Source organism: Myotis myotis, unplaced genomic scaffold, assembly GCF_014108235.1.
Source record: "Myotis myotis isolate mMyoMyo1 unplaced genomic scaffold, mMyoMyo1.p scaffold_m19_p_2, whole genome shotgun sequence".
Taxonomy (NCBI): domain Eukaryota; kingdom Metazoa; phylum Chordata; class Mammalia; order Chiroptera; family Vespertilionidae; genus Myotis; species Myotis myotis.
In genome coordinates, this window is record NW_023416324.1 from 7,390,126 (window position 1) to 7,671,446 (window position 281,321).

The 281,321-nt window shown below is 52.2% G+C and overlaps 7 protein-coding genes across 17 annotated transcripts; 5 read left to right on the forward strand and 2 right to left on the reverse strand.

The window, feature by feature from the left end:
- The first annotated feature begins 2,234 nt into the window (after positions 1-2,234).
- LOC118676301 (transmembrane protein 51) lies at positions 2,235-157,337 on the forward strand. Of its 7 annotated transcripts, XM_036349955.1 has the most exons (39): positions 2,235-2,598; positions 2,913-3,034; positions 25,055-25,255; positions 42,872-42,945; positions 59,706-59,921; positions 66,133-66,239; positions 79,811-80,017; positions 81,542-81,809; positions 87,580-87,689; positions 91,031-91,267; positions 94,436-94,559; positions 96,402-96,532; positions 99,773-99,862; positions 101,165-101,269; positions 105,035-105,142; positions 107,725-107,808; positions 108,507-108,659; positions 109,741-109,936; positions 114,423-114,493; positions 116,330-116,482; positions 119,397-119,504; positions 119,734-119,841; positions 120,655-120,759; positions 123,863-123,970; positions 126,634-126,807; positions 128,122-128,347; positions 129,902-129,986; positions 130,952-131,058; positions 131,975-132,134; positions 133,359-133,491; positions 137,357-137,483; positions 138,080-138,204; positions 141,631-141,714; positions 142,089-142,309; positions 142,855-143,020; positions 146,753-146,833; positions 149,380-149,433; positions 154,092-154,240; positions 156,540-157,337. In XM_036349955.1, exons 6-38 carry the CDS (start codon positions 66,147-66,149, stop codon positions 154,206-154,208), a joined length of 4,419 nt encoding a protein of 1,472 aa, XP_036205848.1. In that variant the 5' UTR covers positions 2,235-2,598; positions 2,913-3,034; positions 25,055-25,255; positions 42,872-42,945; positions 59,706-59,921; positions 66,133-66,146; the 3' UTR covers positions 154,209-154,240; positions 156,540-157,337. The 7 variants fall into 7 exon arrangements, with proteins under 7 accessions (XP_036205848.1, XP_036205854.1, XP_036205852.1 ...); XM_036349961.1 differs by lacking the exons at positions 2,235-2,598; positions 25,055-25,255; positions 59,706-59,921; ... (32 more) ...; positions 154,092-154,240; positions 156,540-157,337 and adding exons at positions 44,468-44,678; positions 47,269-47,791; positions 50,161-51,289 and having other exon boundaries at positions 2,913-3,050; XM_036349959.1 differs by lacking the exons at positions 2,235-2,598; positions 25,055-25,255; positions 59,706-59,921; ... (32 more) ...; positions 154,092-154,240; positions 156,540-157,337 and adding exons at positions 44,468-44,678; positions 47,269-47,791; positions 50,161-51,289.
- Positions 157,338-166,746: 9,409 nt separating this feature from the next.
- Positions 166,747-182,838, forward strand: EFHD2 (EF-hand domain family member D2). Its single transcript, XM_036349394.1, has 4 exons — positions 166,747-167,139; positions 179,196-179,343; positions 180,397-180,531; positions 181,398-182,838. The coding sequence occupies exons 1-4, from the start codon at positions 166,826-166,828 to the stop codon at positions 181,527-181,529; spliced, it is 729 nt and encodes a 242-aa protein (XP_036205287.1). The 5' UTR covers positions 166,747-166,825; the 3' UTR covers positions 181,530-182,838.
- A 1,499-nt stretch (positions 182,839-184,337) lies between these two features.
- CTRC (chymotrypsin C) lies at positions 184,338-198,342 on the forward strand. Of its 2 annotated transcripts, XM_036351869.1 has the most exons (8): positions 184,338-186,102; positions 187,520-187,611; positions 187,712-187,809; positions 189,070-189,195; positions 189,994-190,130; positions 191,094-191,239; positions 191,858-192,010; positions 192,624-198,342. In XM_036351869.1, the coding sequence occupies exons 1-8, from the start codon at positions 186,015-186,017 to the stop codon at positions 192,636-192,638; spliced, it is 855 nt and encodes a 284-aa protein (XP_036207762.1). In that variant the 5' UTR covers positions 184,338-186,014; the 3' UTR covers positions 192,639-198,342. The 2 variants fall into 2 exon arrangements, with proteins under 2 accessions (XP_036207762.1, XP_036207761.1); XM_036351868.1 differs by having other exon boundaries at positions 191,858-192,710.
- Positions 198,343-199,142: 800 nt separating this feature from the next.
- LOC118674945 (chymotrypsin-like elastase family member 2A) lies at positions 199,143-210,462 on the forward strand. The gene is made up of 8 exons (XM_036347019.1): positions 199,143-199,573; positions 199,814-199,902; positions 200,890-200,987; positions 202,122-202,250; positions 204,173-204,309; positions 206,232-206,377; positions 207,380-207,532; positions 210,286-210,462. The coding sequence occupies exons 1-8, from the start codon at positions 199,534-199,536 to the stop codon at positions 210,460-210,462; spliced, it is 969 nt and encodes a 322-aa protein (XP_036202912.1). The 5' UTR covers positions 199,143-199,533.
- CASP9 (caspase 9) lies at positions 209,823-222,488 on the reverse strand. Of its 3 annotated transcripts, none has more exons than XM_036351977.1 (9): positions 222,301-222,488; positions 220,021-220,387; positions 219,641-219,675; positions 218,602-218,778; positions 218,069-218,158; positions 217,839-217,986; positions 213,496-213,675; positions 212,817-212,926; positions 209,823-210,632 (listed from the first exon to the last, which is right to left on the reverse strand). In XM_036351977.1, exons 1-9 carry the CDS (start codon positions 222,430-222,432, stop codon positions 210,624-210,626), a joined length of 1,248 nt encoding a protein of 415 aa, XP_036207870.1. In that variant the 5' UTR covers positions 222,433-222,488; the 3' UTR covers positions 209,823-210,623. The 3 variants fall into 3 exon arrangements, with proteins under 3 accessions (XP_036207870.1, XP_036207868.1, XP_036207869.1); XM_036351975.1 differs by lacking the exon at positions 209,823-210,632 and adding an exon at positions 211,157-211,727; XM_036351976.1 differs by lacking the exon at positions 209,823-210,632 and adding an exon at positions 211,594-211,965.
- Positions 222,489-224,732: 2,244 nt separating this feature from the next.
- Positions 224,733-256,675, forward strand: DNAJC16 (DnaJ heat shock protein family (Hsp40) member C16). Of its 2 annotated transcripts, XM_036350664.1 has the most exons (15): positions 224,733-224,866; positions 226,816-227,000; positions 231,339-231,405; positions 232,618-232,948; positions 234,822-235,006; positions 237,544-237,648; positions 238,357-238,515; positions 247,118-247,248; positions 248,319-248,502; positions 249,249-249,431; positions 249,583-249,659; positions 250,458-250,538; positions 250,642-250,740; positions 252,772-252,942; positions 253,407-256,675. In XM_036350664.1, exons 2-15 carry the CDS (start codon positions 226,834-226,836, stop codon positions 253,798-253,800), a joined length of 2,334 nt encoding a protein of 777 aa, XP_036206557.1. In that variant the 5' UTR covers positions 224,733-224,866; positions 226,816-226,833; the 3' UTR covers positions 253,801-256,675. The 2 variants fall into 2 exon arrangements, with proteins under 2 accessions (XP_036206557.1, XP_036206560.1); XM_036350667.1 differs by lacking the exon at positions 226,816-227,000.
- Positions 256,676-257,435: 760 nt separating this feature from the next.
- Positions 257,436-265,465, reverse strand: AGMAT (agmatinase). Its single transcript, XM_036350668.1, has 7 exons — positions 265,134-265,465; positions 263,733-263,935; positions 261,868-261,916; positions 260,655-260,850; positions 259,785-259,964; positions 258,273-258,357; positions 257,436-257,600 (listed from the first exon to the last, which is right to left on the reverse strand). Exons 1-7 carry the CDS (start codon positions 265,403-265,405, stop codon positions 257,527-257,529), a joined length of 1,059 nt encoding a protein of 352 aa, XP_036206561.1. The 5' UTR covers positions 265,406-265,465; the 3' UTR covers positions 257,436-257,526.
- Positions 265,466-281,321: the final 15,856 nt, after the last annotated feature.

A 281,321-nucleotide genomic window follows, 5' to 3' on the forward strand; every position in this document is an offset into this window, starting at 1 on the left:
GGAACGAGGTTCAGAGAGGAGGAGACATCTGCCCAAGGTCACACAGCTCATAAGTGGCAGAAGACTCAGAACCCCAAGACAGAGCTGATAAAATCCTGCCTTCTTCCTAAATCCACAGTACGTGGTGCCACTTGTGAGAAGAGCATCATGGTGAACAGTTAGCTAAAAAGGCAGGTGAAATAAACACCTTCCTACATGGCTGAGTTTGCAGGACGTATTAGTTTCCTGTCGCTGCTGTGACAAATGACCGAAAATGTCCTGGTTTAGAACAACACAAATGTATTATCTTACATTTCTAGAGGTCAGAGGTCCATAACTGATCTCACTAAACTGAAATTAAGGTGTCAGCGGGGAGGGCTCCTCCTGGGGGGCCTAGGGGAGAATCCATTCCTGGCCTTTTCTAGTTTCTAGAAGCTTCCCACACTCCTCGGCTCCTAGCTCCCTCAGCCACTGAATCACTCTGACCTCTGCTTCACCTGTCCCATCTCCTTCCCTGACTCTGACCCTCCTGCCTCCCTCTTATAAGAATCACTTTGGCGACATCAGGTCCAGCAGGATAATTCAGGATGATCTCCCATCTCAAGACCCTTACCTTCATCATATCTGCAAAGGCCCTTTTGCCATGTAAAGTAACATATTTGCAGGTTCTGGGGATTGGGATGTGGACATCTTTGGGGGTTTTTATTTTGTTTTGTTTGTTTTTTATTTTGATGCTGGCTGCTTGCCATTTATTTTCCACTCAGTGCAGGGCACACAGTTACAGGGTGTCAGCAGGCTGGTGTGTGGCTTGGGTAGTAAAAGGAGGGGGCGGGGAGATGACAAAGAGAAACAGGTCTCCCCTCCCACCTTCTCAGATTTGCCGTGGCTCAGCTTTGGCTGAGAATTTCGCCAGCCCCTCCCCAGGCTAGCCAGGGTGAGCCGCCTACAGAGCGCTCTGAAGATGGTTTGCTGAGATCCACGGCACCCGCCCCGTTGGGTGTGCAGCAGCGCCGGGCGAATCTGGAGCCGGATCCTGGCACGGAAAAGTACTGAGGCTCTTGGCCTCCAGGTGGGAGCTGGAGCCACGGCCTGAAGCGACCCATCCCCAGCCGGGGCCTCTCAGAAGTCAGACTCGCGGAGTGAAATGGAAACCAGATTCCAGTCTTATCTGCGGGCTACGTGACTGTCCCCATCGCTGCTCTGCAGCCTGGCAGGTTGCCAGATTCAGTCTAAACTTTGCGATGCACATGCACAGATCTTATCCCGGAGCATGTTCTCACAGGTACCTGCTTACACAGGGGCTCCCCAACCCCTAACATAATATTCTGGGGGCTTTCGTTCACTCATCAAATATGTACGAAGCACCTGCAGGGAGCCGATGAAGTAGCCACAGGAATCCCTGCCCTTGAGGCGGGAGTGGAACTGGAGACAGCCCCATCCCTGTGCCGAAATGGGACAAAGGCGACTTCCTGACTTGACTGGCAGTCGGGGAAGTGGGGGCGGGGGTGGGGGTGGGGGACCTTGTCCCAGAGTAGAGAGCATGTGCAACTGACAAGGACAAATTCCAGAACAGCTTCTAAAGCAGTGGTTCTCAACCTTGGCTGCACATTAGAATCACCTGGGAATCTTTTTTAAAATCCTGATTTCTGGGCCTCATCCTCCGGAAATTCTGTTTCTTTGTTATGGGGTGGGGCCACAACATTAGTAACAAAGAAACAGAATTTCCGGAGGATGAGGCCCAGAAATCAGGATTTTAAAAAAGATTCCCAGGTGATTCTAATGTGCAGCCAAGGTTGAGAACCACTGGTCTAGAGCCACCCAACCAGGGGCTAACTCCTGCTACTTCCCAGCTGTGTGACCTTGGGCAGAAGACCTCCCCGCTTGAAGCCTCTGCCTTCTCTTCTGTAAAGTGGGTGTAAGCACTGACCATCTCGTGGGTTGGTACAAGGGTTCCAGGAGATGGTGCAAGGAAAGCAGTCCGCAGTGAGGATGGGAGGACTAGCAGTTATGCTCACGGGAACTCCCTGCTCTGTTTCCCCAAATGCCTTCCCCAGCCTCAAGTCACAAGGCAGCCCTGAATTTGCGTGAACACCAGGGTTCTGCTGACCCGTGACTGTTGAGTTGAAACAATGTGTGTATGGAGGGGGGAGGGGGGCTGGAATACCCACCAGTGGTAACTGTAGACACACACATACACACACACACACACACACACACACACACACACACACACACACACACGAGACCATGAGTCGCCATGAATGCAGCATGTGGCCATCTGGAGGGGAACTCGGTTGCAGTCCCACCAGGTGCCTCATTTCTGTGCTGGACACGCGAGCTTCCCGGTAGGAGGCGCCTTCTCTGACACCTGGCCTGCTGCCCGTGGGCTTTTTCTCAGGGCTCGAACTTCAAAGGCTTGGACACGTACCCGAGAAGGGGACCTAGGCCTGACCTCCCCGGGAATTCAGCCTGAGGTTGAGGGAGGAGGCGGGCTGCCTTCTCCTTCTGTTTAGAGCCTCGGTTTTCGGTGGTTTGGCTGCGATCAACCCACCCAGGTCGGACGCCAGGCCGGCGCGGCTCCCGGGCAAACCTCCAGGCCGGGCGGAGGCCGAGCTGCAGGTGAGAGCGCCCTCGCCCAGCGGGGTTCGCCCTCCCGGGGACCCGCCTCGGGCAGCGGCGCGGGGGGCAGCGCCTGCGCTTTCCTGGGAAAGTTCCCTGCGAAGTTGGGGATGGCCCCCCAGCATCGGAGGCTCCGGGGCCTGAGCGCCCGGACCCCGCGCGCGGGACCCGCACGCCAAACCGGCTCCGTCTGGGCGGAGGCGCCGGCGCGGACCCCGAAGGCGCTGGGACACCTGGGGCGGGGTGGGGAGCCCGAGGGGAGGCGTGAGCGGACTCGCCGCTTAAAAACTCGCTTCCCAAACCTCCGCCCTCAGTCACCTCGCAGGCGCGGGCCCCAGCGCTGCCAGCCCTGATCCCGCTGCCGGAGGGTGAGAGGGAGCAGCCGAGCCCCCTGCACCCCCCAGCCCCCCGGGAAGAGCCGGCGAGGGGCGGCCAGGTGAGCGCGAGACCAGGTACCGGCGCTGCGGGGTCCGAGCGCCCGCGCCCAGGGGGGAGCCAGAGGGGAGCCGTCTCCCATCGCTATTAACCCACAAATACCCCGGCTCCCGGCCCCGACCTCCCCCACTGCACCCCCACATCTTGGGGGTTCGTCCCCTCTCCCTTCCTCGCTCGCCGCGGTGGGTGGGGAGAGGGCTTGGGCCCGGCGTCCTGCGACCCCAGCGCTCCCGAGCCGCCGGGGAGGGGGTGTCGCCCTCGCAGCCGGGGTCCCCGCCCGGGGCCGGGGGTGGCGCGGCGGGCCGGGGGGAGGGTCCCGGTGGGCGGCGCCTCGCGGGCGGGAGCGGCTCGGTGGCACCGCCCTCTGCGTCCGCCGCCCCGCCCCCCGCGCGCCGCGCTCCGGGGCCGCGCTTCCTGCGTCTGCATCGCGGTCCCGGGCGGGCGGTGCGCCGTCTCCCCGACCCCCGGAGCCCCCGCCCCGCGATCCCGGCGCCCGGAGGAGGCAGCCCGTGGAGCCCCCCGCCCCCGCCGCCCGGCGGAGACCGAGCGGGACCCGCCGCCCCGGTGAGTCTGCGCCGCCGCGCCCCGGAGGGACCGCGGGCTCCCCGGGGAGGGAGCCAGGGCTGCCTGGGTCTGTCTGTGCGTCTGTCCGAGAGCTTTCAGCCCCGGGTCCGGTGCCCGAAGAACTTCGTACCCGCAGCCGCCCGGGCAGCGCCCTTCCAGCGCGGGCACCCCGCCCCCCGGGCTCCGTGCTGGGGCCTCGGCCGGGAAAGGCGGCGGCCTCCGGGGCGCCTCGGGCGGGGCAGGTGCCAGCCGCCGGCGGGGTTTGAACCCTCGGGCTGGAGGACAAAGAGGCGCCTTCCCCTGGTGCAGAATTTGGGGAATTTCCCGGTAGGCGCCCTGAACCCACCCCGGCGCTGCCTGCAAGGTCCTCCTCCCCCCCATCACTTACTCCTTTCTAGAAATCGAGGCTTTTTAGGGATTTCGATTGGAGGGTGTGGATGTGCGTGTTACGTATTAGAAGCAACAGGGCGAGGAATCGGGGCGTGAGCAAGGTGGGGTGAAACGTAGTTTCTCCCTGTGAACCGCTGTGACAGGCGATGTTGGGGGGGGGGGGCGGGGGGAGCTGGTGCCTAGCACATAGCAGGTACTGGGACCCCCATCCAGCTACGGTCTGCGCCGGAAGGGAGGTATATGCCGAGTCTGAGAGGGATGGTCACTTTCAGAAAGAGATCTTTCTTAACCAAGGGGCTGGGGCCCGGGAAGCCTGGGCGTCCGTATGTTCCCCAGCCCCGCCCCGGCACTCCCCGCCCCGGCACTCCCTGCCCCAGTCAGCCTTGGGGCACCCGTGCAGGGCACGGAAGAGCCTGCGTGACCTGGGCCAGGTCCCTCCCTAGCAGCTGGGGGGGGGGGGGGGCGCTAGTGAAAGGCTCTGGGGCCCCGGAACCACCTTGACACTTTGGAGACTTGTCACGAAAGATCCCAACCCAAGTTGATGGGGCCACAGGGCATTGGGAGGGAGCCCCTTCCCCTCCAGATGCCTCTCCCTACAGCTTGCCAGAGGTACAGGCGGGAGAGCAGGAAGGGGAGGAGGCTGGCGGTGCATCTGTTCCTCACCACGGCCTGAGCTGACCGTGGTTCCATCATTAGGGTTTCCTGGGCTTGTCTCAGGGCCCGGCCTGCCCCTAGGGAGACAGGGCCCAGCCTGGTGAGTAGTCAATGACAAGGGTCCCAGAGAGGTGGCGATCTAGTCAGGCCCCACCCCTCCCAGGAGTTTCTCTGTGACCCCCAGTGATAGTCACGTGGCCTCTCTGAGCCTTGGTTTCTTCACCTGTAAAAGGAGATGAAAAGCAGGATGGGTCGCTCATGCCTCGCACACAGCCACTCCTGTAGGAAGTTCGGTCACAGAGCTTAGGGGAGAACAGAAGAAAGAAAATAACCCGGGCGGGGGCCTGACCAGAGGTCCTGCTACAAGAAGAATGTTTGAACATTCAACAGTGAATTAGAGTCACTCAGGGTGACCGAGAGGAAGGGTGTCTGAGCAGATGGAACGGCATCAGCAAAGGCAGGGAGGTATGGAGGCCACGTGTGCTGGGTGTGGGTGCTCAGATAGTGAGGGAGGGGAAAGTAGAGGGAGTGGAGGGCTCGGAGTGAGCTGGACTGGGTGGGCGGTGGTCACGCAGATGAGACGGTATCATGTAGACACCTGGGAACCACTCAACAGGTGTGCCTCTGCCCACCAGGCAGCGTGCTGGGCGCTCTATGGACACTGAACAAGGAAGACACAAATCCCCTGCACGTCCCTTAAACTGGGGAGTCGTTTGATCCTTTTGGTATGTTAGGAGGACAGTTCCGGCTGCTGTTGGATGGACGTTTGGAGAAGGCTGCTGGGGAGAGCAGGCTGGCCTGCAGGTTGGGGGCAGAGGGCGTGAAAAAGGGGGCGTGGATTGGAGCCCCGCCCAGGAGGCAGAGAGGAACATGTGGTCTTAACATGTGACCGCTGGTACAAGGGTCAGATTTGTGGATTGGGTGTGAGGCCGGCACTGCCAGCCCGGCTTCCACCAGAGAGGTGACGAGGGCCTGGCACCTTGGCAGGGCCCCGTCCCCTCCAGCTGTGTCTTTCTGGCTCTGGCTCCCGGAGTCCCAAGGTCCGGGAGTCTGTGTGTGTGTGAGGAAAGGCAGGGCCAGCGGCCTGCCTCCTGTCAGCACTCGCGCTGGGCAGCCTGATCCGCCAGGGGCTCCTGTTTTACTGGGTTGAGGATCTGGTAAATGTTCTCCCCTCCCTCCTCCCTCCTCCCTCCGTGGGGTGACAGTAACCCCCTAAAACCCTCAGGCTGGAAGAGACTGGAGTGTGAGGGCCTCTGGCTCTGAGCTTCTCTTCCCCCAGCACCAAGTTACATGGAATTCGAGGGACTGAAAAATTTTCTCCCCAGGTGCCTGGAATGTTCTAGAAACTCAATGCCTTCTGATGGGGGACAGGGCGAAGGGTCTGCTCTGGCTACTGGCTTTTGCTTTCGCTTTTGTGGTGTCTGCTCGGAAGCTTGGAGGCATCCTGGCAGTCTGACAGCGGTAAGGGTGTCCTTCTCCGTGTTTTTGGCTTCGTGGTGGAACAGGCACCGCCTCTCACCTGCCACAGGGGGACCCTGGGATGTCTCGGGTGGAGGGGACCACTCTCATTTGACACACAGAACTCAGGGAGGGAAAGAAACTTGCCCAAGGAGGCACCCAGCTCTCTTGCCCCCTCCAGGGTTCTCTGCATGATCCCAGGAGGCCTGGCGGCATCCAGGTCAGAGACTTGTTTGGGGCCCCCGTGTAGCTCAGGCTGTCTCAGCATCTCAGTCTTGCCAGCCCCTTCCTAGGGTCTTACTCCTCCCCGGCCTGGACAGGTGGCCCAGCTTCACCCGGCAATGTTTTTTCCTCCCTTCTCCTGGATTGAGCCCTTGGCACACTGTGTGCCTCCCCCCACCCCCTCCCCCTCCCCCTGGAGCTCTGGCTCCTCAAAGAAACAGGTCACTTGTTTGGTTTTCCCTGATTCAGGCCCGACTGCCCTGCCCGCCTCCCCCCCAAGACACAGCCAGGGGGCCTCTCGGAGGGTCTCAGCGGAGGCCTCAGGCTAATTCCGACTCCTCCCCCCCTGAGCCCCAGCTGGCATCTCAGGACTGCTGGGTGGCCGGCCTCCTATCCGCCCTTGTTTACTTGGTCTGAGCTGCCGAAAGTCTCCTTATTCTCGCTTGCCCTAGATTTATCAGAATTACAAGCCTTTCAGCCTGAATGCTGGTCCCTTTAGCTCGGAAAGTGGAGCCAGAGGGACCTTAGCCATCAGAAAGTCCAACCTGGTGCTTTTACGAGTAGGGAAACAGAGGCCCGGGGCTTGCCCGAGATCAGAGTCAGGATTGGAACCCAAGTTTCCCAATTCCTCTTTGCATGATTTTGAGGGTGATTCTTGGAAAAAGAAAACAAACACCCAGGGCATTCTCTGCCTCCCAGAGCCCCTTTCTCCCCCGCACCCCACACTGCCAGGCACTTTGGAGGCATCCACCATGGCACGTCCAGGGGAGTCAAGGCTGAGGCCCTGGGAGCAAAGGGCTGCACGTCAGAGCCCGTGCGTCTTGACCTTGTCAGCTGCTGTCCGTTCACGCTGGCACCACCGCGGGGAGGACGCTGGCCACTAAACTTATTTGCTGCTCTTTACGATGCGCCTCTGGACAGACAGGCTTTCAAGGTTGTTTTTGTCCCCAGGTCTCAAAAGCAGCTCATGTTCAGTGCAGAAACCTTGGGAGGAAACCATCAGCTCATTTGCGGGGTTTTAATGAGGGTTTGTTAGCGTGCTTGCTGGCTCTGCCATTTCGTAGCCTGGTTTTCAATCCATCCTCATCACGGGTATATTTCCCCGAGTGACGGTTCCTCACCCCGGATCTAACCTGCTGGTCCCGCACGCTTCCCTCCTCGGGTGGCTGGCAGGTCCTCAGGAGGCCGCCTTCTGTGTTGGCTCCCTCTAACACTCCCGGGGCCAAAACCCTGTAAAGCTATGCAAATGATTCACCTCCGTGGACTCTAGGAGGCCACGCCTCTGTGTAGCCATGGGTTCTCGAAAAGGGACCATTTTTATGAGATCTAAAGCAAAACCAGTTCTCAGTGAGCCTCCTTGACTTGGAGGAGGTCAGCCTTTGGGGTGGGATGGATGTGACCCAAAGATCATAGGGACGGAGGGAGCAGGCTGCATGCCGTCTGAGTGTCTGCTCTGTTGGTGTTAACGCAGCCATGCATGTCTTCATTCCTCGCCCCAGGTCCCAGGACTAGGCACTGGGGTGTCTCCCTGGAAAGATCAGCATGTGACTTGCTCATCTCCAAACCCTCCCGCCGAGAGAGCAGGTGTGTCCATGGCAAAGGTGTGCTGAGAATTTGCTTCCTATTCTGGTGATGAGGCCTGTTACTCCACCTTGGGGACAGGACCTCCTGGCATCTCTCGTCCCCTCCCGGGATCCCAGCTTTGTTGATGCCGTGTGAATTGTCGATAGTAGAAGCGATCTTGGAGGTTCCCTAGGCTAATGTTTACAGACTGCAGGCAGTGACTTATTAGTGAGTGGTGTGTTTTTTTTTTAAATATATTTTTATTGATTTCAGAGAGGAAGAGAGAGGGAGAGAGAGATAGAAACATCAATGATAAGAGAGAATCATTGATCGGCTGCCTCCTGCACACCCCAACTGGGGATGGAGCCCACAACCTAGGCATGTGCCCAGACTGGGAATCGAACCCTGACCTGCAGGTTCATAGGTCGACGCTCAGCCACTGAGCCACGCCGGCCCGGCATCTTAGTGAGTTTTTAAGTCAGTTAAGTGGTCTTCCCTGGCTTTCCAAAAGTGGAATAGAAGAAAGTAGACCTGGAACAGCGTGCATTTTCCGTGGTGAGAGGAGAACCCTAGTAAAACTGTCGCCTCGTTATGTGTGGGTGGGGCAGGCAAAAGTAGGTCTACAGTGTGAGTATGTAAAACACCAAGGACATGTGGTGGCACAGAGCACGGGGGCTCCCGCAGGGAACAGGGAACTGGCCCAGTGCAGCTGGCTGAAGCGGGACCCCTGCCCGAAGAGAAGGGCAAACAGGGAAGTGCCAAGCCGACCAAAGCTGAAGAGGAAGCATGCCCAATGCCCCAGGAGGAGCAGGCATGGGTGCCAGCCCCGACACTTCCCCGCAGGCCACCGTGCCAGGGAAAAGACAGAGGGGTTCGTGAATAAGGTCTGTGGGTGGGGGGACGCTGGAGGGCCATCCCCTAGGATGTGCTCCCCGACTGGCTGAAGGCCGTCGACCACCTCTGCGCGGCCACGGCCCGCCCAGGCCCCCTCGCGGGCCCGCTCAGGAGCACCCTTGCATCCATGCAGAGAGCGCAGCATCCAGGCCCATCTGCTTGGTTCTGTGCTATTTTCCTGGGAGTCTTGACTGACCTCAGGCTAACTGAACTTCATGGCCCGCTGCAGGAGAAGGTGGCTTCTGGGAGGTCCCTGGGCGCAGGGCTCTGCCTCCGCCTCTCTCGGCTCTCCCACTGCCTCCTGTCACTCAGAGAACGTCTCTCCGACTTTCTGCAAACTGGGTTATTCAGGGGTTGCTCTAGGGATCGGGGGAGCTTTGTCCCCTTTGCTCCCACAGTCACAGCTCGTCTACCCCTCCGTCGTCTGTGTCCCGGGCATCTCCGCCCTCATGTGGCACAGGGGGCCGGTGTGCCACTCCTGAACACCGGCCGGGAAGAGCAGGACGCCCACCATGCACTTCACTATCTCGAGGGCACGGTCAAGGCCACCGCCGAGGGCCCGGTGGGCGGCTCTGCCTCCTGGCTGTGACGTCCATCCCGGAGCTGGCTCCCGAGTGCATCTGTCCTGGCACGTTTGACACATGGCTCCAGTCGCATCGGATTTTTCATGTCACGGTGGTGGCAGCAGCCTTTGTCCACATCTGCTGGGTCCCTGACCTTCAGGAATTCCGCTACGGCTGGGAGGCGCCAGTACTGGCCACTCCCTTCCCTGGGCCTCCCACCCGAGGCCGGAATGGGAACTTCCCAAGTGCTTTCAAAAATAACTTCCTCGCTGAAGTGAGAGGAAGCCTCTGAGTTGTCTGTTTCTCGAAGAAATCTCCTGGAGAATTCGGTGCCAGCCAGGCTGCAGCCCACCCTCCTCCAGGGGCGGGGGGTAAGCCTTCCATGTCTCTCTCGAGGAAGGGGGTCCGCTTGGCCATGCCCCTCCTCGGCAGCCCCTCCTCGGCACAGAGCACCTGGAAGCTCAGGTTGAGACTTCACCCTGCATCAAACCATTCTGGGGGAAAAACGATGGACTGGGACTCCTGGGAAATTCTGGAAGAAGATGCCCCGCCCTGGCCCCCATCCTGACTCTGTAGCCTGGCTTAGCCAAGGCCATCTGTTCTGTAGCTCGCTTTTCAGAGACGACTGCGCCCGGTCCCGTCGCTCTGGGGCCTGGCTCTGCTGACGGCAGCAGGAACAGTCGCCGGCTTTGATGTAGCCGGTTCCTCATGGAAGTGTCCAGGCTTCAGATAACTTGAGCTTTAAATTTCTTTTCCTTGGCAGAGTCATGCAAAATTGAAACGGAGAAAGATATTTAATAGTTAATACTAAGCTTTGTAAAGAAATCTGCCATCGTTGCTATGTGTCTTGAGCAAAGACTATGATGATAATCAAAGGAAGTACAGGAGACAGTTAGCTTTCCAAGATGAAAAGAAGTAGCAGGAAAGAAATTCACATCGCTACCCAGAAAATAACAGACTTCGTTTGGATTCCGCCGTCTCCCCGCTGCCGTGTTTCTGCTCCGGGTCCGATCCACGTCGCCACATCGCCTTTAGCCATCACACCTCCTTCGTCTCTGCTGGTCCGTGACCGTTTCTCCGTCTTTCCTTGACTTTCTTGACCTTGAGGGCTCTGAAGAGGACTGGTCGGGGGGTTGTAGAATGCCCCCCAGTATGGGTTTGCCTGGTGTCTTCTCATGATTGGACCCCACGGGGCTTGGGGTTTTAGGAAAGTGTGAGATCCTTGCAGCATCGTGTCCCGATAGACGTGACGTCAGCATGACTTTGGGGGGATGCTGACCGTGGTCACTCGGGCCAAGTGGCCTCTGCGAGGTTTCTCCGCTGGGAAGACACCAGCACCCCTTTATGGAAGGGGCCTTTAGAGCACGATAGTAAAATCATAAAAGAAATTCTTGAAAGTGACTGGGACATGTAAAAACTTAGATGCAGGAAATGATACATTGGAGCAGTATTTTTAACACCTGGCAGACGAGGGCCCGATTTCTAAACACATGCGCGAGCTTTCCAATCAGGAAAAGGAAAGGCTGGAGGCCCGTGTGGAGAAATGGGGTCAAGAAGGAATGCTGTTGACCAATGAGCACATGGGTGGAGGGGGCGGGGAGCAACCGTATTCAACCTCATCGTAGTAAAAAAAAATGCCCATTAAAACAGTACCGTCTTCCACGTACAATGGTTTAAATGTTTGGGAAAGTTTTAAAATTTTAAGTTAAAAAAGAATGCTGATGTTGGGAGGTGCCCACACGAGCTTATGGTAGGAGTGCAGATTGGACTGTCTGCAGATGCACTTCAAAAGCTGCAAAAAACACAGCAGTTTCAACACCAGGAGTGTATCCCGGGGAAACGTGGTTATGTAAGGAGTCAGTTTCAACACTTGTTTTTTTTTATAATAGCAATAAAAGTAGAAACCAATTATGTGTCCGTCAGTGGAGGGTTGTTTATATAAATGATGGGCCCTCCATGTACTGGATTATTCCTCAGCCATGAAAAATTATAGTTTATAAGAATAGTGGTGATGTGAAAAATTGTTCATCATATAACAAAATTTTAAAAATTAGGTCACCAGCCCAGGTGGCTCAGTTGGTTGGAGCATCATCCTGTAAACCAAAAGGCAGGTTCGATTTCTGGTCAGGGCACATAACCAGGATGTAGGTTTGATCCCCGGTGAGGGTGCATATGGGAGGCAACATGTCAATGTTCCTCTCCCTCTCTCTCTCTCCCTTTCTCTCTCTAAAATCAATTTTTTAAAATAAAGATCATTAAAATTAGATCATAGAACCAAATAGCAGTAAGATCTCATTTTTGTAAAAAAGAGATATGTTTGTTTACAAAATACATAAAGTCTGAACAGCGTCATAGATATTATCAGTAGTTGTGGATAGCAAGGGTAATTTAATGGTTTGAAATTTTTCTGTTAATCTAGATTTCTGAATTTTTGTTTAGCAAGTAAGTATTATTCTTAGAAGGACATGTTTTTTTAATAAATATTATTTTTAAATTATTTAAATAAAAATTATGTTGTAGATCCCCTCCCCTCCCCCAAGGGTCACTATGAGATAAGCTGCTCTGTGAGCTGTAGAGGGCTTTGCAAATCTTAGCCACTATTCCGGGTGGTTCTTTTACTTTGAGCATCTGGGCCTCCCTTCCCAGATGGAGGAAGCCATGGTAGGAGCGAGGCTGAACCCACAGAGTCCTGTGTCGAAGTTCCCGCCCCCAGTGTAATGGTATTAGGAGGCGGGATCTTTGGGAGGTGACTAGGTTTAGATTCGGGCACCAGAGTGAGACAGCAACGATGGGATTCGTGCCCTTAGAAGAAGAGCGAGAGAGAGATCACCCAGGTAAGGCCAGGTGAGGACATAGCCAGAAGGCTGCCTCCTCCGAGCCAGGAAGCTGGCTCTCACCAGACACCAAACCTGCCGGCACCTGGATCTTGGGCATCCAGCCTCCAGAACCATGAAAAATAAATGTCTATTGTTTAAGCCGTTCAGTCTATGGTATTTTGCTATAGCAACCTGAGCTAAGACACCACCCTCCCAGCATTATAACACACATACACACACATTTACAAACAGTGGAATTCACCTTTTTTAAAAAATACATATTTTTTATTGATTTCAGAGAGGAAGACAGAGGGAGAGAGGGAAACATCAATGATGAGAGAGAATCCCTGATCGGCTGCCTCCTGCACACCCTACCCTGGGGATCGAGCCCCCAACTCAGGCACATGCCCTGACTGGAAATCGAACTGTGACCTCCTGGTTCATAGGTTGATGCTCAACCACGGAGCCACGCCGGCCGGGGGAATTCACCCTTTCTCGTGTACAGTTCTATGAGTTAGACACACACAGTTTTGTGGCCGCCACCATAATCAAGATACAGAAAGGTTTCATCGACCCCCAGAGTCCCTCCTGCTGCCCTTTGTGGTCCATCCCTCTCCCACCCTGTGCTTAGCAAGCACTGATGTTCGCTGTGCATTCAGTGCTGTCTTTTCCAGGGTGGCAGTTAAATGGAATCACAGTGTGAAGCCTCTGTGTCTGGCTTCCTTTACTCCTCCTAAGGCAGTGATGGCGAACCTATGACACGCGTGTCAGAGGTGACACGCGAACTCATATTTCCGGTTGATTTTTCTTTGTCAAATGGCATTTAAATACATAAAATAAATATCAAAAATATAAGTCTTTATTTTACTATGGTTGCAGATATCAAAAAATGTCTATATGTGACACGGCACCAGAGTTAAGTTAGGGTTTTCGAAATGCTGACACGCCGAGCTCAAAAGGTTCGCCGTCGCTGTCATAAGGCATTTGAGATCCCTCCATACTGTGTGCATCCCAGGCTATGGTGTGCCACACTTTGTTTACCCCTTCCCCTGTTGAAGGGCATTTGGAGTGTTTCCATTTTTTGGTGACGACGGCTAAAGCCACCGTAAACATTTGCGTTTCGGTTTTAGGATGAACCTCAGTGTTTTATTCCCCTGGGGCAATACCTAGGCGTGGGATTGCCGGGTTTATGTGGAGCGTCTATGTTTATATGAAACTAGAGGCCCAGTGCACGAATTCCTGCACCAGTGGGGTCCCTCAGCCTGGCCTGCGGGATTGGGCTGAAACCAGCTCTCCAACATCCCCCGAGGGTTCCCGGATTGTGAGAGGGCACAGGCCAGGCCAAGGGACCCTACCAGTGCACAATCGGGGCTGGGGAGGGACATGGGAGGTTGGCCAGCTGGGGAGGGACCGTGGGAGGGCTCCAGGGCATGTCTGGCTCATCTTGCTCAGTCCTGATCCGCCAGACCTCAGCAGCAAGCTAACCTACCAGTCAACTGTCTGCCCCCTAGTGGTCAGTGCACATCATAGCAAGCGGTTGAGCAGCCTTAGCATATCATTTTCATATTACACTTTGGTTGAATGGCTGACCAAACGACCAGACACTTAGCATATTGGGCTTTTATTAAATAGGATGGCCAAGCATAGAAAGTTTCATGCTGATGATCCAGGAGGGGAGGGCAGAAGGGATGGACCTACTATGTGCCTCGTTACCTACTGTGTGCCTGGCACAGAGCCAGGAGCTTTACCCATGTGACCTCATGCAATCCTCACCTCTGCATGGGAAGTATCAGGTTCTAAGCCCCCATGACTCACAGAAAGGGCAGTTTCGCAGCATTGGACCCAATTAACGCAGAGCTACCATCTTTGAATTGGGGGGGGGGGAAGGTACATGTGAGGCACTATTTACTCTCCACTAGTTGTCTCCCCCCCTCCCCCTTACCCACCCCAGCATTGTTTAGCATTTACACAGTCTTTATCACCTCCAGCCTTGCTCAGGGTCGATTTGCTTACATGTGCACCTCCTAAACTTCCCTAATAAGGTGTGGCCAATTCCTACCCCCAGCACCCCAGCTGTGTAGGGACCTAATGAAATATTAATAACACCCTCCTCTCCAATTTGAAACTTTAATGACCTACATTGAACACCAAGTGGAAACAATTTATCATCTTTCCTTGAGTGATGTTTTTGTCTTTCCCAGCTGGTGTTAGTCCCAGCCTGTGGGGTAGTAAGCTGACCTTCCCCCCCCCCCCCCCCCCCCCCGTGACCTCCCCGTGTCAAAGGAATGGAAGTAACAATGGATTGTATGTAGCTCTTCACCTAAGTAACTTTCTATGAACTCTTTTTGTTTAATTAAAAATTAGTTTAATTCGATTTTTTTTACACAGTTAAAAAAGTGTGTAAAAGGATATGCAATGAAAAAGATACATTTTCCTCCCACCACAGACGCCTTCCCCCCCAGTACTTTTTCCCAGAAGTAGCCATGCTTCCAGAATTTTCTGTGCAGATAAAAGGTGCTTGTAAATGCTGCTCTGAGATGTTCTCCTGGTCATCAAAGCAATAAAATAGTACAGCCGTCAAGATGGTTATGAAATTGTTGGGTCATTTCAAGATTGTAATAACTCATCTCAGGGTCCCCAGATTGCCTGTAAGGACCCACTAAGCATCAGACCTTCCATGTCTGCATTTTTCTGTGGAGGGTCAGTAGCTTTCATCAGATTCCCAATGGGATCTGTGCACACACACACACACACAAAGAAGAAAGAAACAGAAACCATGACTCATAGGTATGAGACCAGCAACCTGTTACAGATAAATGGTAGAGATAAGTGTGTCGTTCGCTGGGGGTACAAGCTCTGAGTTTACGGATCATGGGTCCTGAGTTTTGTGGCTGGGAGCGGATGGAGCCGTTGACTGGACAGGGCAGTCTCGGGCCGAGGGGAACTGTGCCTGGCTGCACGGGTGGAAATGAAGTTAATGGAGCTCAGCCCTGCGTGTCTGTACTGACTCATCGCATGTGGGGAAGTGTGTCGGCAGCTTTAAGCACGTGCGTGCTCTTACCCATGATGAAGTTGACCGGGTCCTGGGAACTTCTCCCAGACAGGAGGAGCTGACACATTTGCTTCCTATAAAAGGGTTTCGGGCTGAAAACACTCAAAAAGAGTTTAGGGAAATTCCTGGGAGGCAGAGACATCTGGTTAGTGATGAAGTCACAAGATGTTTGGGGAAATGTCCCGGATGGGGTCCATATCCTTGATGGAACTGGGGGGCTGGACATCCAAGCCTTCCCCATCATCCCTGTCTTGGGGGTGGCCCTGGAGGAGGCAGATCCTGGGCTGGCTGGTGAGTGGGTCTGCCCTTTACAAGTTATTCCTAACTAGAGGCCCGGTGCACGAAATTTGTGCACGGGGGGGGGGGGGGTGCCGGGAGCCGGTCCATGCTTGCTGTTTCAAGGGACCTGGCATATATGGCATACTGTTCTTAATATGTTTGCTCACCTTCTTGGCACTATGTGTTTTAACCAAGGTCTCTGAGAAAGGGTGTTTCCCCAGGTAGGGATTTTCCCCTGAAGTTAGGGAGGGAATAAAACCTCTTAACTAAGTGCCAGGTGGGTAATTAATCACTTTAACTATGAACAATCATGCTTAAGCTACATAATCTTTACTCCCTGGAATGGAGATAAGAAACGCCCTAACCTTTGTAATAGAGATTGATAGGATTGAATCAACTGGTATAAATACAGATGTAATAAGACAGCAAGACCCAGAACTAAGAGACAGAACTTAGAACACAGAACTTAGAATACGGAACCAGGAGAGACAGAACCTAGGCACAGAACCTACACAGAACGTTCTCTAGAGACAGAAGAACTTCGCTGGAGAGAACATGGCAAAAGATCCTGGACAGAAACTGGCCTCAGAACCTAAAGACAGAACCTAGCGAGAGAACATGGCAAAAGATCCTGGACTGAACCTGACTGCAGAAACTGGCAAGAGAACCTGACTAGAACCTAGTGACTGAACCTGGCTGGAGAACCTGGACAGAACCTGGCTGGAGATCCAAACCAGAACTTCGCTGGAGATCCAGACCAGAACTTGGCTGGAGATCCTGGCTGGAGATCCTGGCTAGGCTGCTGATCAACTGAACACTGTCTCCGTGTCATTCCTCCTTCGCCGACTCCGTCCACACCTTTGGGGACCCCTGGACCTGCTGGGGTTGGACTCCGGCAGGGGGGGAGGAGTCCTCAGCCCTGCCTGCACCCTCTGGCAGTCTGGGAGCCCCATGATCAATTTCCCCACAAAGGGAAGCCCCACCCACCCACCCACCGCCAGCTAGTGGCCTGGGCCTCCCTCTACAGGGCAATGGGTCACAGAGCCCCCCCTCCTCATTGATCACCCTCGATCGATCGACCCGCCAGCCAGTGGCCTAGGCCTCCCTCTGCGGGGCGATCGTGGGGCAATGACGGGCCCCCCCCCCCAACCAATCGCATTGCATCCGCCTTGACTGGCCTGGCACCAGTGGGTGCCATAGCGTGGTCATCCGGATGGTCGTTCTGCTGTTTGGCCGTTCGGTCGATTTACATATTATGCTTTTATTATTATAGATATTAGTTTAAGTTTACATACCAGTTGTGCCAGGCACCGTTCTAAGCATTTTGCATATGTCAACTCATAACAGTCCTATGACTTGGGAGAACTGAGGCAGGGGTATGCTCGCCATGTGCAAACAGCCCCACAATCTCAAGGGCTTACGATACTCAGGACACAGTTCCAGTGTAAGGTGCTGGGTGGGGAAGGTGGGGCCGTGGTCCCACAGAGGCCTTCTGGGACCCAGGCTTCTGTCATCTTTCGCACTCGGTTTCACCGTCCACTGCTAGTAAGTGGTGGTGCTGGGATTTGAACCCAGAGTCTGTATTCCTTTTTTTTTTTTATTATTGATATTTTTTAGAGGAAGGGAGAGGGATAGAGAGATGGAAACATCGATGAGAGAGAAACATTGATTAGTTGCCTCATGCACACACCCCCACTGGGGTTGGAATTTGCAACCTGGACATGTGCCCTGACTGGGAATGGAACTGGGGACCTCTTGGTTCATGGGTTGACGCTCAACCACTGAGCCACACGGGCCAGGCCAGGCTCTGTATTCTTAACCACTATGCTACGATGGGAAACAAGAGTGCCGGCTTTTAACGCACTTTACCTGGTAGGTAACCTCAGGACTGGGAATTGGGGAGATAACTGGGAATTCTGGAGAATGTTCGCTCCTCCTTGCCAAGGAATCAAGCTCATCTGTCTAAGGAGTGAGATGGGTAAGTCTGAGAGGCATTTGACTTTGTCTTCAGCACATGAAAATGAAAGCCTTTCCCCCGCCCCCCAAACAATTGTGCCTGAAATAAATGTGCACCAGCGATGCTGCCTGGCCCTGGGGTCTTTCCGCCCAGATAGCATCCCTCGCCCCGAAGCTGAGTGGCGTGTGGCTGCTTGTTGTAGGGCAGGGCTTTGCTAAATCTCAGCACCCTGATTAAAATGTTTTCACCAGCTGAAATGTCTTCTTGTGGAGAGAATCCACATGCCCAGCATGAAGGCCTAACACAGACTACGGCACATCCATCAGCGGAATACCATCAGATTAAAAATGATGTCTCAATAAATGCTAATGGTCATCGATATCATGTCTGGCCTCAGAAATTAACTATTAATTAAATTAACTATTGAAAAGTGAACAGTCCATTGGCGCTGGGTACATTCACGGTGTTGGACAACCATCGCAGACATAGCCGGTTAGCCATCACTCCCCCCACACACAAGAAACCTCACACCCATTAACCAGTTACTTCCCCCTCTCCCTTTCCCCCCACCCCCTGGCTTTCTGGATATTTTACATAAATGGAGTCATACAATGTGTAATCTTTCGTGTGTAGCTTCTGGCTAATTACCCTTTTTTAAAAAATAATAATTTTTAAAATTATTTTTAAGCATTAGCTGTTCAGTGGCATTAAGCACATTCAGAATGATGTGTCACCATCATGTCTATCTTTTTCCAGAACTTTTACGTCATCGCAAATGAAAAGAGAGGCACGCTTTTTAAATGCCCACATGGGTGGTTCTTAAACTTTAGTACATGGTAGAAGCTCCTGGGGGGGCTTGGTAACCATCTTGCCGGACCCTCCTGCAGAGTTCCTGATTCAGTAGGTCTGGGGGAGGCCCGAGAATATGCATTTCTCGCAAGCCCTGGGCGATGCAGATGCTGGCGGTCGGGGACCACTTTTGGAAGCCGCTGCCTTAGACTGAAAGGTCTGTGGGGGAGAGCAGACGGTAGGATGGCGATCTCGTTCAGGGTGCGTCAGGGAATCTGAGCCACTGTGACCTATGGGATAAGGGATTTCTCGTAAGAATCGGATCTTACCTAGTGATAGGGGTGGGGGGCAAAGGTGAAGGAGAAAGGCGGTCTGAGGGGCCAGGGGCCATGTCCATCAGGGAAGCCAGGAGGTCCAGCCACCGAAGCAGGACCTCAAGGAGGCTGGTGGAGAAATCTGTGGGCAGCCATGCCGGGTGGGGGCCCCGCCAGGTGTCCAGTGGGGGCCTGGGGATACTCTTGGTCACTGGATTTTGAACACACTTTCTGGTTGCTTCAGATATCCAGCCAGGCGTGGAACTCCTGGCATGTGGAACAGAAAGTGGGCTCTGGGGCCAGACAGAAGGGGGTCAGATTTCTGGTTTTGTGCTTGATAGCTTTGTGATCCTGGGCAAATGACTTACCCTTGCTGGTCCGATACTGTTTACTCATCTGTAAAATGGGCATAATGCCTACCTTCCTCACGGAGAGTTGTGGGGACTCAATTAGTGTGTGTACCAAACCTCTGGCGTAAAATATGACGGTACTTAATACAGTTAACAATCGTGGACAGACATGGCTGGGGGAATGCCCGAGGGGCCCTCAGTCCTTGCTTTCTTCTTAGGAATCTGGGCCTCACCCTGATCATATTCTTACACAGATTCTTCTCATGACGTCATGCCAACCAGACTTGCTTTTCCTGAGTCTCGGTTCACACTCCGGGCATCAATTCAGATATTAGTTGCTTATTTCTTCTTTAGGCAAGTGTCACAAATTCCACCTTTAAAAAAAAATTATTCTGTTAAGACCATTCCACTTCCAGCCCTGCTTTATCCCAAAACTCTCTCTTTTAAACCTGGAATCTTGGAAGTTTGTGCCACCTGCTGAACCTTTCCCCGACAGTCTTTCCTCTGGTGTCTGTCATGCGGGCACTCGGCGATTCCTGGTGGTCTCCGTGGCGGAACAGACTCTTTCCCCCCAAAGCAAGCTGGGAGGCTCTGCGCCTGCGCTCAGTGGACGAGAGCAGTGCTGCTGGCCGGGCTCTTTGATGGATGGGCCTTGACTGCGAAGCAGGCGCTAGAGCAGTGGTTCTCAACCTGTGGGCCGCGACCTCTTTGGGGGTCGAACGACCCTTTCACAGGGGTCGCCTAAGACCATCGGAAAACACATATATAATGACATATTGTTTTTGTGATTAATCACTATGCTTTCATTATGTTCAATTTGTAACAAAATACATCCTGCATATCAGATATTTACATGACGATTCATAACAGTAGCAACATTACAGTTATGAAGTAGCAACGAAAATAATGTTATGGGTGGGGGTCACCACAACATGAGGAGCTGTATTAAAGGGTGGCGGCATGAGAAAGGTTGAGAACCACTGCGCTAGAGCCATAGGGAGAGCTGAGGGCAGAGGGCTTGCGTTTCAGCTGCAAGGAGGACAGGAAGGATGACTTTAGCGGTCGGATACGGGGATTGGCGGCCTGAGGCAAAGGCTGAGACAAGCGTGCAGGGCATCTCTGGAGGAAATGCGGGGTCTGCACCTCCATAGGCTGCAGTGACATGACCTCACCAGGGCACGGTATCTGCCTCTGAGACCTGTCATCCTGGAGACCTGGGAATCATTATCTGTGGGGATGGCCGCATCTCAGAAAAGGGCCTGGTAGTGGTCAGCTCAGGCTGCCGTAATGAAAACCATACACTGGGAGGTTAAACCACAGAAATTATTTCCTCACCGAGGCTGGGAACTTCCAGATCAAGGTCACGTCCCAGGGCGGGCTCTCTTCCTGGCTTGCAATCAACCGTGGCTCACAAAGGCCCCAGGGGTGGGTCCTGAGGAGGGAGGTGGGTGGGGGCAGGAAGAATCACGGGAAAGAAAGACTTTGCGAAGGAGGAAGACACAAGTCTGGGGCCGGACTGGACGAGGGGTCGCCAGTGCACGTGTCTAAAAGGAGGCGGCAGGAGATGTTACGGGGAGCCTGGCCAGGCGGGAGGTAGCGGGGAGAGGGAAAGCCTGGGCACAGTGGGAGGCAGGCCCCTTCTGCAGGACATGGCCATGACCCAGCACTAACTGCCTATTGCATGTGAGCATTTGGCCCCGGCTTACCAGGTTCTCAAGCTTTATAAATGAGGTTATCCGTGTCCTCCACACTGCATCACAGGGCTGCCAGTCTGAGACCTGGGAGTGTGTGTTTGATGAGGGACGGAGTTAGCAGGAGAGAGGATGCCCAAGGTCACTGAGATTTCAGGCCCGGGCCACGGGGAGACGGGTGTGTGCTTGCACTGTCATTAGGAGGTCTGGAGGAGACGGGGGGGTGATGGATGGAAGGAGGAGGGGAGCGGAAGGTGTTGAAGTGACGTGGACGAAGTATGACCAAGGAGACACAGACTGACATCAGCAGCTCTTTCTGGGGAAGCAGCTGAGTTGCACAGGCCGTTGGGTGGAGAATGGAAGGCGGCCTGTTGGTGTGGTAGTTGGTACTGGGTATGGGAGTGTCTCCCTGGACCCCTCTCCCAGAGTGTGTCGGGGTGGGGTTATTGTGTTTCAGATGTTGGGTTTTTCTCTTTGTTCATGTGTTTGAGTTAAGATTGCCTGATTAGTTAAGATTGGCACGTGGCAAAAGGAAGAACCCTGGGTGAGAGCTTAGAGCTTTCGTTTCTAATCCTGCCTGGCTCCTCGCTGGCGGGGACCTTGGGCGGAGTCCCTCCGGGCCCCCCTCTCTGGGATGTCCGTCACATGGATGAGAATGCCCCCGCCCTGTGCGAGGGCCTCAGATGGGATGAATCCACGGTTGTTCCTGGTTCGACTCATCCCGCCTGGGCCTCGTGGGGGGTCCCCTGGGAGGCCCCCTGGAAATCTGAGTGACCTTGGCTGGAGGGGGAGGCAGAGGAGGAACCTTCTGACCCATGCAGGCTGCTCTCGCCCCGCCACCTAGAGCCACAGTGCACCCTAACCACCCCGAGAACCCGCTCTCACCAGGAGGACAGCATCCCCGGGGAGGAGTCCCAGGGAACAGTGACCGGCCACCTCCCTGTCAGGGGAGCCGAGAACATCCTGAGACTCGGCACCATGTGGGGGTGGTTGTGTCGGACACGGGTCCTGTCCTCACGGGCTTACAGCCTCTGGCAGGAGGGAGGTGACACCGGCCGTGGGAGAGGATAGGAGTGCCCAGTGTGGGTCACACTTCCGGTTGCTGGCGTGGGCCAGGCACTGGGTTGCCGGGTGTGTCCGGGTGGTTTTACTTAAGCCTCACGACAGTGCACCAAGGTCGGTTCTGCTATGACACCCACTTTCCAGATGAGGAACCGAGACTCAGGTGCAGAGCTGGGCCTCCCTGGCGGTCAGGAGCCCCCTGTTCGGCTGCACCTGGCTGAGCAAGCGGCACCTTAGGGGCCTCTTGGAGGAGCTGGGTTAAAGCTGAGACGCGCAGGAGGGAGGACATGACATGGCTGCAGGGAGAGAGGCTGTCCCACCAGCGCAGGAGAGAGCATGGCCGCTGCTCCTGGGCCCGGGGGTTGGGACTGTTGCCCAGTTGTCAGGAGGCACCAGCTGCACCCCCAGTCCTAGGGGAGCAGGACCAAGTCCATGGCCACAGTCATGGCCGTGCGAAGGGTGCCGGCATGGGGTTAGGTGCTCGAGCGCGTGACGGCCTCTGACAATTACTCCATTAGTGAGAGAAACACTGCCTTTTATGATGCCCTTTTATAGCTCAGCTGCCATAGCTGCAAGCTGAGTGTTAATCTCTTGAACTCTCGTTCACCCAACCAGGAAGGGTACAGCCGGGAGTCGAAACTGCGACCTCCTAACTCCGTAGCTGGAACTTTTAACCCTGGCCTGGCAATGCCTCCCTGGCAAAGGTGGTAGGATGTGGCTGAGTTGACCCACAGGCCGTGAGCGGCACATGGGGCTGGAATTCCTGGGTCAGCGCCGGGAGGCTGGCTTGGGGGAGGAATAAATTGGTCCTGATCCTCCCTGGCCCATTTCCACGGTGGGTTTACTTAAGCCTCACGACAGTACACTAAGGTAGGTTCTGCTATGACACCCATTTTCCAGATGTGGAACCGAAACTCATGGTGAAGTCCGTGCCCCGGCCCCGCTCAGGCCCTCCCACCCCACCTGTCCCTGCATCCTCGGGCCACACAACTCCCCAGGCTCCGCCTCGGGCCACACTCCAGGATGCGGGTTCAAGGGTCACTCGGGAAGCCTCCCCCTAGATTCTGGTTCTGTACATCCATAGTGGGACCCCAGTGGGACCCCAGAATCTGCATATTAGCAACCCCCATCCTCCCTCTGCAAGGTAGGGGTGAGGTGGTCCTCAGATAACAACTGGTCTCAAGTTACTGCTTCTGCCCCCACCTGCTGCCCAGCTGGCCACTTCTACCTCCCTTCCACACCCCAGATTGGGTAGTCCTTCCTCCAGTGTCATGAGGTAGCACTGCCAGGGTCCCCATTTTACAGATGAGGAAAGCAAGGCTCAGAAAGGGGAAGCAATTTGCCTAAGGCCACCCCCCAGACAGACACAGATTATGTATATGCATGCACACATAATTTCAGAGAGAGGAAGGAAGAGGGAGAGAGAGAGAAACATTAATGATGACAGAGAATCATTGATCGGCTGCCTCCTGCACACCCCCTACTGGGGATTGACATGTGCCCTGACCAGGAACCGAACCATGACCTCCTGGTTCATGGATCGACGCTCAACCACGGAGCCACGCCGGCTGGGCCAGACACAGATTATAATCACCACCTTGCTTTCCTGCCTCTGCTAAATTGGCACTGATGCCCTGGGGGGTTCTGGGGCGGGGGGGGGGGGGTAGAGGAAGGGCTGCGAATGACCCTTTTTCATCAGCACATTCAGTCGCATTTTCATCAGCACATTCAGTCGAGACTGCAGGGGAAGGAGGCATGAAACTCGGTCACAGCCTTAGCAACCAGATACTCCCTGTGTTATCTCCATGGGCCGCTAAGCCCTGGTGTGAAAGGCGGGCATCATTAAGCAGAACAAACCACCCAGAGCAGGTTCAGCTTTCAAAGCTAAATGTCAGTCAAGCTGTGGGATGACTCAGGGATCATTGGTCAGGAAGACCGATTCCTCCGTGACCCAGAGAGGGTCCTGCAACCCCGGGGGCTCCTCACCGGGACAGGGGCTTGAAGAAGAGCAGGCGAGGGACCCCACCCCAGAGCCGGGCTGCCACAGCACCTGCAGAGAGGATGGAGGTAAACGCCCCTCCCTGTGTGCCAGCAAGCAGTCCCGGGCCTGGGGATTGATGGAGAGAGGCTAACACCTGCCCACGCAGACTCACACGCAGGTGCTCACAGCAGCCTCATGCACAGCTGCCCAAATGAGAGGATGCCCCGCTGTCCGTCAGCAGGTGAACAGACAGACGTGGTATATCCACACAGTGGGCGCTGCTCAGCGAGGCAGAGGGACCCAGCGAACTACGGACACGGCAGCACATGGATGCGGGGAAGAAGGCCGAGATAAGGGCGCGGGGTATGAGCCCATGTGTAGGCTCTCGCGCAGGCGACACGAGCCCACAGTGATGGGAAGCGGGTCGGTGGCGGCCGGGGTGGGGGCTGATTGGAAGAAGGCGCACAGAGAACCCTCCGGGAGATGGAAACGTCTTATGTCTTGATCTGGGTGGTGGTTCCAACTCATCAAACTGTACTCTAAGATCTGTGCATTTTGCTAGATGTAAATTATACTTTAAGTAAATGAGCAGATGCCTCTGCCCCGCCCTGGCAGCTCAGAGTCAGCAGTCTGGGCTCGGGCCCAGTGGCATCTGTATTTTCAACAAGTGCCACGGGCAACCTTGACTGCTCCCCTCTCCCCCAGCCTGGCAGGCACCCCCAGACTCTGATCATGACTGTCTCTTCTGGCCAGGACAGTTGAGTTCTTGAAGATGTGGAGGGCTTACTGTTCGTCTGTTTCTAAGCATAAACCAACTGGGGGGTCAACGTCTGGTCCCAGGGGGACTTCCGATAATCGCCAAGACCAGCTCTAAGCCACAGACAAAGCATCTCAGTCTCGACGCTGATTCTGGCCATGTGCCGGGCATCACAGGGTCTGCTGTGCAGGGAACAGAGGGCCGGACTCCCGTGGAGGGCTGTAGACGTCTGCCAGGCACTGGGCAGCAGGCAGAACTAGACAGGCCCTCTCTGGGTTCTGTCTCCATGGCCACCCCCCAAATGATAATGACTTTGGCTGTGGGTTGAAGAGCTGTCGTGTTATAGACACTAGGCCTGTTGGTTTGTGCACATGTTGAATTACATAAGAGGATGCACTGTGCAGTTCTGAGGAGCCTGGGCTCAGAGTCAGGCTAGTAGGCTGAAATCCCCACATCTCTGCAATTAGCTGTGTGTCTTTGTACAAATGACTCAACCTCTCTGAGCCTCCTCATCTGTAAAATGAAGAAGATGGCAGTACATCTTTCTTTACAGTGCCTTGAGCATGGGAAGCATTCAGTAAATGTTGGTTATTGTGATTGGTACCTGACTTAATCCTTACAATAACCCTATTGGTTTAGGTGCTATTCTTCTCCCCATTTTACAGAGCAACAACTGAGGCTCAGGGAGGGCAAATCCCTGCCCGGAGTCACACAGCTGGAAAATGGAGGAGCTGGAATTGACACTTGGGGAGTTGCCTAACTCCTGACGCTTTTCACTGCACCACACTGCCCTGAGCATCCATCGCTGGTTGAGCGAGAGACGCGCCCGCCCCTCTTCAGGAAGGCTCTGTGTACTGCCTCCAAAAGTAGGTTCAACTCCCAGCTCTACCAGCTGCAGGACTTTGGACAAGTTTCTTCACCGCCTCGGTTTCCTCCTCTGCAAAACAGGGGTGCTCATAGCAACCTTAAAAGGCTATGGTGACCATGAACCGAGGCGATGGGTGTATGGCATACAGAATGGCACCCCGCCCATCACACTTGTCAGCTTAATTTACCGTCATCTGCGAGGTCGCACGCTCTGGGCTGTGACTAAGCTGGTGGGGCTCCAGGCTGCACCAGGATGGGAGGTTGTCCTTCATGCCTTCGAGGAAGTGACAGGACCGTCTTCAGGGCGCAGCACGTGTGGCAAAAAGCCATTCTGAACCTCGTCCAGGGAACCGGGGGCCTGTGATTACACCCTCTCTCGGATTCCCTCATGTTAAAACGCAGGCCTTCTTCCAGGCTTGGGTTAGGGCGCCGCTGGAGGGGATGCAGCTGGCAGTTGCCGTCGCGTCTAAATGACAGGCAGGCTTCCCGCGCCCCAGCCTGCTCGCAGACCGGAGGTGGGGGAACGGCAGGTGCTCAAGGTGGACAAACAGCCCTTCTGTTTGTTGATTTTGTGTGTGTGTTTTATTTATTTTGCCTGCATCTTGGGAACCAGTGTGGGTTTCTCAAGCTGCCCTGTTTCCTTTGGATCGAAAACAAAAATAAAGGGAAACTATCAAACCGTGACGCCCAGCTGCCTGCATGAGACTCCGCGAGGGCTGGTTTATAAGTGAAAAATGTGTGACCGTGCCAGGCTAAACGCAGAGCGGCCACACAGCGTGGCGCTGTGCAAATTCCTGCACTCATCTTGCCTGTCTGACCTTGGGGATGTGTCCGTCTGCCTCTCTGAGCCTCAGTTTCCTCACCTGTAAAATGGGCACCCACGTCATGGGAGCTGTTGTGAGATCAAGCAGTGCAGGCCTCAGCACAGCGCCTGGCACATGGTGCGGACTCAGGCAGGAGTATCAGTTTGCCAGGACCACTCTGAGGTGAACGGTTCCAAGTTCTAGGTCCCTTGCCAGCTGGCCGTGTGACCTTGGGCAAATTACTTGACCTCTCTGAGCTTCAGGTTCTTCCTTTGCAAAAAATTAAGACTCCATGTTCCTTGTGTAAAGGATTTTGCTGAGGATTACATTAAGGGAGGTGACTCTGAGGGAGCCTAACACAAGCTCTTGCTCAAGAACCGGTAGCGATTGTGCTGCTGACGTGATAAAGTGTGGGAAGCTACGATGGTGGGGGTACCTGTACAGCCCCGTGGTTGTGCTCCGTGGGGTGAGGCAGAGGGCAGACAGGAAAGGCCGTGGAAGGCAGGCACTAGCTCTCCGTAGATGGACATTACTGACCTGGGGGCTGTGACCGGGAGGGCATGACAGCCCCAACAGAGGGCACAGAAGTGGCGACCGTTCCTTCGCCTGAGCATCTTCCCTGTTGGGCTCGTTTCTGGGCCCGTGTCCGGAGGTGAAGGGTTTATAGCAGCCGCCTTTGGGAACGCGTGGATGGACAGCCCTGGCTTGCACAGACCCCGGGTACGAGAATGTCATCTACACGAAGCACATGAGGGGGCCCTGGCTCCCCCACAGCAGAATTCCTGATTTTGCGGAAGTGTTCCCTAGGAAATTCTTTCCAACGCCAAGCACCCCCTGTGTGTGCAAAATTCCGTTTGATTTACAAATAAGAGGGCGGGATTGTGCAGGGGCAGCCGGTGCTGTCACGGGGGCCAGATCACTACCCGCCCGGCCCCCGGCAGAACCCCTACTCTGCCTGTGACCAGCTCTGTGACCTGTGTCAGGTGCCTCCACTTCCTCACCTGTGCAGTGGGGATTACCTTAATTAGGGCCTGTCTCACCTCATAGGTTTCATGCAGAATTAACAAGGTAATCCCTGGAAAGAAAATTTCCTACCACCTCATAAGGGCACAATACCTGTGGCTGCTATTCATTCTAAAACTATGTGCAGAGCGCCTCCTCTGTGCCCGATACCGCCGCCCTGTGCCTGCCCGAGTAAAGCTTCCTCTGGGTGTGGGGGATGGGAGGGGACACAAAATAACGTAAACAAAGATGATTACAAGTTGCCGTCACAGCCGCTTCCGGAACCAGCAGAGTTCTCAGACAGAGTCGCATGGTCATTACTTGCAAACGTGTCACCTCAGCGTGATGGTGACATTTAAGCGACAGACTAGATAGAGCCAGTGGTGAGGGGCGGTGTGGCTGGAGCCCCAGGTGGGCGTGGGGTGGCCCGGAGCAGCTCTTCCCGGACTTGCAGGTGCAGCTCACCTGTGGCAATGCGGGTTCTGACCCAGCAGGTCCTCGGAGGAGCTGGGATTCTGCTTTCCTAACCAGCCCACGGCCACCGAGGCTGCTGGTCCGAGGACCTCCCTCTGAGTAGCCAGGACTCGAAGGAGGCCGAGGGGCCAGGGGTAGGTGACAGAACGCCCGAAGGCAGGTGGGGAGATTGGGTTTTATTCTCAGGACAGTAGAAGCCGGGCAAGGGAGTGACAGGACAGAGGGTGCTTTTAGAAGCTCACTTTGCAGAACTGCCCCGTGGAGAAGACGTGCCTGGCAAGGGCGGCAGCCGGGAGACCAGCGAGGAGGCTGGTGCGGTCGCCCAGGTGACGGGAGCGGCAGCGAAGAGGCAGGAAGTAGGTTTGTTTGAGATCTTTGGGCAAGCAGACTGGCACCACCTGCCGAGGTGTTGAACATAGATATTGTTAATAATCTTAACATAAATTATTATCTGTGCTGCTTATAAAATAATTAAGCCAGTCGTCTAGCGTTGTGGTTTTCAGCCAGGGACGTGTTTCCTAGGGATAGCCCGGGGTCATGGGTGAGATGGATCTGGAGCCCAGATGAGGACGGTGACTGCCAGTGTGGGAAATGCAGAGGTTACTGGACCTCTCCCAGTCGCAGTTAAATTGTCTGCAGAATGGGGAGACAGGTAGGGTTGTGGGGGAGGATGAAATGAGATGGTGCGTGGAAAGTGCACAGAAATCAGCCTGTGACTGAGGGGCATGGCAGGTAAGTTGGGGGCGGGAAGGGCCTTATGATCAGGGCTTTATCCCGGGGGCAATTGGGAGCCATGGAGGGATCTGGAGTGAGGGTGGTGTGATTACATTTGCCTTTTGGAAAGGTCACCCACCAAAAGCAGTTGGGGTCAGGCCAGGAGGCCGGGAGGCCATGGAGGAGGCCTTTGTGGTCTGTATCCAGGGGAGGTGTGAGGTCGGCTTGGGTTACGCAGGAGGTGGGGGGCCATCCTGGGGCGTGGCCTCGCTCCAGGGCCCTGCTTGCTGTATCCCCTCTGTGCTTGGGCAACCACTGCAATGAGTGTAGGTGCAGGGTACACCCTGGCAACCCCGCTCTGGGCTCTCTGTGACTCTTGGCTTATCTGTGTACACAGCCCGGACATGGGTGCGGCCCCTATAATAGCTGCTGGGACGGCAAAGGCCTGGCAGCTGCCCTGTGGGAGCATGAGGCCCAGCACCAGGTTTGCCCCCCTTCCAAAAGGTCCCTCCACCCCTGTGCACCCCCTCCGACCAGTCTCCTGGCCATTCCCTCGCCTGTCGGGACCCCGTCTTCATTCCCCTGCTCCTTCCTGCCCCCTGTTCTCATTCTCTCTCCAGTTTTACTTTCTTTTCTCTCCTTGGGGTTGTTGACGCCACTTGGTTCCTTGCTGCCCTCTCTCCCTCATAGTGTTTTCTTCTGTTTGCCCCTCTTGCAGGCCTGAGGGCAGAGTGCTGCGGACAGGGGCCCAGCACAGTGCCTGGCCCACGGGGCAGAGAGGTGGCGTCCCCTCGCGCGTGCCTGCCTGGCCCCACGTGCCCTGCTTCCCTTTTCCTGCGTGTGTGTCCGCTTGCTAGATGTGCTTTCAACCACGGCAGTAACGTTTTCAAGGGCAGGCCTGGCTCCTCCACCCCGTACGCCCTGCTCACCGCAGAGCCGTTCCCCAGCCGGCGGTTTGCGACACTGTCTCTTCAGTGGTGTGTTCTAGGGTGGTGGCCGGGGGGAGATTAGCCAACGTTCAGCCCTGTGACTGTCACTTCCTCAGTCACTGCCACAGCCAGTCTTGTCTTGGTGAGTGACCCAGATAGTCATCCTCAAAACATCCCGGCCGAGGAAGGAGGTCAGGAACCCTGGGATGGGGCCTGGACGCGCCCCGCTCCGGACCGCCCACCTCGCAGGTGCTTGCACCTGGCGGCCCCTCGCTCGCCTCGGAAAGGGGGGGCTGGGGCACCTGGCAGTTTTGTTTTGTTTTGGTTTTTAGTTATTTTATTTTAAATTTTTATGGGGCAGAAGGGGGTACGATTGGTTCATACCACGGAAACTGGAGTAGGTCCAGCTGGATTCGTGGGTTCGAGCGGTGTCGCTGGGGTCCTGCTCACTCTTCACCTCAGCCCTCATTTCTGCCGCCCCCTCCCCCTGCTCGGCAGCTCCTCCCCTAGTGGGGACCAGATGGCCACCGGCAGCTGCAGGGGAGGGAGGGGTACCCCACCAGCATTTCCTCCAACGTGAAGCACTGAGTTTTACTGGTTCTGATTGGGCGGGGCCTGCCCTATGGAAGATCTGATTGGCCAGGCCTGGCCACGCCCAGGCTTAGAGCCAGGAGAAGGGGACCTGGAGTTGGACAGGCACCCAGGACAGCCACACAGTACACACACACACACACCCCCCACCCACCCAGGTAGCCCTGGGCAGCCTGGCCCCTCAGCCCAGTGTGGCCGTCCCCTGGGGCTCCCATGATCCTCCTGGGGAGTGACTAGCACGACAAGCTCTGGACAGCTTTGCGTGGTGGGGGGCCCACAGTGCCCTAGTCAGAGGTCCCTGCGGAGACGTCTTCTGTGACAATAGTAAGCGTCCCCCAGGTTACCTGGTTGGGGGTTTTCCTATTTGATACTGGAGTTTCGTAAAGAGAGGGCATGTCCACAGCATCTGGACAACTGCCTGGTGTGGCTTGTTTGTGGACTGAATGACTGGAGGGAGACAGCAGATCAGAGTTCAGCAGCCTTGCTCCTGCCGCCTCCACACACATCCCCCTGGGCCCACCCTCACCAGCTGCACCATTCATCTGTGCCCCCTTGTGGGGGCACTCAGGAAAAAGCTGCTTCCTCCTCCCCCCGCCCTCCTCATTATTACTGTTATTTGCTGTTGTTACTCTCTGCACACGGCCGCTGTCACTGTTGGAGCTGAAAGTCTCTCCTGCCTCAGGGAGCAGACTTGACCCTGCTGACCCCCACCCTCGGCTGCCTTGGCTGCAGTCATCCCAGTCTGTGCCCTGAAGTGCAGAGGTTCGCTTCCTCAGCCCATCTTCCGATCCCTGCACCCTGCAGGCTGGGCCAGAGGTCTGACCTCCCAGACATTAGGTGAACTCCTGTGGCGGTCAGGCCCCCCGTGGGGCGGTGATGGTGCAGCGTAGCTCCCGGCCGAGGGACAGCGAGGTGACCGGAGCACCCACAGGTGCACGGAGACCGTGACCCCTGCCGTGGGCTCCTGGGTTTGAATCTGGACAAGCCCGTGAGAGCCTGAGGCCACCGTCCTGGGCCCGTTCCCTCCTCTCATGGAGGGGACAGGGGAGCAGCCAGGGAGTGGGTGCTGGCTCAGGTTAGGGTCCAGCTCGGCACCTGGGCCCAGGAGGGGGCTGAATCTCACCCCCAGCTGGGCTGTGGCAGCTCAGAGCGGGGCAGAGTCCTTGGACGAGAGGCAGGACCCCAGGCAGCCTGTGAGCCGAGTCGCAGCGCTGAGCAGAGGGGCGGAGGGCATAGGGTCAGCGCTCAGCCGGACCCGCGGCTTGTCACAGGTTACGTAGGACAAGAAATCTCTGGTATCCGTTCGTCTTTGTCACTGAGGGGTCTGGGACAACCCCACGGGGCCGTCATGTCCCTGCCATCAGCACGCTTCTGCTTCTGACATTGGACAAAGGAGTGCTTTGTTCTTGGAAGCGGTGTGGAGGGTGTGTAGACGTTTAAAAAACCCACTCTTTTTAAAGCATGGCTTGGAGGTAGATGAGAGGCGGGATCTTAGAGGGACTCTGGACTCAACTGTCTGGTTCACAGCCTCGCTCTGCTACTTATTAACATGAGACTTCGAGCAAGTTCCGTAACCTCTCTGGGCCTCAGTGTCCGCATCTGTAACGGGTGGGGAACATCTGGCTCACGGGCCTGGGAAATCATTTGGTCTGGCCCTGCCGAGGCATTAGGGGTGAGTGAATTAAATATTTGATCAAATATAGCAGGCTAATTTTTAAGTTGATAATTTTATATGGCCCACGAATGATGTTATAAATATCCAAATGGCAGAAAAAAAGGTTCCCCACCCCTGCTCTGTAACATGGGATGATGGTAGCAGCTTCTACCTAGAGTAAATGAGATCCTCCAGACTCAATGCGTGTTAGCTCTTCTTATCACGACTTAGGGATGCAGGCTTTTAAAAACAAAAGGCCGCTTGTCAAATGTGTAACCCCCGTTTGTAATCTGGTGCACGCTGTTACACCAGGTACACCTGAGCTCCGAGAGCCATGTGTTCATTCCGGAGTGGGGGTTTTATCTTGGGGGACAGTCTGTGAAAGGCCAGTGATCCCCTGAAATTGTACAGGGCAGTGCCTAGACCCCTAATGGTAGGCTGGATAATGAAATTATTAATGAATACGCCCCCCCCCCTCTCTCTCTCTCTCACACACACACACACACACACACACAGACACATCCTCCTCCCAATCCAGAACCCGTGATTGTGTCACCTAATATGGTAAAAGGCCTTTGCAGAGTCACGTTATGTAAGAGGCAGGCAGGAGGGTCCCTCAGAGAGGAAGGATGGAGTCGAGGTCAGAATCGGAATGGAGCGCTTTGAAGTGGGGGGGGTGGGGCAGCAATGCAGGGGCCTCTGGGAGTTGAAGAGGCCAGGGGATGGGTTCCCCGACCCCTCTGGAAGGAATGCAGTCTGTCTACACCTGGCTTTTAGGCTTCTGGCTTCCAGAACTGAAAGGGAATGACTTGACGTTGCTTTAAGCCACTACGTTTGTGGTCATTTGTCACAGCAGCACAGGAAACAGATAGAGCCCTTGTCAGGGGAGGGTCCGTAGTTTTCTTACGATGCAGGAAGGGAAGACTGGGTATTGGGAACTACGAGCAGGCGACCTGGAATACCAGGCTGGTGAGCCGGCACCTCCTTCTCCCTCGCCCTCCAGCACAGGCGGAGAAGGAAAGATCCGGGGTGCACTGTGCCCTGCAGGTGACATCGCACCTCAGCTGGCTCTCTCTGGCACACCTCCTATCTCTGGCGCACCCGCGGGAGGTCATTGCCTTTCCAGCACTTCACTGGCCCCGATTGGCATTTATGGGTCAGAATGCAGAGAGGAAGGCCGGTTGAGAGGTGCCCTCTGGAGCCCCTGAGAAATCCTTGGCACCTCAGGAGTTTCACCGGGGCTTATCTGTAGAGGATTGTCTGCAAGGAAAGTCAAAGGAGCCCTGGCTGCTTTGGCTCAGTGGATAGAGCGTCGGCCTGCAGACTGAAGGGTCCCGGGTTCGATTCCAGTCAAGGACACATGCCCAGGTTGCGGGCTCAATCCCCAGTAGGGGGGCGTGCAGGAGGCAGCCAATCAGTGATTCCCTCTCATCATTGATTTCTATCTCCCTCTCCCTTCCCTCTCCCTCTCCCTCTCCCGCTCCCTTCCGTTCTGAAATCAATAAAAAGTATATTTTTTTAAAAGAAAGAAAGCAAAAGGAATCTTTTTCAGTTCCAGGAGACTTTAGAGTTAATGTTGGGCGAGAGTTAATGTTGGGGCTAGGGTTTAGGGTTATGCAAATGTCCTCCTTCCCTCGGTGCGCCATGCTTGGGCACTTACTGTATACCAGCGCTGGACAGTTAACATGGATAAAACATTCACTCTTCAACCCTGTGAAGGGGGTTCTGTCTGTCTAATCATCACTGGCAGAGAGGGGGTTAATTCCTGGGGGGACCCTGGGGTTCCAGGAGCATCCCCCTCACAGACTGCTGGGAGCAACAAGGGAGAAGACAGTGAAGCATCGGCCGTGCTGTGGAGGCCGTGAGCACTTGGCCGAGGGCAGTTCTTGTTGTTTTCCCCGAAGTGAAAGAGGTGCTGAGCCCCCCAAAGCAAACCCCGCTCTCCCCGGCCTGTCACTCCCCTCCCCCTCTCCTGCAGGCTGCCATGTTTTAGCCTCAATTGCAGTTTTATGATTAAACACCCCAGCGTCAATTATTTACAATACTTCCAGATGAATATCAGGGTTGCAGAGGCCTGAGTGAGTCACATGGGGGAAGCTGATATTTATGGAGGGGAAAGGACACGAAGGAAAATAAGGAACTCTACCTCCTGCCCACGGAGACCAAGGTCAGCCTCGAAAAGGCTTCCTGCAGCCAGGGCTTGGGGAGGGGGCTCTCCGTGGGCATGGGGGGATGGAGAGGCATGGGAGTGGGAGGACTGACAGCGTGCTAGCTCTGGAGCCAGACAAATCCAGCTTGAATCTTTGCTGTCATTCGCTGTGTGACTGAGCAGGTATCTTAACTTCTCTGAACTTCAGTTTCCTCATCTGTGAAAAGGAGGTTATTCTAGAAACTTTCTCATTAGGGTTCTTGGGAAATTTAAATGTGATATGAAATAATAAATTTAAAATATAATCCTATTAAATAAATCTTGGTAATAAGCATTAATCTACATATATAAAGTATTCTGATTTTCCAAATAAATAAAATTATTAATGAGCCCTTGCCGGCTTGGCTCAGTGGATAGAGCATTGCGGCCTGCGGACTGAAGGGTCCCAGGTTCAGTTCCGGCCAAGGGCACATGCCTGGGTTATGGGCTCAATCCCCAGTGGGGGGCATGCAGGAGGCAGCCGATAAATGATTCTCTCTCATCATTGATATTTCTCTCTCTCTCTCCTTCTCCCTTCCTCTCTGAAATCAATAAAGAAATAAAGTAAATTATTAATGACCATAAATGCATGGAAAGCACGGTGCCTGGCCCTTGGTCAGCACTTAGGAGAAGGGTAAATGTTGTTGCTACCATTCCAAAATGAAAAAAGAATTGGGTGTGACAAGTGGCTTCCTAAACATTGGACGCAGGAGGAGGCTGGGGGCTCGAGAAAGCAGCTCTGGCTAAAATGCTTCAAGTAGAAATTGGAGGGAGAAGGGGGGGGGGAGGGGATGGGGAGAGGGCAGGACGAGGTCAGCTGTGTGCCAACAGGGCTCCTGGCAGAAGGTTTGTGAGCCACTTCTATGGCGGCACCGTCGCCGTGGCTGGAAAAGAACATGTCCAGATATGGGCAGGGTAAACTTTCTCCAACCGTGTGCTAATCTCCAGAATCAGGCCGGCCGGCAGAGGCCTGGGAACGGGGAGGGCTCTGCGCCCAGGAGCCAGCGGCCGCAGAGGTCCGCCGGTCATCTCCACACCCTCTAGCTTCGGTTAAACCCCTCACCCAAGGACCACGTAAGCGGCTTGTTTTGTCGGAGGGCCAGGGAGCTGTCGTTCTGAGCCGTCGGGAAAGCGGGGTGCCTGTGGATGCAGCCTGGGAATGCGTGCCTTTTATCCCAGTTTCATCCCGGCCAAGAGCGAGTGCGAACTTGGCTCAGGCGCAGGGCCCTGGGTTAAAGTGTAAACCGGGCAGAGGAGGGCGGCTCGCCCAGCCCCCCTCCAGCCTGGCCACCTGGGCATTGGGTGCAAAAGTGATTGGTTTGATCAGGATGAAGGAACTGGGCCCAACGAAACCCGCCATCGGGTAAGCCAACAGGCTGAGTGGGGCGGGCGCCCCAGGAAGGTGCGAACAGGAACGCTGCCTGCATTCATTTCCTGTAACCGCTGAGCCCGCACACGGTGGCTGAGAGCAACACACATTTATTCTCGTGCGGTTCCGGGGGTCTGGAGCCCACACACAGTCAGTTCCATGTCAGGACCAGTTCCTTCTGGGGGCTCCAGGGGCCCCGTGCACCCCTCGGTTCACGGCCCCTCCTCTCGTCTCGCCAGCCTCTTGCTTCCATCACGTGTCGTACGTCCTCCTCCCTCTTATGAAGACACTTGGAATAATAATCAGTGAACCCACCTGGATAACCCCAGCTACTCTGCCCATCTCAAGATCCTTCATTCATCGCATCTGAAAAGTCCCTTTTGCCCCGTAAAGTACCCGTCAGGATGCCAGGGACTAGGATCTGGATGGCTTTGGGGGCCATGACTCAGCCCACCACATGCCTTTTCCCAGATTCTGAAAAACACAGGGTGGTGAGTGGCAAATATCTCTGAGCTGGACCCCAGATTCTTCTTTGCTCCCAGTGTGAATGGCCTCGAATCAGCCCCTCACCCCCTCCTGGCCTCTTTAAGAACAGATGGGGGCTTTAAGAATGGAGGGGTGCTCGCCGCCCTCCACACGTCTGTCGTCAGCTGGCCCATTTAGAGCAGGCACCTGGCGATTCCCCTGAATGCATTCACTGACTGCTTTCAGCCTCCTGTCCCTGCCTCAGGGCCTTTGTGCAGGCTCCCTCCGCCTAGAATGCCCTTCTCCCAGGTTTCTGTATGGTTCCCTCCTCGCCTTCTGCTCAGACATCTTTGCTCGGTGGCTGTGTTTTCCGACCATCATATTTAAAGTCACCGCTTCTGGCACCGCCTCCCGCCTCCCCAGCACCATCATTTCCCTCCAGCCTGACCTTCCCTAGGATATTCTCCAGGCTGGTTCTCGGTGAGCTCCATGGGGACAGGCCTTCTATCTGTTTGGGCCATTCTTCTCTCCCCAGCGTTAGAGCAGGTGGCAGTGGCAGGTGCTCAGTTAATATTCTGTTGAGTGAATGAATAAATGCCTGAATCTCAAAACTTTGACCTCGTTACGCGTAACAACCCAGCGAGGTAGGTCCCGGTCCCATTCCACTCTCACAGATGAGGTAGGAATGAAGTTGTCTCCATAGCCATTCAGGGGCAGAGCTGGGCTAGGAATGCAGCCTCCTGCAAGGCGCCCACAGCGGGCTTGCCTCCCCGTGGGGGGCGGGTGGAGTCCGGGCTCACATTTCAGCTCCCCCTCTGCCTTCTTCTACTTTTTGCTGCAAAATGCCTCCTGGGAGGAGGGACCAAATGAGTCGAGTTGGTGTCCAGGCCTGCTGCCCAAGGACAGTGCCGTGTCCAGACGATGTCCTGGGCACAGGAGCCTGGCAAGCAGCCAATGCGTTAACCAGGTGCCTCCAACCTCAACTTCTGCCTCCCAGACTCCAGCCTGGTCCTCTGGTCCCTGGAAGGTCCTGGTGCCCAGAGGGTAGCCTCAGTGGCCAGATCATGTGGCCAAGCTTCGTTACAGGGGTTGGCCCTTCCTTGGTTTAGCTAAGCTTGTCCAGAAGGCTGGGGTTCTGTTGCCCCCGGGATGAGGAAGTTCCAAACAGGAGATTCTGTGCACAGGGCACCCCTTAGAAACTGTGAGGCCTGGGGCAAGGTCCTCCACCTCTCTGCCCCGTGTGTCAATGATAACACGGACAAAGGTGAGGCTGAAACAAGCTAACGTGTGCAGAGCACTCAGTGTGAGCCTGGCACGCAGTCATGTGCAAAGCACTCAGTGTGAGCCCAGCTTGCAGTCGGCGTCCAGACGATAGTGGCAGGTATTTCTGTTGCTGAGCAGATGCGGGGCCAGCAGGCTGGGCCGGGTGGCGGTCAGCGCCTGGGCTCAGCTGCTCAGCCCAGCTTGCCAGACGGAGAGGCCACTGCTGGCTCCTCCCCGGGCCTGGAGGAGGATCGAGGTGTCAGAGTCACTCTGAGTTGACGGTGACAGGAGCCTTGGCGGCTGCCCTGCACCCATGAGCACCAGCGGGGAGCGCACAGAGATGTCACATTTCCCGAGAAACACTGCATGGGGCTGGAGACAGGGTGCCCGGTGCCGGGCTTCTCAATAGGGTCACGTGCCGGCCACCGGCTCAGAGAAAGACATCGCCCGTCAAAATCCCACAGAAAAGGTCCCTAATTTGTTTCCGGCTTCTGGTCTTCAGAGGGACTGTGTCCTCCTTAACTTCTCCAGCGCTTCAGTGGGTCAGCCTGGAACCCCGAGCTGCAGGGCCTGAACCCCTCACCCAGGCTGGGCGGGGAGGCTGCCTCTTAGCTCTGCAGTGTCTTAGCCCGAGCCCTTGCCTCTGGAATACCCTCGTCTCCTCCTACCCCACACTCCACCCAAGGACGTGTACATGTACTTCCAGGCCCTGTGGAGCTGTGGTCTTACCTTCCTGCTCCCCGCCCCCCTCACTAGAACATGTCGCTCTGTCTGTGGACTTGTTACTGGGCCCGCTTCAGCAGTACTGCTTCGTGGTTAAGAGCACGGGTTTTAGGATCAGACATGCTTTATCTCTGCTTGTACAGGCTGTGTGGCCTTGGACAAGTAGCTTTACCTCTCTGAACCTCACCTATAAAATAGAACTAATAGCTATTAAATGATTATACATGGGAGGAGCTCCACGGAGGGCCTGGCAAAGTCGGTGTTCACCGCACGCTCACTCTTACCCGGATGTCGCCTTCCCTTCTGTGAGTGAGGGTCACCTGTCTTCCCACTGGACTATAAAAGCATGTCTCACGCACCTGTGTGCCCCCCAGAGCTCCCGGCACACAGTAGGGGCCCAGGAATTGTTGGGATCAAACTCTTTAAAAAGCCATTTAAAAAGAAGTGCACACCTGCCCGCCCTCGTGTGTTCGTGATCTAGTGTCTCTGAGGATAAACTGTGCCATGTTCATTTCTGGCCTGTGTGTCCTGCCCAGAGAGCGGCCCACGGGGACTCGGCTTTGTGGGAGTTGGTGTGGTGCCGGGGACAGGAGGTGGACATCCGCGCCGGCTGGATGTGACTGTGAACCTTGACTCTGCTGCTTCCAGCTGGGTGACCCAAGGCCAGTCACCTGACCTCTCTGAGACTCGAGGCAGGGGGCTACTCGTTTCCGAAGGGTGGCTGTGAGGGTGGGATGAGTTTGTGGTCTGATTCAGGGTCTCAGCTGCTGCCGATTTCGTTCTTTTACGGCTGGTGCTTCTATTACAATCACACGTTGCTTAATGACAGGGTAGATCCTGAGAAATGCATGGTCCTCGTGCGCACATCACAGAGGCACCTACACAAACCCGGGTGGTGCAGCCCACTCCACACCTGGGCTCCAAGGTGCCTCCTACTGATCCCAGGCTGCAGCCTGCACAGCAGGTTCCTGGGCTGAACACTGCAGGCCATGCAGCAGTGGTATCTGTGTATCCAAGCATAACTAAACTTGAAAAGGTACAGTAAAGAGATAAAACGGTACACCTGTGCAGGGACTGACCGTGACTGGAGCCTGCAGGACTGGAAGATGCCGGGGAGTCAGTGAGTGAGTGTGAAGGCCTGGGCATTACTGGACACACTGCAGACTTTATCACTCTGTCCCACAAGTCCTCCCCCCGCTTCCTTCCGACAGGGTCAGAGATTGAACACAGAGCTGTCACCGCTGCCCCATGAGCAGGGATGTGGGCTGGGTGGGAATATCGAGGAGAAACTGGCTGGGTGAGACCCTGATCCCCGTAACAGTGACTGTCAGGAGGGAGTGACGGTGGCCTGAGGGTCAGCAGGAATGAGAAACCAGGACGAAGGATAAGGAACACAGGGACTGTCATGGCCACGTGGGTGGCTATTGCCTGTCGGAGCAGTGGTCAGATCAAGGAACTTTGTGGTGGTTTAGGAAAAAGAGGGAGGGTGTTAACACGGAGAGAGCGTAGAACCGAGGACTCACTGTTTTGACTTTGGAAATTTGTTTTGTGTTCCCCTGGCCCTATAATATATAATAAAAGGCTAATATGCAAATAGACCGAACTGTGGAACAACCGGACAACTGAATAACCGGTCACTATGACATGCGCTGATCACCAGGGGGCATGTGCAGAACATGGCAGGCATTGGCCGCAGCGGGATGGTGGAGCAGGTGAGCAGGGGTGCCAGACCAAGGCGGGGCACCAGTCACTATCATCAGGACAAGCCTCTGGTGGTTACTGAAAATTCTTTGCTCCCATGTGCCGCGGTCCCACCCAGCGCTGGCCCCACTCACATCCGCTGCCGGCGCCAGAGCCACTGCTCGCACCCACTGCTGGTGCCTGGTGCCGGTTCCGATCACTTGGCACCATCAGTGGGTGTGAGCGGTGGCTGCCGGCCAGATCGCCCCTGAGGGTTCTCCACCTCCCCCTGCTCCTGAGGGGAAATCAGGGCAGCAGCTGCTGCTGGTGCCAGCCCCAATCGCTCTGCGCCATCTTCGGTTGCAAGCGGAGCTGGCACTGTCAGCTCATGGGAGCCGCGGGAGCGGGGCTGATGGCAGACAGGGGACTGGGGGTCGTGGCAGGAGGGGTTGGGCGGGGGCGCGGAGGATGGGCCGAGACCCACCCCTGGGCCTGTCGCAGCCTCACCGCCCACAGTTCCTTTCAAGGTGCACGAATTTGTGCACTGGGCCCCTAGTCTGGCATAAAAGGCTCTCTCTGGTATTGAACTGATAGAAGAAATAAAACTTATCTCTGCTTTACACCATTACAACCTGACAATATTTCCAATGTCCAGGGACAGGCTGGCCCCACAGGGAAAGGGAAAACTCTCACTGGAGTGGCCATGGCACTTCATACTGGTTAAGGTGCTCCCGTGGGCCTGAGTCCATGTACAGGACCTTAGGTCCTCAACAGAGCACCTACAGCCGGGTCCTGTGAAGCCCATCAGCCGGGCCTGGGGGCTGCAGCGCCCTCTGAACATGCAGCGCTGGGGGACGGGCTCCTCTGGGAGGAAACAGGTCCGTGGCCGAGGGACTGGGGTGCAATCTGTGTGCTCAGAATTGAGGTGCTGTGAGTGAGAGGGAGTCTACTGCCAAGCTCCAGACACTGCTCCCGTCAGAGGAAAAATCCCCCTGAACCATAGCCTTCATTTCTCAGCAGAAATTCAGTAATCCCGTGGGATCACCGTCGAATATGCGGTCTGTGGTTGACGGAAACCTTGGTACGTGGCGCGTGACTGCACCGGTCCTGCTGCTGTCAGCCCTCTGCCTTGCGGATTACTTACCAGCCTTCTTTTTCCCGTGGCTCCCGGCTCAGGCTGCCCCTCCCACCCCCTTCGTGATTAATTCGCACGGGGCTTGCACTGCTCCCGTGAGCACAATCCATAAGAACCTGTTCTGATGGAACAGGAACCTGACACCCTTTGACCTTGGCTCTTGGGGATGTGGCCTGAAACTCCCTGACTGCACAGCGACAGCCAGCGGCAGCGGCGGCGGCTGGGAGCCTGTCCCTGCCCCCCCCCCCCCCCCCCCCCCCCGCCTGGGACTGGAACTTGGTGACAAAAGTGATTGTGGGCTGAACCTTGGCCGAGAGGGCCCCGCTGAATCCTTCCTTTGTGGTGGGAATGCAGCGCAGCCGGTTGAATGAATGGAGCGGGGATCCCTTATGCAGCTTGGCAGGAAGCGGTTGGGGCGCAGGGAGAATCGTCAAGGAGCCTCTTTGTCGCGGGGGCTGGTCACGCTGCCAGACACCTCGGCTGCCGAGAGCTCCTCCCCCAAAGCCGGCTGGGCCCACGCCTCTGGGGCTGTGACTTCCAGGGCCACAGGGCAGAGCTCAGTGGCCATGTGAGGTCTAGACCTGATCCCCGGGTTCTAAACCATGTTCTATAGAACGTCTGGGACTCAGCGAGAAGGGGGCAGAGCTGCTTTCTCTTGTTGGATTTTATTTAAATCAGTGTCTTTACTTCAGGTTCACAGAGACTCCGGTCCAGGTGCAGGCCCGCAGTGAGAACCCACGTGGGTCTCAGCCAGGTGGAGCACTCTGATGGCCAGAGCTGTGACTACCTTCCCCGGGACACAGCCCCTCCTCATCCCCTCCTGACCCCCTAAAAATAAAAATCCCTGCTGGCTCTGATTGGCCAGAGAAGTGCCTGAGAGCAGAGATAACAGCTGCCAGTGGGAGTGGCGGGCTCACAGCTCTCCCACTCCTGCTGACTTCTACCTGAGAAGGTGCGGGAACCGCTGAAACCTCCAACCCCACCAGGGAATAGTGATAGGGTCACCTTCTGGGGTCAGAATGGAAATCGCATTTCATCTGGGCACCTTGCCCATGTTGCTGGGAAATCATTTGCATACGATTAGGTTTCGGGATCCAGGTTCTCATGAAAATTAGCTCCCTCCCCTCCTCTCCCCCTCAGTGCCAACCTTGAACTGGGAATTTCCCTCAATTCGCATGGGACGTGGGTTAAACGTTTTAACTCGCCAGATAGTCATTCATTTATTCGTTCCGTTTACAGACAGTGAGTAGGTAGCGGTTACGTTCCCAACACACGGTGTGGGATACTGGGCACACAGAGATGAAGACAGGAGCGTTCTTTCAGGGAGTTCACGCTCCAGTAGGGGAGATGGGGAGCCACAGAGCAAGACTATGTAGGTTGTGAGGGAATGCTGTCCACCCCGGGAAGGGGTGTAATCAAGGGCCGAAGCCTGGGGTGAGCGAGTGGGCATTGATGTAGAGTGGCCAAGGCAGTCTGTGCTGAGGTGGCAGCATTTGAGCTGAGAGAGAAAGTAGCAAAGAAGCCAAACAGAAGAGACAGATGGAACAGCCAGTGCAAAGGCCCTGGGGCAGGACCTGCTTGGTGTGACTGAGACACAGAACAGAGGCCACTGAGGCTTGGCGAGCCAGGAGATGAGGTGTGAGAGAGGCAGGAGCCCAATCCCACGGGGTGGGATTTGAAGACCATAGCAGAGGAGCTTGGATTTTATGCTAAGAGTGGAAAGACATGGATGGGCTTTTGGAAACTCCCATCACAGAAGAGAGATGCAAAGTTTAAGGAATAATAAGTCAAAACCCATGTACCCTCCACTATTCCCCTCCCCACCACCATGTCTCACTCCCCCAGGGAGGGAGCTGTTATCCTGAATTTTAGTTTATCATCTTTGCATTCCTTCCCAATGTTACAAAAGTCAACCAATATGTGGTTTGCCTGGTTCTGAACTTCATATAAACGGAATCTTGCTGTGTGTATGCTTCTGCAGTTTGCTTTTCTGTTCAACGTCACGTGTGTGAGAATGGTCCGTGTTGGTGCCTGTAACTGCGGTTTGTCGTTTTCACGGCAGCCTAGTACTCCACTGGGCAACACTGTCACGGCTCATCCTTTCTCCTGGGACATGGCCTTACTTGATTTTCTAACGTTGAACCACCCCTACGTTTTGGGGACAAACCCAATTTCATTGTGACGTAATATCTTGTTTTAAAAAACATTGCTGGATTTTGTTCGCTGAGATTTCGTTCAGGACCTTGGTTTCTAGGCATGGGGGCCAGTCGGCCTGCCATTTCCCTTTCTTGCCTCGTCTGGTTTTAGTTTTGGTATCAAGGTTATATGTGCCGCCATCGTATGACCTGGGGGAGTGTTTCCTCTCCTTTTAACCATTGGAGCACGTATACGATGGATAAAACCATGGGAGGTTTGGTAAATGTAGCCACCATGTGGTTATCCTTCTGCAACCCCACTTCTTTGGTACAGAATCTTGGCTTCTTTGGGTACAACCTTCCTGGCACGTACCCCTACCCAAACCCATGCTCTAACTCCCGAAAAACAAAGAAAACTCACATCTGCCCGTGAGCGCCTCACACTGGGATGCTCACAGCTGACTTACCACGCTCCTCTGGTTTCTTACAGGCGGGTCCTTGCCTCGAGGCTTGAGCATGAGGAGTTGTTTTCAGGCCTTTCTGGAGCCCCCCAGGTAACCACAGGTGAGTGCCTCTCTTAACTGGTTAACGATTTTTCTTGAAAACCCAGGCACAGGGTCCCTCACTTAAGCCCTTAGGACGGCCTTGAACATGAGCCATGGAGGGTCCAACTCCAGGGTCTGGAGGTGAACTCGGTGGAGCTGGGACCCCTCGGGTCCTGACACAGCACCCAGGCTGTTCTGTTTTAGGAACATGTCAGACGCTATGTGGTCCAAATCCTCTATGCACAAAATTAGCTTCTTTCCATATTTTTCAAAGGGAAAGAACACCACACTAAATATAACACGGTCAGCGAGCCAGAAATAAGATAAATAGCCAAGCTGCACCTCAGGGAGCGTTCACATCCTGCCCACCACCCCCCCCCCTCGCCCCAGGCCATCGGGATCCTGGCTTCAGGGGGCGGTGCAATCGACCAGCAACCTGAAGCTACCGCTGGACACATAACCCTGCCGTGAGCCCCAAAACAACATCCTTTATTTCATTTTCATTTTCAAAAAGCAACACGTGTACATTTCTGTTTGGTATTTTTTTTAAGTCTCATTTTCCCCGTGAGAAAAAGAAAGGAAAAATCGATCTAATCCCGTCACACAGAGAAAATAACTATAAACATCATGGTGTGTGTGATCCAGGGTTTTGCAATGTGCTGTGATACATTAAGTAGCGTTTCTCAACCTCTTTCCCATTGTCCCCTAAGGACTCTTTATAAACTCTCTTTTTGTAATGCTCCCCTCCCCCTGCCCCCCTCCCCCATGAAATTTTAAGACCACAGAGGTACTGTCTGTTTATGGACTGCGGAGGGCCAAGACCATTCTAGTGTCTAAGTTTATTACACCGTCCCCCAAAACCAAGTTTTTCCCCTTGTGGGTGATCTCACCCCATTCAGAATGCAGACTTTAAATAATATTTATAATAACAAACCTTTCTATAAGAACTTACTACATGCTGGCCACACCCTGTCCTAGGTGCTTTTACTTACCATAACTCCCCTATGATATGAGGGCTGGAGAGCTTATCCCCTTTTCAAAGTTGTGGAAATTGAGGCACAGAGAGGTTAAGTAACTTGTCCACGGTCACACAGCTAGGAAGGTACAGAGCGAGGATCTGAGAGCACAGGCATCCTGACTCCAAAGTTCACACTTAACCACCAAGCTATATTGCCTTGCAACAACGCATTCTGATTGTAAAAAAAAATCAAAATACAGAAATAGAGAGAAAAGGGACACTTCCCAAGGCTCCTCCTTCCCCAGAAGCAATCATTGTTATAAATTTGGAATGTGCCCCTCATCTGGGATTTTTACACACATTTGTAGATATGAAAATGTACTGTCTCTTTTTCATTTTAACATGAGTAGGATCATCCAGTCTTTTTTCTTATATATTCATATATACGGATCTGTGTACATAGGCTTTTTAAATTAGCATCACACTGAGCTCACCGTTCTTTTAACCTTGCTCTTGGACTTTGAAATGCATCATTAGTTGCCTGGAGACTGTAATTTAATAAGCGCATCTTTTATTTCACCAGATCCAGGTTATTGGCTACTTAAGTTGCTTCTAGCTTCTCACTACCGTAAAGCTATGATGGATATCCTTTCCTTACACATAATTCTTAGAAGTGGGAATTGCAGAACCAAAGGCTCTAAACGCTGTGGAAACTTTTGATCCGTAAATGCCAAAATTTACCATCCAGAAAAATTGTATGAAATCGCCCATCCCAACACCCTCACCCACCCTAGGTAATATCAGTATCGTCTGTTTTCAATCTTTGACAATCTGAGGCCTAGAACGTGTGGATCCTGATGTGTTATCTCTGCCCTGGACTCTCATCTCGGGCCAGTTTACTCACTGACCGAATAAGGCAGTGCTTGAATGGAGAATTAACGAGGGGGTGGTGGCCAATGTGGCCCCGATCGCTGGTTTAATAAACACACCATCAGCCTCCCAGGCACAAGGCCAACCTGCCGGGACCTTAACCGGTGCTCAGTCTGTGGCTTTTCCACCTCCTGCTTCTAGCAGAAGCCTCGAGCTGCCCCTCTCCACCACTGCGCCCTCCGCCTCTGCCTGGTCTCAGATCCGTTCGGCAGAACCAGGCGTCTCTAGGGCTGCCAACCCCCTCCTCCTTCCCCTCGCTGGCCGTGAGTGATATTGTGAGAAACCAGTGTTACGGTAGACTGTTCCCAGTTGGTCCCACTCTGTCTGTCTGCAGCAGGACCCCTGTGCCCTGCCTGTCACACACATGCACACTGTGCACATGCACGCACACACACAGAGGATCACACACCATACACATGCGTGCATATGCACATATGTACACACATGTGCATACACCTGCACACCCAATGTAGCATGCTCAGGGTGCAGGCCCTCTTGTGCCAGTGGGACGTCGTCTTGCAGAGACTTTCCATAGGCCCTCCAGCCCGGCTTAGGACCCCGGCTGCCTAACTGCGCAGCTCCCGTGTTTTCTTCCCACTTACGGTTATTCCTTGTGGACTGCTGGCTGCTGGCCGGAAGCCCCACCCGCCCTTACCTTGCTCACCCGTGTTTCTCTAGTGCCCGGAACACTGCTTAGCGGATGCACAAGAAATGTGTGTGTGTAGGGGGGGTGGGGGGTGGGGGGTGAGGAACAGACCTCAAGCTGATGAAGGATGTTACCCCAAATACTTCTAGAGTATTTTCTAACAGAATGGCCAGTTTCAGAGGAAGGCCGTTGTTTAATGAGAAAATATCTCCGAAGCGTCGGATTTCAAGCAGCCTGGTTAGCGTCCTCTGGGGAAGATCGGAAAGAATGCAGGGTTGAAAAGAGGGCCTTGCCCATCTAAACATCCGTAAGCTTTGGCTGCCTGCAGAGGCTGCTGCCTCGCGGGATGAACGTATTGAGGAGTGGTCATCAGGGAGCACCGCTTCTTCCTGGATTTTTGGCCGGGTCACTGGTCCGATGCTACTCACGTCATCTGTGTTTCCTTTGAGCTGAGGAGGGTGGGAATCTTAACTCTGCTTTCATGATGTTTGGAGTCTTGCACTTCCATGCTTGTCAGCCTGACACTGTGAGAGAACAGATAATGGATAAATATCTCTGTCACACACACACACACACACACACACACGCACACACGAGCATTGCTTGCTCGTCCTCCTTGGCCCCTGGACGTGTTCCAGGCTAAACCTTCAGGTGACTTGCTCACGTGGCTCACTCTCCCGGCCAGGAAGTGGTGATGGAACCCCAGGACGGTTGGCTGCTCCCTTTAGCACGAGGTCTCTGAGCTGCTTCAAGGGAAGAGGGGCACAGCAGCTAAGGTGCGGACAGTGCACGCTTCTGTCCCTTTAAGCAAAGGAAAACTCCATGTGGCTGAAGGGACGTGTGTCTTCATGCGGCCTCTGGTCACTTCATTCCTGTGATTCCACAGACAGTTTCTGAGTCCCTGCTATGGTCAGGCCCAGAGATGAGGAAGATAGGGTCACAGGAAGAGAGAGACTTGCCACACTCGTTGCTGGGGGCTCAGAGGAGCGCACCGAAGGGGCAGCCGAGCTGGGGTAGTCACCGAACCGCAGAAATGCTGCAAGTGGGTGTGCAAAGAAGGGCGAGGTGAGCGATGAGTGGGAGAGGCAGGACCAGGTCAGGTCAGCCGTGACCCTCATTCTTTTGTTCTTGTTGTTTTGTTAATCCTCACCCGTGGATATTTTCCCATTGGTGGTTGATTTTTTTTTAGAGAGAGTAGAGATAGAGGTAGAGAGAGAAACATTGATGCAAGAAAGACACATCGAATGGTTGCCTCCCCCATGTGCCCCAACCAGGGCCAGGGATCCAGCTTTCAACAGAGGCCCTTGGCCAGAATCAAACCCAGGACCCTGTAGTCCACAGGCCAATGCTCTATCCACTGAGCCAAACTGGCTAGGGCCATGACCCTCATTCTGAAGAGCCTGGAGTTTCAGCGGCAGGAAATGGGAAGCCACTGAGGCTGGGGAAGACCCCAGTGGGCTGGCTGCACTGGGTCCCCTTGACCGATGCCTGTCATCCAGGCGATTCTGCTATAGTTGTTGATCCTGTGAGACTTCACTGCACTTCATTTAATTCCACAAGATGTTGGAACGACCCGGAGGCCTGACCTCTCTGGCCTCCTGCAGGCAACGGCCTGGCCGTTCCTTTTCGGGTGGGCATAGGCGGGGCAGCCTTCCTGGTGTAAGACATCTGGAATGCATCAAAGGCAGCCCAGCCGGAGCCTGGCTCCGTCTCAGTGCTGCTCCCCAACTCCCTCCAGAGCACAGCCGCCGCGCTCTCAAAGGCCTGGTGATCGCAGCTGATTTTCCTCTCCTCTGCTTTCCCTTCAGGCTCTGGCCGCAGCTGTCCCCACCGATGCCTCGCGTGTGCCTGAGTTCTGCTGTTTTCTTAGTGCGGCGCTAGGGATCCTGTTCAGTGCGTTTAGGGGTTTTTGTGGTGGTGGTGGCGGCGGCGGCTGCTTTTTAAATTTATTTTCTTCCTTGGACCCGGGCCCTGCCCTGCCCCCGCTGGCATGATGGCCCAGTCCAAGGCCAACGGCTCGCACTACGCGCTGACCGCCATCGGCCTGGGGATGCTGGTCCTGGGGGTCATCATGGCCATGTGGAACCTGGTGCCCGGGTTCAGCTCCGGCGAGAAGCCCACAGCCCAGGGCAACAAGACGGAGATAGGCAGCGGCATTCTCAAGAGCAAGACGTTCTCCGTGGCCTACGTGCTGGTGGGGGCCGGGGTGATGCTGCTGCTGCTCTCCATCTGCCTGAGCATCCGGGACAAGCGGAAGCAGCGGCAGGGCGAGGAGATGGCGCACATCCAGCACCTGCCGGGGCCCGAGCCGCACGCCCCGGAGGAGGACAGGTGAGGACGGGCCGACCACCCCCCTGCACCCCCCCCCAAACCCCAGACCGGCCAGGGCCATGCATGCACACACCCAAATATCGTAGCTGTGGGGTTAGGGAAGGTCCGCAGAGGTGTGCAGCAGAATGCTAGCAGTCGGAGGGGGTGTGGCTTTATTTCCTTCACTAGAGTTTTCATAATTGAGAGGAGAAGAGCGTAGTCTTTACCTTCCCACTCCCCCACTCCGGCTCCGATACACAGCTTCTCATTGAACAAATCACTTTATACGTCCATCCCAGAGTCTCCCAAGGACAGTGATGTGAGCGGATTACAGGTACCCCTAGATTTTGACGCCCCCAGGGAAGCGGCGAGAGGACTGGGGTGGCCCGAGCCTCCCGCTGGGCTGCCTGTCCATCCCTCCCGGCGTGCTGTGGGCATCTGCTTTCAATGGAAGTGGTTGGGAAGCAGTGTTCTATGTGATCACAACTGCCCCAAACAGAATGAAAGGATGAGTGATGTGTTGGGGATACATGATAAACGTTAATGCCCCCATTATCAAGGGCCCTTGCACACGAATAAAGACAAACACGCTGGTAGGAAAATGGACAGAAGGAGAGAGGCATGCATTTCAGAGACGTCCGGACTATTGATGATGTCTAACCTCGTTAGCCACGAAATGCAAACACAGAGAAGGTGCCGTTATTCTTTGCCTCTCGTGCTGGCCGTGACAGACGGCCTGGGCGCTGGCGGGCTGCCGGTGGCCGCGTGACCTCGCAAGAGGGGAGTTTCACAGTAAGAGGGGGTGTTAACGATGTGGGTGCCTGTCGATTCTATTTGGAGAACTGATCCTTGGGAGACAGCCACACAAGCACAAAGGAGTCTGTGCCTCTGTTTCTCAGAGATGCACCCTAAATATCCATCCATCGGGCTCAATTGTGACCTGTCCTCCAGCGACCTTCGGTGCAGTCACAGCTGATCTCTACTTGCTGATGGGGGCTGTGTCCGCCACCCTGAGGACAGGAGGTTATCACACAGCATTTTCGGTGCAGGATGCTGTGTGATAACCCACGATATCTGATGTGACACCCGGGGCCGACGTGGAGGGCAGCCTCATGGCATCCAGTGTAGTGGCTGTGGGGTGAGGTAGGGACGGATCTGGAAAGGTGTGCAGCAGAGCATTAGCAGTGGGAGGGTCTGGGAGGGCTTTCTTCTCATCACCGGTTCTTTCTGTATTTGAATTTTCTGTAAGTAGCTCTTATCTTATAGGAAAGTGCTACTTAGAGTGGGAGGGAGTTGTTTTTACTTTGGAAAACAAACCTATTTTCTGATAATAAAAGACAAGCATGCATGTGCTAGAAAACTCGGGAAAGAGGGGAAAGAACAAAGAAGGAAAAGCAGTCCCCCATAATTACTCACCGAGCCGTGAGCTCACACGGTGCATGCCCGAAGGAGATGAGAGGAAAGCCAGACAGCAGGGTTTCGGATGCTGTTACCACCCCACCGGTCCGAGTGTAGGGTTCTGGGAAATGGCTGTTGGCATCAGTCCCTATAAATGTGTAAAAAACACCCTGGTTTGGGAGTTTTTATTTCAACAGTCAAATGAACATAAGGCTGAGGACCTGACTTATTCTTTGAGTCTTAAGGTGAACCTGGAAGATAAAAATCACAGAATAATTTGAAATACAGTGGGGCCTTGACTTACGAGTGTCCCGACTAACGAGTTTTTTGAAATACCAGCTGTCTCTCGGCCGATTTTTTGCATTGAGTTGATAGAGTAATTTGAGTTAACAAGCTCCTTAACGAGCTCAGTCTCGGAACGAATTAAACTCGTAAGGCAAGGCCCCACTGTACGTATAAATTTTACATTCAGATATGCCTTCTCTACCTGGGGCCAACCATTTTGCTTCAAGCTGGCAGCTGTTTCATGCATGTTTATGTTGCCTTTTGGCCACAGGGCCAGCTGGGCATCAGAACAGCCCAGTGGGCATGTGAAGTGTGGGACTTACAGGCAAGGAGCGATTAACACCCAGATAATATGATGTAGTGATTGAGAATGCGGTATTCACTTCCCACCCGCTCACTTGCTAAAGGTATGGCCGAGTCAGGGTACCTCAATGTATCAGTCTTCCCATCCATACAATGGGTATCATAATAGCACCTAACTCATAGGGCAGTGACATTGGCTCATATGTGCTCAAGTACTTAGCACACTCCTGGCTCACAGCAAACAGAAGAGGTGTTAGCTTTTATCACGTCTCAGACCCATTGGTTCTTCCCAAGGCTGGTGTCTATGAGCCCAGAGCCAACGCCTGATTTAGAGTCCGTCTTCTCGTGATTTTAGGTGACCTGAGGCCTTGCTCACCCTCCTGCCTGTGCTTGTTGTCTTGCAGCCAGGAGGACGAGGAGGAGGCCTCCTCAAGGTACTACGTCCCCAGTTACGAGGAAGTGATGAACACCAACTTCTCAGAAGCGAGGGAACCAGACCACAGCCCGAGGTTGAGCATCTCTCTCCCCTCCTATGAGTCCCTGACGGGGCTGGACGAGACGAGCCCCACGACCCCCAGGGCCGACGTGGAGGGCAGCCTGGGGCACCCACCCGACAGGCAGAACTCCAAGTTGGCTAAACGCCTGAAGCCACTGAAAGTTCGAAGGATTAAATCCGAGAAGCTTCACCTCAAAGACTTTAGGATCAACCTGCCGGACAAAAACCTCCCTCCTCCCTCCATCGAGCCTTTGACTCCCCCGCCACAGTACGACGAAGTCCAGGAGAAGGCCCCCAACGCCCGGCCCCCCGACTGACGGCCCCTCTCTGGGGTGTTCCCTCCGGACACTCACCCTCCGCACCAACAGCCCCCAATGAAGCCACTCCAGCCACAGTTGAGAAGCGAGGGGACAGATGCGGACTGAGCAGTTTCGAATGGGGGGTGTGGGTTGGGGAGTCCTGTGAGTCTGGGGTGACGCATGTCCACAGAACCTTCCATAGCTGGCGCACTGGACGGAGATGCTGTCTCGGATCCCGTGGTGCTGCGGGCCCCATGGGGGGAGGGGCGGTGCATCTTCCCCATTGTCTTTCCTCAACTGAATCCGTGATGACAGCCTCTTTCCGGACCAGGAAGGGATGCCTAGTGACTGGTGTAGAGTGTGGTTTTGTTTTGCTTTTCACTGTGACTGTTTTGTTTCCCAAAAGAAAAGTTAAGCCTTTGCTTTCTTCACCGGAGTCCTGAACCGCGTGTAGGAAATACAACTGAGCTCTGTGGCAAGGGCGTGGGGCCGTTTTGTGAATTAAGCAAAACAAAGGGCTGGATGACTGTGTGGGGGTGAGGCCCAGGGGGGGTTCTCAGAGCCCGGACGCCGTTGGTTCTTGGAGGGCCCGAGGCCTGAAGATGCTGAAGACCATCTTAACCGGTACACTTGACTAGTCCCTCCCGTGCAACGGCAGGAAAGCTGGAGGGGATGTTCCGTTCCTTCCAAGATGCCGTGCAGCTGAGCTTTTTATAATAAAATATTTTATTTGTAGTACATGTGGGTGCTGAATTACTTGAGCAGCTCTCCCAAGACTGGCTTGCTTATGGAGCAATATCAATCATACTAACAACTGATCCGTGCCCCACACATACTGTATGCCAGGCGCTGTGCTGAGCACCCCACGTGTGTTCTCCCATTTCGCCTGTACCCATTGTGTAGGTGAGCATGGAGGCTCGGGTTCATTCAAGGGCCCATGCCACAGCGAGAGTAAGAGGCAGGGCTGGGGTTTGAACCCGGCCGTCTGGCTCCAGGGCCTGAGTTCTTAAACACTCCACTGTGCGATTCAACATAAAGGGCTTTTCCAGACACTGAATGAGGACTTGTGTTCCCCAAGAACAGAGGCAGCCCACAGGCCCCACAGAAAGTTCTGGTGCTTAGCCCTAGCCGGTGTGGCTCAGTGGATAAAGCGTCAGCCTATGGACTGAAGGGTCCCAGGTTCGATTCTGGTCAAGGACACATGCCCGGGTTGTGGGCTTGATCCCCAGTAGGGGGTGTGCAGGAGGCAGCCGATCAATGATTGAACTCTCATCATTGATGTTTCTATTTCTCTCCCTCTCCCTTCCTCTCTGAAATTAATAAAAATATATTTTTAAAAAAGAAAGTTCTGGTTCTTAGCAGCTCACTACCTATTTGAACATCCTTCCTACATCTCTGTCCCTGAGAACTGGCCACGAGGCAGCTCGGCCCCCAGAACTGCCGGGCTGTGTGGTCATGCAGGTGGGTGAGCATGTCCTTGTGGGGAGGACAAAGGGACTGCCTGCGGGGCCCAGGAACGCAGGTCAACTAAGGAGAACTGCCCAGAGGGTCGCGGACTGGAGGGGCAGGACGTCTGGGAAGACAGACCTGGCTCCCAAAGAGCCTTCCTAGTATTTGCAGCGTGGAGCAGCCTGTGGGAGCCTGTGTGGCTGGGAGCGTGGTTGGAAGAGTAAATTCTCAGGCCCTAGATGATTCCTAGAAGCTCCCGCGGGCGGGGAGTGGCAGCAGTTAGAAAGTGAACCACTTCTTATCTGGGAGTTGGCAGCAGGTCCTGAAGTTCCAACCTTTTGCTTTCCTGATACAAATCCTCCTATATAATAAAAGCGTAGTATGCAAATTGTCCCCTCCACCGGAGTTTTTCTGGTAAGTGACAGGGAGCCGCAGCACATCGATCTCAGATTCTCCAATAATCGATGGAGACCAACTATCGGGGGCAAGCTGAGCCAGAGGCAAAGGCAGAGACACCAGAGAAGGAGCACACCACAGGCGGATGCAGATGTATCCAGATCATCCGCCAGATGAATTGAAAAGTCTTTAAAATGGGGCCCTTGCAAGAAGAGTTGGCTCCGGGCCAACAGGGCTGCTTAACACATGTGTCTTATTGACACCAACACCCCAGGGGAAGAGCAGACCCCGGATATCTGCAGGGTCGAGGAAGGCAGTCAGGCGACATGCTGATGCCAACCAACCAGCCCCACATGCACATGTGGCCAAACATCTCAATCCCCGGTGCTGCTTACACATCTGCCAACAAGACGTCTCACTTTCAACCAGCGGTTCTCCCCCGGGATTGATTTCCCTGCCCGCGGGTGTTGGCGATGTCCCCGTGGTGGGAGGGGGCTGCTACTGGCATCTAATAGGGCAAGGATGCTGCCAAACGTCCCACAGTGCATAGCACAGTCCCCACCACGAAGAGTTATTCTGCCCCAAACGTCAGGAGTGCCCAGGTTGAGAAGCCCTGCCTTCGATGAAGAAAGATCCATTCTCCTGGACAGAGGGGCTCCGGCCACCTGTGTCAGCTCAGCGCCGTCAGAGACAAGTAGGCAACAGTCATCCTTGGAGATCAGCCAGCATGTGGTCTTGTCTTTTTTCCAGCTGTCATTTTTACAGACTGTTTTCTTATCCCGCTCCAGTGTGGAACTTTAAATGGAATTCTCCGTGGCACGATAAAAACCGATTTCTCTTCCTTCCTTTTTTTCTCCATCCCCAGTCCCAGCTCTGCATTGAAGCCTGGCGTTTACTAACTGAAATATAAAGGATGTGGGAAGGGCAATGGGCAGGAGTAGTTACAAACGCAAAGAGACTTTGAGAAACGTTAAACTATTGGAAAGCAAACTTGGAACTAAGGACGGCTACATAACAAAAGAAAACAACTTAGATCAGTGGTTCTCAACCTGTGGGTCGCAACCCCTTTGGGGGTCGAACGACCCTTTCACAGGGGTCGCCTAAGACCATCGGAAAACACATGTATAATTACATATTGTTTTTGTGATTAATCACTATGCTTTAATTATGTTCAATTTGTAACCATGAAATTGGGGGTCACCACAACATGAAGAACTGTATGAAAGGGTCGCGGCATTGGGAAGGTTGAGAACCAATGACTTAGATACAATCTGGGGAACAAACATTATGGCTTGACCTTTTCTGGACTTTAAGCCTTCTTCTTGGAAAAAAATCCAGCGTGCTTCTCAGGAAATCAGCGGGGCTTAGTGCTGGGAGGTGTGTGGGAACTTTAAACCCAAGAAAATAACTCCTGGCATTTATCCTGGGGATGTCTTACTTCAGAATGCGCCCTTGACAGCTGTGTCCAGTCAAGAAAAATCATTTGCATCTACTGCATCAAAACACAAATAAGAGAGAAATAACCTAGCGATGGGATAGCAAGCTTTCCTTTGACTTTTTGGATAAACGGTGACAAGCCGTGCATGTGCATGTGGAAGAGAAACTGTGAATACCTGATCGGAACAAGTGAATGGGTGCATCTGCCTTATCTAGTTCCTGCCGCTTTCAAAGTCGAACCAAAAACAAAACCCCATAAAAAGCGGCATTCCATTTTTGTTTATGGCACATTCGTTTTCAATCAGATTCCAAGTCCTGGCCCACAAATGGACGTTTGTACACAGGAAAGGACACGCAGTTCCAGCAGCTGCGATGGCAACTTTACGTCAGCACCGGCCGGTTCTTTGAAATCGGCACAAATGCAGCAGAGGAAATGTGCAGGGACGTACATCTTACAGGAGGGGTTGCGGGCAGAAGGGTGTAATCGTTTTTTACTGACCTTAAAGGGAACGCTGTCATGGGATATAAGTAAAGCACAGGGAATGTAGTCAGTAATATTGTCGTAACTATGTATGGAGCCACTGGGGTGCAGGAAATACCAAGGGGGACACTCTGTAAGTATATATGGTCTAACCACTAAGCCGTACACCTGAAACCAATCCCTAATGAAACTGAAAGTAAAAGACACACACAAACATAACGCTAAGTCTGTTGAAAAATATCCATTCAATCAATAAAATGGCAAAAAGAAATTGGGACACCTCCCCCACCCCCACCCGCCCCGAAATCTAACTGCTATTTAGGATAAAAGTTCACTTTGATGTTCATCTCCCAAGCTTAGAAGAATGTTAAGCCCTGAAATGTTTCCATTGACTTGAAAACAGGAAAATTGTCCATTAATCTTCCCTTACGCCAATAATAGAAAGGTCTCCAAGGGCAAAATGGGAGCCAGAAATAAGCCTGAAGCAGAAACAGGAGGAGAAGAACAGTATACGGCTAAGTTCTACGGGGCTGTTAAACACAGACCATGCCGTCATCCTCCTTCACGTAGAGTTGAATTCTCAGGTGTATACGTTTTTTATACATCCTTTAACTGAATAAACATTGAATTTAAAAGAATATGATTTTATCTTTATGGGTCAGTGTCAGGGTTTCTCAACTTCGGCACTATTGGCATTTGGGGCTGAATCACATTGACATGGGGGGGGTGCTGGGGCGGGGGGGGGGGGGGTGGAGGAGCAGGGAGCTGTCCTGTGCATCACCAGGAGTCACACTGCAAAGAATCCCCACAGGTTAATTTCCATCAGAAATGAAAACTGCAGCCAAAGGACGAGAAACAAGTCAGTATGCGCCAGAGGAAGCAGAAACAACAAACAATAGATGGAGGCCCTTGCCCAAGGGCTTCAGACGTTGAAGTGATCAGATCAGATTCTAAAGTCACTATGGATTAAATATTTAAAAAAACAAAACGGATTTAAACATGAGCAAAGGATGAAATGATAGAAAATAGCCAGGCATCTGTCCTCAGGAGTTTGTGGGAGCACAGGGAGAACGGCTGGACCCTTGTACCTTCGCACTTCTGTGCTGGTGGGAGAAACAGACTTATGTACAGAATCGAATTAAGCTGGGGGTGAAAGCTCAAGTGCTTCCGGAAGCCCGAGAGGAGATGTGAGCCATGCAGAGGGCCGGGAGGACAGAGGCTGCCTCTTCTCAGTCCTAGCAGATTGGTGATCCGTATGCAAGAGCAGAGCCAGGGATTGCCAGGGGCTCCCATTTTCCAAGGAAAGGTGTAAATCCAGATTTTAATGTAAATTGAAATGATCTGTGTATGTTGGGTACTGTGGTGGACATCTGAAGTTTCTGTTACCCACATATCAATTCACTTCTCTAAAATATTGTGGGCTGGTGATCACTCTTCATAGACCACATCTTTCTCCCCATCTCAGCCCCGTCTCTCAGAGATGGTGGGGACTCTCTCTCTGGCTGCAGGGATAGGCATGTAGCTCAAGTTCAGCTTTGGAGAGGATTTGGAGAGTACAGCAGCCTCCACAATAATTGACTCAGGAATGGGCCTGTGATTTCATCAGAAAAAATGAGAAGCCGAAAGGCCTTTTAGGGAACTTCAGGGAAAAGATGATCACTGTTGCCCATGGGATTCAAACCTGAGAAGATGTAAGGGCTGGAGCCATGGCAGCCCTTTTGTGACCATTATACGGAGGTTCTGCCTGAGGCTGGGTGCACATGGTTAAAGCATTGCTGAGAGCTGGAGGGAGGCCTGATGACGTCACTTGGGCCTGAACCCAGCAGTTCCTTCTAGACTTTTCATTTTTTTTTTAATATATTTTATTGATTTTTTACAGAGAGGAAGGGAGAGAGATAGAGAGTTAGAAACATCGATGAGAGAAACATCGATCAGCTGCCTCCTGCACGCCCCCCATGGGGGATGTGCCCGCAACCCAGGTACATGCCCTTGACCGGAATCGAACCTGGGACCCTTCAGTCCGCAGGCCGACGCTCTAGCCACTGAGCCAAACCGGTTTTGGCTACTTTTCATTTTTAATAACCAGTGAATTTGCTTTCATGCTGAAGTCAGAATCGGTTTCTCTGCCACGCCACAGAAAGAGGCCTATCCCTTCAGCAACTCATCAAACGTCTTTACACCACGAAAGCCAAACAAACATACCACGGCTGACCATGGCCACGCGGTTTGTATTCGTGGCGCCTGCCTCCCCTCTCCCTGGTACCACCACCCTTAGCTCCTCTTGGCGCCTGTCTTCTCGCCTCTATTCCCACCGTGCCTATCATCCATCACAGACTCCTCTCCCTGCTCTACCTCCTGAGAGCCTAACCCATCCCTCATGACTCAGGTCAAATGTCACCTGCTTTCTTTTTGTAGAGTATTTCCCGACCACCACCACCCCTGCCCCAAGCCCCACCTCAGCAGAAGAATGTACCCCTCTCTTCTTCCCGGGGCTCCTCTGACTCCTCCACACACACACACTCCCCTTGAGCACCCAGCCTTGCCGCGGAGGATCCTAATTCCCCAGCAACATTCCTGTCTCCCTCGCTCCTTGACAGGGATCCAAATTCAGGCTCAGATTAGAAGGGATGATCTCTGCGACTTGAGTTTCAAAAAAACAATCCGTTCTTAGGAGAGGTCAGAAAACAGGGTGAAAGACGAGGATTTGGGTGAGGGAGGGGAAAGAAAAGAACAGTTGTTCTGGGGAAGAGAGAGGTCTGTGTTGAGTACAGTGAGGAAGGAGGAAAAAATGAAATGATTCAGAGGAAACCTGAGAAGAAATGTCTAGAGAGGCAAGAGGTTGGAAGGGAAGGCACGAAGCATCTGACGGGAACAACATCCCCCACCCCACACCCACCTGCCCCCCCCCCGCCCCCCTCCAAAGAAGCTCAAAATAGGAGCACTGTTCACATGAGCAGGGAACGCAGACAGTAAGCAAGGCCTGCGGAACCTGCAGGAAACAGGAGAGAGGGTGACAAAGGGTGAGGTCACCTCACACCAGATACACTGGGAGGCTGTCTGTGGATTGAAAGAGGCTTTCTCAAAGGCGGGGCTCCTGTTGGCTTAACACTGACCCGAATCAGAGCCACCAAGGACTTCTGGAATTTGCCTTTCAATAGCAGACCTGGGGGAGGGCCCCAGAGGCCAGGCCTGTTGCTAGATGGGCCTTAAGAGCCAAATGGGTCAAAGGTCAACACAGGCAAGCGCTGTACTCTTCTCAAGGGGCCTTGTACACAGTTCCTGGCCTCCTTCCCCAGGACCAACTGTGTCTTCGGGTGACCCAATAGCTCAGCCAGACTGTACCCCATCACAGGGCCCCCTAACCTTTGCTGGGGAGAAATCTGGTCAAGGCTCTGGGTCCTCTTCCCAGGAAAATGCACATGGGCTCAGATACAGCAACGTTTCCTCTCCATTTCAGGTCACACCTGAGGCCCACCCCTTGAACAACAGTTCCTAAACTCATTCATTTCATTGGGGGAAAAAAATTGAGTGCCGGTGACATGCCGGTACGACACTGATGAGCAAGACAAGAATCCTTGCCTCCTGGAGCGTAGCTTCCCGTTTATATGATGGCCTGGAAACCGTCAGCAGGTCTGGCGTCGTGGCTGGGAATTTGGTGATCCTGACATGGGACCTACTATCTCAAAGAACCCAAGCCAAAGCCCCTCTGTAAGAGAAGGGAGGAGAGATGGGAAAGCACGTGCTCTGACCAGAACGTTCCTACGTGTCATGCAGCCGAGGGAGGTGGGCAGCACCGGTGCTTTGGGAAAATGGTTGGCAGAATCCCCTAAAGCTGGACCTACGTGGACTCTACTCCTTGGTATCCGCACCTGAGACGTGTGCGCACGTGGATGCCAAGAGACTCATACAACAATGGCTCCCCAACACTCCTGGTGTCCAATCTCCTGTAAACCCCTCCCCTTGAGTGTGGGCGGGACCTGTACCTTCTAACCAACAGCAAGCTGCAAAGGTGATGAATGTCCTTTCTGTGATCACCTTACATAAAATCGTAACTTCCATCTTGCTACTGGGTTGACTCACCTCACAGAGAGGCCCATCTGGGAAGAAACACGGGGGCCCCAGTCTTCAGCCTTCAAGGAACGGCATCTTTCCAACAACCACACGGCTTGAAAGGGGATCCTTCCCCAGCTGAACCTCAGATGAGACCCCAGCCCTGGTCAACTCCGGGTTGCAGCCTATGAGACCCTGAGCAGAGGGCCCCGCTGACCCCCTGAAACCGGGAGATGACACTGAGATGACACGTGCATGTTGTTTGGAGTGACTAGGTTCATCACACTTTGTCACGCAGGAAGCGATGACTAATACAGTGGAATGCAACACAGGAATGAGAATGAATCAAACAACGTGGTTCAGTCTCACACACATCATGTTGAGCGAAAGAAGCCAGGCAGAAAATGGAATCTGTGTGATTCCATTTATATGAAGCTCAGCAACAAGCAGAACTAATCATCCAGGATATTGGACGTCAGAGAGGTGGGGGGGCAGTGGCGAGAAGGGAGCGCAGAGGGAATCGGGGTGGGGGCTGGTGAGGCTCTGCTTCTTGGTCTGGGTTCTGGTTACGCAGGTGCATACACTTTGTGAAAAGTCTTCAAGTGAACACCACGATATGCTCACTTTTCAACAGTGTATTCTTCTTTTTTAATAAAAAGTTTACCCCCAAAAGCATACAGTACTCTGGAGTGAAATAGCCAGGGTTCAAATCCTGAACCCACCGCTTACAAAATTCGTGCCTGGACAAGTTACTTGACTTTTATGTGCCTCAGTTTCCCTTTCTATAAAAGGGAATTAAATAAAACTGTGCACAGCATGGCAGCTGGTTCCTAACAAGCCTTGATAAATATTAGCTGGTTTTGTTCACTACATTCGTAAGGGTTCCTTGTTACAAGCAAATGGTAATAATTAATAATCATCATCACAATGAAGGTTTGCCCAGATGCCTGGAAGTAGAATTTATGAGTTTGTCCCACTGAGACCAGCTGGGTTCTCAGGAATCCTCTCTGGGGGCTCCCAGGGGCCGGGGCTCAGCCTGTCTCTGACATCCACACCCAGAAGGGTGCCAGAGCAACGGGCAAAGTGGCATGGGACTGTTCAGGGGTCAGGTTTGCTCTGGGTAGGGGCTGAGTCTGCAGCACATCAGCGTTGCCCCAGGGGGTTTGTGACCTGGGCTGAGATTGAGCTGCCCTCCCGTATCATCAGAAAACAACAGCAGGCAGTAACTGCAAACTGCAAACACTCAAGAGTGATTCTACCGCACCATCACAATTTAGTACTTTACACGTATTAACCCATTTCGCCCTTCCTGTTAATGCTGCTATTATCTCCATTTCACAGGTGAGAGGAGTAAGGTCCAGACAGAATAAAACAAACAACAGGCCCATTAAAGGTGGACTGAGCACATGTCATCTGCCGTTTTCAAGCAGAAGGTACAGACCAACTCCTGTGGCTGTGGCAAAGCCCAGGGAACCAAGGGGAACTGACATTGAAGGCTGATCTGTAAGAGAAATGAAGGCCCCAAACGGGCAGTGGAAGCGCCGCTTTAAGAAAAAGGTGGGTGTGTTCTCATTTTCTGCCAAGCGAGGGTGAGGAAGGCCTCAGTCGCCAGTGTTCCTTCAGAGGTTTCCGTTTATTTTGGGGTGTCTGTGTGTTCATAAAACTCTGCATTTCCTGGGCCCTTAGGATCCAGAGGACCCTCTGCTCTCCCCCCTGGCCCCCTCCCCCACCGCGTGGCTACTCCCTGCTGCTCCTGATTCCTCTGGCTCTCTCCTACCCCCCAGAGCAGTGGTTCTCAACCTTCCTAATGCTGCGACTCTTTAATACAGTTCCTCATGTTGTGGTGACCCCCAATTTCATTGTTACAAATTGAACATAATTAAAGCATAGTGATTAATCACAAAAGCAATATGTAATTATACATGTGTTTTCCGATGGTTTTAGGCGACCCCTGTGAAAGGGTCATTCGACCCCCAAAGGGGTCGCGACCCACAGGTTGAGAACCGCTGCCCTACAGGCTTGACAAGCCTCCCTACCCCTCCCAGTGGGTGGGCTGGGGCAACAGGAAAAAACAGCAGGTAGGCCTGGGGAGGGAGCACAGTGGGTGTACCTACCCCAATCAAGGGCACCCAGGGAAGGTGCTGGGGCAGAATAAGATTTAATGGGGGCAGAGGTCCCACAGGAAGGAAGGCCAGTGTCTGGCAGTGAGCTTGGTGGCAGGCCCAGCTGCACCCTTGGCCTAAGCCAGGGGTGGGCAAACTTTTTGACTCGAGGGCCACAATGGGTTCTTAAACTGGACCGGAGGGCCGGAACAAAAGCATGGATGGAGTGTTTGTGTGAACTAATATAAATTCAAAGTAAACATCATTACATAAAAGGGTATGGTCTTTTTTTTTTTTAGTTTTATTCATTTCAAACGGGCAGGATCCGGCCCGCGGGCCGTAGTTTGCCCACGGCTGGCCCTCTTTCCCTTCTGGCCTCAAACACTGCCAGGCCTTCAAGACAGACAGGAGCCCAGCCTTTTCAGAGATGAAGGAAAGCAGGTTTGTCTTGTGGTTGTGACAACTAACACCTGTAGTTGGGGGAGGAGGAGGAGGCCGCGGGGATTCTTCCTCGTCACAGTCACCCAGATTCAAATCCTGCCATTTCTCCAGCTGTGCAAACCTGAGCGCATTCCTCCGTGCCTCCGAGCCTCATTTTCCTGCTAAAATAGTGATGTAATGGCAATAATGATCACTGCTGACATTTGTGAGTTGGGCTTCTCTGCAGTGCCCGTGGGTAGGGGCTTCTTAAGGACAGTGACTGACCAGGCCAACTCTGGGGCCACCGTCTGACACTTCTAGGGACTCAGGGATAAAGAACAAATGAATGAATAAATGTCAGTCTTGACAGGGAAGTACAGGAACTGTGAGGTCGGGGGTTTGGAAATATCCTTTCCCCAGCACTTGGAAGAAACCCTCATTCTTTCAAAATTGTTCCTTCCAGCCCATCCCTCTCCCACCCCCACCCCCCACGCCCAGAAGTGGTGGTCCACAGCTTACTCTATTTCCTCATCTGCAACAAGAAGGACGGGGGGGGGGGGGTACGGTAGGGGGGACTAACCTCTGCTTCTCCTGGCTCAGCTCTGTCACCCTCTCACCCCTGCCACCCCCCACCCCCACCCCCAATGCAGCCAGCCCCCACCCCCAATGCAGCCAGCTTAGGAAGAATTCTTGAGTCCGCTCCTTTCTCGCTGTAAAACCCTGGACCACTTCTGTGAACTCTGAGCCCCCGTCTCCCCATCTGTGAAATGGGGCCGAGGCTCCCCCAAAGTGGCAGATTTGGGGGGGGCGTGCCGGGAGGCGTGGCTGGCAGCCTGCACTCCGCGCGGGCATTCCCAGCGCACCGCGCAGGCCACGCCCCTCGCCCTTCCGCTGGCCCCGCGGCGTTGCCATGGGGACGAGCGTACACAGGCCGGGTGGGTGCGCGGGGTGCCGGCCTCTGGCTGGAGAATCCGCGGGAGCGTGGCCGGGAGGCCTCGCCCCGGAGCGGGCCTGGCGCCTCGCGAGCCCGCCAGGCTCTCGGCGGAGGACGGAGTGTGGGCATCTTCCTCCGGCCAGGTGAGTGCTGCCAGGAGGAGGAGGAGGCGGCGGCGGGTGGAGACCTGGCGGGCCTGCCCTGTGAGGTCAGGGCTGGGGTGGCTGGGAGGGAGCGACCGGGCCCCACCCCAGTCCCTCTCTGATCCAGACTCCTGTCCCCAGGAGCACCCCAGAGGAGGTGCCCCAACGCCAGCCCTCCCTGCCTGAGTGCGGTCTCCCACCCTGCCCTCCGAGGGAGCCCCCATGGGAGCTTTAAGGACCCTCTTTGGCACCAGCTCTCGGGTGTCCTGTGGGGTACAGCTGGGATTAGGAGGGACGACCCCAGGTTTTCTGGATTTCCTAACAACACCCAGTGGTCCGAGAACCCCCTTACCTGACCTCTCCTTGGAGGAACTTCCACACCGCCCAGGCCTCTGGAGACCTTGTAGCCCTCAGAAGAAATCTCGCCTCTATGGCCCAACGAAGTGGTCAGGGGGTGCCCGTGTTTGAAGCGCTTTCCTCTTCACTGTGGCTGGTGCTCCGTGGCACTAAGAATGAATTTACAGAGTTTAAGACATTCGATTACTTTCTATGGTGTTTTTCAGGCAGGGAAATGGCTGCGCAGGGCAGGACTAAGGTGAAGTGTTGTCCAACCCCAAAGCTAAAGAGATAGAATTTAGGTTTTCCAAAAAGTCCTGTAGAATAGATACTGAACGGCAAATGAGGGTAGTTACTGTTAAAGATTCCTAGCCGGCTGGTCCTCTGATGGCTTTGAGGTGTCATTTTTTATTTTCATTCATTCCGCCAGTGTTTACTGAGCACCTACTCTGTATCAGGCATTGCTGCAGGCGCTGGATATGGGGTAACGGAACAAAACTGTCAGGAACTTGGAAGGGGCTGAGTTTTCCCCCTGCTCGCAAGCTAACGAGGTGGCCTGCCCAGCTGACAGATGCTGGCAGAAGACAGGAGACACCGGGGCTGGCAACAGAGGATTTGACTACTCACAGCAGAACGGGCAACAGGCAACCAGGATTCACATTCACATTGGTTCCCTTGCCCCAAGTCCCTTGGCGTGGTGCAGAACATCAGTGGGTGCTGTGCACGCACTGGGTCTATACCCCAGCTGAGCTCCAAGCTTAGAAAGCCCCAGTCTTTGAAAGGGGCTGCTGGCACACTTGCCTGGTCATTGCCCCCAAGGGAGGCATCGTCTTTCTTATGAGCCTTGCCTATATTCTCCCAGGCTGTTTGCCCTGCAGACTTCCTTGGCAAGACCGTGCAGGACAAAATCTGTCAGTGCCTTTGCTCTGAAGATAGTACAGACACACAAAACTCATCCAAAATTGTCTCAACAACAAAAACATGGTTCTGACTCTCCCGGAACATATATCTTAGTGAGAGGGAAACAGACAGCAAACCCAACCAAATGAAGGAATAAGAAAATGTCAGCCCAGCCAGAGTGGCTCAGGCTGAGTGTTGACCTAGGAACCAGGGGTTCACGACACATGCCCGGGTTGCAGGCTAGATCCCCAGTAGGAGGTATGCAGGGGGCAGCCAATCAATGATTCTCTCTCATCGTTGATGTTTCTATCTCTCTCTCCCTTCCTCTCTGAAATCAATAAAAATATCTTTTTTTTAAAAAAGAAAATGTCAGAGAATCCGTACAAGGAAGGAAACACAGCAGGGAGAGGTGCTGGCTGGAAAGTGGCATTAGCTGGAGGTGCCTTTAGCCAGGTGGTCAGATGGTCCCCACGAAGGGGCAACATCTGAGCAGAGAGAATGCACCAGCCTTGGGAATACCTGGGTGAGAGCTAAACACAAATATGAGCATCACCTGAGTTTCGGGGTTTAGTTTAGTGGCTTCCCCACAGGAGAGACATTCTGCACAATGTACACTGGAGATATATTTCTAAATGCTTCACACATATTATTGAATGAGTTGCTTGGTAGCATGGTCCTCCCCAACTGAGGGTGAATAACTGAAATGAGTCGATGGCAAGAGAGCACGCTTCTTTTGGAAAAATGTCTTTTCTCCTATATTAATGACAACACACTTAAAAATTTATTACTTGTGATATGAAAGCACCGATATTTGTGAGGCATCCATAGGCCTCAGAGTTTACAAATATACAATAAACTCTCCGGCTTATTTTTATTTCTCTTAACCCTGAATAGGGTCTTTTTTGCCTCTCATAGGAGAGAATCCTGGTTTCAAGGATATTGCATGCCCCAAGGGTCAGCAGGCAGGGTAACTGGCTGTCCCCTCTCCGCCCCACCCAGCAACAATGGAGGTGCAAATTGAGCTGCGGAGGGCCATGTAGTAGTGACAGGAAAGCGCCCAGAGTTCTCCCCCTGACACTTACTGCTGCATGACCTTAACCTCTCATTCTCCCCCTCTGTAAAGTGGGGCAATAGTGATACCAGTTCTCAGGGCTGTTCTGACAATAAAAAGAGGCAATGTCGCCCGGACTGGTTTGGCTCAGTGGATAGAGCGTCGGCCTGCGGACTGAAGGGTCCCAGGTTCGATTCCAGTCAAGGGCATGTACCTTGGTTGTGGGCACATCCCCAGTAGGGGGTGTGCAGGAGCTGATCGATGTTTCTCTCTCATCGATGTTTCTAATTCTCTATCCCTCTCTCTTCCTCTCTGTAAAATAAAGTCAATAAAATATATATATTTTTTAAAAAAAGAGGCAATGTCTATAAAAGGATGGCACAATAAATGATGATGGAGATGTTGAGGGAAGGCAGAGCCGGACCTGATAGGTATACAGTCACAACTAGATGACTTTGGTTTTATCCACAGTCCAGCAACTTCACATTTCAGTGACCTTTCCGTTGAAAAGAGAGGGACTGTCATTCTTTGACATGGCATTGAGGTGGAGGCTGTCACACTGTAATCGGACACATCTCAAGTCAGAATGCAAGCAGCATGGGAAGTATCACCAACGTTTTGGGAATGACTGAAGTTGCTGAAATGTTGACATTTTGAAAAACACGTACAGAACTTATTTGAAATGCATCAAAATGTAAAATGGATGAGTGAATGGATAGCTGGATAGCTATGTGATCAAATAAATACAGCAAAATGTCAATTGTGGAATCCAGTTGGTGGGTATACAGGAGTTCACCATCCACTTCTTTCAACTTTTCTGTACATTTGATATTTTCATAATAAAATACTGGGAAGAAATATGTGCAGAGTCCTGATCATATGGCCAAGCCTAAATCATCATTTTTTTTCTAAGTATATGAAAAAATTGAGTGACTTTTTACAAAAGGTATTATTTACCGTAAAGCTCATCTCCTCAAAGACTGACTCGACACTTTAAGCAGCTCTATAGAAGCTTAGAGTTCCTTGGATCAGAGTTCAAGAAGTCCAAGATTGATAACAATAATAAAAGTCATAGTACAGATGTGTATTTCTAAATGCTTCACGCAGATTATTGCATTTAATCCTCACAAAACCCTTTGGGATATGGAGTATTATTAGCCCCATTTTACAGATGAGAAAACTGAGGCATAGAGAAAGAATAAGTAACTCACCTAAGGTCACAGAGCTAGGAAGGGAAGGGTTGGGAATATTGAACATGAATACTTGCTATGTCAGACAAGTAACTTCATTCTACTAGGTAAGTTTAATGGGAGAACAGTCACCCGTGGAATTCAGATTTGTTGTTGAGTTATTGTAGCTATAGTTTTGCTCTGAATTAAGTAAAAATGTCTTCTACTTGGTTATCAGAACCAAACTCACCCATATTAGAGATCGCAGCTAAAGAGACAGTCTTTCAAATAAGTAAAACCAGCCTGCTGGTGTGGCTCAGTGCTTGATCATTGACCTATGAACCAGGAGGTCACAGTTCCATTCCCGGTCAGAGCACATGTGCAGGTTGTACGCTCCATCCCCAGTAGGGGGCGTGCAGGAGGCAGCCAAGCAAGTATTCTCATCATTGATGTTTCTCTCTCTCTCTCTCTCTCTCTCTCTCTCTCTCTCTCTCTCTCTCTCTCTCTCCCCCTTCCTCTCTGAACCCAATAAAAATATATTTTAAAAAATACGCAGCAGCATCATTGTGATCATGCCAGTCCATCTGCCCCCTCCCACCTCTGCTGGTTTCCCCTTTGGACACGACGGTGCGTCTCATTCATTCTAAATGTGACGTGGAGTGATTGGAGGACTGCATCTTCCTAACCGATTGTTTCCTGGAAACCTTGTACAGGAAAAGCAGAGAGTATGAAAGCCTACCTAAAGAGCGCAGAAGGCTTTTTTGTCCTGAACAAAAGTACGACGATTGGAAGGCACGAAGACTCAGACCTGGTTTTAGAGGTAAGAACTCATCCAGCCCATTCCCCCACCCCCTCCAAAGCCCTGACTGCTTTGTGGACTCGCATCCCTTTTGAAACATCACCTCTGGCCTTACAGCCACATTTCCCCTCAAGGCGCTGCCAACAACCACTGGCCAGACGAGCTGGATTTTAGTGAAAGCGAGCGCCAGGCAAAGCGCCGCGTGTCCTACCTCATCCGCTGAACTTGTCTGCGGGTGTCCCATCCATCGTCCCCTCCCCAGCAGCCTGGTGGGCGGTTGGCAAGGTGGGCGTGGAGCTGGTGCCCTGACCTTCCCCTGCTCGGGGTATGATAGCCAGGGCCACCCGGAGCGCCCAGCCCGGGCAGTGGCCTTCGCCCCTGCCAGAGGTTTGGAGGCTGTGGCGGGCCCCTGGGAGCCCCGGGTCTCCACGCAGTGGGTGTGGCCTCCGCGTTTCCTCATTTCATTCCAGTCTCGAAGGAGCTGTGGTTTGGTCCAGAGCCCCCGCTCCTTGACACCCAAGGAAGCTGGGAGGAAGGAAGGAATGCTAGAAGCAGTGGCTTTGAGCCTTTTTAACTACCCAAGAGGGTTAAAACACTGAAGCAGAAAGATAAACAGCAGAATCCCTTTATAACTGTGAAAGGCAGGTTTCTCTGAGACCTGACTCAACAAATTTTCTTTTAACTTTTCTTTGGAAATAATTATAGACTCACAACAAATTCCAAAAATTGGAGATTTTATATATATATATATATATATATATATATATATATATATATATCTATATCTATATCTATATCTATATCTATATCTATCTATCTATCTATCTCCCGGGTACTTTCACCTACTTTCTCCCAGTTGGTTACATATTACCTAGCGATAACCACGTCCAAACCAGGAAACTGACATGGTGCGAAGGGTGTGTTTGGCCCTATGCCATTTTGTCACATGTGTGGGTTCGTGTGCAGCCATAGTCTTTCACCGTCACCACACCTCTCCCCCACCATCCCTAACCCCTGACAACCACGAACAGGTTCTCTGCTTCTATCCTTTTTATCTTTTTGAGAATGTTATATAAACGGACTCCTCTACCACGTGACCCTTTGAGGGTTTTGGGTTTTGTTTCTGTTTTTTTCCCACCAGGATGTCCTTGAGATCCGTTTTGATTAGCCTGTTCCTTTTCATTGCTGAGTAGTATTCCATGGTGTGGACGTTTCACTTCTGTTTAACCATTCACCCACAGGAGGGCATTTTGTCTGTTTTCCACCCGGGGCTGTTATAAATAAGTCCGCTGCACACAGCCGCGTACAGCTTTTTGTACGAACGTAAGTTTCATTTCTCTGGGATCAGTGTTCAGCGGTGCGATTGCCAGATCACGGGTTTGGTTTCTAAAGAAACTGCCAGACTGTTGTCCAGGGTGATTACCATCTTTCATTCCCCCCGGCAGTATACGAGACACGGTTTCCCTGCATCCTCACCAGCAGGTACTTTCTCCCCGTGTTTTATTTTAGCTGTGTTAGTGCGTAGCGATATCTGATCGTGGTTGTAATTGTCCTTCCCAAGGGCTAGTGATGCTGAATATCTTTTCATGTAGTTAGTGCTCATGCGCCTTCTGCATATCCACTTTGGTAAAATGTCTCCTCGTGTCTTCTCTCCTCTTTCTAATCAGACCATTGGTTGTTGTTTTTTTCCTGTTGAGTTTTGAGAGTTCTTTCTGTATTCTAGATATGAGTCTTTTGTCAGAGGTCTGGTTTGCAAATATTTTCTCCCACCGGGAGTCTGTCTTTTTATTCTCTCCACAGAATATTTCACAGAGCAAAAGTTTTAAGTGTTGATGAGGTTCAGTTTATCAATTTTATTCTTTTATAGAGCGTGGTTGCAGTCCCCATGCCCTCGATTCTGAGGATTTTCTCTTGTGTTTTCTTCTAACAGTTTTGTAGTTGTATGTCTTATATTTAAATATATGAACCTTTTTGAGATCATTTTAAAAATATAATGTGAGGTTTAAGTCAAGTTTTTATTTTTATTACATGAGGATATCCAGTAGCTCCAGAACCATTTGTTGAAAAGACTGTCCTTTCTCCCTTGAATTGCTTTTGTAGCTTTGCCAACAATCATTTGGCCATACTGTGTGGGGGGCTATTTCTGAGTTCCCTGTTGCATTTCATTGATTTCTGTGTCTATCGCTCTACCAATATGATGTCGTCTAGATTATTATAGCTATATTAAGCCTTAAGTCATATAGTGACTCTATTCTTCTTTTACAACTTTTTAAAACTATTCTGGTTCTTTTGCCTTCCCATATAAATTTTAATAACAAGCCTGTACATGCAAAATATCTTGCTGGAATTTTTATAGGAATTGTGTTTAAACCTATATATCAGTGTAAGAATAATTTATATCTTTACTATGTTGCCTTCCAGCCACAAACATGGTATGTCTCTCCATTTGTTCAGGTGGTCTTTTATTTCTTTCATGAGTGTTCTGTAGTTTTCAGCATATAAGTCCCATACATTTTTGTTATATATTTACTATTGTTTCTCTCTTTCTCTGTCTTTCTCTCTCTCTGACTATAAATGGCATTATATTATTAATTTTGGTGTCCACATGTCATTGACAGTAAATACAATGGATTTTTATGCTTATATGGTACCTTGCAACCTTAACTGAACTTTCTAGAAGGCTTTTTATAGATTTCTTAGGATTTGATACCCAAACAGTCCTGTCATCTGCAAATAAGAACAATGTTATTTCTCCTCTGAGAAAAGGAGAGCTGAATGCCTTTAATTTCCCTTTCTTGCTTTATTGCATGGGCTAGCACTTCCAGTATTCTGCTGAAAAATAGTGATGTGTATAGTAGAAATCTTCATGTTTGCTTGTTCCTGATCTTAGAGGGGAAGCATTCAGTCTTTCTCCATGACTATGATGCTCACAGTAGTTTTTTTGTAAATGCTCTTAACAAGCAGAGAAAGTCCCCACCCCACCCCACCCCACCCCACCCCCCGTTTTATTCCTAGTTTTCTGAGAGTGTTTATTATAAACTCAACAGATTTAAAAATAGCGCGCCTCCCCTTGAGATTCTCATCCCTGTGGTAGTCTCCCAACAAGGACACAGGAAATCTGTTCAGTGCCCGAAGTAGGGGAAGGGGGATGGGGAGTGGGGGGGAGAAGAGAAGAAAAATAAAAAATAATTTCAGTTTCTCCTTTATTATAACATGACCTAGGCGGTTTTAGGCAGTCTTGTCTCCCATCTGGCTGTCACGGAGACAGAGAGCTCTGCTTTGAATCTGACTGTGATATTAGAAAATGATTGTGATTTTCAATAGCACGGGCTTCGGGGATAGACAGACCTGGGTTTGGATCTCATTAGGCCACTTTCTGGCCCTGTGACTTCGAGCGAATTAATCGAGTTAATCACTCTGAGCTCATTGTCCCTGTCCACCAACGACGGACCATACCACAGGCTTGTTGTGGGGATTCAGAAAGACAGGCAGGTAAAGTGCCCGCCCCCTGGCGCTCCATAAACGACGCCACGATTGTTATTGCTGTCGCAGAGAACGGAGACCCAGAAGAATCCTCGGAGGTGAGGTGCGAAGCCACTGATGTTGTTTGGAAAAGGGAACTAATGAGGACAGTTGTTACGTAGACAGAAATGGAGTTGCACTCATTGCATAAAAAATAATTGACTGCGTCCTGCCCCCTGGACTGAGTTTAAGGAGTCGGCCTGGCCAGCAGTGGTGATTTATGAAGAAATGAGCTGCGTTTGCAGCGGCCCAGACTCGGCCTGGCTCCCCAGGGAACAGATGATGCATGAGTTACCAAATGTTTTGTGAACGGACTTGATGGGCACTTCTGTCTTCTCTTAGACAAACCCTCTCTTCCCAGAGCCTAAATGGATTTGGGAGACGAGATTTGATTTAAAAAGGGATGTAGGGACACAGGTCCATTTTGAAGAATTGAAACCTGCAAACGTGTCAGCATTTTCCAGTTTTTATAAAACAAAAGGGGTGAACATCGCCCCCATCTGCTGACTGCATTGGGCCTTTCTGATTAGAAGAATCACCCTTGGTCGGCTAGAGGCCACTCTAAGGTACAATTCCATAGTCAACTTACAGCTGTCAATAAAGACAAATTAAAATAAATGAAATTTATAGTTGCCCCTAGAAGCCATGCCACGAACTAAAGTTCAGAAATATTTATTAACAAAAAGGTGTCCTTGAAGTTACTCAGAAGTTACATCTCCCAAATATATAAATAAAAAAGATTGTTTGTTTTATTTACTTGGGTAAATCCCAAAGACTAGGCAGTCATGCTTCTAAAGATTGATCCTCATTCCTGAGGCTGACATAGTGTTTTGACTGTTGATATAACACAGAGCGGGGCAAAAGTAGGTTTACAGTTGTGAGCATGCAAAATAGCGTTTATGCTTGTATTATTATTTATCAGTTATTGTATTATTTTCCATACAAACAACTGGAAACCTACTTTTACCCCACCCTGTATTTTGAAATCACTTACCATTTTTCTGATAAGGAAAGGTTGTTACATACTTATTGGTTTTTAAAAACTTGAGGGAAAGCAAAGTGTAAGAAAGAAAGAAGTCCTTTGTAATCATGTGGCTCAGAGAAAATCAATATTGATATTTGTAGGGGGTGTGCTCCAGGCTTTTTCTATATCCTGTAAGGGTTCGGTTCCCTGGCAGCAAGAGGAAGCCCATGTGTGCCAGCCCACGTATGGCTGCTGTTGTCACTCATTCATTCCACAAATACTGACCTGGAGCCTCAGCACTGAGGCAGTCCCGGGGACACAGCACTGGCCGCATCAGGCACGGTCCCGCAGTCGGGAAGCTGCGAGGAGGCAGAGGTGTGAGTCACAGATCCCACAGAGGCCCGAGTAGCTCCCAGCCAACACTGGGGCTCCCATGGAAGGCAATGGGGAGGACAAGGAGGACTTCACCAGCAATGGAAGAAGGGAATGGCACGTGCAAAGGCCCTGGGGCAAAAGAGCATGTTGTGAGCCCCAGGGACGGAGAGAAAACCGGTGTGTCCAGAGCAGGAGTGGGAAGGAGGAGGGCTGAGATGAGGAGGTCTCCTTCCTGCCACCGTAAAGACTTTGATCTCTACTGGGAGAGTAATGGCAAGAAGGCACCGAAGGATCGTAAGCAAAGGGGAGACGTGCATTTGGAAATGATGGTCCTGGCTGCCGTGTGCAGACTGGCCACCAAGAACTCTATCCAGAACCACCCCTCTCCCATTCTGCACGGCTGCAAAGCCTCGGCCTCGCTCATCTCAGGGCCAAGCGTCGTAAACCATCACTCACATGATCGGATGTGGCGTGTGAGCTGTAATTTCTGGAGTGGGATGTGGCTGTTATTGAAATGCCACGGAGAGAGAGGCTTCATTCTTCCAGGATGAAGGAACACTGCAAGGCAAGGGTGGCTGAATTTTTCATATGCATCAAAGTGCTTGTTAAACAGGAGCCCTAGACATGCTGACCCGGGGGGAGGGGGGAGGGGGATGAGACCTAGGAATCCTCACATTTATGTGCTCCCCACGTTTAGGTGGTGGCTGAGAACTCACCTGGCCCCGCACTGGGGAGGTTTCAAGATCCCCTTGCCGGCTGAGCTCTCGGACCACCCCAGTCAGCACAGTTCTGGGGCCAGGAGGGTGGGGGGGAGGGAAAGCCAGGGGCAGAACCGGCGGGGGGTGAAATGCCACGCCCGCGCCTCGGTCCTGGTGGGCAGTCCGCCAGCCGGCTCCACTGTCGTGGCCAGGACTGCCTCTCCAGCCTGTGTCAGCCCCTTCCCATTTGGGCCCTGGGGGTCATGGAGCGAGACTGACCTGACCCACACACTAGAACCCCTACAGCCCGATGACCCTTGCCCCTTTGCCAGGCATCTGCCAGTTCTCGGCTGCCACCGGAGCCCATGTCATACTCCTGCTTATTACGAAAAAGGCCGCTGTGACCGGCCCGCTTACGTCATTTCATGGACGTGGGGGGATGTCTGCTGTTGCCAAGGGCGTGTACACCTGTAGCTCTGATGGGTGCCGCCGGTTACCTCCAGAGGTTCACAGATGTTTTAGGGTCCCGCCAGCGGTGACATCTGCTCTGTAACCGCCCCCCCAGCCTAGCGTGTTGCCCACCTACCGGGTCTTCACTGGTCTGGGAGGTGAACTATGGCGCCTGTCTCTCTTATTCTCGTCTCTCTTATTCTGAGGGAACCCCTGCATTTGAGACGTAAGGTCTGGATGTGGACTCTCACCCCTCGGACTCTGTGGGAGGCCCACAGAAAGCAGCAGGCCTGGGGGTGCAGCTCCAGCTCCTCTCCTTGTGCTCACGGGCTCGCCTCCTGCCAGGGCCCAGCCCACGCCCACCCCAGGCCCCCCGCCCAGTGTGGTTCCCCTGCAGACCCTCCCAGGTGACCTCTCCAGTTCCCCAGGACTGATTCTCCCGTCCCAGAACCGGCGTCTGGAAACCGGCTGATGCCCATGGGCCTGCTTCCCCCCGGCAGGCGGGGGTTCCGAGAAGAAAAGTTCAGAGAAAGAGGCCAGAGTGTCATCATCTTTCCCATTTATTGCGGTGAAATACACATAACATGAAACCTACCATCTTCACCGTCAGTGTGTGCACTTCATTGGCGTTAAGTACATTCGCGTTGTTGCGCAACGCCTCCCCGTTCTTCTCCAGAACTTGGTCATCTTGCAAAACAGAAGCTCCGTGAAGCACTCCGCATCCCTCCTCCCCAGGCCCGGCAGCTGCCATCCTGCTTCCTGCCTCCATGCACGTGGCTGGTCCAGGCACTTCGCATAAGTGGAATCACCCGGTGTTTGTCCTTTCGTGGCCCTTACATCGCGCAGGCCCTTACGTCCTGAAGGTTCATCCATGTCGTAGCATCTGTCACAACTTCCTTCCCTTCTGAGGCTGAGTGCTGTGCCGTTGTGTGTACTGACCACAGGTTGCATACCCACGGGCTGATGGGCTCTGGGGTCGTCCCCACCTTTGGGCTGTTGTGAGTGCTGCTGCTCTGAACCGGGAATTGGGGGGCAGGGGAGGGGGCGGATCTCTCTCCAAGCCCCCACTTTCAGTTCTTTGGGGGATACCCAGAAGTGAACTTGCTGGATCATATGATAATCTTATTTTTAATTTTTTTGAGGAACTTACTCTTCTCCATAGCAGCTGCACCCATGCACATTTCCACCCCCGGGCGCAGGCCTGGACCACCAGCACTCATTCGCTGGTGCTGCTCGCGACGCGCCTGGGTGTGTGTCAGCAGCCATTCCAGGGCACGTTAGGGGCAGGTCCTCATCTTCTGAAAGCACAGAGACTGCAAACAGCTGCAGCATGCACTTATAGACTACTCGATGCGCCTTGCATGTTTCAACATATATCCTGTGTATGTTCGATATGTGTATTTACAGAATTTTACCCTCAAAAAAAATCCCATGGGGTAGGAACTACTGTGATCATTTTTATATGTTCAAGATGTGGAAATGGGGCTCAGAAAGGTTAAGTAACTTGTCCAAAGACATACAGTTGGGGGCTGGGGGTGGAGGGAGACAGAGTTTCAGATTCTAGGCTGACTCAAAGCTTCTAAAGAAAGAAGCCTCATTCTTTGGGTGTAAACTTAACTTTGGGGAACATCTAAAAATCTAAATACCTGAAATTCCGTGTGAGTTCACTGAGATCATAGGCTTAATGACACATGGAAAGTTTCTTATGGTCCTCATTCACTCAAGAAATGGGCGTGGCGCCATCTAGTGGGGGCCTTGGGTAAAAGGAAATGTTGGCCGGGTGCCTTCCATGGAGGAGGCGCGTTGGGGCTACAGACAGAGGCCCCAACCATCACCCTGCCCTGGGATCTGGAACCGCCGCAGAGCAGACCAAGCTGAGCCGCCTCTATAAGGAGAAGCCTGGGGAGCTGGGGGCAGAGCAGGGAGGACAGGCCACCCCACATGTTGAACCCGCAAGTGCTAAGGTCTGGAGGTGTCTGGTGAATAATTTGGACGGGAAGGAAAGGGCTTGATGGCATGTTGGTGATAACATGTTGTGGATGAAAAAAAAAAAAGTGGGGGGAGGAATCTATGAAAAGTCACCTCACAGGGTCACCTGATCATAACTTTCAAACGGGGCAGGTCATGGTGGGTAGTCAGGCCTCAGACCTGCAACTTCCCGGGGAAAGGTCTCAGCCAGCCCTGCCCCTTGTGCGTGTGCATCCAGCCTGGCTCGCCTTGGAACCGCCAGGGGTAGTGCCCATGAGGCCATTGACCCCCGAGAGCACTGGACCTCGACGGGCCTGTCGCCAGATCCCTCCTTGCTCTTCTCCCCGCTCCCTGCAATCTCCCCAACGCTCCCCCTTCGCCTCAAGTGCACGAAAGAAGCTGCAAAGCTGCCCCTCCCTGGAGCGCTTGAGGTTGGCGTGTGTCGGGCCGTCAGGTCGCATGCCAGGAGTAAATTCCATGGGCTCGTGCCGCGTAATCCTCTTCTTTTTTATTTATTCTCATTGAGGTATAACGGACATATAACATTACATCAGCCCCAGGTTTTCAAAATGATTTACTATTTGTACGTATTGCAAAATGATCTCCAGAGTAAGTGTAGCTAACATCTGTCACATCTTTTTTCTTGCGGTGAGGACTTTTAAGATTTACTCTCTTAGCAACTTTCAAAAATGCAATACAGTATCATTAACTACAGTCCCCAGGCTGTCCATCACACCCCCACGACTGGTTATTTTATAACTGGGCGTCTGTACCTCTGGATCCTCTTCACCCATCTCCCCCCTTGTCCACCCCCTGCCTCTGCCAACCGCCAATCTGTTCTCTGTATCTCTGAGCTCAGGTGTGGGGGGTTTTTAAGATTCCACATATAAGTGACATCATACAGTATTTGCCTTTCGCTGCCTGACTTACATTCCTTAGTGTAATGCCCTCAAGAGCATCCATGCCGTTCGCAAGTGGTAAGATTTCCTCCTTTTTTTGGCTGAATAACATTCCATCATATGTGTGAGTGTGTGTGTGTGTGTGTGTGAGAGAGTGTGTGTGTGTGTGAGTGTGTGTGAGAGTGTGTGTGTGTGTGAGTGTGTGTGTGTGTGTGAGTGTGAATGTGAGTGTGTGAGTGTGTGAGTGTGTGTGAGAGTGTGTGTGTGTGTGAGTGTGTGTGAGTGTGTGTGTGTGTGTGAGTGTGTGTGAGTGTGTGTGTGTGTGTGTGCGCGCGCGTGTGTGTGTGAGTGTGTGTGTGAGAGAGAGTGTGTGTGTGTGTGAGTGTGTGTGTGAGTGTGTGTGTGTGTGTGTGAGTGTGTGAGAGTGTGTGTGTGTGTGAGTGTGTGTGAGTGTGTGTGAGTGTGTGTGAGTGTGTGTGTGTGTGTGCGCGCGCGTGTGTGTGTGTGAGTGTGTGTGTGAGAGAGAGTGTGTGTGTGTGTGTGAGTGTGTGTGTGAGTGTGTGTGAGTGTGTGTGTGTGTGTGAGAGTGTGTGTGCGCGCGCGTGTGTGTGTGTGAGTGTGTGTGAGAGAGAGTGTGTGTGTGTGTGAGTGTGTGTGAGTGAGTGAGTGTGAGTGTGTGTGTGAGAGTGTGTGTGTGTGTGTGAGTGTGTGTGTGTGAGTGTGTGTGTGTGTGAGTGTGTGTGTGTGAGTGTGTGTGAGTGTGTGTGAGTGTGAGTGTGTGTGAGTGTGTGTGTGAGAGTGTGTGTGTGTGTGTGTGTGAGTGTGAGTGTGTGTGTGTGTGAGTGTGTGTGAGTGTGAGTGTGAGTGTGTGTGTGTGTGTGTGTGTGTGTGTGTGTGTGTGTGTGTGTTTCGATGCTGTTGAGTTCAGTTTGCCAGTATTTTGTTGAGGATTTTCTATCAGTGTTCATAAGGGATAAGGGTATGTAGCTTTCTTTCCTTGCGGTGTCTTTGTCTGGTTTTGGTATCGAGGTGATGCTATTAGTCTCCCATTTCACCTTTTGAGTCTCGGCTTCTTCACCTGTAAGATGGGGTTAATAATAGAGCCCTATCTAGGGCCGTTGTACAGGTTAAATAAGAGAATACACACAGTGCTTCAGCTGGGCCTGGCCCACAGAAAGCCCTCAAAATACATTAGCCAATAGTGACGATGATGATGATAAAGGAAACGTTTACCTCACGGGGCAGGCAGCTCGGCTGGAGGGAGCTTATCCTTTCAGCCGCGTTTGCCGCAGGGCTCTGTCCAATGGTGGCCGGGCAATTCTCCAAGTAAGGGGAGGAGCGGTGGTATTACAGGGTGGGTCTAGGAAGCCCCCTCCTGGCCTAACACTGGCAGAGCCTCGCCCCATCTGCGGAATCATTCAGAACCTCCTGCTTGCCCTGATTTCTTAACGATGGCCTGACAGCTTTGAAGGAATGAAGCAATGAGGCCTGGGAAGAGAGTCTTTCCCTGATGGGTCATCATGGGTTCATAGCGCACAATAATGATTTGATATTGTGAGGAAGGTGATGAAGAAGACGTGGGTGGCCTTCCCCAAACACTAATGCGTTCTAATGTATTTTAAAATATCTTTTAGAACCGTTTCAGGTTTACGGGAAACTGAGCGGACAGTACAGAGAGTTCCCATAGATCCCCCGGGCTTTCCCCTGGGCCGGCATCTTGCATGGGTTACGGCCAACACTGAGACATATTATTAACTAAAGTCCATAGTTGGCATTAGGGCTCATCTTTGTGTTGTGCAATCTGCGGGTTTGGACACATATGTAAGGGCATGTATGCAGCATTTCAGCATCATAGAGTCGTCTCACTGCCCTGAAATCCTGCGTTTCCCCTGTTCACCCCTCTCCATCTCCACCTGAGCCCCTGGCAACCACCATCTTTCCACTGTCTCTGTAGTTTTACGCCTTCCAGACTTCACAGAGTTAAAATCAGACTATATATATATATATATATATATATATATATATATATATCCTTTGCAGATTGCTGTCTTGCACTAATCAATATGCATTTAGGATTCTTGCAGGTGTTGGTGTGGCTTGATAGCACATTTCTTTCTATCACTGACTACGTTCCGTGGTGTGGATGTGCCCCAGTGTGTACCCCCGCCATTAAAGGGAATCTTGGTTGCTTCCAGTTTGGGGCAATTATGAATAAAGATGCTATAAATATGTACCCGAAATAAAAGAGTCTTAAAACTGAACAATAAAAAAAAAACACCCAACTTAAAAATGGGTGAAAGATCTGAACAGATGCCTCACCAACGCAGATATACAGATGGCAGTTTACATATGCAAATGAGCATATGAGAAGAGGCCAAATATCAGGTATCATTAAGGAATTGAAAATAAAACATGGACTATCTCTTCATTCATTTAGATCTTCGATTTCTTTCATCAACACTTTGTAGTTTTCTTCAAATAGATCTTGTCCATATTTTTGTTAGATTTATACCTCAGTACTTCATGGTTTTGGTAATAATGTAAATGGTGTTGTGTGTTTTTTTGTTAATCCTCACCTGAGTATATATTTTCCATTAATTTTAGAGAGTTAAAGGGTGGGAAGGAAGGGTAGACCAGGGGGTAGGTGGGTGGGAGGGAGAGAACATCAAAGTGAGAAAGACACATCAATTGGTTGCCTCCCGCACACGCCCCGACCAGGGCTGGGGATCGAACGTGTAACCCAGGCATGTGCCCTTATCTGGGAATTGAACCTGTGACCCTTCAGTGCTCAGCCTGGTGCTCTAACCACTGAGCATGCTGGCCAGGGCAACAGTGTTGTGTTTTTAATTTCAAATTCCAGTTGTTCGTTGCTGGTATATAGGAAAGCAAGTGACTTTTGAATATTAACCTGTATCCTGCAACCTTGCTATAACTGCTTATTAGTTCCAGGATTTGTTACTGTTGTTGATTCTTTGGGATTTTCTGTGTAGGTGCATACACATGAAGGATTGTTGTGTCTTCTTGTCCCTTTATCAGTATACTAGAAGCCCAGTGCACAAATTCGTGCACCGGTGGGGTCCCTCGGCCTGGCCTGCGGGGATTGGGCCAAAACCAGCTCTCGGACATCCCCTGAGGGGTCCCGGATTGCTAGAGGGCACAGGCTGAGGGACCCCACCGGTGCATGATCGGGGCCGGGGAGGGACCGTGGAGGGCTCCAGGGTGTGTCCAGCCCTGCTTGCCCAGTCCTGATCAGCCGGACCCCAGCATCCAGCTAACCTACCAGTCGGAGCATCTGTCCCCTGGTGGTCAGTGCATGTCATAGCGACTGGTCGACTGGTCAACTGTATGCCCCCTGGTGGTCAGTGTACGTCATAGTGAGCGATTGAGCAGCCTTGGCATAACATTAGCATATTACCGTTTGATTGTTTGAACAGCCAACCGGACAACCGGACACTTAGCATATTAGGCTTTTATTATATAGGATATAAGCTATATCATATAAGCTATTATCATATTACTATAAGCTATTGTTTATTATTATGTTATGGGGCTTTAGTACAGGTTTGTAAATGCCAGCACTCTTTCTATGAAAGTTGGAGGAGACACTGTGAGAAAATAAACTTAGAACATATTTGCAAAGCCTTGGGCTAGAGTGGATGCCTCAGAGGCAGTGGCTGGGGAAGACGGAGACTTCCCATGTGCCCTGCAGCCCACAGTCCAGGGTCCTGGTGCCAGGAAACATGGTATTTCCTGCTGGACTCTGCGTTTCGCTCACTCTTATTATTAAAGTGAAATTACAGAGGAGCCTTCTGCCCTCGCCTCCAATTCACAGGCACGCGGTCTGGGGTCTTTTTCTCCTGGGGAAACGGCATCACATCAGCACCCACCGTTAGATAAATTCTGACAGGCTTTTAAGCAGCAATAGAGGTAATTAATCACATGGGGGAGATTTATTGTATCTCAAGGGTTTTTTTTTTAAAGGTAGTTATTAAACTCTTTTGTTGGGCATGATGTCAATTTTGTTTAAACTTCTTAAAAAGATTGTAAGCAATTTCATTTTTTAAAGACTGGAAGGCTGTGAACCAGGGTTAACATTCCTGCCTCCCGGGGATGGGTCCTGAGCGATTCTAATGTCGTCTTCGTGCGTTTCTTCGGTGCTCATTCTCTGCAATATTAGGGAAAATGTTCTTCTAAAGATGCGCAGAACAAACGAACGAAGAGCAGCTCTGCCAGAACCTCCCTTTACCTTAACACACCCTATTCCACGAACGTGGCGGTTTCTTTGCAAGAAAACGAACAGCTGCCACTTGCCGGCTGACCTTCCAGTGTTTGGGCCGTTTCTGCTTCCGGTCGCGCCATTTGGGACAAACAAAGCACACGTGTGTGGAGCCGGGAACCAGAAAATGGCGGGTTCCCCGGCCAAGCGTGTGCCCCATTCAGACTCCCCGAGTTCCCTTTGCCTCTGTGTTGCCTGACTCCCCACCCAACAAGCGTGGGTCCCTGTCTGGGTCTGGAGTGGAGAGAGCACATATCCCAGCTTCACCTGCACTAGCTGTGTGACCTCGGGCAGGTCACTGAACCTCTCTGACCCTCAGCATCTGCTTTTAAGAATGAGCATCGTGGTGGCCAGCCAGCCAGGCGAGGCACCTCGGGGGGGGGGGGCACTCACTAGTCCTCATTTCCTGTCCTCCTGGCCCTGACTGTCCTGCTTTTCAGTCTAAGGACATCGACAACCATCACGCGCTCATTGAATATAATGAGGCCGAGAGCAGCTTCGTTCTCCAGGACTTCAATTCCCGCAACGGCACCTTTGTCAACGACTGTCACATTCAGAATGTGGCGGTGAAGCTGCTGCCCGGAGACCGCCTGCGGTTCGGCTCCCAAGCGCTGACCTACGAACTCGTCATCGGAATCCCACCCCCGGTGAGCCCCGCGGGGTCAGGTGCATGGTGGGCAGAGGGCGCTGTGTTGCCTTCCGTGCCCCCTGAGGCTCGGGTGGAGCCGGTCCTGAGCGCGTTGCTCTGATTCCGAGCGGCGCACACGCGTGGCAGCCGGGATGCGAGCCGGTGAGGTTCAGACCCACCCCGGTGGGTCCCAGGAGGAGCGAGTCCTCGCGCCCTCTTCTGGGCATTGGGTGGAATTGCAGGCAAGAGGTGCACAGTGGCCCGCACAGAACCGCTGGCGTTTCCCTGAAAAGCGAAGCTGGTGAGGGGCGGTGGGGAGCACGTGTGCGCTCTGGGAAACTCGGGCTGCCTCTGGGAAACTCGGGCTGCTTCTGGGAAACTCGGGCTGCTTCCGTTGGAGGAGCTCAGCGCTCTGCAGCTCCCTGGCCTTGCGATCCCGGCCTGGGGGCCCCCGGCCCTCCCGACTGAGGGATGTGGGTGCACACATCCTCTAGGGCCTAGGCCAGTGGTTCTCAACCTTCCTCATGGCGCGACCCTTTAATACAGTTCCTCATGTTGTGGTGACCCCCAACCATAAAGTTATTGTCGTTGCTACTTCATCACTGTCATGTTGCTACTGTTACGAATCGTCATGTAAATATCTGATAGGCAGGATGTATTTTCATTGTTACAAATTGAACATAATTAAAGCATAGTGATAAATCACAAAAACAATATGTAATTATATATGTGTTTTCTGACGGTCTTAGGCGACCCCTGTGAAAGGGTCGTTCGACCCCCCCAAAGGGGTCGCGACCCACAGGTTGAGAACCGCTGCTCTAGGTTCTGACTAATGGAGGGGCCTCGGTGGCTGTGCGAGGGCCGCCTGTGAGAGCAGCACATTCCTGATCACCCAGGCCCCACGCTATTTTATTTTTAAGACGGGGCGGGGGGGAGGGGAAGGGGGGAAGGTGGTATTGAAGCACATCTCTCATCAAATATCTCGAGGGCCCGTTTTTCAAAGAGCTGATTCCTGTGTGCTCTTGTTCTGACTGTCTCTGGGGTCCCAGGGGCGGGCGCTGTGTCCACCCCCATCTCCCCACCCCCAGCGAGTTTCCAAGGAGAATTGTCCTGATGCCTTAGGGGGCGTGAGCCATTCCTAACCAAGAGCTCCCCGTGAGCACATTTCTCTCGGGCTTTGCGTGAGATAGACCCAGAGCCCCTGTCCTCTCAGAGGTGACATCCCAGCAGCTTGGGAACATCCCCAGGTCCTGCTCAGCCTCAGCCTCATCAGAGCACCAGGTGAATTAAATGGGGTCACGTGGGAACCTCTGGGGAAGGTGCCTAGCAGGAAGGCCACCCCCATAAATAGTGGCACAGTCGTGTGCAGTGTGACACATAGTGGGGACCACTGTCCCAAACTTGGGAAGAGTCAGGGAGGGCTTCCTGGGGGAAGTGACTTACAAGCTGAGACCTAGGGCTGCTGTGATGTGGCGGGGACAGAGGGGTGGAGGCCGCCCCAGCTCATCAGGACTCCCCCTGACCCTCTTGCCTACCCCTGCAGTTCTCCTTCCCGTGGATGGGGGGTCCGGCACCTTGGCCCAGACCACAGCCACCTCGGTTCACAGAGCAGCCGACCCACACCCCTTTGCCGCCACAGACGCCCTTCCAGCCGGGCGTGCGGCCAGCGCCAGTGCAGAAGAGCTGGTCCCAGGGCTTCCCCAGGCCGACCACGGCCCCGCCCGCCTGCCACCGGCGGCCCCTGAGCGCCTGCGGGAAGATGTTCTCCTTCGTGGTGGAGGGCGCCCCCCAGTCTCCCGTCATCAACCAAGGTAGGCGCGGGCCACGCTCCCTGGCGGCTCGGGGTGGGCTTACAGCCGCGAGGCTGGGTCTTGCTTTTTGCTTGTTTTCTCTGATTCCACAGTAGAACATAGTCAGCTGTGAAAAAATCCTAAGAAAGCAGTTAGAGATCAGCCGCCACCCGATTTCCCCTGTGGACTTTTTGGTGTAAGTTCCTCCTGGCTCTGTGCACTGTCCACGTGCACACGTCAGTACCTCTGTGCTGAGTGTGTGTGTGTGTGTGTGTACACATATATGAGTGGGTAGCAGGATCTAAATGTATACACGTTGACTCAGATGTGCAGAAATGCCCTTGCCTTAGGAGGTTTTTAAATAGCTGATTACCGCTGAGGGAGAACCAAGATGGCGGCATAGGTTAACGCCGGAGTTTGCTGCCTTGAACAACTACTTCAAAAGTGAAACCAAAAAACGGAAGGGACATCACCCAGAACCACAGGAACGCTGGCTGAGTGGAAGTCCTACAACTAGGAGGAAAGAGAAACGCATACGGACACTCAGAGGAGGCGCAGTGCTGAAGTCAAATTCTGAGGTGCGGAGTGCGCGGAGCGGGCTGGCGGCGGAGAGCGCGGTTGGCGTTTTCAATCGGGAGGGAGTCGCAGACTCTGAGCTCCAGATCCGGGCGAGTCTTTAGGGACCTAGACTCAAACGGGAGAAGCGGGACTGTCTGGCTTCGGTCAGAGCGAGTGCAGCTTTCTCTCTGAGCTTTGCAGCGGGTGGTGCTGGGACTCAGAGAGGCAGAGCCCCTGGGGACAGGACTGAGAGCCGCCATAACTGCTCTCTCCGGCCCACCCTGTTGATCCTGTTCGACCCGCCCCGCCCAAGCCCTGCACACAGGCATTTGCCGGATAGCCTCAGGCAAAGGCTAGATTAGCACCTCCCTAGAGGACAGAAGTTCTCTCACTGCTGACACAGCCGATTCTCATAGCCACTTGGCCTGGAGGTCAAACCCTCCCTGGAATTAGCTACAACAATCAAGATTTAACTATAAGACTGCGAACAAAGACCACTAGGGGGTGCACCAAGGAAGCATAACAAAATGCGGAGACAAAGAAACAGGACAAAATTGTCAATGGAAGATATAGAGTTCAGAACCACACTTTTAAGGTCTCTCAAGAACTGTTTAGAAGCCGCCAATAAACTTAATGAGATCTACAAGAAAACTAATGAGACCCTCGATGTTATATTGGGGAACCAACTAGAAATTAAGCACACACGGACTGAAATAACGAATATTATACAGACTCCCGACAGCAGACCAGAGGAGCGCAAGAATCAAGTCAATGATTTGAAATGCGAGGAGGCAAAAAACACCCAACCGGAAAAGCAAAATGAAAAAAGAATCCAAAAATGCGAGGATAGTGTAAGGAGCCTCTGGGACAGCTTCAAGCGTACCAACATCAGAATTATAGGGGTGCCAAAAGATGAGAGAGAGCAAGATATTGAAAACCTATTTGAAGAAATAATGACAGAAAACTTCCCCCACCTGGTGAAAGAAATGGACTTACAGGTCCAAGAAGCGCGGAGAACCCCAAACAAAAGGAATCCAAAGAGGACCACACCAAGACACATCATCATTAAAATGCCAAGAGCAAAAGATAAAGAGAGACTCTTAAAAACAGCAAGAGAAAGAAACTCAGTTACCTACAAGGGAATACCCATACGACTGTCAGCTGATTTCTCAACAGAAACTTTGCAGGCCAGAAGGGAGTGGCAAGAAATATTCAAAGTGATGAATACCAAGAACCTACAACCAAGATTACTTTATCCAGCAAAGCTATCATTCAGAATTGAAGGTCAGATAAAGAGCTTCACAGATAAGGAAAAGCTAAAGGAGTTCATCACCACCAAACCAGGATTATATGAAATGCTGAAAGGTATCCTTTAAGAAGAGGAAGAGGAAGAGGAAGAGGAAGAGGAAGAAAAAGGTAAAGATACAAGTTATGAACAACAAATATGCATCTATCAACAAGTGAATCTAAGAATCAAGTGAATAAATAATCTGATGAGCAGAATGAACTGTTGATTATAATAGAATCAGGGACATAGAAAGGGAATGGACTGACTATTCCTGGGGGGGAAAGGGGTGTGGGAGATGCGGGAAGAGACTGGACAAAAATCGTGCACCTATGGATGAGGACAGTGGGTGGGGAGTGAGGGCAGAGGGTGGGGCGGGAACTGGGAGGAGGGGAGTTATGGGGGGGGAAAAAAGAGGAACAAATGTAATAATCTGAACAATAAAGATTTAATTTAAAAAAAATAAAAAATAAATAAATAAATAAATAAATAAATAAATAGCTGATTACCGCCTGGCTGGCGTGGCTCTATGGTTGAGCATTGGCCTATGAACCAGGAGATCGCAGTTCGATTCCCGGTCAGGGCACATGCCCAGGTTGCAGGCTCGATTCCCAGTGTGGGGCGTGCAGAAGGCAGCCGATCAATGATTCTCTCTCATCATTGATGTTTCTATCTCTCTCTCTTTCTCTCTCCCTCTCCCTCCCTCTCCCTCTCCCTCCTTTCTCTATGGAATCAATAAAAATATTTTTAATAAATAAATAGTTGATTTCCATTTTGCAGGTGAGAGGAGACTGAGGCTTATGGAGGAAAGTTACTTCCCCAGAGGTGACACTCAATCTAATCTAATGGTTTTTAGCGAAATTTAAGGCTGGTTATGCTAGTGACGGTCACAGTGCGGTCACTTTGGGGACACATAGCCTTCAAGGTCCTGTCCCCCACCCTCTCCCCCTGGAAGGCCTCATGGCATCTGGGGGCGGGGGAGGGACTTCCTGTCTGTCGCCCCGCTCTCGGCCACACCGGCCTCACTGCAGAGCAGCGGGTTCAGCTTAGTCCCTGGCGTGGTTCCCGGGTTTCCGTCATGGCCTCTGGGTCATGGTCCCACTCTCTGTCCTCTGTGTCCCAGCCCCAGACCCTCCGAGCCCCCAGGTCGCTCAGCCACGCAAATAATAGTTATTCTTGTGAAATATAGAGACAAAGGAGTAAATAAAATGTATCTCTTCAGTTTACGTCATCATCACTGTCCTCACCAGGCGAACCCTCAGGTACCTACCACCCAAGTCAAGAAATTACTCAGCCATCTCCCCCCAATTGTTTAACATGGAAAATTTCAAACATACGGCCAAGTAAAAGTAGTTTCTCAGATAACCCCCGTCTAATTCTACCATTCCCGCTTTTCTGTACTCTTCATTACATATCATCGTTCTATCATCCTTCTCCTTATGCATTGATCCGCCCTATATTTTGGTACATTTCAAAGTACACTGCACATAGCTGTAGTCTTCCCCCTCAATATTTTAGGATAGATATCCTTAATTAGAGTTCAACAGTTTTTGTCTTTTTGATGTAAAATTAACATGCAATGTGTATTAGTTATCAATTGTTGCATTAAAATGCTCTCAAAATATAGCATCCTAAAGCAAAAAAAAAAAAAAAAAAAAAGGATGATATTGTTTCTTAAGTTCAGCTCGAATACTGTTCCCAGCAATCTGAAGACCTGTGACCCACAGACACAGCCTCCATGGACTTAGAATAACTGCTACGGACACTCCTCTTGTTCAAAAAGGAGCAAAACAGGAAGTGCACCGGAGCCTCTGGTCCGTAGCCATTCTGAAATCCAGCCGGGAAGGTGCTGGAAGTTTCTTGATTCGGCCCCGGTCCTACTCTTGCCCAGAAATGACTGTCTGTGGCTCTTGGCTCTACACTCTGGTCCCCTAGCTCTGCCCTTGAAGCCATCCTACCTTTCCCACGAAAGGTCTCACCCGTGTGCTGCTAAGTACTGTTCTCTGCTTCCTGCCTATAGGAGCTTAGCGGGGCGTCCAAACGCCTCTTCTTTGTGAGTGAAGAGACAGACGGAGGTTCGCCCCGGGGACTGACCTCTCTCTAGCTGTGAGCGTGGGCAGGGTTTTGTGAGATGTGCCCCATTTTGTGCATCTGTCAGATGGGATTAGTAAACTCATGTTGAGGGCCACAAACTGAGACATGGTCCCCAACCCCATAGCCAGGGAGACTGACATTAACAGAGCGATCACAGAACAACATCCATAAAGTGACAACTCCAGGCAGGAGAGGTACCGGTGCCCCGAGAGCTCACGACTGAAGGACCTGGCTTAATTGGGGGATCAGGACGGTGTCCCAGAGGGAGGGAGACTCACGCTGAGTGCGGATGGGCAAGTGACATTCGCTGAGAACGTAGGGGAGGAACAGGGTGGAAGGGACCCTGAGGGCCATGTTGGGTGGGTGGCGGTCGTGCAAGGGGATGGTCAGTGTGGCTGACGGGTGTGCTCCCAGAGGAACATGGCTTGAGACCATGTAAGAATGAGAAGTGATGGCCAGGGCTGGGCAGGGCAGGGACATGACCCGAGGTCCAGCTGCACCAGAGGGTGTCGGACTTCGGCTGTGTTTGCCCGCACGGGGAAAGCACCTTGGACGTAGCTGAGCGGGGCTCCGCTTGTCTGAGACCCGGGGGGAAGTCATCGGCTCTAAGATGCACAAATAAAAGTGCGGGATCAGAATGAATGTGTGAATGAATGGATGTCCACGGGTGTGATGGTGCGTACTTCATTCATGGTTAGTGTCAACACCCATGAATGTTTCATTGCCCTTGAAAAGAATTGGTTCAATTTACCACATCACAAAGACAAGAATGCACCCAGAAATCGTAGTCAGTTGGAAACTTAAAATGCAGTGCTCAGAGCCGAGCGAGCTCAAAAGCAGAATTGTAGAAAGCCTTTCAAAAGTTTCCACACCAATAAATGTACTCAGTGTCCATGTGAATGCACTTCCCCAGCCTGATACGTTTGATAAAGTGATATGTCAGAACCCCTCGGAGTCATTTCAACAGCCCCTGTCATATTGAGGTAAATAAGAGAAAAAATCAGGAAGCCAAACATCTACCAAGTGGGTTCTAGTTAAATATGTTTTGGGACCCTTGTGCAATGAGATACAATGCTACTGTGCAAAGAAGGCAGTATATCCATAAATACTGACATGGGAAGGTCTTCGTGATACATTGTCAGGTGAAAAAAAAATCTCTGCAATTGAAACACGTATTTTTTATGTTTTTACTTATTGCAATAAAAATAACTAGCATTTAGTGCTCAGTGCTCTAGCTCTGTGACAGGCACTTTCCTGTAAGGAGCCAGATAGTAAATATTTCAGTCTTTGTTGGCTAGAAGGTCTACGTTGCTACTACTCAACTCTGCCATTGTAGCTGGGTTCAGCCACAGACAGTTAAAAATGAATGACTGCGGCTGTGCTCCAATAAAACTTTATTTACAAAAACAAGCGGAGGGCCAGATTTGTCCCTAGGTCCGTAGTTTGCCAACCCCCGCTCTACATGATTATTTCATGTAATCCTCAGCCCTGTATAACAGAGGCTGTTAGCATCCCTAGATGATGTCTGTGGAAACTAAGGTTTAGAGAGAGTAATGACCTGCCTAAGGTCATCGGCTCTTTTGTGGCGTCGGAAAAAGTCTGGAAAGAGACGCCTCCACGTGAATCAGCAGTTAATGCCGGGGAAGAGGAATGAGGCGGCCCTTTCCCTTTCTAACACGTGTCTGATGCTTCCATTGTTTTGCAAGGAACATACACACCACTCTGTCATTTTTTTTAATTACATGAGATGTAAATCTCAGCGGGAAATGGATGTGAGGGGGTAATCTGAAAACTTCTCTAAGACCTTAGGGAAGCTCACAACCTCCCCTGTGCTCTCTGTTGCCCTTGCGTTAGTGTGGGCCAGCGCCGCGGAGCTGCTGGAGCAATCGGTGGCCGAGGGCGTGCCCGGGGCAGCCCCTCCCGGGGAGTTTTATGTGGACCCGGACCTGGCCCAGCAGGACAAGGTGAGGGGTCAAAGGGGAAGGATGGGCCCCGGCAGCAAGCAGGGCCGCGGAGGGACTGCCCCTGCCTCTTGTCCCAGAAACCACCTCTTCCTCCCCCAGGACGCTCAGCCATCACTTTGGGAACTGCTCCTTTGGTCCCAAGACACATCACCTACAACCACAATGTATTGAGCACCTACTGTGCGCTGGGCCGTGTCCTGTGCACTCGACATGCAATGAGCTTGTACATCTTCACCGTCTTCCAAATAGATCCTTTCACCCTCACCTTACAGATGAGGGAACTGACGCTCAGAGAAGTTAAGGAACTTGCCCAAGGTTGCCCAGGGTGAGGGGCAGAGTTGGAATTCAAACCTAGGTCTGGTTAATCTCTAGGCTGGTCCTTCCAGCTCTCCCCTACTAACTGTTTGGTCAACCAGGAGGATGGACGGTGGGGAAAACACTTTTCCTGGCAGGAAGAGGTGAGCACTGGGGTCAGAGAGGACTGAGAGCGAAGAGAGAACCAGGGAGGTCTAGAGTGTGGAACAGGATCCGGGGCCTCAACAGGTGAACTCAAGCTGTCCTGGGGAGGGTCCCGCTGATTTCTCCCTTAGAACGACTGAACGTTGTCCTAAAAGAGGCAGGCCATAGGGCACCTTGCTTTCCGGAGGCCCAGGGCCTGAGCCGGCAGCCCTTCTCGGAGTCTGGGAGGAGGGGCGCCCCCAGGGTTCTGGTTAGATACTGGAGGTTCTGACACAGGTGTCCCGAGACCAGACTTTGAGAAATGTGGCTGTAAGGTGAGAAGCCAGGCTCGGGCGCTGTATCTACTGCCGTGTAACAAGCCACCCAAAACGTAGTGGCTTAAAACAGTCATTTACTATTTCCCAGAATCTGTGGGTTGCCCCCGAAGGTTCCTCTGCTGCTGTCCCCTGGCCTCACTCGTGTAACTACAGTCAGCCAGTGGCCTCTTAAGAACTTGCATAGAGCCCGGCCGGCGTGGCTCAGTGGTTGAGCGTCGACCTATGAACCAGGAGGTCACAGTTTGATTCCCGGTCAGGGCACAGGCCTGGGCTTCAGGCTCAATCCCCAGCGGGGTGGGGGGTGCAGGGGGTGCAGGAAGTAGTCAATCAATGATTCTCATCATTGATGTATCTGTCTCCCTTTCCCTTCCTCTCTGAAATCAATACAAAAATTTTTTTTTTAAAAGAACTTGCATAGAGATGGCCCAACATCACTTCCACCATATTCAGTTGGTCAAAGCAAGTGACAGGCCAGCCTCGGTTGAGAGGGTGGGGAAACAGACTCCACCATTTGATGGCAAAGCTGCCAAGCATTTGTAGCCATTTTCCAACCCACCCCACTTGTCAAACTGGAAATACAGTGTAACCACATTGATAGTTTTTCTATTTGTGAGTCACTGATGCCCTGACTTGCCAGGACTCCTTCGAGTACGATAACAATGAACAAATTAGCTTACGCCAAACAGCAGGAAGCCGCTGTCGGCTCCTGCTGCTGGAGGTGTGAAGGCCGCTGGCTTCAGGCCTGGCGAGATCCAGGGGCTCCAGCGATGTCCTCAGAACAGTCCCACTGGCCGTCTCCCCCGTGTCCCTCAGAGTCTGGCTTTCGGCAGCAGGCTGGCTGCATGTGTGGGAAAAGACAAACGCAAGCAACCAAGCCTATGCCTTTAAAGTTAGGAGTCACGACCCTTTCCCTCTGCAATTGACACGTGAAATCTCTGAGGAAACTCTGACGGACCAGCCGAGTCACATGCATGTGGGGCGGCGGGACAGGAAGGAGCAGGGCACGGGATTTCCAGTCTGACCAGGACCCCGTGGAAGGGGGAGCTCTCCCGCTAGGAAGGGACGGGGTCCTCCCCAGGAAGGCAGAAACCGCAGCTGGGCACCACACCCTGCAGGCTTCTTTGTACTCCAGCGCCCAGCACGGGGCCTGGCACACAGTAACTGCTCAGTTAATGCGTGTTGCATGAATACTGGCTGAGCATGGAGGCTTCGGGAGGTTGCCCAGGGGTACAGGACGTTGGATGCCCGTCCCTTGACATTTTGCCACAAGCATTTTCAGAGACCCCCAGAGAGACCCTTGGCAGCAGCTGGCAGTGCCAGGCAGGCTATCCTTCCCCAGGTCAGGGGAGGGGGAGGTCGTGAGGCTGACCGGACAGCTCCCCAGGCAACGAGCTGGCCTCGAAACTGCCCACTTAGCTCCTTCCAACCGACAGGAAATGGTTGGAAGAGCGGGAATTCCTTCAAGGCGGAAATTCTATAGCTGCATTTGAAAACGCATCTGGGCTGCTTTTTTTTTTTTTCTTTCAGTCTTTCCGACAGTGTAACGATGACGTCTAGTGGCGAGTTTTGGGGATTTTTTTTTCCTTTCAGGGGAACCACAAATTATTTGGCTGCAGGACTGTTTCTCTCCGAGGGGTGGGGGGCGGGCGATTACCTGTGGGGAAGTGGGCCAGCGGCTTGTTTTCCAGGCCAGCGTGCGCACGCGCCCTCACACAGAAAGCCTGGCTCCTGCCCCATTTACTTCCCAGGATCGGTTTCCTGGGAGACATTTTTACGTGAACAACCAAAAGGGGCAGGCAGTAGTACCCGCAGCGTGGAAAGAGAAAGGAAACGTTTCAGAATATATTAACTTTTCTCAAGTTAAAAACTAGCCCTCATTATAAGCAGAGCGTGGTCGATAGAATGCCGCTTCCCTAGCTACCTTTCCTAGGTCCCCAGGGTACTGGGCTGAACATGATGCAATTTAATAAATATGATAAACTCTCTAGCAACCAAAGTTCCCAGCAGGGAGGGTTGTGCTCAGCGTGAACGTCTAACTTTAGGGGAAGGGAAAGCGTTAGGGCCTGTGAGGCACAGCGTCCATTTACAGGAGACTAGCCCGGTGACGGCGAACCTTTTGAGCTCGGCGTGTCAGCATTTGGAAAAACCCTAACTTAACTCTGGTGCCGTGTCACATAGAGAAATTTTTTTGATCTTTGCAACCATAGTAAAACAAAGGCTTATATTGTTGATATTTATTTTATACATTTAAATGCCATTTAACAAAGAAAAATCAACCCAAAAAATGAGTTCGCGTGTCACCTCTGACACGCGTGTCATAGGTTTGCCATCGCTGGACTAGACACAAGTGGCTCATTTCAACCAAACTCGGGTCTCCGTGAGGTTTTCCAAGTGACAGAGCGAGCCTTGCAGGCCTGCCTCCCCCTCCCCCACGCCCCCCCCCCCCCCGCCTGCCCTCGCCTTCCTAGAATTGCATCACACGTTTCCTATATCGTTGTTAAAGGGGTTAACCTTGCCCCCAGGCCCGCACCCAGTAACCTGCCACCTGCCCCCCCCGGCCCCCAGGATGAAATCATCCTGCTGCTGGGAAGAGAGGTCAACCGCCTCTCGGACTTCGAGCTCGAGTCCAAGTACAAAGACGCGGTGATCGCGAACCTGCAGAACGAGCTGGCCAGCCTGAGTCAGACGCTGCTGTCGGAGACCACCTTCCCCAGGGGCCAGCGGGGCGCCGCGCAGAAGTGCCCGGGTCTGGACGAGGACATCGCCGCCAAGCAGAGAGAGATCCAGAGCTTGAAAAGCCAGGTAGGACTCTGAGACCGTCCCCCGGCGGGGACCGAGTCAGGACGCAGGGTGACAGCTCTCGGGGGGTCAGCGCCCGTGGTGGGCCAGAGCACAAGTCCCAGGGGTGAGAGGCTTGGCAGGTTTCCAGCCTGGTAAGAACCATATTAACTTTGACTAAGCACCTACTATGTGCAAGAACTGGTGCAAGGCTTTAGTTTGTAAGCTCCCAATCCTCCGACACTTTCCAACCTGCAGACAGGAGACCGAGGCAGGCTCAGAGACGCCAGCGACGCGGCACAGCTGGCACAGCAAGGGGGCGAGGGCAGCACGATTTGAACTCTCGGCCGACCCCACACTCTCACCCCACTTGATATTTCCACCCAACTCTGCCGCTTCAGGGACCACCTCTCCCCCCACCTCCCAGCCCTACCCAGCCCCAGAAAGAGCCGTGGGCAGTGAGCTGGACAGGGGGGCACGGAATCCCAGCGCCCCAAACCCTGAGGCCTTTGCCAACGCCCGAGGGTAGCTGCTGGCTCACTCGTGGGGAATTTCATCAAACAAAAATCCTCCACCCAGCATTCCTGGAAGCACCAGTCATGTTCTCTCTTTCCAAACCAGATCCCGTTTGGTTTCCTTAAGGACTACTGTAAAGTTGGCCACAGATTGTGCACATAAATTATATCTCAACAAAGGCGACTGAAGAAAAGAAATTGGCCGCTAACGAGTGCTGGCCCCAGTGCACAGTGCAGCTTAGAACCTGGGTCAGGCGCGGGGCCCCTGCTCTCTGGCCCCGTCACTGCCTTTCTCTTCCGCAACCAACTTCAGGGGCGCAGCCTCAGGCCCAATCGGGGTGCCTAGAAAAGGTCATAGGTTGTGTGGTGGACCCAGGAGATTCTCCCAGGAGACTGTGAGCTCCAGGAGGGCAAAGACTAGACTCGCTGACCTTCATTACTCTGAACAAGAGGCCGCAGCGGGTTTGAACTCAAATCGAGGTTCACCCACTCATATGTTAGTTTCTTAGACATTCTATTGCCTGCAGGACCTTCGGCTGGAAGTACACAGCCCACGGCAGGTTGACCTATTGGTCTGATTGTTTTATATTCTCCCTGCGCCCTCAAAGATCTGCCCTCAAAGATCTTCAGTCTGCGATGTCACGGAGCTCCTGCAGCCTCTGCCAACCAGCCGCCAGTCGTTGTCTCGGAGCCCCCCCACCCCCAGCTCCACCCGGCCCTGTGGCCGCTCTCGTGGTGCCTGCTTCATTGCACAGCAGGACAGACGCTCAACTGCCTGGTGCTTTTGCAGTTACAGACAATACGGGCATTTATTTCGGTCGTGAGAGAAATAAAGGGATTTGAAGACTGTTTGGAGTTTTCCCACAATCTGAAACCCTGAAGCTCTGATGCTTCGGATGAAATCTTTTTTATCTGTCAGAAGCACTGGAGTCTTTGGGGGGGAGGGTGTTTTCCCATCCCTTCTGGAAGTTTCTGTCGTGCCTCTGGTATCAGGCAAATAAAAGCATTAAGCTGAGAAGAGCTAGATACTTTTTTAAAATAAATTATTCCAAGTGCCCTGTATGGAAAAGTTGCATGTTTCAGATGCCCCCAGGGAAAAAGTAAATGTTACTGCCCCAAAAGTCACAGATGGTACAGGAGATGGGTTAGAAAATGAAACAAAACCTTGATGGTCCGGTTAATTCTATCTGAGAAATAATGACTACATTTTTCTGAGACCAAAACCAAGAATAAAGGTTGTGAGCTCCATCTGGTGGCAAGGCTCTCACCACATTATGTGAGCTGACCCCACCCCCGTCATTTTTTTTTTGCTATGCTTACAGCATAGGACCATTACCAAGGATTCCTGTATTTGCTCTTTTTCTAAAAATATATTTTTGATTTCAGAGAGGAAAGGAGAGGGAGAGAGAGAAAAAAAGATCAATGATAAAGAATCATTAATCAGCTGCCTCCTGCACACCCCCCATTGGGGATGGAGCCCACAACCTGGGCATGTGCCCCAACCAGGAATCAAAGTGTGACCTCCCGGTTCATAGGTCGACGCTCTGCCTTATCCCCACCAGCATGGCTTTGTCTGGAAGGATGTCCGGAAAGTCATCTGGAAGATGTCTGGTCTAATTAGCATATTACCCTTTTATGAGTATAGATTCTCACAATACTACCAGCTTGGGGCTCCCATCACCCCACTTGCAGAATGAAAAAGGAAGCAAAGTTGGGTGTCCTCCCCGTGTTCCCACGGCCTGGAAGTGGCGGAGACCGGATTTGAAGGTCGCAGGCTGGCCCCGAGGCCACACTAGGCTTCCTAGCCTCTGGCTTTTCATGCGGGTTCCTAGAGCCGTGGGACAAGGCGGGAAGACCTGGAGCTAAAGCCTAGATGTGAGTCCTAATTCCACCTCTGACCAGCGGTGTGACCCGGCGCCAGCGACCTCGCCTCTCTGAGTCTCAGTATGCTCACTTGCAAAATGGGAACTGTAATGAGACGCCAGCCTTCAGTGATGCTGCGACGAGCTGTCAAGAAGTAGCATCTGTGCCAACCGGCGTGGCTCAGGGGCTGAACGTCACCCTATGAACCAGGAGGTCACAGTTCCATTCCTGGGCGGAGAATATGTCCAAGTGGCAGGCTTGATCCCCAGTGGGGGGCGTGCAGGAGGCAGCTGATCGATGATCCTCTCTTATCAATGATGTTTCTATCTCTCTCTCCCTCTCCCTTCCTCTCTGAAATCAATAAAAATATTTTTTTTAAAAAAAAAAGAAGAAGAAGAAGCACCTGAGAACGGGCTCAGGAAGCTCTGGAATGCTCTGTGACCTGCACACCCTTGTTACGACCATTGGAGGGAATTAATTCTGTAACCTGCTCCCCTCTCCTGAATTTTCCTCCGCATCCAGTGGTGCTGGATGATCTGGAACCAAGGGCTGGTCTATAGATGGCTGAGAGTTCAAAGGTCAAGGCAGGCACATTGGGGGATCAGCTATCCCAGCGGCAGCCGTGCCCGGGCCCCTGTGTGTGCACAAAGCTAAGCTCCATGTGCTGATTGCACAGCAAGTGGTGGCACTGAAGGAACAGGCCTCTCCCGTCCTTTTAACAGTGAAAAGCAGTGTTTTCTCCCACAGCCCAACCCAAGATCAGGTGGCCCCTTGGCCTGGGCGGCCCCTCTGACTGTCCCGCCTCCGCCCGCAGGTCAGAGCCCTGCAGCAGGGCTACAGCCAGGTGCTGTGCCAGACCCTGTCCGAGAGGAACTTGGAGATCACCTCCCTGAAGAGCGAGGGCGAGCACTTAAGGAGGGACAACGCCATCACTTCAGGTGCGCTCTCCCCGGGCTCGGGCCCCAGGGCTGCCCGCTCCGCTCATCCCAGGGCCACAGGCACCTCCACAGCCGCTGCCCCTTCCTCCGGGGGCGGGCCTTCGGCAGGGGGGTCAGTGGATTCCAATTGCCCCTGAGGGAGGCTTATTGCCATCCAGTTCCTAGGGCGGGGCCTGCTAAATATTTGAGTGAATGTGACCTCTTAGCTGGAAGGTCTGCTGAGCCCTGGGCTCCCCACGAGAGCACAGGGTGCCGTGGGGCTGGGGCAGCTCCACCAGCCACCTGGCCCTGGACACAAGCTAGAATGTAGGCCCCGTGGGGCCACGGCTTTAACACGAGGGCTGAGTGAGGATGTTCTTCTAATTGACTGACGGGGGTGGTCCTACCCCAAAGCCCAGGGGTGGAGGAGGGGCAGCCAGTGCCTGGGCCGGGGCACAGGACTCTTAACCCGGGCTCCTTCATTCCTTCCACGCATTTACTGAGCGCCTACCAGGTGCCAGGACCTGTCCTGGGGCTGGGGAGAGAGCCCTGGGCACGCGTCAGGTCTCTGAACTCACCGGGCTCACATCTGGGAGCGGGTGACCGACAAAAATAAGTGAACGTGAATAAACCAGCCCATTTCAGAGAAAACTGGGCAACGTGGTGGCAGAGTGCTTCAGGGGGTGAAGCGGAGGGAGAAGAGCTTCGTGGGTGGGCAGGACGGGTCTCGGAGGAGGTGAAGGCAGAGCAGAGAGCACCGTGCAGAGGGCCGAGGCTGGGCGAGCTGGCCGGGTGGGGGGCGCGGAAGCCCATGGGGCTGGAGTGGTGGAACCAGGGCCCCTGGGGCTGGGCATGGTCAGGCGGGAGGCAGGCCTAGCTCTCAGGGAGGAGTCTGGGTCTCGTTCTAAGGGTGCTGTGAAGCCATTGGAGTTTTTTAAGCAGAAAATGAGATGCCTAGAGACTGAAGAGGATGGTCAGTCACCAGGAAAAAGGGAGGGAGAAAAGCAGGCATTGAGTCTGGGGAGGGGCTATTATTCTGTCTTTTAACATTTTTATTGACTTCAGAGAAGAAGGCAAAGGGAGAGAGGCAGGAACATCAGTGATGAGAGAGAATCATCGATGGGTTGCCTCCTGCACACCCCACACTGGGGATCGAACCCACAACCTGGGCCTGTGCCCTGACCAGGAATTGAACCCTGACCTCCTGGTTCCTAAGTCCACGCTCAACCACTGAGCCACGCCTTGGGGCTGTTGTTATTCAAGTGCCGTACGCAGCCTAGGCTGAGCCATGTGTGCATCTGTGTGCTGTGCCCAGGGCCAGCCTGACCGCTGGCTTTTCCTCGGCCTCACCCTTTCCACACTCACACCCACATCCTCGACCCCACGCCACCCTGCCAGGCCTCCGCTATGCTCCCCTCTAACCTGGAATATCCTAAGACATTTGCTGAGCGCCCTGTACGGGCCAGGCACTGCTCCGAGCATCAGGAATATAAAGAGGAACTCGCTGAGCCCTTGCCTCCCCCCCCCCCCCCCGCCAATATCTGCTCATCGGGCCTCATCCACGCTTCAAGCCTCTCAGATACCACTTTGTTTGGTCCCCCCAGACCACCAGCATCGGTCATGCCCCGCGTCTCGGGCCCCCGCCCAGCCCTCTGAATCAGAGGCCCTGCACATCAGCAAGATCCCAGGTGTTCTGTGTGCACATCCAAGACTGAGCCGCAGGGGCTGGGTTATGCTGCAGTAACAAACAGCCCCGCCCATTCTCAGGGGTCCACGTTGGCTGACAGCAGAGGTGACCACAGGAATCCTTGTTGCCTCTTTGACCTCGGTGAGTCTTTTGTGGTCTGTTTGCTTTTTACACAGGGATGGTGTCCTCTTTGCAAAAAGATGTGATAGCCAAGGATGAGGAAGTTCAACAACTGAGGCAGGAGGTGAACCAACTGAAAAGTGAGAACAAAGAGAAGGATCTCCAGCTGGAAGCCATCAGCTCCAGAGTGAGTGTAGCTCTCAGGCAAAGAGGGGGCTGGTCTCCTCGCTCCCCTGGGCTCCCTCAGGCTCATCCAGCCGCCCCTGACACCTTGGTGAGATGAGGCCGGTGAGATGAGGGAGGAGGGAGGATGGCTGTGGTGAGTCACCTGGGAGGACTGGAAGCTGGGGGCCAAGTTCCTCGCAGCTTTTCAAAAAACACATTTGTGTCCCCAGCCCACATAGCTCAGTGGTTGAGCATCGACCTATGAACCAGACGGTCCTGGTTCGATTCCTGGTCAGGGCACGTGCCCAGGGGTTGTGGGCTCAATCTCCGGGGGGGCCTGATTCTCATCGTTGATGTTTCTACCTTTCTCTCCCTCTCCCCTCCTCTCTGAAATCAATAAAAAGACATATATATAAGAATGCATGTTTGTGACTCCGAATAAACGAGGTATTTTCGAATCTAGCATACGTTTTCTAACGCCTATTACAGGTTAGTTTGTTGAATCCCAACAACCAACACCTGGAGTGTCCAAAAGCAGGAGACGGCTTTATTGTACTGTGTACACCCAGGAAATACTACGTAGCATTTAAGACCAATGATGAGAGCTTTTGTCTATGAACTGGGAAAACAGTAAGCATTTAAGATTTTTAAACGTGAGCGGTATGACTCCAGTGTAAGATGTGAATACGGCGCGTGCCCTGCCGCTGCGAGGCTTAACATTAAGGCAGAGCAGGCTCTCTCCGCGGGCCGGGGGGGCGCACGCACGGGCCTCCTCGCGGCCCCGTCACCACGGTTTCCACAGCCGCCTTCACAGCAGAACGTCTGAGGGTCCGGATGCAGACATGTGACCCTCACTCCTGCCCTTGGACTTCAGTGTGGGTGAGAACGCCTCTGGGTAGGATGAGCTTGTAGGCACTGTAAGCGCTTTGTGGATGTAACTGACTGTTAACTAACTTTGCCTTCAAATCCTCATCCGATAGGGTAAGATTTCGTGGTGTTTGTATGACTTGTCCGTTTCGATGAGTCAAGGTAAAACCTCATAGCTTTCATCTCGGCAGGCAACTCTGATTCAAAGCGGCTGCCTGGTCAGCCGGCGATGTCTGCGCGGGTGCTGTCTGCACGGGTGCTGTCTGCACGGGTGCCGGGTGGAACAGACCGTGACATCCGGGAGACAAGGCAGATGGGACCTCTGCTGCTTAGCGTGAGGCCCAGTTTGGAGCTGGCGAACGGCAGAGCCTGATCAGGCTTTGGGGTCAGACAGGCCAGGGTGCAGCCCCAGAGCTTCTTTTGTAACTTAGCTGGCCTCCATTTCTCCATCTGTGAAATGGGGACAAGCTCTTTTTCTGAGGAGTGTGAGGCTGGTTTTAACTCTGTCCTCTGCCCCCAGTCGGCCGCACCACCAAGCTCCTGCCTCTGTTTCTTCCCAGCACATTGACGTCCTAGGCACCTTGTGTCGTGTGGGTGCGCACACGCGTGTGGGTGCGCACATGCCTGTGGGTGCGCACACGCCTGTGTGTGCTGGGGAGGGGTGCTTGTACACTGTTGCTAAGTAAGAGAAAGATGGAAAAACAGCGCCTGTCAGGCCAGTCTACTTCCTGACCCCTGTTTCCCTTTCCTCCTTGACCTTGGGATGAGGGCTCCTTCTGCTCCAGCCCGTGCCGGCCACCAGCACGTAGGCTCCTCATCAGGGGGTTGCTCCCATGAACACTGGGGTGCATGTTGTTGTTTAAATTATGTCTGTTGTTGGGGTCCGGCCCCAGCAGGACCAGGGGTTCCCAAAGGTGTGGACGGAGTCGGCGAAGAATGACACGGAGGCAGCGTTCAGTCGATCATCATAGCCAGGATCTCTAGCCAGGATCTCCAGCCAAGTTCTGTCCTTTATTGTCTTGTTACATCTGTATTTATACCAGTTGATTTTAATCCTATCAATTTCTATTCCAAAGGTTAGGGCGTTTCTTATCTCCATTCCAGGGAGTAAAGATTATGTAGCTTAAGCGTGATTGTTCGTAGTTAAAGTGATTAATTACCTGCCTGGCACTTAGTTAAGGGGTTTTATTCCCTCCCTAACTTCAGGGAAAAATCCCTACCTGGGGAAACAACCTTTCTCAGAGAGGTGACCTTGGTTAAAACACATAGTGTGCTAAGAAGGGGAGCAAACATATTAAGAACAGTATGCCATATATGCCAGGTCCCTTGAAACATGCTGTGCAGATGTTTCTTCCCTGCAGCGACTGTGTCAAGCAGCAAGGGTGGACCTGCTTCCGGCAGTCTGTCATAGTGTTGATTTTAGAAAAATAAGTAGATGGCATTAAAAAGCAAAATTTTTTAAGAAGAAAGGAAATGCTACCCTAAGAAATTAACATTAATATTTAATGTATACTCTTCTAGTGTTGTTTTTAATATATCACCTAGAAGTAAATAAATTATGTGTTCATATCTCACCGTGAATTAATGCCATGCACATTTAAACATCTTAAATGCTTACTATTTCCCTACGTTAATAAATAAAGGCTTATATCATTGGTCTTAAAAGCTACATAGTATTTTCCTGGGTGTACACAATACAATAAAGCCGTCTCCTGTTGTTGGACAGTCGGGGGGTTTTTTTGGTTTGTTTTTCAATGTTGCTAACAAATGCTGAGAAGACGTCCCTGAATCTACAGATTCGCTGATTTCCCTAGTCAGTGTCCTCGGGACACGTTGCTAAGGCAGGGACTTCTGGGTCAAAAGGAGGACATGCCTTTCTGCTCTTGCTGCCTGTTGCAGAACTGCCCTCCGAAAGGCTGCTCCCTTTATCCCCTCCCCCATGCCTGCCCCCCCACACGCCCCCATACACCAGGGCGGTTGTGTCTGTGAGATGAAGCCTGCGTAAAGCACCGAGAGCCATCCAGGCTCACCACCAAGTTCACTAGCGAGCCCCACCCCGTCCACGTGCTCCTGAAAGCTGTGCTCAGAGGGTCACAGAGGGGAGAATCCCCGTCCCTCCACCCTAAGTGCCCAGACTCCGCTAAGCCCGGTTTCTCCTGTGGCGCAGCCCGCCGGCTCTTAAAAAGGAACTGAGACACTTTCTTCCTCGGAACTCACGAGCAGGGTGCCCTGGGAGCTACCGCGGATCCTATGCGTCCACGGGACACAAATGGCCTTGGCCTGGGCGTGTGGGGTGCGATGGGATTAGACAGCAGCACGTGCTCTGCGAGGCCCCCGTGGGGACCTGGGACCCCTGGACAGCCCCCGTGGCCTGTTGCCCTTCTCTCTCCCACAGTGCTCAGTGCTCAAAGAGGCGTTAGAGAAGGAGGACGCGCAGAAGGAGCACCGGGAAGCCCAAGAGAAAGAGCTGAAGCTCAGCAAATCCGTGAGTTGAACTTCCTCGCTCCTGGGCGCCCACGGAAAGGCGTTGGCCTTCAGGCTTTGGTGAGAGCACAGACTCTGGGGTTCTATGACGGTTCTGGTTAAGGCCCTCTCCTCCCTCTTTGGTTTGCTGCCTCTACGACATGGGTGGGAAGACCCTGGAAACACACGCTCCCAGCATCCCCTGGGCATTGGCTCCACTGGCGCACCTGTTTCTCTTAGAGCTGGGCTGGGGTGGGGGTGGGGACAGGGACGGGGGCCGGCCAGGTGGCCGCCACATGCCACCAAAAGTCCACTGTGGCTCCTGCCCCTGGGCCTGTGATGCCCAAACTACTATGTCCCACCGTCTCACTTTGATCATAGTGACACTTTTATCGCTATCACCAACCCCAAATCCTTCCTGCAGGACCTTTACACCAATTCATGAAAGCAAAACAAAGAGGCAGGGTGTGCCTCTACAGAAGGCGACTATTAAAGATGCCGGGAAGGACCACAAAAATGAAAGCGTTCGTTTCCTGGGCCCATGGCAGCCTCTCCCACATCCGCAGGCACCGTTTCAGTTCGGGGGACGCACAGCGCCTTCAACACAAGGGGGACGCGCCCTTCCCCGTGTCGGGAGCGTTCCCGCTCTCTGCCCCAGTGGGAGAAAGAAAACCCGCATTGTTTTGTTCTGCCAAACCGTGCCCGTGGTGTCTTCCCAACCGCCCTCATTCCAGTTGATTGCAAAAATATACCCCGAGAGGAAACATCCTCATGAGTTGATGGATGTCTTGTACTGTTTCATCCCAGGCTACAAGCTGATTTTCAAACGAAACTAGCCATGTTCAATATATCACGTGGAAAAAAGTCTACAGTGGGGCCTTGACTTACGAGTTTAATTCGTTCCGTGACGGAGCTCGTAACTCAAATGACTCGTATGTCAAATCAGTTTTCACCATTACAATGAATTGAATGCTGGGCTGATGTTGTGGCGTTCGCTGTGACGTTCGCTGCGCCAACTAGCGGTGGGGTATCTGAAGCTGGCTCGTAGCCCGAATTTTAGCTCGCAACTCAAAACAAAAAATCGGCCGAGAGACGGCTCGTATCTCGAAAAACTCGTTAGTCGGGACACTCGTAAGTCAAGGCCCCACTGTACTTTGCTCTACAGACGTAGGCTTTCCCCCCAGGGACGGAGCTTAGCTGATCCCCGGTTAGGTTTTCGCCTTAATGAACCCGGCGGAACGAGTTATGGAGAGCCAGCCCTTCCCGCCCAGGAGTCGGGTCCAGCTGCCGTCAGGGAAGCTGACTTTTGTTAAAACTCTTCCAGCAAATCCAAGACATGGAGAGAGAAATGAGGATGCTGAGGGAGGAGCTGAGGAAGAATACTTCTGACCAGAGCATGATCTCTAAGACGCTTCGAGAAAAGAGCAAGGTATGGCCAGGGCAGCCTCGGCCCCGCCACCCCCGGGGCCAGGCGCTCCGCGCGCACCCTCTCCTTACCGTGACCCTGTGTGGTCTGTCCTGGTATTAACTCCACTTTACAGTTGGGGAAACTGAGGCTCACAGGGGCGAAGGAAGTTTTCCAAGTTCACTCAGGCAAAGTAGTTGCGGCAGAACTTGAATCCAGGTCGGTCTGGCTCCAGAGCTCGTGTGTGCAGCCGCTACCCCAGACTGCCTTCCGGTCTTAACTGTAAAATTATCCAGAATCGGTCCCTTAAACCAAGTTTGCCCACGATGTTCAAACTGAAATGCTGTGGCTGATAGTTCTGTGTGTGTGTCCCATGAGTCTTTGAGAGAGCTGTTTTTAAAAATCTCATCATGACCGTGGGTTTGTGCATTTCTTCTTTTAATATTGCCAGCTTTTGCTTCATATATTTCGAGGCCGTGTTACCAGGTGCGTGTACATTTAGAATTTTAATACAGTGGGGCCTTGACTTACGAGTGTCCCGACTAACGAGTTTTTTGAGATACCAGCTGTCTCTCGGCTGATTTTTTGCATTGAGTTGATAAAGTAATTTGAGTTAACGAGCTCCTTAATGAGCTCAGTCTCGGAACGAATTAAACTCGTAAGTCAAGGCCCCACTGTACTTCCCGTTGGAAAAGAGAACACCCTTGGATCATCATAGAAACGTCCCTCTTCATGTCTAGCAGTGTTTCTCCCTAAAAGTCTACGTCAGTGGTTCTCAACCTTCTGGCCCTTTAAATACCGTTCCTCATGTGGTGACCCAACCATAACATTATTTTCGTTGCTACTTCATCACTGTCATGTTGCTACTGTTAAGAATCGTCATGTAAATATCCGATATGCAGGATGGTCTTAGGCGACCCCTGTGAAAGGGTCGTTCGACCGCCAAAGGGGTCGCGACCCACAGGTTGAGAACCGCTGGTCTGCGTTGTCGCTAATGCAGCTCCATCAGCTACGCGGCCTTTCTGTTGGTTCGGGTTTTCATAGCATATCTCCTTCATAATTTTTCCGTCCATCTTTGTTTTTAAGTTTTTTCTCTCTCTTCTAAATAGCATGACTTTTTATAAAATCCAGTCACAGCCTTTGTCTGCTAGCCCGTTTATATAAAGTGCAATTGCTGGCGTATTGATTGGGGTTTAGCTCTGCCCTCTCGCTCAGTGCCCGCTGAGCTATATTTCCGCACTCTATTTCCTTTTCTCTCCTTTCTTGGGTTCTTTTGAGTTGATGGTTTTCTATCATTCCATTTTTGTCCCTGTTTGCTTGGAAATGTTTCGCTCTTTAATTATACTTTTAGAATAGTAAGACGATAGCATTACCCTGGACTTACCAAAATCCAGTATTAATTGAGTTTCTTACTCTTTTAGTGCTCGTCCCAGAGGCTGCACTATGCATTCTTGATGTAGTGTCAGTTGATGACTATGCCCTTGTCCTTGACAATGCTGGTGGCAGATTCTTTCAGGGGTGTGTGTGTGTGTGTGTGTGTGTGTGTGTGTCTGAAAAACATATGCGTAACCTTCGTTTTTGACTGAGCACTGAACCCCACGTTGGCAATGGTTTTCTTTCAGCACCTTCTAGGTGGCATTAGGTACCTCTTCCTAGTGTCTTTGGTTCCTGGTGTTTCTACTTTGAAGTCATGGTCAAGCCTAATATCGTACCTTTGTGAAAGCTGTTTTTTCTTGGGCTGCTTTTAAGATTCTCTTTTCCCTTGGTTTCCAGCAGTTTGGCGATGCTTTATCTGGGTGTGGGTTTATTTATTTTTTTTTTTTACCTTGTGTGGTGTTCACAGGGCTTCCTGAGCCTTTGGCTTGGTGTTCTGATTTGTTCTGCGCTGGGGGCTACCACAAGGCAGTGAGGAGCTCCCGAAGGCCGTAAACAGGACACGGATGCTGTTACCTTTGTGATCAATAATAACAGTGAAAATGACAGCTATAATTTCTCATGTATTATGCCAAACATTTCATCTCTTTTTAAAAATATTTTTATTGATTTCAGAGAGGGAAGGGAGAGGGAAGGGAGAGGGAGAGAGAGATACAAACATCAATGATGAGAGAGGGTCATCGATCGGCTGCCTCCTGCACAGCCCCCATTGGGGATCGAACCCGCAACCCAGGCATGTGCCCTGACTGGGAATCGAACCGTGACCTCCTGGTTCATAGGTCGATGCTCAACCACTGAGCCGCGCTGGCTGGGTTCATCTCCTTTCACCCTCGCCGCAACCCTGTGACCTAGACATTATCCTCCCCATTTACGGATGAGGGAGTCGAGGCTGCTAGTCACTAGCATTAAGTAGCCCAAAGTCGGTCAGTGGCAAAGCCAAGGTTGGGAGGCAGGTTTGTCTGATACCAATGACGGAGGCACAGCCACCAGAGGCGTGTGACTGTTCACAATGAAATTTATCAAAATTAAGGAAAATGTAGAATTCAGTTTCTCAGTCACACCAGCCACATCTCCAGTGCTCTGGCCAGGCATGGCTCACAGCTGCCGTGTTAGCCAACACAAACGCCAGGCCGTCCCATCAGACAGAGCTGCTCTACAGCTCGGCAACTCTCGGGACCATGGAGAATGTTCTGGAAGGGAATGAAAATAGAGGCAGGAGGCCGGTTATCACAGACCAGAGGTTCTCAGCGCCTGGCGGGGCCTTGCACAGGGTGGGAGCCGGGGAAGGAGCGGAGAGGCGGGGGACAGGAGAGGGACGGGAGCACCGGCTTGGAGAACAGTGGGTGTGAGAGAGGGAGAGGGGGCAGCGGGAGGTGACCCCCAGGCTTGAGGCAGGGGTGGGGCTGTTCATTACGGTGGGGACTACGGACAAGGGCAGAGTCCGGGGTTGGAGTCCGCTTTGTAGTGGGAGGAGAAGTCTGCTGACATAGAAGTCAGAGCACGTTTAGACCCGGGAGGGCTGTTTGTGGAGGAAACCAGGCCCAGGGAGCTTGCACGGCTCTTCCAAGTCCACATGGCTGGTGAGAGGCGCTTCCGCTGGACCCCTGGCTCAGACGTGAGCTGTAAAGGGCTCCTCTGGCTCTTCTATTACATCTGCGTGACCCTCCCCCGCCTCAGCTCCCGAATAAACAGCTGTGGAGCTTTTCAGTACAAAACCTCTCATTTATTTAGGAGAGTTTGCCTCATTTCCTGATAGTGCCAGAGCCCTGGGCTCAGCACGTGCTCCCAAAATGTCCATTGTTCCAAAATGAATTGAGCAGCTGCAGGGTCCCGTGATGGCCAGCAGAGGGCAGCACCGGGCACTCCCAAGCTCCCCTCCAGTTGAGGGGGAATGAATCTGCTGGCTTCTCTGCTGTAAACACCTTCTCTCACAGGCTGATCCACTGCTTAGCCAGCCTCCCAGAGTGGGTTCCAGAGCCCTCCTAGGAAGTACTGCCTGGGCTAACCACTGCGAGTCCCCACGATACCTCTGTGAGGCGGTACTGGTGTCCTCATTCCCATTTGACAGATGAGAACACTGAGTCACAGAGCAGGGAGGTAACTCTCTCAGGGTCCTAGGGCTCGTTAGGGGCTGAGCTGGGATTGGAGTCTGCGGTTGAAAAAACAGAGATGAGCCCAGGATGCAGAGCTTGGCCCTTTCCCCTAGGAGCCGGGTGTACCCCAGGGCACGCCCGTGACCCTGCAGCCGTCCCTCCCCCTCTGGGACTCCCCGGGCCATTAGCCCTCCTAGAGGGATTTCCCAGAGTGCACTATGACCACATTAGCAGCAAGTGCCTGCTTTCATCGCCCTTTCAGGTTGAAGAGAAGCTTCAGGAGGATTCCAGAAGGAAATTGCTTCAGCTCCAAGAAATGGGGAGCAGAGAGAGCCTCATTAAAGTCAATTTGGAAAGGGCAGTAGGTCAGGTAGGCGAGCGAGCTCCAGAGCCCCTCCGTGGCCCCGTTCCCCAGGGGTTGTCCGCGCCCAGTGGCTGGTGGGAAGAGTGAGGAGGAAGACGGCTGTGGTTTGCTTCTCCCACAAGCAAACCAGGTCCCGTTGACCTCCTGGGCTGCAGCTTCACGTGGCTCCTGCCTCCCTCCCCGTGGACGTCCCCAGGGGCATTCCCTGCTGGGAGCCGCCCATCCGGGGGTTCGCTGTCCCCCAAGACCCTGGCCACAGCCACCCTTCAGTGCCCGCCCCCATTAACCAGCCGCCCGCTGTTCCCTCCTGGGAAGGTCTGAGCCTCTTGGCCCCCAACAGTGTTGTTAGTACTTTCTCCCCGACATTTCCATCCTGACATTCACCACTCCCCTCCCTCTGGGCCCCCAGCAGAGGTCCCGTCAGTGTCCACGAGGAACTGCCACTTCTCTTAAGAAAGTACAGCTCATGCAGACGGAGGCGACACCGGGCAGGGTGGTGAGCAGGCTGCCCAGCTGGTCGGGGTGCCTGTTCGGCCCGTGGCCCCTCCCCGTACACAGGGCCAGAACATGCAAATGAGGCTTCATCAAAGGCTAAGCGGGAGCCAATGGGAAGCCGGGGCAGGGGCACTGAGCCTCCGGAATGTGGCCCCCCAAGGGCAGCCCACCGGGGGCTCCCCCTCAGGGCCCCTCCTGGCAACCACGGCTCCAGGGCATCCAAGAACGCTTAGCGTGCACACGTGTTTGTGCTTTTTTGCCGGGGAGGAAGGGTCCAGCATGCTGCTCCGTGGATTCTCAGCAGGGTCTGTGAACCCCAAAAAAGGTGAAGAACCGCGATCCTAAGGATCCTTCCATCCCACCCAGCCCAGCCCCTACGCCAGTGACGGCGAACCTTTTGAGCTCAGCGTGTCAGCATTTTTAAAAACCCTAACTTAACTCTGGTGCCGTGTCACATAGAGAAATTTTTTGATCTTTGCAACCATAGTAAAACAAAGATTTATATTTTTGATATTTATTTTATATACTTAAATGCCATTTAACAAAGAAAAATCAACCAAAAATAATGAGTTCGCGTGTCACCTCTGACACGCGTGTCATAGGTTCGCCATCACTGGCTGGGCTTGGTCAGAGGCACACAGTTCCTGATGGTGCTGACCACCAGGCAGATTTTAAAGCTCCTTCAACAAACATCACCACCGTCACCCCAGGGTCACTTCTCCTGCGGGGACCGACCCCTTAGTGAGGGCAGAGAGCTTGCCCGTCTGGGCTTGCCCTGTGCGCCCGGGCTGCCCCTCCCCGCCCCTGCACGCTGCACGCCAGCACCCCTATGCGAGGGCATCACCTGAGCCCCTTGCCCAAGTGCCAGGGTCCAGGTTATGACTCCAGGAAGCAGTCACCTGGGAGAGGACTCTGAGAGACACTGAGGTTCCTTCCGGTCTAGACTCAAGCGAGGAGGAGCCCCTCTCTGTCCCCGGACTCCCCCAGCCCAGCCCCTGTCTCCACGTCCTGCTCTCTCTCTCTCAGATCCACCCTCCCCCAGGCAAGTGATCCAGGACGGGAGAACCTGTCCCTCCACCCTGCGCAGTCCTACAGGGTCCTCTGCTGGCGGTGGGGCCGTCACTCAGGGCCTCTCCACATAGCCGCCTCCTCCTCCTCCTCCCCTTGGCTGTGAAGCCAGAGGAGGGCATGGGGCGCCCAGGCACCCGGTCGCTGCTGCAGGCCGCCGGCCCGCAGGGATGTCCTCAGGAGAGTCTCACTCTGCGGCCTGGCTGCCAGAGCTCCGCGGTGCGCAGGGCACGCCTGTGTCTCGGGCCGCTGACCTTCAGGCTGATTCAGCGGCCCTTCCGCCCCTTCAGGACTCTGTCTTAGGGTCCTCCACGGCCAAACACCCAGGCCCAGGGCCACCACGCTGGGAAATTCCTAGATAAACTTAGGCTCCTTTGCCTCTGCCTTCGCATGGAACCTGGGGCCCCTTGAACTTGCAGTTCCGTAAGCCCTGATTTCATGTAACTGTGCTGTTTCATCAACCGTCATCGGTTAGCGCCAGCCCCAAGGAGGCCCTCGAGAGCGGGCTGGACCGAGCAGATGGACAGATGTCTCTGTTCACAGCATTCAGTGAGCGTTCACTGGGTGCTCTGTGCCAGGCACTGTGCCAGTCGCCAGGGACACAGAGAGGAACATGATACCCAGGGTCTTCGGGGCGCGAAACGGCAGGAGGGAGTGAATCCCTCGGTCCCCAGGCACCCTTGCTGTGACAGTTTCCTGGGGCTGACAGCCTCCATATTTATTTCACAGTCTGGGGCCGGCTTAGCAATCACGGCAGAGCGCTCCGGGCCCCAGGCTTCCCACTGCATAATCGGCAGCAAGTGGCTCTTCTGGGTCAGGCAGGCAGGCCCAGGAAGTAATTAAAACCGGCTGCTCCCTCCCTCCTGTGGGCACTGCCCCTTCCAGTGAGTGGTGGAGAGCTTACTACCATGGCATGGCCATCCAAGGCGCTCAGGCCCCCCTAACTAACTGATTTCTCCTGGCCCCCACGGCTGGCCGGCTGCAGCTGCCCCCCCTGACTCAGTTGCCTTCTCTTTGTGCGGCAGCTGGAGCATTTCAGGAGCCAGGTCATCAGGGCCACCTACGGGCGAGCCAGGCCGTTCCAGGACAAGCCCGTCACCGACCAACAGGTTCGTCGGCCCTTCGCGCTTCCTTCCCCGGGGACCTGGGACTGCAGGCGCTGGGAGCATATGTTCCCGGGTTTTGTTGGTGGCACACATTGTTCACACTGCTGCCACACCATAAAGATTTGTTTAGATTTCATGGGGTTTCCTGGCTTTCTCAGTGAAACGCCCTTGAAATGTTTCTGTGAACATCAAACCAAATTGCTCAGGGTGACTCTGGTCGCCAGACGCGCAGGGGTAACCCTGGTTAGCACCCTCGTTAGCATCCTGAGAAAGGGCTGCCTCACTCAGACAGACAACGCGTCCATCCCGCCTGTCCCTTCTGAAGAGGGAGAGGTGAGGACGGACTTCTGGCTGCCAGGGGCCTTGTTCGTTCCCAGCGATTCTCCCCTACGCTCTGTGTTGGCGGCTCTCGGCCCCAGAACAACCCGACCCTCAGCATCAGGTTGTGTTATTAGTCGCTCCTAAAGGGCAGAAAAATCTAGAACAAGTGAATGGCAACTATACAGGCCTTGGTATCTTCAAAACCGTCTCGGATCCCAGGAAACGGGTCCTGGTGACAGCGCCGATGGCGGCCGCCAGAGCCATGGCCCACGCCTGGCAGGACGGCCCTCGCCACCTGCAGAGACGGGGTGGCGCTCCCAGCTCCCTCCTCCCGGGGCCAACCTGTGTTTTAAATCATTTTTTTTTTTTTTTGTCACCAGTTAATAGAGAAGATCATCCAGGTCGCGGAGGACAGCGCCAGCTTCCAGCAGAAAAAGTGGAGCCTGCAGAAGGAGAGCCAGCTCAGCCACTCCAAGCAGGAGGCGCTGGCGGACAGCATCGAGAGGCTGCAGGCGGCGCTGGACAGCTGCCAGGTGGCCCTGCCTCCCACAGTGTCCCCTCTGTCGGAGCCCGTGCCGCTGGCGCGGGAGCCTGTCCGGCCTCCGTGGAGCAGGTCGGGCAGGGTGCCCTGCTGCCGTGCCACCTTTCCTCTCCTGGGAGGACCTCAGAGAATGCCCCCGGGCGGGGTGGGGGGACAGGAAGAGAAGAGATGCCTACACTCTGAGTACTTCCGTGGGAGGTCAAGGACCCCAGGGGGCAGTAAAAGAGCCCTGAGTTATCTCCAGAGAAATCAGAGAAGCAGGCCTGCCCTTTAGCTGCTCTTCTTTCGGGCCCCGCCACGGAAAGGCTGTTCGTAGCCCTGGTGCCTCACCGGGGGTGGGGGACCTTCTCTCTGCCCAGGGCCATTGGGATACTTATAACATCATTCCCGGGCCGTACAAAACCACCAACTTAAAAACCAGCCTGCTATGTTTGGTCAAACCATCAACTCAGCCCTAATGCCTTGGTAGGGCCAGACCAAATGATTTCTCCGGCCCCTGCCTTAGCCTGTGGAGGGGGCGGGCCCACAGGGTCTGGCCCAGCCCCCGGGGCCCCACTCAGGGAGAAGGCAACTGCCTCTGTGTCTCTGGAAATCAGCTGCTATTGTTTGGGGAGTTTGTGCGAATGTCAGCGTGTCAGCTCTTTCAAATCAGGAAACGGCACTTTCTGACCAGCTTATGTGTTGATCTCAGCAGGAATTTTGACAAATAAAAATAGCCAAATTCAGTTCTCATTTCAGCCTATTGTCCTTGGCAATTTGGCTTTGAATTTGAATAGACCCAAGTGGGGTTTCTTTGACCACCAGAAGTCCAGGTTAGAGTGCAAACAAAATAATGCCCCCCCTTACATCCCCCATCCCTCCACCCCCACCCCAACTCCACCACCTCCCATCCCCCCACCCCACCCCCACCAAAAAAATTAAGCAACTAAAACTGGCCCCAGGCGCTGACATGGGGCCCTGATGCTTCATGGCAAAGTCAAGACGTTCTTCACAGGTGGTGTCGGGTGGGGTTTCTGGGCCCCTCACCATCCTGTCTTTCCAGGCGGCCCCTCACGATCCGTGTCTCTCTGCAGGCGTGCATGAAGGTGTCTTGCTGCAGCACCGACCTGAAGAAGGAGGTAGAGCTCCTCCAGTACCTGCAGGTGAGCCCACCTGTGTCCGGGCTCCAGAAGGCGGCGCTGGACATCGTGCGCCTGTCGCAGTCCTGGCTGGAGGACACCGAAGGCCTCCTCCGCGACGTAGGGGTCCAGCTGCCCGGCTCCGACAAAGGTGACCGGGCCTTTTTTCTCACGTAGCTGCACGACTCTACAAGGTCGTCTTGAATCCTATCACGAAGGGACATCTGTTGAGGAAGGCTTCTTGGGCGTGTGGCCAGGTACCCCCTGCTCCAGACTCGCCTTGCTTCTCCCCTTGAGAAGAAATTTGCCTTAAAGAGAGAGAGAGAGAGAGAGAGAGAGAGAGAGAGAGAGAGAGAGGAACATGAGACTTGATTACTGAAGAAAAAATGAGACATGACAAAGGCCAAAGGATAATTAAATCAAAATTGTACTCAATCTTATCTCTCAGCAGTAAGATATACTGTGAAATATATTTTTATATTGACTGTTAAATATGCCTTTAATAGACCTTTTTTAGGCGTGGTTTTGGTTCACAGCAAAACTTAGAGAAAAGTACAGGGATATCCCATCTGCCCGCTGCCCCTGCCCGTGCACGGCCTCCCCGGGTATCAACACCCTCCGCCAGAGGAGCATTTACTACCATTGACGGCCCGACATGGCGCGTCCTCGTGGCCCAGAGTCCGTGGTCTACATGCGGGTTCGCTCTTGGTCTAGTCCGTTCTGTGGGTTGGGACAACTTCATGAGGACAGGCACCTGCCACTATACGTATATCAGACAGATATTCTCACTGCCGTGCAAACCCTCTTTGTTCAGCCTGTTTGTTCATCCCTCCCCCCGCCCGCAGCCTCTGGCAGCCACTGGTCATCTTACTGTCTCCATAGTTTTGCGTTTTCCAGAAGGTCAGAGAGTTGGAATCGTAGTGTGTGTATAGCGTTTTCAGGCCGGCTTCTTTCACTTCGTCATAAGCTTTCACATTTCCTCCATGTCTTTCATGGCTCCGTGGCTCATGTCGTCTTAGTGCTGAAAGGTATTCCGTGGTCGGAAGGCCCCACAGTTTGTTCCTTCTCCACGGAGGGAGGGACATCCTGCTTTCGCCTGCGTTTTGGTGATTGTGAGTGAAGCTGCCCTAAACGTCCGTAGGCAGGGTTTGGTGTAGAGCAAGTTGTCAGCTCCTTGGGGGAATGATCAAGGCGCGGGACTGCTGGATTGTGTGGGAAGAGTGTATTTAGTTTTGAAGGAAACCACCAAACTTGGAGACGGTCATCTTGGCCACGAGTGGAAAATGCCCTGGAAGGTGGCAGCGCGGAGCAGCAGTGAGGAGGTGGTCACCAGCGATGACGGTGGCTAGCACTGGAGCGGGGGCGGGGATGGAGAAAGAAGTTTATTTGGGGGTCACCATTCTTTATCCTGTCCTTACAGACCCACAGTGTACATTAGTGGAGAAGAGATCTGCAGAGATCTGTTTAATATTGCTCAGGCCTCCAGGCTGTGCCATTAGCTTGGGCAGGGACAGAATGACGTGTTTGCGTTCTCTGAGTGAGCCGTATCCGATGCCCGCCCTGAGCCAGGCCCAGGGAAAGCCCCACGGGTATCCCGGCAGGATGGTTCCCAGTCTGCACTCTGGAGACCAGCCACGCTTTGGCTCTCCACTGCGCACTCGCCAGCTGTGTGAGAGTCACCTGACTTCTCTGTGCCTCGGTTTGCCTGTTTATAAAACAGGGATAAAATCTCAAAAGGTTGTTGTGAGGGTTAAACGATGTGATGAGCACACACATGGCCGGGCCTGGCTCACGGAGCCTTAATAAATGTGACCTGCCATCGCCGTCGGCCTGGCTCACGGAGCCTTAATAAATGTGACCTGCCATCACCGTCGGCCTCAAATACTCGTGGACTTACTGCAGCCACCAGATGGGTGGGAGCACAGGCTGTACAGCCCGATCTACTCACACCGGGGAGACTGTGCCCGCAGGCCCGCCCCATCTCCACGTTGGCAGCAGATGGGGTTTTCTTAGCCCTGAGCGCTCCGTTGGGCTGAACCCAAAGAGCACTTTCCAGGCCACCTTCCTGGAGAGATGACAATGGGCCGAGTGTCCCAGCTGCCTCTTGGCAAAGCCGGGACTCGGTCCGGGTCCCTCTGATCTCAGAGCCCCTGCTCTGCACCACCATGCCCCCTGCCTTTTAGAATGCTGTCCTAAGAGACAAAACAGACCTCACAAGCCAGGTTTGTAAATCCTGAAACAAATTCCCCGGGAGAATCCCGGGAGAAGGAAGCCCCTGGCATTGTTGGGCGATGTCGTAAGAGGCCCAGAGGTTGGAGCTGCTACGAAAGATCTGACTGGCGAAGGATGGGCCGCGTGGTCCCGCTGGGGAGATAGGAAACATCTAAGGAGGAACCTTGAAATTTCGTTCCCCACGCCTCCCACCGGGTTTCTCGGGGCCTCTTGATAAGGGCAAGGACAGACTCGACATGTTTCTTGGCCAGCGCCGTGTTTGTGTCTCCTTCTGCAAGGCTTGGTCACAAACAGAAGGCTTCCCACGTGCGCAGGAGTCGCTCTTTCTCTGATATCCGAGCTAAGCGGTATTTTTAAGTGAAAAAAAGCAAGTTGTAATACAATATGCATAGTGTACTCCCATTTTTGTTTTTTGTTTCTTTAATGTCAGTATCTGATCAAAAGAAAAATCTGGAAAAAAAGACAAACCTGTGGAGAGTATCCCAGCATTTATGTAGGGCCTTTACTTTCCCTCATTCCATACTACTTACTGTGCACCTACTGTGCGCCGGCCACTGAAGATTCAGCAGTGCGCTTCCCACAGGCGGATTTCAGTAATGTTGGATTTCTGTAATAAGCACATGCAACTTTTGTAGCCAGAACTATCTGGAAGAACGGCTCCTTCTCCCAAAGAGAGAAATCTCGTTTTGATCACTGTTCAGCGTTGAATCTAGAAACATAATCGCTCACCCTGTCTTCCCTTCAACCTCCTTGACTCCCTCCTGTCCTTAACCCTCTCTGGGTCCTACCCAGGATTTGATCCTTCCCCTGGGGTCCCTGGGTCACAGGTTGCAGCTGAGCACAATCCCAGCCCCAGCCCAATTTAACCACCGCAAATCCGGGCACGTGCCCGGTTCTTATAGCCCAAGCCAGCGCCACCCAGGCCGCCTCGCCTCTGTGCCATCTAGCTCTCCTCCCAGCACACCTCTCCCCACACACGCTTCCCATGAACTGACCCAGCCCTTGACTCTGGAGCCTCCGGTCTCTTTAAAAGAGAAAGACAGACTTGGGTCTGAATTCTGATCCCACCGCTGACCAGACCTTGCTGAGCCTCTGTGTCTCGCCTGTAAATTCAAACACATTTCCTTTGCTGGATTGCTCGTAACGATGAGAAAATGTGTGTACACTCCTGGCTCGGTGCCTGGCACACAGCAGGTGCTTCATACCTGGTAGCTATTACCTTATTCTCTTCCATGATGGAAGTTCTCAGAAAGTTCCATGGACGGAGATCAGGGCTCCCGCACGAGCGTGTTCAGTTCCACATCCCCCTTCCTCCCTGTACCCGCCATTTCTCCCTTCCCCCCACCTTCCCCACCGTGTCCTCCTTCCCTGTGTCCCCCTCCCCTCTCTCCCCAGAGAACTGTGCGTGCACGGCCCTGAACTGTGACCTCTGTCTTTGGCGCCTTCAGCCTTTCTTTCTTTCACTCCTCCTCCTTACCCTCAAGCATGCCCTTCCAGGTGGTAATTCTTCTCTGGGAGCCCCTGCCTCTTCAGCTCCCTTTCCGCCACCCGCACTCCTGTCTCACCGATGACCTTGAAGAAGTGTGGAACGCCCTCTGTCTTCACTGCCCGCATCCTGCTTTGTCTTTGCCTCTTGGCTTTGCCCCTGCTGAGTAACCGCCATGGAGCCCTCCCGCCCCAGCCGGCCTGCCATCCTCCCCCCGCCCCCGTTCTCTCTTGCCTACCCAACACGCTTGGTTCTCTATCTCAAAACCCTCTCGTCCTGGGCCCTCCCGGGCCTGGCACACCTGCCTCTCTCCTGATGGTCTTGGTTTGTTCTGAGCAGCCCCTTTCTCCAATCCTGTCCCTAGCCGGGTGTTTCCTCCAGGGCACCATTGGTCCTCCTCTCTCACCTCCTTTCTCGTGGAAAAACTCTCCGCTCCGCATGCTTCCTCAGCCACTCCAGGCAGAGATGGCCAGATGGGGCCCCTGGCCGCGGCCATGTCCACCAGGAGGCCCATGAAGACCCTGGATGAGCTGGGCTGGCCTTGCGCACTGAGCATGCCCAGCTCCCTGCTGACCACCTCTCCTTAGGGTCCTTCCAGCACCGTGTTCTCCTTCAGGCTCTGGATCTTGTCCCTCAGCCTGAGCCGTCAGCTCACGGCTTTGCACACGGTGGGTACTTAGTCAACAGGTGATCCGTGGACGGCTTTTCATCTGCCACCTCCAGAAAGAAGCTTGGCTCGGAGCCCGTCCAAGCTGATGAACCATTTCGGAAACACGAGTTTGGGTGGCAGCTCACGTCTTCCTGACGGGAGGGCAGCGCTGCCCTCGCCCACCTGCCGGCAAGCTCTGCTGAATGCTGTTAGAAAGCAAAGGAGGTGAACTGAGTAGATACTTACCTTCTTCTCGCTTCTCTTTTCAAGGGTTGTCTCTGTATCTGAAGCATCTTCTGGAACATTATAAAAAAGTCACGAGCCGGACCCAGGAACTTCAGGTAACTTCCAGCTTCTGGAAAGTTCAGGCCGGCGCCGCCTCGGCGTACACTCAGCGCTGTGCATGTTAACCCTGTTTGCCTGTTAGCGGCTCAGTCCACACCCCCCACCAGGTGAACCCGAATCTCCATCTGCACGTGAAGGGATTCAGGCAGGCTGGCTGAGATGGCCCAGGACGGCAAGGGCAGGATGCTTGCTTCCCTCCATCAAAACCCCGAAAGGCTTCAAAGCCATCAGATCTTGAACATTATGCTTAGCAAATGCAGTGGAAGAGGTGTAGCTGGCCAGAGTCCAGGCAGCAGAATTACCAAAAGTTACATAATGACAACACTTTAGAGGCAACGTGATCCTCCGGGATTGTATCGCCCTGACGGTCATCGCCATAATAACGCCGCGTAATAAACACCCACACCACGTGAGAGGCCTCCCACAGTCACTGCCCACTGCCTGCAGGCTGCCGCCAAGTATCCGCTGACCCTGATGGGCTTGCTCCCTGTCCGTGCTGGCCTGCCCTTGGCCGGTCCAGGCTGGCCTCAGCCGGAGCAGCTCTGCTTTGCTTGGTGTGTCCTCGCTCCTCCAGCAGGCCGACCCGAGCATGCTCTCGTGGTTAGCAGAGGCGAGAGAGAAGCAGGGCCCGTCATGGAGAGCTTCGCAATCATGCTCTGTTTGTGTTATGCCTATTATATCCCACTAGTAGCCCTGCACACAAATCCGTGCGCCAGTAGGTTGCTGCCACCCTCCTATAGCTCCCCGTCCCCCTGTGTCCCCCCTCATAGCTTGCTGCCAGCCCACTTGTACCTCTCGGGCCCACCCTCCTGCTGATCCGTGATCTGGTCTTGACGCGCTTGGTCGTTACGCCTCAGGGTGTAACGGCTAATTAGCATGTTCCTCTCTTATTATATAGGATTGGCCAAAGCTAGTCACATGGCTGAGTTCAGTGTCACTGGGAAGGATAGAGGTGGACCCTGAAAGTCACGTAGCCAAAGACACAGGAGGGTGGAGTGTTGGGACCACAACTGTGGTCAGTCACGGGCACCATCTCATCCAGGGGTCAGCAAACTTTCCCAGTCAAGGGCCACGTGGTAAATAGAGCTTCACAGATGGCTTGGCACGTCACACAGTCTCTGCCACCCCTGTTCGACGCTACTGCTGTAGAGCAAAGACGCCACAGAAAACACGTCAGTACATGCGCATGATGGGCATGGCCCTCTTCCAATAAAACTTTATTTACAAAAACAGGTGGTGGACCACAGTAGGCCTGCAGACCGCAGTTCATCAACCCCAGATCTAGTCCATTCTCCTTATTTTACAGATGTGGACATTGAAGTCTAGAGGCTAGGTGACTGTTTCAATGTCACACAGTTAGTTGGTGGAAGAATCAAGACAAAAGTTCAGGCCTTCTGGCCCTCGCTCCCTGCTTTTTCTGACACGCGGCAAATAATAATTAATGACTCTGGCTACCATTTACTCCGCACCTACTGTGTGCTTAAAGCTTCCCATCACTCCCTCAGTTAATCCTTAAAACACTATTATTGACCTCATCTTCTACATGAAGAAGCATCTAGAAAAAGCTAGAACTAAGATTCTATCTAGATTCTGAGTCTGGGCTCCTAACCACGGTACTCTACTGCTTTCCTACCAGTGACCAGGCTAAGCATAGATTTTCCTTGTGTTTAAGAAAGTTTCGCATAAAGCTTTGTCCCTCCCCACAAAGGTAAACGACTTGTAAAAAAACAAACAAACAAAAAAACACAAACAAACAAAAAAAAAAACATGGAAAAGACTGCTGCCCTTAGCCCTGTCCCCCATTAGCTTCAGTGTCCTTTCTCTCATTTCAGAACAAGATCAGCAGTTCTGAGGAAACTCAGAAGTCTTTGCTGCAAGAGACACTGCGGGAGCATCTGGCAGAGAAGGAGAAGCTGAGCAAAGAGAAGCAACAGCAAGAGGAGAAGCTGAGGGCCAGAGTCAAGTGGCTGATGGAAGAGAAGGCGGTAAGGTCCCTGTCATTTATTTTTTTCTACTGAAAATGGAGGCAATGGCCTTTTCTATGACAAATTAAGAGCGTGTCCTTAGGTGGAGAAATCTCAGCAAGTCCTCGTTTGGTGTTATGGAACGAAATTACTCCAAGGGGTGAGTGATGTTGGAGAAGTTAACATGGGGCTTGAATTCTGAAACTCAGAGCAAAACCAACTTGAAAAGGAAAGCTTATTGAAATTTCTAGAACTGGTAGCTCATTTGTTGAAATGCTGCAGATGATTTTACCATCGGAGTTGTCACCGCAGGTCCTGGGTTGTTCTAAGTATTTGCAAGACCAACGTCATGTTATTTCAGTCTTTTGCTTTCTCTTTATACATATTGATTCCAGTCTTTTGCTCTTCCCTTACACTTACCAGGGAAAACAAATGGCCAAAATAGCTGCTCGCTTTTCTAGAAACCAAGCCAAGTACTAGAGGACACTTTACAGGGGCACCTCTCAAGCTCCAAGGCGCCTGAGGGTCACCTGGGGGTCTTGTTAAAGCGCAGATCCTGACTCAGCAGGTCCGGGGTGTGGCCTGGCACCCGCATGTCTAACAAGCTCCCGGCTGATGCGGCCAGCACGGGTCTGCAGACCACATTTCCAGCGACAGCCTCCGAGGAAGCTTTTCCCACAATTGCCTGATGAGAACCACCTGGACACTGGTTAAAACGACAGGTCCTGGGGCCCACCCCTGACCCCTGGAATTAGAACCCCTGGAGAAGGCCAGGAAACGGCACTTAAGAAGCCCAGCCTCGTCTCTTTCTGGTATTTAGGGACCACCACGATTTTAACCGCCTCGTGGCCATCATCTTGGACCAGTGGCTTGTGACTTCGGCTGCCCTTTTGTCATTCGGGAGATTAAAACATACGAATGCTCTGTCCCTCTCCCCCGCCCCCAGGTTCTGCTCTCACTGGGGTGAGGGTGTGGCTCCTGCACTAGCATTTGTCAGCGCTCCACGTGGTTCTTCTCCCAGCCCCTCCAGACAGCAGCACCAGATCCCCTGGGCCCCAGCCCTTCCCCAGCACCTCCTTTCTTCCCCCGGAGGACTGCCCTATCACTTCCTCCATCTTTCACGCGCCAGAGCTCCGTGACCTCCGGCTTAGTCTGTTCTCGGTCACACGCCCCCCTCTCTAGGCCCCTCCAAGAGGCAGAGACCTCTGCCTGTTTCATTTCATCCTCCAGTTCGTGCCATCTCCTCAAATCTCTCTCCTCCTTCTTTCTCTTCTTCTCTTTCTCTGTCCTTCTGCCACATGGAGGCAATATTAGCGATAGACTTAAACCAAAGCAGACCATTTTGAAGGACAGTTAGATATGCAAAAAGCCAGCGTCCGTCAACAGAGAGGAAGCTAAAACCAGAAAAAGGCAAGTCTCCAGCACCTTCACAGAACCCTCCGCCACGTCCTCACTCCCCCTGATTAACTCTGCCCTTTCCAAATGTCTGCTTTGATTTTCACTTTGGGGTTGGCTTTTTCCCTGTGGGTGCATGTGACCCCCACCACGTTCCACACCGCCCCGGCACCAGCCTGGGCCTCCCAGACGCCCACTTATAACATCGACCCTGACAGAGGCAGGGGTTCAAGGGCCAGCTTCAAACCCCTTTTAAATAAAGCCAATGTCGGGGCCCACCACCCGCTGCGAGGGGAAGCAGCCAGGGCCCACCCAGACAGACAGAGACACTGTTCCAGGCCACTGCTGTCAGTCCAGGGTCATCGCTCCCCAGACACTTAGCATTGATCAGCTTGGCCCCAGGCACTCATCGAAAAGTGCTGTCTCAGACTTCAGCACCAGGTGCCCTGATTTTAAATGCACCTTTTCAATGCCGCATGACGCCGTCCCCCCACCCGCTCTGAAAGCATGTGTGTCAGAATTCACTCATTAAGCTTCTCATGGACCCTGGCTTGTTTGAGGGCTCTGTTTCAATGGTGAGAAATTTCAGGTGCCTTTACCAAGCTACTGTTCTTTTGTGTTGTCATCTGTTCACAACCCTCACCTGATTTCTGCACGCACTAATGGCTTAGATCCGGTCGGCAAGCTTTCTCCACAAAGAGCCAGATGGCATAGACTTTGAGTTTTTGCAGGTCATGCGGTCTCTGCCGTGGCTGCTTAGCTCTATCGTTGGACTGTGAAGGCAGTCATAGGCAATCCACAATGAGCAAGGAGGTGTTCCAATAAAACTTTATTCACAAAAAGCAGGCAGAGGGCCAGATTTGGCCCATAGACTATAGTTTGCTAGCCGTGGTTTAGAACGCAGGCTCTAGAGCAGGGGTGGGCAAACTTTTTGACTCGAGGGCCACAATGGGTTCTTAAACTGGACCGGAGGGCCGGAACAAAAGCATGGATGGAGTGTTTGTGTGAACTAATACATGTGAACACTGCTGCTGGTGAAGGAGCAGAGGGGAGAGCAAGAGAACCCTCCGCTCTTTCGGCTCTGCGGGCTGGACAGAACAGCCGAACGGGCCGGATCCGGCCCGCGGGCCGTAGTTTGCCCACGGCTGCTCTAGAGTCAAATGGACCAGCGTTTGAATCTCTGCTCATGTGGTTAACAAGTAAATCGGGCAGATTCCTTCATCTCGCTTTCCTATTTCCTCCTCTGCAAAGCAGAGATGACAGGAGAAATGACAGCCCTTTTAATGAATGGCTAGCACGTGCCCAGCGTTTCATGTTTCTCATTTCATCTGCTCCTCGCATCCACCCAATGCAGGAAGCACCATTGCTGTTCCCACTGTACAGACAGGGAAACTGAGGCTTCTGTAGCTTCTCACGTGCCCAAGGTCACACACCCAGGAGCGCTGCCGGTCAGAGCCCCAGGTTCTACCGCTTGCCTGGCACAGAGTCAGATTCCTGCCATAGTAACCAGGACTGTTAAACAACGGTCGTTGACTTGCAGGCTTTGGAGGGGAAACTTACTGAAGAGAAAAACAGAGCGAAAGAAGCACTAGAGGACGGACAGAGGAAAGTCCGAGAGCTGCAGGAGCGCTTAAGCCACCAGAGGAAGGTATACAGCTCGAGGAGACGGAGTCTGCGTGGGCCCCCATCCAGGCCGCGCAACGAGCAAGGGCTGGCCCCGGGCCCTGCCGCCTCCCGTCCCCGGCTCTCCGCGGCCAGGCCACCGCCTCCGTGCGGTGTTGTGAGTTGTGGAGCCCTCACCGACGCGGCGCCTGGCACCGAGGCCAGACCCCTGCCATGGTAACCAGGTCTGTTAAACAGCGCTCATTGGCTTTCAGGCTTTGGAGGAAAGCTTTATGCAAGAGAAGAGCCGAGTGAAGGAGGCGCTGGAGGAAGAACAGAAGAGAGTCCGCGAGCTGGAGAACCGCCTGACCCGCCAGAAGGAGGTAGGCAGCTCGGGGAGACAGCCCGCTGCAGCCCTGACCCGCCCGAGGGTCATGGAAGTACGTTCAGAAGCACAGATGATGGTGGGTGGAGCGGGGTGCGGCTCTCCCGGAGTGATTCGTCCTCAGGAGGGCTCAGCTGCTCTGGGAAGAGGCCTGGGGGACTCTAGGAGAGAACCATAGAGTCGTAGTCTCGACGGCCAGTTGGGAAGTTGTAAACAGCATAAAATACAGCCCCAGGTAGGGCTTGGGAGAGACGTTGGGACTGGGACATGGGCATCTACTATGTGGAGATTTGGAACCCAAAGCCCAGAGCTGGAGGAATCACGGAGCTCTGGGACTTCGGGGCTGGGTGCATCCTTGAGCAACTTCCTAACGTCGCCCAGCCTCCCTCTCCACTACCAGGGAATCACCCAGCCGAGGGCAGCCCACCAGGATCGGCAAGCTCCATTATTAATGGGATTCTCCTCCTTATCGGGAGGCTGCCTGGCACCGAAATAACTCATGCCTGGCTCCCTGCCCTCCTGCTGCCTACCGAGGCCTGCATGCAGGTGGCTCTTTCCTCGGTGCAGGGTTCCAATCCCCGCCCACCGCCAACAAACTGCGTGGCCCTGGGGCTCGCACCCACTTCCTGTTCCTCGGTTTCCTCATCTAGGAAATGGGGCGCTGACTTCTCTGACAGTGTTCCTGCGAGAGTGGCAAGTGCTGGCCGGGGGCCCTGGCCTGTAAGACCACCCTAGCCCTTGAGCTGGCGGCGTTATTCTTAGCATCATCAGAATGAGTTTCTCGGGCACATTACTGGTCATCGATTTGCAGGTTTTGGAGAGAAGCGTGGCCCATGAGAAGAAAGTAAAGGAGGCCTTCGAGACCGAAAAGAGGAGAGTGCAGGATCTGGAGAACCACCTCACCCAGCAGAAGGAGGTACGGGAGCAGGCGTCGGGGGCTGCGGCAGCCGGGAGGAGCCCGAAGCCAAGCGCGAGGCTGTTTCTGTGCCTGCCAGAGTGTGTGGGCACATGGGCAGATGCGGGCAGCGCCAGCCAAAGTGGCCAATGTCACCTGACACAGCTTCCCAGCTGCATGACCTGGGGCAGACCACTGAACCGCCTGTGCCTGTTTCCGCATCGGTGAAACGGGAGTGGTGACACACCTGCCTCAGAGGTTCAGTGAGTTCACAGACGTGAAGTACTTGGAACCGCATGTCACACACAGGTGACTACCCAGGGAAGGAGAGGATGACCCCGGGGTGGAGTCGGGGTCAGGCCCTCAGCCAGCTCCCCCTCCTCCTCACCGAAAGGCATTTATGATGCAGTCCAGCAGGGATGCGGGAGGAATACACTCCAACTCGCAGTCAGGAACATAACGAACTCACGCGGTGGTCACAGCAATGACCGGGGCTCAGTGCCTTCTGGAGTGGATGGGAAGGAGAGGGGGATCGTGGGGCAGGGGATGTCTGAGCTCCAGGCCCAGCAGAGCTGGGGACGCCCACACCCAGCCTCCCCAGCCAGTCCCCACGAAAGACAGGGCACAAGAGCCCACTCCAAGGCGAGGGGCAACCAACCACCTAAACATGCACAGATGGCTCCACAGGGGGGTTAGAGAGCAGCCTGCAGGCAGGGAGGGCCTCTCTGGGGAGGTGACCTGGAGGAGAGAGGGGGCATCTGGGGGAAGAGAATGTCACTGGATAAAGCGGCCAAGTGCAAAGGACAGGGGCCTGAGTGAGCCCGGGGGGCAGGCACAGGGACATAAGGCACGGAATTGAGACTGGAGCAAAATGGAAGCCAAATGAGGGCAGGGGAAGGACGCGGGAGACAGAGTGCGCGCCAGGTGAGCCGAGGGGGGGTCGGGGGGAGCGTGGGGGGCTGAAAGTGTCCATTCTGGTCAAATCCCAGCCCTGCCTTTCATGCTGTGCGACCCTGGGCCGGCCCTGCCCTCTGTGACCTAGCTGCGGTGTGGGTGTCAGGGCAGAACCACCCAGGGGTTTGCTGGGAGGAGTCGATCAGTGCATTCACTGTGAAGCACCTGCCAGGTGAGGGCAGAGTCTAGGTGGGGTAGGGAGGATGGTGTGCCCAGCAGAGGGGAGAAGAGAGGGGGTGGAGGGGGGAGGGGGGAGGGGGGGCGTCAAGCAAAGACCTTGGCAGCGGGACTGTGCCAGTCAATGCAGGCGAGTGAGGTCAGAGTCCAGGGGGGTGAGGGAGCACCGCCCGAGCAAGGGGCCAGACCCAGACCCTGGTCAGCGGCTGCCCCTGGGCTCCCTTATGCAGATGGGCCAGGGCTGGGTCTTGAAGCTCCGGCTCCTGCTGAGCGGGTGGCAAGCTCTGTGCCCGCTTAAGCGTCTCCTGCCGCCAGGCAGGGTGGAGTTTGGATCAGGACAGGTGAGCAGGGTCCAGAGGTCAGTGTCAGAGTGGGGAGGGCGGGGCCCTGGCATCCGAACTTGAGCCACTGCTTCCTGGCGTGTGACGGGGGCACATGACGTGTCCTCTTCCCGCCTCACTTGCAGCCGCCGTGGCCTCACCTGTACAGTGGGGATAACTGGGCAGATGCTGCCCGGGGGGTGCATATTAGATGCACTGATACTTCAGCACACAGTGCCAGGCACCACATTGCAAGCACTTACTGGCAAAGATGCCCGTTGTCACCATTATGATTTGTACCTGGAATGTGCCAGGCAGCACCTAATAAAAGAAGGGAAGGAGCCCTCCGGACAGGGACTCTTACAACAGGAAGGACTAGACTGGCAGGGTGGGGGCTGGACCTTCGGAGGCAGACCTGACAGTAGGGAAATGCCAAGCCCGGCAGGGAGGTGTGTCAGGGCCCTGGTGGGCCCGGGAGGCCCGAGCGCGGAGAAGGGCGGTTGGACGGGGGCCACTGAGGCTGCTGGCACAGCGGGGAAGCTGGTCTTTTCTCCAGGGCCACGGGTCCCAAAGTCTCACCCACCCCCACCCCGGCATAGCATCCCCTACAACAGTGATGGCGAACCTTTTGAGCTCAGCGTGCCAGCATTTTGAAAAACCCTAACTTAACTCTGGTGCCGTGTCACATATAGAAATTTTTCGATATTTGCAACCATAGTAAAACAGAGACTTATATTTTTTATATTTATTTTATATATTTAAATGCCATTTAACAAAGAAAAATCAACCAAAAAAATAGTTTGCGTGTCACCTCTGACACACATGTCATAGGTTCGCCATCACTGCCCTATAACAACTTCCAGTAGCTTTTCTTTCTTTTTGCTGAATAATGCATGTTCACTAAAGAAAATTCAGAAGATATAGACTAGTGAAAAGAAGAATATGTAAATTGCCATAATCCCAACTTCCCCCAAATTACCATCTTTACATCTTGGCACATACCTCTCCAGTCTTTTGTCTGTGTTATATGTATATATTTTACATATTTTTCTTGTGAACTCTATATGTTTATGGGGGCATAACTGCAAGAGTTCCAGCAGCCAGAACTGGAGTTCTCCAGCCTCGCTCTGCCTGTGTACCTCCCTGTGGGGCTTGTGTGGGCTGAGGCTGGGCTCTGACCTCCTCCCCATCACCAGACCTTGCCGGGCACGTTTTCCCAGTGCCAGACTGTCCCGGACATCAGTTTTTGGACCCAAGCCTTTGTAGGCTGTGTAGAGACCACCAGGCGCCAGGCCTGTGGTGAGAGGGTATCTGCCCGGCTCTGTCTCTCGTGCCCCACCTCCCAAGAAGCCGTGTGCTTCCAAAGAAGGCCGCCTTGGGGCCAGCACATGTCAGTTCATTCGGTGGCTCAGGGCCAGGCGCCTTGAGCTGAACACTCACCAGCATGTCACTTCCCGGATGCCAGCCCCAGATGCCTGAGTGACGCAGAGCTCTCCCTGTGATGCACATGACTAACCAACACGTGACTTCCAGGTTCTCATCTCTCCCCGATGGGCCCCCTGATCCTGGAGCTCTTGCTCCCAACGCCTGACTCACTGGTTTCAACAATTACGCATCCACTTCCCTTTCTTCCTGGTGCGCACGCCCTCAGACCACTTGTCCTTGCCTTGCAGGTATTGGAGAGCAGCATCGCCCACGAGAAACAAAAAGCGAGGGAGGCCATCGAGAGGGAAAAGAGAAGGGTGCAAGACCTGGAGAACCGCCTGACCAAGCAGAAAGAGGTACTCGCCCCCGCGGGGAGAGACGCGGAGGAGCAGGCACGGTTAGGAGCAGGCTCGGGAGGCAGGCGGTCGGGCCCACCCCGGCCGCTCTCTGGCTGTGGGACATTAGGCAAGTCGCTCAGCATCTCTGTGCGCTGGTTTCCGCACTCGTGAAACACAGATGACCCCAAAGGTCAGCCTCGCTGAGCCGTGAGGCTCCGTTGTTAACGTACACACAGAACACACAGAACAGTCCCTGGCACTCCCCGAATGCTGGCTGTGTTGCCCGCTTTTATTATTATTACTCTGAGCTCACAGCTGGGAAGCAGAGGGCCAGGATCCAAACCCAGGACCATCTGATGCCAGACTCCTTCATCGTCACTCCGCCTCTCCCTGCTGGCCGCGAGCTCTGCGTGGCTCGGCCGCCTGGGGTCAGAGAGGGAGGTCAGGATATGGACGCCTGAACGTCTCATCACCTGGATGTCATTTCTCCACCGGAACTTCTCACGATTGTCATCATCGCCTTCATGCCAAACCCCACTTACGAGCGTCACTGGGCGTGGCCGGTGCAGTAGAGGTAGAAGTTGGCACATGGCCCTGCCCGGGGCACCTCCAGGCTGTGGGATGTAGTTCACTCTTCCTGGGTCCCAGCAGTACCAGGGACACCACACACACACACACACACACACACACACACACACACACTCACACACACAATGGTCAACGTCTCAGCAGTCAGAGCAAGCAATAAACACACAGCCCGACAATAGAGGTTTAATTTAAATAACACTTAAGTTATTTAAAAACAGGTAAATACAAATTCAAAAGGTGTTCAAGGCCAGATGGAACTCAAAGTCTATTCACATCAGTCCTGGGTCTTTTTTTCTCAAGAAAGTTTCCCAACGTCAGCCTGGGTAGAGTCACTGGGCAGTTTATCCCAGGTGCCCCCGGAGGGCAGGCGGGCCCAGGAACCTGAGCGTTTAGCAGTCAGTCCAGGGGGTGCTGGCGCACCTGGAACGCCACCGCTCCAGGGGGACGAGAGTCAGGAACCGCATCTGGATTGCATGGCGGTCCTGGGCACTTCCAAGAGTGTGTCCTGAGGAGGCCGACCAGAGCTGGGGAAGTGGTGCAGGACTTGCCCGCTTCCCTCCGGAGGGCTCCTGTGAGCAGGCGCGATGCTGCGGGCTCAGGGAGAGCCCAGGAAAGCAGCCTGGATTCCCCAAACGACTTAACACGGGATCTTCCATAAAATGCTTTAGTTTGGGGTAGGAGAAAAGGAGAAATTAACAATTTTAAGTAGATTACTCGGGGCATAACATGGATCGGGAATGAGACTAGTGCAAACAAAATAAATGCATCATGAAATCAATATGGGCCACAATTTTTATTCTAACAGTTACAGTGAAAAGGGAAGCCCAGTTGTGCAATTTATAGATGAAAATGGAGCCATTGCTCATGAAACTGGGACCATTCTAACGTCTCCCGGGGCTCATCCCACAGAGAACTCTGTAATGCGACCAACAGTGTCCTCAACACCTTAGAACATCGATGACATCAGAGGGCGGGGCCTTGTGACAACCCTCAGGCAGGCCCCCACTTACCAGCAAAGGTCAAGGAATGACAAGGTCAGAGAGACACTCTGAATTGCTTACTCACACGCTGTTCGAGCTGTATATGCGCAGAGCAGTGGGGAGATTGATTTCATCTGCATGGGCAAAAATCGGGTTTCTGTGGAAGGAAGAGGAGAAAGTGGAGAAGGAAAATAAATTGGGACCCGTGGGAACAGTGAGCGCTGTGCTCCTGTCCCGCGTGGCTGCTGAGTCGTCGGCAAGGAGCAAAGATGCCGGCCAGCGTGTCCTGCCGCTTCCTGGCCCATCAGAGACACCATCTCAGTGTGTGTGGGTGACAGGCTGCTCTGGGGGATGCCTGCCAGGGTCCCCAGTAAGCATCTCCTTGGGCCAGATCCACCCATTGTCCAAACCAGGATTCCTCTCCGTACCTTCCCCTCAATGTTGTTACAAACCTAAAACTGTTCTAACAAAAAAGTCAAATAAGGAAATGAAGTTCACAAGCCCCCAGCACAGTGCCTGCCACACAGCCCGCAGGGCACACTGTGAGGAGGGACTGGGAGTTGGCAGAACTTTCACAGTCAACGGCAGGACAGGCGGGCTCTGAGCAGAAGGGCAGGACCAAGGCCCTGGCAAGACTGGGCCCCGAGGGTGGGGGGAGGCCAATCCGTGCCAAAGCCTCTGGGAACGTGGAGCGTCCTGAAGGCAGGTCCTGTAATGAGGGGCGAAGGAACTCGGCACATTTATCCTGGAAAAGAGAGTTAGAGCGAGACATGACAGTCCTCCTCAAGTATAGAAAGGGAAATAAAACGTACTCATAAAAGAGAAATAAAATGTACTCAGTGAGTTCCAGGTGACAGACCTGGGCTCAGAGGCCGGAAATCGCAAGGACACAAATGCCAGCCGACTATAAGAGGGAGTTCTCTACTCATTGGAACCTTCCAGAGAAAGCATGGACTTTGGACTTAAAAAGAACCGAGGAAACAGTAACAGGATAGAGTTCACCTCCCTCTGAACGCCGTGGGGGAGGGGGGGGGAGGGGGGGAGGGGGGGGCAGAGGCGGGGTGAAAACTCATTCCTGAATGTCTGTTGATTTGATATTTGTTGCTTGTCTAGGAAATGGATATTAAAGTGCAAAAGGAAGATGTTCTAAATGATGAATTAAAGGACGCGCTGGCCATGGTAGAAGAGAGCCAAAGAACAAAGGTGTCGGAGAGTCTGAAAGCAGAGAGCCTGGCCGTGCAATTAAATGAGGCGTTAGCTGAACTGGAGACTGCCAAGACAAAGATGGTAAGACAGACTTCTCCTCTCGATGCAAGATCACAGCGCCGTGAGAACAAGGGGTTCAGAAATGGGGGAGGGCAGGGGCTGCGGGGGGGCGGGGGGGGGGCGCGGATGGTGCCCGGCCTCCACGCTGCTGCTGAGGCTCTGGGTCAGATAGGCCTTCCCCGGGAACCCTCCTGTGACTGTAGGATGCTCAGCAGCCTGGTCTCTGCCCACCAGATGCCAGCAGCACCCTCCCCACAGCTGGGACAGCCAAAACTGACCTCAGACTTTTGCCAAACGAATGTGGTTTCTCAGGCGAAGCATTGACACATGGGGCGGAGATTGAGCCCGGGGGCCCAACATGCAGCGGGGTGTGGGGAGCAGGAGAACGAGGTCACTAGAGAGAAGACAGGCTCATCCAAGAGGCAGGATGGGGGTGAGGACGAGGCTCTGGGGTAGATGTGCCAAGAAGAGCCCTGGGAAGGAGAAGGTGGTTACGGCAAAGGGTCTGACTCACCATTTGGGGACCATGGGTAATTTTTGGTTTTTAGGAAATACAAAGTCATCCACTTTTTCTTTTCTTTTCTTTTTTTTTTACGTGTTTTTATTGATTTCAGAGAGAGAGATAGAAACATCAATGATGAGAGAGAATCATTGATTGGCTGCCTCCTACACTTCCCCTATGAGGGGTTGAGCCTACAATCAGGGCATACACCCTGACCAGGAATCGAACCATGACCTCCTGGTTCAGAGGTCGACACTCAACCATTGAGCCACATCAGCCGGGCCATCCACTTTTTTCTTATGAAATCGTTCATTCATTAATTCAATGAGTATTTACTGAGCATGTGGCTCCCATGCTGTGGCAGGGATCGAGACACTGATGATGCTGGGTGTGTTGGTAAATTTAAAAAGATCAGTACCGCAGAGTCGCGCAGCGGAAGCGTGCTGGGCCCATAAAAAGATCAGTACCTGCTGTCATGGAGCTTACATGCTGGTGGGAGTGAGAAACAAAGACACGGGATAATTCAGATGGTGCTAAGTGCCTCAGAGGAAACAAAACAGGATGATGGAATGGAAAGTGCCTCAGGTTGCTCCTCTGGGTAGGCAATCAGGGAGGGCCTCCCTGAGGAGGTGGCACGGGAGACCTGAAACTCGGGAAGGAATCAGCCATGCAAGGAGCCAGGGAAGCAGTGTACTACGCAGAGGGAACAACACACATGCAGGGACCCTGAGGTGGGACCAAGCTCAGTGGCTGTGGGTGCAAAGGAGATGTGTTACTGTTGTTATTGTCAGAGCAGCCGCCTGGGGTCGCATTAACCATTTCTGTTTCCCCAGATCATGATGGAGGGGCGGATACAGCTGCAACAGCAGACCATCAAGGCCCTCCACGAAGAACGAGAATCACAGAAACCGGCGTTTGAAGAAGAAGTCATGGGGTACAAGGAGCAGATCAAACAGCACTCCCTGACGATCGTGAGTCTAGAAAAAAGACTCAGAAAAGTGACCGAACATCACCAGAAAATAGAAGAAGAGCTCGCAGCTTTGAAGGACAATGAGCTGGGTAGGTCCAAAGAGACCCTGAGGAACCTGAGTGTCGGGGCAGGTTCTGGTTGTCCTGTGGGCCCCAAGAGGCTGCTGGGTAAGAAACGGGCTTCTGCTCATTGTGAAGCTCACTGATCCCCTGGTCCCCCTTTCATTCTTGTTACACAACACGGGTAGGGGCCCTCGAGGCCCGGGTGCGACAGAAGTGACCACGAGGAGTCGGAAGCCTCTGTGCCCGACCAGTCAGCCAGGGAGGCGCAGGCTGCCAGGGCTGTCAGGGCTGTCGGAGTGGCATGGCAGGGCACCCCCCCACCCCCACCCCAGGCAGGCGCCGTTCAAAGGCTCCCCTCTGCGTTGTAATTTGTGACTTTGTTTAACGCACTTTTGTAACCAGCCAGGGGTGGTTTCTTAAAAGCTAAACCCCCGCGAGGCTGAAACGGAACTCGGAGTAGTGAGCATGTATTTGCCCTAAATGACCAAGACGCCGGCTGCTTGGAGAGGTTCTCTAGCTGCTCTAAACGTCAGGGGTCCTGAGCGTCACTTCTCGGAGAAGAGTTCTGGAAGCAAAGGCCTGGGGCCAGGGTTTCTCAGCCTCAGCGCTATTGACATTTGGGGCCAGATAATTCTTTGGGGTGGGGGTCATCTGTGCACTGTAGGGTGTTGATCAGCATCCCTGGCCTCCACCCACTAGATGCCAGTACCACCGCCCACCCCAGCGTGACCACCAAAAATGTCTCCAGACATTGACAAGTGTCCCCGACGTGAGGGGAGCAAACTCACCCCTGGTTGAGAATCATGGTCCTGGTCTCAAGCCAGTTGACGAGCTGTCAGGGCTCACCTCATGCCTTCATTCACGCCACACGCTTAATTGAGCATCTATTATGTTCCAAGTTCATTCTAGGCACTGAGGGTTCAGTGATGGGCAAGCAGGCAAGGTCCCTTCAGTTAACCAAAATACTGCCCTGACAGGGCACCATGGCCAGGGCCTGGAGTGGGACTCAGTTTCCCAGGCCAGGTGCAGGTCAGAGGGAGGATGCTTAAGCTGGGACCTGAAGGGTGACAGCTTGGTCACCGCACACTTAGACCATAAAGCACTGAACTGTCGAATGAATGAATGAATGAATGAGCATGTGATTGAGTGGTGAGGGTGGAAGCCGAAGGCAGTGGGCTGGGGAGTAAGTGGAAGATGTAGTAAGGACACACCTCTTGTCTGAGTGCAGAGGAGGAAGTAGGGCGGGAGGTGTGACCCCGTGGTTAGGGCTCCACCTCTCACCGGCTTGCTGAGTGGACACAGGTTCCGTCACTCCTGTGTCCATTTCCCTGTCTGCATGGAGTTAATGATCTGTGCCTTAGAGAGTAGCTGGAAGGATTTCATGAGCTCAAAGAGGGTTGGGGGGAGTCCTCAGCCTGTGACACAGAACTTGTGGTACGTCCCGTTAGGGGGAGAGCACTGCGGGTGTAGGGAGAGTGTGTAAGTGGGGGAAGATGCAGGTGCGCTGATGGGTTAACACGCATCGGGGAAAGAAGGCATGGGTGGCAGGACTGTAATGATGTTCACGTGTCCCTGATTCAGCCCAGGAGAAGGCAACGCAGCAAGACCGTCCCCCGGGGTCCCCGCTGGAGAGCCGCACCAAAGACGCAGTGTGTGACCACATGATGTGAGTACCCAGAGGCCGTGTCTGTGCCAGAGCACCCGCCCTGGCGTGCACGCCAGCAATGACAAACCCACAAACTCCCATTTCTGGCCAAGTTGTCAGAATCTGAAAAAAGGAGTGGAGTCCGGAGTCTGCTTGCTGTTATTTGACTTTCTTGATTCTTTTAGCAAGTCAGGATGATGTCATGGAAAAGCCTGGGTGGATCTGTGTTCAAATCCCAACTCAGCCCTCTTCAGCTGTGTGAGGCTGGACCTCAGCTTCCTCATCTGTGAAACAAGGAGGCTCAGGCCGGGCGCACGGAAGTCGCTCGGGAAATGCTGGCTCACACTGCGGTGCAGGTGGTCGCGGCAAGCCGAGAGCAGAGGTTGCCAGCAGTGGAGACCACTTGGTGGAGAGGTCCTAGCGGGGGTTCAAAGTTCAGAGGTTAGACTAAATGACTTTGAAGATCCCTCCCAACCCCAAAGTCATATTTCAGCCTCAGATGGAACCCAGTCAGGGCCCTTCGTTCTCTCTCGATGTATCTCTCTCTTTTTAACATATATATATATGTCATATTATATATATATTATTGACTTCAGAGAGAGGAGGAGGGAGAGAGAGATAGAAACATCAGTGATGAGAGAGAATCACTGATCAGCTGCCTCCTGCACGTCCCCCACTGGGGATCGAGCCCACAACCCAGGCATGTGCCCTTGACTGGACTCGAACCCTGATCTCCTGGTTCATAGGTCGACACTCACCCACTGAGCCATGCCAGCTGGACGCGATGTATTTATCTTCAGTGATGTACATAAAAATGAATTTTGTTTTGAGAGTTATTAAAGCACGTGCTTATCCCGTTGCTGGGACCGGTATCCCATGGACCATCATTGACGGAGCCTCACTGGGCATTTGCGCTTGGTCCCTTCCAGGCGCTGAGACACCGCGGGTCGGGGTTGACCCGGCTTTGCCTGTTTTGTGACTTGCAGAGAGGACTTGCTGACTGCTCAGAAGGAGATCCTGTCTCAGCAGGAGGTCATCATGAGCTTAAGGAAAAACCTGACGGAAGCCCACAGCCGAATGTCAGATTTGAGAGGTTCGTATGCTTGCCCGGGTCCCTTGACTTCCTGGCCCACTTTGAGGAAGGAAAGAAATGGGGCTGCAGAGTTGGACAGCGTGGCCTTAAAAGCCCTGCTCAGTCTGCTTTCCTGGGCGTCACGGCACTTATGGCGGGGTCAGCAAAAGCTGGATCCCGACTATGGCCCTGACTCCATATCCAGGGGCCACGGGTCACCCCCCAGAGGGCGCAGGACCTCTGCGATGAGGCCCAACTCTCCTTTTCCGGGAGACTCTCCTGTCACCACTGAGAATTTGCCCCCAGATCAAAGGCTTCCTGGGCCAGGGCCACCTGCACAAGCCCTCGCACTCACCAGCTTTGGGACCCAGGGCCAGGTATTCCTTCTAGATCAGTGGTTCTCAACCTTGGCTGCACATTAGAATCACCTGGGAATCTTTTTAAAATCCTGATTTCTGGGCCTCCTCCTCCGGAAATTCTGTTTCTTTGTTATGGGGTGGGGCCACAACATTAGTAACAAAGAAACAGAATTTCCGGAGGATGAGGCCCAGGAACCAGGATTTTAAAAAGATTCCCGGGTGATTCTAATGTGCAGCCAAGGTTGAGAACCACTGCCTTAGGCAAAGAGATGCAGAAGCAGGCAGCGGAAAGTGGCCGGAGTGCCCTAAAGTGCCATAGGTACAGGGGCGGGGACAGACAGCACCTGCGGTGTAATACTAGGCTAAGGCCGGAGCACACGGCCCTCCTAGAGCCAGCACTCACATGAGTTGTTTGCTCAGACGCAAGCAGACCTCCTGGCTGTTGCTGAAGCCCCCAGAGAATTCCTGGAGGGCGGGCCCTCCTCCTGGGTCTCGAACCCTGGCAGAGGACCCTGCCGTGGCCCCTCGTGGAGACCCCAGGCAGGACACTCCCTCACCCGCTTTCATGTCGCTCCCAGGGGAGCTTAACGAGAAGCAGAAGGTGGAACTGGAGAGGAACGTGGCCCTGGTCCAACAGCAAAACAGAGAGCTGGGTGCGCTCAAGGAAAAGATGGCCCGGGTGACCAGCCTGGTGGAGAAGAAGGACCGGGAGCTGGAAGACCTCAAGGAGGCACTCAGGTGTGTGAGAAGGTCTGCACGGCCCAGGTACACCTGAGTGCCCCGGGAGCCTTGCACAGAGAGGTGGGCAGTAAGTGCTGATTGAGGAGTGGGATGGATGCATGGTGGGTAGATGGATGGATATGGATGGATGGATGGATGGATGGATGAAGAATGAATGAAGGGACGAATGAATGACATGTTTCATTGCTCCACAGCCTTATCAGGTAGAACAGGCCTTTGCTAAGTCCTATGCTTCCCAAAGATTCCTGCCCAATATTCCAGATGACTGGTCCCGGCTTAAATGCCACTTCCTCCAGGAAGTCCTTTGTCACTCGCCCTCCCCAAATATAGACAAGGGCTCCTGCTCTGCCTGGGACCCTCAGCCCCTCACTTCACCTCCCCTAACTTCTCAGTCAGGCTGTGTTTAATTGCTCATTCAATGGTCTGCCTTCTCCCTGAGAACAGGCCTTGCCTGGCATTGCCTCCCGGCAGTCACGCAGTGCCTAGCACTGAAGGAAATCAATAAATATTTGTTAAACAAATGTATCGACTAGGGGTGTCTGAGGTCAGCTCAAAATAAATGTTAAATACCCCCGTCCCATGGATTTGTCTAAAAAGTACATGTGACTTTGCATTTTCATCCATAGTTTGTCCAAATGTTGACATAAAAATAATGTTTTCCCCCCAAGAAAGTGTGAGCAAAACTGATGGCTTGTGTAGACCCTGTAGCTTCTCGTGCCTTGGGGCTCATGGCCAAAGCAGAGTCACACAGTGGTTAAAAGAACAGGCTCCAGACACATGCTGTCTGGGTGCAAAGCCAGGCATTTCCACTTACAAGCCCCGTGACCACGGCAAATTGCTGCGTGTCTCTGTTCCTGTCGGTCAGATAGGGCCAGGAGCGTCCCCCACTCATGGGACTGTTATGAGACCTGGAAGGGCTTACCCATCAGAGAGTAGGAAAGAGCATCACACAACAAATGCCCTGTATGGGCACAGCAGGTGTCCCGCAGACCCAGGTGGAAGCAAGGGCAGGTGGGTGCCCGCCGCCCTGGCCACTCTCCTGCAAGTCCCCTGAGACTAAACTCCCTAGCGATCTGTGGGCAGGAGACTTGAAGGCCGGGAGACTTCAGTTACCATAAAAATGGAGCTCCTTTTCCTGTCCTGCGGGGTGGGGGGTGAGGGGTGGGAACTCGTGGCCCCCGGAACCTTGTGCAGCCCCGTGACGCATCGCCTCTGCCCCAGAGTCTCCCAAGAGAAACGCAGGCCCCAGCCGCCCAAGGAGAAGCCGCCGAGGCCCAGGAGCACGGCCCAGACCTGTGACCTCTCGGTGCCGATGGAACCCATCCTCACCGACATTTTCGTGAGCAGCCAGGAGGTGAGTGTCCGCCCCGCCCTGGCGCCCCAAGGACAGGCTGAGGAAGGAAGAGCCCAGTGGTGGCTTTCCTGGCTTTGGAAAACATTCTCCTCCTAAGTTCCCAAATCAGCACGTGCTTCTGTGCCAAGGACGTACTTCTGTGCCGGGTGCCAGTAACACAGCAGGAGTCCTGCCCCTCCAATGCCGTCACCAGAGGTGCCAGCTGTCAGCAGGCTGGCACAGGCGCCAGCAGCCCCTGCACATCCTTACGCAGCGTGACTGGGCAGTGGGTGGAGACCGGGCTCGGGTCTAGTCTGCCTGGGTCCTCTTCTCAGAAACTGTGATCTCAGGAGGTCACTGAGCCAATTCCCTCGTCCGGAAAGTGGGAGAAGTGACCCTCACTAGTCACCTCGTGGGGTTGTTGAGAAATACATTTTATTTATAAACTCAGCGCAAACAGACCTGTATACACGGGGGTTGGCAAAAGCAGGCTCACAGTTGTTCATATGGAAAATTATACAATAATCTATAATAATAAAAGTGTAATATGCTAATTAGACCAGACAGCTGAACGACCTTCTGGACGACCTTCGGACAAAGCCATGGCTGTGAGGGCTAAGACCCTTGCATGAATTTCGTGCATCGGGCCTCTAGTTAATAACTAATAATACAAGAATAAACTGTCTCATGTACTCACAACTGTAAACCTACTTTGCGTTGTACATACATTTATTTTTTAACTTCTTTTTTTAAGTTTTTTTAATTTTCTTTGTTGATTAAGGTATTACATATGTGTCCTTATCTCCCCTTCCTCCCTCCGTGCATATATTTATTGAAGAGATTTTTTTTTGCGAAATTATAGTATCAAGCCATATATATTCTACACACATAACTATTTAATGGGCATCTTTTCAAGTAAGATCTTCCTCTGCTTTTAAATGGCTGCATAGAATCCACTGGGTCCCTTTTTGTCCAAGCAGCCCCCTGCTGATGGAGATTTCAGTAGCTTCTGCATTCCCACATTACTGTAGTTAATACTATATCCTGTCCTAGCCAGTTTTGCTCAGTGGATAGAGCATCGGCCTGCGGACCAAAGGGTCCCAGGTTCAATTCCAGTCAATGGCAGGTACCTTGGTTGCAGGCTCCTCCCCGGCCCAGGCCCCGGTGGGGGCCTGTGCAGGAGGCAGCCAATCAATGTGTTTCTCTCACATCGATGTTTCTCTCTGTCTTTCCCTCTCTCTGCCACTCTCTAAAAATCAGTGGAAAAATACCTCTGGATGAGGATTAACAACAATAACAAAAACACTGTATCTAAATCGCTGGGTCCAGAGGACATCCTAAATTGCACTCGATAGGGCCACTCTGCCTTCCCAAAGAGCAGCGCCATTCATGCTCCGTGGCTGTCCCCTGGCGACTTCTCGAGGGTCCCCACCCAGAATCCTCCGTGGGCCTGAAGTCCCAGCCTCGCAGCAACAGGGAGTGCGTGTGCGAACAGCCTCCATCACGCCGCCCTCGAAGGTGGCACTCACGTTCTGCCCGTGGCTGGGGCTGTGGTGCTCCCATTGTCCGTGGCGGGCTGATGTGGGCCCAGTGCTCCCTGGAGGCCCCGGGTTTCCGGGAGGCCCGGATGTGACTCCCCCTTTGCTTCATGAAACTAGAGAGCAGGGCGCTTCAGTCACGGGCTTTGGATTTTCACTTGGAAGCGGCCAAATGTGTCAGCTTGCCTTCCCGCGTCCTCACAGATGCCTCTCTCCTGCCAAGCAGCCGTGAGCCAGGGCCGCACACAGCTCAAACGAAAGGGCTCGCGGCCCAGCAGCTGTCCTTGGCACCCACTGCTGTCGAGAGCCCTTGAACAGCGTCTCCTTGTCGCTCAGGGTGGCCATGAGCTGGGGCTGCAGTGGGTCCACAGGCTGAGCTCCGTGGGGGCAGAGAGCAGGTCTCACTCCTGCTGGAACCCCAGGCCCTTAGTGCGAGACCTGGCCCATATTCATTCATTCATTCGTTCAACAACTATTGAGCACCTGCTGTATGCCAGGTCCTGTGCTGGGCACAGGGGAGGATGCACGGGGTTTCTGCTCACAGGGGACCCGTGTTTGTTGGGATGGATTGTTAGTACTTTCCCTTATGGGGTGGGATTAGCAGAGCCAGATAAAAGGGAAAAAGTATTTGATCCTTCTCAGAACGGTTTCCTCCCTCCCGCCACTTCCTGCTTTCTAAGCCAGAGCGGGTCAGAGGGCTTAAGAGTTGTATGAGAAAGAATCTCCATCTTCCCTAAATAAACAAGTTCCCAGAGGGCCGCGAGTTGGGGTCACGCAGGGCTCCGGCGCGCTCTTCATGCGGAGTAGAGGCTGCCCCTGAGTCTCGCTGCCCTGCTGCATTGTTTCAAATAACAGAACACTGGATGTGGGTAGATTATAAAAATCCGAGCCCCTCCCACACTGACTTTGGCCACGTGACTTGCTTTGGCTCATGGGATATGAACAAACACAAGGCAGATAAGTAAGTGTTTATGCTTTGGGGCTTGATCGCTCCTGCTACTCTTAAGAACCGTGCCCACCACACATGAAAGAGCCTGGTCTAGCCCGGCCGGCGTGGCTCAGTGGTTGAACGTCGACCTGTGAACCAGGAGGTCATGGTTCGATTCCCAGTCAGGGCACATACCCCGGTTGCAGGCTCGATCCCCAGTGGGAGGCATGCAGGAGGCAGCCGATCAATAATGCTCTCTCGTCATTGATGTTTCTATCTCTCTCTCTCCTCCTCCCTTCCTCTCTGAAATCAATAAAAATATATTTAAGATAATAAATAAATAAGTTAAAGAACCAAATGGTCAATTCCTTCCCTTTCTTGCCATTTTGCCTGGGACCTTCCTTAGCAGCTCTATCTACAACTGAACGCCATTGCTAACATCCCATCTCATTTCCATTTTCTCTCCTTAACACCTACCACCGTCCCCGTTGTATCTCCCATGCTTATCTTTCTTGTTGTCTGTCTCCCACCCCGGGATACAGAATCCAGGACAGTAGGAATTCGGCCAGTTTTACTCGCTGCTGAGTCCCCAGAGCCTTAGAATAAGTCTTGGCACGCAGAGGTGAATTGCTTACCCGAGAGAAGTGTTGCTTAACAACACGTAACATGACTGGTCTTCAGGGGGACCCCTGAACCCCCAGAAGTTATATGCACTACGTTCTGTGTACATGGATTTTTCTGGAGGAAGGAACCCTGCATTCTGCTGAATCTCAAAGGGGTGCACGGCCCCCAGACGATGAGGAAGGCCTTCCCTTGTCTGTACCCTTCGTAAACCCGGTTCCAGCTGTGTGGCTGGCAGCTGCCAGGCCGCGGTGCAGATACAGAAGGCTCCCTCCATCTCAGAAGTTCCGCTGGACACGCTGTTCTGGGGGCTCCTGGGGGCTCCGGGGAAGCGTTTCCTCTCTCCAGACCAGCCGAGAGCCCATTTACCAAACCCCCCCTGGCAAATATTAGCTCACCGTCCTTGCTACCAGTGAAGAAGCAGCCATCCTGTGTGTTCTCGTCTACACATGTCCGTCCAGAGCAGAATGTGATGTGTTGTTCAGAGATGAGCCCAGAATGACAACATATGGAAACCGAGCTTAGAAGAAATATAAACGAGACGTGGGGAGGTAACCCGGAGGGGATCTTTTGTTTACGGTTGTGCTAAGCAGGGAGGAAAGTTGGAAATTTTCCGAGCTGTGAATTTATATTTGAAGTGAAAGATTGAAATTCCTCCCCAGCTGAAGCCCCCTTAACGGTACTTTCCAAAGTACTCGGTGGCCAGGTTTCTGCTGCGCGCGAATTGTTCACGTTTCTCCACGTGTAAAGGAGAGGCTCTCATCCCTAGTAAAGCCGCCGTCCGTCCCGTTCACCGCAGGAGCAGTCCTTCTGCGACCTGGGGGCCAAGTGCAAAGGGTCCCGGCACGAGGAAATCATACAGCGTCAGAAAAAGGCTTTATCCGAATTCCGAGCACGAATTAAAGAACTCGAGAATGCAGGCTCAAGTAAGTGTCGTCCTTCCTCCTCTGCCTCTCCTTGCGTAGAGCTGGGGGGGGGGGGGGAGGTTCTTGATATGATCAAACATTCTCAGAGGTTGGGAGCGGAGGAACAACCTCCAGGTGGGTTCACTTTGGGGACTGACCAATTTGCCAGGACCACCGTCTTCTGTCCCTGTCATTTCATAACCAAAAGGATGTTCTAATACAAAAAAGCAAGATGGGCAGACATGATCTCCGAGTCAAGGGCAGAACTTGATATTAAAGAAGTAGGGTTTCATGAAACCCATACATTGTCCTACTTTTCCTTTTTTCACTGTGGCCTGGTGGAAACTTTCACATGGACCAACACGGTACAAGGATCGACCTTGGGGAACCTCCCAGAATTCCCTGCCTAGAGGGGATGGGGCTTTCCGGGTGCTGGGGTGGCTGCTGGGTGGGGCACTGGGCTAGGACCCAGAAGCCTGAGTTCCAGTTCCATCCTGTTCCCGTGAGGCAGCCTCCCATTAGCTGTGTGCCCTTGGACAAGACCAGTAAAGAGTAGCTGTGCGTATTACATGCAATCACTGAGCCTTTCCTCTGAATCGAAACCATTTCTTTTCTAGACGATAAGGTTCACCAGAATAAATCATTTCAAGACTTAAAGACTCTCAGAATGGAAAAAAATGTCCAGAAAATGTTGGACGCGAACCCCGATTGGCCAGCTCTCTCAGGAATAGAGATCCAAGCGGTAACCAAATTCAGTTTGTCTCTGCCTGCCTGACAGACAACGTGGAGAGGGCGGGCATGAGGGCAGACACTGGCTGTGTGTCCTGGCACGGCCGTGCATATTGGTGGTTCAGGGCCAGGCCCCTCCAGATGGGCCATTGTCTATACCAGTGGTTCTCAACCTTCCTAATGCCGCGACCCTTTAATACAGTTCCTCATGTGGTGGTGACCCCCAACCATAAAATTATTTTTGTTGCTACTTCATAACTGTAATTTTGCTACTGTTATGAATTATAATGTAAATATCTGATATGCAGGATGTATTTTCATTGTTACACATTGAACATAATTAAAGCATATTGATTAATCACAAAAACAATATGTAGTTATATATGTGTTTTCCGATGGTCTTAGGCAACCCCTGTGAAAGGGTCGTTCGACCCCCAAAGGGGTCGCGACCCACAGGTTGAGAACCGCTGGTCTATACCCACTGGTCAGTGCCTCGCGTCCCAGCAGCCCCATGTTAGAATAGAAAGGTGGCCCCGTTTGTGCACTGCATGATGCAGCTCTGCATTGACACGGGGCCAGGTCAGCCTCTGGTGGACCCTGCTTTTCACATCACATGTCATATTCTGCAGAAACATTCAACGGGCTAATTTGTGGCGTGACGCCATGAGTTGGCCTGAAGTTTGTTTTTTGCTGTAAACTGAAAAACACGAACACATAAAGGGTAGCAGAGGGAGCCGTGATTAAGAGGACGCCATTCTGGAGTAGGAGAGACCTGTGCTGGAATCCTGGTTCTGAACGTTGTGTGACCTTAGGTGAGGCTGGTAACCTTTCGGGGCCTCCATGGCCGGATGTAAAGTGATGATGAAAAACAATGAAAGGGGGTAATTGTGTAAAGGGCTTATCCCACCACTTAGCTCACAGTGAACACTTAACCAATGATGGCTGCTGTTATTATTCACTAGGATGGAAACAGTTTTATACAAGAAAGTCTTCCTCTCTTAGGGGCATAGTTTTATTTGACAGGATTTTCAGAAGTAATTCTGTTGTTAAGTTGAAAGTGCCCTGTACCCTAAATGGGTATTTGATTGACACATAAGGATGGACAGCTCAGGTCAGGGCCAATCACAGGAGCCACTGGGCGGGGCTTGCTGCCACTGTTGGATCTAAACCAGTGGTTCTCAACCTGTGGGTTGCGACCCCTTTGGGGGTCGAACGACCCTTTCACAGGGGTCGCCTAAATACATCCTGCATATCAGATATTTACATGACGATTCATAACAGTAGCAACATTACAGTTATAAAGTAGCAACAAAAATAATTTTATGGTTGGGGGTCACCACCACATGAGGAACTGTATGAAAGGGTCGCGGCATTCGGAAGGTTGAGAACCACTGAACTCTAAACCATACTCAGGCTTTTAGGAGAAACAGTAGTCGTCCTATCTGTACTAGCATTCTCCCCAACAGTTTTTCTAGACATCTGCTAGAGATGCGAGTCTTCAAGACTCCGTTGGTTTGCTTGGTAAGATCAAACTTCCATTCTCCGAGGTGGGGAGCTCAGCCGGATCTCATATTCTGACCGCTGATCCCGCCCCTGACACCACAGGGCACGAAACCTCCCAACTCTCTTAGAAGACCTCGGTCCTTCAAGGTCGGCAGTAATTAAAGTCAGAGGACGAGAAGCAGCAGGAGGAAGAACAGCTGACATCTGTTACGTGCTGACTAGCGCCAGGCATTGCGCTAAGCCCTCTACACACATTACCTCATTTAATCCTCACAGCAGCCTGCGTCTAGTGACTGTTATCATCCCTGGCTTACAGATAAGAAACCTCAAGGCTTCTGGAGGTCAAGTACCTCCCTCACCCAAGGTCACAGAGTGATGGATGATGCAGCCAGGGCTGTGTCCCTGGCAGTCTGCCTCTGGCACCCTGCTAGACTGCAGAGAGGGGGGCGGGGGCTGTGTGCCTGCACCCTGGAGCCCAGGCTCTTCCTTAGGTGACCCTCCCTCAGGAGAAGAGGGGGGTCTGTAGAGGGGTGCCGAGGCCGCAGCTCAGGGAGGTGAGAACACTGAGCGACATTTCAGGTTCTTTTTGCAGCAGACCTGCCCAGCTTAATGTCATCTTCAAACACCCTATTTTATTCTCCTCTCAATAAATATATAAATCAATGTCTCTACTCTTCTCTGTCACAGTCACTTTGGGGGCCTCTATGCTTTTATATTTGGGGGGGGGGGGTTGTTTTTTAATCTCAGAGGCTTGCAGCATAGTGCCAGCAAAGGCTATGGGCTAAGAGATGCTACATGGCAAGCACCGAACACCCAGTTTAGCTTTTGAAGGAGATGTATTGGCCCTTTGTGGTCTTTCCCTGATCGGTCTGGTGGCTTTTCCACGCAGTCGGTAGGGCCTTCCAGCAGCCAGCTGGCCGACTAGGTCTTAGTGAGTGCACAGCTATGAGCACCATCCCCCGCAGTCCCTGGGAAGGCTCCGAAGGGCCCTCGCCCACCAGGCCCAGCACCAGGAGAAGGCGGGGCCAAATTTTGTGAGGGTACAGCTTCCGCTGCATAAAAATCAGGTTCCTTTAGTAAAAGGAGGAGGGCTGTTCTCTATTTAACCTTCACTCATTCATTCGACAAGCACGCCCACGGAGTGCCACTCTGCCAGGGGCCATGGCAGCCCAGGAAATGGGAGAGAGAGCAAAAACAGCACCGTTCCCGCTTCCTGGGGGCTGGGCATCTAGACCAGGCTTTCTCCACATCAGTGCTACCGGTATTTGGGGCCAGGTAATTCTTTTTCTTTTAAAATATTTGTTATTGATTTTAGACAGGAAGGAAGAGGGAGAGAGAGATAGAAACATCAATGATGAAAGAGAATCATTGATTGGCTGCCTCCTGCACACCCCCCACTGGGGACTGAGCCTGCAACCCAGGCATGTGCCCTGACTGGAGTTGAACTATTAACCTCCTGGTTCATAGGTCAATGCCCAACCACTGAGCCACATCAGCCTGGCGGGCCAGGTGATCCTTTGTCATGGGCCGCCCTATGTGCTGTGGGGTGTGTAGCAGCATCCCTGCCCGCTACCCACTGATGCCAGTAGCATCCGCCACCCCCAGGCTTAACAACCAACAGTGTGCCCAGACATGGCTAAATGTCTGCAGGAGGGGGAACAAGGGTGGGCAGAATCACCCCAGGTTGCGAACCGCTGGTCTAGATGGAAGACAGTGACCAGAGAACAAGACGTATCGTTTCAAAGGGAGTTGCGCTCCGAAGGGTGGGGACACAGTTACCAGCAGTTGGCAAAGGAATCAGACTAGAAGGTCGGGGACTAAAATCAAAATCAACTCCGCCGAGTTATTCTTTGGCAACACACAGCGCTTCAGCTTGCGGATGCAGACATCCATCATGGGACGCCAAGAGTTTTTAACTCTTTTTTTTTTATTTCAGTCTCAAAATGGCTTTGCCAACCTGGCCACCAAAAAGCCGGGGAAGATGGACGTGGCCGAGGCTTTGGATCTCAGTGAAAAGCTGGTACGTACAGCCAGCCAGCCTCCTGTCGGACCCCGGGTCCCCTGCAGTCCGTGTGAACCGCGGGGTAGTGTAAACACCCGCCCTGCGTGCACAGCTGGCGGTTACAATGGCTCCAGAAGGCCCGCCCACGGCCCCAGCGGAATGTTTATAACTGTTGTCACCTTCCCCCCAGTTCTCAAAAAGGCAGGCTGTAAATGCATGTGGAGAAAATGAAAATCGCCCTAAACGCCCTAATTGCACGCATTTCCAAAACGTGGGTCTGCTCCCTGCGGTTGCCAACAAGGGGTGAATGAGAACTAGGCGTCTGCCGCCACAGCGCGGCCAGCAGTGGCCCCCGCCAGGCCCCTTACCCGCGCCGCCTTCCTCGAACGCAGTACCTGGACATGAGCAAGACGCTGGGGAGCCTGATGAACATCAAGGACATGGCAGGTCACGTGTCCATGAAGCACCTCTCCCCCAAAGAGAGGGAGCGAGTCAACCAGCTGCGGCAAAGGGACCTCGGCCTGGTGTTCGATAAGATCACCCAGCTCAAGAGCCGGCTGGAGAGGAAGGAGGAGCTTCTGAGAGGATACGAGCAGGACGTTGACCAGCTCAGGTACCCCGGGTCCCCCGGAGGCCCAAGCCCCCAGGCTCCGGCTCAGCCTCAGGGCGGGGCACCGACCTGGGTGTGGAACAACGAAAATCTGAGGGGCTCTGAGGGGGCAGGACGATGGAGGACTAGAGCCTGGAAGTGACAAGTCTCTCGGTGACACAGCGGCCACCGGAGTGCATAGGGCTCTCCGCTCTCTGCTCTCTCTTAATGAGTGAGCTGCACCTGCTGTGACCGAGTCTCACCCTCCAGCATTTCTGGACTTGCCACAGCTCCATCACATTGTCAGGGGCCGCAGGTCTCCCCCCGCCCCGGGAAATTGGGAGCGGCCGCTAACACACCCTCTGCCCCCTCACGCTTCGCTGACTCAGCCGATTCGCTATTTATCCCGCTCTCTACTCCCCCAAAGCTTTGTCATTCCCTCCTGCGTGTAATGAACACACTAGGACAGCGGGGTCTGGGAGTATTTGGAGAAGCCCCCGGGTCGGGGACATTGACGGTGGCTGAGAAGGATGAGGGGAAAAGAGGCTTTGTCTCTCCCGTACGCTCAGGCAGAGCAAAGTGTCCATTCAGATGTACCAGTCACAGGTGGCGAAGCTGGAGGACGACATCTACAAGGGGGCCGAGGAGAAGGCGCTGCTGAAGGAGGCCCTGGAGCGCACGGAGCAGCAGCTGCGCCAGGAGAAGAGGGTCAACCAGGCCAGGAGGCAGCAGCAGGTGAGAGGCCCCGCCCCGCCGCCCCGGACAGAGGAAGGTGGCAGAATAGCGTTAGCGTCAGACAGACGTAGGTTTAGACCCGAGATCTGCCACTCACTGTGTGATCTCGGGCCGGTTTCTTTTTTTCAATATATTTTATTGATTTTTTTACAGAGAGGGATAGAGAGTTAGAAACGCCATCAACTGCTTCCTACACACCCCCTACTGGGGATGTGCCCGCAACCAAGGTACATGCCCTTGGCCGGAATCGAACCTGGGACCCTTCAGTCCGCAGGCCGATGCTCTATCCACTGAGCCAAACCGGTCAGGGCTCAGGCCGGTTTCTTAACTTCCGTCCAGTGCATCTGTGTGTGTGTTTTCATAGTGGCTGTTATTTGCATTTTTATTGTTCTGCCACATCCTGGGGATAAATAGATGATTAAACTCTCTGAGAATAGAGATTTGGTTTCACTGTTCTGATTGCCCAGAACATAGGAGACACCCAATATTTGGTGGATGGATGGATGGATGGATGGATGATGGATGGAGAGGTGGATGGATGATGAGTGGACAGGTGGATGGATGGATGGATGGGCAGGTGGATGGGGATGGATGGATGGATGGATGGATGGATGATGGATGAGAGGTGGATGGATGATGAGTGGACAGGTGGATGGATGGATGGATGGGCAGGTGGATGGATGGATGGATGGATGGATGGATGGAAGGATAGATGGATGATTGATGGATGGATAGATGGATGGATGGAGAGGTGGATGGGGATGGATGGATGGATGGATGGATGGAGAGGTGGATAGATGATGGATTGGCAGGTGGATGGGGATGGATGGATGGATGGATGGATGGATGGATGGAAGGATAGATGGATGATTGATGGATGGATAGATGGATAGGTGAAGAGCTGACTCAGATGAGATCCCTGCAGAAGCCTGTCCTCCGTCCTGCACACCTTCCAGACTGCAGGCTCCCTGGCTGCAGCCCCAGAAATGAAAGCGGCTTTGAGGGAGCACCAGATGTGGCATCCGCCGCTCCGAATTAAATTAAACATCGCAGCCCGCCGTCCGCATGTGTCACAGGGCTGCCTCAGCACAGGACAGCTTCCTTTCACACCGAGCACCAGGGAGAGCCGGGCCGCGGGGAGAGGAGAGGCGGGCCGCGGGGAGGGGAGAGCCGGGCCGAGGGGAGAGCCGGGCCTGGCAGAGCTCTGGCTCTGCCTTTGATGTGCCCTCTGGAGAGGTGCCCTCCTGGGGTGTCCCTCCCCCCAGGGCTTGGCAGGCTCCGTCCTAAAGCACAAGACCACAGAATGGGACAGCAAAGGGCCCAAAAAAAGGCCATTGTCATGTGCTGGCTAAAAATGTAAGAAAACCCGAGGATTTACATAATCAGGCTTCACATGCATTATTCATGAGCTGCCTCTTCCTACACAAGGCAGGCATGGACATCCTTCCGTGGAGAGGGTCTGAGGTGGCCAAGCTGAACCTGTGACGGGGACCCCAGAAGAGCTAGAGCTGGGAACTTTCAGATGTATGGAATTCACAACTTAGGGGCAGATTTGTAGGAACCGGAGCCATAAGCATGGCAACGCTGTTGGCATTATCTATCGAGCGCTTACCAAGTGGCAGGCACCTGCTCCACACGACACATGCTTGCTCTGTCCCATCAGCCCTGCGAGGAATGCTGGCAAGGGCAGCCCATCTGAGAGAGGGGAGCACGGAGGCTGGCAGAGGGTAATGTCGCCTGGCTGACAGTGCAGAAGCAGGATCCCCACAGGCACTGCTGCCCTCCCCAGCCGGGCTCACTTCTCCACGCCCATTCCTCGCCATCCCCCTCGCCAGGGCATCCCCCGCCCCCTCACCCTACACTCACCCCTACCCTGGTTTTCGTACTGGGGCTTGGGTTTGCACTTGAGGTTGGCTATTGATATGTTGTCAGAAATACCTGTTTGTCAGGGGGAAAAATGATAACTTTTTAAAGTTTTGCTGGATTCTGAAGGGAAACTTGTATTCATCTGTCTCTCATCAGTTCCTTCCAAGGAGTATATATTCATTTTTTAAAGGGAAGTTAAAGGGAAATAGAATTCCTTTTTGTTTTTTAAGTTTTACACCTAATATTTCCACAAAGAGCTTTATTTTATTTTTTTTTTTTTTTTCAGTCTCCAGCATACGGTTTCACCCGTTCACAGAAACGGCATGGGTGGAGCCTTGGGGAATGAAATTACTCACCTGGAGCTTCAGAAGCCCTCCCTCCCCCCAGAAAATTTAGTTTATAGTTTTAATGTTTGAACATCTCTTCGCCAAATGGAACTTTCCAGAATCAAAAGGCATGCTTCCATACTAATTAATACCTGTGGCTGTGGAAACGAGGCTTGATATAAAATGCGGAGAAATGCTCAGTGTTGGGCATCCCCAGAGAACCCTGTGGTCACCGCCTCCAGGTGCCTCTGGAGTGTCCTGGGTCCGCAGCTCCATCCACGTGACAGACAGGCAGGGACCGTGGCCCAGGCTGTGCTGAGTCCAGTCCACTCCCCACGTCACTAGAGCAGACGGCAGTGCCTGTCAGAGTTCACGCAGGAGGACTTCAGAGTCTAACAAACAGGGTTCAAGCCCCACCTCCGCCCCAGGGACCCTGTGGCAGCGGCTGAACCTCTGTATCTCAGGGTCCTCAGCAAAAACCACCAAAAATGGTAGCGATGGGATCTGTTCCCGGGGCACTGGGAGGTACAATGATACGATGCCCGCAGTGCCTGGCACACAGCAAGCTCGGTTACCACCAGGGAGAGAAAGGCAACTAAGTCCTGGTTTCCAGGGAGCGTCCTGCCCGCTGTCAGGCCAGCAGACCCACAGCCACTTCCCGTTCCCTGTGCTCCCAGAGCCCGCGGCTCCTTGGTCGCCTCTTTCTACTTGGTGAACACAGCGAGGGCGCCAGCCCAGAAAAGGCCCAGATGCTTTTTGTGAAGAGGCTAAGGCTGGGACTTTCAATAGGAAATGTGTCAACGCACAGAAGTGGCCGTTTGAGAAGCACGCAAGCCCGTCCTTAGCCCTCTCTCAGGGCCCCAGGTGTGAGAAAGGCTGAAGGGCACTGGCTGCTTCTGGCTGGGGAAGCAGGCCCCGCTCGCCTGCCAGTCAAATTTCCAGCCAATGGAACCCCGGCCAAGGGGCGTGGCCACAGCGTTGCCAGGTGGTCTCCGGTACCGCCTCTCCTCTGCTTAATTAGCTCAGATCCCTCATCTTTAAGATGAGAATAAAAATGGCACCGACCACATAGCATTCAATCCCATGAGAACATGTATACAAAACCCGTGGGACCGCTCAACAGATGCTCTTACACCATCATCATTATCATCACTGTTCTTTCAACTCACTATTTTCCCAGATTTTCTTGGGCGCAGGTATCCTCAAGACCCTGGTTCCCTCAGCACCACTTGTGTGTGTGACCACGGAGTAGAAATTGGCAGATGTCGTGTAGGATGTGAATGGGATGGGTCAGGGGGTGGGAGGTGGTACCCTCTGGCCCACACAAGGATGAAAAAATAAAAACGTAGTTAGGATGGCCCAGGATAGGGATAGAAGGTGGCTGAAGAAAAAGACCCTCCCCCGCACCCTACCCTCCCCCCCCATCTTTTGCCCACCAACTCCAATCCTCACGTCTCCCAGAAGCCTCAGAGGTGTGTCCCAGAGCGGGACAGGCCAGGACGCACTAAACACGGTCTTGCTCACTGACGATTTCCCTCAGGAACATTCAGAGGACCACGAACAGAGAAATGCAAAAGAATCAGCATCTTGCAACTGTGCCTTCAAAGAGAAAGAAAGGCAGGTATGGAGAGGGTTTCTGACCTTGCCACCAGACGCAAAGAGTGGGAGCTTATGGAGCGTCAGTGCCAGGGTGTGCTGCCTGGGGAACGGCCACACACCTCCCTCCCTCCCCTTCCCCAGCCAGCCCCTGCCCCCTCCCCCCTCGCCCCTCTCCTGCCTGCAATCTGAACAAATGACCTAAGAAGCCTCTAACCCAGTATCTGGAGGCGAGAGAGGGCAGAGGGGAAGTCCAAGTGTAGTTTTGGCTAATGGGGAAACCATCCTAGGCTCTACATGATCTGGGGACGTGGAGACAAGATCGTAAAAGAAGAAGAGAGGAGTGGGGAGCCCCAGGAACCCCTGCCCCAAGAATGAAACAAGTGGGTAAAAGAAAGGAAAAAGTGGGTACAAAATGGAGCCAGGAATGAGGGTGAAGGTGCCAATTGTAGCCACCTCCTCCCCACCACAGGGAGCCTCGTTTGACTTCCTGTGGGCTCTCCGCTGCCACTGGGAAGTGGGGAACCCAGCATGGTCCAGATTCACGGTGTCCATGAGACAAGAAGGATGTGATGCTCAGAAGTGTTCTCAGAACAAAGGCGATGCCGGCTCTTCCCTGGCGAGGACACTGTGTGATATAATGAACAGCATCCCTAAGAATAGCAATGCGAGGTTGGCTGGGCCACGTCTGAGAATAGCTTTTGAGGCAGACTGATGTCATCACACATCCCAGTGAGTCCAGGGAAAGCGGGTGTGCGGGGGCCAGGCTCTGCCCTTCAGCGCTCAGCTGTCCACTGATGGGACCTAATCCAGAAAGATATTTTGGAGCAATGTTCAAAACTGGGTTTCCCCGGAGCCCATGGGTGCCATGGAAGAGAATGACTCAATATACACACACACACGCACACCTCACTTCCACAAGAGAAGCTCTCCATTGCCTGTTTTATATGCCAAGTTCTTCCAGGGATTTTGCTTGGGTAAAGGGTTCTCCTACAAAAAATAAAGGAAGGAAGGAAGGAAGGGAGGGAGGGAGGGAGGGAGGGAGGGAGGGAGGGAGGGAGGGAGGAAGGAAGGAAGGAAGGAAGGAAGGAAGGAAGGAAGGAAGGAAGGAAGGAAGGAAGGAAGGAAGGAAGGAAGGAAGGAAAGTTGTTGGTTTAAAAGCACTGTTTTATAATACCTGGGGATTTGGATGTGACTATCTTCTGAGCGTAGGTCCTCTCAACTCAGTTTGTGATAAATACTGAGCAGCTGCAGGCTCAAGGCCTTCTCCACAGAAGAGGCCGGAGGGCACCTGCTGGTGAAACACGGGCCTAAGCCTGCAGAGACCCGCACTCTGGGACAAGGTAGCACCTTCCATGAAGCGGGAAGAGACTTAGAGCAGCCGTGCCCGTCCCAAAGGCCGGCCTCCTTCCTCCGTGAGTTTTGCGAGTGCCCAGTAGGGTTGCCAGAATTAAAAGGGGACAAAACAAAACAGGATGCCCAGTTAAACCTGAATTTCAGATACACGACACACAGTTATTCAGTGTATGTCTGTCTCAAACCTTGCACGGGACCTACATCCACTAAAATATTCTTTGGCTTCATTCTGAAATTCAGACTGAACTGGGCATCCTGTGTTTCACCTGGCAACCCGCGTGCAAGGATTTACTGAGCACCTGGTAGGCGCCCGGGGCAGGCTCTGAAGCGGATGCTGCAAGGCGGCAGCCCGCAGACGTTCTCATTTGACTCATGGGAGTTTTATTTTTTTTAAGTAACATTTCAAAATACGGCACCTTCACGGAATACTCTGGATTCTTGGCTTGTCTGGGAGCCGCGGGAGATGGGGTGACACTAGGCCCACAGTCCCACAGCCGCCATCTCCCAGGCCCCTTAGAAAGGGGCTGGGCTTGGGGCGTTGCTGGCAGCCCCACCCGCTTGCTTCACTTCTGTTACTTCCCTGGCCCTCAGGGCTCTCAGAACAGCCCCTTCCCCAAGCCCCTGCACGTCCACCTCCCGAGTGCCCACCTGTGAGGGAGGCCCCAGCTCGCGCTCTCACAGGGGCTGCTGGCTCTTCAGTGAACTGTCCCTGAGATGTGGGGTCTTGGGGAGACCAGGGTCAGCAACGGTAACCAAACCCCAGGGTGAGCTCCAGATTTGCTGTCCCCGCAGAGACTGGCTGCTGTGGCTGTCATCGCGCTTGGGGCCTGGGATTCCTGGGGGGAACCCACCGTAGAACCACTTCTACAGCCTCACCCACCGGCCTGGAGGCCCTGCTTCCAGCTGAAGCAATTTTCCTCCAAGAGGGAAACAGGCTCCCCCAGGGCCTCGGTGGACCAGCCTCCTCACCTCAGGTTCCCCTGGAGTGGGGAACAGAGACCCCTAAGGGGCTCTGCAGGACAGTGTGGCATCGCCGGCCCCAAAGCCAAGTCCGCTTGCACAGACCCCACTGTCCCCCGCCCCCGTCCCTAGGAAGGCCCAGCATTCCATCCAGACGGGTAGCATCTGAAGGGTGAGAAAAACCCATTTTTCTTTGATGCAAAAGTCAAAGAAGAACGTAGGCTAAATGTTGTCCCTATTCTTTCTGTGTTAAAGAGACGGGTGTTTGTAGAGATGGTGAAGAACAAGATGCAGAACTCCGGTTTGCAGGTGAGCCAGAAGCAGAAGAGAGGATGCAGTAGGAGGTCAGCAGGAAACACAGTTGTCAGTGGTCCCACGTCTGTTATGTGTTTGAGCATTTAGTATCTGCCAGGCACAGAGCTGAGCATCGTTGCCTTTAATCTTCACAGCAACCCAATGGGGTGGGTACCATTATTATCGCCAGTTATCAGGTGAGGTGGCTAAGGCTCAGAGACTTTAAGTAACTTGTCCAGAGCCACACAGCTCAGTAGGAAAGTTGGAACTCAATGCAGGTCCCTCACCCAGGTGAGCACGGCGTGCCTTCCTCGAGATAAAAAACGTCCAGGTAATAACGTTTCGGCTGGCATTTCTCTTGAATTCCAAGGAAGCAGCCTCTAGAATACTCTTTTCTTAAGAGCTGAGAATCAAGACTATGAAATCCTAAACCTGCTGAAACATTGCCGTTCACAGTTCAGCCCCGGAACTGGAACTGACCCAACCCACACTCGCACTTTGCAGAGAATAGAAGCAGCTCTCAGGAAGCTCAAGAGCAGACACATTTTCACTGGGAAGGAGAGAGGAGATATATTTGAGTTTGATAAAAGGCCACAGTCATTCTGAGACAACAAAATTCTCATTGGAAAAAAACAAGGTGATCCTAGGTCAGGGACATTTTGGGAAATAGAAGTCTCTTCTCAACCAACCCCCGCGGTCTGAGACTAGAGGGTGGGTACTCCCCAGAGCAGGATGTTCGGAGGGCAAAGCGCATCCCGAGGGCCCCCCTAGATCCGAGCCCTTTGCCACCCTGCAAAGTGGGAACGAGTGGGAGCCTTGTCACTTACTCATCTGCACATATGGCCGAGCCGGAGCAGGCAGACACCGCCCTGCAGCTAGGCTTTGTCTGAGGACCAACTGGGGGTGTGAGATGACAGAGGAGATGCTGGGGTGGGCCCGATACCTTGGATGTTGTAGGAAGATGTACATCCCTGAGAGGTGAAGCCTCCTGGAATTTCAGACCGCCTCTGGACTTAACAGAATGTGGGTCGGTGATGCGGTGGATGTGAGTAGGTGATGTGAGTAGATGATGCAGAGGATGTGAGTAGGTGATGCAGTGGATGTGAGTAGGTGATGTGAGTAGGCGATGTGGGATGTGAGTAGGTGATGTGAGTAGGTGATGCGGTGGATGTGAGTAGGTGATGCGGTGGATGTGAGTAGGTGATGCAGTGGATGTGAGTGGGTGATGTGAGTAGGTGATGTGGGGATGTGAGTAGGTGATGTAGAGGATGTGAGTAGGTGATGTGGGGATGTGAGTAGGTGATGTGAGTAGGTGATGCAGACGATGTGAGTAGGTGAGGCGGGGGATGTGAGTAGGTGATGTAGGGATGTGAGTAGGTGATGCAGTGGATGTGAGTCGGTGATGAAGTGGATGTGAGTAGGTGATACAGTGGATGTGAGTAGGTGATACAGTGGATGTGAGTAGGTGATACAGTGGATGTGAGTAGGTGATGCAGTGGATGTGAGTAGGTGATGCAGTGGATGTGAGTAGGTGATGTGAGTAGATGATGCAGAGGATGTGAGTAGGTGATGCAGTGGATGTGAGTAGGTGATACAGTGGATGTGAGTAGGTGATACAGTGGATGTGAGTAGGTGATATGGGGATGTGAGTAGGTGATGTGAGTAGGTGATGCGGGGAATGTGAGTAGGTGATGCAGTGGATGTGAGTAGGGTGATATGGGGATGTGAGTAGGTGATGTGAGTAGGAGATGCGGGGAATGTGAGTAGGTGATGCAGTGGATGTGAGTAGGTGATATGGGGATGTGAGTAGGTGATGTGAGTAGGTGATGCGGGGAATGTGAGTAGGTGATGCAGTGGATGTGAGTAGGTGATGTGGGGATGTGAGTAGGTGATGTGAGTAGGTGATGCGGGGAATGTGAGTAGGTGATATGTGGATGTGAGTAGGTGATGCGAGGGATGGCGGGGCTTCAGCTGAGAGCACAGACGGAGCTCCCCGGCCCTCCAGCCGTCTCGCAGAGCTCAGTGTCTAGAACCTCCTCCGCACAGAAGGGTTTCCTCCAGGTTCCTTGCAAAGTGCGGCTTGGGGTGTCCTGCCTCCAAGTGAGCCCTGTGGGCCTGGAGCCATCGTGGCCCCTTGAGAAAGGACGCGTGGGATCAGATCCCTCAGTCCTGCCCACTCACAAAGGAGTCTCCGCCCATAGCGAGCTTCAGAACTGGCAGCTGCTTCCTCTCCAAGGTCCTGGGAGGGTTGTGTTCTGTCCTCCAAACGCCATTCCTTGGTTTGATGTGATACTCATCGCAGCTAACAGTCTTTTACAATTACTTGTCAGTTGTAGGCTAATGAGGAAACTCTCCTCCTGAACAAACGTGTATTGAATATCCAGTCTAGGCCACATGCTGTGCCAGGCGCTGGGGCTGGAAAAGCAAACAAAAGGCTACTCCCCGGCCCCCATTCAGTCAGCAATATTCACCCAGAGCCTAGGATGGGCAGGGACTGTCCAGGTGCTGGGTTTCAATCACGAATTCTCAGGGGGGCAGAATCACCCCCGAGAGGGCAAAATTCCTCTTAGGAAATGTAGACAGCACAGATGTACAGACAGTGCTATCTGTAATGTTAACATGGGTGTGGGAGCAACTAAGGAAAAATGGCTAATGTGATGAAAAAAATGTCCACCTGGGTGTCGCTATTTCAGTGACCGGCTTCTAGCCGCGCCGTTTTAGTCTAAGGATGAGCCAGGTGCTTCCAGACATCCCAGCTGAATGCCTGGTGGTCACCTGTGGTCCCCGGTTCAGGGAAGACCCTGCCACGTATTCCCTGCCCTTCCTGCCCTCATCTGCATATTCACATTTCTCATTCCCCATCTCTTCCTCTTCCCAGGCGCCCATCCTGGCTGCCTTCTGCTGCCCCCCTCCCCCTGTCACTCAGAAAAGAGGACCAAACCCCCAAACTCCTGGCAGACCTCGGAGCAGGGGACCCTGGACCGGGGACGCTTGACTTGTAACAAACTCCCTGGCTCTAATTCCGACAGCCAGCCCCTGGGTCAGGGCACTGGCTTTGGGGAACCATCCCCAGCCAGCACTTTTATTGAAAATCAAATGAAAGAGGATGTGAAGGAAAGGTGGTTTCCAGAGGAAAGTTCTCAACATCTGCTGTCTGTTTTCCTTTTCTCCGGCACGCAGACCAAGGAGCTTTGTGGGCTGGTGCAGACGTTAGCGCTTCTCACTCTGAGATGATACTGAGCGCAGTCGCACAGCACAGCACACCCAGGGCCCTGCCAGCCACGGCACAGGCCTCTGGGAGGGACGCTCAGACCGCTCTGAACGTGAAAAGAGCTCAAGGGGTGGCCCAACGGCCCCTTCCATTGAGATCTTCCCAGAACGCCTCTCGGCCACTGAGGAAGACAGGGCGGGTATTCTGGTCCCTGATTGACAGATGAGGAAACCGAGGGTCCCGTAGTAAGTGGCAAAACTGAAATTCAACCACCCACAGCCCTCTTCCCTCAGGGGTATTGTGTCCTCACTGTAGAGTCAAAGCCTGCAGGGAGTAGGGCTGGAATTTGAAACCAGTTGTACAGCTTGCAGGTTGCAATCTGCCTACAGTAGGTGCAGGACACAGAGAGAATCTTAGGCTGCAATGAATACAGACCTATTCAGACATAAGGAATGGGCTTTTATAAGGATACCAGGAGCTTTTATAAGGATAAACATGGAAGAGCTGAGCCCTAGCTGGTTTGGGTCAGTGGATAGAGCATCAGCCTGCGGACTGAAGGGTCTGGGGTTCGATTCCATGACCGGGTTGCAGACTCTATCCCCAGTGGGGGGCATGCAGGAGGCAGCCAATCAATGATTCTCTTTCATCATTGATGTTTCTATCTCTCTCTCCCTCTCCCTTTCTGTCTGAAATCAATTTTTTTAAATGTTAAAAACAAACAAACAAACAAAAAAAACCCCGAACAGCTGAAAGGGAGTCTGGTCTCATGTCTCTTACACACACACACACACACACACACACACACACACATCTCTGCTCTGCATTGTCTTTCCGTATCTCTGCCGATCTCTCTTCAATCATGTGATAGGAAGGGATGGCCTCGAGGTCCCCCAGTTCAAAGGCCCAGCCCAGGGAGCGAGTAACCTCTCAGAGCCCATTAACCCCAAATCCTGGGAGTGGTCACCTTAAAAGCCCAGCCTGTGCCAAGTGTCCAATCAACCATGACCAGGGCCAGAGCCACACCATGGCTTCCGGGAGTCGGGCAGCGCTCGGAAAAGGGCTAAGCAGACCCTCCAATCTCCTGTGTTGTCCCTCCTATGACATCAGAGACCTAAGACACATGCTGTTCGGTGAAAGCTTTTCGGAGAAAGATACTCCATCACAGTGAATGTGTTCATCCTAAGATGCTCCTGGTTTGAGAAACATGAATGTTGACAGGGAGAATGTCACCTGTACACCTGGAAGGGTGGACACCACAAGCCTTCCGAATGCTCACGTTGGGCGGTGCAATAATGGCGGATCATTTTAGCTTCCTTTGCTCACATCTATGTGTATATATACTGTATTTTTTTAAGGAAAGATTTATTTTGAGTAAAAAAAAAACCAAAACATTTGAGTGGAATGTTTGGGGATCTCACTGCACTTACAGATTTAGCGCATTTATGTCTCTTGTTGGTTCAAGGCTGGAGCCAGAAAAGCCGCCCCAAAGACAGACCAAGAAAGAGAGATGCTGAAGAGAGAGTCCCCCAGCAAATCCAGCCAGAGTCTGCAGGTCTCGAAGCCTGGCGGAAGGAACTAGAAATGCCATCGGCCGGCCTTGCAAGATCCTCTGTGAGTCGGTGTGACTCTTCTGGGTCAAAATACTGAGATGCTTTTGTAGGACGTTAAAGCGTGTCCCCCTCGTGTGTTGCTTCTGAGACTGGTATTTTACACAATGCTGTATTCTGTTCTGTTTTTTTCTTTCTTTCTTTTTTCTTCCTTTTCGTTTTTCTATTTTTCACTGCACAATACTGTATTTTGGAATGTGTGAGGTGAGGCGTTCTTTATTAAAAATAATAATGTATACATACGTAGGCATGTGAAGAATATAAGTTCAAAACCCAGACATATGGGTCTAGTACAGTGATGGTGAACCTATGGCACGCGTGTCAGAGGTGACACGCGAGCTCATTTTTTTGGTTGATTTTTCTTTGTTAAATGGCATTTAAATAGAGAAAATAAATATCAAAAATATAAGTCTTTGTTTTACTATGGTTGCAAATATCAAAAAATTTCTATATGTGACACGGCACCAGAGTTAAGTTAGGGTTTTTCAAAATGCTGACACGCTGAGCTCAAAAGGTTCGCCATCACTGGCCTAGTAGATACAATTATCTGGTTCCACGTTTGAGTCGTGACGCACCCAAATGTCACACCACCAAGGAGCTCCAAGAAGCTCACAGTTAAGAAAACCCAAGACGGATACCAGGGCCACGGACTAGAATGGTAACCGCAGGGCTGCTGTGAGTTTATTATAATAAATTCAGAACGCCAATCAGGTTCGTCGCTGCCATAATAGTGACTAACATTGATATGGCAACTCGGCAGTTCTCAAAACGCTTCTCATCTAATCCTCCCCCGAGCCCAGGGAGGTAAATGCTGTCGTGTTATGTTCCCCATTTGACAACTGAGGGAGCTGAGGCCCAGAGAGGTTAGGTGGCCTGTCTGAAATCACACAGCTAGTGAGTTTAAGAGTTGGGTCTGGAATCCAGGTTTCTAGTTCCATTTCATACTACCCATCCTGCTGCACCAAGGTGGCCCGTAATTCAGGACAGACCAAGTACCCAGTCACCAAAGCACACACTGGCCAGGTGGACCACACCCCTTTTTCATGGTGTGTGGAGAGAACCCCATTTTTCTTGCTCTGCTCTCTACTTCTCCCATGTTCTGCTCCCTCTCCAGCCAGCCATCCTCTTACCGCCTCTCTCTATGGCCAGGACCACCAAACAAAATGGGAGGAAGAGCCAGAAGTTATGAATATCATTTATTTTTTATTTTTCAAAAGCCATAATAAAAATAATTTGATATTTCAAAACTAAATGCATGCTTTATACTGATTAAAACTAGAAGGAAATAGATTTTCTTGGTGTGATATTCCACCGAAGGTCCACCTAACCCAGGGTTAGGTTCTAACGCAGGGGTGGGCAAACTTTTTGACTCGAGGGCCACAATGGGTTCTTAAACTGGACCGGAGGGCCGGAACAAAAGCATGGATGGAGTGTTTGTGTGAACTAATATAAATTCAAAGTAAACATCTACACTAATAAAAGAGAAACATGGTAATTGGTGTACGACCGCTACCCTTCCCATTGGCTAATCACGGCGATATGCAAATTAACTGCCAACTAAGATGGCAGTTAACTGCCAACAAATATGGCGGCTAATTTGCATACTGCAGGCAGGATGGTACAGCGCCATCAGAGAGCAGGTTGGGGGTGTGAGTGCCAGCGGTCGCCCGGGACCCGATCCCGCCGGCAGACCCGGACGCGGGCCAGCGGGGCGGCTGCGGCATCCGCCCGCACTCACGCCCCCAACCCGGACCCGATCCCGCTGACAGACACCCCCACCCCCGAGTGCACAAATTTTAGTGCACCGGGCCTCTAGTCATTACATAAAAGGGTACGGTCTTTTTTTTTCAATAGTTTTATTCATTTCAAATGGGCCAGATCCGGCCCGCGGGCCGTAGTTTGCCCACAGGTGTTCTAACGTCAGTGAGAAAGGTAGGCATTACCTGATCTTAACAACACTCTTGAAATTTCTGGAACTTTTTAAAAACATATTATTTATACTGTACCATATCCCAGAAGTCCAAATCAGCAAGTTTTTCTCTAGCATCTGAAGAGACCACTTGGGTGGGCTTGGTTCAAGCATCTGGCTCATGTTTGGGAGCCAATTGTATTAGGAAAAAAATGCTTGTTGGTTGAATATTTGAATTTGCATAAGTTAAATGTAATGCCTATATGACTCCATATATTTTAGGTCTTTCTAAGGATGTGTTCAGTTTTATCCTATGAACATTATAACTCATTATGGCAATTTCTTTTCTCCCTCTCCCTCCCCCTGCACCCGCCCTCTACCCCCACCAAACTAGGTAACTTGTTAGGTGTCTCCCCAGCCACACACCCCTTTCTCTGAGAATGCACCCGCCCTGCCCCCAAAAAGGCTTGCCCTGCCTAATACTGCTCTCTTGGCCACAGCTGGTTGGTCAAGCCAGACCAATCAGGTTTCTCTTCTAATTCAAGCTGGGCCAATCAGCACCTCTGTTTTTAGTGTTTGGAAGGGGGCTCTGGGATGTCACACAAGTTATTAGTGGTCCTGGAGCTGAGAATCTGATGCAGTCCCAGGGCTGGGATGACCATTTCCTACCTTGTATTTGGAGGAACAAAGCCAGCCTTCAGAGAGAGAGAAGGCTGGGGTAGATATGCAATGGCAGAGACAAGAAACCAAGACCCCAGAGAGACAATGTAGCAGATACTACCAGTCCCTTAGTTATCGCCTCCCTCTGCTGCATAAGCTGAAGGCTGGTCCCCTTGATTTTCCAGCCTCCCTTGCAGCTAGAGTTGGCCATGTTGTTCACTTCTGACCAATGACATGTAAGTGAAGGCCCCTGAGGAGGATTTCTCTTTGGCAATAAAAGGCACATCTTTGCTAGGAGAAAGATTTTTGCCCTTTTTCCCTTTTCCTTGTCTCCTCTTTGTCTCCTGGAGCTCAGACTTGGAGCCGGAGCAGCCATTTGGGGATCACGAGGCAGCAAGCAAGAGGCTAAAGCCAGCCTCCAACAACAACGGAATGGAAAGATGAGAAGGGCCTGGGGCCGCATCCCTGTGCTCTGCGCCATGCCTGAACTGCCTACCTCTGTACTTCCTGTTGTGGAAGAAAATAAATTTCTTCCTGTTTAAGCCACTGTAGTCGGGTGTACTTGTGGGACAAACCATTCAAAACGTAGTGAGTGAAAATAAAACGATTTATTATCTCTCATGATTCCATGCACCAAGGTGGGCACTTGTACTGGGCTGAGCTGGCTTGGCCAGGGCTGGTTTAGAAGGGCCGCATTTACATGCCCGGTCACTGGCAGGCAAGTTGGGTTAGGTCAGTGGTTAAATCACCTCAATCTGGAGTGATTTTTGCCCCCCAGGGGATATCTGGCAATTTCTGGACACAATTTTTGTTCTTACAATTGTGAGGGGGTGCTGAACATCCTACAGTGCCCAGTGTTCCCCACAACAAGGACAAATTTGACCCAAAATTAGCAGTAGCGAGAATGAGAAACCACTGTCTAGAGAGGTTACATCTGGGACAGTTTATCTCTGCTTGGGGTGGTCTCTCGTGATGCAGCTGGCTAGACCAGGCCCTTTCTTCCTTTCTTTCTTTTCTTTCTTTCTTTCTTAATTATATTTTTACTGATTTCAGAGAGGAAGGGAGAAGGAGAGAGAGATAGAAACATCAGTGATGAGAGAGCATTATTGATCAGTTGCCTCCTGCATGCCCCTCCCTCCCTGGGGATCGAGCCCGAAACCTGGGCATGTGCTCTAACCGGGAATCAAACCCATGACCTCCTGGTTCATAGGTCAATGCTCAACCACTGAGCCACGCCGGCCGGGCTAGACCAGGCTCTTTCATGTGTGGTGGCACAGGTTCCCAAGAGCAGCAGGAGCGATCAAGCCCCAAAGCATAAACACTTACCTGCCTTGTGTTTGTTCCTATCCCATCAGACAAAGCAAGTCACGTGGCCAGAGTCCGTTTGGGAGGGGCTCCGGATTTTCACAATCTACCCACGTCCAGTGTTCTGTTATTTGAAACTGACTGCAGTCCAACTGATACCAATGGAGAAAGTTGCCTTGATTCCTGATAACTTTCTGGTTCCTAATCTTTTTTCTTCAGAAAGCCAGTTCCAATGCCTGCCCCGGGGTCCCACTAGGACTCAAGATTTGTATCACTCAAGATTCTTTGATGGCAAACAACAGAAACCTCCTGTGGCTAACTTAAGCAGAAAGGGAGTTTAGTGAAAGGAAATGAGGATCTCTGGCCAGTGTGGCACAGTTGGTTGAGCGTCCTCACATGCACCGAAAGGTTACTGGTTCAATTCCTGGTCAGGGCACATGCTCAGATTTCGGGCTGGATCCCTGGTAGGAGGTGTGCAGGAGGCAGCTGATAGGTGTTTTGCTCTCACATGGATGTTTCTCTCTCTCTCTCTCTCTCCCTCTCTCTTCCTCTCTCTCTCTCTAAAAAACTCAATTAAAATATTTTTTTAAAGAAAACACAATATTTTAAAGGAAAAAAAAACAAAGGAAAGGAGGAAAGTTAGAGGATCAAAGGGCAAGCAAATCTGAGGAGTCAGGACCATCGGGAACTGGCTTTCCCTCCCTTTCTGCTTCAGCTGGTTTGAGTTTCTGTTAGTTGCTACCAAAATGACCTTTACTGAGACACTCTGCTCCACAGCCCGCTCTGGGAAGCTACCAGAAACCTTTCCCCTGGGGTTGTATCTCGGTCCAGCAAGGGACCCGCAGCCCCTAAACCCTTCCAATCTCCTGATCCCCCAGGAAGCTAAGACAAACAACTTCCACCCTCGCCAATGGCAGCCCATTTGGATTCCTGGATTCGTGACTTTGCAGATAAGGTGCCCTTCTCTAGAGACTTGGCAGAGCCGCGGAAGCCTGCTGCTGTGGAAACCAGTCATGAAGAGTCTGCAGAAAAAAACAGCTTCCAGATCGCATTCCAAAGCGCGCTCCTGATAAGTGGCGTGGTTTCCAAGTTGTGGGGGGTCTTAGGAATGAAAGCAACGCCCTAACGATGAGAGGAAACCCAAACCTGCCCAGGCTAATGGGTTCCTCTGTTCCGCCGAGGCCTCCAAAGCAGGATTCAGGTCACCAGGGAGGGGAAACTATTTCGGCTTATCAGCTTGGCCTCCTTTCCATCAAGATGTGCCGCTTGCATCCGTCTGCTCAGTGTCCCAAGTTATTTTGGGCCAATTCATGACCTTATGTGCCTGCTTCTGTTTTGAAGCGTTTTTTTTCTTGGCCTACCTGTTCCCCGGGAATCCACCACCATGTCCGGTCCGCAGTGGGAAGTCTCAGCAGCCTCCGTGCCTTGAGTGTCCCCTCAGCTTCATATTGCTTTCATCCTAAGACCCTAAGATATTGGAGGTGGAACGCTTTATCTTCTGACTAATTGTGGTCTTACCATCGCAGAAGCCAGAGGTGCTCTTGGACTGATAAATCACGTTTGTGGTTAAACCACCAGCCTTCATTCACTCAGGCAACAAATACTGGGTACCTACTATGCACCAGGTACTCATGGGTACTGTGCTAGACCTTGGGGCCTTGACCTTTGCTCCCCTTTCTTTTCCTGTTCTGATCGGCTGCTCTCCTGAAGAGGGGATCATTCATTTACTGGGTATGTTGCATGGGAGAGCCCGCCTGTGGCGTTCACATCCTGCTTTTCGGCTTTCTATGGGACCACTGCTGGGTATTCTGTAGCGAGAGCTGCATGCAGCAGTGACCCTTTTCCGGAAGTCTCTCTCTGCCTTTCAAGAGTGGACATTCAGTAGCTAATAATAGCAAACCTTTTTTTCTTTTTAAATATATTTTTACTAGAGGCCCGGTGCATGAAATTCGTGCATGGGAGGGGGTCCCTCAGCCCACCTGCACCCTTGCGCAATCCGGGACCCCTTGGGGGATGTCCGACTGCCAGTTTAGGCCCAATCCTGCAGGAACATCCCTCTCAAAATCTGGGACCACTGGCCCCTAACCGCTCACCTGCCTGCCTGATCACCCCTAACCGCCTCTGCCTCAGCCCCCCGCCACCTCGGCTTCATCCAGAAGGACATTTGGAATGACATCCGGAAGGTCATTTGGTTGTCCAGTCTAATTAGCATATTACGCTTTTATTATTATATATTGATTTTAGAGAGGAAGGGAGAGAGAGATAGAAACATCAATGATGAAAGAGAATCATTGATCAGCTGCCTCCTGCATGCCCCACACTGGGGATGGAGCCCACAACCAGGCATGTGCCCTGACTGGGAATCAAACCGTGATCTTCTGGTTCATAGGTCAACGCTCAACCACTGAGCCACACCAGTCGGGCAATAGCAAACCTTTTCCAGTGCCCTAGGCAAGCCATCAGACACTGTGCTAAGCACAGTCCAGACTTGGGTCGCACTCACTATGGTTTTACCTATGAAAACGATGAGTAGGAAGTAACCGGCCCAAGACCAAAAGCGTCAGTAGCCAGACTTCGTACCCTTAACTGCTCCACTATCTCTCTTTCTTCAGTGAAGTCCAGGACCCAGCTGGTTATCTACTACTCCATGAGGACAGGTCAGCAACTTTTCCTGTAAAGGGCCAGGCAGTAAAAGCCCTTTTCCTGTAAAAGGCCCTTTCGCTTTGAGGACCAGAGAGTCTCTATCATCACTGCTCAACTCTGCCATTGTGATATGATACCCAAATAAATGAGCATGACTGTGTTCCAATAAAACTTTATTTATAAACATAGGCAGTGGGCCAGATATGCCGGCCCTGCATTAAACTCTCACCCAGACTAGATTATCAATGTCTGCCCGGCTAGAGCCTGCTGCATGGCCACCTGGGAGGCAGGTTATCAGCATCTCCACCACTAAGAGCATTTTGAGATTTTACATAAATGTTTTCATTTAATCCTCTCAAGTATTCCAGGAGGAGATAATTATTGCCATTCTAAAAACAATGAAAAGTCACCCACTGGGATTTTCAAACTCCTAACCACGACCCCACCTTGCCTTTCACCACACCTATGCCTGGACAACTGGGAGTTTGGCCAGTGAGTCTGAAAACGCCTGCTTTCCACTGGACCCAGTATGAAAGAGTTGAGTCTTCACCACACACATCCTTCCTCTAGGCCAGAGGTCGCCAATCGGTGGTCCGCAGACCACTGGTAGTCCGTGAGGTCCAAAAGGTTGGCGACTGCTGCTCTAGGCTCCTGGTCGGCAAACCGCGGCTCGCGAGCCACGTGCGGCTCTTTGGCCCCTTGAGTGTGACTCTTTCACAAAATACCACGTGCAGGCGTGCACGTACAGTGCGATTAAAACTTCATGGCCCATGCGCAGAAGTCGGTATTTTGTGGAAGAGCCGGTATTTTGTGGAAGAGCCACACTCAAGGGGCCAAAGAGCCGCATGTGGCTCGCGAGCCGCGGTTTGCCGAGCCGCAGTTTGCCGACCACTGTTCCAGGCTACCTGGTTCACTAGCCCCTGCTGAGAGTCACCTGCTTTCCCTCGGTAAGACCTCAGCCTAGGCTCGGGGCTCTCTCCCTCTCATCCGTCTTCGCCCATCTCTGCATGGTGCCAATTTTACAATTTCCCTGTCGGGTGCCCCTGCAGCGGCCACATGCGGTGTTTATCTGCACCTCCATTTATTCCTTCCACCCTGTCTGCTGAGCAGAGAGCTCCAGATGACCTCTGGGCCACCCTGATGCCCAAGGACCAGCAGGTCACCGGCCTCGATCTGATGCCGCTGACACTGTCCTCAGGGGAGCAGGGGACGGACACCTGAGAGGTTTGTTTTTGCGGCGTCCTGTTATCTTTTGTGTTGAGTCATGTGGGTGCATAGAGGTGTCACTTTAGCAGCTTCTCTTTCTTGGCAGTGACCTTGAGACCTAAAAATGGGCCACCGGATGCTCTGGAGGGGACACTGAGGAAGCACCCAGTCTGACCCCAGCCCCTAGACAGAGCAGACCATCTTGCATTCATTCATGCTTATTGATTTTAGAGAGAGGGGAAGGAGGAGAGAGAAAGAGAGAAACAACGATGTGAAAGAGAACATCAATTGGTTGCCTTCCATATATGCCCCAACCAAGGATCAAACCCACAACCTAGGTATGTGTCCTGACTGGGAATTGAACCCACAACCTATCAGTATACAGGACTGACACTCTAACCGACTGAACCACCGGGCCAGGGCAGTGTCAGGTATTTTATTAGCAGCTTCACTGAGGGTGCAATACGTGCTGAGTGCCAGCCACAGGCCGGAGCCTCGCCCAGCTCCCCAGCATGGGGTCCAACAAATCTCACTCCTCCAACTGCCAAGTCCTGCTCCTCGCCCACTCCTGCCCACGACCAGAATTCCAGGACCAGAGCCTGTGCCCAAACAGCGAATAAATATGGCTTGATTGCCTGGGTGTGGACGCGCACTGCTTTCACGGTGTAATATAACGATCATAATCGGCTATGCATATCATTGCCACTTCGGGAAGAGGTCCCCAGGGCACCTCGGGTGCAGCACTGCTGGGTTTTAAGCCACAAAGTGCACGTGCGCACATACACACACACACACACACACACACACACACAGACCCTTTGAGAGTTTAAAACAGGCTAAAACTCAGGCTGTTATACTTGGACAGTGAACTGCCTAGGGTTTAACAGAAGCAGAAAACACAGCTTTTCCCCAGCCTGCCCAGCTGAGCAGATACAACTAATTTGAAAGGGGAATCTCAGTTTTCAGGTAGAGTCTTCCCTTCCAAGATAACCACAAAAAGGGAGCTCGATAGATAGATGCTTGGTTTCTAATGACCTGCCAATGGGGCGACTGCAGCTGTCCCCAGCACGCTCTTTCCCCCACCCCCACCCCGCTCGGCGGGTCCCTCAGCGCGAGCCTGACAGCGCCTTCCCCGTGGCACCCTTCCCTGACAGCGCCTTCCCCGTGGCACCCTTCCCACGGCTCGCAGACTCGGCAGGAGCTGAGAGAGCCTCTGAGACCCACCAGGCTGTGACCCATTCCCTGTCATCTCCCCTCCAATTGCTCCAGATGCGGACTTGGACTGTCCCTAAATCTTGACCTCTGTGCGTCTTCTCACTCCCTCAAGGGTTTCCTGGTGACCACAGAGTGCCTTCGGCGATTAATTAATAAGCCGGTATTTACAAAGTGCTGAGTGTGTACTGCACTTTGAGCCAACTTCATCTCGGCGGCCTCCCTAATCCCTTCTTGTTTCCAGCATCTCAGGGTGGAGGGACCACCCAGTTCTGATGGGGCAGATTGGAGTGAATATCTGCCCCATCATCCGCCATTTCTCCCCACCTCTTTATTCTATATATATATATTTAATTTTTTTATTGATTTCAGAGCGAAAGGGAGAGGGGGAGAGAGATAAAAACATCAATGATGAGAGAATCATTCATCAGCTGCCTCCTGCACGCCCCCTACTGGGGATTGAGCCTGAAACCTGGGCATGTGCCCTTGACCGGAATCGAACCTGGGACCCTTCAGTTCGCAGGCTGACGCTCTATCCACTGAGCCAAACCAGCTAGGATTCTCCCCCTTCTTTTTCAAAGTGCTGTTGTGTTTTTTAATGCGACGTTACCCCTCCCCAAAAGACAGTTACACAAGTGGATGTGGGAGGAAGAAGAGAAACAAGCCGATGATGACTAAGCCAGCCAAGCCGCCTCGCTGCTGGGATGCCGTCAGAGTTGGCTCTCGCGGGCCCCGCCTCTGTAACAATCCTTTGCGGAGGGTGTGATTTTTCCTGAAGATCATTCTTTCCACATGACCAAATGCTGTAACGCGCAACCAGTCCAGATCGTTTCTCTCTGCCCAAATCCCTGCTTGGGGCACACGCCAGGGTCATTCACAAGTGGTTTCCCTAATGAAGAAGCCACCAAGAGTTCCTGGGAGTTTCACAACCTAGTCAGTGCTCAGCAGTTATCCCTGCTTTTCCTTTCTTCACTGTTTCTTTAATTTTTAAAGTGATTTCCATGAAGTTCGATAGCCTCAGAATGTTCACATAAAATGTAGCCCTCCAGCCGCCCACCCTGGCCAGAGTGGCTCAGTGGTCAGCGTCCAGCCTGCTCACCCAAGGGTCTCTGGTTGGATTCCCTGTCCCGGGTATGTACCTGGGTTGCAGGTTCATCCTACCCTGGGCCAGGGTACATGCAGGACACAACTAAGCAATGGGTCTTTCTTACACTGATGTGTCTCTCCTCTCTCTGTCTCCCACCTCTCCCCTCCCTTCCACTCTCTCTCAAAATCAGTGGTAAAAAATATCCTCACTCCTTGGGTGAGGATTTAATTAATTGATTGATTGATTGATCGATTGAGCGATTGATTCAAATAAAATGCAGCCCCTAACATGCCTCTCTGGCTTTAGAGCAGATCAACCGTTGTCTTTTATAGGCAGAGCCCAGCCCACGGCCTGCAAATGGGGCCGAGCACTGGCAGCGTGAGCTCTCATCCTGCAGCCACAGAGCCGCAGAGCTCGCGAACCCAGAGAACCTGTGCAGAAATCAATCCCAGGTGTTCCACGGGCTCGCCCTCCCAGGCAGCTCTTCCTGAGCTCTGCCTGCGGATAACGTATAGCGGCAAGTCCTGCGCGTACCACTCCCCCGCTACAAGATGGAATAGGTCATGGTCGGAATTCCCCAAGCTGTGCATCAGGGAGCCGCCCTGCCGCCCGAGAGTGGTGTCCACACAAGCCAAATGGGTAATTGATCGGGGTGTTTAAGACCTCCCGCCCGTGGGAATAATTCAAACGAAACAGGTTTTTCACACACATGCAAGTTGTTTTTTAAGAACGCAAACCCTCACGCAACCTCTTCCCTGTTAAAAGTGCGCTCCCACATCAAGCAGAAGCAGAGCATTTCATAACAAAGGCAGCCCTGCCTCATGCAGACCCATTACAAATCGCAGGTTAAAGCAAGTTGAGGTTCATCCTATTTTTTTAAGCTATTAGTCGCTTTGTGAGGAAGGCTAAGAATTTGGCAAGCCCCAGCCTCTGTAGACACCATTTTTGAGGTTTGCATCTGCACCCTGTCCCCAGTCTTTTGCATTCAATAGCAAACAAGCTACTGTACTTCTGGTAGGTCCTTCGAGGCCATATGTGGGAGATACAGAAACCTGTCTCCTGCAAGTAGTTGGGCCAAACTGCCCAAGAGCAACAGGAATGTTATTCCAAGCTTTAAAAAAGACAAAATCATGTCATTGAACCTGAGCTTCTTTATTGAATCCAGAAACAACCTCAAAAATAAATTAATGAAAATTTCATGTTTCCTGAACGCCAAAGTTTTTTCTTAATTTCGTTCTTTTAAAACTGCCTTTTAAATTAATTCAGCAATATTTTTAAACTCTGGCAAACCGACAAATATCAGTCGAGAGTCTGTTGTTCAAATCACTTTGGAACAGGTGCTGGCTTTACCCTCCGGGGTGCTCCTCTGCCTCCAGAACGCGGGTCTCCTAAACCCTGTCCATCCTTTCTCTGTGCCTTGGCTAGTGGGAGGGGTTTCTGCGTAGGGGCCTTCAGCACCCCCCGTAACATTTTCAAGAATAAGCGCACCCCTCCTTCTAGATTAGTGATTCTCTAACGTCAGAGAGCAGAACTCCCCCGGGTGCTGGTTGACATGCAGAGTTCCGGGCCCTACCCCAGAGATCGGGTTTGTCTGTCGGGATCGGAGAGGAACTCTGATTAAACATCACCCTCCTCCTACCCGCTCTCCCCCGCCCTGGGTTTCTTTGGCTGGAGGTCCACAGCTTTGCAGTTTGAAGGTGACAGGCCAGACCATAGAGGGAAACGGCATCCCGTGAGCCTTCGGAGAGGACGTGTCTCCTCGGAGGCCCTCTGCGAAACGGCGGCACGAAGATCACGGAAGCAGACAGCGTGGCCAGCACCTGTTCCGCCAAGTCATCCCTGTGATGAGCTGGGCCAGGGGGAGAGGACCAGCCCCTTCCCCTTCCGCTCTCCCCGTCTCCCACACCTTCCAGGGCTGGGGCCCAGCCCCATCTCCCTTGCCGCCTCCGGTTCATCCTTTTCTAAAAGATGCAGCAGCTTAAATCTAAACCGGTGTGTGCGCGTGGGGGAGGGTCCCTGCTCACCCCGTCCACCTTCTTCATACCCATGCAACCCTCCGCGATAACGCCAGAGTGGAACAACGAGTCGTCTCCATGACAACCGACAGGGTGTCACGGACACAGGATCACGACTCCACCGCGTGGCGATTCCAGAGCAGGGGTTGGGGGTGGCGACCCCCGCACACCCAGACTGCAAAGCGGGGAGCCCCTCTTCCTTCCCGCCGGTGCCGGGCCCCAGCCCGACCTCTCCCGCTCAGGGGCGCAGTGAGAATGGAGCCGGGGGTGGGTTTTTACGGAGATCCCCGTCTCACGGGGCGGATGGTGGCAGGCTGGGCGCCACCGGCTCACTCCAACCCCAGCGCCTGACTCCCAGCCCGCCGGCCGCGCAGGGCCCGGAGCGGGGGCGGGGAGCGGGCGGGGAGCGGGCGGGCCCCGAGGGGCGCAAGTCCCACCCCCGGGGCGGGCCGGGCGCGGGGAGTGTCAGGAAGAGGAAGAGCGCGCCAGAGGCGGTGCGGCGCGCGGCGAGCGAGCAGGGGCCGGGCCGAGTGGATCGCCGCGCGGGCCACCATGGCCACGGACGAGCTGGCCAGCAAGCTGAGCCGGCGGCTGCAGATGGAGGGCGAGGGCGAGGGCGGCGGCGAGGCCCCCGAGCAGCCCGGCCTGAACGGGGCGGCGGCGGCGGCGGCCGGGGCGCAGGACGAGGCGGCCGAGGCGCTGGGCAGCGCGGACGACGAGCTGAGCGCCAAGCTGCTGCGGCGCGCCGACCTCAACCAGGGCATCGGCGAGCCCCAGTCGCCCAGCCGCCGCGTCTTCAATCCCTACACCGAGTTCAAGGAGTTCTCCAGGAAGCAGATCAAGGACATGGAGAAGATGTTCAAGCAGTGAGTGCCCCCACCACCACCCCGCCAGCCGCCTCGGGGCCCCAACCCCGACCCCGCGCCGCCCCGGGACCCCTGCTGCCAGCCTGGCTCCCCGAATCCCGGCAACCGGGGATGGGGACCTGGCAGCCCCTTCCAGATAAACACGAGCTGAACCCTCCACCCCACCAGGCGAAGGGTCCGGGCATCCCCAGGCCCTGGCTCGCAACCCCTCGCTGGGTGACGGGGTGACGCCGCCCCCAGTGCACCAGACACATGCACCGGAGTGGGGGACCCGGAGGCTCCTTCTAGATCATCACGAGCCCGAGAAGCCCCCACTCTCCCTGCTTACATGGCTCTGAACACTCCGGGTCGCTGGCCTAGGACCTGCCCTGTTAGTGACGTTACCCCCACCATCTGACACTGAGACTGAGGACTCCCCAGGCGTCCCTTCCGCCCCCCACAAGCTACTCAAATCCCCCCCCTACCCCAACACCCCTCCCCAGCGCTTCGGCAAAGGTAATCATACCCTGCACCCCATGCCCCGCACATTCCTCACCTTGGGGTCTGTTCACTCCCTCTGCCTGGCTCAGATCCACTCCTCCCTCCCCCTGTAGTTATTCAGCACCTGATAGCAAACTACATCAAAACCCTTCAGCCCCTCCCACCCCTACCCCCCACTCTGTTAGCCAGAACCCTGAACCTTGACCCTCAGGTGGTCTCCCTAGGGAGGGACCCCTCAGTCCCTGCCCCCACCCACCCATTTTGCAGGCATGTGCAACCTCTCCCTCCCCCACAAATATCTCCTAAGGCTCAGTCCCCTCCTCTCCCCGCACACTGCCCCTCCCTCTTCTTCTCCTCACCCCAAGCCCACCCAGCCGCTTTGCTGTCACTGCCCCCTGCTTCCTTCAGAAAGTCCCATCTCTCCTCACCCCCTCCCCTGTGCCCTCCTTGCTGCTGTGTCCCCTTCCTGCCCCACACAGGGTCCCAGATGCCCCACACCTTCCTCACTTCCCAGTTGCTCCAGCCTTGCCCTTCACCCCCCATAGCCCCACACCTGTGTTCTCAGCAGGTTGGCCAGGCACCTTGGTGGGTGGACTTAGCCCTTCCCCCAAAAAAAAACACCCTACTATCTCCATTGAAGGACTAGAGAGAAAGGGTTCCAGGTCCACTCTGGTCACCCCTGATTCAGCCCAGTTGGGATTGAGATGGTCAGCCACGCTCCCCGCTAGCCCCCCTCCCTTTGGCACCCTTCCCACTTCCTGTCCTGCCCTTGACTTCTAGAGGGGACCCAGCCCAGGAGTCCTGGTCTGGAGTGGATCTGGGAGGAAGTGGAACTATCTGGAGGCCAGGTCTAGGGTGGAGGCCAGGTCTAAGGTGGAGGCCAGGTCTAGGGTGGAGGCCAGGTCTAGGGTGGAGGAGTCAGGCGGTCTCTGACCAGGGACAAACAGCCCAAGGCCAGGGATGGGTGCTGGGCCCACCTTGCCCCAGGCAGGAGGAAGACCGGCTGGGGCTGTGTCTCAGCCACAGACAGCTGGCTGTCCAGCCGCAAGCAGGAAGCCCAAGAAGGTGGGGTTTTGCAACCCCAGAGCTGGATAAAGACTCTTCCCACTTCTCGCACTTGCTGCAGCTGCTGCTTCTGCATTTGGCCCCAACAACGCAGGGGAAGAGGTTTCTGGTTCCCAGGCCTGGAGGGCTGAGTGCCCCATACTTTTCTAGGGGCCATCCTGGGGGGAAAGAGCCCTTGGCTCCCCTCTGGGCCTCTGCCTGCCAGTCCCAGGGCCCTGTGGCTGCCTCTTTGACTCGACTTGTTGGGAGTTCTAAAGTTTCTTGCCAGCCAGAGGTTGGCACTGTCGGGAAAGCAAGGAAATCTCCCAACAAGGACATTTCCGGGGTTTCCAGGAGGTAAAGATTTCCAGAATTCTGGCAGGAATAGATTGAAAGTTCCTTGAGCTCAGGATGTGTGTCGCTTCACTGTCTAGAGCAGTGGTTATCAACCTGTGGGTCGCAACCCCTTTGGGGGTCGAACGACCCTTTCACAAGGGTCACCTAAGACCATCAGAAAACACATATATAATTACATACTGGTTTTGTGGTTAATCACTATGCTTTAATTATGTTCAATTTGTAACAATGAAATTGGGGGTCACCACAACATGAGGAACTATATTAAAGGGTCGCGCGGCATTAGGAAAGTTGAGAACCGCTGGTCTAGAGCTTCCTTGTCGAGGCTGCCCCGGAGTGCAGGCGAGGTTACTCAGTGCAGCCGCGATCCCTGCATCAGTAGCACCAAGGCACTAAGGAGTTCATTGATCCTCCAAGCCACGGGGCCATCATTCCCACTGCACAGTTGGGGAGTTTGAGCACAGATGTAACTTGTCAGGATCTGAACCCGGGTCTCTGACTCCAAAACCCATGCTCTTCCTTCCTTTCCACGTTTCCCGTCACAGCCATTGGCTTCCACGTGGAAAAACACACGCCTCCAACACCCCTTCATGTTCACGGGTGATTTTCTGCCTTGTGGAGCCACCCAGCACCAGCCCCCTCCTCTCCCCTGGAGTCCTCCTTCTCTTGGGGTTCCACAGCATCCCTCCCCGCCCTCAAGAAAAACATGGGCTGTTTGGGAGAGCCCAGCCACCCCCCAGAGCAGGGCCTTGGGGCCGTGGCTGGGGGGAGTGGGCTCGAAGCTGCCTTTGCAGAACCAGCTGGCTTTTTGCAGAGGCTGTTTTTGGTGTTAGTTTGACAAGAACTTTGATGAAGACTTGGGGGAGTTGAACCCTAGCAGGCCGCCTCTTGGCACCGCTGCGGCTTGCTTGCTGGGGCGCGTTGGGAGGGGTGAGGGGCAGGAAGGGGCCCGGGAGCTGGACTTCTAGGGAAGGAAGTGCTGCCCGCTGGGGGCCCTGGCCTGAATGGAAAGTTGCAGACTTTGTATTCAAGGAAACAAGGCTCCACTGTGCCAGCCGAGCCCAGCCCGCCCAGGCCGGTGGTGAGCCGCCAGCAGCCAGGCTCTCGTGGAGGACAAAACCCCCGTTCTGCTTCTGCTGCCTGCGAGGGGCTGCAACCCGCCGGGTCCCAGCCGGGCCTCCGGACCACAGCCAGGGCTCTGCCGAGCGACTTCCACCCTGGTCCCCAGCTCCCGGGGCAGGGAGGGGGGTTCGGCCCTCCTGGGAAGCCGTCCACCAGAGCCCCGTGCAGGAGACAGGAGGTCAGAGGGAGCTGGGAGCCGGCCTTTCCTTGGAGGCCAGGAGCCTGGGCATCTTGTGGCTCTGCCCCCGAGTTACCTAGTGTGCCTGCCCTCCCTGGGCCTCAGTCTTCCCACCTGTCAAGGAGCAGGCTCTCCCTGATGATTCCCAAAGGGGATTCGGCAGCGGCCTGATTACCGAGTGGTCCTGAGCCCTTCTAGGTGGCAGGACTGCCTCCTGGGGTCTTCCAGTCCATCCATCCGTGTTTGTTGGCAGATGCTTCCTGAGGAGGGAGGCGGGGGGAGTGAAGGGGACGGGGGACAGGGGCTCTCCACCACCGTCACTGACCTCACGCACAGCCATGCGGGGTTCAGCAGGGACAGGCCTCGAGGGTTGGCCCCAGCCCTTCTCCCCATTTTACAGAGGAGGAAACTGAGACCCAGAAAGGTGTAATGATTTGCTTGGAATCACAGGGAGGTCTTCAGTGGCTGAACCAGAGCATCATTGCTGGACAGTGGGGATAACGGTGCCCACTTCTGGGGCTGAAGCTCCATGAGGTGACGCATGTAGAGCTCTGGCGCCGGCCGGCACGTGGGTGCACCACGTCAGCGGAGCCTGGACAGTCAGTCCTCCCTCCCTGTGCGGCTCGGGCTGCGTCCACTGCCTCTAATCCACCCACTCCCCCAGGGCTGTCTCTGGAACCCTCCAGACAAGGGGGGAAGGTGTGGCCCCAGAGAGCATCAAGGGGGCCCCCCTGGGCTGGCAACAGCCTGCGTGGGACTCTGCAGGGTTTTGTAAGCGGAGACCTGCCAGAGACGTAGGCAGCCGTGTAATTCTGAACCGGCTGCGGAATCTGAGGAAGATGCCCTAGTTCCCTGCCTTGCCCAGCCCGGTCCCCAGCCACCTCATCTCATGACCCCTTGCGTCAGAGGCAGGCTTCCCTCTCCTGGACTCCTCCTCCTTCCTGCCCTGCCCTCCCTCCTCTTCACCTGCTCAGATCCTTGCTGCTCACAGCACCTCCCCCCTCCTTCCTGGAAGGCAGTGTGGTGCAGTGGTTAGGGGAAGGGCCTTTGGACTCTGCGGCTCTGGGTCCTGGGACGGAACGCTGAACCCTTTCTGTGCCTCAGTTCCTCACCCCAGGACAGGGAGAATCATGGCACCCCCCTCACAGGGGTGGCCTGTAGTACGTAACCCAGTGCTTGGCATGAAGTCAGGCCTTAGTGAGTTCCTGTCACCATCAGCCCCAGCTCTAGCGGTGGTTGTCTGAGCTGTCACCAGGCTGCCTCCACCTACCCCCAGGGAGTTCCTGGGCTGGCAGCGAGCCTGATTTGGGCCCGAGTGACAGAGACCCAGCAAGGCAGGCGCACCTGCTGACAGACGCTCTGATTGACAGCTCCACATGGCTTTGATAAATAGCAAAAATGGGGACAGGAATTCATTATCACGTAGTTACGCGGCAGGCGGGTGGCAGGAAATGGGGAAGAGCAGACAGCGGCTCCGGAGTGGTACAAAAGCAGAACTCCGACGCCCAGCTTCTCTGAGCCTCAGTTTCCCCCAGGGCTGCAGCACGTGCCAGGTGAAGTTCTGAGGATTAAATTCTAAAAGTCCTAAGCCTTTGTAGAGTCCACCATCGGGTCTGGTCTGTGGGTCTTGGGGAACATAGGTGGTGATTCTGAAAAACCTCAAGTGCACTCTTTGGATCACTCATCTAACAGACGTTACATTAAGGTTCTGCTGTGTGGGCTAGAGATGGGAGGTTCCATTTCTTTATTTCTCCCGTGAGCACTGAAGTTCTAAGGGATTGCCATGACCAGTGGTCGGCAAACTGCGGCTCGCGAGCCACATGCGGCTCTTTGGCCCCTTGAATGTGGCTCTTCCTAAGCCTTAGGAGTACCCTAATTAAGTTCATAACAATGTACCTACCTATATAGTTTAAGTTTAAAAAATTTGGCTCTCAAAAGAAATTTCAATCGTTGTACTGTTGATATTTGGCTCTGTTGACTAATGAGTTTGCCGACCACTGGCCATGACGCTGGGCTCTCCGCAGCCAGCCCCTGCCTCCACACCCTCTCCCTGTTCAATGGAGCCACACCAAGGTCAGTTAAGGAGCCCATGTCTGTTATTTCAGAAACTGAATTTCATCCTCACACCCGCACAGTGAGGGGAGTCCTGTCCTTATTATCCCCATTTGCCAGAGGAGGACATTGAGGCTCAAGGAGGTGGCAGGATTAGAACCAGGTCCAGGGAGCTCCTGTGGCCACGTGAGGGCTGTGTTTATGGTTGGGGGACAGGAGACTTTCGGAGCTTCAGGGGGAGACCCTCTGGGGGATGCGGAGGTTGGGACCTCCGACCAGCAGCAGCCAGAAGCTTGACTCTCTGGGGAGAGAGGATTTCCAACCTCGTTGTTCACCCTCTGCTCGCCCTCCTTCCCTTATGGTTCTGAGTCACCTTTCTCCTCCCCCGGGACATTTAGTTCCCATTTGGTTCGCACCTTCCTGGCAGCCTTCTCTCCTCCCTGCCCTCTGGGCCCACGGCCGGCTTCAGCTGTCCGGGCTCTGGGAGGCCAGGCCCTGCTGCCTCGGGAGGTTAAAGGCCTTTCCTGCCAGGGGAGGGAGTCACTGCCACCTCAGCAGGGACGGTCCCCACACCCTCCAGCAGCTGAGTTCCCTCTGGCTGCCGGGCAGCCTTCTGCTGGGCTGACTTCTGCTTTTCAAGGCCTGCAGAGAAGTGGGGGTTCAGTGCCAGGAAGGAGGCCTGTGTGGAGACCCAGCTCCAGCCCTCCCCAGCACTCAGCCTTCCTCTGATTGAAAGGGCCACTCCCTTGCAGGCGCTGTATCTCTTTCATCCTTCTTTAACACCCTGTGAAATTATCATCACCCATTTCACCGATAAGTAGACTGAGCCTCCAGGAGCTTCACATGACTTGTCCAAAGCCACACAGCTCAAAAGGAACATGAGATAGGACTTGAAATCAGGTCTGCCTTGACTCCAAGTCCCTGGCTCCCATGGGACCCAGATAGGGCAGCACCCGCATCGCTCAGGAGCTGGTGGAAATGCAGATGCCCAGGTGCCGCCCCAGATCTACTGGATCAGAATCGGCATTTTAACCAGATCCACCGGGTGTGCATGTTGAGAGCGGGAGGGAGGGAGGCGGTTCAGGGTGAGCGGACAGAAAACCCACCGCTGACACTAGGGGAGGGTGTTGCCCCCCCCCCAGGCAAGCGTGAAGTGGTTGAACCCCCCACTTCGGATGTTCCCAAGCCCCGACAGCCCCCCGCAGGTTGCCATCAGCCTGGGGTCTCCCACTGGATCCTCAGAGCAGCACATGCGCGCGAGCACACACACCCTTGGCTGACACAGGGCAACAGGTTACCTTTCAGATTCTGCAGATAAGACAAGAGGAAGTGGTGAGCGGCTGGGTTTTCCCTGCATGAGTCAGGCAGTCTCTGGTGGGGGCGTGCGGAACGGATGGGCACTGCCAAGCAGTCGTCACCCAGCATGTGCGCATCCACCCTGGTGGGGGGAGGCCGGCAGGGCCAGGCTGGCTGTATGTAACAGCAAAGCCAGAATTTTTCTCTCTGGCAGAACGTCCCTGCCCCCAAGGGACCTAGGTTTCCATTTCGTAGGACTAAGAGTAGAGGCCTGTGAGCTACTGGGGCCTCCCCAGACAAGATGGGGGAGGACCAGGTCTGTGAATGCTGAGACCAAAGCCAGGGTGGGGGGAGGGGGGGGGCGGTCGGCGGGAGGACGGAGGAGGGAAGACGGGTTCTTGTTCCATAAACACCACCTCCAGTTGTCTGTCTTCCTGGACTCCGGTGGGCAGAGGGGCCATCAGCAAAGGCCTAGGATGGGAATCAGAAGAGACAGATCAGGGTCCCCTGTGCTCCCAAACCAGCTGCTCCTGCCTTCCCCTTGTGGAGCTAGCTGCCATAGCTCCTCATCGGCCACCGGGCTGTGCAGCACAGCTGACGGATGGGGAGGGCCAAAGCCAAATCGGGCTGCCTGAAGGAGGCAGTGAGCCTCCCGCCCTCAGTTAGTTGTATGTCAGACACCAAGCGGGAAACCCACATTTACAATCTGACCCTCACAAATGGCTGCATGAGGTGGCCTCCAGCATCCCCGCCCCAGCCTGGGCATCTCTGCTACAGGGTCTGTAGGCATCAGAATGTAGCACAGTAGTTAAAAGTGCGTGTTTTCCAACAGGCCTGGGTTCGGACCCCAGCTGTGTTCCTGTGAACTGTGGCTTCAGCCAAGTCACTTCCTCCCTGAGCCTCAGTCTCTTCATCTGTATTATGGGGCTATTTATGCCGGCTTCACAGAGTTCCTGTGAGGATCTGATTCAGAACACGTGCACAGTGCCTGGCACATAGTAAGTGCTCAGTAAAGAGTAGACACTAATAATATTCTTATGAAATGGGACAACACTGTCCACTGTAGAAGCCAGCCACTGCCCACCCGCATGACTCCTGGTTATCAGAACCGGGGCAGGAGGGTGGAGAAGCAGCCGGCTGATGGGACCTGCTCTTCCCAAAGGACAAAGTCCGCCTGGGTGGTGGCTGGCTGTGCCACTTTCAAGGACGGATGGGAGGGGATTTTGTCACCAGCATCCCGGGGCAGCAGCTGCCGAGCCCTCCCCGTTGAGAACTATTCAGGGGGAGGCGGGGAGGAATGTGGGCACAGTGCCAGGTGCAGCCACCTCCCTCCAGTGCTGGAGGAAAGTGCTGAGCTCCCAGCCCGGGAGCTTTGTTGCCAGTCTTGCCGACGGAATTGGGCCTCCCAGGCAGGCCCCACTCCGGGCTCTCAGCCCAGCCTCCCCTCGCCCTGCAAACTTGAGAATTCAGGACCCTCCATGGGACCAGGAAGAAGAGGGAGGCAGGTAGGCAGGGAGGACAGATTTTGGAATCTTGCGAGCTGCCAGCTATGTGACCCTGGGCTGGTTGCTGCCCGCTCTGGGCCCCAGTGTCCCCACATAACATGAAGGGGGTAGACCAGGCTATTCAGATGGCTCTCCTGTGCCAACTCTTTCCCTGGATCCTCTGAGCCACCTGCAGCCTCCGTTCCAGCTCAGGGAGAGGACTGATGGATGAGAGGCCCTCCCCAGCCAGGGAGATGCCTGTCTCCCTCCAGCCTAGAGCATCATTCTCTCCTGTGTGGCCAGTCGCCCACCTGCTGTGGCGCAATGACAGTCCCTGCCTTTGTCGCTTCCCTCCCTGTCAGAGGAGGGACAGGAGAATAATCTAGGGCCGGGGCTCCTCTCTCCCTCTGCCCAACAGGAGAGTGAAGGACTGTGTCCTGTTGTCTTTCCATCTCCCCCAGGGGCCGGGTCTTTGAATCAGGCCTAGTGAGGGATGTAGTGGGACCTTCAGAGGAGGGGGAGATGCTGGAGGGACCTCAGGGACACCTTGTCCACCCCCTGCCTCCTGGCCAGCCTACAACGGGCATGTCCATCCAGCATGCACCATCAGGCCTGGTACCAGGGGAGAAGCCCTTGTATTTCTTATTATCATTAACGTTATTGTCACCATTATGTGCAAAGTACTTAACATAGTGTCTGGCTCTCAAAAGGTTCTCAATGGCCACTGTTGTTATAATGAAATTAGCAGCTTTTAAGTACTTACTGTGTATGAGGCGTTGTATATCTATAATCTCATTTAATCTTTGATCCTAAAGGTAGACATTAAGAATAATAGATTTATTTTATTTTTTGTTATTTATTTGTATTAATTAAGTGCTTACCATAGGCTAGGATCTGTGCTAGGATCTCTTTTAACCCTTTCCTCGATCCTGAGATGGGTCCGCTGACACCCAGGATGGGAAAATGGAGGATTTCAGAGCCAGGTGATTTGACCAGGGTCACCCAGCCAGCAGGTGGCAGGTCAGAGGTTTGGACCCAGGTCAGTCTCAGCAGAGTTGATGGGAGCGCAAACCTTCAAGGTCATCTTCAGGTTAACCCTGGTACCTGGCTGAGCCCACCCTCATCAGAGCCCCGGGCACATGTGGGTGCCCGCTCCCCGGGGGATCTCATGGGAACAGCCTTCTCCAATGTCACCTCTGGGGACCCGGCTCCCACCCCAGCACCTGGCCTCTCCCTGACCTCCATCACCCGCGCCCCCTTGGCTATCAATCCACTGGCACTTTGGCCAGTCCCTGCATTGCCCCCCTGGGGGCTGGAGCCTGCCCAGGATGAGGCCCAGGCTCAGTAATTGATCGCCCTTTGATTGATGCAGGCGGCGGTTCAAGCTGTGGTTTAGGCTGCAGCGCAGCCAGGCCCAGGAGCTGCCAGAGACCAAGAAATCCAGAGCCCAAGTTTCCGTCCAAGTTTGGACACTCTATCTGCACTTCCTCTGAAACTGAGCCACCACTGGCTGCTGGAGAAACCCGGCCGCTTGAGCAGTAAATAAACCTGGGCTCAGGAGAGGGTGGGGCGGCAGAGAGTGGAGTGTGGGAATCGGAGGGAGGGGGTTCAAATCCCCGGCCTGCTGGTTACCGGGCCAGTGCCTTCACCTCTACAGCCCTGGTTCCCCCCTCATCCCATGGGGACGTGCTGCTGACCTCCCAGGATGGCTGAGCGCAGAGGGTGTAAAGACAACGTGCCTGCTACACAGTAGGAGCTTGCTAACGGCAACTACATCTTGTTAAGGTGGTGGCGGCTGCCATTTCTGGAGCCAGCTCTATATGCAGGTGCTGAGTGCTGGCGTGCATGAACCCAGCCCTCACAGTGGCCCTGTGAGAGTCGCCAGGATGGCAGGGGGTCTCAGCCTTGGCTGGAGGCTTACATGGCACCGGCTCCTGGAACCCAGGCAGCCTGCACTGGCCCTGACATGTCCCTGACCTTCACGGGAGCCCAAGTTCAGGAAGCAGTAGGAGCCTTGTTTTCCTAGGAGGGGAGTCCCTAGGAAAGCTGACGTCCTCACCAGGCTGTTTCCACCCTGTCGCTAAGGGTCACGCAGCGGCCACCCAGCCCGTTCCCAACTGGCAAACAGCCTCCAAAGATGGAAGGAGGGGCCGCTGCCTACCCCCTCCCCCCCAAAAAAAAAGTTCCTCCAGCTCTAAGTAGAGCCGGGACCATGGATGGGATCATGGGCCTGCCCAGCACTCCAGACTCCCACAACCCTCTACACACTCGCATCTGCTTCCAGCCCAGCGATGGCCACTACCCTAGGGACCGCTGGCCCATCTAGCCCCATTCCACCCGCTCGCATGGTGGGGAAGAAGGCCTGAGGATCCTGTGTTCCATGTGCCACACCACTTCCAACCACTGACTCACTCTCTCGGGAACTATTTATACCCCTTGCACAAATGCTCCCCTCAGCGCTCCAGGCAGGCGACTCTGTTCTGCTGGCAGCCCCAGGACATGTGGAGCGGGGCTGGGCCCAGAGCAAATGTGCAGGTTTATGAGCCAGACACGTTGTGGGGGGAAGGGCTAGCCCAGCTCTCTTTTTTGCTGCTGTGTGACGTTGGGCAGGACACTGAACCTCTCTGAGCCTCCATTATAAAATACTTGTTTTTTAAATATTTTTTTTAATTGATTTCAGAGAGGGAGAGAGAGGCAGAAACATCAGTGATGAGAGAGAATTATTGATCGGCTGCCTCCTGCACGCCCCCAGGTTATTGAGCCCGCAACCGGGCATGTGCCCTGACTGGGAATCGAACCGTGACCTCCTGGTTCAGAGGTGGATGCTCAACCACTGAGCCACGCCGGCTGGGCAAAAATAAGGTTATTTTGAGAATTAAGTAAAATAAAGTATGTCAAGTTCCTGGCACAAGGACAGATTTCAAAGAGTAGTTGCTGTTAGATGTCCAAAGTTGTGTGAAGTTCATGTGTAACCAGAGAAGGGAAGGGGGCTGGGGAGCCCCGAGGAGGGCAGAGGATTGAGATGGGTGTTTAGGTAGGAATGTCCAGTCTTCAGCATATAGGTTTCTGGAACTCAGCCCCTCTGTCACCCAGCCAGCTTGAGGCCTTGGGGACTGCACAAGGTTTCTTTAGGCTCAGAAGGGCCATTCTCCCAGCCCTGCGACCACTCCCAGCCCAGCAGGAGACAGGCAGGCCGAGGTCTGCTTAGCCTGATAGAGGGCCCGGCTGGTCTGTGCGAACAACACCCACGTCTGCCGAGCTGTGCGCTCCACGGCAGCGCCTCCCCCGCCGGGGGCCAGGGGACAGGCCAGTTGAGAGGGACCCTGAGACTCTACTCCCCACCCCATCCTGTCTGTGCCAGGCCCTGGGTGGTAGAAAGAGACCTGAACCATGTAGAGCAGAGACCCTGGCATCACCTAATCACAGCTCCAGGCCTCTCCAGCCACCAGCCATACCCCTCAGCTCGCTGCAGGCGCCCTGCACAGCTCGCTCCCTGGGCACACCCAGCCACCCCCCGGGAAAACTAGAAGTGGCCCTCCCTCCTGTGACCTCTGGGCCTGCCCTGTGACACGTGGCACCTTCTGCCTCCCTCCTGGGAGGGGGCATGGAGTAGGAGAGAGATGGGGCACGATGCCCCTCAGGTAACCCTGGAGATGGTTAGTGAGCACTAACATGAGAACCCACACCCCCAATCCGTACCCCCATGGTATTGTGAACTTCTTCTCCCTGCTTGTTCCTATCTCATTCAGCACAGAGAGGCTATGGTTTCAGCTTCCTTGTACAGCAGGCTTGCCCCAAACCGTACTGTTTAACATGCAGGAAGCCACCAGGCCATGTAGTGAGTTCCCCATCATCAGAGGTAACCAAGCACTAGTTGGGCCATAGATCAGGACTCCGCCTGGGCTGAGGTCCCCTTCAGCTGTGATGGGATGACATGTTGGTGGAGGTGCCCTCTGAGCCCTGGCACTCTGGCTTGTGACCGCTCTGCCTGGTCAAGTATGCCGTGTCAGGGTGTCCTCAGGCCCGTCTCCTTGTGCTCACAGGTACGATGCCGGCCGGGATGGCTTCATCGACCTGATGGAGCTAAAGCTCATGATGGAGAAACTTGGAGCCCCCCAGACCCATCTGGGCCTGAAAAACATGATCAAGGAGGTGGACGAGGACTTTGACAGCAAGCTCAGCTTCCGGGAGGTGAGACACCCCCCCCCCTTGCCGTGGAGTGGCATTGTCCTTGGACATGGGGTTTGTCTTAAGGGAGGAGGGACACCCATTTCTTCATGTCGTGAGCACTTACAGAGTGACTTCTGTATACCCGACCCTGAGTGGGCGCTGGGGGTGCAGCGAAGGCCCCGTGCCCCACGGGTCCTAGAGTGTAGAGTGGGAGACGCCAGCGTGAAATGACACGATGCTGTGTTCAGGAGGAGAGGGGGGCAGGCGGAGGGAGCGACAGGTGCTGTGGGTCTGAGAGGAGCTGAGGACTGGGGCACTTCGCACTCTGGGTCTCGCTCAGGCCTCACTCTGAGAGAGGGCCCACGGGCAGGCCTTCCTGGGAGGGGGAAACAGGCCCCCACCCGTGGCAGTGGCCCCCAGGCAGCATAGGGTTAAATGCCAGTGGCGGGGGGGTGGGGGGCGGGGAAGGGGGCCTCCAGAGAGCAAGGGCCAGGCCTTGGAGGATGAGCAGGAAGCAGAGAGGAGGCGGGGCAAGAGAAAGGGGCGGGCAGTACAGGATAAGGGTTTGGACTCAGGACATGTGTTCAGATCCTTCGTCCATTTCTGGGGCTGAGATTTGGGGCAGGTTTCTTCCTGTCCTGAACCTTCCTCATTCTGTAAAGTGGACACCATGTTAGGACTCAGGAAAGGGGATGTAGAGTGAGTTAGTCTGGGGAACGTTGGAGACTACGTTAAGAGGTAACCCCAGGCCGAGTCATCAAGACTCTCAATAGCAGCTGAGTGTGGACAAGCAGGCCTGCCGTAGCCCCGCGTCCTGGGAGGGCAGGAGCTGGGTCCCCTAGTCTCCCATTGTACAGATGGGCAGACCGAGGCCCAGAGAGGAAGGGAAGAACCCAGACTTCTGGCTCCCAGTCCCAGGAGCACACCTCCCAGGGAGGCCGGGCTGGGGCTGGGTGGCTCTCTCTCTCTCTCTCTCTCTCTCTCTCTCTCGCTCTCGCTCTCGCTCTCGCTCTCGCTCTCGCTCTCGCTCTCTCTCTCCCGCCCTGACACCCCCTGCTTTTCTCCCCGCGGCAGTTCCTCCTGATTTTCCGCAAGGCGGCGGCTGGGGAGCTGCAGGAGGACAGCGGGCTGCACGTGCTGGCCCGCCTCTCCGAGATCGACGTCTCCACCGAGGGCGTCAAGGGGGCCAAGAGCTTCTTTGAGGCCAAGGTGAGGAATGGACGGAAGTACAGAGCCCAGGGTGCTTCCCTGACCCCGGCTCAGGGACGGGCGTGGCCGGGGTATGATAGGCCCTGGATTAGCTCGAGGGTCAGCAACCCTTCCTGCCCTGAGGGGCTGCAAACGGGAGAAGGGGAGCTGACGCCCAGGCTGTGATCCTTTCCCGCTGCCCCCGGGTGGATGCGGGGTGTGTATTCTTGAAGAGGGGATAGTGGCCCCTGGCCACTAACTCAGGACTGGGCCTTAAAGGGTAGGCCCAGAGACACACACTGGCTCCTGGGGCCTCTGGGAGACACTGGCCCCCGCCAGCCTCCGCCTGGAGGAAGTATGGCGCACCCCAGAGGCCACTTGCATGCACAGCACCCTTTCAGTGCACGCTCAGATGGAGGGGACAGTGGTTCCTGGATCCTGCCCTCCTTGAGCCAGAACACCCACCTTCCCTGGTTGCTCCCTCTTCCCATGTTAGCGAAGAACATTCCTTCAGAGGTCGCCTTCCGCCTCCTTCTGGGGTTGAGGGGGTGTTCAGGTCCATTGGGGGGACCCTGTGCAGCTGTCTCCCCGGGACAGGAAACAGGTTAACGATGCAGCATCAGAAGCTCCCCGTATAGCGCCGTGCTGTGCAGCAGCCGCTGAGCCTGTGTTATCTCTTTCAACGAATCCACGAGGTCAGAGTTATCGAGCATCAGGCTCTAACTGGAGAAACTGAGGCTCCAGAAGTGAATGTAGAGCCCCGCCCAGGGTTGGAGGCAGTGAGAGGGGGAGCTGTGTGGGCATTGCTGGGCGGACCCCCGAGAGAACCCACGTGGAGGCGCGGAGACCCCTCCAGCCCTGAGCCGCCTCCTCCTCCCGCCACCCAGGTCCAGGCCATCAACGTGTCCAGCCGCTTCGAGGAGGAGATCAAGGCGGAGCAGGAGGAGAGGAAGAAGCAGGCGGAGGAGATGAAGCAGCGGAAGGCGGCCTTCAAGGAGCTGCAGTCCACCTTCAAGTAGCCGGGGCTGGGCCCGACCGCCGGGCCCTGGCCCAGAGCCCAGTCTGGCTGGCGGCGGGGGGTCGAGGGGGGACAAAGTGGAGGTTGAGCTGGGATCCTCCCCGTGTCTGAAGGGACCATACTGAAACCTACAAACGTCTGTGAACACAGCCCGGTGAGGGTCTTGCAGGGGTGGCCCGGCCTCTCCCGCCCTCCGCCAGGTTCCTGAGGCCCAGCCCTCCCTGCGTCCTGCCCCTCTCGCACCCCTGGCTGTCCCCTGCCTGCTCCAGCGCTGCTCTCTGCCCGTGAGCCTGCCCGCCACACACGCCTCTCCCTGTCACCTCCTCTCCTGCCCAGAGGCCACCTGCCCTTCACCGGCAGGCTGCACCGCCCCCTCCTAGACTGGGGGAGCGACAGATGGCAAGAATTTCGGCTGGCTCGTAGAGGGGGACCTCAGCGTGCTCCACACCCTGCACCTGTTCCTCCAGCCCCGCCTCCTCCCTGCTGGCATAGACGGGGAGGACAGGGGAAAGGCTTCTATTTTTGTGAGGGGACCCAGGCCCTGGCACCCCACGCAACCCCAGTGCTCAGGCCCAGCCAGGAGGGTGAGGGGACAGCTGTGTCAATCTACCTCACTCTCGCAGCCATGGCAGGGAAGGCCCTGGGGGCAGAACACCACCCTAGTCCCCCAGGGACCACCTGAGGGTCCCAGGGGGCTCTGGAGAGAGCAGGGGGGCTCAGGGGGCCCCCTCATAGGAAGGAAAAACAGTGACGTCTCCACTCTCCAGGAGGCGCCCAAGAAGTGCTTTAAGAGGTTTGCCCGGACCAGGCAGTGGGGAGCAGGGGACCTCCCTGGGCCTTTCACACCCTCCTTCCCCAGAGTGACGTTCACCGCCTTGTCACCAGCGACGGGACTATCCTGTCACCCCCACCCCGAGGAAGCATGGGGACCCCAGCCTCCCTGTGCCGCCGGCCCGGTCCCACGCAGCCCCCATGTGCTTGCTCACGTGTGTGCGTGTCTGTGTGTGTCTCTTGCTGTGTCGTGAAGCTGTGCCCGTCACCCAGTCCCAACCAGTGAATGGCCACCGAGGCCACGGTTATGCAACTTTCGGTGTGTGTCCCTGCTGTTCGGGCTCGATAACTTTATTTTAGTAAAAATGCCCCCCAAGAGTCTAAGAAGCTCCTGTCGGACATGCAGAGGTTTTATTTTTTTGGCCTTAGAATCTACAGACACTAGGGGGCACTGGCCCCAGGGCAGCCCTGGCCCCGGATTGCGTTTGCCTTAGTGGATCTGTTTACACAGATGAATATAAGAAGTTCTTTTTCTTTGGCTTATTGCTTTTTTTTTTTCTCCCTTCTCACTCCTCCCCACCTCCCCCCCCCCCCCAAAGAGCTACTTCTTCATTCGGTGGTACAATTATTTTTTTTTAACTAAAATAAGATAAAAATTCTATATTCCTATGTGCGTGTGGTTCTTGTCGGTTGGTGGGGAGGGAGCGGGTGGGAAGGGGGAGCGGGCTGAGGTCACCTGGGTGCCAGGGATAAGGGGCCCTACCTAATGGGAGGGGTGGCATTTGATGGCCACCTGCTGTCACTTGATGTAGATTAACTCATGTAACCCTCACAGCCAGCCCATGGCAGGATGCTATTTCTTTCCCAGACAAGAACAGGGAGACCCAGAAGGTGTCCCAGAGGCACACAGGCAAGAAGGGTGCAGGCCAGGGCAACTGAGCCCCCAGCCCGTGCCCCCAGCCAGTTCGGGGGGGCATACCTGTCCATGGGGCCGTGGTGCACATCACTGTGGCTGGAAGTAGCATCAAAGCCATCAAGATTATAAGTTGATGTACTCTCGAGTCCCCTCCCCCTCCCCGCCTCCACACACAGATACCCCAAACCTCCCCAACCTCGCACACAGGCGGGGGTAGTGGGGTGATGAGGACAGAGCCAGGGTACTCCCTGTATGACTTTGGACAGATCACCAACACATTGGGTCTCAGCCTCCTCATCTGTGCGATGCAAGGATGGGCTAGGGTCCCAAGGCCTTCCCAGCCCTGTGGTTTCCAGGTAGAGCACCCCCTCTCCCAGGCCCAACCTAGGGTCCCTGCACTTTGGGTTTAGGCTGGGTATTACTGCCCCTGGGTGGACATGGGTGGTACTACAAAAGCCAGGATGCCCTGAGCCTGGGCTGTCCCATGCCAGGGCCCTCCCCCAATGGGTCTCAGTTGGGAGAGGCCTCTGCACAGGACCCCCCTGACTCCCAGCCTGGGCAGAGGGCACAGGCTGAGGAGTGAAGAGTTCCGAAGTGATTTGGGGATCAAGGGTGAGAAGGGAGCCCTAGCTGGTTGTGCTCAATGGATAGAGCATCAGCCTGGGGACTGAAGGTTCCCAGGTTCGATTCCGATCAAGGGCACATGCCTGGGTTCCCAGCTCGATCCCTAGTAGGAAGTAGCCAATCGATGATTCTCTCTCATCATTGATGTTTCTATCTCTCCTCCCTCTCTGAAATCAAAATATATATATTTTTTTAAAGAGTGAGAAAGCAGACAGCTCCTTAAAACCCCCGGTTCCATTTCTCAGTAAGCCTTCTCCCCCTCCCCCACCCCCTGAGTCCTGGCCACAAACCCCTCAGCCACCAAACCGTCTCAGAACTCCCAGTATTCCATCCTGATTTTGGCAGGAGGGGGAGTTGTTGGTTTTTTTAAATCCTTACCCGAGGATACTTTTCCATTGATTCTTAGGGAGAGTGGAAGAGAGAGGGAAAGACAGAGAGAAATATCGATGTGAGAGAAACACATCGATTGGTTGCCTCCTGCATGAGCCCTGACCAGGACCCAGGCCGGGGAGGACCCTGAAACCAAGGTACATGCCCTTGACTGGAATCGAACCCAGGACCCTTCAGTCCACAGACCGACACTCTATCCACTGAGCCCAACCGGCTAGGGCCATCCTGTTTTAAGGAGAAACCCTGCCAGCCCCAAGGCCCGCCCCTTAGGGACCTCAGCTGGGATGTAACAGCTGCCACCGGCATGCCCTGTCCCAGCAGCGAGGAGATAAGGGCCCCAACCCATGGCACCTGCTGTTTTTCAGACTCCCCGCTGCCTCCCTGACCTTGGCCTGCTTCTCCTCAGGTCCCCACTCCGGAGCCCAGCCTCCACCGAGTCATGCTGGGTACTTTTCCATTGTGGACTGACCCTGCGTGGCTGCGGGTCATTGAGGTCCCACATCCTCCGAGGCCCCGCTCCATCCTGGCAAACAAGGCTCAGCGGATGGGGCCTGGCATGGGGCAGCAGCCTCCCACTCTCAAGTCCTCAAGTGCATTTTGGAATCTGTAGAGAAGGAGTCCTTTCCAACCCGCACCCCATCAAGCTCCCACCCAGAACTAACTTCTGGTTCAGGGACACCCCAAGGAACACTTACCACCCTGCCCAGCAGGGGGCTCCAGCGATGCTGAACTGGATCTTAGCATCCCTGAGGTCCCAGCCCTAGCACAGGGCCTCCACACAGGAGGTGCTCTGCGAATGGGGGATGAATGAATGAATGAGTCAGTGGCCGCTATGTGCATGGTATATCAGTGCCTCACCGTCTGGGCATACAAGAGCAGAAGTCCAGGCTGAGGTCATGCCTTGGGAAAAATGGATTAAACCAGATGCTCTAAGGGACAGACTAACCCCAAACTGCTGGGGCTCCGGATGGAACCGCTGGACACACCATAATGAGACCCACACCAAGGGCCGTAGACTCAGATCTGCCACTCAATCTTGACCTTCCAGTCATGGACGCTTAGGACTGATAGGAACCTAAGAGTGTGTCTGGTTCTAATTGCCCATTTTAGAGATGGGGAGGCTGAGGGCCTTGCAGGGAGACAACCGAGCTGGCTCCAGGTCGGAATTTGGCCAGGGGATGCCCACACCTCAGCCTCTGTTCGCCGCCCGGGAGGAGGTGCTGGGGAGCAGGGATGCCCCAAGCCCAGACAATACTAATTGAATGAGTGGGGGAAGAAAAAGAGAAAACAACAGGAAGAGAAGAAAGAAACGAGAGAAGCTATGAAGACAGAGGGATGGGGTATCAGCAGTGCGAAGCCCGGACCGGCTCTGTTGTTGCCCAGCTGTGTGGCCATGGAGGGCCCCAGGCCCTCAAGTCTCAGCTGCCTCATCTTTACTGAGCGGGTACGAGTGTCTCTGTGGTGCTGTCGGGAGGATTCAGTGCGTGCGAAAAGCACTGAGCACGATGCCTGGCATCTAGTAGGTGCTCAGTAAATAACAGCTACAAGAATGAGTTAGGGAGAGAGAACACACTCCCAGCAGAGTGGTGGGGGCCTCCCAAACCTGCACACCTCAGGATTTGCTCTCTCCGGTTACTTGGGGAAATCATGCCTCGAGCCAGCCCTATCTGCTGCCCAAATTAAACAGTAACCAGCCAAGGTCAGGGAAAGGGCCTTGTAGGAGCAGGTTTCCTTCCAAGAGGTGGCTCAGCCTGGACGGGTGGGCTCACTCGCTGCTGCCTATAAATGTGCCCTTCCCGCCTGGACCGGCCACTCGCTCCTGAGCACGCAAACATGCTGGGCTTCACCGTCCTCGCCGCGCTCCTAGCCTACGGTAAGCTGTGGGTCGGGACCAGCTGCAGCTCACGGGCTGTGAGCTCGGGCCGGCCTCCCAGGAACAAGGACTGGAGCAGGGGGCCCTCTGCTCTCAGGTGGGGGGTGGGGGTCCAGGAAAGGAGCTTTGGGGTCCTATGAGAGTTCAGGTACTGCTGGCTGCTGTGTGTCAGATGAGCCACTGCCCGCTTGGCAACTTGGCTTCCATATCTGCACAATAGAGCTGATGGTCTGACCTCCCAGGGCGAGGATAGAGCTGAGATGCGGAGAGCCCCAGGCCCGCGCTCACCCTGGTCTCTCCAGCGAACACCGGGGCTTGCCTTTGCCAGCGGGGCCATCTCTCCCTTGGGGATTCTTTCCTTCCCCGTGTTGGTGGCCTTCTGCCCAATTAGGAATCCACAAACGTGGCTTGTATGTCCCTCACTCTCGGCAGGACCTAGACAAGCCACTCACCTCTTTAAATCTCACTGGCTCTTTTGGCAAATGGCAGCACTTGGTGAAGAGTCCTGCCCTGGCTGGTGTGGCTCCCCTGCACCTAAAAGCTGCTGGTTCTATTCCCGGTCAGAGCACATGCCAGGGTTGCAGGTTCAATCCCTGGTGAGGGTCATGCAGGACAAAGCTGATCAATGTTTTGCTCTCTGCTCTCACATCAATGTTTCTCTCTCTCTCAAAATCAATTTTTTAAAAATCCTTAAAAAAATATTTGTAAAAGAGTCCTTCCAGCTAACAACCACGGCAGTAATAATAACAGCAGCTCCCCATTACTGTGTGTTTACCGTGTGCCAGGCCGACGCTAAGCCCTTCACGTGCAGGAAGGAGCTGACTTGACCCTGGGAGGCAGGGTCCATTAGTACATCCACTTTACAGATGAGACTGAGGCTCAGTGAGGCTCCATATCTCGCCCAAGATCACGTGGCTGCTCAGTGACAGAGCAGAATTTGAGTCTGGGTCTGTCTCCCTGTGGAGCACATGCTCTTGACCACTCCACACAGCTCCCAGCTATGACAGTCTGGGCCTGTATGGACTCAATGCTCACACACACACACACACACACACACACACACACACACACCCTTTACCCTGTGGCCTAAAAACCAACAGCAGGGTAAGGATGAAGGACCCTGGTGGTCCCGGGCACTTGCACGCATGCCAGCCACCTTTTAGTCCCTCTGTACGGGCCTTTCACTGAACCCTTTGCAGGCATTGTCTAATTTGTTCCCAGGACAAGCACACCAGGTGGTGCTATTCTTCCCATTTCACAGAAAGGGAAGCTGAGGCCCCGAGAACTAGATGGCTCCTCCAGAGTCATCCAGTAAAATCTGAATCTGTGTCTGCCCAGCCCCAGAGTTCCACCTGCCCCTTCCCCAGCGGGGATGCCAGCCCCCTCACCTGTGTCCTTCCTCTCCTGTCTCCCCCAGCCTCCAGCTGCGGGGTCCCCACCTTCCAGCCCAACCTAGCAACCCGGGTGGTGGGAGGAGAGAATGCCGTGCCCCACAGCTGGCCCTGGCAGGTAAGCACTGTTGCAGGGGTGGGAGGTGAGAGGTGGGAGGTGGGAGGAGAGGGGCATGGGATGGGGGTCCCTGTGAACTGACACGTGGCCCCTCCTCCAGATCTCCCTCCAGTACCTGAAGGACAACACATGGAGGCACACGTGCGGTGGCACCTTGATTGCCAGCAACTTCGTCCTCACGGCTGCCCACTGCATCAGGTGGGCAGGGATGACGCCCAGAGCGGGGGTGGGGCCTGAGGAGCTGCTTTTATTGAGCACCTATTACTCACTCAGGCACTGCGCTAAATAAGCTGCTTGTCTCCAGTAACCGCCTTTTCATCTCTCCATCCAGCAGTGTTTATTGCGCACCTACTATGTGCCAGGGCACACAGCAGTCAGGACGAAGTCTGTGCTCCCAACGAGCTTATAGTCTAGCAGAAGACAGAGCAACAGACCATTAAACAATCAAATATGTAATATATCAAATGTCAGTGAAGAGAAAAGGCTGGAAGAGAATAAAAGTATAAGGGGTTCTATTTTAAAGGAGGCGGCCAGGAAGCTCTTTCTGCAAAGGGGACATGCAGGCAAAGACCTGAAGGAAGTGAGGCGAGGACTCATGGTCTGGGAGGAGGAGGAGTAGGAAAAGGAGGAGGCAGGGGAGGCAAGGGTGCTGCAGGTGGAGGGAACAGCCAGTGCAAACTTAGTATGTTTGAGGAATGATGAGGAAGCTGGGGTTGCAGAAGCAGTAGCGGGGGGTGGGGAGGGAGGGTTGGGAAGGAGGAGAGTTAGAGAGAAACGCAGGTGAGATGATGCAGACATGAAGTAGCGGGGAGTAGCGGGGGGGAGGGAGGGTTGGGAAGGAGGAGAGTTAGAGAGAAATGCAGGTGAGATGATGCAGACATGAAGCAACCGATTCTCACAGCAGTCCTGCAAGGGAGTTCCACTGTTATCTCCACTTTACAGATGAGAAAACTGAGGCCCAGGGCTACGCACCTAGGAGCCAGAGTGGACTTGGCCAGGGCCCTTCTCTGCCCCCTGGGAAGGGTCAACGGGGATGGACACTCCCTTCCCCCAAATGATTGCCATGTGGCCACAGAGCCGAGTCAACGAAGCTCCGAGGTCCCTCTCCTTTTTTGTATTTGTTTTAGTTTTATTTTATTTTTATTTATATTTTTTTGTTACTCCCCACCTGAGTATATTTTCCCACTGATTTTAGAGAGTGTAAGGGAGGGGAGAGACAGAGAGAAACGTCGATGTGAGAGAGACACCTTTATTGGTTGCCTCCCACACAAGCCCGACCAGGGCTGGGGGTCAAGCCTGCAACCGAGGCGCGTGCCCTTTTGATCAAACCCAGCACCCTTCAGTTCGAAGGCCGGCGCTCTATCCACTGAGCCAAACTGGCTGGAGGGAGTTCCCTCTCTACCCCACCAGCCAGCGGGGACGGGAGGCCACCCTGACCAGCCCCCTTCCTCTGTTTAGCAAATCCAAGACCTACCGTGTGGGCCTGGGGAAGAACAACCTGGCGGTGGACGACGAGCCCGGCTCCCTGTTCGTGGATGTGGACACCATCTTTGTCCACGAGAAGTGGAACTCCTTCCTGGTGCGGTGAGTGCCCCCCTGACTTCTCACGCCCCCGGGGGGCAGCGCAGAGGAGGAGGGGATCCCAAGACGGAGCCGCAGAGCCTGCCCCCACCCTGTCCCTGGGCCCCACCCTTACCCTGCGCGGCCAGCAGATGACTCCTTTACGCAAAATGGCAAAACACTAAGTGGAGACAGACACCCTTCCCATCTCCGTCACGGGCCAGGGTGCCCCAGAAGTACGCAGGGAATCACCCCACGCCCCCCCATAGGTCTTGCCTGAAGCCCCTCGGCCAGGGCTGAGCTAGCACTCGCCTTAACTGAGTGCCTACGCCTTGCCATAAGCACCTATGTGCCATCTCTTATTTAATCCTCACAACAGCCCTGCACAAGGAGCTCAGAGAGGTTAAGAAATAAGTCCCAGGTCACACAGCCCGTACCTGTCAGAACTAGGCATCAAACCAGGTCTGCTAAGGTTGCCACCTCTCATCCCGGTGACATGAACACATTTAAAAAATTGCATCCACAAGGGTCCCTCTTCTATCATTGTAATTCCCTACTTCCCTTTGCTTAATTGCTGGTGGGTACTTAACCTGCTGGTCCCAAAGGCGTCATCTACATCTAAAGGGGCGGGCGATGGCGATGTTAGAAGGCAGATCATCTGTCCTCCAACATCTCTGTCAGCCCATTAGAAGCTGACAGTCAGGATGTTCCGGGAGGACCCCAGGCACCCTGGGCCTGACTCTCAGCTCACAGCTGGGCCTCTTAGCCTGGGCGGGGGAGCCAAGACCTCCTGCTCAGTCAGTCCTCCACTCTGAATTCCAGCAATGACATCGCCCTCATCAAGCTGGCGGAACCCGTGGAGCTGAGTGACACCATCCAGGTTGCGTGCCTGCCAGCGGAGGGTGCCATGCTGTCTCGGGACTATCCCTGCTACGTCACCGGCTGGGGCCGCCTCTGGAGTGAGTACCGCCCCTGGCAAATCACAGGAGCCTTCCTGGAGGAAGTGGCTCTCCCAACAAGCACATCACCCACTTGGCCCATCACTTCTCCTCTTAACATTGTAATCACAACAGCTACTATTCATTAAGCACCTACCATGTAGCAGACACTCTAACTATCATGTAAGAAGGGGCCCCACAAGGATTGAATGGATTAGAATTGGTCAAGTGCTTGTACAAGGCTTGGCACGTACTAAGTGCCATATAAGTGACTGACTATTCAATGAGCTCAACAACCTTTTGGGGGGTGGGAGGGTTAGATCTTATGGTACCATATGCCCTATAAGTTCCAGCCAAATTAAAAGGATACATGCAAAGAGATGAAACTATGGCCGAAACCGGTTTGGCTCAGTGGATAGAGCGCCGGCCTGCGGACTGAAGGGTCCCAGGTTCGATTCCGGTCAAGGGCGTATACCTGGGTTGCGAGCATATCCCCAGTGGGAGATGTGCAGGAGGCAGCTGATCGATGTTTCTCTCTCATCGATGTTTCTAACTCTCTATCTCTCTCCCTTCCTCTCTGTAAAAAATCAATAAAATATATTAAAAAAAAAAAAAAAAAAGAGATGAAACTATGGAAGACTTAGAGAAAAATGCAGATTAATACTTGGAAAATCTTGGGGTGAGAAAGACCGTTTATTGTGCGACGTTACGGCAGAATCTTACAAGGAAACAAGGGACAGTGAACCCCCAGAATCACCTCCAAGGACTTTCTGTGATTGGTCCTGCCTCCAGCCGCTCTCCCTTCCCCCTCCTCAGAGGGGCCTCCAACCACACAGTCCGAGACCATTGGCTCAGAGCCTCTCCTCTCCACTGAGGGCCTATGTGTGGTTCCCACACACTCCCTGGGGACCTGTCCCAGCCGCACTCACCCTGAAGGCCTGGGCTGCCTGGACGGGTGCCCGCTCACCGCTGTTCTCTCTGCAGCCAATGGCCCCATCGCCGAGGAGCTGCAGCAGGGTCTGCAGCCCGTGGTGGATCACGCCACCTGCACCCAGAGCGACTGGTGGGGCGCCATGGTGAAGGACACGATGGTGTGCGCCGGCGGTGACGGCGTCACCTCAGCCTGCAACGTGAGTGTCCGGGCCCCGCACCCTGTCCCTAGCCAGGTGGCCAAGTGAGAATATGGACATAGAGTAAGCGCTTCACGGGGTTGCCGTGACAACCAACTGAGTCTAACAAGTGGAGAGGGAACTTCATGGAAGTCTCTATACATGTTCTGTCATGCCATCAGCTCCATCGTCCAGGGAGACAGGGGGGTCCTGACACAGACCCAGGCAGCACCTAGGACAATCAGGGACTGTCCTGTTTTCAAACACACGACCCCTCTCCCCACTCCCACCTGCCTCATGTTCCCAGCTCTCCAACATAGCTCCCAGCATCCTCATCCCTCTGGGCATCTCTCTGGACATGGTGACCTGAACAGCGAGGGAAACTGAGGCACAGAGAGGGTTACCATCATCCCAAGATCACACAGCACATCAAGAGTTCATTTGACACCCCAGGGCCTCCTAGAATGAGGCCAAGATAGCCCCAAGCCACCTCTTCTCTGCCCCCTCACCATGGACATGCTGAGGCCAAAAGAGGGGGTACCAAGGCTGTGAGGAGCCCACACCCCCCACCCCGTCTCGCCCTGGCTTCCCAAGCCTGCCTGGGGGAGGCCTGAGGCTGATGCCGCCTGTCTGGTGCAGGGCGACTCCGGCGGCCCACTGAACTGCCAGGCTGAGAGCGGCGCCTGGGAGGTGCGGGGCATCGTGAGCTTCGGCTCCGGCCTGGGCTGCAACACCCACAAGAAGCCCGCCGTCTACACCCGCGTGTCCGCCTACATCGACTGGATCAACCAGGTGCGTGCCTGCCTCCCAGCCTCCTTCCTGCAGGCGCCAGCCCCTCGCCCGCACTCGCCCTCACGCCCCCATTCCTTACCAACTCAGTCATTCATTCACTCATTCCTTGGCTGATTCCATCATTCATTCATTCGCGTGCTTGTTCCCATATGCACCCACTCATGCACTCACTCAGTCAGTCAAGAGGTACTGAGTGCGTGCTGTGCACAGCCTCGAGTCAGGTGCGGTGAAGGACACGGTCATTGCCATTCGTCCTTGCTTCAGCAAATACTCAGGTCCTGATCCCAGGCACCACCCCAGCCCCGCAAGAGAAACGTGGCCCCAGGAGAGTGGGGCTCAGCAGAGGAGAGGGGCAGCATGGCTGGCCATATAGACCTTGAGGACAGGGGAGCAGAGGGTCCCTCAGCCTGCAGCTTTCACGTGGCGGGTGGGGGGCAGATGTGTTCTGAGGCCCATTTGCACTGCAGCCTGAAGTCCTGGGGGGAGGGGTACAGAGCCCTTGGGCAGAGGCGAGGCTGGCTTGTGAAGTCTTGGGGCTCCTTACTCCCCCGCAGCAGGGGACACGGATGTGGGCGCAGGCGCACACACACTCACCCTGTTCTCTGCTCTGCAGAAAATGCAGCAGTGAGTCATCCTCCAGAGCCACAGCCGCAAATCCTCACAAATCCCCGCAACCACAATAAACCTCGTTTGCCCTTGAGCCAGCGCCTGCACTCTTGATTTGCGTCTCCGCCTCGCAGCAGTTCCCGGGCCCTGTAGGGGTGGCCCCTTTCCGCACTGGGAATGCAAAGAGAGCCCCCCTGCCCCCCCCCAGCCAGGCTGGTCAGGCCTTGGAGTTTGGTCCTGGTCCTGGAGGTGCTAGTGGAGGGGACCCCAGGAAGCCACCTGGTGCCTGAGGGGATATGAGTTAGGGACACACCAGACACTTGCCCCCAACTTCTCACAGCTGTGGCCCTGATCAAATCGCCATCTTCCTGATCCTGTCCCCCACCCTCCAGAGGAGCCTGGTGGGTCAGCTGTAGGTGGAGGATGGGGTCTCAGCGGCTGGCATGGGGAGGGTGCAGACAGAGGAGGAGGGCACAGCCCAGCCCTCAGGGGTACAGGTTTGAAGAAAGCAATGGTTGCCACACATGGTCACAGCAGTCAGCGCTGGAAAACTTGCACTGTATTAGACAGGCCGGGAAACTGAGGCCCGAGAGAAGAAGGAGCTGGGCCAGGTCACAGGAACAGAGAGCCAGTAATGCACCTGCCACAGGGGCCCCGGGAAGGGAGGGCCCTCTTGAGGCCCATTGGGGGGCAAGTGTGGCCAAGAAAGAGAGGGACCCAGTGTCCAGTGAGGGAAAGACCAAGTGGGGACCCTGACCCCTGACCACAGCACTTCTGAGAATGTGCTGATCCAGAAAGGGAGGTGCCCGCCCCCCACCTCTGAACTCCCAGCTCCTACTGGGCGAGCCCTCGCTGTACCGCCTGTGGCTGGTCCGTGAGATGTCCCGCTTTCCCACGGATTTTGGCGCCAGGAGGTGGGACGTGGCGGACCTCTCCTGCCTCACTATGCCAGGCCATTCTCAGGAAAGACGGCTCACTCAACAAGAAAGACATCACCAAGCAGCTGGTGCTGCCAGAGCCCGAGGCACAGGGCAGGAGGGGTGACCGACAGTCCCGGTGCAGGGTCCTTTCCTAGGACGTGAGGCTTTCCGCGCTAAAACCAGGGCCGTCCCAGGCACACTGGGGTGGTTGGTCGCCCTAGCAGGGGCAGGGGATGTGACGGGAGCATGAGCAAAGAGAGAGCCATGGAGGGGGTGTTGGGACTGTATTTGCAGAGTAATAGGGAGCCATAGAGAGTTTTAGATAGAGAGATGACCGCTGTGGTCCAATGCACACACTGGAGTCTTCATCTGACAGCTGGATGGAGAGTGACTTGGAGACAGGAAGGCCAGCTGCAATTAGGCTAACATCACTGTGGCCCTGACCAAGGTGATGATAGAAAGGAGAGAGGGGGCTCAGGAATTCAGCAATAACTCCTGACTTATTTAAGAGGCACCTGTGCAGTGTTAAACAACAGCCCCCAGTCCCAAATCTATATAACTTTTGGGAATGGTTGGATTAGGGCACCTACTCGTATTAGCTAATAACTGTTGAAACATAAGCCACGGTTCTGTTTGCTCAATGAGAACACAAATCTGAGATTCAGGGACAGAACCCACTGTTGTGGCCAAGAGTCAGCGTCTATGTGAGTGGACAGACCAACAGCCTCCAGAGATGTCCACATCCCAGTCCCAGAACCAGTGAGGGTTACCTGAGATGGCGAAAGGGATTCGCAGGTGTGACTGATTTAAGGATCATGGGACGGGGAGTGGCCTCAACTACCCAGGTGGGCCCGATGCAATCACAAGGGCCCTTATAAGAGGGAGGCAGGCGGGTTAGAGTCAGGAGAGCTAAGAACGGAAGCAGGGGTTCAGGTCCGGGTCCGGGAGATGCGAAGATGTTTCCCTAATGGCTTCGTGGACGTGGGAGGGGTCACAAGCCGAGCAAGGCAGGCGGCCTGTAGCTAGAAGCTGGGAAAGGCAGGGACAGGGGTTCCCCGCTAGGCCTCCGGAAGGACCCAGCCTGGTGTCGCCCAGTGACACTGGTTGTGGCCCTCTGGCCTCCAGAACTGTGAGAGGACACAGGTCTGCGTTTTGAGCCACTGCAGTCACGGTAAGTTGTTGAAGCAGCAACGGGAAATAAATACACCGTCTCTCCTGTCTTCTGACGAAATCTAGAGTCCGCGGTGGGGGTCAGGCGGGGAGGAAGGGCAGGTCAGGAAGGACTCCCTGGGATCTGGCTGCGGTGACGGCAAGGATTTGTGCACTTTGCCCAAGAAGTCACAAACCGGTGGTTGGAAAGGCGGGGAAGGGGCACTGAGGCACTGACCCTGCCAGCAGCCCCCTAGAATGCCATCGTGTGTATGGCTGATGCAGTCGCCGTGGCTGGCGCGTAGTCAGCCCCAGGGAATCTGTGTGCCAGGCACCATCCCATACACTGTCTCATCTAATAATCATGGCAGCCCTGATTATTATCCCCTTTACAGAGGAGGAAACTGAGGCTCAGAGAGGTTTAGAAACTTGCCCAAGATCACACCGCTAGTGATGGGCGCCAGGTCTTGAACCCAGGTAGTCTGACTCCAGAGCCTGTGTGGCGAGCAACCATATTACTCTGCCATTAATCCCCAAATCTTAAGGCGCCCCTTACCCTGAAGCCCTCCCCTGGCCCTGTCGGAGGGGAGGGGGGGTAGGCTGTGGGTGTGCTGACAAGCCTGAGCAAAGCTGGCAACGAGCCCAGACAGACAGAAACCTGAGAGGAGAATCATTGCTCACAGATGTTCACAAAGGGCTCGCACCCACTGAACCGGCTACTGCGGGCACAATGAATAATGCTGGGGAACAACCCACCTCAAACCCTCTGTGGCATCCCATGGCAGGAGTTACTGCTCACACCTGTGGGGGCAGCTGGGGACCCGCTACATGGCCCTGCTGATTGTGGCTGGAATCCCTCCTATGTCTAAAGGGCCTGGGGGTTGGCTGGACAAGTCTGGGCACTCACGGGGTTGGAGCGCTGAACTCTGCCACTGACAGGCAGCGACAGTGACTGAGTCACTTAACCTCTCAGAACCTCAGTTTCCGCATCTGTACAATGGGCACCTGCCTCCCTCTCCGTTTCCCAATGAAGTCACAGCAGCTTGTGATTGGAGTAATTACGTCTACTGGCCCCACACCTGGACTCCTATTAGCAAATCTTCCCTCTCCCTTTGTTCCTAGGAGAGAGAGCCTCATTCCCAGCAGGCCTTGGGGGCCAGTTCCCCCATGCTCCCTCTTCTGAGGTTGGGGCATGTGTCTGCAAAACTTCTCGTGGTGGTGGGCCGGGGGAGCGGGGCATGTAAAGACAGAGAATAAACAGGGAGCATCTACCCGAAGCATCGATGTTCTGTGAAGATTGGGTGGGAAGAAAGAGAGTTGACATTGAGCCAGCGATGCTAGGAAGTAAGCTACAAAATTCAGACAAGGTTTTCCAGATGAAGACTGAGAATTCGGAGACATCTTGCTGCTGTGGAGACTGCTTCGTGCTAGACCTCAGATCCGGAGCCCGCGAACCAAATCTGTTTTGTAAATAAAGTTTTATTGGAACCCGGCTATGTCCAGATGGCTGCTTTTGCAAGGTTGACTAGTCGCAACGGAGACCATATGGCCCACAAGCTAAAATATTTACTCTCTGGGCCTTTACAGGAAAAGTCTGCCAAGCCCCGATCTACTAGGATTCTTTGATGGAAACGTTTGAAGCGTTCTGTGCTATTCGTATCTGAGTCCCCCCATCTCAGGATTTAAGCGTGAGCATTGTATTGCACATTTACTACTGTTTTAAGTGAATACGCTGTTGTTTAATTTTACCCACAAACCTAAGAGATAGGTGGGGTGCTTGTTGTTCCTATTTGATAGGTAGAGAAAGTGAGGAAATAGATGCAACTTGCCCTAGCCCAGTTCTTCCCAACTCGCCACAGGCAGAAGAACCGCCTGGGTAGCTCGCTAACCTGCAGATGCGGAGCTGGCAGCCTGGGGTGGAGAGCCTGCACTTCTCACCGGCTCCTCAGCTGTGCGAGTTCTGCAGGTCCACACCACTCTGAGCAGCAAGGACCCAAACCACAGAGTCAGCGCACGCAAGCACCGGTGTGAGCCCAGCCCCTAACCACTGAGCCGCATGGCTTCCCAGAAGAATGTTTTTGCACGAATGAGTCATAAACCCCATGAGAAGTTCACATCTACGTCTCCCTGCCCCCACTGAGACCTCCAGGACCGAGCCCAGTTCAGAACTTGACAAACTCCCTCGTTGTCCAACAACAGACAAATGGGGAACCGAGCACGGAGGGGGAAGTGGGCTGCGTGGCTGTTTTCTCTCCCTCCCTGGCCCCCATTCCCTCTCTAGAACCCTGGATTTTTGTGTCTGTGCCCCCCTTTCCCCACTCCTCCTACACGTGGTCTGGGTGGAGCCTCATGTCTAGATTTGGGGGTGGGACATATGAGGCCTGGCCAATCATTGTGTCACATCCCCACCACCACCACAACAGTTGGCTCAGGGATGGGCATGTGACTAAGGCAGGTCCAATCAGAGAGAGTTGTGGGACTTCTGAACCCTAGAAGAAGGCTCTCAGTCCCTGCTGCAGGATGAGGAGGTGTGAGGGTACAACAGCAAGAGGGAGAGAAAGGGAAGAAGGGGTGATGTTGCTTCCCTGGGGAACAATTTGGCACTGTATGGAGACATTTCTGGTTGTCATGAGTTGGGGCTGGAGAGGAGGGTGGGAGCCAGGGATGCTGCCAAGCCTCCTACAATGCAGAGGAGAGCCCTCATAACAACGGATCATCACCCCAAATGGCAGTAGGGCTGCAGTTGGGAAACCCTGAGTCAAAGATCCTATAGCCATCCTGTCCCCATGGATGGGAGAACCTGCTGCTCCAGGCCACTCCGTGGAGCCGAGAAGGGACCCTCAGAGCGGCGGAGCCCTGGGGACACCCTCAGAGCCCTGGGGACACCCTCAGAGCCCTGGACCCGGCTGGGCCTCAAGCCAGCCCTGCTCCGTGCTTTTCCAGTTTGTGGCCCCATCAATGGCCCGATGGCTTACGCCTGTTTGATGAAGTTTTCTGTCACTTTCAACTCCTCCAAGCAGCATGGTGGGCACACGTTCTTCTCTCTGCTTTATAGATGGGCAGTCCCAGCCCAGAGAGCCTGTCTGACTGGCCCAAGGTCACACAGCAAGCTCATGGCATGTGCCAACTGGTATTTGCTCAGTGGCCTCACACAGGACAAACTGTGTTTTTATATTAAAACAAACACAGCTTCACAAAGCCGAGTGCCAAATTCACACTAACTTTCAAGATAGAAGAGGAGACTTCAGAAATAGTTTGCTGTTGCAGAGACTGCTGCAGACTACAAACGAGAGTCCAAACACTCGCGGGGCGTCGGGGGATCTCTCTGGTGCGCCCCCTCTGTAGGCATGTCCCCGTGCTTTTCAAATCCTCTCCACAATGTTGCACAACAGAGGCACATCTTTCTCTGCCTGGGTCACAGATGGGCCGGCCCCAGGCCCGGAGGTGTACGTGACTCATCTGAGGCCACACAGCAAGCCACGGCCTAGAAGAGCGTTCCTCAACCTTGGCACCATCGACATTGGCAAGGAGATCATGCCTGTGTGTGGTAGGATGTTTAGCAGCTTCTAGCCCAGTGATGGCGAACCTTTTGAGCTCGGCGTGTCAGCCTTTTGAAAAACCCTAACTTAACTCTGGTGCCGTGTCACATATAGAGATTTTTTGATATTTGCAACCATAGTAAAACAAAGGCTTATATTTTTGATATTTACTTTATATATTTAAATGCCATTTAACAAAGAAAAATCAACCAAAAAAAATGAGTTCGCGTGTCACCTCTGACATGCGTGTCATAGGTTCGCCATCACTGACTAGACCAGGGGTGGGCAAACTTTTTGACTCGAGGGCCGCAATGGGCTCTTAAACTGGACCGGAGGGCCGGAACAAAAGCATGGATGGAGTGTTTGTGTGAACTAATATAAATTCAAAGTAAACATCATTACATAAAAGGGTACGGTCTTTTTTTTTTTTTAGTTTTATTCATTTCAAATGGGCCGGATCCGGCCCGCGGGCCGTAGTTTGCCCACGGCTGGACTAGTCTCTACCCACTGGATGTCCATAGTACCCCTCCTGAGCCATGACAATAAAAAATGTCTCCAGACATTGCCAAATGCCCCCTGGGGGGTGGGGGGCAGTACCAGCTCCATGGAGGACCACTGCCCAGAATGCTTTTCATTCAGCATGCCAGCTTTGTTTTTTTTGTTTGTTTTTGTTTTTTTTATTGCTTAAAGTATTACAAAGGGTATTACATATGTGTCCTTTTTTCCCCCCCGCCCTTGACAGTCCCCTAGCCTCCCCTATCCCCCAGTGTCTTATGTCCATTGGTTATGCTTATATGCATGCATACAAGTCCTTTGGTTGATCTCTTACCCCCCTCCCTCCTGCCCCCCAACCCTCCCCGGCCTTCCCGCTGCAGTTTGACAATCTGTTTGAGGCAGCTCTGCCTCTGTATCTATTATTGTTCAAAAGTTTATAATGGTCTCTATTATCCATGAATGAGTGAGATCATGTGGTATTTTTCCTTCATTGACTGTCAACATGCCAGCTTTGTCTTTGAAAACTCAACTCCAAGGACCAACAACCCATCTTTTTCTTCTTCCCCAGCCCATAACACAATCTCTTGGAAGCATATTGAACCCATATTTCAATATCACCTTTGGCATCTTTTCCCAAGGTATTTCCAGGGTGACAGATGGGAGAAAATGGAAAAACAATATTTGAACACAGGCCCTGTTTTCCACTGGGCTTTGAGAAAATCCCCACCTTGTGCACTCTTGGTCTATCTCTGGCCGATAAGACCGCTCATAAAGCCAGGGCCCCAGCCAAGTCCAGGATTCCTACGGACTCACCATGATCAGGGCGCTGCTGCTGTCTGCACTGGTGGCTGGAGGTAAGTCCTGCCACCCAGAGGCACTGTCCCAGTCCCCTGGTGGGACTGGGGACAGGACTCCCCTGCCCACACTGGGCTCGGTCCTCCAGTTATAAGAAAGCTGGAGTGACATTCCAAGGACAGGCAGCAAAGGGCAGGACTCTATGGCCTCTTCTCTTTGGAGTTGGGGGAAGCAGCAAGTGTAGGTGAGATTACTCGGGTCACTGCTTCCTGGGCTCACAACCCTTTCTCTTTGCACAGCTCTCAGCTGTGGGCTCCCCACTTACCTGCCCCATCTGCCCAGGGTGGTTGGCGGTGAAGATGTGAGGCCCAACAGCTGGCCCTGGCAGGTGAGTCGCCCGCACTCCACTTCTTCCCCCCCTGCCCCCACCCCCTCACACCACCCCTGTGCCCTCCACCATGGGGTCTACTGCACTGGCAACGATGAGAAAATTCACCAATAAAATACGTTTCTGTGGCCTTGGTCAACCTTGGAGGGTAGAGGAAGGGGTACCTTCTCCAGCTGCAATAAGGAGCCGCCCCATCCAACTACCCGTACATATGCGTGTCCATAAGCACAGGTAGTGTGGGGACATGAGTGTGCACATATGCGTGTGCGGGGTGGTCATAGAGGTTTCCTGGAGAGGATAATCTTTTTAAAAATCTATTTTTATTGATTTCAGAAAGGAAGGGACAGGGAGAGAGAGATAGAAACATCAATGAGGAGAGAGAATCACTGATCGGCTGCCTTCTGCACGCCCCACACTGGGGATCGAGCCCACAATCCGAGCATGTGCCCTTGACTGGAATTGAACCCAGGACCCTCCAGTCTGCTCTATCCATGGAGCCAAACCAGCTAGGACCGGAGAGGGTAACCTTGACCACAACCTGTAGGAAGTGAAGGAGAAAACTATGCTAATACCTGGGAGAAGAATATTCCAGACAGGAGGAATAGCAAGTGCAAAGGCCCTGGGGCAGAGTGGGCTCGGTGTATTTTTCCATGCCCTGGAGGTCGGTGTGGCTGGAGCAGAGGGGAGTGGGAGCCCATGAGGTGAGGGCGGTCATGTAGAGCTTTGTAGACCTTTGTACAGGTCTGGATTTTACACTGGACGGTCTGGGCAAAGAAGAAACATGGATATTTTGTGTTAATTTTTAATGTTGCATTAAAATGTTATTGATCCTGATTCCTGAGTTTCTTGGTGCCCCTTACATTTCGCACCTGAGATGAGTGCCTGGCTCACCTGGCCCTGGCCCTGCTCTCAGGGATGGGGGATGGGACGCTGAAGAGCAGGAGGCCCAGTTCTTCTGGCTACCAGAGCACCCATGCTTCTCCCCAGGTCTCCCTGCAGTTCAGCTCCAATGGCCAGTGGCGCCACACCTGCGGAGGGACCCTGGTGGCCCAAAACTGGGTCCTGACCGCTGCCCACTGCATCAGGTAAGTGCTGTTCCCGGACACACAGCGGCTCACCCCGCCAGCCAGCATTCATCTCCAGCGTTCAGCCCCAGTGCCCTGAGCCACCCTGTATAAAGGAGCCTTGCAAATATCCACTTGCCTGGCCAAGAAACAAGCTTTCGTCGACCTTTAGTTTGGTCTGCTGGGCAACTGATGGATCAATAGGTGGCCTGAGTGCCCTGTGCAGGACACTGAGCAGGCATGTTTGGGGGGGAGGGGGACTCATTTCCTGCCCTCCCGGGGTACTGGGTGTGGCCTCCGGATCTGGAATTGGGTTCCCTTGAGCAATTTGAATGACTTCTCCAAGCCTCAAAACCATTACCTACAAAAACATGCAGATAACAGAATTTCTGGATTAAATGAAACGATGTGTTAAAGGCCTGGCACTTAGTAAGTGCTCAATGAACTCCAACTGTTTCCATTACAAAGGCCCACAGGAAAGAAAGGTTCCCTGGCATTCATTGTCCACCTGTCTTATCCTCTCCTTAAGACCTCTGCTTATCGCGCCCCAGCAGGTGCCCAGTGGCATTGGCCTTGGGTTGGTATGACTCTCTCCTTGCCTGGAGGGGTGCCTTCTCCTCACCTAAGTTATAAGCTTTAGGAGGTGGTGAGGGGAATAACAGAGGCCTGAGAGTCAGGAGTCCTGGCTTCGAGTTCTAGACTCTCACTAATTAGCTGTCAAACTCTGGACCAGGCACTCCTCTCTGAGCCTTGGTTTCCCCATCTGAAAATGAGAGGTTTGGGACATTAAACTGAAAAATGCCCTTGAGGGCAAATGACTCTGAGTTCTCTGTGCCCATCTCATTTCCCCCATAGTAACACAGAGTTTACATTACTATAACTTTTGTTTTACATTATAGTTTATCGTTAGTATCGTTTAGTTATCATGCTTATATAGTTAGAGTCATTATGTTATACGATAACTAACCAATTGCCCCAGGGAAGAAAAATTCCCAAGTGCCAACTAGTGGCATACTTGGGCCCATCCCAGCATTATCCAAAGCCAGGCTTCTGGAGACCGTGCATTGGGGTGTCCCTGCCCATGGGGGAGAGGGGGGCATAGACAGGACCAGACAGCCAGGAGCTGACCCTCTCCACTCGCCTCCCTTCTCCCAGCTCCTCCAGGACCTACCGCGTGGTGGTGGGCCGTCACAGCCTCTCCGTGGATGAGCGTGGCTCTCTGGCCGTCAAGGTCGCCAAGATCGTGGTGCACAAGGACTGGAACTCCAGCCAGCTCTCCAAAGGGTACCTCCTGTCTGGGCGTACTTGGGGGCGGGGACAGCAGGGGCACAGACAGGAGGGTGTCTCCCAGAAGGCACCCCCTCCTTTGTTCCTTCTGTATGGAGAGGGAAGGAGCCCTGACCTTTGTATGACCTTTAGAAGTAGAGCCAGCCCCAAAGATGCCTGGGATGAGGGTGTGAACTGGGGGAGGGAGAGGCAAAGACTGTCAGGGCCCCCTGGGTCTCCTGCCAGTGAAGCCGCAGATGCCCTGTGCCCCCTCCCCCCCCCCCCCCCCGGCCCCGGGCACTCACTGACAAGGTATCGATTCCAGGCCAATCCCTGGGGACACCGGGGTGGGTCTGCAGACCCATGACTGTTCAGTGGAGTAGGACACGGTGTCTCCTGCCTTCCCCCACCCTGTACCCCTCCCCCCAAGGCCTCTTACATTTTCAAAGAGACCCTGAGAGCCTGCGGGGACAGCCTGGGGGTGATGGACACAGGCAGATGACCGGGGTCTCTGTCTGAGCTCTCCAACGCCCACACTCATTATCCCCCCTTTCCTCTCAGATGGTCTGATGCCATCCTATGCCCACCCCAAGCCTCTACTGACCCCCCATGTACCATGCCATGCTGGACCCTGGACTCTGGGTGCGGGACACACAGAGGGGCACAGGTCACCGTGCCAGGTCGCAGGGAGCTCAGGGCATGCGTGTGGCAGTGGGGCAGTGGGGCAGTGCGGGGTGGTGGTTAGGAATTGAGCTTCTGGAGCCTGGTGGCTCAGGTATGAAAGATGACTGCTGACCCCGCCTGGGTTCCTCTGCTTTTCTGTGCCTCGGTTTTCTCTTCACTAAAAGGCGGAGAGTAGCAGGGCCTGCCTCTGGGGTTGTTGTGAGGATTAGATGAGATACTGTATGGAAAGCACTTAGACAGCGGCCTGGGAGGAGGGTGGCCCAGACTTCCTGGGGAAGGGGAGGAGGAGGAAGCGAGGCAGGAAAAGGTCCCCTGCAGAATCCACCACTCGCTCCTGCCGTTCCTGCTGTCAAGGGGCAGGCCAGCGGAGGCGCGGAGTTCGCTGCTCTGGGATTAGCTGCATCATATGCAGAGCTTCCTCCCTCGCCCTTGGGGGTCGATGCCCCTGTTGGCTGGGACTGTCGTCCAGATCCTCCACACGTGGCCTCCGTGTAGCCTGGCTTCTTCATGCCGGAGGCTGGGTTCCAAGCACAGGGGCCCCGAGGACCAGACGGAAGCTGCATCTCTTCGCAGGTCCTAGTCTCAAAGATCACCTGGTGTCACTTCCTCCCCATTACAGGCCCCGGGCCCCCTCTCAATCCAGGGGGGAGAAACCCAGACCCCACCTCCTGATGGCCAGAGCGTCCACATCACCTCGTAGCAAATGGGCTGGGAGATCCCACTGCAGCCACCATGGAAAAGGCACCTGCTCATCACTAACCGTCTCCTAGAGGAGAGCGTGAGAGTAGGGAGGAGCCTGGGCAGACTCAAGGTGGGAGGAGAGCACGGAGTAAGGGCAGGAGGCCTTTGCATCTGAGCATCTCCTGCCGTTTTCTCACTGAACACAGGAAGGAGATGGTCAGGACAGACATCACCAATCGGGACATGTGTCCTTGTCAACACATCCCAGCAGGCAGCCATGACTAAGCCATCAGAGGGACACTGCAAGACAAAACCTCCCCGCCCGCCCTGTTCTAAATAATCCCCTAAAAGGCTCTCGGGGGAATACAGGGCTCCAAGCTCCACCAGAGACAAAAATGCAACCTGGGGTTTAGAGGCAGCTGCTCCCCAGTCCCTCGGAGCCCTGGCAGAAGGAAGCCTCGCAGTCAGGCTGGCCAGGGAGGGGCTCCATGGTTCCAGTGGGGGCCACACCAGGAATGAAATTAGGACAGGCACAGTCAGCCCTCTCTTTACACTCTCCCGCTTCTCCAACCCAGGAACGACATTGCCCTGCTCAAACTGGCCAGCCCTGTCCCCCTGAGTGACAAGATCCAGCTGGGCTGCCTCCCTCCCGCCGGCAAAATCCTTCCCAACAACTACACCTGCTACGTCACAGGCTGGGGAAGGCTGCAGAGTAAGTGGGGGCCGGGAGCCCCAAGGGTTGGGAGGGAGGGAAGCAGTGTCACCCTTGTCCAACCAGGGGCTCTCTCCACACTCTCATCCCAGGGCGTCTGGGAGAAATGCTGGCTCTCCTGGGAGGGGCAGGATAGCATAGACCGATAAGCAGTCAGGCTGCCTGGGTTCGAACCCCAGCTCCTCCACTTGCTAGCTCTGTGACCTTGGGTACATGACTTAGCCTCTCCATACCCCGGGTTCCTCATCTGTAAAATGGGAATAATAACAGCACCTATATCACAGGGACCTGGGAAGTGACTGAAGGAGGTAAAGCACTTAGGGCAGTGCGTGCACATAGTAGGTGCTGTGTGATAGTTCTCATGTCACTGTGACAGAATGAGGGTAATGTTGACCACATGACATCTGGCTAAGAAGTTTCTCTGTGTGGCCCAAGGCCGGAGTCCGGAACAGCATCCACTCTGTGACCTCAGGCCTCACAAATGTCCCTGGGGCCCTCATCACACCCTCTCTCCACACATCAAACTTACCTGTCCCACGTGCCACCAATTTTACTGCTCAGACCTGGCTTTGTTCGAGTCTCCTTTTGACATAAACTCCAAGGTCAGAAAGCCAATGATGGTAGGCCCCAAGACACAGAGGACCTGCCTTCCTTGTCATATCACCAGAGGTCTGGAAGGCTCACGCAGGTAACTGACCCTTTCATAATGACATAAACCCATTAGTATAAGTGAGGTATTTTCCCAGAGGTGCATCAACACACATGCACTCGAATAAGTTACCACCGCCCTCTGGACGGGCGTATGTGCAAAAACAAGGACACGGGGAAACTCAGCAGAAGTGAGAAGCAGGGGAGGCGTCACAAGCACAGCCTCTTGCTCATTTACCCAGAAAGCACCGGGGCAGAATGCATTTCGCCGGAGGCAGCGAGAGCCAGGGAAAGGTCCACATGCTTGGCTCTCGGTCCCAGCTCTGTGGGTGAGCTCTGCAACCCTGGGCAAGCCACTTTGCAGCCTCAGTTTCCGAATCTGGCAAAACGGAAATACAGGTGGCAAGATTAAAAGAGGTGACAAAAGAGATCTGACAATGCTTTATACATTGTAAAACATTATACGTGTTAATTATTTATTCAAGTGGTCTTGGGCAAGCTGCTTAACTTCTCTCAGCTTCAAGATCCCGTCTATCATACAGAAAAATACATTTACTGTGAGGTTTATCATGTTTTTAAAAGCCTAATAAAGCACAGGTGTAGAATTATAACACTATTAATCCCTGCCATAAGTAGCAGTGATAATAGTAACGGAGGTGATGGTGACAGAATCATTAGGGGCCATTAGGAAAGCTCTACCTTAACCACATTAGAATATTTTTCCCAACTGGGGCTCGAAATGCCAGGAGGTTCACTGTTATATTTAAGCTAAGTGATAGAAGCCCATGAAAATAGCCAGTCTCAACCAAGGGCAGAGACACAGCCAGGCTTTAGGAACAGGAGAGAATCAGGGGCTGGGAGACTAAAAAACTCCAGAAACCCTCTCTCAAAATGTCTTTCTTGGTAGATCTACTTCATTCTTCTCTCCCTAGAGGAAAATGGCAGCCACTGCCAACCGCTCCCAGGTTTACAACCTCTCTGCCTGGGATTTCTGAGTTCTAATCCCAAATTCCCAGGGAAGGAGCTCATTGGCTGAGGTTGAGTCAGCTGTTCACCCCTGAACCAATCATCAGTGGCCAGAACACTAACCAATCAACTGTGAGGACACAGGATAAACAAACATGGCTGCTCCCCTTGCAGCCATGGATGGATGGGAAGTCAGAGTGACCAGAAGATAGGGCTGGGCAGGAAACCCAGCAGGCGTCTACCACTTCCTTAATTCTCAGCAGTCCCTTTGTCCCTGTAACACCTTCTCTCTTCTCTTGTCTCATCAGCCAACGGGGCTACTCCTGACATCCTGCAGCAGGGAAAGCTGCTGGTTGTGGACTATGCCACGTGCTCCCGCTCTGACTGGTGGGGCAGCTCCGTGAAGACCAACATGATCTGTGCTGGGGGTGATGGCATCATCTCCAGCTGCAACGTGAGTGCAGAAAGTTGGGTGCAGCCCCTCCACAATGAAATGGGGCTGGGGGTGGGGAGAGGCTCTCGGGGGTCCTAAAATCTGCCCCCTGCCTGCCAGCAGAAGCACCGGAAACAGCTCCAGACATTCCCGTCCCTGACCTTTGTCCTTGTCATCTCCAGAAAAGATGTTTTGAGGTGTTCCTTGTAGTATCCACCCCCTCCCCTCGCCCCCCCACTGCTGGGAAGTCCTTCCTTGGGTCTCATTGGGGTCTCTCATCACCATCATCTCTCATATTCTCCCCTCTGTGTCGGAAGGGAGCCAAGGGGTGCATGCTCTGGGTTAGGGCCTTTCTAAGGTGACTTCGGGTTTATCTGTTGAATTAATTGCACTCATGGCCCAGTGTGTCCCTTATGGTAGCTGCCACAGAGCCTTCCTGGAGACAGTGTCCTAACCAGAAGGAACTGCGAGGGGGTGGACCTTGTATCAGAGTGAGGGCAGAGCAAGGAGCCTCACATGTCCTGCCAATCACACTGTGCCCTACACGCTGCCCCCATGCAGACCAGCCCCCGGCAAGGTCCCTCATCATGGGTGGAAATGGCCGGTGGTGGTTGAGCGCCCGCCATTCTAACTGTGGGACGCAGTCTCTGCTCCTTCACTTACTGCCCGTACAACCTCAGGCAAGTCACCACCTCTGGGGGCCTCAGTATTTCCTGTCAGTGAAATGGGAATACTAACAACACTTACCACATAGGTTTCGGTGAGGATCCGTGAGATGAGGAGTAGGAAGTGCCTGGCTTAGGTCCAGGCACCCAGAAAGAATAAAGGTTCGTTCTTGTTAGTATTATGGTGCCACCTTGAGCTGTGAGGTGCCACAGGGGCTGGTCGGAGACCATGGCAACTTGTGGTGGAACAATATAAACATACTGCAAACGTGGGAACCCGGGTCTCTAGGGGCAGCCCCTCCCCTTCCCAGCACCCTCCCAAGCTGCCAGGCCCTCCTGACAGCCCCACCTTCCCCAGGGAGACTCCGGAGGACCCCTGAACTGCCAGAAGGCCGACGGCCAGTGGGAGGTGCACGGCGTGGTCAGCTTCGGGTCCTCCCTGGGCTGCAACTACTACCACAAGCCCTCTGTCTTCACCCGCGTCTCCAACTACATCGACTGGATCCATTCGGTAAGAACCGGCTGCACCTCGGGCCCCAGGGGCCTGCCCTTCCTGACCTGGCTCCATCTAGGGTTGGAGAACCCCCCTCCTTTCTCCTGAGAGCCAGGCCGGAGCCCCTAGAGGAGGTCGCAGACCTGGGCAACCCCTGCGCGGCCCCCTATGGGCCCCACAGTTTCTGTGTGGATGAAGTGACATGAAAATGCACGTAGAGATTGACAACAGAGGACAGTCCTCAGGCACTAAGAGTGGGTTCCTTAGGATTAGTGGGGTGTTCTGTGTTTGCTTATCTGTGTGTCAGCCCAGACCCCACCTTCCAATGTTATCAGCGTGTTTATCTGCAAAGACCAAAGCCTGGTAGGCTGAGACCCACCACAGTCTTAATCATGGGAAACAACCCCCCACCCCCACCCCCGTGCAGAGGGTAGGTGACAACCATCTCGCTCTGCATGGGACTGGAGGTTTCCTGGGAGGCGGGACTTTCCATTTTAGATGGGAACAAGCCAGACGAATGGGACTCAGCTGGTCTCACTGTTATAGTGAATGTGTCCCCAGAGAGCTGTCTCCTGGCAGCTCAAAACCAGGACCTCATAAGCTTCCACGCCAGCCCAATTCCTATTTTAATGAAGAACATGCATTTATAATAATGACCATAAAAATTGTTCTTTAAAAGACTGGCACCAATCTTGGAAGAAGTGGGGTTATAATCAGCAGCAGGTCTGAGCAGCCCCAAAGGGAAGAGTTATCACAAGAAAGGCGGGCCTGGCCCTGGCCGGTTGCTCAGTGGTTAGAGTGTCAGTCCTGGGACTGAAGGGTCTTGGGTTGGATTCTGGTCAAGGGCACATGCCTCTGTTGCAGGTTCAATCCCCCGCGCTGGTCGGGGTGAGTGCAGGAAGCAACCAATCGATGTGTCTCTCTCACATCGATGTTTCTCCCCCCTCCCCCCCCTTCAACTCTCTCTAAAATCAATGGAAAAAAATATCCTCAGGTGAGGATTACAAAACAAAAAGGAAAGCTGGGCCTGGGGAGCCTGGGGGCATGGAGGAGGAGGCATTGTGCCTAGTGATGGCAGCTGGGAGGGAAGACACTCCATGTTGATTAGGGGCACTTTTCCCCACCTTCTGGCATCACCCCCACCTCATTTTGCTCTTCTGTGAAATGGACTTGAACGTGACCAGGACTCCTCCTTGGGTTTAGGAGCCAGAGCAAGTGGGAGCCGGGTGTTTGTGGCCAAGCCCCACAGAAGGGGAAGCTGGCATCCGATTTCATTATTTTAATTTTCAAAAACTATTCAACGGACTCAAAGTGACACTGTTATAAAACCAAATATGAAACCACAGCCATGAGCATGTGGTCACAGGGGGAAACACGCCATCAGACGGGCCCCGTCAAAATAAGCAGGTGGCTGCCTCCAAGTTTCCCATTCACGCTCGCCGGCTCCTTGCTCATCCGTCTGCCGCTGGCACCGCTTTCCAACAAGTGTCACAGACACCGGGGATTCCAGGCAAGTTTGTTGGAGAGAAAAGAGTAAAATCAGGAACAGAGTGGCTATTCACTGGTAGGCTTTTGTCTTTGTTTTGTGTTGTGTTGGGTACATTGGGGGAAAGCCACGATTCCGTTTTGGCAGAGGAAAATTGGAGTCTGGCTTTTAAAGCGTCACCAGCATTTCAAAGCAGCCTGGCCCAAGACCGGCTGGACGGAAGGATGCTTAGAGGACTTTTCCCAGACACGTCCCAGGATCCTTTCCCAGCCCCGCTGCCATGTGAGTCACCGGGCAGCTGGTCCTGGCAGCACCTTGAGGGCCCAGAGCAGAGGCCAAAGGCAACTGTCCTGAGTTTTTGTCCCAGCATCAGCTGTTCCCAGGGACAGACACAAGCACCACAGAGGAGGCCGCAGCCGAAAGCATGGCCAGATGTCAGAGGGGATCAACAGGAAAGTAAGCCTTTGCAGGCAGCGAGGCAGCGGTCCTGGGTTCACGGGACAGCAGCCAGGCAGGCACATGTGCCTGTAACGGGTTCCAGGAGTGGCAGAACCAAGCACCCAGCTGTCCCCTGGTGGAGGCTGCCTGGCAGCTGCAGAGGCTGGTGAAACCTTGCAGCGGTCACAGCCCAGCAGCACGCCCGGTGTCACCCACAGGCGCTTGGGAGCACCAGCCCAGACAAACCCAGACAGGTGTCAAGGTCAGGAGGTTGCCATGGAAAGGCAGGAGCAGGAAAGTGACAGGAGACAGGTGGCCGAGGGCAGTCACCTTTTCAACAAATGTTCACTGAACGACAGCAACACATGAGTCTTCAGCGTTCACCACTTTTTTATTTTTACTTTAGAAGGTGATACATACTCTTTACAAAAACATTAAAAGAATAGAGGAGTATATCAAGTAAAAAAATACGCCAAAAAAAGGAAGGAAAAAATATAGTAATAGTCCCCCTTGTCTCTCATCTCCAATTCCTCCCCCGCCCCAGAGATAATCATTGCTAACAGAGCCGTCTTCTGGACTAGGTTATGTCCACCTACACACACTGTCTTCTAACCGAAAATAGAATTTTAGTCTTCATACTGCTCTGCAACTTGGTTTTTTCACTTAACACCAGACCACATCTACATGTGAGCACGTATATTTATGGCATCCTTTGGAACAGCTAAGTAATATCCCGTAGTGTGACTGTAACGAACGAAGCTTCCCCCCGCTTCCTGGTTCCCACCCGCACACGGCCGCAGGGACATCCGGGACGCCTTCTTGCACACGGGTTGCGCATCTGCTCCAGCCATCCAGCAGCATCTCCGGGTCATGGGTGGCGTGTGAACACGTTTCAGAGAAAGCGGCTAAACCGCCTCGGAAAACAGGCTACAGCAGCGCTGCGCAAACCGCGGTGCCTGTTAACAAGTTCAGGGCTCTCGAACCCTTTGCGAAAGACATGGAATCAAAAAGCTATCAGTTGTAGGCGTTCTCGCGCAGGTCGGTGGAAAGCTGTGATAACCAGAACTCCTCGGGCGAGCGCGGCTCCGCCCCGGCCGCCTCTGGTTGACCGAGCAGCGCAGAGCCTGGAGGAGAAAGCCGGCCACGCGCAGCTCTCCGCTCGGCTGGGTTAACCTGCTTGTTTTCTTACGTGTCCTGCAGGTGATGGAAAATAACTAACCACCAGAAGTTCCCAGCACTGTTTCAAACTTGGACAGGCCCCAGAGGAAAATAATAAAGTGACAACAACATGAATCACACCTGAGTGAGAGTCTTATTAGCAAACCATCCTCACATCCCAGGCTCCAAAAGCAGAAAAGAGGCCAGATCAGGATCATTCAAAAGACCTCAGGGTTGGGGCCTTCTCTGGGGTGGCCAGCCAATCATGTCCCTGTCCCCAGCACGGCCGCCCTGCAGCGCAGGGTCCTCCGGCCAGGAAGGCCCCTGGAGGCACAGGCTGGACTCAGAAGACCCGGGTGCGGCCAGGTCTCTCCACGGGTTAACGGGGTTCCCCTGGACAAGCCACCTGACCTCCCTGAGCACGTGGTTCCCGCCCCAGTCACCTCCTAGAATGGGGTAAGGGTGGGGGTCAAATGAAATGTTTTGAAAAAAGCAAGTCTCCTTTATAAGGAAGAACAAACGGTTGAAGCAGAATGAGGGGGCAAATAGGCACAAGAGAGTCCATATTCACCTGAGGTTTATTTTGTTAAGGACATTGCAATGCAGGAAAAATTAATAATTTTTAAGACTTCATTTAAGATTCACAGATGGCAGCTGTTCAGACCCCAGTAGTCCCGAACTCGCTGCTCTAAGAGATGCTGGTTTGTGCGTAGCTAAAACATCCCCACAGTTCAGTGGTTCGCAAGTGGGGGCCCACCAGGGGACATGTGGCGATGTCTGGAGGCATTTTTGGTTGTCACTGTCCAGAGAGAGATGCGACTGGCAGTCATTGAAAATGTCACCGCAGGCACCTCCTGGGTAGATGCCAGGGATGCTGCTAAACATCCTACCACGCACAGGACAGCACCCCACCCCCAGCAGAGGAGTGCCTGGCCCCAAATGGCAGAGGCGCTGAGGCTGAGAAGCCCTGCTCTAGAGGAAATACAAGGATCAGACCCGGTTGCTAGCCAGGCAGCCAGCCACGGGGGAAAGCCACACGCCGTCCATGGCATTCTTCTGCTCCTCTCCCTCCATCGTCGGTCTGTCGCTTGTCTCCAACTTGGAAGCTGCCAAGAGCCTGTCTGCCACCAGCTGAGAAAGAGCAGACCCCCAACAGCTACAAAATCCTTCCACAGGGGACAGCCGGAATTGAAGGAAAGCCCAGGCCTTGGCAGACACCGGGCGGGGAGCAGGAAGGTTAGGGGGTAAAGGGTCAGGCAGGGTCGGGGGCCTGGCGTCATGAAGTTTTAAAGAAGAGTTTTTTCCGGAGGAAATTAAAACACCCAGGAATCTGTTTGTAAATGCCTTTCTCGGAAACAGCATTAGCGACCTGTGAAAACACGACCGCGGGGAGCTCTGTGAGTTCTCTCCATCCAACCAAGAATTCCTTCCGTTTCTGGAATCCCAGAGGGGTGGGGGCATGTCTCCTAAGGAAACACCTTTAAACGGCTCAACTGCAGCCACCTTGGGCGGCTGGGAGTGGTTAAAGAACAAGCATCTCAACCGTAAATTCAAAAAAAACTCAGAATTCAAAATTTCCAAATCCAAACCTTACCAAGTTCACCTGCCCATGGCACGTGGGGCCCTGCCCCTGGCTTTTCTTCCCCTCTCTGCTCAGCAAAGCAGAGCCAGAGACTACGCAGAAGACAGGAGGTCCCTGCCCAGACAGCCCCCTCTCACGGCACAGACACCTGAGCAGACACCCACGTGCTCTGGGACCCTGGAAGGGAGCCAGTGCTCTGAGTGGGACCTCACTCAGCGAGGCTGGGCCTATCAGGACATCCTCGCTGCTCTCTCGCTGGGGCCTCACCCTAAAGAGGAGCCATGATTCTGGAGGGTCAAGGGCATAGGACTATGCAGTGGGGCAAAGGGTGCAGGGACAACCCCGCGACCTGCCTTCGGGGTGTCATGCTCTGTCCACTGAGCCAGCCCACCCCGGAGCTGAGGATGGGCTCCGTCGGGGAGGAGGGGAGCGGAAGGTGTCAGCCTGGGGACCTCAGAGAAGCCGAGGAGGATGTGGCCCTTGGCATAAGAGGCCAATGTCACCACAGGTAGTAACATCTCGCGTTAGAGAAGTGAAAGCACTGACGCATGGCAAGCCAAGGTGTTATGTCTGCGTGCTCCCCCCACCACCCCGCCCTCCCAGCAGCCTCCCCTCTCCTTCCCAGAGGCGGGGCTCACCCGGAGCAGGAGGCTCTGCAGGTCTTCCGAGTGAGCCCACTGATCCAAAACACCAACCAGGGTCTCGATGTACCAGGAGCCGCTCTTGGTATCCCTCCAGGAGACAAAACCTTGGGGAGGAGAAAGGCCGGGCATTGTTGGAGCCACCCCGCCCCATGCATGCAGGCGCCACCCCCCCAACTCTGACCCATTCACACATCCAGCCCACCGCTCTGCGCCCTGTCCCACTCCCCTGTCCCGCGTGCCATCTTATTTCATCCTCACCACCACCTCGTGGCGTTGGCTAGGATTCCAGCTTTCCAACAAGGACACCAAGGCTCAGAGAAGTCAAGTGACTCCTCCGAGGGACCAGAAAGGGAGGACACTAACTCCTGCCCCACCTGCCACGTGCCAGTCACCTCGAGAAGCCCCGTGACAGGTAGGATCCTCAGTCCCACTTTAAAAGTGAGAAAACTGAGGCGAGGCCAGGATGCGGTGAGGCACACAAGCCCCAGGGCGCATTCCTCCATAAATTTTGTATCCCCGGCGCCTCGCCTGCCTGGACCCGAGGCTCAGAGAGGTGAAGTAACTTGCTCAGGGCCACACAGGTGGGTAGAGGGGAACGGAGACTCAGGCCCAGGTGTTTTCTCTCACAGCTGCTTCTGGGACCGATGGGAGGGCCCCTGGCGGATGCACTCACCTGGGAAGGTGGAGTAAGACACGAAGATGTCACTCGGTGTGGGCAAACTAGACACGGCGTCCGGCTGGTCGTAGCTGCCGGGGTGGTCCTGGAACGGGAAGGCGTCTGGCTCGGGGTTACCGTCAGGGGCCCTGTCCTCACGGGAAGCGGAGACCACCTCAAACCCATGGTCCTTCTGCCCTGCAGGGAGCGAAACCAGACAGCACTCGTCACTGAAACACACAGACCACAGCTCGGGCCCCATGTCGCCTGTCCCAGCCCAAGACCGCCCGCTCCCTCTGGAGCGGGGCTCCTGTGCTGGGCAAACACGTGTCGGAAACCGAAACAGAAGTTTTACTTTTGTCTACGACAAGCATTTTACACATTCATTAAGTAAAATTTGGGGGCAGAGGGTGGAAAGATGCAGAAATGTAAAAAACAGCTATAAAAAGTTACAAGGTGTGCACCCAAAAGAATTCAAAGCAGGAGTCCAAAGGAAAACGTGTGCCCAAAGGGTCGCAGCCAGACTATTCCCAACAGGCAGAGATGGGAACAGCGCAAGTGCCCATCCACAGGTGGCTGGATGAGATGTGGCAGAGACGTCAGATGGAAAGTGCTCAGGCTCAGAAAGGAACGGAGCCTCCGCTGGTCCACAGCACAAGTGGGTGAACCGTGGGAGCGCGCGGAGTGAGAGAAGCCGGACACTAGAGGCCTCGGAATACGACTCCATGTGCAGAGCAGGCAAATCCCTGGAGAGGACAGCAGGTTCGCTGTCGTCAGCGCTGGGAGGAGGCGGGGACAGGGGCGGAGCTTCCTTTTGGGGTGATGAGAAAGTTCTGGAATTAGATGGTGGTGATGCGAATGTACTCCATGCCACTGGGTTATATACTTAATGGTTAAAATAGCAAGTTTTATGTCATTAAGAAAACAAGTCACAGTATTTCAGCCTTACAAATGGGAAGGAGCCCTGACTGGTTTGGCTCAGTGGATAGAGCGTCAGCCTGCGGACTGAAGGGTCCCAGGTTCGATTCCGGTCAAGGGCATGTACCAGTAGGGGGTGTACAGGAGGCAGCTGATCGATGTTTCTCTCTCATCGATGTTTCTAACTCTCTATCCCTCTCCCTTCCTCTCTATAAAAAAAAATCAATAAAAATATATATTTTTTTAAATGGAAAGGAAATTTTGATGCCTGTTACAGATTGGATGGGCCTTGAGGACATTCTGCAAAGTAAAACACGCCGGTCACAGAAAGAAGGCAGCTGAAAGGGCTTCAGGAAAGAGAGGCGGAGGCGGAGTGGCCCAGAGGGTCCCTGAGGGCAGGGTGTCTGGAGCAGGGGCCTGGGACCCAGCCTCCGATGTAAGACGGGAGGACAGTCCTGGTGGGAAAAACGGCCAGCGGTTTGGGTGGCTCGTTTTTGGTGGGAAATAGCAAGGAGGTCACAGCTCACCCAGGAAGCTGGGGTCCCATCTGCAGGAACAAAGATGAGACAGCGATGGTTCTGGCAACCCCATAACAGCAACTCCAACATCTGCTGACCCCGCACCCCACACGGCTGAAGCTCAGAAACTTGGTAATTTGGGTTCTCACAGCTCACGGGCAGGGGCCAGGATTCTGCCTTATATCTTCCTGCCTCTCGGCCCCCCTGCTGTGCCCCAGGGAGGCCCGACGCCTGCAAAGGGGGCTTGAGGGTGTGGAAGCTGGACTGCAGCTTATTCAGGTCGCTGCGTCTGGTTATTTTCTTGGTTGAGATTCTAGAATCTGGGACTGACCTGAGTGGACCAGGGGAGGGGACCTGAGATGTGAACATGGGACTGCGGCCAGGGCCACCTGGGGAGCCAGGTGTCACTTCAGTGGACAGCGGGGAATGACTAAGAATGGCCTAGCAGCAGTTCTCAACCTGTGGGTCGTGACCCCTGAAAATATATCCTGCATATCAGGTATTTACATTACGATTCATAACAGTAGCAACATTACAGTTATGAAGTAGCAACGAAAATAATTTTATGGTTGGGGGTCACCACAACATGGGGAACTGTATGAAAGGGTCACGGCCTTAGGAAGGTTGAGAACCACTGGCTAAGGAGACAGAGGTGGGCAGAGGGACTGCCGGTGAAAAACGAAGCAGAGACAATAGGATCCGAGAGGGGACTCTGGGGAGAAACGAGTGGGTCGGACAGGGGACGCTAGCCGTGTGTATTCACGTGTCACCCTCATTCTACAAACCTGATGCGAAAGCCTAGCTCCCAGGTTACGCGCTGTATGCACAGCTTTGTTCTTAAGGAGCCTCGACCAGATTTCGCTCACAGATACTTTCATACGGTCCTATCTCAAATGCAGAACTCCCCGGGGGCGGGACCAACTCCTTCCCGGGCAGCGAGAACATGCAGTGGGGAGAGGACCTGTTGGCTGAGCACCTGCAATCCACAAGCACTGCAGCCTCCACGCCTCCGCCTGCCTTCTCGGCAGGAGCTCTAACAGGGCAGGCCCTCGGCGGCCGCCCGTGCGTCGCCACGCGGTGTCACCGTGCACCATGCTGCTTACCAACCCCCCACACCGAAGTTCCCCACGTGGACGCGGGTTTCCGCCTGGGTGCCCGTGCTGCCTCTCCGTAAAGAGCGTTAGAGGATTTTAAATGGTTTTACACTGTAACAACAGGGAGCTCTAAAACAGCAACCAGAATCCAGGACAGGCTTTCTGCTGCATGTCAACAGGACACCCCGCCAGACACATGAGATGGGGACATGTCTATTTCTGTTCTCAGCTGACAGGCCGCCCCCGTGTGGCCACAGCGGTCATCACAAGCTCCTGCGGGGGCTCCGCAGGGACCAGACCGCCCAAGGCAGCTGCATTCCAGCGCGGGAACCTTGGTCTTCCCAGCGAGTTGTTTGGGTTTGTTTTTTCACGGCGGGAGTCTCCATTATTTCAGATTTCACTCACAGATATTTTTATATGCTTCTATTTCAAGTTCAAATAATTAGAATCTACATAAGATGCAACCGAACTGTGAGCTTTGTGCCAGGCGAGGACCCAGCTGTAGGGCAGACAGGCCTGCCCCTGCCCTGGGAGAGCTGACCAGGGCATGAGGCTGTCTCAACACAAGAAGGTGCTGTGAGCCCTGACTGGTTTGGCTCAGTGGATAGAGCATCGGCCTGCGGACTGAAGGGTCCCAGGTTCGATTCTGGTCAAGGGCATGTACCTTGGTTGCAGGCACATCCCCGGTGGGGGGTGTGCAGGAGGCAGCTGATCCATGTTTCTCTCTCATCAATGTTTCTAACTCTCTGTCCCTCTCCCTTCCTCTCTGTGAGAAATCAATACAATATATTTTTTTAAAAAAGAAGAAGAAGAAGGTGCTGTGACAGGGAAAGACAGGAGCGGCCGGAGCACAAGAGCCAGCTAACCCTGAGGTTGGAGGAAGCAGGTGTTCAGGGAAGACTTCCTGGAGGCGGTGACAGTTAAGTTTTAACCAGAAGGATGGATGGTCAAGAGTTGGCCAGGAGACAAGGCAGAGGATGGCACAAGGAAAGGCAGAGGGGCAGGCCAGAGCCTGTGGCAGCCCGGGAAGGTTTAGCGGCGCTGGGCAAGCACAGCATGCCAGGCTTGGGGAGGCAAAGTGGCCGGGGCCAGATCACCAAGGGCCGTGTGGGCCCCACTAAGGAGTCCGAAGACATGGCAAAGATCCTCCGTGCTACTGAGAATGGGTATTAGGGCGGGCACGGAACTGGAAGACGGGCTAACTAACTTTCCCAGAAAGCTGGCCTCCCTTTCTTGGGGGTAGTGGGAAGGAGATCTGGTTGAGGGAGCTTAGGAGAATGACAACAAGGAAAATGAAGGAGTTTTTTCTTTTTCTTTTGTTTTTAATCCTCCCTCGAGGACATGTTCAGAGAAAGGAGAAGGGATAGACAGAGAGAGAAACATCAATGTGAGAGAGAAACATCGATCAGTTGCCTCCCTTGCATGCCCCGACCAGGGATTGAAATCCGAAACTTAGGTACATGCCCTGACCGGGAATCAAACCCGCAACCTTCCAGCGTACAGGATGACACTCCAACCCACTGAGCCACACCGGCCAGGGCTGAAGGAGTTGTTCTTTCTCTTCCACTTGGTTTATTTTTGTCAAGTCTCTGGCGTTGAAGGTGCCAACGCTGCAGGAACCTCTGTGTTGAGACCTCGAAAGGCTGGACAGAGCTGACACCTACTCTCACCAGATGCAGGTGCTGCCGCTTGAACAACAGCGACCATGTCTGGGCCCTCTGCCTGCCTGGGGAGACCCCTTGGATATCGTGGGGGGCTGGATGGAGCAGGAGGCAGGCGGCGGCTCCTTCCCCACCCGCTTCTCCCACAGGGAGGCTGAGGACCTGCTTACCTCCCCCGCAGGCCTGGATGAAAAACAGCTTGGGCTTCCCTCCCAGACTGGGGCAGCCGGTCCCGTTGAAGATGTTCACGATTCTCTCCACGGGCACAGGACTCCCATCTGTGCCATAAACAGCCCCCGGGAACTGGAGGTGGCTGGCCTAGAAGACCAAGAACCCTGGTTATAAAACCAAGAAGTCGGGGAGGACTCCAACAGCCTGCCCGGGAAGCTGAGGCCCCTACCTGGCAGCCGTGAGAGAGGATGACCACCACACAGCAGTCCAGGGCCCCGTGGTCCCGCTGCGCCAGCTCCATCAGAGCCTGGACCATTTGCTGCAGAGAGAAGGGTGCAGGTGAGCCAGACACCGGCGGATCAGGTCCCCATCCTGGGCGCTTGGGCAGAGCGCCCTCCCTGCTCCCAGGGCCAACTGGGAGTAATGATACGCGTAGCAGTCACAGCAGCCACCATTCTTGGGGCAAAGGTGCTGTGCTGGGCACTGTTCACTTAATCCTCACAGCGACGCTAGGAGGCGAATCCTGTGCTCTCTGTGTAGACAATGAAACTGAGGCTTGGGAGTCACCTGCAAGGACCAGGAGGGCCAGTCCTCCACCCAGGGCTCTCCGAGTCTGAAGCTTAAACTGGAAACCACTGGGCAACACTGCCTCTCATGGTCCAACAGACCTAAGGGCTAGTCCTGGGGAGTCGCCTGCATTCAGGGTCCCGCACAGGGAGTCCGCCCCGCCTCGCCCGCCTCTCTGCAAGGACAAGGCCTCACCTTGGCAGTCAGGTCGCTCTCCACCTCCACCGCGAAGTGCAGCAAGCGGAAGCATCTCTGCAGCTTCTCGCAGTCCACGTGGGAGCCCTTGCGGGTGCTGAGCCCCGACTTAAGGCAGAAGTTCACGTTGTTGATAATGAGGCAGTGGCCACAGGGGTCCGCGTTCAGGACGTACGCCTGCCAAGCACAGGGACCAACGTAAACCGGGGTCTCACTGCTCTCACCAGGCGGGAAGGCGGGAAGGCGGCCCCTGGGTTTCACTCGGTGGTGGGCAATGGGCAATCGGGAGCAGTGAGACAGGAAAGGGGTCTGCCCTGCCTCTGAAGGAACAGCGGGGTCTACGCCCAGCATCGCAGGGCTCAGCAAACAGACTGCAAAGCAGACCGAGGGGAGCACTAGGTGTGATGTTCAAATCGCTCAAAGTGGGGAGATCAGTTCCCACAACCGAGCTCAGGGGTGGGAGGTGCTAGCTTAGAAATCCAACCCCATAGACACGCACCCCCAAAGGACCGACAGACCGCCCAGTCCAGGGGAGCACTGAGGATCATGTGGGTGACTCCGTGGGCAGGCTCGTGCCCAGGCCCACCTCGGAGCATTGACACCACTTCCTCCCCAGGCTCAGCATTTCCCTTGTAATCCTCTCTCCCATCAGCCTGTTCATTCTGTCTGTGGTATGTAGCACTCTTTATACTCATATATATTTCTTCCTAGAAACATATAAAGTATCCCAGCACAGAGGCCAGAGCAGTCACACAATAAACGCTGTGAGTGAGCGAGTGAGTGACTCGGCCTGGGGTGGGTGCCACAGCCAATTCTGACCCCCTGACGTCACAGATGAGGAAAGGGCAGGGTGGGCCAACCTGCTCCAGAAAGAGCTGAGCCAAAGTCAGGAAGCTGTAGGGGTCTGGGACCGGGACCCTCTCTCCAGCTGGGCGGGGTTCCCTGAGCTCCCGACACAGCTGCAGGGAAGGGCCTGGGGAGTAAGGAGCAAGAGGGCCCAAAGCCAACGCAACTGGCCCCAAATAATATGAATGCTCACCAAATCAGCATTTCCTCTCCGTCGCCCGTGAGCACCTGGAGAGAGAGACAAAGAGGGAAAACATGAATGTCAGGGTCCAACAGGGGAGGGGCAAGGGACTCTGGAGCTGAAGAATACAATGAATAAAATAAAATAAATGCAACAGAGAACATCAATCTCAGACTTGACCAAATAGAAGAAAGAATCTGTGACGCAGAAGACGAGTCATTTGAAAGTACCCATTCAGAAAAGAATACATGCTTTTCAGGGGAGGGGCTCCCAAAATTAAAATATTCCACCCATCCCCTATGAGTACTCAGAAAGGCAAAACCAAAATTAAATTCTGAATTTCAGCCTGCCTGGCTGTACCAATGGCCACGCCCACCTCTCTCAGTACTCACGGATATCACTGAATCCTCCAGCACCAATGTCCACTGGCCGGGGCACCCCTGGTCTGAGAACCTGTGGATAGAGCTCCTCTGGCCCCAACGCCACTGGAGTGAGTCTGCCTGGGGTCAGCTTCGACGGATCCTGCTTCACTACTCTTAGCTCCTCTGGTCCGACCACCACAGGCCTGAGGTCCTGGGGTCTGATGGCTTCCGGATTCTGCCTTGCTGCTTGTCTACTCGCTCTCAGCAGTGAAGCCAGGCTCTGCTGGCCTGTGTCCTCCAAGCAGGAGATGAATAGTGGAAGGGCCTGACTCCCTCGAGTCTCCAGATCTATGACCAGCTGCCTGGCCTGATCGCGCCGAGACCCAGAGCCGGCCCTCTGTTTGGAAAGAAACACATGGCGCTATTTATTACTCACACACTCTCTTGTGACTCTCACCCTGTCCCCCTATTTCCCAGATAGCATAAATCTATAAACAATCAGCCATATGGGCAAAAACTGAGCCTGCCTTTCCTTATCTATTCATTCAGTATTTTAGAGGCATTTACTATGTGCGCAGGGCTGTGCTAAGTGCTGAAAATACAGCAGGGAACAATCTCGGTCCTCAAGGAGCAAACATCATGTGGGGACTACACACAGATAAATCAATAATGACACAGCAAAGAAAGATGTGCCCCCGGGGAAGCACAAGGGACTGGGAGAGTACAGGGGCATCCAATTCAGTCCTCAATGGTCAGAAAGTCTTCCAGCAGGGGACCTTAGCTGAGGCCCTCAAGCAGCGGTCGCCAACCTTTCGGACCTCACGGACCACCCGGACCACTGGTTGGCGACCGCTGCCCTAGAGAATATTAGGATATGAATAGCAAGATGTAATGATGGAAGCAGAGGCTCAAGTGATGTAGCCACAAGCCAAGGAATGCCGGCAGCCTCTCAAAGGAATGGATTCTCCCCTGAGCCTCCAGAAGGAAGCAGCCCTGCTGACACCTTTATTTTAACCACTTAGGACTCGCTTTGGATCCTTGACCGCCAGAAAGGCAAGAAAATAAATATGTGTTGCCTTAACAAAAAGAAAAAAAAAGGAAGTGTAAAATAGAAAATGTAAGTTGGGATGGGGAACTGTAGTGAGGGATGAGGCATTTGTGTGGTCATGTCAAGGAAGCTGTGAGAAGCCACGCAAGGGTTTTAAGAAGGGAGTGACAGAATCAGATCTGCCTTTTAGTAAATTCATCCTGGAGGCAGGGAGGACAATGAAGGGAGTGAGCCACAGCCAGGTCGGGTGGTGGCAAAGGTGGAAGAGAGCAGTGAGAGGGCAGACCACAGAAATAAGGAAGGAGAATGGACAGGATCTGGGTGGACGGTGAAGCTGGAGAAATGGTTAAGGTTGACAGGTGTGGGGATGAAGAGGCCGGTCACTGAGACAGGGAGTGGGGTGGGAGCAAGAAGATACTGGTTAACTGCTGGTTGTCCTCTGAGACCCAGCCCTGGGCAAGTTCCTCTGGATCCACAGGAATAAGACACGGCCCTATCCTCAAGGTCCTTCAGCAGCACTGCCCACGGGAACATTTTGAGATGATGGAAATGTTCTTTGTCTGCGCTGTCCAATATGGCAGCTAAACAAGTGCTTTTAAAGAGAGCCTCCAATGTTCAACTTTATTATTCCCTCCACTACCTGCATAAGGCCGTTCATCTCCAAAACCCCTTACAAAACATAAACTTAACACATGAGGGCCTGGCCAAGGCGGACAGGGCACAGCCAACTCCAACACGTGAGCCCCTAGTCTGTGGCTGACACTGCTGTTTCACACGCGTTATCTCATTTAGCCCGCAGGGCAGTACTAATGTTGTCCCCATTTCACAGCCCAAGAAACTGGCTCAAAGAGGGTGACCTGCCCAGGGACAGGGTGCCAGGCGATCTGTCCCCCAAGTGGATGCTGGGGACCTCCATGCTAGAGGAGGGGAAACAAACACGCCTCCTGCTGGCCAAAGCACAGCGCTGCAGCAGCAACAGTGCCCGCTGATGTGCAGGCGCGGGATGGCTTTACCAGCAATGAATGCAGTGGGCTCGCTGCCGGGAAGAAAAACGAGGTTCCCCACAACCGTTTCCCAAAGGGGGTGGGGTACTGGTTGGCACGGAGGGGGGATCTCGGCCATTAAGTTACGTTGTGGCTCCAGCAACTCTCTCCGCGCGGCCTCGTCGTCCCCGTCCGTGACTGAAGTCTGCGCCGGCAAGGGAACCGGGGCGGGGGGGGGGGGAGGGGGGGGGTTGCTGGCTGGGAGGGGGCGGGGCGCACCTGGATGTCCTCGATCATGTCGGGCTTGAAGAGCTCGCAGGTCAGCAGAGCGTCCCAAAGGTTGGCCACCTGCAGCTCGCGGACCAGCTGCACCCGGCACCGCCGCAGAACCTGCCGGTCAGCTTCGTCCATGGCGAGCAGACCGATGGGACCCCAGCCGCCTCCGTCAGCTTCCGGGCCTCGGCCACCGCGCCCCGCCCCCTCCCCGGGACCCGCCCCCGATTCTCCCTCACCCCCGGGGTCCCGCCCCCAGGCCCGGCCACCTCCAGGCTCCGCCTCCGAGCCCTGCCCCGCCCCCCGCGCCAAACCACGCCCCAAACACACACCGGCGACGCTGCGGCTGGCCCCTGGCCAACATTCAAGACCAGTCGCGCGGAGTGGGTCACACTGCTAGCCACTGCTGTGCCTGGAGCCACGGTCTGTCCCTAGAGGCCCCTCCTCTGCCCCCCGTAAAACCATAAACCTGCCGCCCCGCTGCCCGTTTCTCATCGTTCACTGTTCCAAACTCGCGTCTCATCCAACCAAGCCCACCTTACACGGTCTCCCCTTCCCTTCCCTGCTCTTCCCATCTTTCCTCCCGCCCACAAAGGAAAAACACGGATGGAAATCTACTCTTTGGAACCGCCAGTTTGCACCGCTCATTTCCACATTTGAAAAGCAATTGCTTGCCCTAACCGGTTTGGCTCAATGGATACAGCGTCGGCCTGCGGACTGAGGGGTCCCGGGTTCGATTCCGGCCAGGAGCGTGTACCTTGGTTGCGGGCACATCCCCAGTAGGAGGTGTGAAGGAGGCGTGCAGGAGGCAGTTGATGGATGTTTCTCTCTCATTGATCTTTCTAACTATCCCTCTCTCTTCCTCTCTGTGAAATCAATATATTAAAAAAAAAAAAGCAATTGCTCCAGTTAATGGAGTCCCAGCCACTTTACATCACATTACCTCATCTGTCCTTGACTACCGTACTACCAGGGAAGTACTTTCCCCCCTTTACATATGTGGACGCTGGGACTTGAGGAAGTGAAGTCACCGGTCACAATCACAGAGGTAGTGAGTGGCAGAGGTGGGAAAGATTTACACTGGAACCTGACTGCAAGTCCACACTCTCAGAATGTATCCTCTTGAGCAGCAAAACCTCAGCCCCTTTCATTCATTTATTCCACAAATATTTATTGCAATCCTGTCTGTGCCAAGGTCTGTGCAAGCTCTGAGAAAACACACACACACACACACAAACAAAAGCCCTGACATTAGGAGCTTATATTCCAGTGGGAGAAGAGAAATCCTATATAATAAAAGGCTAATATGCAAATAGACCAAATGGTGGAACAACCGGTCGCTATGATGTGTGCTGACCACCAGGGGGCACACACAGAACATGGCAAGCATCGGGCATGGGGGGATGGTGGATCAGGTGAGCAGGGGTGCCAGACCAAGGCAGGGCACCTGTCGCTGTCATGGGGATGAGCCTCTGGTGGTTACTGAAAATTCTTTGCTCCTGTGCTCCATGGTCCTCCACGGTCTCGCACCTGCTGCTAGCGGCCCCAATCTCGCCACATTGCCATCAGCAGGTGCAAGCAGAGGCTGCCAGCAGACAGGGGATGGGGGCTGCAGCAGTGGGAGGGGCCAGGCTGGGGTGCAGCCAAGACCTGCCCCTGTGCCCCCTGCAGCCTTGCGGCCCACAGTTCTTTTCAAGGTGCACGAATTCGTGCAATGGGCCCCTAGTGATAAAATAAAAGATGTAGTATATTAGATGGTGATAAATGCAAAGGACATAAACATAAATAAAAACAGTGCAGGGAGGATATGAAATCTATATCTGTAAAGAACCTATCTCATTGGCTCAATGAAAGTTTACCTCCTTCACCTGTGCCTCTCCCTTTCCCCAACACCACCACACATCGCTTTCCCGTGCGAAGGGCAGGGACTGGCACTAAGGTGGAGCCGGCTTTGGGGTAAATGGGTTTAAGAGTCCTGGGTTCCAGGCCTTGGGAAGGTCCCTGCCCTCTCTCGACCTCAGTCTTCCCATCAGCATATGGAGGAGTTGGACTAGAGAGAATCCCTAAGGTCCTTTCAATTCTGACGCTCTAGGATTCTATGAATAGGCTGAAAGAGAAGCGGGACCAGCGATTGCTTCCCCACCGTAGCAACTGTTGCTAGAGCAGGCCATCTTCTGGTAGCACTGGAAACTCCTCCCTGGATCGGGGAGGTCTCCTTGGCATCCCATCTTGCACCGCGACTTAGCCTAGCTAGCAGGCACGTTTTGACCTCTTTGGTTACGATCATCCCTTTTGATCCAGCCAAAGAGCGCTCCTCATCCCCATGGTAACTGCGTTAGGTCCACGCGCAGACGGCGTGCGGCCAGGGTCAAAATACACTTGCGAACAAGCACTCAGTCCCTGCCTTCGAGGCGCTGGGCCTTTAAGTACCACGTGACTCCCTTCAGGCTGGTCCCTCTCCCTCTTCCCCTCCCCAGGCCCCGGCGATCGCTGCTGTGGACCAGAGCCTCCTGGCCAGCGGACATCACTGGACCTTGGACTCTGCAGCCCTTGAGGCCAGTGCCCTTTCCCGGTAACTCCTTCCCGGCGTGACGCGCGGAGCGGCGGACGCGGCGGGGCCGGGCAGGCTCGGGAATTTCCCTTCAGTCTCCCTCTTCGTTGCGGGTCCCTGCTGGGCCTGGGGGGGCACCGGGAGCCGACCGGGCCCAGCCCAGGGCTCTCGGCGGGCAGCGGAGGAGGCGACCGTCTCCTGGAGGGTGGCGACCTCCGGCGGGGGCCCGAGGCGTTGCTCCGACTCCGAGCGCGTCTGCGGAGCGGCTGCCTGGTTTAGGGGCTATGGCCCAAGGGCGGCAGCCTGCCTACCTGTTGGGCAGATGGTTTCCTGCCCGGAGGCCGGCACCGGCCCGCTGTCTGCAAAAGGACCCCACGGCCCCCGCCACTTGGGCCTTCTGTCTGGAGGCGACCGACACAGTTGAATAAGGCCTGATTGCACAGCACGACAGCAAAAGAATGATAGATAACAAGTACCGCTGATGGACTTGACCCTGTGCCCCGTAAATACTTCACATACGTTTAACTCCCAGGTTGATCCTTTCGAGACTGTCTTCTCCGCCCCCATGTTTTGGATAAGGACACTGAGGCTTCACCAGTTTAAGTGATTTGCCCAAGGTCATGACGTGGTGGAGGTTGGGTCCCGGTCTTAGGCTGATCCCAGGCCCATGCGCTTACCCAGTAGCTACATCCCCATCCGGACTCTTCGCGGGCTGTGCGTGTCTTGAAGGACAGACTAGGTTACAGGTTGCCTGATCGAGGAAGACATTGTTTTCCCATTTTATTCAGCATGCGTGCAGTCCTCAACGTCGGCCATCGGGTTAGTCAATGTTGTGCGGACTCTCAGGCAGCATTTAGACTTCTAGCTGTCAGAATCCACAGCTGTTAGAGCTTTCGCTCACCCTCTCAAGAAAGGTGCCACCATAGACACTTGAACCTTAAAACTTAGTTTATGAGAAGTCGGGATAAATATGGCCCTTGGGAAGCCTTTGTATGATATCCCCAAGATCGCAATCCTGGAGTGCAAGTGTCGGTGCAATACAGCAGTACCGCTGTATTAACCAGCCAGGATTATTCCAGAAACCCTGGGTGAATTCAGTCACTACACTCACCAGAGATGGAGCTTTAATATTTGAGAACCATGTCTGGCCTACAGCCTTGGGTATTAATTTCCCTTCACGTGGAAAACTAAATTTTGTCTCCCTACTTTTTCTCCAATGGAAGTGAAAACGTTGAGCATTTCCTGAGGTTTCCATTTATTGCTAACGATCAAATTAAAGAGCAGCTTCATTTTTTTGTTGTTCTAATGGGCTTGGTGAGAAAGAACAGAATTGGAGCATATTTAAATCATAATTGCGCCATTTTTTTAAGAGTGTTTCACTTTTGTATTTGTACTTCCTAACTCCCAAGGATGCCACAACTCTCTCATTTGGTGATTTTGCACATGGTATATCTGATCGTTTCATGAATTTATTTATCATATACACTAAGTGGGGTATTCTTATGCCTCATATTTTAAGTTTACACTATTATTGTCAAAATAAGTGAAACAGTGTATTTGAGATGTAGTCACCTTGATTTTCATATACATCTTCCCACATTTGCTTATCATTTCTTCATCTTATTCATTTTTAGTCATTTCTAACGCTTTTTTAATCCAAGGATTCTGGAGAGTTGCTACTCTTATTGCTCATCTTTTCATCTATAATTGTTCTATAATAATTCTTATTTGTAATGTATAAGTACCGCGCGCTAACCGATTGCGCCACTGGAGCTCCATTCTTATTTGTAATGTAAATAGTTGTGAGGTTGTTGACTTTTTTTAAATGTAAGTCAAACAGCGTGACACTTTTCCTGCAAAATATCTTTTCTTTGTTTTGTTTTTCATCTCTATGTCTTATACCTTGACCTAAAAAGGAAGACTGTCCAGGTTTCTACCACTGAAACTTGTTGCCTCTTCAATTATTTCAGCTCTGGAAAGGAAGAGAAATGGAAGTGAAAAAGTTGAGCATTTCCTGGCAGTTCTTGATAGTTCTGGTTCTGATCCTGCAAATTCTGTCTGCGTTGGCTTTTGACCCGTACAGAGTCCTAGGGGTCACTCGAAGAGCCAGTCAGGCTGATATTAAAAAGGCTTATAAGAAGCTCGTCCGGAAATGGTAGGTGAAACAAAGAAATAGTTTAATATAAGGTTAGCAGTTTTAGCAGGAAAATGAAGCCTAACTTCCGATTAGCTTTTATTTGTCTCTGTGTTCAATAAATATATAACATATATCTGTCTAAAATATTTTATTTGGGAGGTCTAATGTTCATGTTTTTCTATAATTTTAGTAATGTGACCCAAAGCCTGTGTTACTGTGAAACCCCCTTAGTTGCCCTAGATACCATTAGCATATTTAATATTAAGTAGGAGGGAACTTTAATGTTTAAAATATATATGTACTCAACAATGGATAAGCTACCTTCCCATGATGTTATTCATAAAGTAACTCCTCATGCGTGTCATTGTTAAAGGCAACACCATTCAATCCTAATTTCTAGATTATTATTTTTTAAGCTTTCAAACTATTTTAGAATAAGAGCTTTTTGCCCTCAATTTTTTAAATGAATATTCGGGGATTAAGTTTGTTATTTTATAGAAAAATCAGAATTTTACCTGTAGATACTATATATGCTAGAGAATATACACATGTTTATGAATTAGCAGAATAGCAAGAAATTTAAAACTTATTTTGGACAGACAGCATCAGTTTCTTCCACTAATACTAATATTGTGGACTTGCCTAAGTAGAAATGCTGGATTAGATAGCTGGAAGGGAACAGCAGGAGGGAAAGAACATGGGAGGCTACAGCTGGGTGAACCAGGCATAAGAACAGGAGGAAGGTTGGGATGGGAGCCGTCACTGAGCACCTACATGCTAGGCTCCAAGTTCTATGTTTATCTCATTTAAACCTTATAATTACACTTTGAGGGAGGGTTTTGCTGTCCCAGTTTTATGGGTTAATTCTGTATTACCTCTGGCTTCCATAGTTTGACCTTCTGCACCAACAGGTAGTTTATTGCTTTTTTTTTTTTTAATCACTTACCTATCTGGGCAGAAGTAAGAGTGAGTAAGTCAGTGTTTGGGTGGGAAGGAAGTCAGGCAGGAGCAAAATTGCAACATGCAGATGGCATTGCAGGCTGTGTGTGACTGCTGACACCATCATTCTTCAATGAAACATGTATCTTAGTTTTAAACTGGTTGCAATACAGTAAAAGATAGTTTTAAAATACAATGTTTTGAATGGATATTTTAGACCTTATTATCCATATCATGAAGAATCCAGACGCCGAAACTGGTTTGGCTCAGTGGATAGAGCATCGGCCTGCGGACTGAAGGGTCCCAGGTTCGATTCCGGTCAGGGGCATGTACCTGGGTTGCGGGCACATCCCCAGTAGGAGATGTGCAGGAGGCAGCTGATCGATGTCTCTCTCTCATCGATGTTTCTGACTCTCTATCTCTCTCCCTTCCTCTCTGTAAAAAATCAATAAAATATATTTAAAAAAAAAAAAAAAAGAATCCAGAATCGGTTACTAAAAAACACAGTCTCTAATTATGCATGGGCTCTTTTCAGGGACCCTTCACAGTAAAGTTGGTTTTGACATCACTTCAAACTCTTGCCTTTTTATGTTTAAAGCAAAATTTATAAATCTGCAATGAACTCATAAGGTACTCACATTCTTTTGTACAGGACATGGCCTTTGGCAGCATTTTAGAAGCAGAAATGGCCCTGGCCGGTATGGCTCAGTGGATAGAGTGTCGGCCTGTGGACTGAAGGGTCCCCGGTTCGATCCCGGTCAAGGGCATGTACCTGGGTTGCCGGCACATCCCCAGTAGGGGGGGTGCAGGAGGCAGCTGATTGATGTTTCTCTCTCATCGACGTTTCTAACTTTCTATCCCTCTCCCTTCCTCTCTGTAAAAAATCAATAAAATATATTTTAAAAAAAAAGAAGCAGAAATGATCGCTTTCGTATGTAAGACCTATTAAAACATACAGTTTTGACTTTGCTGTCTTCAAAGCTGAAAAGAGTATTATATTAATTAAATGAGTTATATGATTCTCTTCCTTAATTAGATTCTCTTTAGGAGTAATTCATCGCCATAGAAATATATAGAGTATCATCCAGTGAAAGACTAAAATTTTACTTTACCTTGGATTTTCGCTGTACTATTTTCTGCTAAATTTTGGCTATGGCAGTGTTTTATCGCTGAAATAGTCTGTCTCCTTTTGTAACGGTTTCATATGCACTGAAAAATAGTAGTGTTTTCTCAAAATGAACTATAGCAGGGGGATGTGGTTAATTGCTGAATTGGATTTGTAGCCTTCCTCTCCTATGTTTTATAATAGTGTTGCTTAGACTTCTCAAGAGTGAGCCCCTTGCTTCGTGAAACCATTTGAAATTACTTTTTTTCCTCAGGAAAACTGTCTGTCTTCCAATAAAGAAGTTTTATCATAGGTACTTTTATTTTGTCATCTACATTGGCAAAATAAACAATTCCTCCCACTCCAAAGAAAAGAGTTACAGAGAACAGGTTACAGAACGTGAGAGTAGAGGAACACACAATTTGATTTGAAGCAAAGGGGTATAACATGGCCAGTCACCTGAACAGTAGATTTCTCTAATACTTTACTGTATTACTTTTAATGTTTATTTTCACTATTTTTCGTATTTTTTAATTTTTAATTACAGTTGTCATTCAAACTATATTACTCTTTCTACCTTTGTTTTTATTCCCTTAGAGGTAGCTAGACCACCTGTAGATGCCAAGTACAGTATATTCTTCCCTTTGAAATGTAAAGGATGTGTATATATTGCAGTTTGTGAAATGTTTCATGCACTGAAAATAGCATTGAACAGCACTTTCCTAGAGTTGAAGTTATCTTTTTCTAACTGTTGTCAACATTGTGCTGTCTCCCTGTGTTTAGAAAAATATTCCTTATAAGCTGAAGCTGTCCTGCAGTTCCCTCTGTTGCAGGATCTGTGGTTTTAACCCAGCTGCCCTCACAGCTCTCTTTGGTTCAGTCTCTTTAAAAGTCCCTTCCCACCCTTCCCCCTACAGAGATCTGTCTGTTAAATCTTTATTTGTATGATCGCATAACTTTTATCTTGTCAGCCCCTAGCCTGAGTTTGAATATTTAAAGCACTTTTTTTTGTCATCCAGAAACATGCTGCAAAACCATCACCTTGTTTCCTTAAGTCATACTATTTTCTTTTTCTTTTCAAATCCTTTATTGTTTAAAGTATTACATATGTCTCCTTTTTCATACTATTTTCATTATACCAGCTGAGATTTTCCCCATTAATATTCATAACAAGTATTATTAGGGAGTGATGTCCAAATTCAACAACCAACCATTTGTAGTTTCTTTATTTTTACTGAAATCAGAATGTGTAGTATAATTCATTAAAAATATGTTCCTGCTAGAATAAGTTGGTCAAGTTGCAAATTGTTTTTATCCTGATATACTTGGTGCTGTTTTTAGTAGTCATTTGCTTCCCAGTGGGTGTTCTCTTTCCAGAACCTTGTCTAGAGGAAATTTACTAGAAGTTAGCAGAAGTGATTACATAAAGAATAAGGCCTGCAATAGAGTTTCAATAAAATGAACACTGAAAAATTAAACACTGATTTAGATCTTAGGGGGTTCTAAGGACATTAAACCCAGCCCCTACTTTCCAGGACTTTAAACCCCTCAAAGCTGAAATTGGTATAAACACAAGCAGATTACATAATAAGATATGACCACAAGATGGATAATTGCTGGCTGTGTATAATAGCAAACAAATAGTTGTTCCAATATTAGTTGAAATCATTTTGTTTCTTAAACTGTAGACTTTGCTCACATCTTAAAACGTGGCCTTGAGAACATTATCTATTTGCAGGTAAAAGGCCTGCGTAGGTAGAATGATAACCAGAGTAATAGTAAAAACGAAAATGAGCTCATTTGAACATAGCAGCAAGATGCTATTTGAAACATGGTTGCTACTAAACAAATTCATGTTGCATCCTTAAAGCTATCTCCTCTGTCTAACTGAGAAGAAATTGATATCATTGATACCGTTCTAGCTTTGGGATGAAATGCCGCCATCGGAAAAGAAGTTGGTTCTTACAGATAAGTGACTTTAGCGTGAACCAGCGTTAGCCGTGTTGGGGAGCACTGTAAAGGCACACATGTTTCCCACCTTTCCTAGAAAATGCTGCAGGACTGTCTCCTGTTGCACGTTGAAACCGTGCCCGGCTGAAATACTTTGGGAAGAAATTGCCTGTTTTAAAGTTGCATTTTTTTAATAGTCATGTGAAGCAGCTGATTGCTTCTGCCATTCATTTTTAAGAAACTGTCCTAACAAAATAGCCTTCCACTTGCCTCTGAGCTAGGGAACCTTGTGGACAAGGATGTTAATTGACCGTATGTGAAACATTAAGCCCATTCTCACCGCCTGCCCTTTTGTGTTTCAGGCATCCTGACAAAAACAAACATCCTCAAGCAGAAGACAAGTTCATTGAAATTAGCAAGGCTTACGAGGTATTGTGTCAAACTTTGGGATGCATCTATTAGCTCCTACAAAGCATGTCTAACTGTGTAATAAAGTCTTCTCAGACAGGGCATATTCCCTATGCCCTTGACCCAGTTTCTAGATGATGGTAGAGAGACCATATTTGGCCACATCCAGTGTCAGAACTAGTACCTGAGCACTTAAGCTTTTTTTAAAAAAATGGCCTAACCTGGCCGGTGTGACTCAGTGGTTGAGCATCACCCTATAAACCAGGAAGGAGGTAATGGTTTGATTCCTAGTCAGGGCACATGCCCAGGTTGCAGGCTCGAGCCCCAGTGTGGGGTGTGCAGGAGGCAGCCAATCAGTGATTCTCTCTCATCATTGATTTTCTATCTCCCTCTCCCTTCCTCTCTGAAATCAGTAAAAATACTTTAAAAATAAAAATTAATAGTAAATTGCCTATTTTAAAGGCTTTAATTAGAACTGTAGGATTACCGTGAAGGTATATCTCTATTTCCTCCTTAGAAACTTACATGATGTACTCTGTTGGCAGCACATATTCTAGAAACTTAAAGAACTACAGACCAATTTGCCTGTAGTTATTAATGTGACACAAGGTTGCAAATACATTTAAACACAAGATTTTCAACAGTTTTCTAACATGTCAGCGTAAGTAGTGTGTCCGGGAGACACAAAAGATAAGCTTCCCGCTTTGGGCAGGGTAATGCTCTTCACCACACAGCCCCGCTCCTGGAATGACTTCATCCTAAAGCGGGGTCTCAAATTTCAGACGTCAAAGTTATTTCTAAGTAAAACAAAGTCGGCCAACACACAAGACACTGAGCTCAGTCTGGGGTTACTTTTTGGTGTCCAGCTTTTCATATTTTGGTTTGAACCATTCCAATTTAGTGCCGTGACCTAGTCAATTTTCTTGTGGTTGAGCCCTGGTGGCAACATTATGTTAAGTTTTATTTGTTTTACTGATGTGCTTAGTATTATGATAGTTCAAAAGTCTTTAAATCCAAGATGAACATGAGTAAGTGACTGGAGTAATTTGGTCTTGAAATACTTAATGTTTCTATTGAGAGAATGTTCTGGATGTAGAGTGACTGATTTAGAATATCTAATCATGTCATATCTACATTTATTTTCTTCTCATATCTTCCAAGCTGCTTACAGGAACATTCTTTGGGTAAACTTTTTTTTGTTCCATAGATTTCTTTTTTTTCCTTTCTTTATAGATTCTTTCCCATGAAGAAAAGAGATCTGAATATGATATCTACGGACAGGGTAGAGAGAACCAGGACCACCAGAAGCAGCAAGAGCATCGCTTCCGCCAGTTCCCAGGAAATTTTTATTTTGAGGAATCGTTCATGCACTTCCCCTTTGGTTCTGAGCATCAGGAGCCCATTGATGAGAGACATTTATTGCACTTTTCATATTATGTGAATAAAGTGGTTCCCGATAGCTTCAAGAGACCCTACCTCATTAAGATCACCTCAGATTGGTGCTTTACCTGTATCCACATAGAGCCTGTTTGGAAAGAAGTAGTCGAAGAACTAGAAGGATTGGGTAAGATAATTTTATTCACTGGAAGATGTTTATATGGGAGAACGTAACTTTCTAAATCTTGAGTTTTATGGGATGTTGGGGAGAATGAACGGTATGGTTTCTCTTCACAAGTTCATGGTGACTAGTATTTTCCAAGGACACATTTTCAGGGGAAATGAATCAGCCAATTTCACTTTGCATTATTAATTTGAAGCTTTACCTATATAGTCTTCTAACATCTAGCTGGGGCCTAATACATAGGAGAAGCTTAAAAATGATTGGTGAACAAAGCAGCCCTCAAGCATCACTGTCAAGGCTGGTAGGATTTTCAGATTATTCGTATGGTATTTGTGATTTCATTCTGTATATTAATTCGCTAGGGCTGCCATAACAAAATACCACATAAACAACGGAAATTTATTTTCTCACAGTTCTCAAGATTAGAAAGTCCAGGATCGAGGTGTTGGCAGGGTTGGTTTTTTCTGCAGTCTCTCTCCTTGGCTTGCAGATGGTGCCCTTCCCCTTGTGTGTTCACATGGCATCTCTGTATGTGTGCATGGTCTGGTGTGTCTCTTTTTCTGTGTACTAAACTTTTTATAAGGACACCTGTCGTATTGGGTTAGGGCCCACCCTTAGAAGGCCCCATTTTAACTTCAGTACGTCTTTAAAGGCCCACTCTCCAAATACATTCACATTCGGAAGTCCTGGGTGTTAGGGTCTTGCAAGGGGTGGGGTGAGGGACACAATTCAGCCCATAACATCAATGGTAATGCGTTACCATTCTCGATCGCAGGTTAGTCTTTCCTTTGTTTATCGTTACCACTTAGTGCCAGGAAAACCTTAGTGATCCAGGGAGGATATTTATTTTAATAACTCCGTAAAGTTAGAATTATTGAACTAAATATGTGTGTGTGTGTCTCTGTGTGTATGTGTGTGTGTCTGTGAAAGAGAGAGAGAGAGAGAGAGAGAGAGCGAGAGCGCGCGCAAACCTATTTTAAGTAACTAAAAAGGGACAGACTCAGCCTGAGGGGTATGTTTCTCTGGAGAGGCCATGCGCTGTAAAACCATTGGTTCATTTCTTCTAAAACAGACATTTCAACCTGTCGTTCAGAAGCACTCAGATACTCAGATTCGCCAAAATGCTTTCCTGAGATTGAATATTAAATGACAGTTTTTTTGTTAAGTGCCTGATATATAGGAAGCACTTAATAAATTAACCTTAGAAAATTTCTGATTAACTAGGTTTTCTAGCTTACCAAAGTTAAATTTTTGAAAGCGCCCATTTTATAAGCTTCTTTTAAAAATCTTCCTGAAATGTATTAGTCTACTTTCTTCAATTCAATGACCGTCAAGCACCAACTTTTTACTTATTCTTTTGAAAGGTGATTAGGAGTTGGCTGGGCAGGAAGCGGGGGAGTAACATTAGGGCAGAAGGAACAGTGCCAGCAGGGCAACGTTCTCAGAAGAGCCAGCAGCAGCAGGGTGTGACTGGGTGTAGGTAAGGGGGGAGGAGGGGGGCGCAGGAAGAGCTGGGAGCCAGGTAGTAAGGAGCCTTACATTCCAGGCTAAGGAAGCTGGACTTCATTTTTTAATGTGTAATAAAGCCAAGAAAAGTTTTTATATAGAGGAGTGACCTAATCAGTCCTACTCTATAGAAAGCTAACTGTTAAAGCTACGTGAAGGACAGGTTACAGAACGGGAGAGCAGAGGAAAGGAGGTTACAGCCCTGACGAGGCGGCAACCACTGGCCTGAACTAAGGCAGAAGGAATAGAGAGAAGGACAAGTGTCAGATACCCCCTTCTGCTAGGTCATCATTTCACACCAAAAAATTAATAAGCATTTCTTCCACTGCCAGGGACAAAAGGCGTCATGTAGGTCCCCCATACTTTTCAGGTATAGGGATCGGCGTGGTCCATGCTGGGTACGAGAGGCGCCTGGCCCGTCACCTGGGAGCACACAGCACACCCTCTATCGTCGGAGTCATAAACGGAAAAGTCTCCTTCTTCCATAACGCGGTTGTCCCAGAGAACCTGCGGCAGTTTGTAGAGAATCTTCTTCCAGGGAACTTGGTGGAGAAAGTAAGTACCTGGCTGAGCAGCAGTTGGCGAGGTGCCTGGGACTGACTGCTGGCTGCCCGGGCTCTACCTGTGGTCACTTGAGCAGGGCAAGCGACGTGTTAATTAATGTATCATTCACACCAGGTATTTTCCACGGCGTCTGTCAGAGACTGAAATTGAACAGGTGAAGTAGAGAGACACAGAGCTCCTCCCCGTTAATAACCACTGTGCAGTTTTACGGTCCTAGGACTCTGAGCCTAAAATGACAGTGATTCTTATTCCCTAAGCCAGTGGTCGGCCAACTGCAGCTCGTGAGCCACTTGCGGCTCTTTGGCCCCTTGAGTGTGGCTCTTCCACAAAATACCACGTGCGGGCGCACACGTACAGTGCGATTGAAACTTCGTGGCCCATGCGCAGAAGTCGGTATTTTGTGGAAGAGCCACACTCAAGGGGCCAAAGAGCCACATGTGGCTTGCGAGCTGCAGTTTGCCGACCACTGCCCTAAGCAAAAGGTTGGACCACAACATATAAGATAAAGGATTTCTTTCCGACTCATCGCCTTGTTCCACTGAAGATACTTTTCTTATGAGACTATTCAAATTAAGCTCCGTCTAATTGTAGATTTAATGACCATATCTATAGAAAATACCAGATTCCATGAACACAAGTATTATTTTTGGAACTTCCAGAACATATAGTGATGCAACAGTATGATGAAATTTCACATACAGGGGGTTGAGCTAAAGAAGCCAGGCACAAAGAGTTCATACTAGTTTATGGTTTTTATATTTAAGAAGCATTTTCCCCCCAGTCTCTTAAGTTAGGGATCAGAGGAACTAGAACAGGATTCTTGTTTTACTTTAAATGATTTGTTCCTTTAACAATACCAGGGAAAGTGAACATGCAGACATTTCCATCAAATTTCTTCCTGCACGGTTCATTGTCTGTCCTGCAGGATCATTACCTGCAGGAGGAATACTTGGTGGAATTATCTGGAAAGGAAGTTGTCAGAGAGCACGGTAGGCTCCTGAAACCATGATGCGTTGTCCTGCTAGTTCCTCCAGCCTTTACATAGCATCTGTTCTATGCCTGGCACTGGGACAAGTGTTGAGGATAATTTTCAAGTTCACAGTCTAGTGGGTGCTTTTTTCCCTCCGGTATACTAGAGCTGGGAAAGCCTTCCTGGCAGAAATGACCCTGTTCTGTATTTACCAGGTGAGGAGAGGGAAGTAGGGAATGAGTTCCAGGCAGACAGCAGTCCAGGACAGGAACAGCCTGCTTTGCATGAAGTAAGCATCAGTGAATGGGAGAGGACTCCATTAGAGCATGAAGAGGAATCTTTACGGAACCTGGGCCTTGGCCGGCAGGTGATGGAGCCATTGAGCAATGAGGAGAAATGATCAGATTGGGGTTTTATAGAGATCATTCTAGAAGCAGAGTGAAAAGATACTTTTATAAATTATTAACATATTTCTAGATAGAAATTTAATTATGCTTTTAATTTGTTCTCTCAGGATTATTTTAAAGCATAAACAGGGAAACACAAAAGTAGCAATTCAGATGGCAATAAATGAAATTATGTAACATAATTCTTGTTTATGTACATAAACAAGAGTATAGATGAGGTGGGCCCACTTATTTTTATCATCTGTTATGTTTTTGGATCCGTCTCAGCTGATAGGCCTCGCCCCCTTCCTTTACATGCCTTCTACTTTTTGTTTTGTTTCAAATATGGTTTTTTTTTTTACTTGAGAGAGAGGAAGAAAAAAGGAGAAACACCGATCAGTGCCTCCAGCACACCTACTGGGAGATCAAGCCTGCAACCCAGGCATGTGCCCTGTCCGGTAATCAAACCAGCGACCTTTTGGTGAATGGGACAATGCTCATCCAACTGGGCAACACTGGCCAGGGTTTCTACTTTTGGATACTAGACAGTGTACCTTTTACCTGTTGGGTCCTGGTATTGGGATGTCTTTATTTTCCAATAAATATCCCTGAGCTTTGTTCTGGGATGTGGTTAAGTTCCTTGGGAACAGTGGTCTTTTCAGGTCTTGTTTTAAATTTCTCTAATTGAGGACAGAGCAACATTTAGTCCAAAGCCAGTTTTGTGTCACCAAAATGGCAAAATCCCATGCTCTCTGAGTGATGAGAGTTTTGACTCTGGCTCAGGCCCACTTACTTTTATTTGAACTATTTTAAAAGACCAATTGGTGCATTATCTTCTGCATTAGATTAAGGTTAATAGATTAAGGTTAATTAAAAATTATTCTGTAATTAAGCAAGAACCAACTTTGAAAGCTCATTTTTTAAATATTATGGTCAGTAATTATTTTAGAAAAGATTATGCTTTCAGAGTTGGAACACATGAAAATATGAAATCAACATCTCTTTCTTTTTAATAGTTTTAGTCAAATGAAGACAAAAGCTTAGTTGCCTGCATTTCTTATTTTTTATAAAATATTTTACACATTTGGTTTTATGTAATTATCTGTTGATTGAATGATAGTACAGTGGTTGAAAATTCAATATTGAAATTAACATTCTCTTTTCAATTGAAGGTTACAAATAAAAATTATGTCCAATTCCTCTCTGGCTGGCAGCAAGAGAATAAACCACATGTCCTTCTGTTCGACAAAATGCCGGTTATACCACTGCCATTCAAGGTACTCTGTGTGCTGGGGTAATGTTTTCTCTTATTTCCTTGGGAAGAACTTGTAGCCTGAGTGTCCTTTTTGTAGGTAAAAGCTTATCCCATGAGAAATGTTCGAAGACTAGAAATTTGCCTTAAACACTGTGCACTGAGCAGCTCCTGATGCTATTGCAAGGCTGTGCTTTCCGCACACATGATACATTGAATCTTCAAAAAACCCCAATGACCTAGACATTATCCCTGCTTTATAGACCAAGATCCTGAAACTTCGAGTGGTTTATAACAACCCAAGGTCCCCTGGCAGTGTGGGGAGTATTGAGTCCCTTGAAGCCTGTCTGACTCCACACCTGCCCTCTCAGTGAGACCCTCGTCTACACTTCCAGCACACCTCTGGTTGTCACTGTGACACGAGATGGTCACTGCCATCTCACATAGTTGGGGTACAGGTAATTCCTCAAACACTCCCTGCCCCTCACCCAGTGTGCATCTCAATAAGATGATGATTTTTCTCTTTATGAAAGAAAAGAATTGTGTTGAGCTTTGTTGGTGCAGTTTTCATGCATGAACACCATAGAATTTCTACAAGTGTACAAGGGTGTAACAGCCCAAGTGGGGCCATACCATAAGCTAGTGTTCGTCTGATGTAAGAAGTCACACTTGATTTATAATTTACATGCTATGCTATTGACCTCATTTCTTCCTCTCTGTTATGCCCTAACAGCTGACTGCTTTTGCACACAGAGACAGTTTTTTATTTGGATATGTGTATGTCGGTTCGAGAGGCGCGGAAGAGATGACGGGGCAGTACAACGTCAACGTCTATGTTCCCACCATCTTGATCTTTAAAGAGTACATAAACAAGCCTACAGACGTCATCGAGGTATGTGAGAGCCAGCTGGTTTCAAGATTGCCCTCGCATTTTATCTCGGGCCTTCATGTAAACACTAAACAGCAAAACTGAGCAAAGCAGGTGAGGAGAAGAAACTAGCTTTTCACTTCTTCCTTCAGAGACACAGAATTTAAAAACAAGTTTGTTTTCCATCTGATTGGTACCCTTTTGCTCAAAAAATCATCTTTTTTAAAAAAATACGATTTTATTGATTTTTAGAGAGAGGAAGGGAAAGGGATAGAGAGATAGAAACCTCAGTGAGAGAAATATCATCAATCAGCTGCCTCCTGCACGCGCCCTACTGGGGATCAAGCCTGCAAACCAACCTGTGCCCTGACCGAAAATCTAACAGCAACCTCTTGGTTCATGGGATAAAGTTCAACCATTGAGCCACACCAGCTAGGCATCTAAAAATAATCTTTTGACAGAAAGTAGAATGGCAGTTGCCAGAAGCTGGGGGAGTAAGGAAAGGGGAGTTAGTGTGTGATGGGGACAGTTTCCATGTGGGAAGATGAAAAGGTTTGGGAGGTGGATGGTGGTGATGGTTGCAGAACAATGTGCAGATATGTAATGCCACAGAATTACACACTTGAAAATGGTTAAAATGGTAGGTTTTATGTTGTGTATATTTTACCACAAAAATCAAATGATAAACCTTTTCCCAAAAAATGGGCTAAGAATATGAACAAAATTCTGGGAAGAGATTCAAGTGACCAATAAATTCTTTTAAAAATTAAATCTCTTAAAAAAAATTAAATAAAAATTAAATCTCATTGCCCTGCCAGTGTTTCTCAGTGGTTTAGCATCGACCTATGAACCAGGAGATCATGGTTTGATTCCCATTCAGGGTACATGCCCAGGTTGCGTGCTTGATCCCCAATGTGGGACATGCAAGAGGCAGCTGGTCAGTGATTCTCTCTCATCATTGATGTTTCTTTCTCTCTCCCTTCCTTTCTGAAATCAATAAAAATCTATTTTTCTTAATTAAATCTCACTAATAATCAGAGAAAGGCAAATTTAACATTTTCTTCTCCCATCAAATTGTTAAAGATTTTCAAAATAAAAATACTCAGAAGTGTTGAGGGTAGAAAGAAACAGACACTCTTTAAAATTTTCAGAAAAGCAATTGGGTGGTAATGAATCAACTACCTAGATTCATTCATCAAGAGTACTCCTGATTCATGTCCCTGTTTGGGCGCCAAAAAAAAAAGTACTCCTGAGTCCCTGTCATATGCCAAACATTGCACTGCATGCGGGTATCCAGCCCCAAATAAAACCAACAGAATTCCTCGTCCTGTATTCTAGTGGGGACCACAGACAGCATAACATACTACTCTATTATGGTATTTTAGTGGTAAGTACTGAGGAGACAAATAATGCAGAAAAGAGGAATGTGGAGTGTTGGGGAAGAAAGTTTTCATTTTAAGGTAAGGTCATGCTTGAGTAAAGACCTAAGGGACATGGGATTACCTTTTAGGAATCTCTCCCAGGGGAATAGGAACTCAGAGAATTACATACAGAGATGTTAACACATTGTTTGCGGGTAGTTTTTATCACGCGCTAACAGGTGGCGCGGGCCATTTTTGCTAATTTTTTGCACAAATGGCAATGTTCAGTAAAATTACGATAACTTTAGTTTACGTATTTTATACATTACCCGCATTCTACCCCTAGTCTATAAAAAACGTATTAATATGTGTCCCACGCTCTACTACACTGGTAGAACGTATAAATACGTAAAACATATAAATATGTTTCCCGCATACAATGTGTTAAGTATCACTCATAATAGCAAAAATGAGGGGGAAATATAAATAACCAACAGCAGGATAATTATTAGTACATTTCAAGCAGGGACCTTATGTAGCCATTTAAAATGTCAATTCAAGAGTACGTAATGGCCCTAGCTGGTTTGGCTCAGTGGATAGAGCGTTGGCTGTGGACCAAAGAGCCCCAGGTTTGATTCCAGTCAAGGGCACATGCCTGGGTTGCTGGCTCTATCCCCAGTAGGGAGGCAGCCGATCAATGATTCTTTCATCATTGATGTTTCTATCTCTCCCTTCCCCTTCCCCTCTGAAATCAATAAACACATTTTTTTTAAAAAAAAGAATACTTAATTATGGGGATTATCTTCATAATAGAACATTAAAGAGCAAGCAGTATGCAAAATTGTATATTCAGTTTAAACACTGATCTCAAGTTTATAACATGAATGTGTGTGTGTGTGTGTGTGTGCATACACACAGGAAAAACTGGAAATAGGTGAAAACATTAGTAGTAGTTATCTCTTGATGGAAAAATTATGTTAATATTTGGATTTTCAAAAATCCCTATAATGCCCTAGCCAGTTTGGCACAGTGGATAGAGTGTTGACCTGTAGACTGAAGGGTCCCAGGTTCAATTCTGGTCAAGGGCACATGCCCAGGTTGTGGGCTCTATCCCCAGTGTGGGGTGTGCGGGAGGCAGCCGATCAGTGATTCTCTCTCATCATTGATGTTTCTGTCTCTCTCCCTCTCCCTCTCTGAAATCAATAAAAAAAAAAGTATATTAAAAATATGTATATAGATCAGTGATGGCGAACCTATGACACGTGTGTCATAGGTGACACGCGAACTCATTTTTTTGGTTGATTTTTCTTTGTTAAATGGCATTTAAATATATAAAATAAATATCAAAAATATAAATCTTTGTTTTACTATGGTTGCAAATATCAAAAAATTTCTATATGTGACACGGCACCAGAGTTAAGTTAGGGTTTTTCAAAATGCTGACACGCCGAGCTCAAAAGGTTCGCCATCGCTGATATAGATCCTCGGGTGATGATTTTTTTTAATTGTTTTTTAAAAAAAGAAATCCCTATAATGAACATGTATTCTTTTATGTTTTTTAATGTTATTTTTAAAAAATCAACAAGGACCTTTTGACCTTTTAAGGAAAAGAATGAGAAATTCTATTTACTGATTTGAGAGAGAGAGAAACATTGATTTGTTGTCCCACTTATTTATACACTCATTGGTTGCGTCTTAAATGTGTCCTGACCAGAGATTGAACCTGCAGCCTTGGCTTATTGGGACGATGCTCTAACCACTGAGATACTCAGCCAGGGCCAAGAAATTCTATAAAATTTTTATTTCATTCATTCAGTAATGAATGTAGTACTGCTATGTAATAAATACAGAGCCAGCTGTGACATCCAGAGTTAGGGAGGAGAGAGACCTAACGGCAATTCCTGTCCACTGTAGCAGACGTCTCACTTAGATGGGTGCCATGTGAACATGGAAGACAAGCACCTGAGACCGGGGGGAAAGGGGAAGGACAATACGTGGGAGGTGGATCGGAAGGAAAGAAGAACAGGTGTAGGAGGAAGGTAATGAATTCAGCTATGGACATAGTGAATTGGAACTGCCTATGGGAAGTCTAAGGAGAGATGTCCATCGGGCAATTGAATACAGGGATCTAGATCTTAGGATGAGCTGGGGCTAGAGTTTTGTAGGTCATCAGTGAATGGTTAGAAGCTGGAGTCCTGAGTATGGGGAGATCTCCAAGACATCGTATGTGAAGTAAGAGAAGGGGCCAAGGACAAAATCTGGACAACCACCAGCAAATGAAAACGGGTGCCTGATGGTGACTGAGAAGAAGCTGAGAGAGAGTAGCAAGAAAACAAATGCCATTGAAGGAAGAGGACAGAGGTCCTGTCAATCGAGGTTAATCTGTGAAGATTGCCTAAATTGCTTTTTAATAATAGCTTCTACTCTGCAGACTTGTTATTACTCCTTCCCCAGGGAAACTTGTAAACCAAATGCAGTTGCAAAATTACTGATACAGTGGATGCTTCACCAATTTGCTCTTTAAGGAGGTAAAAATGCGTGCTTAACATAAACCAAGTTCTCCCAACGATTGGTGGCTTAGTGTGATGCTAGAAGCACCAGTTATTTCGCGGGGCTCTAGTTAATGTGTGTTCATTGGGTGTACAGTATTTACAGCCACGTTGTCATTTACTCATGCTCCTGTTGATGGACATTCCCGTGCTGTAGGAGCAGCAATGCCATGACCAGGACATGAGTCCAGTGTGTCCTGAGCACAAGTTTCTCTACCACCACAGTTTTCAGAATGTGGTTCACAGACTCCAGGGTGGCGAGTCCCAAAGGCCCTTGAAGAAGCCTGTGAGATCAAAACTGTCTTCATAACCTTAGACATAATTTCTCCTCCTTTGGGTTGATGTTTGCACTGATGGTGCAAAAGCAGTGGGGGGTGAAACGACCAGCAGGTAACCAAGTGCGTAAACCCCGCCACCAGTGACCATGTTTTTCTTCCTAAGCCCTTTCCATAAAAACAAGCAAACAACACTCATTTTACGTCATAGCCTTGATGAAGCAGTAAGAAGTATTAACTTTATTAATAAACTAGAGGCCCGGTGCACGAAATTTATGCACGGGTAGGGACCCTAGGCTTGGCCGGTGATCAGGGCTGATCTGTGGGGAAATCGGCAAGGCAATAGAGGGGGCCCCCCAGTGGCACCAGCCATGGCTGGCCTGGGGCCTGCAGGCTGGGGGAAGCTCCTGCGTTGAGCATCTGCCCCCTGGTGGTCAGTGCGCCTCATAGCAACCAGTCGTTCCACCAGTCGTTCTGCTATTTGGTCAATTTACATATTAGGCTTTTATTATATAGGATAAATTGGCCCTTGAGTACACGTCTTTTGGTGTTTTTAATATTCTGTGTGATAAAATGGGAAGTTTGCATAAAACAGTCTGCTTGATGCCAAGTGCAAAGGTTGTCTTGAGGACAAGTGTCTGTGTGATTGTGATATTTGAACTAGAAGGAATTTTTCTACTTCATCCAAGTTTTTCAATTCAGTGAACTTCTTTTTTTAACTTTGTGACATAGGTAGCGATTCCTCCTTGACACACTGATAATGGTTATTTGAGTCTTCTCTTGTTTCCATGATTGGTTTTACCAGAGATTTGTCCATTTTATTAGCTCTCCCAAAGAACCAATTTTGGGTTTGTTAATTCTTCTGTTTCTTCTTTTTCTATAATTTTTGTTTCATTGATTTCCATTTTTACCTTTATTATACCCTTCTTTCTGTGTTTATCTTTTTGCTGTTCTTTTAAACTTCTTGAAACAGATATCTAATTCATTAATTTCTGTTATATTCATTTTAATATAACCCTCTAAGTACTACTTTTATCTGCATCTCAAAGTTTTGGTAAATAGTATTTTCATTAATCATTCAAGTTCAAAATATTTTTTAATATCTGATATATTTTCTTAGATCAGTAGGTTATTCAGTGTGTGCTTCTTTTTTTTTTTTTAAATATATATTTTTTATTGATTTTTTACAGAGAGGAAGGGAGAGAGGTAGAGAGTTAGAAACATCGATGAGAGAGAAACATCGATCAGCTGCCTCCTGCACATCCCCCACTGGGGAAGTGCCTGCAACCCAGGTACATGCCCTTGACCGGAATCGAACCTGGGACCCTTCAGTCCGCAGGCCGACGCTCTATCCGCTGAGCCAAACCGGCTTTGGCGAGTGTGTGCTTCTTAACATACAGGGATGTTCTGGTTCACATTTTATATTTTCTAGATTGTGGTCTGATAACCTGCAATATATGGGGTGGGCAAAAGTAGGTTTACAGTAGTTTGTATGGAAAAAATATACAAGAGTAAATAATATAAGAATAAACTCTGTTTTAGACACAGCTGATTCTCACAGCCACTTGGCCTGGAGGTCAAACCCTCCCTGGTATTAGCTACAACAATCAAGGCTTAACTACAAGACTGCGCACAAAGACCACTAGGGGGTGCACCAAGAAAGCATAACAAAATGCGGAGACAAAGAAACAGGACAAAATTGTCAATGGAAGATATAGAGTTCAGAACCACACTTTTAAGGTCTCAAGAACTGTTTAGAAGCCGCCGATAAACTTAATGAGATCTACAAGAAAACTAATGACACCCTCGATATTATGATGGGGAACCAACTAGAAATTAAGCATACACGGACTGAAATAACGAATATTATACAGACTCCCGACAGCAGACCAGAGGAGCGCAAGAATCAAGTCAATGATTTGAAATGCGAGGAAGCAAAAAACACCCAACCGGAGGGGCGGAATGAAAAAAGAATCCAAAAATGTGAGGATAGTGTAAGGAGCCTCTGGGACAGCTTCAAGCGCACCAACATCAGAATTATAGGGGTGCCAGAAGATGAGAGAGAGCAAGATATTGAAAACCTATTTGAAGAAATAATGACAGAAAACTTCCCCCACCTGGTGAAAGAAATGGACTTACAGGTCCAAGAAGCGCGGAGAACCCCAAACAAAAGGAATCCAAAGAGGACCACACCAAGACACATCATAATTAAAATGCCAAGAGCAAAAGACAAAGAGAGAATCTTAAAAGCAGCAAGAGAAAGAAACTCAGTTACCTACAAGGGAATACCCATACGACTGTCAGCTGATTTCTCAACAGAAACTTTGCAGGCCAGAAGGGAGTGGCAAGAAATATTCAAAGTGATGAATACCAAGAACCTACAACCAAGATTACTTTATCCAGCAAACTATCATTCAGTATTGAAGGTCAGATAAAGAGCTTCACAGATAAGGAAAAGCTAAAGGAGTTCATCACCACCAAACCAGGATTATATGAAATGCTGAAAGGTATCCTTTAAGAAGAGGAAGAGGAAGAAAAAGGTAAAGATACAAATTATGAACAACAAATATGCATCTATCAACAAGTGAATCTAAGAATCAAGTGAATAAATAATCTGATGAACAGAATGAACTGGTGATTATAATAGAATCAGGGACATAGAAAGGGAATGGACTGACTATTCTTGGGGGGGAAAGGGGTGTGGGAGATGCGGGAAGAGACTGGACAAAAATCGTGCACCTATGGATGAGGACAGTGGGTGGGGAGTGAGGGCGGAGGGTGGGGCGGGAACTGGGAGGAGGGGAGTTATGGGGGGAAAAAAGAGGAACAAATGTAATAATCTGAACAATAAAGATTTAATTAAAAAATAAATAAATAAATAAATAAAGTGAAAATGAGGCTTGCTTGCTTCAGTGATGGAGGACTCCAACGTTCCCCGCCTGCCGCTGCCGGCCTCTGAGCTCCTGAAGCAACAGCTCCAAAAAAAAATTAAAAAAAAAAAAAAATAAACTCTGTTTCATGTACATGCAACTGTAAAACTAATTTTGCGCCCCCCCCTCCCCTCCCCATATAATTTCAGTCCTTCAAAATGTATGAAAGCTACTAATAACAAAGTGGTCATACAATTTTGTAGTCTGACTTATATACTTAACTAGAGGCCCGATGTACAAAATTTCGTGGGCGGGGGTGGGGGGAGGGCGGGCGGGGAGTCCTTCAGCCCGGCCTGCACCCTCTCTCAGTCTGGGACCCCTTGCTCCTTACCGCCTGCCTGTAGTGGAGGTGGGAGAGGCTCCCACCACCACTGCTGCACTTGCCAGCGTCTGCCCCCTGGTGGTCATTCTGTCATTTGGTCAATTTGCATATTAGGGTTTTTTTATCTATATAATAAAAGCCTAAGCGACCGTTACAGCAGAACGACTGGTCCCTATGATGCGCACTGACCATCAGGGGGCAGACGCTCAATGCGGGAGCTTCCCCCAGTGGTCAGTGCACTCCCACAGGAGGAGCGCCGCTCAGCCAGAAGCCGGACTCACGGCTGGCGAGCGCAGCGGTGGTGGTGAGAGCCTCTCCCACCTCCACAGCAGCTCTAAGGAGCAGCAAACAGGCGGGCAGTGAGGAGCAAGGGGTCCCGGACTGCGAGAGGGTGCAGGCCAGACTGAGGGGACGCCTCCCTCCCGTCCCGCCCCCTCAGTGCACAAATTTTGTGCACCAGGCCTCTAGTATAGGATAAATTTGTTACTTTGGAGTTTAATTGTTCAGTTTGCTACAAATCTTAAATGAAAGTAAATTTGCCTAAAATGATTGGGTTTTTTAATCTGCCACCATAAAACAGTATACAGAGTTCGCCAGTGGAAGGAGCACATGGCTATCGTTTGACCTGAAATAACCATAGCATTGCCCCAACCCTGCATTGTTGAAGGTCACATGTTTAGTTGCTCAAACAGATCTTTCTTATTTTTTTATGTTACAACTAGAGGCCTGGTGCATGAAAATCGTGCACTTTGGGGTTCCCTCAGCCCGGCCTGTGTCTGAAAGGCCCGTCTGCACCCTCTCATAGTCCTGGACCCCTTGAGGGATGTCCGACTGCCGGCTTAGTCCAGGCCTAAGCCAGCAGTCAGACATCCTTTGCACTGTAGCAGAGGCGGGAGAGGCTCCTGCCACCACCACTGCGCTCACCAGCCCGGAGCCCGGCTTCTGGCTGAGCTACGCTTCCCCTATGGGAGCGCACTGACCACTAGGGGGCAACTCCTGCGCTGAGCATCTGCCCCTGGTGGTCAGTGCACGTCACAGCGACTGGTCATCCTCCGTTCGGTCACTTTGCATATTAGCCTTCAGTTATATAGGATAGCCAGGGTGAGCCACGTTTTTATTGAGTTATATGTAAAGCTCATTTGCAGTGAGAAAACTGAATAAAATCAACTATTTCTTGGTTTTCCTCTAGGCCCCACATACGAAGAAGGAGGTCATTAATGACTTCATCAGCCAAAACAAGTATCTATTAGCAACCAGGCTCACCAACCAGAAGTTGTTCCAGGAACTCTGCCCCGTGAAGCGGTCTCACCGACAGAGGAAGTAAGGCCGGGCTTTGCTCTGCTTGTCCTGGCAGTGGAGGGGCCACGGCACACTTTCCTACAGGCCATTCACACCTCCCCTGTGGCGGTTGGAGTTTATTCTTTATGTAGCAAATATTGACTGACAACGGTTAGAGCAGTGGGGTGTATTAATTCAGGGTCCCTTAGGACTAAGTTTTGGATGTGCCAGCCTGCCCTCGGGGTCAGAGAAGATTTCCCTGCCGTGTAACACTTCAGCCAAAACCTGAAGGATGAGTAGACTTCAGCCAGGTGTCAGGGATAGATGTTTCCTTAAAGAAGCATGGAGTACGAGAGAGTCACTATTCCCACAATAGTGGGGTGAGTCTTTGCGGGTCTCGAATAGAGGCTCCACAAGGGCACAATCATTCTAGAAGTGCTCAGGAGATGTTGGGAGAGTGGATGAGTGAATGATAAGCTAAACTTCCCAGTGGAACCATCGCAAAGGAAGCCCTTCAGAATGAGGCTCGGCAGCCGGTGAGCTGAGAGGTGAGCAGCCGGCCTGTAGTGGAAGAACCAGACCAGATGGCTTCTGAAAGGCCCATCTGCATCCAGGACTCGGTGACCATTGCCTCAGAAGACAGCCCTGAGTGTGGTAGAGGGTGGTCTGGGAAAGAAGTGTGTCGGGAACGACTTGGAAATATTTTCCCGTTAGACTTTGACCATGGAGTTTCTTTTTTTTTTTTTTAATATATTTTATTGATTTTTTACAGAGAGGAAGGGAGAGAGATAGAGAGTTAGAAACATCGATGAGAGAGCAACATCGATCAGCTTCCTCCTGCACATCTCCTACTGGGGATGTGCCCGCAACCCAGGTACATGCCCTTGACCGGAATCGAACCTGGGACCTTTCAGTCCGCAGGTCGACGCTCTATCCACTGAGCCAAACCGGTTTCGGCAGACCATGGAGTTTCTTTAGTAAATGCATTCACGTCTTTAGTGAATGCAAGCAAAGGGTTCCTTCATGAGCACGTCCTCTCCTTCACCCTCACTTGCCATCACAGGTTCTAGCCGTGCCTCGGGAGTGCTGATACTGTCTTCTGTTGTGTGCAGGTACTGTGTGATTTTACTGATTCCCGAGGCCACCAAGTCGAGTCAAGCCTTTGAGGCCTTCCTGTCCTTCGCGCAGGCAAACTCACAAGACACATTGCGATTCATGCACGTCTACAGCAATCGGCAGCCGGAGTTTGCCAACGCCTTCCTGCCAGACAGTGAGACGTTCCGAGGGAAGTCGGCGGTGAGTCGTGGTCCCCGTCCTGGTCCTGATCCCAGCTCTTGACGAGCACTGGCACTCGATTCTGTGTCCTATTTCCTCGGGAGTTTTGAATACAAATTCCAGGAAACCCAGAAATCTCTGAGCCTGTTTTGAAAGCCTACTCTTAAAAGTCTTTCACCCTGGTGACCACCTCCTAGATTTTCGGCCTTTTACCTTCACAGAAAGCACCTTTTCTGTGAGTAGAGATTGAAGAGCATCAATCCTTTTCACCAGTTTTTCCTATGGCAGGTCTAGTTTTGCCTATCTAGTTTGCAAAATCTTCCTTAAGCTACCAATAATGTGCTGTCGAAATATCCCCGCCTGCACTCACAGCACCCTAATTGATCTCTCCTTCCTTTCTCCTCCTTTGTCATCACTCTCTACAGTTGCATGAAATTCTCTTCATCATTCTGGTAATCATGGAGAACCTCTCTAAAAACAAAGGGTTCCTTTATTATAAAAATTAGAAAGAGATTATCGAACAAAGCTTATTAAAAGAAAGAGCTTTAACTTTAACAGAAGCTTCAGAAAGTCACCATAAAAAGTCACCATAATTTCTTTTGTCAGAAAAATATAAATCTCTTGTAAATGTTTTATACTCATCCATATCTGTTTGAGTTTATTGCTGACTTCCTTAGACCCTTTTTCTCATCCTCTCTGAAGAGAAAACAAACAACAGTGACGTACCATTCTTTGAGAATTCTGATGGTTTTTCTCTTTTCTCCCAGGTGTCTGTCTTTGAAAGGCGCAACATGGGAGGCAGGGTGGTCTATAAGACCCTGGAGGACCCCTGGACAGGGAGTGAGAATGATAAATTCATCCTTCTGAGTTACCTCGAGCAGCTGCGGAAAGACTCCACTCTTCTGTCCTCGGAAGCTGTGCTCCCCGACTTGATCGATGAACTTGCCCCTGTAAGCGTGTGGCCCAGGGGAGTGGGTGCTGGGCAGGGCTGGTGGCTCCCAGGGCTGCACAGAAGCTCAGCAGCAGCGCTGTGTTGGGGTGAGGACTTCTCCCACTGGGGCTCAGGGGCTCGGTCCTGACCGTCATTCATTCTCTCAATAGATTTTCCTCGTTCGGTGGTTTGTCACTGCTTTTTCCTACATCTCAGACTGGTTGGAAGACCTGTATTACAACAACTGGTAGGAATGTTGTGAGATGGCGTGTCTTTTGCTCTATTAATGGCAGGATTGCTGCTTTTCTTTTGAAAACGGTCTATTCTTCTTTGACGTGAGTGTATATTCAGCGTAGGCAGGTGGAAGAATGTTTACACTTTTTCAACACCGTCCCCTTTTTCTTTCTCTCCATCACTTCACTTTTTTATATTTGCTGATTGACTCATTCCCACTGGCTGCCCTTCCAGACAACAGAGCCTGACACACATGTAGTCCAATGTGCAGGTGTACAAGCCAGTCAGGAATTAATCGTTCCTGGCCTGGTACATCTTAACGCCCCTTTTCCTTTTCACTGAATTGATTGGGGTGACACTGGTTAATAAAATTATACAGGTTTCAGGGGCACAGTTCTTCAACACAGCATCTGTACACTGCATTGTGCTCACCACCCCAAGTCAAGTCTCCGTCCATCACCATTTACCCCCCTGTCCCTGCTCACAACCTAAATCCTTTATTGCCTCCTTACTGTTGCCTCCTACAGGGTATATTAGGCACAGCCTGTAATGCTGAGGCACAAAATTAAACTGAAAATAAGCAATCTCTGAATCCTAACAGTCGGAGGGCACTCTCTGCTTTCCCCACCCCCAAGAACCTCTCTTTGTATGGAATTAGAAAGTGTTTATTGATATGAAAGCTTTTTGGTTTGGGGTTGTTTGGGGGTTTGTTCTTTTGAGCCAGAGAGAGGAAACCTAAAAGCATTCACTGATGTGTCACAGCAGCCCATGTAGAGTGGAGCAGGTTGTAAGCTTGTTGTCTTCGTTTTAGGCGGGAAATGATACCCCTCCTGTCTCTGGCCTTCTCCGCCTTATTCGTCCTCTTCGGCACCTTCATCATCCAGGCATTCTGGTGAGTCCTCCACGGCTTCTCAGCATGGCTTTCTGTGGGGAGGGCCCAAACCTCATGGTGGTTTGTCCTCTTTTTTTGTAAAACTCCTTTTTTCTCACTTTAGTGACTCAAACTATGATCGAGAGTCAAAAAATCCAGACAAAAAGAAAGCCCAGGAGACGACCGAGAAGACCGTGTCCAGCTTCACCAGAGAGAACACCAGGTTTGTCTGTCACAGGGGTGGGGAACCTTTCTCCCGCCAAGGGCTGTTTGGCTATTTATAAGATCATTTGAGGGCCCTACAAAATGATCAACTTAAAAATGAGCCTGCTCTATTTGGTCAAACATTTAATTAACTCACCCCTAATGCCTTGGCAGGGCCAGGTCAAATGATTCCGAGGGCTTTATATGGCCCTGGCACCAGACATTCCCTACCCCTGGTCTAACAAAATACCACGCCCACCTCCCCCTGGCTGCTGACCCGCAGCCCGTGTGGTCTCATAAATAAGAGTTTGACTACATGTGTATATAGAACTCTGGTTCCCATCCAGCTGTAGGAGGTGGGAACAGGGAAAGTCGCCGCTGATTCCTGTTCACTGAGACCCTCTCCACATGCAGACACTGGACCTCCTTCTGCTCAGTATCATTGGTTTCTCAATCTCAAGTTTAACAGTGAGGGCAGGAAACAAAGAAGCACATCAGAGAGATGCTAGATGAGCTGGAAGCAGAGAATGGTGCGTCCTATCCTAAAGTTGCTCTGCTCCGACTGAGAATCTCTTTGTAGGCCCAGGACTGCCAAGCAGGGACCACCCAGTCCTCCTAGTGCATTGGGCTCTCGAATCTATATATATAAAAGCATAATATGCAAATTGACCAGACAGCAGAATGACCGGTCAGCTATGACACACAGTGACCAGTGGTGTAGATGTTCAACGCAGGAGCTGCCCCCAGCCCGCAAGCCCCCATCGATGGCCTGATCAAGGCCTGCTGGCCAACCTCTCGGTCCCTCCCCCCAGCCAGCCAGCAGGCTCCAATCGCCGGTGGTGGGTGGTGGCGCCTGGGCCCCGATTGCCCCGCCGGTTGCCCCACACACAGAGGGCCAGGCCTAGGGACCCTACCCATAAACAAATTTTGTGCGCCAGGCTCTAGTATTAAATAACGTATCTTGTCTGGTTAGAACAGTGGTTCTCAACCTTCCTAATGCCGTGACCCTTTAATACAATTCCTCATGTTGTAGTAACCCCCAATTTCATTGTTACAAATTGAACATAATTAAAGCATAGTGAATAATCATAAAAACAAAATGTAGCCAGGACCGGTTTGGCTCAGTGGATAGAGCGTCGGCCTACGGACTCAAGGGTCCCGGGTTCGATTTCGGTCAAGGGCTTGTACCTTGGTTGTGGGCACATCCCCAGTGGGGGGCGTGCAGAAGGCAGCTGATCGATGTTTCTCTCTCATCGATGTTTCTGGCTCTCTGTCCCTCTCCCTTCCTCTTTGTAAAAAATCAATAAAATATATTTTTTAAAAAATGTAATTATATATGTGTTTTCCAATGGTCTTAGGCGACCCCTGTGAAAGGGTTGTTCAACCCCCAAAGGGGTCGCAACCCACAGGTTGAGAACCGCTGGGTTAGAACATAGTGGGTTTTTGTTTTTTTAATGTATTTTTAATTCAGAGAGGAAGGGAGCAGGAGAGAGAGAGAAAAACTTCAATGGTGAGAGAGAATCACTGACCAGCTGCCTCTTGCAAGCCCCACACTGGGGATCGAGCCTGCAACCCGGTCATGTGCCCTGACAAGGAATTGAACCCTGACCTCCTGGTTCATAGGTCGACCCTCAACCACTGAGCCACGCCGGCCGGGCTCTTTTTTTTTTTAGAGAATTTTTATGGGTTTATTTGAGCCAAACTGATGATGTATCCTGGGGAGAAAGATCTCAAATGTTCCGAACATAGCGTTTTCTTCTGCTTGGTTCTTTTAAATGTAATGGCATTTTACTACCCTGATATCTTTTTTTTAATATATTTTTATTGATTTTAGAATGGGAGGGGGAGAGAGAGAGAGAGAAACACTGATGAAAGAGAATCATTGATTGGCTGCCTCCTGCATGCCCCTTACTGGGGATTGAGCCTGCAACCCAGGCATGCGCCTGACTGGGAATCGAACTGTGACCTGGTTCATAGGTCAACACTCAACCACTGAGCCACACTGGCCGGGCCTCTGGTAATATCTTAACTGCTCCATATTCTTTCACAGCAAGAACCCTAGAAAAGGCTTTGTGGAGGTGACGGAACTCACGGATGTAACGTACACCAGTAACTTGGTGCGCCTGCGGCCAGGCCACATGAACGTGGTCCTCATCCTGTCCAACTCCACCAAGACCAGCCTCCTGCAGAAGTTTGCTCTGGAGGTCTACATGTTCACTGGGTAAGCGCGTGTGAGAGAGGGCGGGACGGGGAGACAGCAGGCACATCTGGGAAGGAGGGGGCCGGCGGGAGTTACATCCTTTCCTCTTGGGCCGGGAGGAGCTCTATCCGTGCAGCGCCGTGGTGGCCGTGACCTGTCTAAGCCAGAAGTGGGAGCCGTCCTGAGGGCGCCTTCTCTGCCCCTTGACTTCGTGCCCCTCAGTTCTTCCCGGGGCCCTTTCAGGAAACTGACTATTCTCTGGCTCCTGTGTCTTTTCCTGGAGCTGGACACTGAGAGTGATGTGACACCCAGCAAGAGGCCGGGGGTGGGGGGATGGGGGGTGTTGCTGTTGGGGCGCCCTCGGCTCCCACAGGATCCTGCGTGGTGTCTGCACCTGGCCCCGGCCGGCATGAAGTCTGGCAGGTATTGGTGTTCCCGCAGCTGAGTGTCAGGAAGCCCTCAGCCCTCACTCTCTTCCTCCACAGGAGCAGCTGCCTGCACTTCTCCTTCCTGAGTCTCGATAAACACAGAGAGTGGCTGGAATACTTGTTAGAATTTGCTCAGGACGCAGCCCCGATCCCAAACCAGTATGACAAGCACTTCCTGGAGCGTGACTACACGGGTTACGTGCTGGCTCTGAATGGCCACAAGAAATACTTCTGCCTCTTCAAGCCCCAAAGAGCAGTGGAAGAGGAGGAAGCCTTGGGGGCAAGTGATGTTGACCCCTCCTTGCCCCCGGGGGAATCGCGAGGGCAGGCCGGCAGCCTTGCGTCCAAGCCCATCAAAGGGAAACTGAGCAAGCTGTCCCTGTGGATGGAGCGCCTGTTGGAAGGCTCCTTGCAGAGGTTTTACATCCCGTCCTGGCCTGAGCTAGACTGAGGGGCAGCAGCGAGAGACTTGAACTCCTCAGACCCATTGCAGGCCCCTGCGCACAGGTATTTGCAGGACTCAAACTATCACCACGGACGGAGTCTAGGTTTTAGATGATTCTTCTAGAGCAGTGGCCAGAAGAACCTTTCCTTTGTCCTGCTTTGTCCTGTTCTAACCTAGGAGTGAAAATATTTTCCTTTGGGATTTTCTTTCCTGTCTGAATGCCGCACTATTTAAAATAGACCGCTCGTCCCTCTTCCCTACGGTCCTCCCGCGCTCACACCCCCTCTCCTGTCCAGTGTCCATGCCCGGGAGCACAGACATTTGCCCTGCAGCGGTACCAGCAGCCTGGTGTGCTGGTCGCTGGCTGGGGTGTTCACCCGCCTCCCCCCGCCCCCGCTCCCGGCCGCTGTGCTTCTGCTGCGGTGCATGCTGTAACAGTGGGACAGCCCACAGCAGCTTCTGGGCCCCACGGCCTGAAAGAGGCCGGGTCCCAGCAATCTTACGTTTAGCGGTCTTTCTGGTAGTAAGTGGCTAATGGATATTTTGGGGGTATCCCCCTCTGCAGTTTGTCAGCCATGGTTTTAAAAGCATAGGGATGAGTGCGGTTCTGCATGTGAGTTTGGGTTCTTCCCAAGGCAAGAGAAGGGAGGGCTTAGCAGTGACTGAAGTGACCCCTCCCTGAGCGTCCCATCAGCCGCCTCCCCAACACGAGAAGTAGCCGAGAGGGATCCGCACGGCAGAAAGTACTGTAACGACTTGAGCCATTTATGCGTATGTTTTTAGATGCCTTTCTGCCTCTGTCAGTCTTAGGGTATGGGTATTAGGAGCCATAACTTTAACCTTGTTCTCTGAACGTAGAGATAAGCTGCTATAAGCCAGTAGATGTTAAACGGAAGACAAATTATTCCCACCTGCCACGAGTGGTGTCTCTTTAGTAAAATACCAGTCACGTCTGTGTATCAAGGAACCTAACATTTCTCAGCAATCGTATTTTGAGCAGTTACCCCAAAAGTGCTGTATCGTCAAGTCCTCATTTGTGACAAGTGAACCAAGACTTGTTCTAGACTCCTGTTTTGCAAAAGGCTTATTACTTTGAGCTCCTGCCTGTATGTGGATGTCTCGTCTTCACCGTCTCACTCTTCACTTACAGCTGCTCCACCAGTAGCAGGTCAGTCCTGGCACCAGCTTGCTGAGCTGAGGGTGAGATGGACGCCAGGCTGGAGAGCTTACCTTTTCTCTTTAGGGCAAAACCACCAGTGGGGTGTGGACAACCTCAAAGAGTGGTCTATTCCATTGTCAAAGCAGATAGCCCCTTAAGGGCAATTTGTAAAGTAAAAGGTCAAAATCAGTGATGGGACAAAATAAGTTAGTATTTTCTTTAATCATAACTGGTTTAAACTAAGCCATTTGGACCCCGAATGACTTAACTACTGAGCTACAGTGACAAGTAGTCAATTATTTGAGCCCAGGAATTGCTGTAGTTGTCATGGAATCTACAGCTTTATGGAAAAGGTGAAGAATCACTGCCAAGCTTCCTTCCCCACGTGGTCCTCCAGAAGTGGACGCTGACTCTGAGGGCCGCCTCGCATGGCACCTGACCAGATAGGAGTGATCACGGGATTCATTTGGCTCCTTGATGCATCACTCTTCAAAGTTATTTTCTGGGTCTTTTATGGCCAAGTTTACTTAAATGAGTTTGTTTTGCTTTTATTGTAGATTTTAATTTCTGGTACTAATGGGATTCCTGGCCATAATTTCTGAAAACCAAAACCTTCCCTGATTTGATTTTTAAAAATTTCATCATTAAAATAAAAAGCACCTGCCATTTGCACTAAGAAAGGAAAGATAATAGGATTGGAAACATTCCTGGCAAATACTTCAGCTCACCAATTCTACAGAGCTCTCTGGGCAGGCATGTCTGCCAGAGGAGACTGGGAGCTCTTATTTTAAAATGAACTTTACCCGTGGCCAGCAAGCCTTTCTTCCTGAATGTTGTTTCCATTAATTTATTTACTTTTGTGTCAAATGTATGAGCCATTGTCTGCTCAGCCAATGCCACCGTTTCTCTTCCTAATGTATGTAACCACACAGACCCAGTTTCGGTTTCAACTTCCTAGTTTTCAAATACGTATCTTCAAAAGACAACATTGATGATTTTAGAGGTAGCTTTTTCTGGTTGATAGCATCTACGCATCATGTTTAGCAGATGGGGATGAAAACTGGTCTTAAAAGTCTTTGTAGAATACACACCCATTTACCAAATTTTTTTTATTGCCAAGGTGTCAGTGGCACGATGTGTCTAACACAGAGGTGGGCAGCCCCAGCTAAGCTGGTTCAGTGAGCAAGGCAGCCCTAATTTCCCCTGGGCTCCGTGGTCTCGCTGTCTTCACTCACTGACCATGAAACTTGGTTGTGGTTTTCATGTAATAGGTTGATTTCCTCCTCGTTCAGTACACAAATGTTTTCCTGATATAAAGAGAATAGGATCTGAATGATTTGCCTTGTTTGGGAAATGGGATTAGAAGCAAACACTCCAAGAAAATTGTTAAGGAAAACTCTTTAAAAGCTGATGCAAAACATTTTACCGAATGAGATGTTGCTCGCATCCTAATACCTGCCATTGTCCCTTGAAAACAAATGTAGTGTGGCAACTGCTGACTCTCTGTTCAGTTTGTGATTATACTTTTGAGACAGACCTGGAAAGAAAGTGGATATTTTGCACTTTTGATACTCTTAGGAACAAGTAACTTATTTGGCAAGTGGTGTCCTTTTTATGTTGTTTTTGTTTTGTATTGTGAACAGGCACTAAAGCTGATGTTATTTTTGTTTTAAGAATATTACCGACTGGAAACAAATAAACTATTTTAATGTGTGATGATTACGGGTAGCTCCTGCATCGAGATGATTTATCGTGGACACATTACCAGCAAAACTGAATTTGCGTGTAACTCGGCAGGTGCTTACAATCAGCACTTGGCGACTGCAGATTTCAGGAACGACTGTCCTGGAGGGTGTGGCAGCTGGAAGAGCAGATAATGCAGAACAGACTGAGGAAGGGTCTCGGGGGGCTCCTGGGAGGCCATTTCGTGTACCCTCCTGGGCTTCTGAGTGGGAAGTTTATTAGGATCTGCGTGTGACTTTCTTTCAAAGCAGGGGCGGGGAACGTCTGGCCCCAGGGCTGTATAAGGACCTAGAAATAATCTGGTCTGACCCTGCCCAGGCAACCGCAGGCGGGACTCGAAATTCAATAAATCTAAGCGCTTTTTTCATAGCAACATAAATTTATATTGAGTGAATTATATTAAGCGAATGATGTTATAACTATCCAGATGGCCTTTGGCAGAAAAGAGGATCCCCACCCCTGCTTTAAAGGAAGATACTATAGAAATATGGGAGGTTTATACAATATTATTTCATAGTCTTTTTATTTCATTCCTCCAATTTTTAGATAACTTTAAACTGACTTCTCCACCCCTTCCCCCTTTATCCTCCATCATCTTTCATCAAAGGAAGAAATCAGCACAGCACAAGGGCTACTGTTTTTTTAAATTAATTCAAACTCCTTAGAAATATTAGCGGTCTGGATTTGAGTTCTGCTTTGTGCCCTGATTTTACAGCCACCACTGACACTTGGAGCAGAATGTTTTATTGGCACAAACTCTGTAGTACTGACAGGTGCTTAAGAACTGGTCCTTGATGCGGTCTGTTATTCTGTGTTGACGAGCACAAGGTTCAGACGACTCTCACTTTGGGGAGAACACACAGCATCTCAAACAGCAGGTTGGCTGCCAGGAGGGCCGTGTTTCCTGCAGAGAAGTAAAACCCGGCGTGAAGACCAGCCCCCAGGCCACACCTCCCAGAACTGTTCAGCCCCCAGCCCTTTGTCTTCCTTTTCGGGGTCCCGCTTTCCGGGCATTCTGCCCCATCGGTCATTTGGAAATATTACTTTAAAATACAGAAGGTTCTTTGTTTACTCTCAGAACAGATTTTGCCCAAAAGGAAACCTATAACAATGGTGTGTATTGTATTTATTATCATCCTCTGAGGCTAATAGGCCTAACTGTAAGGTTTTCTAAATTAAAATTATGAGGCTGGCATCTTCTTTGAGCATCTCTCCTAAGCCAGCTAATTCCCCACTTTATTGATATTAGTAACTATTATTTATCTTTTGGGAATTCACTTTTCCTGAAATATCAGTAGGATGGCCGTGTGCCACCCTGTCACTAAACTGCAGGCTTGTTTCTGCCTTTTGCTGACTGGTGGGCAAGCTAATAATACTCAGCAACCTCCAGGGCTTTTGTCAGGGCTCATTAGCTGTGTCTGTAAGGTGCGCAATAAAAGGTTTCTTTTCACTGTAGGGCATACTCAGCAGGTTCCCGAGTTACACAGAAGGACCCATCCATCCGCTGCCTATTAACTAGGTTAATAAAATTTGAACTAGCAGCTGCCGAGGGATCACAGGTTTCTTGTTTACTCACCAAAAGGGTCGTATGGCGGTGAGACTTCCACCAGGTCACAGCCCACCACGTTCAGGCCTTGACAGCCCCGGATGATCTCCAGAGCCTGTCCACAATCGAGCCACGTGGAAATCATTGACCACGAAAACAAACAGTGGACGCCTCCGTGGATTTCTCCCAACATGTGCCCACCTTCCGACTCAAAACTATTGCTTTCCCTCAGTAAGCATTTACCGACTGCCAGGCACCCTGGTGGCCATCACAGCTGACCGATGCCCAGTCCCTGCTCCGGAGGGCTCCACAGTGTGGTGATGGGGACAAGCAAGCCAATAATTTCAATGTTATGCACTAAGGCACTGGTCGGCAAACTGGCTCGCGAGCCACATGTGGCTCTTTGGCCCCTTGAGTGTGGCCATGAAATTTCAATGGCACTGGACGTGCGCGCCCACACATGGTATTTTGTGGGAGAGCCACTCTCAAGGGGCCGCAGTTTGCCAACCACTGCACTAAGGACTTCAGGAAAAACAAGTAGGAACACGTAACAGCCCGCAGAGGTGGGGAAGGCCTCCCCAAGGTGGAAATAGTGCAATGAATTGACCAAGCAGCTGAGCAGGGGAAGGGCAGCCCAGGGCGAGGGAGAAGGCACCACGACGAAGTACCCGAGTTAGACGCGGCCGGGAGACAGGGTCAGGAGGGGATGGTAGGAAGAATCGCTTTGTCTCAAGGAGTTTCCATTGTGCAGGTGCAAAGCCCAGAAGGACAAGACGTTGAGGAATGAGGTCTGTGTTTTAGAAATCTCTCCGGTGGGAACGGAAAAGGGCTTTGAAGAGGCAGCTGTCACCGCCCTTTCTTAGAGGGTATGAGACAATGATTAGGTTTAAGCAACCTTCATTTCCTCACCGGAGAAATTCGAGTACCTACCATTTAAATATCAGGCACTATTCTAGGCTCCAGGGACAGGGTAGTGAACCAAAGGCCTTACCTCCTGGAGCTTACCTTCTCACTATAACCACGCTCCAGTCCTGCCTGCCTGCCTGCCTTTATGCTCAGCACATCCTATGGGAAACTATTTGGGTCGTTCTAAAACTCTTGAACTACCTTGGTAGCTGGTTAATCCCACTGTGCATACTTTTTTAAAATCTAACCCCAAAATGTCCTTGAGAGGGGTACTACCATATGATTCCCATGGACCAACTACTGCAGAACCAGCAGCAGGAAAATCAAATGAAGAACTGTAACATCCCAATAAAAAATGAGGGCCTTGGCTAAAACCCAGTCCTCAGCGAGTCCGTATTCAAACCTAGGGTGGCCCCGAGGACAGGAAAGGCCCACGTGCCCTGCTTTTAAAACCCTATCCTGGGAGGGAAAAGGGGATACATGTAATACTTTCAACAATTTTTTTTTAATCACAACTGTAAGAAAAGAAAAAAAGAAAAACATATCCTGATTCCCGAAGACTCACCACAAGGCCCAGAAACGTGGGGCGTTAAAAATCCTCACCCCCACGAATGGTCACGGGTGGAGCCTCCGTACCTGACTAGGGGTGAGACCAGCAATTTCCGGTGTCCCTGTCCCTGGGGCATAGGCAGGATCCAAGCCGTCAATATCAAAGCTGATATACATGGGTTTGCCTCCCATCTGCTGCCTCACTTCTGCCATCAGAGGGACCAGCGACTTCATCCAGCAGTCTTCAGCCAGCACCACCCGGAAGCCCTGGGGATGGAGGCATGGAAGAGTGGGAGGTCAAGGCTTCTGCAGGGCACACTGCCTGGGCATTTCCTCCGGGCCAACCCCGTGCTAAGCGCTACGTACCCATCATATTGGACCCTGAACCTTCTTGAGGAGGGAACTACCACCCCCATGTCACAGGTGAGGAATGAAGGGACGATGACGGGCAAGGCAGGGAGAAAGAGCTGACCTATGGAGATGGGATCAGCAAGCCAAGAGCGAGATGCTCAGGCCAGCTCCCTCGAGCACTTCCCGAACAGCTCTGTCCAGAAGACCGGCCTTTGCATGGGGCCTTGGGCTTTTCCTGTTGGCTCTTGTCAAATGTGTTCACCTGGGAGCCGCTCTGCCCAGCGGGTATGAAGAGGAGAACTAAGGGGTCCCCTCGCCTCGGGTTGGGACCTCCCCAGCTCTTTTCCAAGACAGCAACATCCCAGGGGTTGGTTCGTCTCTGCCAGTCCCCCCACCCCAGCAACAGGAGGCCTCCTCTGCCTCGTGAGCCAACATCCTCGCTCCTCTCTGCTGCACATGACCCTCTGGGGGTAAACTCAGCCTTCCTCCCCTTTTCTGAACTTGCTTATTAAAGCCCTCTGGAGTCCATGGCTGCCACTGAGTGAGCAGCGGAGAGGAAGGCACTGTACAGGCGGGGGACAGAGGGAAGGGCGTGCAGTCTGTCACCTGGTTCCGGCTGTATCTGTAGGGATCCACGGTCGTGGAAGAGCCCCTGATGCCAATCTGTACGACGCGCTTACAGTCCAGAAGTTTCTCCTCCACGCACCGGCGGAAGGGGGTCCCGTGATAGATCTTCTCTCCCAGGGCCTTGTCAGCCGTGTCCGTGTGAGCATCCACGTGCAGCAGCCCCACAGGACCATGCCTGGTGACAGCAGGGCAGCTCAGGGGCCAGGCCTCCTCACAGGGGCTCAGCACAGCCACCCTCCAGGCCACCAAAACTCGATGAGTGTGCATAGCCAAGGAGGGGAGACCTGGCAACAGTTCTAGGCCTTGCAACTGGTTCCTGTCTTCAAATGACTTCGCATCTCAGAGCCATAAACTCAGACAAGTCAGGCCGAAAATAGACATGTGCTTCAGCTGCCACCTACTACCTATCACCCAGAATTGCCTCACTTACAGATGGAGAGAGCTGGGCAGGTGACAACGAAGGGTGAGCTCAGCTGCCATCCTCCAGCTGGAGCCCCGAGAAGCAGCCTGGACCCAGCTCTCTCGCCATCATCTTCATCAACCCTGCTAGCCACCCAGAAGAAATACATAATCCAAAGCAATGCTAGGCAAACAGCCTCGAGACAAGACTGTACCCACCCACCCCCAAATCAGAATTCTACCCACATGTCTTTCCCCTCTATGAATTCTGGAGCTGCCACCAACGTGGCCCATCTGTCCCTTTCTCAAACTAATTCACAGTCACTCAATCCCTGGTAGACTTCTGCTACTGGGAAAGCCAGCTTCTCCCAGCTTTTCTGGGGAAGGGGCCCTTGCAGGGACAAACCCAGGGCCCCTCCTCCGCAAGCAGCCCCACTGAGCCTGTCAGTGTTTAGGGTTGGCCTTTGAGCAAAACAGAAACAAGTTAACTGGGGTTTGGGGCTCATCTTCCCAAAACAGAGGCAAACACTGAGCGTGCATCCCAGAGCGGACCCAGGCCAAGGGCAGGCGGCCAGAGTGTTAATAATAGTCTTGGCTTCTAGCTGGTGACTGACAGAGACGCCTGGAGCCCGACCTTAGCTTTGATCCACAGCAGCGACTCAGTGGGGAAGTTCCAATCACCCCCAATAACTGGAGCCAGCAGAGGTCACCTGATGCCATCTAGCAGCAAACAACTCATTTCCCAGCTCCTGAATTTTGAAACCTTGCTTGGGCCCAGAGAGTTGGGACTTACTTTTTTGCCATGGCTTGCAATATAGGATATGTGATTGTGTGATCTCCACCTGCAACGAGAAAAAAGAAAACATCGGGAATGTGGATAAAAGTAGAGGACTGTGTGTTACACAGAACAATCCTCAACTTGCCCACTTCTGCCACCCTTTCTGTTAGACTGAAGAACGACAACCCCAGCTAAAATAAGATTTTGTTCCGTGAGGAAAGGGGCCCTGGGTGTTTGAAATTTCATTGTCATTTAAAAGAAGAAGTTAAATTAAGGCTTACAAGTAGAATGCCCACAGCTGCTCTGTCCAATAGAACTTTCTGCAATGAACGGACATGTTCTGTAAATGCACTGGTCAATATGGCGGCCACCAATCACAGGTGGCTATTAAAATGGGGCTCATGCAACTGAGGAACTGAATTTTTATTTTAATTAAAGCCATAATGAATAATGTATTAATTATTTAAATAATAGTTTAAGTTACTTTTAATTTCAATAGCCACATGCAGCCAGTGGCGACGGTATTGGATAGCACAGGCCTAGAAAAGTATTCCTATGCATACCTATAATCATAGTAGGCAACATTTTTTTTAATATATTTTATTGATTTTTTACAGAGAGGAAGGAGAGGGATAGAGAGTTAGAAACATCAATGAGAGAAACATCGATCAGCTGCCTCCTGCACACCCTCTACTGGGGATATGCCCGCAACCAAGGTACATGCCCTTGACTGGAATCAAACCTGGGACCCTTCCGTCTGCAGGCTGACGCTCCATCCACTGAGCCAAACCAGTTAGGGCGGCAACATTTATTGAAGCTCTAACTATGCCAAGCACAACGCTGGGCTATTTGTATGAATTTTCATTATATGTCTCTCGCATAACAGAAAGTGGTAGATGTTGTTATTATTATTCCCATTTTGCAGATGAGGAAATGAGGCCTAAATAGCTTGCGGGGCGGTGGAGCTGAGATTTCAAACCAGGCCATCCGGAAACCACTCGGCTCCTCAGGCTCTCTTTGGCAAGCATTAATTACTATCCCAAAAAAGGGCTGTGTCATTTTAACTGCTTGCGAACCAGAGAGAAGTAAATGCTACAATGAAAGTGGGCGAGGTAGGGGAGGGGAAGGGAAAGCTTCCGGATACATTGAAGTAGACCCTGCCAAGGAAGAAATCACCCTGTTCTCTCAAAGTCATTAACACAATGTCCTTGAAATCGTTCAAAAGTCACACCGAGCCCCTGTTGGCAGCCCTGGATCCCAGGCCTGGGACAAGCGAGTGAGGTAGGTGATGCGAAATTTAAGGGATGCCGAGAAACTCAGTAATACTCTTCTAAGGTAACATTAAACAAAACAAAATTTCATGAAAGAAAAAAACAAAAACACCCCTGATCCTGTCTCCCAGGCCCCTTTTCTCTGACTTTCCAGTGAGCCCAAGCAGCCCCACCTGGACTCTCCCGTTGCTTTGTCTATCATAAGCCCCTCCTTGCTTCACTGTCCCCAGCTTTAACAAGCACACTTAAAACAAGAAAAAAGAATCCATGACGAATTTTAAAGAAAGATGGGACCAGTAACTGTGCTTTTCTAAGCCATAGAGGAGCTTCAGGCAAAAAAGGAAAACCAGTAATACTGTTGCCTTTTGGGGCACCCCTTAAATTTTTCACAGAGGCGGGTGCCTCACCCTAATCTAATGCTGTCTGTCACACTAGTTGAACATTTAAATACCCTCTCCCCTGGGACTGAGATACAGGAATTAATAATGGGCTCCAGGCTACTGTCCCCACATTCCCCGGGGCTTGCCCTGGAGAAGCAGCTGTGTTGGACCACAGGGTAAGCTATCCCTGAGCACAGCGCGCTGCCCTTGCCCTTGCAGATGCCGTTACCCAAGGTCAGAGGCACACAGCCGGCAGCCACGATTTTCTGATAGGCCTCATGAATCAGGCGGCAGCTGTCCTGAAGGTTGTAAAGATTGACATTCACATCGCCTAGGTCTGCGACCATGAGGGACTGGAAGGGGAGGGCCCCCGTGCTGGGGTTGATTGTCCGAAGCATCACTGATTCCTCCCGGATCCGTCGGGGTCCAAATCTGGAAGGAGATGGAGCGTCCTGTCCTGTGAGCATCTCTAAAGGCTTAGCGGCCCCATCTAGGTAGGAGCTTCTCAGCCTCGGGACTGGTGGCATCTGGGGCCGGATGTTACGGGGGCCCATCTTGTGCGTTGTAGGAGGTTTAGCAGCATTCCCGGGCTGTTCCCACTAGATGCCAGTAGCACCCCTTCCCGCAAGTTCTGACACCCACAAATGCCTCAGACTCTGCCAAAAAAAAAGCCCTGGGGGCAAAAAAAACCCTGATCAAGAATCACTGTTCCAGGCTGCATAGTGAAGAGATTAAAGGGGGGGGGGGGGGGACATGTAATATTCTCAACAATAAAGATAGATTTAAAAAAAAAAAAAAAGAGAGAGAGAGAGAAAATAAAGGCACAGATTTAGGAGCCCACCCATCACCAACTTCCTAAAGGTAGTGGATAATTTCCTAACCTGTAAAACAATGACAGTCTTTACCTTACCTCATTGTTGTGAGTTAAATGAAATTACCTATGCCCAAGCACCGTGCACTTGGTAGACTTTTAATAAAGTGGCATTTATCATACAGACCGGCAGTCAGATGAATTGCTACTGAGCTGAACCAGAAATAGCTGAAGCTCAATAATTAGGACAATGAATTTTACTGCCTCTGACTTGAATTTAGAAAAATTGCTTTAATTTGTGCAATTCTTTTTTTTTTAATTGATTGATGAGAGAGAGAGAGAGAGAGAGAGAGAGAGAGAGAGAGAGATCAGTTTATTGTTCCACTTACTTATGCATTCACTGGTTGACTCTTGTATGTGCCCTGACCAGGGGATGGAACCTGCAAGCTTTATCAGGCCTCTCACTTGAACCAACAGAGCTACCGGCCAGGGCCTTGACCTGAGCAATTCTTGCAGCAGGTGACCTCTAGGGTTTGAGGCAGGGTCAGCCAGTTCTGCCGCGCGCAGATGGACCCTGCCCCTGTGCGCTGGCGTCACCCCCAGCCTCCATCCCCGCCAGGCGGGGGGTCATGGCATGGAGAGGCTCGGAGAACCCCTTTTCTTTACCAGGGGATGCCAGTCATGCTTGATACAGAAAAACGGAAATCCACCCTCAAACGTGAAGGGCCCTTTGGAGCCAGGCGCCAGCTTCCAACCTGACCCGGTGAGCAGAGGCCCCCGCGTGCTCCAGCCACGTGTCCCTCCGTCCTGGGGCCTTACCTCGCCCCGGGCCGGTTGGAAGTCCCCGTGTCCAGGGGCACCCCGACGAAGGCGGCGTCCAGCCCCTCCGGGGAGGCCTGCACCGGCAGCCGCATCATGGAGCAGACGCCCACCGGCCGCGCCACCGCCTCGGAGCTGGGGGGCAGGTTCCGGGGGGCGTCGGAGGCCCGGCGCCCGGGAGCGCGGCAGCGGTCGCGGAGCCCCGCGGCGGGACGAGCGACCCCGCGGGCCCCGGGGCCCCGGGCGCAGCGGGACGCCAGCAGCCGCAGCATCCCGCCCGCCGGGCCTCCTGTCCCCGCGGCGACCAGGGCGCCAGTGCCAGCGCCGGGCCGGGGCCGGGCTCAAAGGGCAGGGGCGCCGGTGCGTCGGGCGGGGGAGGGGCCCCGGGACGGTCTCTCCCGCTCCCCTTCCTGGACTTTGGCCCCTGGCGTCTTTGGGGAATGAAGCCGGCCGGGGCTCCCTACCCGCGCCCACGGCCCTGCCCAGGCGTGTCTGCGCCCCCCAAGGACCTCCGCAGCTTCTTCTACTCATAAGTGTTTTTTTGTTTGTTTTTGTGTGTTTTTTAAAAAATATATTTTATTGATTTTTTACAGAGAGGAAGGGAGAGGGACAGAGAGCCAGAAACATCGATGAGAGAGACACTGATCAGCCGCCTCCTGCACACCCCCACTGGGACGTGCCCACAACCAAGGTACGTGCCCCTAACCAGAATCGAACCTGGGACCCTCGAGTCCGCAGGCCGACGCTCTATCCACTGAGCAAACCGGCTAGGGCTCATAAGTTTTTAAAACCCGAGAGGTTTGAAGGGAAACGACTTTTCTCTAAGCGAGAGAAAGTAAAAATGCCTTTTTAAAAATAATGTCTGGGTGGGATTCTCGGAAGCAGCCAGCCTTTCTAAGCAAACTTTTTAAAAAGGTCTCAGGGGCCAAGCCCACTGCCTGCAGTCCTCTTCATGGGGGGGGGGGGGGGCAGGGGGGTCCTGGGAGGGGGGAAAGGAAGTGATTTGTAATGAGTGACGTCAGCCACTTGGTGGCATGATATATTTCTTAACTTCCAGAGGCTGAGATGGAATGGGAAAGGCCTGAGTTCGAGTTCGCATTAAATCATGACCTTTGGGGGAGGGGGGGGCGGGGGTTGCACATTAAGTCCCACCCCCTCGACCTCCTAAGGGTCAGTGAGGGATGTTCAGGTTGGAAGGGGCTGCTGGGAAGTAGGTCCCCACATTTCCTGGAACAAAGACAAACACCTCGTGGTTCTGCCCGGATTCCACCAGTATTTCATGTCGCTTGTCCTGCGTTTTCTTTTTTCTTTTCTTTTTTTTTTTAATTTTTTTAAGTCTTTGAGTTTGTTTTTGTTTTTTGGTTTTTTTTAAATATATTTTATTGATTTTTTTACAGAGAGGAAGGGAGAGAGATAGAGAGCCAGAAACATCGATGAGAGAGAAACATTGATCAGCTGCCTCCGGCACACCTCCTACTGGGGATGTGCCCGCAACCCAGGTACATGCCCTTGACCGGAATCGAACCTGGGACCCTTCAGTCCGCGGGCCGACGCTCTATCCACTGAGCCAAACCGGTTTCGGCGTGTCCTGCGTTTTCTTACTCCTGGCTTTTCCTTTATTCTTCTCACAATATTTGAGTGCTTACTATGTGTCGGGCACTACGGGACCTCTCACTGTGGTTCGCTCCTGCTGAACACTCCCCTCCGTCAGATCGCCTTCAGGTGGCCTCTTCGGCCAGGTGAGCCCCGCTCTCCGTGTACCTTCCTGGCCTCCAGTGAGAGTTTTCACCTGTAGGCAGGTCACTCGCAGCCCAAATTGCAGTCGTTCGGTCAGCCATTTGCTGACTTGCTAACTCCCCACCTGGGTGCTTCTTCAGAGAGGAGGAGCGAAGGAGAGAGAGATGGAAACATCAATGATGAGAGAATCATCAGTCCCCCTGGGTGCTTTTTGGTTTTGTTTTTTATATTTGTATTGGTTTTAGAAAGGGAGAGGGAGAGGGAGAGAGAGAGAGAAATGTCAATGATGAGAGAGAATCATTGATTGGCTGTTTGCAACCGGGGCAGGTGCCCTTGACCTGGAATTGAACCGTGACCTCCTGGATTACAGGTCAACGCTCAACCACTGAGGCACCAGCTGGGTGTTTCGACAGCACCTGAGGCGGGCTGCAAGGTCAGCGGCCTTTCCACCTCCCCGCCTTGGACCCTGCTCTCTGCCCCGTCCTCTGGTAGGTCCTGACGGTTTCCTGCTCACAAGGCCTCCACTCCTTCCCTCTGCAGCGACTCTGGTTCAGGCCTTCCCGCCTCTAGCTTCTAACCCGGTCTCACCGCTGTTGTTACCACACAGACTTCTCTGCCAGATCACACTGCCTGAAGCCTGAAGCCAGCCCACCTTTCTCGTCGTGTTTCCCATGACACATCTTCACGTCCTTGTCCCTCCCGCCAGTGTTCACCTTCCACAGCCCCACTCTCTCGCCCCCTAACTTTGCTCATGCCCCATCCTCAGCCTGCAATGCTCCCTCCCCAGCGCCCAGCTCCTCACTCCCAATGTGCAGCTGAAACCCATGCTTAAACCACTCTGAAACGCTCTAAAACCTTAACAATTTTCTAACCTGAGGTAAGTATGAGATCTAGAATCAGAAAAAAAAGTTAAATCAGTGTATCTCAGTCATTGATGGCAGAAGAGAGAAGTCTTCCCCGTTCCAGCAGTGGAATGGGGAGGGAGGTGGGTGGGAGAGGGGGGGTGTGTGCATAGCTCCAAGTTGCCCTCATTAAGCACAATGTTTCTTTGGCGTTTCATGTTTGATCTTTTATATTATTTACTAGTTAAATTGTCCCTCAAAACTTTCAAGTGAAGCTGTCACTCTAATTAATAGCTTGTTGTTTTCCTCAGCCCACCAATGTGTGCATCCCCGAGGCACCAGTCAGGGAAGTATGGACTTAGCATGTCAACCTGAGCAACTCGCCCTTTTGAACCTATTTCCCATTCTGTAAAGTGGGATGGTGGTCCTTACTGGTTGTTCTTATGAGGATTAAATGAGGGTCAGTTATAAGCCACACATCCTATATAATAAAAGCCTAATGTGCAGATTGACCGAATGGCAGAACAACTGGTTGCTATGACGTGCACTGACCACCGGGGGGCAGACGCTCAACGCAGGAGCTGCCCCTGGTGGTCAGTGTGTTCCCACAGGGGGAGCGCTGCTCAGCCAAAAGCTGGGCTCATGGCTGGTAAGTGCAGCTGCGGTGGCAGGAGCCTCTCCCACCTCCGTGGCAGCGCTAAGGAGCAGCGAGCCAAGCGGTAAGGAGCAGCAAGCAGGCAGGTGGTAAGGAGCGAGGGGTCCTGGACTGCGAGAGGGTGCAGGCCAGGCTGAGGGACCCTCCCCCAAATGCGCAGATTTTGTGCACTGGGCCTCTAGTTGATAAATAATAGGAGTGTGGTCATTGTATGTTTTATCTCCTCTACCGCAGAGTGTCCTGGCCAGCGGTCATTGCACACTGGTGTATTGCAGTTGGGTTACAGGTGGAACACAACATAAAGATCCCATAGCTTTTGGGGCACCAGCTAGGCCAGTCACTTCTGGACAGTCCAAGAAGAGGCTGGTCCAATCAGAGTCTGACATCCTGCCCTGTGTCCCCACCTGGACACTCACCTCAGAGGCCAGCTGCAGAGTGCACTGCAGTGCATCACAGACAAGGACCCGGGGCCCAGCTAGAGGAGCTGGGTCCCAGGGACCCAGAGAGGAAGAGCAACAACTCAAGGTGCAGGAGGGAAGGGGCTGGGGGACTGGTTGGGGGTCTGGCCAGAGCAGCCCCAGATGGCTGACCCAGATCTGTCTTCACATCGTATCAGACACTTCCATCCATTTTCGGCTGGTGTCCAAGCTAACTTCAGGGAGGCTGCTCCAATAATGCTTCTGGGCAGGATGAGAATAAAACTAGTTAACATCTGAGATGGTGCAGACATTGACCAATCAGAACAGAGTCCAGCTAGCCATAAACAGTGAATAGCAGTACATACCAAGGGGATATCAACCGTGAAGGAACATGCTTTAAATCAGAGCTCTGTCATTACTTTAAAGTGCTTGACATGAGTTTGATTGAATTTAAAATCCATTCATGTTATCAAAAGAAATTTCCATTGCATAGTTGTTAATGAAAGACAAATAAGGCATTTTAAAAAATATTTTAGCTTTTGTAAATGTTTTCATTAAATATATTTTTATTGATTTCAGAGAGGAAGAGGGAGGGAGAGGGAGATAGAAACATTGATGATGAGAGAGAATCATTGATCGGCTGCCCCCTGCATGCTTCCTGGGGATCAAGCCCACAACCTGGGCATATGCCTGACCTGCGATTGAATCATGACCCCCTAGTTCATAGGTCGATGCTCAACCACTGAGCCACACAGGCTGGGCTAAGCTCAATATTTAATGCTGTCTCTAATGCTTTCATTTTATGTTTCAAATCATAATTAAACAATATGTAGAAAGTGTAATTAATTTTTTTTTTACCAAAACAAATTCAAATGCCCCCAAACCTACTCCCCACTCTTTGTCCCCAGTTTACCTCAGTGGGACATACAAATTGTATCATTTTCTCTGTGTACCAAGACAGAATAACGGTTCCAGAGCACCATTCTAGTAAACCGTAAGTTCCAGTACCTGCTTCATCCTTTAAGCCAGCCTCTTTGGCGTGATGTCTTGTAAAAACTCAAGTAATAGCCCTTGGCTCAGCGTATAGAGCGTCGACCTGTGGACTGAAGGGTCCCAGTTTCGATTCCAGTCAAGGTCACATGCCCAGGTTGCAGGCTCGATACCCAGTTGGGGGCATGCAGGAGGCAGCCGATCAATGATTCTCTCTCTCTCTCACTGATGTTTCTATCTTTCTCTCCCTCTCCCTTCCTCTCTGAAAACAATAAAAATAGTTTTTAAAAAATAAATAAATAAAACACAAGTAATAAAATAAATGTTTGATGAGCAAGTGAATGATTGAACAGATCTGCTGGAGGCTGTGGAGAACAGCTCTGGGGAGATCGCTATTTCAGCCAAAACACTGTGACGGCCAAAGTATGAGGCAATCACCATGTACATCTGAGCTGTCTGCCTGGATTCCCTCTGGCCTAGTGCATGATGCAAGGGCTGCGCAGGAGTCAGCACTTGGAGCGTGTCTGTGCTTGCACAAGCTCAGGAATGGTCTTGTTCCACTCCAACCGCCCTGACACCTGACGGTTACCTTTACCTTCCCTGTTCCCTGGCCCCAAAGAAAAAGATATTTTTAGTGTGTTCAAATATTTTTATCAAAGTTTGCTGAAACCTCCACTCTTCTACTTCTTTTCCCTGTAACTTCCACCCTCAGCAATGCCTCAGGGGGTACATTACATACTCACACGGAGTTATCCCCAACAATAGCATCATTTTTGAATACAGAAAAGAACTATTACTGTTTGGACATGAGATCAGTTGTTTAGACTCTCTGTTCTCCTGTTGAATGGACATCCGGAGCCTGATGAATCTGACCACTTTTATCCAGACACCAAGTACTTGGCCCTCTTGGTCTCTCTCTAGTCCAAAATGAGAAGAGGTCAGAGCATGAATTTATCTAAGGAAAGACCCGCCCAGTGAAGTCTGAAGAATATCACATTATGCAGTTTCAAAGTCAAGCCAGGAGAGGGCACAGGAAACTGCTGCTTGATCAGCTAATGAAGAAAAGAATTCAGGAACTGGGAAGAGCACTCCTTCCAGCTCCATCAGGTGGCACACAGTTTAGGTTGTTTAGTCAGACTGCTTTCATCCTGAGACCTCAACAATCCTAACCTATATAATAAAAGGGTAATATGCTAAGTGTCCGGTTGGCCGTTCAACCAATCAAAGCGTAATTGCTAATGATATGCTGAAGCAGCTCAACCACTTGCTATGACATGCACTGACCACCAGGGGGCAGACGCTCCAACCAGTAGGTTAGCTTGCTGCTGGGATCTGGCCAATTGGGACTGAGCGAGAAGAGCAAGACACACCCTGGAGCCCTCCCTCGGTCCCTCCCTGGCTGGCCAACCTCCCACATCTCTCCCCAGCCCTGATCGTGCACCAGTGGGGTTCCTCAGCCTGGACTGCACCCTCTCCCAATCCGGGACCCCCTCAGGGGATGACAGAGAGCCGATTTCGGCTGATCCCACAGGCCAGGCCGAGGGAACCCACTGGTGCACGAATCTGTGCACTGGATCTCTAGTTTTATTATAAAGCAGGCTCTCCTCATGAAATCTCTGCACTGTTTAATTTTTTCTTCAAGAAAATGTTGATTTTTGCAGGCTCCAGCCAGTTTCCTAAGCACTTCTGTTAGTTGGTATCCTCTTGCCTCTTCATCTGCAAAATGGAGACTGTAAGAACCAACCTTCCCTGACTTCCTGGTGATGATCTGCTGCTGAAAGTACACTATCAACCTGTCCTTAGAAAGAGAGGCATTAGACAAATGCAAGGGCTGGTTATTCATGATAAACTGTATACTCTGAGTAAATAGATCTGACTCAAGTCATTAGTAGAACTGAATATTCAATAATTAATGACTAAAGGGACTGTAGCTTAAAACTGAGGTTCTAAAGTGACAGCAAGCCATGGGACACTTGGGGAAATGATGTTTAGACAAATACATCTCTGAGCCAATTCATGCTAGGCAGTTCAACATTATTATACATGTTTGAAAGTTAAGAATGAACACTTGAAATAGAGGTCTCATGTAAATAAAACCTGTATGATACCATGTATAAATAAAACCAGTGGTATGATAAAGTATTTGCTGTTTTAATATGACTTGCTTTTACATCATAACTTTTTTCTGAGTTCAACACAATATATATTACATCTCACTTGTCCTTCCAATCATCCTAGAAAATAAATAATACATATTATTTATATCCGAAAAGGAAATTGAAGTGCCAAGCCAGTGATGTCACTGTATATTGCACAGCAACTTCCTGTCCAGGATCTAGAATTAGAGATGGTTTTACCTGTCGAAGGTTTTGGTCAGACTGGTCGGGAGGTAGGGAATGTCATCATTTATTGGGTAACTAAAAGGTTAAGATTCCCCTGTATTGACACCATTCCCATAGCTGCTATCAAAATTGCTTCAGAGCTTCACTTAAGTTTCAGATCCAGGCTCCAAATGTTCACTTCATTGCTTAAAACTAGTTTCTGGAACCATGGCCAGCAGCTAAATAATTTCTCTCAGCTCAGAGTTCAAACAACAGAATTGGAATTCCTTTCTGATTTCTAATCAAACATCTTGTCCACTACCTGTGGGTGGGGCAAATAGACACTTTTTCCCTCTTGGCATTGCTTTATTTTCTCTCTCTTTCAATTTAATATGTTTAATCTTCCTTTTGAGACCTTATTTTTTTCTGGTTACAAAAGCAAGACATGTCTGTTGGACAAAGTGAAAGTCCACCATGGTCTACAAAATCAAGGCTATATTTCAATGCATGTAAGGCTTTTGAAAAAAAATCAAAGTTGGGTTTAGCCTAAATAAAGTGGTTTGCAACTTCCTTTTACACCTTCAAATGTCTTGGAAATCTTTAAGATAAGCTTAAATATTTACCTATTTTTAAGCGAACAATTCAATGACCATAACCACAACCCAGTTTTAGGACATTTCCATCCTCCCCCAAAGTTCCCTCCTGCCTGTGAATGAGTTTTTTTAAAGGGTGCATTTTTGTGGGTAATTATAATCATAAATAACAAGTCCCAGAAATGTCCATTTTGCCCAGCTTTCATTTCCTGCTGACAGACAAGAAGAAAACTGCAACAGCCCATCAACAAATGTTGGAAGAAAACACCATACGCTGTTCGACAGCTGTTTGCTCAAAATAGTTTCTTTACCCCCTCCAGCTTCCCTGGGTGTCAGCCAAGTGCCAGGCTATTGGTTCACTCTGCGGTGATAGGAAGACAAGGTAATAGCTGTCTTCTCCTGGAATAAAGTAAATTTCAAATGCTGAGTCTGATAGTGTGCAACCTAACAAGAGTTTCCATAGTCAATGGTTCGGAGGGGTAAGTGGTCCAGATTGGAATGGTATTTGGACGTCCACTTCTAGAAGTCAGGAGAGAGATCCAGGGGCCAGATTTACTTTCCCACCTAAAACAGCCAAAAGAGGGACAGAAAAATATATGAAACAATGAGGTTTCAACACAGTGGCCATCAAGCCACCAATGGCAGTAATCCTCGAGAAAAGGAACACAAATGAGGTGAGCCCTGGCACTGCCCAGCTTCACTGCCTCGAGTTTCCAGGCTACAGGGCAGGGGAGACAAACTGAGGCCGACCTCAGCGGGGTCCCTGATTTGGGGAGACAGTGCTGAGAGGCCAAGGAGACCAAGGCAGGGAGAGTCCCAGAGAGGAGAGAATTTTACAGGGAGCGAGCCCCGGAGACGGGTAGAGGGTCCTCTTCCAGTATTCAGAAAAGTACTGCTTAGCACACGTGAGAAAACTACCCAAGGCTGCAGAAAGAACCACTCAAAAGGATAAGAGGGAAAGGTGCTTGATGCACACACTGGGCTAGGGTTAGTGCCTATTTCCACTGCCCGAGTAGAAAAACTCATCATTTACGGAGCCCTGGGAAGAGTACTCATGAAGATCTTGCCTCAGGGACAATAACTGGCCCTAGGGTTGGCACTGATCGGTCCTGTCTAACAAATTTCAAAATCAAGACCCAAAGGAATCAAAGCAACTGCACCCCCTGAGCAAGGCTCAAGACGTACAGGAACACAAAATATCCAACACTGCACAAGTTCAAGTTCACAATATCTGGCATCCAATCGAAAACTGCCAGGCATGCAGAGAGACGGGAAAATGTGGCCTATAATGAGCAGCGAAATCAAACAGTAAAAGCTGCCCCAGATGTGATGCAAGTGTTAGAATAAGCAGCAAAGATATTAAAACTGTTATTTTCACTATATTCCATATGTTCCAAATGATAAGTAGAGTCATGGGGATATTAAAAGAAAAGATTATAATTGAACTTTGAGAGATAAAAACAACAATTTCCATCCTATGACTTCCCCTTCACATGTAACTAAAAGTTTACAGATGTTAAGAAATTGCTGTTTGCGCATAAAGTTAGAGACCAAAAGGAGGCAGCTGTGCCATTAACGAGGAATAACAGTTACATGGGGCTGTTACTATTCAGTGCGTGCATGAGGCCAACAGCATCATCTGCACCTGGGAGCTTGTTAGACATGCAGAAACCCTCAGGCCCTCAGACCTAAAGATTCATAACACACATTTTAACAAGATCCCCAAGTGGTTGCTATACACATTCGAGATTGAGAAGCACTGATGTCTGGGAAATAATTTCTCTGATCGGGTTTCCTTATGCATGACAAATAGGGTAGTGAAACCTGTCCACCTTATTTCACAAGTTTATGATTAGAATGAAATGTGAAATCCAATCCAAATATAAGGTAGGTAGGTACACATGGAACATCAAACTGTTGGGTTTTTTTATAATTGATTTCAGAGAGAGGAAGGGAGAGTGAAAGTGATAGAAACATCAATGATGAGATAGAATCATTGATCAGCTTCCTTTTGCATACTCTCTACTGGGGATTGAGCCTGCAGCCTGGTCATGTCCCCTGACCAGGAATCGAACTGTGACCTTCTGGGTTCATGGGTCGATGCTCAACCACTGAGCCACACCAGCCTGGCTTAAATAGCAAACTTTCTAATAAACTGTGAGTTACATACAAATCCCAAGCACAAGTATTTCTGAATTGAAAATACTGAGCAGCAAAAAAAGACTGCCACTGTTACTAGATATTTCAAAAACAAGATCATTTTTATTTAAAAAAAAAGTCAAATACATAAAAATTTGACTCTTCACTTCTGGAAATAGCATTTTTTAAAAATAGAAATCTGTTATCCTTCAGTCTACAACTATTCAAGACAATCGTTTCAGGAAAGAAGCAGACGGAGTCCCTACTGACCATTTATTTCCCTTCTCTGGCCAAAGCCTGAACCTTGACGCAAGCCGCGGGAAGCTGCAGGCAGCCAGGTCTGGGCCTTCGACCAGGCACTAGTTTCTTGGCCCAGCACTGCCTCGGTCACACCTCGGGCCCACTGTACAGTCTGAGCCGGTTCTCCAGCTACCAGACCAAGGCAGGGAGCCCGTGAGCGGACCGGACCTAACCAAGCGGCCCTGCGGCATCCTAGCCGCCAAGTTGGTCCCGGAGCATCAAGAGCCCGCGGATGCCGGGTCGCCCGGGTTCAAGCCTGGGAGGCGCAGAGGGGTGGTGGCCGCCACCAGAGAGAAAACCGCAGCGGATAAAAGCCCTCGCAGGCGCTAGCGTGAAAGAGGATGCCAGCCGGGTGTGAATAAACGCAAGCCGCAGAACCCCAGCGGCAACCGAGGTCGCCTAGCAACCAGGAGCACAGCGCGGACGCCAGGCATTGGCCAGCCAGCGTCACGTGAGCAGGCGCCACTGCCCTCTGGGAGATTGCGCTGCGGGCACGTGAGGCTGCGCAGGCGCGTTTCCACAAGGTTGTGGGCGGTGGAGGAGGTTTATGGAGAGCTTTCGGGAGAATCCGCCGGGGTCTGCTCCGTCGCTCGAAGTCCCGAGCTGGGTGGCCGGCCAGAGAGAGACGACGCGGGCTGTAGTGAAGCGGCACAACGCTGGTATATGGCGCTCGTGAGGCCAGTCTGGTCGTGCAGGGGCGTTTCCGGGGAGAAACCTGCCTCCCGGTTCAACACCAGCCCACGTTAGGGCGGCAGGAAGAGTCCTGACAAATACGGGTGGAAACGGGGGTGTTCAGGGTATTGAGTCGGGCAGTGTATCCAGCGCTGGCTCGCAGAGAGACTGCATCTGGGGCAAGAGCAGTTTTCCCGGGGGGAGGCAGGGGGCTGTCCTGCTGAAGTACTTGAGTCCAACTTCCACTGTGACTATAGCATACGAGAGGCCCGGTGCACGAAATTCGTGCACTTAAGGGGGTCCCTCAGCCAGGCCTGCGCCCTCTCGGAGGAGTCTGGGACCCCTCAGGGGATGTCCACCAGATGTGAACCCAGCTTCTGGCTGAGCAGCGCTCCCCTTGTGGGAGCGCACTGACCACCAGGGGGCAGCTCCTGCATTCAGTGTCTGCCCCCTGGTGGTCAGTGTGCATCATAGCGACTGGTTGTTCCGCTGTTAGGTTGATTTGCATATTAGCCTTTTATTATATAGGATAGAGGACTACTTCAGCTTCACATGAGCGAGGGGCAGAGCCTGGTCATCCACATATCAGTTCATGAAATCTAGGTCCCAGCGTTACCCCACCACAGGCCTGCGAGGCCTGGCCAAGAAAACGTCCAGTATGAATGTGATTTTTTTTTTTTAAGAGTATTCTTTTTTCATATATATTTTTCATTTCAGAGGGTAAGGGAGAAGGAAAGAGATAGAAACATCAATGATGAGAGAGAATCACTGATTGGCTGCCTCCTGCATGCTCCACACTAGGGATCGAGCCCTAACCCCGGCATGTGCCCCGACCGGGAATCGAACTGTGCCCTCCTGGTTCATAGGTTCACCCTCAACCACCCTGTTTTCTTTTTTCATACTTGCCAAGGGGTGGTTGGCGATACCATCCTTTCATTCTAATCAGTTTCCTTCCAGCAAGCAGAGGAGTTGAAGTACCATGCCTGCTCTGGAATACTGTCCCATACCCTGGTAGCCGTCCTTGATTACTTTCTTTCACACCCCACAGTCAGTGCATCAGCAAGTCCTCTTGACTCTGCCTTCAAAATGAGTTCAGCCAAAACCGGTTTGGCTCGGTGGATAGAGTGTCGGCCTGCAGACTGAAAGGTCCCGGGTTCGATTCTGGTCAAGGGCATGTACCTGGGTTGCGGGCACATCCCCAGTAGGAGATGTGCAGGAGGCGACTGATAGATGTTTCTCTTCCATCAATGTTTCTAACTCTCTATATCTCTCCCTTCCTCTCTGTAAAAAATCAATAAAATATATTAAAAAAAAAATGAGTTCAGAATCTGATCCCTTCTCGCTACTGCACAACTGCCACCCTGGTCACAACCCCCATGATCTTCCACCTAGGTTATTGCAATCACCTCCTAAATAGTCCACTCTTGCCTTAAGTCAGCCAAAGTGACCTTTAACACACATGTCACATCATGTCCCTTCTCTGCTCAACACCCTCCTGTGGCTTCCATTTTAGTAAAAGCCAATGTCCTTACACATAATCTAGTCCCATGAGCTCCTATCCACTCTCCTCATTCACTGATCCCCAGAAGTGCTATTCTTCATGCTGTTTCTTGAGCAGGGTACGTATGCTTCGTATTTAGGTCTTTTTTATTTTTAAATATATTTTTTTATTGATTTTTTTATAGAAAGGAAGGGAGAGGGAAGAGAGTTAGAAACATAGATGAGAAACATCAATCAGCTGCCTCCTGCACAACCCTCACTGGGGATGTGCTCGTAACCAAGGTACATGCCCTTGATCAGAATCGAACCCGGAACCCCTCAGTCCGCAGGCCAACGCTCTATCCACTGAGCCAAACTGGCCAGGGCCGTATTTAGGTCTTTGCATGCACCTGCTGGTCCCTGTGCCAAATGTTCTTTCCTTATGTCCCCGTGACTTAACGCCTTCACATCATTAACTCTGCTTAGACATCACCTTATAAAGCAGACTTTCCCTGACCACCTGTGTAAAGTAGCAACCACTGCATGCACCAATTTCCCACCCCCCTCCCCAGCACTCCCTAGCGATGATACTTGCTTCCCCCCCCTCTCTTAACACTTATCAACACCTGACACATTTTATATGTTCGTTGTCTACCACCCTGACTAGAATGTAATAAGCTCCATGTGGATAGGCACTTTTTCTTGTTCCCTGACGCACCACTAGTACCTGGAACAATCTCTGGTATGCAGTAGGCATTAATTGTTGAAGAAATGAATAAATGGTGTATGCCTATTATGGTTCTATTCTTCATTATGGTGAGTACCGAAGTTTTTCCAAGTGGCTAATATTGAACACTAGAGGCCCGGTGCACGAAATTCATGCACTGGGGGGAAGGGGGGACCCCTCAGCCTGGCCGGCGCCCTCTTGCAGTCCAGGGCCCCTCGCTACTTACCACCTGCCTGCTCGGTGCTCCTTACCGCTCAGCTTGCTGCTCCTTAGCGCTGCTGCGGAGTCGGGAGAGGCTCCTGCCACGGCCACTGCACTTACCATCCATGAGCCCAGCTTCTGGCTGAGCAGTGCTCCCCCTGTGGGAGCACACTGACCACCAGGGGCAGCTCCTGCGTTGAGCACATTCCCCCTGGTGGTCAGTGTGCATCATAGCGACTGATCATTCTCCCATTCGGTCAATTTGCGTATTAGGGTTTTATTATATAGGATACTGAATCCACAATATTGTCATGATGTTGACATTGGCAGTGCCCACTCTCCGAATGCTTTGTATCCACTTTGTATCTTAAAAGTTGACGCTATACTTTTAACCAGGACTGAGATTCCTCCATGTTGTGATGTGGTATTCCATGAAGAAAGACATTCCAGTTTTTTAATGAAAAACCAGGAGTTTCTTGAAGAAAAAGAATAGAAAATAAAAATTTGCCGAAACCGGTTTGGTTCAGTGGATAGAGCGTCGGCCTGCGGACTGAAAGGTCCCAGGTTCGATTCCGGTCAAGGGCATGTACCTGGGTTGCGGGCACATCCCCGGTGGGGAATGTGCAGGAGGCGGCTGGTCGATGTTTCTCTCCCATCGATGTTTCTGACTCTCTATCTCTCTCCCTTCCTCTCTGTAAAAAATCAATAAAATATATTTTAAAAAAAATTTTAACTACTAAGGTGGGTATTGAACTAGGTATTTATCTAGGATAGATCCATAAAGCCCTGCTCAGGTGTCAACAGAGTAGGTGAAATAGGCTTGTGTCAATCCAGAAGGTTCTCGGAAAATTTACCTTCCCCACCAAGTTCCCTTAAACTTAGAAATCTACAGCTGATGATTAATCCTTTATCCCTTACTAAAATACAAATACCCTAAGAGAGGTAATACTGAGTTTCAGCTCCAGATCTTTTCTTGAGAGTAGGTGTTGGGGTCCAGCCCCAGCAGGTCCAGGGGTTCCCAAAGGTGTGGACGGAGTCAGCGAAGAAGGAAGGACACGGAGGCAGCGTTTAGTTGATCAGCATAGCGAGGTTCTCTTTTTTTTCTCCTACATCTATATTTACACCATTTGATCCTATAAGCATGCCTCTATAATCACATCATGGTATGTTTTGGGTAACGTTCTACAGTTCCTTGTTTCTTATCTGACCTTTGCCAAAAATCCTGTCTCTATCTAGTTCTGTTGATTTTAATCTTGTCTAGGTTAATCTCTGTGTTCCATTACAAGAGCTATTCCAAGGTCGCTGCTCTACTGATAAGCTACAAGGAAGTGACTGAAGGAGATTATCCTCCCCAGTAAAGGTTATGTCCTCCCAGCCCGCTGCTTGCCTTCCCTGGGACTGCCCTGTGTCGGTGGGTCTCCAGGGGTATAGGCTTTGGTGCTTTCCCTGGTGGGCAGACCCCTGGGGATGTGGGTCCCAAATTTATTGCCAACAGTCTTAGTCCAAGTTCTTCATAAGTAGTACATGGTGTTTCTGTAACACTAGGGGGATTTACTGATTTATTCTCTTCCTTAGTCCTGTTAATCCCTAACCTGGGGAAACAGTCTTTCTCGGGGAGGTGGGCCTGTTGAAAACACATAGCGCTAAGAGGGGGAGCAAACATATGCCATGTACGCCAGGTCCCTTGAAACATAAGCCGTGCAGATGTTTCTTCCCTGCAGTGACTGTGTCAAGCAGCAAGGGTGGACCGGCTTCCGGCAAGTAGGTTTTGAAAAGGCAAGGGAAGAAAGTAGGAGCACATGAGAACTAAGCAGAGAGAAAATTCTGGAGCCAAGGAATGAGCATAAAGTTGAGCTTGCCAAGGACAGACTTTGGCCTATTTTGTAGCTTTGCCCAGGGCTGTCTCTGCTAATCAAAGTACAGCAGGTCCTCAATGTTTTGCTATGATGCTGATAAAAAAAACCAAAAAACAGTTGAACCACAGTTGGGGCCACTCTGTAGAGTTTGCATGTTCTCCCCATGGCTGCATGGGTTTTCTCTGGATACTCTGGTTTCCTCCCATATCCCAAATATGTGCACAGGAGGTGCACTGATGTGTCTAAATTGTTCCCATCTGTGTGAGTGTGGGTGCGTGTGTGAGTGTGTGTGTGTGTGTGTGTGTGTGTGTGTGTGCTCTGCAGTGGAAAGGCAACCTTGTCCAGCCAGTGTAGCTCAGTGGCTGACCACTGGCTTATGAACCAGGAGGGCACAGTTCCATTCCTAGTCAGGGCACATGCCTGGGTTTGGGCTCAGTTCCCAGTAGTGGGGCGTGCAGGAGGCAGCTGATCAATGATTCTCTCTCATCACTGGTGTTTCTATCTCTCTCTCTCCCTCTCCCTTCCTCTCTGAAATCAATAAAAATATATTTAATGAAAGGGGACCTTGCCAGGTAGGATCCAGCCATCCACAACCCTGAACTAAAATAAGTGGATTGGGAAATAATTACCTTGTTTTTGTTCATCTTTCTTAAACATGTGTATAGCTCACACTTATTTTGATGTTTAATATTTGAAGGGTTTTGAGTCCTTATTTATGATGTTTGGTGATGTTGTTGTGCCCAGAACCTAACTCTTGTTTATATCAGTAAGCCTATGGTTGTTAAATTGTTGTCATTATACCTTGTTTCACTGACGTCACAGTTTCCAAGAACCTATTGACAATGGTAAATGAGAACTTACTGTACATATGATCTCTTGCTCCAAATTTCTCAGTATGGCCTTAAAATTATAGCTATAATTACCTGAAATGTTTTGATAACCTAGTAGGTACAAGGTACATTGGAAATGAAGAGGAAGGGTTGACCTAGAATACAGTGGGGCTGAAAGGCTATCAGATGCTTGGAAAGATAAGCAGGAGAGGGAGGAGGCATTGCATTATACATATGCACATGATCTTGGCCTAAGAAATAGGAAACCGAACGGAAAAGAGTTTTTGTGCTAGGGTGAAAAGAGTAAAATGGAGCACTGTCTGCTCTCGGTTGACATGGGAGAAACAGTAAGGTGAGATAGGCTTCTCTGAGCAACCCACAATGGATCGTGAGGGAAAATATTAAAGGCCAAATATAGACATGCTTT

Bases quoted from the DNA above. Each gene is read 5' to 3' on its own strand.
- LOC118676301 (XM_036349955.1), top strand. From the start codon at position 66,147: ATGAAAGCCTACCTAAAGAGCGCAGAAGGCTTTTTTGTCCTGAACAAA. The intron at 87,690-91,030 runs GTGAGGGGTCAA...CCCGGCCCCCAG, and splicing joins ACCTGGCCCAGCAGGACAAG to GATGAAATCATCCTGCTGCT. The intron at 119,505-119,733 runs GTATACAGCTCG...ATTGGCTTTCAG, and splicing joins GCTTAAGCCACCAGAGGAAG to GCTTTGGAGGAAAGCTTTAT.
- EFHD2 (XM_036349394.1), top strand. From the start codon at position 166,826: ATGGCCACGGACGAGCTGGCCAGCAAGCTGAGCCGGCGGCTGCAGATG. The intron at 167,140-179,195 runs GTGAGTGCCCCC...TTGTGCTCACAG, and splicing joins ATGGAGAAGATGTTCAAGCA to GTACGATGCCGGCCGGGATG. The intron at 180,532-181,397 runs GTGAGGAATGGA...CCCGCCACCCAG, and splicing joins AGAGCTTCTTTGAGGCCAAG to GTCCAGGCCATCAACGTGTC.
- CTRC (XM_036351868.1), top strand. From the start codon at position 186,015: ATGTGCCCTTCCCGCCTGGACCGGCCACTCGCTCCTGAGCACGCAAAC. The intron at 187,612-187,711 runs GTAAGCACTGTT...CCCCTCCTCCAG, and splicing joins CCCACAGCTGGCCCTGGCAG to ATCTCCCTCCAGTACCTGAA. The intron at 189,196-189,993 runs GTGAGTGCCCCC...TCTGAATTCCAG, and splicing joins TGGAACTCCTTCCTGGTGCG to CAATGACATCGCCCTCATCA.
- LOC118674945 (XM_036347019.1), top strand. From the start codon at position 199,534: ATGATCAGGGCGCTGCTGCTGTCTGCACTGGTGGCTGGAG. The intron at 200,988-202,121 runs GTAAGTGCTGTT...CCCTTCTCCCAG, and splicing joins ACCGCTGCCCACTGCATCAG to CTCCTCCAGGACCTACCGCG. The intron at 204,310-206,231 runs GTAAGTGGGGGC...TTGTCTCATCAG, and splicing joins AGGCTGGGGAAGGCTGCAGA to CCAACGGGGCTACTCCTGAC.
- CASP9 (XM_036351975.1), bottom strand. From the start codon at position 222,432: ATGGACGAAGCTGACCGGCAGGTTCTGCGGCGGTGCCGGGTGCAGCTG. The intron at 218,779-219,640 runs GTGAGCATTCAT...TGTGCTTGGCAG, and splicing joins GGAGAGGAAATGCTGATTTG to GCGTACGTCCTGAACGCGGA. The intron at 212,927-213,495 runs GTGAGTGCATCC...CTCCTCCCCAAG, and splicing joins GTCTTACTCCACCTTCCCAG to GTTTTGTCTCCTGGAGGGAT.
- DNAJC16 (XM_036350664.1), top strand. From the start codon at position 226,834: ATGGAAGTGAAAAAGTTGAGCATTTCCTGGCAGTTCTTGATAGTTCTG. The intron at 232,949-234,821 runs GTAAGATAATTT...CATACTTTTCAG, and splicing joins CGAAGAACTAGAAGGATTGG to GTATAGGGATCGGCGTGGTC. The intron at 237,649-238,356 runs GTACTCTGTGTG...ATGCCCTAACAG, and splicing joins TTATACCACTGCCATTCAAG to CTGACTGCTTTTGCACACAG.
- AGMAT (XM_036350668.1), bottom strand. From the start codon at position 265,405: ATGCTGCGGCTGCTGGCGTCCCGCTGCGCCCGGGGCCCCGGGGCCCGC. The intron at 259,965-260,654 runs GTGACAGACTGC...CTCCATCCCCAG, and splicing joins ACAGATACAGCCGGAACCAG to GGCTTCCGGGTGGTGCTGGC. The intron at 257,601-258,272 runs GTGAGTAAACAA...ACTTCTCTGCAG, and splicing joins ACCGCCATACGACCCTTTTG to GAAACACGGCCCTCCTGGCA.